Source organism: Astatotilapia calliptera, chromosome 20 (genome assembly GCF_900246225.1).
Source record: "Astatotilapia calliptera chromosome 20, fAstCal1.2, whole genome shotgun sequence".
NCBI lineage: Eukaryota > Metazoa > Chordata > Actinopteri > Cichliformes > Cichlidae > Astatotilapia > Astatotilapia calliptera.
This window is the reverse complement of record NC_039321.1, coordinates 7,526,113-7,814,470: the sequence shown is the minus strand read 5'-3', so window position 1 is coordinate 7,814,470 and position 288,358 is coordinate 7,526,113. Positions and strand designations below refer to the sequence as shown.

General features: G+C 40.2%; 2 protein-coding genes and 2 long non-coding RNA genes across 8 annotated transcripts in view; 3 read left to right on the top strand and 1 right to left on the bottom strand.

Moving 5' to 3' along the window:
• The window catches only part of ankrd63 (ankyrin repeat domain 63), a 1,122-nt gene extending 172 nt beyond the window's left edge, over window positions 1-950 (bottom strand). The window contains exon 1 of the mRNA XM_026154874.1: window positions 1-950. This exon is cut by the window's left edge and continues 172 nt beyond it. Within this exon, the coding sequence (XP_026010659.1) occupies window positions 1-836 (836 nt within the window). The 5' untranslated portion in view covers window positions 837-950.
• Window positions 951-15,508: 14,558 nt separating this feature from the next.
• Window positions 15,509-72,062, top strand: LOC113013863 (uncharacterized). 2 transcript variants are annotated; one of them, XR_003270881.1, is made up of 3 exons: window positions 15,509-15,549; window positions 66,638-66,785; window positions 71,828-72,062. It is a non-coding gene; the product is annotated as an uncharacterized LOC113013863 (long non-coding RNA). The 2 variants fall into 2 exon arrangements; XR_003270880.1 differs by lacking the exon at window positions 71,828-72,062 and adding an exon at window positions 68,966-69,556.
• Window positions 37,152-38,377, top strand: LOC113013861 (uncharacterized). Of its 2 annotated transcripts, XR_003270879.1 has the most exons (3): window positions 37,152-37,319; window positions 37,395-37,461; window positions 37,986-38,377. It is a non-coding gene; the product is annotated as an uncharacterized LOC113013861 (long non-coding RNA). The 2 variants fall into 2 exon arrangements; XR_003270878.1 differs by lacking the exon at window positions 37,152-37,319 and having other exon boundaries at window positions 37,326-37,461.
• Window positions 72,063-115,176: 43,114 nt separating the features above from the next.
• plxna2 (plexin A2) lies at window positions 115,177-275,980 on the top strand. 3 transcript variants are annotated; one of them, XM_026153904.1, is made up of 32 exons: window positions 115,177-115,270; window positions 139,528-140,861; window positions 145,187-145,369; window positions 182,372-182,506; window positions 206,569-206,669; window positions 215,595-215,718; window positions 218,258-218,411; window positions 220,483-220,579; window positions 222,157-222,271; window positions 223,343-223,543; window positions 224,223-224,319; window positions 224,586-224,785; window positions 232,383-232,534; window positions 235,743-235,860; window positions 237,052-237,188; window positions 238,335-238,502; window positions 239,735-239,828; window positions 245,437-245,676; window positions 246,460-246,603; window positions 247,078-247,312; window positions 248,809-248,951; window positions 250,126-250,394; window positions 258,765-258,831; window positions 258,942-259,088; window positions 259,768-259,927; window positions 261,332-261,435; window positions 266,857-266,956; window positions 269,511-269,701; window positions 269,857-270,026; window positions 270,125-270,337; window positions 270,656-270,806; window positions 273,419-275,980. In XM_026153904.1, the coding sequence occupies exons 2-32, from the start codon at window positions 139,662-139,664 to the stop codon at window positions 273,512-273,514; spliced, it is 5,706 nt and encodes a 1,901-aa protein (XP_026009689.1). In that variant the 5' UTR covers window positions 115,177-115,270; window positions 139,528-139,661; the 3' UTR covers window positions 273,515-275,980. The 3 variants fall into 3 exon arrangements, with proteins under 3 accessions (XP_026009689.1, XP_026009688.1, XP_026009690.1); XM_026153903.1 differs by lacking the exon at window positions 115,177-115,270 and adding an exon at window positions 115,575-116,308; XM_026153905.1 differs by lacking the exon at window positions 115,177-115,270 and adding an exon at window positions 121,664-121,980.
• Window positions 275,981-288,358: the final 12,378 nt, after the last annotated feature.

The window sequence follows — 288,358 nt, the reverse complement described above, 5'->3', positions numbered from 1 at the left end:
GTTGTGAGGAGAATGCTGTGATCCCCCTCAGTTTGGCTTTTCTCAAGCTGAGGAGGCAGAGCCCAGCTGTGGCGATGGTTTTCCTCTTGAGATTGGCTCCTGGGACATCGGAAACGGTTCCACACTCCATTGCTGTCGCCAATTTTCAGCTGTCTCTGAAATACCCCAGGCAATTGGTCTTCATTATTTAACTGTTTGGAGAACCTCTCCAGAACCTGCCTGGGGAGCCTGCGGGGCAGACGGCACTCACCCTCCTGAGTGGTACTCGCATCAACAAGTGGATCATCTGTAGCAACACTTCTCCTGCAAGGAAAGTTCAGAATCTGGACGCACTGACTGTGCCCAAAGAAGCTGGCAACCTCAATGGCTGAGTGGCCAGCATTATTGGTCCTGTCCAGCCTCAGTCCCAGTCTTTTGAAAGCCCTGACCAGAAACTCCAAAACCTGGCTTTGCCCAGAAAATGCAGCATACATGAGGGCACTGTTTCCCCAGGAATCAGTGATATCAGGGTCAGCATTGAACTGAACTAGAAGTTTGACCACGTCCAGGTGTCCCATTTCACATGCATGGCTCAGGGCTGTGCGACCGTCCTCATCCTGGCAGTTGACATCCGCCCCTTTTTCCAGCAGCAGCCGGGTGAACTTGGCCCTGGTCCCAGGGTCTTGCAGGCAGACGGCATGCATGAGCGGGGTGCGGCTGTTCTCCGTCTTCGAGTTGATAATGCGTCCATCCAGTGCGTCCAGGATGAAGCGTGCAAGGTGGACTTTACCGCCATGCATGGCATCGAGGAAGGTCTTGGTGCCAGAGCCCTGGCGTAAATCTTTTGGCCGCATCATCCTCCAACAGGTACTTGCAGTGCTGAGCCTTCAAGTGAGCCGAGAAAGAGAGATGGCAAAAAGGGAGAGGAACTGTGCGGCAAGTTCTCCGATACTCACTGTGTTAGAGTGAGCGCTTCACCTCAGAGTAAGACTCACAGAGGAGCTGCTAGAGTTTTTATACCTCCCTTTCCACATGCCCTCCCCACGTTGCCTAGGAAACAAACGTCTGAGGACCATTATGCAGTCGCAGCATCCATTCAGCCCGAGCACTCTCTGCCTGGAGAGAAATATATGCTATTTGAACAGAATAATTACTCAAGGAGAAAAACATGGCCAGCATTTACCATGTGAGGTCTGTGGGGTTAATTTAAATGCAGTATTTTCACTTTTGTTTGTTGCAAATGGACTCAATCGAGAAAATTTTGCTGTTGACAGAGCAGTCAAAATAAAAAAGGACTCATGTGATGAATAGTGCATTATGCTCATGTGTAAATGTCCCATTTACATGCAAGACTATACTGTATCAGTACACTTAGCAAATGTTTGACGGAAGATGAGACAGTCTTTGAGAGATCTATTCACTCTGTTGGTGTGGGGGTATGTTAGCAGTTATCCTTTTTTTCCCCTTGAAATAATGCGTCTATCCATCCATCCCTCTCTGTGTGTTTGTTCACAGTTTGCTCCAGCCTGCCATAATGAAGTGCAACAAGTTCAAGTTATTCTCCTCAACTGTGAGAAGACTTTTTCAAGGTTTCATGATAATGGCCTTGCCTGAAGGCATTTTCTTGTCAAGGGAAATAGTAAATCCGATCGAATCTACAATAAAAACACAGTGAAAGCAACATTAAATTAAAAAAACAAACAAAAACAGAAATCGCTCAATGTCAGATTCAGTCCTTTCAGTGACTCGAGTCCCTTTAATCATACAGATTAAGACCACTGTTTGTTTAAGGATTTCAGTGTGATTATCAATCTCCTTTTGCAGTAACACTGAAAATAACAATCAAAAGCCCACATGATTATGAACGGCTCCCCTAAATATAGCTATGTCAAACTTGTAGTATTAGACATTCAGTTAGTATACTTCATAGTTAATGATTTTTAAAAGAGCAGTTGTGCACTTACAGGGAGTGACCAAGACTGATGTGCTAACTACTGCAATTTATGAACATCAGTTATAAAGCCTCTTGCCACACATAATACTCTGTACTGAAAATAACAAGTTGGCATGCATACCTACCAAATATTAGCGATGATGGTGTATCCTTCTCTCAATGGCTGAAGATTATTATTAGCCAGTACCTCCTTTTTCTATATGTAGCAACTTATGGCAAATGGTTGTTTTTGGTGATTTAAATTCTAGAACTGTGTTTGTTATTTAGCACTAGTTAGCAGGTATTTGTTTCTCTGCATTGCACCTGTGCAGTATAGAAACAGCTTACTAGTCATTATTTCGATATTTTATATTGAGATTTTGCAGACACAGATTTTGCACAATAAATGACTGTATGTCAGTCTGCATTAAACAATGTACTCAAAAAAGCAAGTTTAAGTCAGGAAATATGATTTGGGATACAGTTTATTCTGTGCACCGAGAAACTGGCAGGTTATTCTGTTGTTGTATTTTTCATAGCTTGTAAGAATAATCAAATTATTACATATTACCACTAAAATCTCAACTGTGCACATATGCCTTAAAACTGTGTTTGAGTCATTTTACTCAGATCTACAAATGTGAAGCTCATGTTGGTACCGTTAATTAAATTATTTAATCCTTTGTTGTCAAGGCTTGTGACTGAGACCCTTTACACAGCTGTTTGCGCTCCACAAGACTAGAGTTTAATTTAAATTTCTAATATAAATCTCAGCAGGACCAAAAGTGTGCCAAATGGTGGAGTGAGAGGAAACATTACTCCGCTTCCACCTAGCTCACTGTTCACCACCCAGCTTCATCAGACCCTCAGCGGGTCCTTTGTGTAGCACTACGAACCATTCGATCATTCAAGTGGGGCTGAAATTCATCAGCAGATGCTTCCTGTGGGTTGTCTTTACATGGATGGAAGCTATTCTGTCAACATGATCTTTTTTCATAACAAAATCATATCATTGTCAGTAGGGCTGCACGATTAATCGTTAGAAAATCGCGATCTCGATTCATACTTATGTGCGATCTCATTTCCAAATGACAACGATTAAAAAAATAAAATAAAAAACGACGACGATTGTAGCGCATTTTGATCCGGGACGTACTCTGCATGAAGACAAGCGCTCACTCTTCCTGCTCAACAAATGACAAGGGCGGAGCCTTATACCACGTGATACAGAAGCTGTGCCGTGTGATGCTAAAATTAGCAGGAAAAAACAACGGAGAGCACGTCAGGGATGACGAGAAAGTGACAGGAGAAAATCCGTCCCGGTCAACCACCCAAACATCAATAACGGGAACCTTATACAGTGCATCCCTATATGTAATAATGTGAATTATTGTTTGCAAGATGTTTTGTTCCACAATAGATTGTGTTGCTGCACGGACGTTTTAGAGTGTCACACAAGTAAGGATGGTTAGGCTGTATGTTGCTATTGTACATGGCAGAGGACCAATCGGAGTCGCATGACTTGTTAATAAACTTACTACCCCGTTGGGTAGGAAATAGATATTCTGGAGTCTGTCGTGAATGAGACCAGAATATAACATGGTGGCAGCGGAGCGGACAGCGGAGCAAGCTGCACGGCCGGAGTGAACCCCCGAGAGACGCCTGTCGGAGCGGTGAGCAACTAGCGGCTAATCGAGTTAGCACCGCCGCGAGGCATGGAGGGCCTTAAATCGCCGCCGACGCTGGTATTGGACTCCAGTAACCTATCACGGACATGGAAGACCTGGAGGGACGAGTTTATGCTCTATGTGGAGCTGACCATGGACTCAGACGGCGAACAGAAAAAAGTAAGCTTGTTCAGTTATCTCGTTGGTGAGAGCGGCAGGGAGCTGCTAGACACGCTAATGGGCGACACAGCGAGAGATCGGTGGACAGTTAAGGACATTATTGAGAAGTTTGACAACCATTGCAATCCTGTAGTTAATGAAACTGTGGAGCGTTATCGGTTCTTCACGAGAAACCAAGGCGCCAGTGAGACAATCGACAGCTATGTGACGGAGTTAAAGCTGCTGACAAAAACGTGCAATTTTGGAGTAATAAGGGACTCACTGATTCGTGACAGGATTGTATGTGGACTTCACAACCCGAGTCTGAGGGAGAGACTGCTGCGTGAGAAAAACATGACACTGGATGCATGCATACAGCACTGCAGAGCCGCGGAGCTGTCGCGGGAAAACAGCAAAACCATTTCGGGAGCTGCAGTGGAGGAGGTGCATGCTGTGCGCCAGAAACGGATCGGCGACGCAGTGGACTGTAAGTTTTGTGGCAGAACACATGAAAAAAAGAAAGAAAAATGTCCAGCATACAGGAAGAAATGTAAAAAGTGTGGCAGAGAAAACCACTTTGCAGTTAAATGCATGGCACGTTCAGAGCAGAAGAGAAGGACGAATGTACACAACGTGACAGCATGTGAGAGTGATGAGTATGAGGACGTTCTCTGTGTTACAGAGGCAGACACACATGCTTCAACTACAAAGAACACTGACAAAGTGAGAGGCACTCAACTCTTTGCAGGCATGCTGATGGGCAAAGAGATTGTAAATTTTCAGATTGACTGTGGTGCCAGTTGTAATGTAATGCCAATCCACATGCTAAGCCCGAACACACAGTTGGAGGACACACAGACAGTGTTGATGATGTACAACAAAAGTAAGATAAAGCCGTTGGGAAAATGCAAAGTTAAGCTACGTAACCCGAGAAATCAGAAACTGTATCGGTTGGAGTTTCAAGTGGTTGACAAAGACTGTAAAGTACCACTGCTGGGCAAGAGAGCCAGCGAAGCGATGAAACTCATAAAAGTACACTATGAAAACATCTTGAAACTGGACAGCATCGTTACTTCAGAGCACCCAACAGCCAATGAGTGGAACATGGATCAGATTAAAACAGAGTATGCCGATGTCTTCACGGGAGATGGCTGTTTGGAGGGAGAGTTAAGGCTCGAGGTGGATGAAACTGTGAAACCAGTGCAGTTACCAAAACGGCGTGTCCCTATTGCAATGATAAAGCCGTTAAAAAAGGAGCTGCAAGATCTTCAGCGCAGAGGGATCATTACACCAGTAGAATGCAGCACAGACTGGATCAGTGGGATGGTTGTGGTCCAAAAGCAGAGTGGGGACTTAAGAGTGTGCATAGATCCAAAACCCTTAAACAAAGCCCTACAACGGAGCCACTTCCCATTGCCCACCATTGAGGACATTTTGCCAGATTTGTCAAAGGCTAAAGTGTTCTCTGTCTGCGATGTGAAGAGTGGATTCTGGCACGTGAAACTGGAGGAGGAGTCGAGCTACCTGACAACATTTTCGACTCCATTTGGACGCTACAGATGGCTGAGGATGCCAATGGGGATAAGCCCAGCTCCGGAAGTGTTCCAGAGGAAGCTCACACAAGCTTTGGATGGACTGGCAGGGATCTACATCATTGCAGATGATGTGCTGATCACGGGTCAGGGGGACACAGATGCTGGAGCAGTACGTGACCATGACGAGAAGCTGAGGCAGTTTTTGACTCGTTGCAGGCAGAAAAACATTAAGTTGAACGCAGACAAGTTCAAACTTAAACAGAAGGAGACCACGTACATTGGACATCAGCTGACATGCAACGGTCTGAAAATAGACCCAGAGAAGGTTAGGGCCATAGAAAAAATGCCCAGACCTACAGACGTGAAGGCAGTACAGAGACTGTTAGGTATGGTGAACTACTTAGCAAAGTTTTGCCCACATCTGTCTGACCATTGCGACTTACTGAGACAACTGACACACAAAGACTGTGAGTGGAACTGGACGACTCGACATGAAGACGCATTCCAGAGACTGAAAGAGACTATAGCAGAGGCTCCAGTCCTGAAATACTACTGCCCAGAGGAAGAGCTGACAGTACAATGTGACGCTTCTGACAAAGGGTTAGGTGCAGCACTCATGCAGACGGGTAAGCCTGTGGCTTTTGCGAGTAGAGCACTTACACGTACAGAGCAGGGTTATGCCCAGATCGAAAAGGAGCTTTTGGCTGTAGTTTTCAGCATGGAGAAGTTCCATCAGTACACATATGGTCGTAAAGTGGTGGTACACAGTGATCACAAACCCTTAGAGACCATTGTAAGAAAACCACTGTTGAGCGCACCCAAACGGTTGCAAAGGATGCTTATGCGCATTCAGAAATATGACATAGATGTGGTGTATGTGCCAGGCAAAGACATGTTATTAGCAGACACGTTGAGCAGGGCATATCTTCCAGAGTGCTCACCACAGGGCTCCATAGAGGAGGAAATAGAGAGCATTAACATGGTCACTCATGCACCCATCTCACCTGACAGACTAAACAGCATAAGGACTGCTACACAAGAGGACAAAGCACTACAGATCCTCATAGATACAATTCACAGAGGTTGGCCGACAGACAAAAGAGACACTGACGGTGACATCAGACCATACTTCTCATTCCAGGATGAACTGAGTAGTCAGGATGGACTTGTGTTTAGAGGTGAACGTGTTGTTGTCCCGACTACCATGAGACAGGAGATCATAACTAGACTACACTCGACACACCTAGGTGTAGAAGGTTGTCTAAGGAGAGCCAGAGAGTGTGTGTATTGGCCAGGCATGAACGAACAAATTAAGACTTATGTGACTAAGTGTGACATCTGCAGGTCAGTCGACTACAGACAGCAGAAAGAGACCTTGGTCCCACATGAGATCCCGACTAGACCATGGGCTAAGGTGGGCTCGGACCTGTTTATGTTTGACAACAAGGACTACCTTATCACAGTGGACTACTATTCAAACTTCTGGGAAATTGACTATCTCCCGGACACTAAGTCCACCACAGTGATTAGAAAGCTGAAGGCTCACTTTGCCAGACAGGGCATCCCGGACATTGTTGTTTCAGATAATGGACCACAATATATGTCCGGTGAGTTTCTGAGATTTAGTCGACTGTGGGGTTTCCAGCATAAAACATCTTCGCCAGGTTACCCTCAGAGTAACGGGAAGGCAGAATCAGCAGTAAAGACAGCAAAGAGGCTGCTGCTAAAGGCAAAACTGGCAGGGCAAGACCCGTATCTTGCGATTCTGGACCATCGCAATACACCATCACAAGGCCTGGAGACCAGCCCAGCTCAGAGGCTGCTCAGCAGGAGGACACAGACGCTTTTGCCAACCAGGACGAGCCTGCTAAGGCCAAAAGTCATTCCAGCCCGGCGGGAGTTGGAGAGGAAACAGAAGCGCCAAAAACTGTGCTATGACCGATCAGCACGAGACATGGACTCTTTGAAGCTAGGGGACAGTGTCAGAGTTCAGCCTTTTGACCGCCATTCCACTTGGAGCAGGGGAGTGGTGATTGGGACTGTTGACCCGAGGTCCTATGAGGTTCAGTTGGACTCTGGAAGTGTCCTGAGGAGGAATCGGAGGCACCTGAGACATGCAGGCGTGGTGGATCAGGAAAATGCCATAACAGACACCGGGGCACTGACCAGGTCAGTGACAGCTCCCTCAGACACTCGTGAGCGGCAGATCAAGACTGACGAGGTAACAGGGGGTGTCAGGACAAGGTCAGGCCGCAAAGTGGTTCCACCACTTAGGTACAAAGACTATGTTGCATAATGAGGATTTATTGTTTATTGTTTGAGGGGAAGAGTTGTGTATTCTGTGGATATTGATGTTCACTACAGCTTACAGAAATGTACATGTTTGAATAAGTGGAATGCTTTTGTATTCTTTGAGTGTTTCATATTGTTATCACCCTCAGTGAGAAGAAGGACAAATCAAAACAAAAGAATTTCTGTTTTTTCCAAAAAAAAAAAAAAAAAAAAAAAGAGAAGGGATGTAATAATGTGAATTATTGTTTGCAAGATGTTTTGTTCCACAATAGATTGTGTTGCTGCACGGACGTTTTAGAGTGTCACACAAGTAAGGATGGTTAGGCTGTATGTTGCTATTGTACATGGCAGAGGACCAATCGGAGTCGCATGACTTGTTAATAAAACTTACTACCCCGTTGGGTAGGAAATAGATATTCTGGAGTCTGTCGTGAATGAGACCAGAATATAACACGCGCGATTGCAAAGTGAAAGCAAAAAACAAGCGCAAATTCAAACGCGATTTCAATATGTCACATATTGACAGTGGCTCACTGATGCCAATGACATAATTACCCAGCTACATTTCCGAAAGAATGCAAAAGCATTGACATATATTTTTCCTTCCTATGATAGCCCGACGGGCAGGGCAGAGACAGATTTTGTTAGCCCGACTGGAAAAATCGCTAGCCCCGGGACGTCGGGCTAGCAATTTTGCGAGCCCTGTATCTGATTGAGGAATCACTCATCTTTGGAAAAGAGAGTTTATTACAGAGAAATGGCTCTTTCCAAAATAAAAGCTATACTATACGCTTCTTCTGGGGTTTATTCTCAGCAGCATATTAAACATATTAGGTCCCCATAAGGAGAATCATGTGCTAACGGCTGTCTAAATGACTCAGGTAAAGTTTGTAGCATGCCTGCTTGTTGTTTTTGTCTGCTTCCACTTGTCTTTTGCACTAGGATGATGTCAGAGTAAATGTGCAGTCATATTCGTTGTGTTCCCACTAGTGCTGTCAGCGTTGATCTCGTTGAAATGACGTTAACGCCACAACACGGCAAATCTCCGTTAACGAGCTACCGCGGATCGCCCCGAGCGTGGGGCTGGACGGCCAACACGTTAACGAGCTAACTGTGCTAACACACTAGTTCCCACCCCATGTAATTGAGCATTGCGTGGCACATCCAACACACTGTTTCACTTTAGTCCATGACGCGCTTACCTTCAGGGTCATTCGTCACATGAAAACCAAAATAGTTCCAAACGCCACATCTGAATGAGGGTGGAGGAGGTTCAATTTGCCATGTTGCAAGGAGAGCTTAACATCTGTCTCGCTAGCTTGCCCTGCGCTCAGTGAATCTGCGTTCGACTACTCCGCCGAGGCTGCACTGTCGAGCGCAGATCCACTGAGCGCTCAACACAGACAGCATCGTCAGAAGGAAAGTTGATAAAATAAATTAAAAATTTTGTATTGTTCGATACATATGCGTACCGAACCGAAAGCACTGTATCGAATGGTTCAATTTCGATACGAGTATCGTTGCACCCCTAATATATGTATGTATATATATATATGCATATGAAAATGGAGGAGTTATACTTACATACATTTAAGTTGTCCAAGGTCACAGTTTCCTTCCACTAATTGCTATTATATTAATAGCAATATATATAGTTACTATTGTCCTAATGCGTACATGTTATTAAAATTTGGGATATGATAGTTGTATTCATGTATAGCAACTTGAAATGCTCCAAAAAATGGCAATTTTTGTATGGCTTCTTAGGAAGTGCTTTAACATTGATCTGTATAAAGAAAACACAAAGAGTCAAAAGGTACGTCATTAACACCAGTGTATTTTGTTTTTATTTAATTAATTTTTTCCTTAAAGTTTATGACATACCTCTATGAAAAACATACAGCCCACAAGTTATAAGTTAATCAGCTATAGTCACTCATCGCATTCATCACTGATTAAACCTCAAAGTATCTCTTATATTACGTATAATACATTTACTGCACATGGCTTAGAGGACTGTATTAAATCAACCTTGTTTCCTGAGCAGGACAAGGCCTACCACACCTGGTGCACTTTTGTTACCTAAGCACCTCCCACTAATACACCCACATTTTTTAATGCATTATGTGGTTATTTTTATTCCTCTCGAACTACTTAAATATTTTAACTGTTTATTGATAGTTTAATTTGTTGTCCAACATATACACAGTGTCAGTTGTGTTCAAATGTGCTGTATAAATACACTAATCTGACCGAATCCTTTTCATTTCTTCATTTTTTCCCCTCTTTCCTTTAACAGCTGTAGTTTCCCAGCTACTGGTGCTTGGCAGTATACTGAAATGCCATGGGGAAAAAAACATTTAGGATTTTATTGGAATGTTCTTTCAAGTTGCAGTCAGTGGCTTACTTTTGGCATTTACATTTGCTGTTAACATTTTATTCTTAAACATTTTAGAGCATTTTATAGAATTTTAAAATGCACCAAAAACTAAAGTCATAAAGCTTTCCAATGTGATGTGTCAAAGACCGTGCTATGTTTCTAAAAGAGTTGACGCTGAATCAGTCAGTTAGATCCGAATGAGTCATACACTACCTGGCCCTCATTGTTTAAACAAAAAGCACCTCTGTATTGACTTGTTGTTAACTTTATAAGGATGTCAATAGTCATTATTGCTTAGCTTGTCTTGATTATCCTTTGAGCTGTAAAATCAATTAGGCATAATCCAATCCCGTTCTGCAGGTCAAAAGTTCGCGTTGTATGATGATTCACTGTAGAACTCGACCTTGTTTTTTCAACTCTCTTACATTTGTTCCTGTTCAGAGAACTGCAGATATTATTTCATTTTCTGGGCACCCCAAGAATAAATGTAATTTGCTAAATAATGGCATCGTTTCACCTGTTTCTCAGTGGGAGAGTACAGGTCATGCAATACTAATCACAAGGCTAATAACGTTGAATACAGTTGTAAGCAGGAGCTACACAGAATGGCAATGACCAATACAGATGAGCCAGTGTAAGCAAATGCAAACTATTCTTTGCAGAGTTTACAGGTTAAAGGTGAACAACGTGACCTAACTTGCTTTAGCAGCTCACATGGGATAATTGTAAATTTCCATATTCAAGGACAGACTTTCCTACTGTTCCACACTCTCCACATACTCAGCTTATACATTACACCAATAGAAACATATTGAGACTGTTATTCTTTAAGCTCTGTGAATGACTCCATCATTCTTTGGCTGATTATGCGATCATACATGAGTGAGACACAAGAGAGTGTACACAAACAGAACACTAAAGTAGCAATAATACTGTATTGTCTGATCAGGTGTTCATCCTTGACTGAATTTGATGGAAAATTTGATGTGGGCATAAATACCTCAGATAATGCAAAGTGACAATTTGATGAGTGGCTTGGTTTTCCACATTTCTCTATGACCCCCTACAGAGTTAGAAATCAAAGTGCTTAAGAAAAAACATAATCTAACAGGTTATAATTATGTGGACAAGTCTGTAAATGAATAGCACATTGAATTCTTTTGACATCGAAAAGCACAAAGTCAAAACAAATGCATGTAAGCTGTTTGAATAATCAACATGTAACTTTCATGGGGGTGGGGTGAAAAAGCTGTAGGTTACTGAGCAATTGTCCCTGCTGCAGCCCTGGCCTAAGACCTCCATGTCTGTGGATCAGAGTACACTAATTTGATTTCACGGCATGCTGTTGAAGATGCATTAATCTTTCCCAGACCATCATATGCCCCTGAGCAGCTGTAGAAAGAGGGAGAGTGAGACACAGAGAGGAAAGTGGGGTCAGAGCGACGTGCTTCCCATGCTAACAATGTTCTCCTGCCAACAGAAGCGCATCCCTCCAGGCAGGCCATGTAAACAGTGCACACCATCTCTAAATCACACTCCCACCCTCAGAGACTTTCTAGACTCTCTGTCCTTTTTCCATACATCCCTCCTCCTGTCTGTAGGTTCAGACAAGAGTTCAGTTGACTTGTTTTGGTGATACCACAAAAGTTTTCTTGTCACCTGTGTTATTTGCTTTTTGTTAACTGGGTTTTTTCTTTAAAAAAAATAAAATCTGGAAAGATTTTATCACCTCCCTAACATTTCACTAATCACTCCACCCATGAGTTTATCTTTTAAAGATGCAAGTTTTTATGGATGTGACAATAGTGCTGATAGTATTAGTATTCCATACAGGACATCTCTATCTCCTTACACAGTCTGGACCCTATAGGTTGGCCCTGAGACAGCTGTGTGCAGTGATAAATTGTGTCACATAATCAAAGCTAATCCATAGCTGCAAGGCAACTCCTATTATCTTATGTTACAGCAAAGTGGAAATAAAAAGCTCTATCAATGAGCAAATGTCCCCAAGTCAATTTTGGTCAACAGAAATCAAAGAAAACAGAGAAAAAAAAACACAGAGAGGGAGGAGATAAAGGGGACCACCACAGAATCTTTCTTGCTGTTAACCTCCACCCACCTCCTGTCCCATTGGCCTACCCAACTGTCATCTCACTCTGGGGAGCAGCACAGCTCTGCCAACAGCTTTCTTGTCTTGTTCTATTGATCCATTTTAACACGCAGTGGTGAGCGCATCAAACGCTGTGTGCCATGCAGGATCCATACCCCCCTCCCTTCACGGTTTTCAAAGGAAATGATGAAGGCATGAAAATATGAAAATGCTCTTCACAGGGGTCTGTGAAGGAGGCAATTTCCATCATGCCCATGTCTATTTCCTATGTAGAGGAAAATAACACATTTCTCTGATGTTTTCTGCACACAGAGCAGCAGTGACTCTACTTCTGCTGAAGCTTACAGAGAGAGTAGAACAGACTGGGGGAGTATTAAATTACTGAGGAGGCTGACATTTTTTTAAACTCTTTATTTGGTTTACACCCCTGGGGTATGTAATCATAGCCACAGCAAATCCTTGGATTGGCTTATTAGCATATTCATATATCATGACTTATTTGTTCACATAAAACTTTGTGGTTGTCCAAGATAAGCATTTTAACTGGTTGTCTGATTACAACAAAATGTTATATACTGTACTATGCTTTGGAAGGTTAGAAAATGCTGTGGAACCACCGCGAGTATTTTATTTTTAGACATTTTCCTTTTTACTTTGTTGTAGAGAAATAAAAATAGCAAGGTGTAAAAAGTAAAATGTGACCCACTGCAGATAAAGCTGACATGTTGAGAAAAAACTTGTTTGAATTCTTTTGACATCGAAAAGCACAAAGGTGCTGTAAGTATTTATATTGAAAGGTTGCTCAATGTTAAACAGCTATTTTCTGTCCCAAGTCACATTTTCCTGTTTCCAGGCTGGTTTTTGATGTCATTCAGCTGTCTCTTTAGAGAGTCTCTGTCCTGTGGACAGAATCCAACTGCTTCGGCTTGGACTGCAGCTGGCCAAGTCTTGTTCTGCTTTGCAGCCACTTTGTAAGAGTGGCCCTTGAGCTTGCCACCAGAACATAAACTATCAGTTCTACATGATAGATGACAAACTCAATTGGGAAGCACTTTAATGACATTTAGAGAATTAAAACAAAGGTTTTCAGGCTTCAGGTAGGGGCACTGAATGAGCTGGCTAGCCAGTTAGCAAAACTTGTATCAAACAAACAAAAAATCAAAAACAAAGCAAAAAAAGCTATTGAAATGACACCTTTTAACCCCATATCTGCTCTGCTAGTGCACTATTAGGATCTAATAATTCCGACAATGGGGACACCTATATTGTTCCCCTCTTGCATATTGCAAGTATATTTATGCAAAAGTACAAAATTGATATTTTTCAATCTATTCCTTTAAAGGAACAATACACTTTGATGGATGGATGAATGGAAAAATGGGTGATTATTTGATACCTTTACATTAAAAAAAATATCACTGTGTGACTTTGGTTTAACGGAATTCTTTCCTAAGTAAAGATTTTAATACATTCTCAAAAACTCACCATTGCTCTTTTTAAATAACCACGATGCCCTGGGGGGATCGTGTTGTTGTCGGGGAAAGTGAAGTATTCACTGGATAAAAGCTATTTGCATGAAGGAAATATACCCATATTAGAATTTGATGAGCTGCACTTGCTTAGTAAATAAATGAATTAATCCTGTCTATTGTCCTTGTGATTTATTCAGCTAGTGTCCTCACTGGAGACTAGAAGTTAATTAAGATCATAGTGAAGGATGCGGTTCTGTCTAGCTACTCATAAAGATATTGTGTGTGGAGCAGCAATCCTCGGTTTGACTGCAGTTTACACGTACACTTCTTTTATCTAAGATTTTCGTGCTATTTGGAGATAATAGTAATTTGATTGTAATAATTGAATTAATCATCACCAATTGTACATTGGAGCAACAGTAAAAAACAAAACAAAAAAAACCTCCATCCCAGTGTGATCGGTCATATCTGATCTGATATATCTGTGGGAAAACAGTTTTTCAATTATCACCTAAAAATTAGTTTTAATGAAAAATAGCTTTCATTATTTTCACAGATTCAGTTCTCCTGCTCAGGTGAATTGAATCTATGATTTAATAGCAGTGCCTTTGGTAGACAGAAGGTTTTATAGAATAACACCAAAACCACTGGTGTAAATGAAGAGAAACTGCTCTGTTTGCTAACATTTATATTCATGTAGGTGTTCTTTCCTTTACGTAATAAGAAGACTTTTACACTTTGAGATGATAAAATAATAAAAAATATATCCTAATAGTGGGCAACTTGTTTTAATAAAACAATAACTGCATTCTCATTCTCAACAGATATTAGTGAGGTGACTTTTCAAAACATTATTGTAGCAATGATTTGTGTAGTTTGCAGTTGTCGTACAGTGCATACATATTTCACCTTTCAGCTGATAGTTTTCCAAAGCAGGTGTTTTTTTTTTTTTTTGCAACAGCAAAAACAAACAAACAGGAAAGCTGTACTTTTAATTTGAATATTTTTTGTCTTTGCATTTATCTTTGAAGGTAGTGCTCATATGAGTGAAATGGTTAAGGTGGAGTTTTAAGAACTGGAGATTTCCACAAGCACTTAAAAGGACTATCAAGAAAAACCCGTGAAATCCGCTTTGCTGACAATTCCATTAGCATACTACACATTGAGATTTTAAGCAATTACGACAAATGAGAAAGCCAATGTAGTTAAAGCTGTGGGGCCCTGTTAAGGCATCTATAACATGACGGCAAGTTGTACTAACATGAATTGACAGCCACATAAAAACGGGAAGAACGTATTTGTTGGTCGAAGATAGTAAAGGTGTATCTGATTTCTTTACTGGGACAGACCATGAAAGAACTCGAGCTCATACTTGGCTTAGATCAGCTATACAGTCCTTTTCTCATTCCCAGCACATGTACTGGTTAATGTATTTTATTTAACTTATACCTTCTACTGCACGTGCGTTTTGCTTTTTCAAGAAAAGAAGAAAAACATGTTTAATTTTTTTATTTAAAATCTTATGACAATATTGTCCTGTCTTCCTCCCGTCACCCCAACCGGATGTGGCAGATCGCCATTTGTCAGGGACCAAGCAGTAAGGCATAAAGCACACAGGTGTTTAATTTAAAAAAAAAAAAAGGGGGTTTTATTGACCCCAAAATATAAAAAGATACTTAACAAAGACAAAAAACCTAAACAGGCAGCCAATAAAAGAGGTCAACTCAATAAACTAAACTCAAGATAACAATTAACCAAACCTCAAACAACCATAAGACAAACTAACCTGCTGAAATGACACACGAGGGAACTTAAATACTGGCTTAGCTAAACCAAATGTCACACAAAGGGGAAAGCATGGCTGCCATATAACCAACTACTACAAAACAATTAAAGAAACTTGAAACACCCCCCAGGCAACGAAGCATGTGGTTTCATCCAATGAGGCTGTCAGCAGTACTACAGCTCCCCCAGCCCTTTGCCACACCTTTTGCCAACCAGGAAGGAGAAGCCAAACCCCAGGTAACTCAAGCAAAGAAAGATTGATTAATATAACATAAAACAGAACTTTAACCTTGTAGTGTTAATATGTGTGCACGCCATATAAACATTGGAAGGTGTGATGAAAAAATAAATAAATTTAATAAAGAAATAATATTGGACAATAAGTCAGATATATTTAAAGTTGACTGCAAAGCAAACTAAAGTGAAGCAACTAATGGTGAGGTGTGGCGCTTACTCTGTGTGGCTTGCCATCACACCGCCCCTCCCTGAGCCTGGTTCTGCTGGAGGCTTCTTCCCATTAAAAGGGAGTTTTTCCTTCTCACTGTTGCCAGTGCGCTTGCTCACTGGGGGGCCATGTGATTGTTGGAGTTTTTTCTGTTTCCTTTGTATTATTTTGGGTCTTGGCCTTACAATATACAGCATCATAAGGCAACTGTTGTTGTGATTTGGCGCTATTTAGATAAAAGTGAAGTGAACTAAACTCATTTATTCAAATCGTTTATATTACTTTGGAAGTAAATCTTAAATAGATTTGTTTGACATTTGGTGGGGGAGAACAGCCTTAATTGCACTTCCTGAACTTACGGCTGTTTCAGCTCCTGCTCAAAGCAGGTGGACACTTCTTACCAGAGACAATGAATGACTCTATATAACATGATCAGCCCTGCTCATTGTTGGTGCCTCACTGGTAGATGTGTATGTGGATATATATGATTGGTTGTTTTGTAATTTTTCTACTCTAAATCTATCCTATCCTATTTTTAATAATATAATGATGAAAGCCAGCTTAGCAAAGTTGTACTAAAACATTTGACAGATTTTCGAGCGCCGTGTACCACATAAAATTGTTTCAAGGTCAGTTAAAACAACCAGAATTCCTACATAAGGCACACGGGATTATAAGCGGCACTGTCGATTTTCAGAAAAATCAAAGGATTTATTTTAAGTGTGCCGTATTTTCCACACCACTAAAGTTGCAGCATTTTTACAAACCAATTCTGGTTCATCCATTTCATTCAACGATCCGCTTTCGCCCTTCTCATTTTTGCGCCACGTACGTATGAAAACAAAGGTACTGCGCATGCGTGTTTTACCCATATTCTATCGCAATATTTAATTTTCTTATCGTTGCCCGACATTATACCGGTATTACTGTGAAGGGTATGATATGGCCCAGCCCTACTGCATGGACCATGGAAGTAGGTGAAATTGTGCCAAAAACCACTTTTTTTTTTTTAAAGTATTCTAACTCTTTTAGCAAACCTAACCAAGCAGGTCCCAGTCATAATCTGTGATGACCCCAGTGATGTAGCCAAAGAGAAAAACAAAACATGACTTTTGAAATCCATCAATTATACTTTTTGTCTACTCCATAACAGTACTTGGAAGAATAAATTCTAAAAAAGACAAACAAAAAATACTGTTGATGACTTAGCCCTCATGGGGTCAACCAGGCAAAGGGAAGCAAAACCTAACAGTAATTGAAACACCCCGCCTCCCTATGTGGATGTTGGGGCTCTTTCAACCAGGAGTGGCACAGATGCCAAAGGACAGCGTTCAGCATCTAAAGCAGCTTTAACAGAATGGCAGTATTTGACTCCCTGAATGATGAAGGGTTGGCTTTTTTGTTGGTGCCAGCTGAGTAAAAGCCCCAAACCTGCTTGATAGTACAACAGCTGCTCCTGGGGGCTACACATGAATATGTCAACAGACTCTTCCAGCCCATTTATTTGATTTATCCTCCTTTTTGCAAATACTGCTTATTTATTTGTCTGTTTGTTTGTATTTATGGAAATTAACTTATAAGGACCTTGTTTATTTGAAAACGTTTTAGCAAGTTGCTCCATGTAAAGGCTGCTTGAGTCAGTAACCCAACAGCAATGGCAATTTCATTTATTTGGCACATTTCATTATGTGTAAACTCAATGTGCTTAACACAGGTGATAAAAAACAGTGTAGCTTTAGAATGCCTTAAGGCAGTGAAAACTGGAGTAAACTGAGTAAAAGGAAACAGTATTATTAGCCTGATTATATGTAACTGCACAAGCCACCATCATGTTGTTTGAATTAACATGTACAGAAAAAAGTCCCGATCACTCTGTGACATGTGGCCTCTAGTGCTTTAAGTTTGTTTTTATAAACTGTTTACCTTTAGAGTGATGCCACTTAGTTGTCATAAAAGATAAAAGATATCTACATCTGTCTCTCTTCCCTTGATTTTTTTATTTCAAAAAGAGCTTTAGGTAATAAATGCACTCATACTATCTAAAATCTAAAGCTGCATGCTCCCATAGGTCCTCATTACTGCCTGAATTTTGTATGTCTTGTTTTTTGCTGTGCAGAACTCACCAGATCCAATAATAGATGGGCCCCAAGATGTTTCAGAACATTACAGTATATTTAATTCATTTTTTTATTATGAATATCTGTTGGTACCACTGCTGGCCATGTCCCCCAGCAGCTATTTAAACGACTTAATAGCCAGGCACAGCAGCTATATTTCACATATACTTCTTTCCTGTGTACTTACAGAGGCAAGCAGTAGAGGCACAGCAGTGATTGAAGTGAAGCCCTTAGTGGTGACAGTTCCAGCCTTGATATTAATGGAAGCCCACATAATTGCGCAAGCCATTAAGGAAGTACAGATGCTATCAGGGAGTGCACACATCGTTATTTCTCAGTGTAACACCTCATTAATATTTGTTGTTTTTTAATTTTTTTTCTCCACCTCCCTCCTACTTTGAGAGGATGAAGGGAGGACTGGATGCTGTGCGAGATAGAAAATGACAGCGAGATGAATCTTCCTGACTCCAGGCAGATGTTTCCTGTTAAGCATTCAAATTAGAGGCACACCTTGATGAGAGCTTCAACAGGACACCCAGTAGAAATATTTTGGTAGATCATAAAATAGATGTAGGCATCCTCATCGCATGACTGAAACTTCCCTGAGTATTTCAAAGGTCAGATGGCTAAGAGCGAGGTGTGATCTATTCAGAGCTGGCAGAAACAGCAGCATCCCTCTCTAACCTTTTACTACTCAGGTCATTGTTGGGTTTGTTGTCACCTCCGGTCTTTTTTACAGTCTCTGGAAACATCAAGTGTTGGACCTGAAGTGTTGAACTGGCAAACATGGCCATGCTGTAAATATTTTACTTGCAATGTGTCACTTGTTCAATTTAGCTGATCTTTAGTAATTAAAAGGATGCTCTGATGATACAGATTCTCTCATGCAGATTTGGTTATTGAACTAGAGCAATGATGCTGGAGAAGCGGTTGACCTTCGTGTATACCTGAAGGAAAATGATCTCAAGAATAAAACTAGGTCTGATTTCAATTAAGCACACTGCCACACTTCCTGTATGATTTGTGTGTATATCAGAGTTAGCTAATCACCCCACATCATTTAGGATTTAGGATATTTAACAAATAATATTTAGAACATACCTGTTCAAAATGCCAGATATACAGTAGATGAAAAGCTCTCTTTCCAAGTACTTGCTAAAATTGTACCAAATAGACAATTAGCCATGGTTGCTAATTAACCAAATACATATATTCCTGAATTAATTTAGAATAACGTTAATTGTAAATTTTTAATTCCAGAGGTCATGACAACTGATCAAACATAGAACATTAAAATAATTCCAATCTAATCCATTGACAAGGTGTCCAAATATATTTGAATATAATGTTTTCTGTTTTATATCCATGTGGGCATCGATTGATGGATTGACCTCAATCATTCATCTATTCTATTGTTCTATTTTTTGCTCTTTTCTATTTTTTCCCGTCGAGGAAAAAGCCGTTCCATTTACCAATGTTGCAGGTATCTGGATCCAAACTTCGCAGCTGCTCCAGGATGAAAATTTCCAGTTTGGCTGTTGCAGAATTTCAGGGTGGCTCTTGTTGACTTTAATCGCCACGGCTTGGTTGGTTTCTGTGTTACGACATTTGGTTACAAACCAAAGCCCCCTTCTCCAAGGAAAGCCTCTACCTCGTGGTGCTTTCCCAAAATGCTCCCTTCAAATATTTCGGGCTCATTTGAGTTGAAGGATGGGTTCACACTAAATCTGACCCTAATCAACTTAATATGAATCAATCAAAGAAAATTTTGTTTTGGAGAATTTTGAAATGATGAAACTGACAATTATGAAACATTTTGTTAGTGTATTTATTTCTTTTTTCTTTTGCATACCATGTCTAGCTTTTCTGTATATGGTCATGTTGTAGATTTGGGAGCAAACAAGAAATCGATTAAAATGTTCTGTTTTATTTTAACAATCATTAACTTCATATATTCATATTTATACAAGCAGTGCTTTTATACCTGTGTGTGTGTGTGCGTGCGTGCGTGCGTGTGTGCGTGTGTAGGTGTGTCATTAATAACCTTTCTGTGTGGAACTTCAGGAAGCAGTTGCTGGTAAATGTGAGGTGGACATCACATTTCTGACTTTTGGAGTACCATTGAATTCCTGTACTTTCTGCACCCCTTTGTAGTCCTATCTATGTTCCTAACACACACACACACCAACACAGATGTGCACATGCCCTCCTTTACATGCACATACTATTGCTTACCCACACACATTACTTGAGTCTTACCTGAACTGACCCCTGACCTCCTAATTGCACCTCAAAACTGTTTCTGGGTCTATTTCAGTTTAAACATGGATTTAAAAAAAAAGAAGGATTTTACGTTCCTGTTGGGGAACCATCAACATGCTGCTGTGTTGTTACCTACACTTACATAACAAGCACACAAAGAGCTTTGCTTATGTTTTAGACTCCAGCCACCACTTTTATTCTTAATTATGTACAAAATCTTTCACATTAAAATTAACACAGGTTTTAGTCTTTGTAGGATTGATTTATACAAGGCAAATTTTTCCTGTAAAAAGAGAACACATATTGTTAATATAAACAAAACCGCGGTTACCTGATTTAAGATCTAGTTTGCTCTCTCGTTTTTACATTTCTTATTACATAACAAATCCATGCTTCATTATTCTTAATTTGTGTTGTTCTTCCATGAAAATACATGAATTAATCTTATTTTCTACTTTAAAAAAATAATTTCAGTTCAAAACAATAGCTAAATGGGTGATAATTTCCATTTAAATTTAATTCAGAAGTGTCATCAAAGAAGAAGAGATATACAGATACATAAGTGTTTGTGTTTGATAGTTGCAGTTTGGCACATCAACAGTTCGTATAGGCAACAAAAGAGTTAAGCTGCTGTAGTTGGACACTGCAGAGGTAGTTACGTTTGTTGCACTTCCTATGACCCCACAGTTTCCCAAGACACATTACAAACAAAAGTAATAGTAGTAAATACTAAAGTCATAGTGAATGTAAAACTCCTTGAAACCATGAATTCAGGAAAGTAATCACAGGATTCTCAAGAGTACAGAGAGGATTACTGTCATACTTTTATAAGGCATCACCTAAAAAAAATCACATCCATAACAACCAATTAACTCATATGAAAAATAGATGAAATGAGTAAGATTTATGCAAAGATTCCCTACATGTTTCAGCAGTCGTGATGCAATAATTTATTTAAACAGAGAGCTCAAGGAGAAATGATTGAATGTATTAAACATCTAACCCATAATCTGCAAAAGATTAAAAATTACACATAATGCCCAGTATGTAAACCAAATGCTGCAAATAATTTTTCATTGATTACCGACCATGGTGGAGGATCAATATTCACCCTTTAATAACCTCAACTTGGGCATTCCCACTGCTTGTGTGGCAATCCCACATAGAAACATTACTGTAATATATAGCTTTGTTTACAGTTAGAACCCTTTGTGCCACTACAGTTATTTATCTCCACCACCTTATTACTGTTATTTGCAATGAGGTAACTACTTCAAGGCAGTTTTCCAGCTTCTAACTAGACCAACTGGGAATATGTTTGTTGAGAATGATATGACTGGGACACATCACCATCACTCCTCCCCAAATTACTGTCATGTTATAGTGCTCCAATATAATTACTGTATATGAATAATGCTGTGCAATATCGCTTTCTAAATGAAGCAGGCCTTAAATTGGCCCCTGAAGGAAGTCTAAGTCGTTGAAATTGAGAAAGTATTTGATGAACTGGTCTAAGTTTTATATTGTTTCGACTTGCAAATCCAGTTTTCCTCTGTATATACTACTTGACAACAAACCAACCTAGGCCAAGTGTGGTAATCTATTGGAAGCTGCTTGGGAACACTGTAAAATAACAAAATAGGACTTAAAGTAATCAATAATATGATGCGTATTTTTCTTTTAAGATTAAGGTTCAACATACAATGCATTAGATACAAAATAGTACATTTTTTATTCAAGTCATGTTTATGATTCACTCTCGGAGAAAATAGTTGCTTTGTATTTAATTTCGCCAGTGTCGTCACAGTACCCTTGCTTGCAGATCCCTTCCCAGACGCCTTAACGCCCACTCACATCCTGGGCCAGCTGACCTCAGGAATTCGCATGATAAGGTGGGGCCAGGTTTCACAATGAGCTCACCCGAAACTCTGGCTGATTGGGACCCACGCCCAGTTTCACACCTTGGCTCAGGCGATTAGAGGATCATCAGGGGGTCCTTTTGTACCTCTGTGGGGGGTCACTCCCACTAGGTTTATATCTGGGACGCTCCACCATTTGACCTTAGAACTGAAGAAGCTTCTCGGATGAGAGGTGAAACGTCTTCAAGCAACTTAAAGAAGTCCGTCTGCTTTTCTTTGCAAGCTCCTTTGACTACGATGACCTGGATGACTGAGAACCTTCACAGACACCTTGCTTGCATCCTTTACTTATTCCTCTGAATAGCATTAAGAAAGCTTGGATGTCCTCAATGATGGTGGTCTAGATTGATTTCCAGGTCAAGCGGAGAATGGAGGACAAAGAAAAAAATAGAATACGAAAAATGAGATGCACTAATAACTTGGCTGAAGCTGAAAGAAGTCAAACTAAGTTTTAGAAAAAGTTTGTGTCGTCAGGGGCCAAGCTTACATCAGATAGACCTTGTTCTGTTCCTCCTAGTTATTAACTTAATACATGAAGGTAACTTATCTTATCTCGAAATGATGTGAAAGCCTCTGCACATTATCTGTGTGGAGAAAACTGCCTTTAGCTTCTTGTGAGCACAGGCATATTATCCCCAAGGGTTGATTAGACTGACCTAGTGACTTCGGGATGATTATTGGCATAACTATTATAGCCAAAATATTTAAATTGGGCTATTTCAGAATTTGCTGCTCCCTGGGGATATCACACCACCTGTGTCTGCTCCTCAACGCCTCAATCCCTGTGGGGCTGAAACCTTCACCAAACACAGGCCAGCAAAATGCAAACAGACTAATGAGGGATTTATCTTCTTCCCTCCTTTTAACTCATACATCCCAGCTCCACTTCTGCCCTGTATTAGCATGGTTTTGTCCACACTGAGATCATAATCCATTTGTATGTCCTTGAATGTAGCACAGTAAAGTCTTTTCTGTCAACAGCCCTGAAATCACCCCAAGTGCTCAGCAATCTAATTAGAATTATTCTTCCTTTCCCTCGCAGTGCCATCCGACCAGCTTTGTGGGGGGTTGTTAAGCATGTATTACTCCCTGTGGGTGGCTTGCCACAAAGAGACGGCAACACCCCATCAGAAGAAATATTATACAGTGCCTTCATTACCCTGTGAACCAGCAACATTTCCCACAGCTAATAAGTAGTATAAGAAATACTTTTGGTTTAGCTTAAACAGTGTTTCTTTCTTTTCTGTCTTTCTATTTTTTTCCTTTTTGGTGGCATTTGGACAGATGACATGTATTTCATGTAATTAACGTGCTATATTTTTTGTCACAAACTCAAAGCAATTTGAAGTAGAAGTTCATGTTTCAAGAAAACATCAATTACAGTCTTTTTAATAGGAAACTCATGTGAGCATCCTGAGACAGGGATGAGGAATTCTCTCCACAGTCATCCTAAATATCTTTGCACTCTTTATCCACTTCCATTTCCTCTGTTTCTCTTCCCCTCCCTCTTCATTTTGTTCCCCTTTCAAATATCCATTCTTTCTAATTGGATCTGATGAGGATGGGGACTTCATTACCGGCTTGCAATGAATTATTATGTGGTGTAATTGGCCCTCCAGTCCCATAGGAGGTGCCCTGCTCCAGCTGACTCAACTGGAGGAGGCTCTTCTGGCCCAGGTGGAGGCTTTTGTACAGCTGAGGTCGAACTTTATCTCAGTAGATCAATTTGTCTTTGTGTCAGAATTTCCAACAGATTCTTACTGGAGTTGTTCGAAGATGAAATTTAATGGGTCTTCAACAGATGCTTTAGAATTGCCCATATTTATAGTTTCAGAAAACTAATGATCAAAATCTTTCTGTTCCATAGTCATGAGTTAATTAACATGTGTTAATGACTTCTGAGATGCTAATTGAGAGACAGTGTTTACACCACAATAAGCAATGCATTCAGGCGGCCGAAAAGAGCTCATGACTGATGTATGGCTGGCTAGTGGTGCATGGCCCACATGACTCTCCAAAATATATATTTAATAAATCATGTCATTCTGTCAGAGTGACTGATAATTACCCTAAAGACACTGAAAGATTATCAGATGTTTTCCTGTTTTACTCATTGCAGCTATGGCTGTATCCTTTCTCATTTCAGCAGATTAGCAAACAATGCAAGCAATGTGGTCCTGGAGAAAAAAAAAAAACCTAATGTTGATTGTTAATTGAAAAATTAGAAAGTCAATCAGAGGCTAGAGATCTAATTAAACTGGAATGGAAATCCTGCTACAGACTCAATTGCTCTCTCCAATTTATAATCTCCTGAAGGTTCTCATTTGCCTGGTAAGTGAATGCAGCTCTCCTCTGTGTGATGCTAAAATACAATTGGCTTTTCTAGCTTAGCCATCTGACAGGCTGATTTGGATTCAATCACAGTCCCTTCTCTGGCTGTGAAAAAGATGAAAATAATAATCTAAAGTCATTATGCGGATGGGAAGTCTCTAAACAAGGACAGACCTGAGTATCTGCTTCTCCCCTGAGAAGCCCATGTGGAGTCATTTTCTAATTCAGGCCCGAAGCTTACAGGATAGAGTAAGCAGTGGAGTCTGCTCTGAGCTGGCATGCTTGAGCAATGCCTCAAATGTCTTAGTTAAGGACAGCACATTATTCTTTAAGGAACTGATGGCAAAATGAAGATGTCACTTATGACAAACTAGTCTGAGTGCACTGGGTTGCTGCTCATCAGTTATGTTGTCAGAATCTGAGGTAGCTGTGCCTGAAATCTCTTGCAACCTATGAAGACTGTTGCCTCCACTCACATCATTGTTTACCTTACAGTTAGTGTTTCTTGTGGAAAGGGACGGGCAAACCTTGTTAATTATAAATAACAAGAGCCAGATAATGTAAAGAGATTCTGAAACCCAGCAACGCTGTGTCTGTGGGGGAGTTCTTTGACAAACACGTGAAAATGAAAATTCTCTTAGCCACATGTAATCTATATTGGCTGTCTCTAATATGTTATGGGATTTCATGGGTGCTGACTGCAGCAATTTTTATTTCTGCCCAAACATTTTTCTTTCTGCCTCCCGGTGATCATTACAGAGATCCATGGAAATGACTGATTGAGGGTTGTTTAATATGTGAATTGTCAATAATCAAACCCATGCCACAAAAATATTCACCATCCGACTTTGAATTTAATTTGGCAAAAAAAAAAATCCTAATTCTACAGCTGCAACAATAAAAATGTCTTTGCTAAATACCAGCATGAGCATTGCCATTTCAAATAGGGCAACTAGCTAAAAGCACTAAGAAGTACTGTCTCACAAAGCCAGTAATATGGCTGCACACTGCTTTTATGGCTACTGATCGTGATGGCGTCACCAGTGTTGGTAAGGTTACTTTTAAAATGTATTCCATTACAGATTACCCCAAAATGTATTTTGTAACGTATTCCGTTACGTAGTCTGAATACTTTGGATTACCTATTATATTATCATACTTTTTACAACTACATGAATGTTCTATTGCTGTGTGAATTATTACTTTTACTGAAGGTTACTCGCCATACCAATACCGACGAAAAAAGTGTACAGGCGAGTCTTAATAGCTTACTTCAGGCACTCTTTTTGGCTGCAGTGGTTATTATTATGTTTGCATGCTTCCATCTCCCGTTTCTGGTCGGTGACAACTTGTACTTTTCAACTATCCTTTTTTTCCCTCCCTGGCGCTCACAAACACATAGCAAGTATGGCAGTCCATTCTCCCTGCAGCACGGACTACACCGCCCATGGGGCTACATTCTTTAGGGCTATGCCTGTAAAACTCTGCCTATTGCCTTCATATTAAATCATTTTTGTGAATAATTTTTTTAATATTTCTTCATGTCGTTATGCGGGTCACAAGTAGGGGTGACATAGGCCGCGAGATTGAGACACAGGCATTAGAGCCTCTTAATACGTGTTTTGTTTGGGGTGTGGAAACCAAAAATAGAGAGGGTGTAGCCGAACATATGAAACAGGAGAATACCGCCGTGTAATCCCTTTATTTCAGCAAAGTAACTGTATTCTGAATATCACCTTTTTAAACGGTAACTGTAACGGAATACAGTTACTCATATTTTGTATTTTAAACAGGTAACGGCGGTACATGTATTCCGTTACTCCCCAACACTGGACGTCACTCATATGAAAAACATGAAAATTAGCATGTGGAGATGTACTGTTTCATAATGAATAGAATTAAACAAAATAAAAATAAAAATATTCAATAAAGTTTGAGGGTATTCTGAAAAGATATCCCCAGATGAATGATATCATTTAAATGCTATCTATTTCACAAAAGGAGCATAGAGCTCCTCTCTGTGCTTTATTATGTAAAAAGCTCTCTGCAAACAAACTGAACAGTCATTTGTTCAGTTTGGAGTTGGCTCCACTAAGCCATTTATCCCCTCTCATTATCTAAGGCGTTCTCTTTCCCTGATGGGGAAGGCAAGGGCAAACGTTCACCTTCGCATCCCTACTTGATCTAGTTCTCCTAGGTTGACAGACAAAGGCTAAAGCAGGACAGACTGGATTTTCTCTGCAGCATGTCTTTATAATCCTACTTTGAAACATCCAGGATGATCTGTCTCTTTGAAAACAAGACTGCAGGTTCATAGAAAAATATATATTTAAATCACAATCTGATTTGAGTGACGTTAGTTTTCAGAACCAACCTGCAATTCAGGTTTTGATTGGTGGATTGTTAAGCTTTTTCAGCTTTTTTCTTCAAATACACTTAGACATAAATTATACTTGTGCTGTCCAGACGTACTAGTTTGTAGAAAAAACTTTTAAATTGCTATCAGCAGAAATGGCAAACATTGTGCTTCTGGTGATATTATACAGTACTCAGAGTAGTCCAAGCTACCTTGGCTGTGCCCTTGTCTGACTTGGCACATTTTTACACCAGGTGCCCTTCCTGACCTGATGCAGCCTTCAAGAAATCTGAATCTCTTCCTGGGATCAAACCAGGGCTCTTTTGCTCACTGGACAAACATGTACACCACTTGGCTATGGAAGGGCAGAATACAGCACTAAGGATTTACAATTCATTTAAAAGTACTACTTTAAAAAAAACCCATCTCATATTAAGTAAAATGAGCTTTATCAAGGCATCTCTAAATTCTATTAATTTTCAAGATATACGAGCAATCTCTGTGTTCTTTCCCTGCCTATTTTTCCTTTTCTCTTCTTTGCTGGCTGCATATAGTGTCTACTTCAATTACTGTAATTTTTAAAATAATTTATTGTTTTATTTTTTTTCTATAGTACCGAGTCTTGAATGGATTTCTAAAAATTTTCTTGGCACTCCAGCCTCTTAAGTGGATTGACTTGTGGCTATTATAGAAAAAGAAATTGCTTGTGTAATAGTCCTTTAAGAAGCCATTAGGGAGTCAACAGTAATAAATTATGAACAATACTGTAATGAGCTTCCAAGATAGAAACCTCATAGAACTTATTAATGATGACTGGTCACAGACACTTAATTTGAAGCATTAACTCTCATTCATTTGTTAATATTTATCAGAATTGGGGGGTGTATAAAAAATGACTTTGAGGAGCCGAAATGTTATTAAGCTCGGAGCTGAAATTACTTTTGCTGCCTTGCAGGGCACAGGACTCTTGAGTCTTCAAATGAACTCCCTCGCTTTAGAGTTAGGAGGAGTTCAACCTTATCCACTGTCTAGTACTCTACATGTGCTAGTCTGAACCTTGGAGAGAAAATGAGACCAAAAAAGTGAAACAGAATAAAAATTTCTCCAAGTTTGTACATATTATTTTCACAGCCTTGCTGCTGGGTAGGAGGCTACACAAGCGACCTTTGAACAGCCTGAGGGATGTCAGACACCTCAGCACTCCCAGCAGAGTTCTGGTGCCTAAGAATTAAAATCATTTATAGAGCGTGGAGTAAGGACCAAGGAAGAGAAGGGTGACGGAGATAAACAGTAGGGGTCAGAGTCTTACTTCACTCTCTGGTGGCCTATCTCCCTATGTCTGATTATCCTGTGGGATCACCGGCTTGCCCCCGCTCTTTCTGATGCTTTGTCCAGCAGCTGTGTGTGACAAGGCCTAGAGAGAAGGGCGGGGCAAAGTCACTCCCATCTGGTACAGTCGGATCAGCTTGGTCTGAGATGCGGGTGTGGGGGTCATGTGTCCCTCTGCATCAGTGACAAGACTGTTCTGCTAGTGATGACACTCTATCCACTGGGGAAGAATGTTTTCTTCGCTTGAAAGAAATAGGACAATTGCGTTACTTTTTTGTGAGTATTTTTTTTAACACAATAAAGAAATTCCTTATCAGGTTAAATACAGGGAGTGCAAAATTATTAGGCAAGTTGTATTTTTGAGGAATAATTTTATTATTGAACAACAACCATGTTCTCAATGAACCCAAAAAACTCATTAATATCAAAGCTGAATGTTTTTGGAAGTAGTTCTTAGTTTGTTTTTAGTTTTAGCTATTTTAGGGGGATATCTGTGTGTGCAGGTAACTATTACTGTGCATAATTATTAGGCAACTTAACAAAAAACAAATATATACCCATTTCAATTACTTATTTTTACCAGTGAAACCAATATAACATCTCCACATTCACAAATATACATTTCTGACATTCAAAAACAAAACAAAAACAAATCAGCGACCAATATAGCCACCTTTCTTTGCAAGGACACTCAAAAGCCTGCCATCCATGGATTCTGTCAGTGTTTTGATCTGTTCACCATCAACATTGCGTGCAGCAGCAACCACAGCCTCCCAGTGTCATGGGCTGGGTCTGTGACCCAGTGTTTGAGTTCTTATATGTATCTTTTGTATTCATTTGTGCCCTAGTTTAGCTCACCTAGTTAATTTCTAGATTGCTGTTTAGTCTTGTTCCTTAGTTGTTTATGTCATCTCCCCCTGTACTAAATCTCCCTGGTTCATGCGTCATGTCTGCGTGGTTATGTTTAGTTCATGTCATGTCTAATCTCCATGTTTCCTGTTTTACTTTGAAAGTCTGTATTCAATGTCAGTGTATTTAGTTTCACTTCTCCTGTCCTGTCGTTAGGTTCATGTGTGTCAGCTGTGCTCCCATGTGTGGCCACTTCCCCTGATCATCCCTCATGTGTATTTAGTCTCTGTGTTTCATGTAGTCTGTGTTGCATCGTCTGTGTTCCCACCCTCCATGTTGTCACAGCCAGTCTTAGTATTCATAGTTATGGTTTCCTGTGTCTTCATAGTTTTTCCTAGTTTTACTTTCCCAGTTTAGTCATAGTTTAGTTTGTCACTGCGTTTCTGCCTTGTCTGCACTCCCTGTCACCAGCCACAATAAAGGCTCACTTTCAGTTAAGTTTACTCCAGTCTACTCTCGTGTGTTCGCACCTGGGTCCACCACACACACCACCGCACGGTCTGCCTCCGCAGATCATGACACCCAGACACTGTTCAGAGAGGTGTACTGTTTTCCCTCCTTGTAAAGCTCACATTTGATGATGGACCACAGGTTCTCAATGGGGTTCAGATCAGGTGAACAAGGTGGCCATGTCATTAGTTTTTCTTCTTTTATACCCTTTCTTGCCAGCCACGCTGTGGAGTACTTGGGCGCGTGTGATGGAGCATTGTCCTGCATGAAAATCATGTTTTTCTTGAAGGATGCAGACTTCTTCCTGTACCACTGCTTGAAGAAGGTGTCTTCCAGAAACTGGCAGTAGGACTGGGAGTTGAGCTTGACTCCATCCTCAACCCGAAAAGGCCCCACAAGCTCATCTTTGATGATACCAGCCCAAACCAGTACGCCACCTCCACCTTGCTGGCGTCTGAGTCGGACTGGAGCTCTCTGCCCTTTACCAATCCAGCCACGGGCCCATCCATCTGGCCCATCAAGACTCACTCTCATTTCATCAGTCCATAAAACCTTAGAAAAATCAGTCTTGAGATATTTCTTGGCCCAGTCTTGACGTTTCAGCTTGTGTGTCTTGTTCAGTGGTGGTCGTCTTTCAGCCTTTCTTACCTTGGCCATGTCTCTGAGTATTGCACACCTTGTGCTTTTGGGCACTCCAGTGATGTTGCAGCTCTGAAATATGGCCAAACTGGTGGCAAGTGGCATCTTGGCAGCTGCACGCTTGACTTTTCTCAGTTCATGGGCAGTTATTTTGCGCCTTGGTTTTTCCACACGCTTCTTGCGACCCTGTTGACTATTTTGAATGAAACGCTTGATTGTTCGATGATCACGCTTCAGAAGCTTTGCAATTTTGAGACTGCTGCATCCCTCTGCAAGATATCTCACTATTTTTGACTTTTCTGAGCCTGTCAAGTCCTCCTTTTGACCCATTTTGCCAAAGGAAAGGAAGTTGCCTAATAATTATGCACACCTGATATAGGGTGTTGATGTCATTAGACCACACCCCTTCTCATTACAGAGATGCACATCACCTATAATATGCTTAATTGGTAGTAGGCTTTCGAGCCTATACAGCTTGGAGTAAGACAACATGCATGAAGAGGATGATGTGGACAAAATACTCATTTGCCTAATAATTCCGCACTCCCTGTAGTTACATTTTCCACTAACTTTAGGGACTTCAATTCTGAATTTTATCACTGAGTCTGGAAGAAAAAGTTCTAGGTTTTCTACTCTCATGGATCCCAGCACAGCAACTCTTTAATAACTTTAAAATGCATTTGAGCCCCCTGCCTTTTAAAGTACTAAACATTAAGGTTCCCTGCACTGGTATGAATTGTTCTCATTGCGATCTAAATTATACAGCTTGTTTATTGTCCTAATCACAAGACATTTCTGGTCAATGTTTCTGAAAAACAGTGGGAGTACTTTTAGATAAAGCTAATGATCTATCTTAATGTGTCATCTTTCATCTTTTAAGCATTTGCACAACCACAAACATTATTCCACTTTTGGGGATAAATGATTGGATGCTTGTTTTTCATTTCTTTCCTTTCTAGATCCATTACAAATACGTTTTATTCATCATCCCTCACTAAATAGTAGTGAATGGTGGAACTCTAAGAGGGGGTTAGTAGTTTGAAGAGATATCGATGTGGCGATATTCACTGCTCTTTGTTGATTTAGCCACTCAAATTCAGCAGGATACAAGCAGATATTACATGAGGTCTGTGGCTGATTTCCAACTCCTAGACACTAAAGAAAGAATTAAAAGTAGAATTCAATGGAAGAAACTTGGCATCAACCCCTAAAATATAAGTTGATGCTTGCCATCCTTGATGTAATGAACCATAGATGTGATCAGTCCAGCATGGTATATCACTATAAACTTTAAACCGTCGCAACACTGCAAAGTAATCCTTTACATAGCACAAAGTTAGTATACTCCAGTTTATTCCACAAAAACATAATTCAGCAAAACATCTTGTATAAATCCCAAGAAGTATATTCTGTTCATTTGGATGCAGCATTTTCAATGCAAGTTTTTTTCAGTGAACTTTTTCATCCAATGACGTCTTTAGTCTCAGCTGACTGCAGGTTTCCCCAGTTTTATAAACGGCACAGTTGAATAATGAATGAAACAAGTATCACTGACTAACAATAGGCTGTGAGCTCAATTTCATGAGTGAACAGTGTAAGCTTTTTGGAATTTCCTTACCTGGACTGCTGTGCATGCATTAAGACATAGATAGTATAGATGTGTATGTGTACTGCATGTACAGTTTAAATTTCCAGTCTATAAAATTCCATTTGCTGAGCAGTCCTTACATGTAAAAATAACATCCCATCTACCTCTGCTGTCATCTCATTCTTACATTTTTTTAAATTTATTTATCAGGGTCACACATTAATGCTATTTTCATTCCCAGGAAAAACCAGCGACTGTATATTCATCTCACAGACACATTTTGTAACAAAATACACTGGAATAGTTTGTATGATATTTGCTGAGCTGTTTGAAAAGGTGGTTATACTTCCTCTTCTGTAACTAGCTAAGATGTTGAAGTACCACAACCACCACTTTATGTCTACACCATGAATGTATGACATGGATGAGAAGAAAAAAAGGATGTGTCGAGGCTGTAAGTGCCTGTGAGATCTCATTATTTATGCTGTCACTGGAAGCAACACCACGCTGGAGGACATGAAACATTAACACATTCAGTAGTAATATGCATCAGTCTCCCTATAAGATTTAGTTGCTCATTAACTAAAGGTTGTAGAATTTACTGTATTTATTGAAAATCAATCTTTTTGTGTGTGTGTTCATAATGACTACAAATAAGAAAACTTTATAGATGTTCCAGTACTCTTTTATGGCACTTTCTTGTCTATTTTCAAAGTTATTTAGAGTCTCATGATTGTGTAGGTAGAAACCACACAGGTCAGTGCTCCTTGCTTCTTTCTGGACTTCAAACAGTCCTGATAAAGCTTTGATGTATGTTTATGGTCACTGGTGTATAGGATGAGATTGAGCTAGATGATCTGGTATGGCAAACCCTAAAAAGAGGAGCGGAGAGAAGAAGTACATTTCCAACAAACTTAAAGCAGCTGAAAAGAGTGGCAGCTCTCTTTGGTTACTGGTTGATCATGTGCAAGTGGAGAATCGTCAAAATACTTCCACATTACATCAGCTTTCTTTAAACTAATGGGATTAGTGTGGCTATTATAATTATCGGTGGGATTTGTAATTATTATATGACAGCTCTCTGAGGATTAATTTGGGGGGATGAGAAATTAGACTGCAGTGAGAGAACCACGTTTTCTCAAAGGCAGAAATTAGATGCACTGATATTCACTGAGATTCACTGTTTCTATTTGCCCTTCCCCTCTGGTTTGCTTTACCTCCATGCCTAATCCCCTTTCCTTTGGTGATGAGCCAGTCAGTAATTGCTTGATGAGGAGTAAGAGTACATGAGCTACAATTCCACCTTGTTTTCAGAGGGCTCGCAGTGTGAAGGACAGAGAGAGAACCTATAAGGTAAGTTAAATTACAAATTATTCCCTGTGCTTGTTAGCTGGATGGTCAGTGGACCATGCCAGCTGTCCTGCCCTCTGCCCCCAAACTGCCTCAGCTGTTAATCACAATGTCACAGTGACTGATTACTTGGCAGCACTTCGGTCATTCTAAAGCGGGATGGATATATGGAATAATGACCCCTTTAATACAATCTTTATTAGCCACGTGTATAAAATTGCTTCATAAGTGCTACAAAACAGATAATTATAGTCAATTCAGATTAAAAACAATTCGAAACAATATACTCAAAACCATGTTTTTCTCCATAATACTGAGAGATTCTCTAAGTCTTTATTTCTCTGAATAAAAGGAAGTAACTAGATAAGTAGATGATGACTGGGGTTTCTCAATGCCATCTCAAATTGATGTCTAACTTCTCTGCATGGCCATTCCAGTAAATCAAAATGAATAACAGTGATGAAAGTGAACAAATGAAATCAAATAAAACAGGGTCACACATCACTGGAAGGGCAACAAATGGGTACTGAATTGGAAGTAATTTTTCCCCCCTGTGTCTCAACAAAAATGGGAAAAAAAGCCATCAGCTCTGGTCAAAAAGCAAGTTGTCATTTTGCCTAAAGCACCGCTAACCGCATCAACAAAAATATAGGTCTGTGTGGAACTTTGCATGACAGAGGAGGGTCACTCATTTTAATGTAAAAAGACAGTTCTTTTGTGAAAAAGCGCTGAGCGATCCAGAACTCGGGCGAGGTAAAAGCGGTTTGAAAGACCTGACCTTTGTTCGATTTGATTTCTTTTCTGTTCTGCAGTGTCAAAGGTATTGTAGAAGTTAGAAAACTCAGTAGTTCCCACATTAATCTGCTGAAAGTGGAGGGACGTGTAAAAGTTGCTAAATTTAATCCAACAAATACCACGTAAGTAGAATTCCATTTATTAAAATGATGTAATAAAAGTGATAGTATAATGGGTTCCATGTGTCAAGACTCCTGATTCCCTGAAATAAATTATATAGAGAGACAGGAAACCATCCATCCATCAATATGATCCTGATAATGTAAAAAACACAGGAATACTAATTATGATGAATATAAAATACTCACTAGATTTAAATAAAAGCTCCTTTTTTTGAGAACACTTTCAAACAAGCATGAGGCCAGTCCAGGGTTTCCACCGATGAACCTAACTACTTGTGACAGTTGTGAAAGAGCAGCATTTTAAAATGGAACAAAATCATAGAAACTGAATCCAGGGAGACAGCCAAAGTCCGTGACAGGGTTGTCCCTTACTTGCTGGTGACGTTGCAGCCTTCCACCTACTCATCAGAATTTTAAATGGCTCTTTACTTTCTACATTTTATATTTTTTCACTATGATTTGTATCTATTTTTTTGGATTGTTTCTTAAATGTTGATATGAGAGTGTAAAATCATCATCTCATTGATGTAAGCTAAATCCCATCAGAGTTTATTTAACACTTATGACAGTTTTGCGCAGCTGCCCCAGAAACACATCTGCTGCAAGCAGACAAACAAACCCAGAGTCAACTGAATACACACAATATCTAAACAAACAAAAAAACACTCCCACAATTATCATGAACAATATAAATGCATAATTGCATTGTTCAAAAATGCATATTCATACAATAAATTAAAAAAAAAAAAATACAGCTATTTTCACAAAAGTAGAAACATGCGGTCCTTGCTTACATTTTTTCCCCTCCATCTACCTCACCGGCTGCTGCCCTAGAGAGCACTGCGATGTACAGTTCATTTGCCCTGGCAAGCCTCTTTCTCTAGGGGGGTATGAAACATGCTGGAGCCCATTAAGAGTCAGTGGCCACCATGTTTAGTATTGAGGATGTGGCCTCGCCTCTTTTCTAATGATGTAAATACTCACTGACAGCATCCCCGCATGTAGCTTGCATGATGAATCACATGGAGCGGGTAAACAGTAAGTATTACCTGTCTCACTGTTGATGTACAATTATGTGTGTGGGCGCCTGCAGACATGACAGACTGGGGAGGTAACAGCTCATATTTTTCAAACATGAAGATAACACAGGTAATACAGTGAGGCCAGATGTATTATTTTTCTGAGAACTTCAGGAACTTTTTCTTTTACTCTTCTCTGAGTACTGAAATGAAATTAGGCATGTGCTTATGTTGTTGTTGTTTTTAATCTTTCCTCTCTAGTCATGGTAATTTCTGCACAGTTTCCATTGTATGCTTAAGAGTTCTTTAGTTTTATTTTTACTGTCTTTTAGCCCTGACTAGTTGAATCATTGAGAGAAACATGAGTAAAGGCTCTAACTGAAGCCCATGCCCCTGTGGGGAGCCCAAATCCTCTGCATATTCAGACTCAGTTTCTCTCACCTCCCCCTCTACCCCTGCAGGCCTGGCACATGTGTGACATATAATTGATTCATTAATAATGTGAACAGATGTTTCTGGTCCAGTCTGGCATCATTCCGGCTCTCCAGCATAGTATTTTACTGTCACAGCCTGCCTATCTGCATCCCATTAAATGCTCATTGACACAGAAAGGAAGAAGGTTATTTATTTTTGATCCTCAAGAGAGTGGAAGGAAAGAAATTACACATACACATAGGTTAGATAAATTGTACTATTTATGCATGAGCATGTCAGTGAGATGAGTGCTCCACCAGTACTCTCTGAAAGGGTCAATTTAACTGTGAACTTGGAGACATAACTGGTGATTTTGAACCTCCAGTGCCAAATTATTAATCAAGCGTTCATTTCTTTATATGCCTTTATATATATATTCAAACTCTGCTTCTGTGAATTGAACAAATTTTACATAACACCCATTTACACTACATTGTGTTTGCACAATGAAAACGGTCATTTGATTGGCTAGACTGTGATAATAAAAGGCACTTATTGGGATTCTTATCATGTTACAAATTGCACACGAGAGTTCTTCTGTTATAAGCATATGAGGGTGTTTGTTTTTGTTTGGCCATTTATGTGGTCACTTCACACAAATGAAAGTCCATCATAGCCTCATGCTGTTGAGACCCATTGCCCTTTCACACCCGGTCAGCTTCCAGCCCTCTCACTGGTACAATAAGAGATGACAAATAATCAGGAGGGTCTGAAATTGAGTGAAAATATAACTGTGGGATGTGCAGCAGGAAGAAGAGCAAAATGTCATCTTCATCCATAGCAGCAACATACTACACTAAACCTTATCATCAGGTAATTGTACATGCAGAGAATATCACTTTTCACTACTCTGAAAGGATAATAAGTATTGTAGCCAAGATGTGGGGGCTTTTGTTCTAATGAGATGGAAAGAGAGGCTTTAGAGCTCATAGTGATGGACTAATTAATCAGTCTATGTGGCAGTTTCCCACAGCTATCCATTAGGGTTTCATTCAACAAGTCACTGGAGCTTCAATCTTAGTTCCATTGTTGAAAATAGGTCCATAATAATAACATGATTGCGGATTGATCACTAGAAGGTTTTGGAGGGAAATTCATGTGGTGAGGAATAATGATGCCCCGTGCAGATGGCCCTCAACAAAAGCATTTTCTACAAATTCAAGATCCAGAATCGTTTTTGAAATTGTACAAAATCAATTATGTTTTTCCATCAATGTGAAACAGCAAAATGACAGCCACAGTTACTTATTTTGTCTCATTTTTTTGTTAGAAGTAGAAACTACCGCAGGTAGCTATCTGGGCCTTCATCATTAAGTATGAACTCTTGTTATCCAATAGCCTATTTGGCTTGGGAGCTGTCTGTTATAAATAAACAAGATACAAGCCATTTAGTCCCGTCTCGATATCAGAGTCCAAAGACCTGGTTTCGATGACTGAATTTGTTCAAAATGCAGCAGTCTTCAAATCACCCCGGTACAACCTGAGAGGGATGTCCTAACATCTACATAAATGTAAAATAGATAGTTGAATACTTACTGTTTAAATATATCCAACAAGCTTTCAATTAATCCCTGTCTCATGGCAATGATTTTTCAGATTAGGTGGAATGCAGTCAGTAGCTTGATTATGTTAAGAGGCTACTGTTTTTTCCAGTTCAAGTAAAGCACCATATTTGTGAACTACAATAGTCTGCAGGAGGAGTTCAATCTGTTGTTCAAGCTCATGGTAACCCCTATAGACATGGTTACTAGTATTTTCTTGTTTTTACCTGGTAATATTATTTCCGACACCCCTTGAACACACTTTGATTTTCTGTAGTTCAGTGAATGCAACAAAAGCACGTTGCTGCATTAAGCTAGGCAAAACGGAGCAAGACACCGAGAGCAATTAACAAGCTACACAGTGAGTCTTTTGGTATAAAATAAGTGTTATAAAGTATTTTCAACAGTCTCTAACTTAAAGTTATGTACTTTTCAGAGGCCTTTATGTGTTTTACTCTCGACCAAAACCAGGCAGAGCGTGTATTTGTTTCTTGGGAATTCCGGTGAGTTACTAGAGATGATAAGTTAGCAGGAAAACTTATGCTAATTGTACATGTGGTAAACACTGCAACAGTGCGAATTCTGTATTGTCTAAAAAAAGCTAAAACCAGTCGGAGTACTTGAATTGTGTGTGAAATGGAATGTCGTATTTTATTTTATTGTCTATTTGATTGGGCATCTTCACAAATGCGCAAAACTAATGCAGGATGCACTTTTCTTTTAGCCATAAATGTTGTCCAGTGCCTTTCCTGCACTTTGTAATTTCAGTTATAGGTTAATACATGTAAATAAGTTATTTAAAACTAGTTACGTTACAAACATTTCATGATGTGATTACATATGCCTTAAAAAGGGGTATATAAATACAATTGATTGTAATGCTGTAAAGCAATACAAATGGAATTCATAGAGACAGAACAATGTTAAAACAACAGTGTACTTGATTTTGAAAACTTTATGAGATCTCATTTTATTTAGAAAAACTGTTAAGAACTATTTTGTTTATTGCTCTGTACTGTATGTGCAGACTGGTTTTTTGTGATCCTGGATCTGAAGTGGTTCTGGATATGGATGGCGAGCCAGACCCTGTGAAAACTCTTGGCGAATCCAAAAGCAGTGTGGCCAGCTGTTCTGGATGCAGGAGTAGAGTTACAGTCTGAATTACTTTGAATCGCAGGATTTCAGATAAGCAAGAACAAAAACTGCTTACTTGATACGGATTGTTTCTCTGGGAAACAGTTGAACTCCCAATATCCTGCTCATCAGGAGTCAGGTCTAAAGAGACTACTTATTTTATTTTATTTTGTTGTTATTTTCAAAAGAGCGCTCTTCTCTGTTGATTTTCTGTTAATTTTCTATGCTGTTTACATTGGGTTATTGCACCACTGTAACATTGTAATAAATCTGCCGGCTGTTCAACACTCAATTCTCTCAAATTTATTTTACTCCTCTCGAATCTAGTCTATAAGTTTAATCCTACTATACTAAGCAGGTGTTACATCATTCTACAGAATAGGTCAGTGAATGTCATGTTGATTGCATTTTAGGGCAATAATAGAGGAACAAGCTTGCATTTTCACTACTAGTGGCACATCACAAGTGTGGCATAACATGTGACCTTGCTGTTATTGCTGTCCAGCTGACAAAAAGAAATTTTGACCAACCAATTAGGTATATAGGGTATATAAAAAGTTAAATCTTACAGCATTTACTTAAGCAACACAAAAATTAAAATGTGCTACATGCTTTCCTTCTCATAGTGAAATTGCAAAGTATAAATGTCTGACATTGATACTGTGGACCATCATATTCTGCTAGATAGGCTGAGAGACTGGATGGGTATATCAGGGGCTGCTTTGGACTGGTTTGAATCCTATTTGCATGAACGATCCTTTTCTGTGGCTACCTCTAAGTACAGTTCCTCTTCTACTTTTCTTGCCTATGGTGTGCCACAAGGTTCAGTTTTGGGGCCTTTATTGTTCTTACTGTATTTACTTCCTCTTCAACACTTATTGAGCACTTTTAAGGACATTTCATATCACTGCTATGCAGATGATATTCAGGTATATATCTCCTTTAAGCCCCATGATGTTTCCAAGCTACAAATTTTGCACAAGTGCATAGACTCCATTAGATGTTGGATGGCTGGAAACTTTCTTCAACTAAATGAGGAGAAGACTGAAGTTCTTGTTTGTGCTCCTAAAACTTTTGTACCTAGTGTTATGGAAAACTTGGGTCCACTTGCTACATTTGCAAAACCGTCTATCAGGAGCCTTGGTGTTAGTATTGACTCAGCTCTGACTTTGGATGCCCATGTAAAATCTTTGGTTCGCTCCTGTTTTTATCATTTGAGAAACATTGCTAAGCTGAGTCCCATTGTATCGCGCTCCGAATTAGAAATTGTCATTCATGCATTTGTTTCATCTCGTCTGGACTACTGTAATTCTTTGTTTACTTGTTTATGTAAAGCCTCTTTGGATCGTCTGCAAGCTGTTCAGAATGCTGCTGCAAAGCTTCTGACCAAGTCCTCCAAGTTTTCCCATGTCACACCCCTGCTGATTCAGCTGCACTGGCTCCCCGTTAAATTCAGGATCCAGTTTAAGGTTTTGACCTTGACTTTCAGGGCCCTGCATGGACAAGCACCAACATATATAAGTGAACTTTTGCATCCATACATTCCCAGCAGGTCCCTGAGGTCATGTGACCAGGGCTTGCTTGCTGTCCAGCACACGAGGCTGAAAACAAAGGCGACAAAGCTTTTGGAACTGTGGCCCCCAGATTGTGGAACTCTCTCCCTTTGAGCCTGAGATCTGTGGACTCAGTGGTCACTTTTAAAAAACAGCTAAAAACCCATCTTTTTAAACTTGTTTTTAGTTGATTTTTATTTTTAGGTTTTAGCTTCTGTGAAGCACTTTGTGATTTTTATCTTGAAAGGTGCTATATAAATAAAGTTTTACTTACTTACTTACTTACATTAGGATTTTTTCCTTCTTGTGCCCTTTACTTCATATCCTCCTTCTGAGTGCTTGGTCTGGCCTAAATGCTTGTGTCAGTAAACGTTTGTGGCTTACTTTGCAGCAGCTGGTGAATTGACCAAAAGCCACCCCTCAGGCTTAACACTGCAGGCCTCATTAATGCAAATCTAGCTTTAACAGACTGATGGGAAATTGGCTCCCTCCACTCCACTGTGAGACTGTAGAAAAGGCAGGAACAAGGTGAGAACAGAGATGGGTTAAGTAGCCCGGACATGGGATTTAAAAGCAAAGGTTTGCATCAATCAACTGGTGTGGACATAGATACCAAAACCACAAAAGCCTGAAATGAGAAATATGGTCTAGAAAAGTAGATTTTTCAAGCAGTTAAGTGCTTTTGCACTTGCAGTGTCTGCCACTGTCTACTGTTGTCAGTTGCAAAAACTGTTGCTACTGCAATAGAAAGTCATGATATTTTTTTTTACAAAGGATCCACTGAAAATACAGTGTGGGAAAGGATACAGGAAGAGGTTATTCAACAGCAGAGAATGAACAGAACAATGAAAAAGCCCATAATGGAATGAACATCTGCTTATAATATGGGGTAGTAAACAAATTCTATAATATTTGTTAATAGGGCGCTCCATATAAGTTTATTGTGTCATATGGCTAACCATATCCCTGATTTTAAGCAGCAACTCACTGTGTCTGAACAGTGACAAGCAGCAGCCTGGGGTGTACATGCTGTTAAGATGAAGTTAGTTGCATGCCACTGCTGTGGCACGGCATCCTGCTGCTGCCGCTGTTCAAGACAGAAAGAAAAGCTTCCAGGCAGCATCCACGATAGCAAATGCTCACTGTCTGAAAGCAGCATCGCTTGCATTGATGGGAAAGGTTGGAGAATAAATCATTATTCCAGAATCGCAATGTGAAGGAGAGTGAAGCCAAACCAAGCGGTTAACATGTCACTGCTCACAAGACGCTGGCGCTGCTGTCTTGTGTGGAGTCAAATGGAGAAAATAATCATTCTAACAAAGGCAAGAATGCCAAGAGTTCCTATACCGCTAAAATTAGCAAATGTTAGTCACCGTGGTTGTTGTTTTTCTTCTTGCCACTTCAAGGTTCTTGGATATTGTTCTGTCATGCAAATCAGATGACGCTTAGTAGCACCAATTAAATTGACATGGCCCAAAAGTTTTGACATCAGCTTGAGTATTTTATAATGAGGAGAATTCAGTTCAAACAAGCACACGTGTGTCCGTGTTTATTTTGTCTGTTTTCACAAAGAAACTCAAATGTACTGCTCAAAAAAAGCTCAAAAAAACAAAGTTAAAAATGATAAAATAATATTTTTCTAAGCAAAGAACAGGAAAACAAGTGATTCATTGCACGTGTTTTGATTTTTAAATGGTCTGGTAAAGGTGAATCAGAACAGTGCAAAAATATATAATAACTAATAATAACTGCTTTCACATTATAACCAAGTGCTTCTACTGTAGCACAGTGTGAGACTTTCTCTTACTCCAAATACTTTATTTTGGACCTTGCAATTTCTTAATTACAAACCATTTAAAAATATCTGGCTGTGCAAATGATTAGTTTAATGGTTACACCTACCCTCAGTGATTATTGCCATGCGACAGGCTGAAATCTGATGAAGTTAGACAGTCATATTGGTAGAAAATTAGATTGAGGGCATGTTGTTCATGGTTTCATGGCAATATTACAGTAAAGCGTGACACACAGAAGCAAAAGAAAATCCTGCACTTTGTTTGAGGATTCATTTCTCACCATCATGTCGCTTTGAAACAATAAATGCAAAAAAAGTGATCTAGACTAAAACATCTAGACTGGTGTTTACTTTGTGTCAGTAAATACCACTGAAAGAAGATAACAGAAACATCATATCTCAGCAAGTACAGTCAGCACCTAAACGTGTCATGAGGTTTAGTTCATCTGGAGTGCTACAATGATTTAAAGACATGACTATTTACGTGGGAGGAAGAAGTCACTACGCCTGCCTCTGTCTTTTGGTCCCTGCCACTATGTAATGAAGGGGCACAGCAGCTCTGCAGGTTAACATTCTGTCCATCTCCTGAAGACAACACGTCAGTATGGATTAGGGAACTGAAGTAGCCATGAAGGGGAAAAAAACTCTCCCATCTCCAATTACAATAAGCAAACAGCTCCTGGGAATGAAAGGAAGAGAAGGGATGATATGCACTCTAGCAGCACCCAGTTCAGCCCACACAAGACAAAGCAAACATTATTAGCTTAATAACATTTTCAGTTCACGGCAACCAGCATAACAACAAGCTAATGGAACACGAAAGCCCAAATTAATGAGAACAAATAATTTGTAATTACAACACAGTTTAAAGGCTCTCACAGGTCCTAAGTTGAATGATTGCACAGAGAGTTTCGCCTAATTCTCTGTAGTCAGCTTTGTGTGAATACAGTGTGCGGGTATGGTTTCCCTGTACCATGCAGGACTTTACAGGAGCCTGATGTTTCTCAGATAATAGTCCCATTAGCAGGTCCTCTTTTCCTGCTACCTAGCCTATGTTATGGGTTATTACCACTGCCATATTGAAGATTGCACCCTTCTGACATGTTTATGGCACATTACAGCACACGTACACTTGTCCAGAGGTGGGACCAAGTCATTGTTTTGCAAGTCTCAAGTAAGTCTCAAGTCTTTATCCTCAAGTCTCAAGTCAAGTCTCAAGTAATGTCAGGCAAGTCAGAGTCGAGTCTCAAGTCACTGGTGTAAAAGTCCGAGTCAAGTCACAAGTCTGAAACTTTGAATTTCAAGTCCTTTCGAGTCTTTAAAAAAAAAAAAACGAAAAAATAATGTTGCAGTTATGCTAAATGTAAATATTAGACCATGTAATTTTTTAATCTGTGTTTTTCTCAACACATGACAAAATAGTGAACTTAGAAAATATACACAAATTGTGAAATTGCACCTCTATAAAATGCAGCTCAATTAAACTTAGCTCCAAGAATAATTTTCACCGACAGTTCTGAGATAAGCTGCATGTTATTCTTGGATGCGCTTGTAGGACCGACTTTAAAATCGCATGACAAAAATATCATACACATTAAAAAAAACTGAATCACCAACGTAGCCTGGAAAACATTTGCTAGTTAGATAAAGTCAGCTATCTCATTGTAGCATATTTATATGCATATTTATAATTATACGGTTCTTGGAGTGAGTGCATACACTCATGAAGTTTAGTAACTTCAGGTCACTGCAACAAGCTCAGGTACAGTTTACCGACGGATGGGTACAGGACCTTGAAATGCACCGTGTAGAACGAAAGACCATCGTACGTATCATAAGTTTACCAGTCTCACAAATCGTCGTCATAAATACACATTCGTTAACCGTTTATTAATAGGACCTTTGAGCTCAACGGTAATTAATTAGTAGTGGAAATAATTTCTGGTAGCATCACAGAAATGTAGCAGTGACAATAATATTGTATGCTGTAATCGTACTGGGCAATTAGTGATACAAAAAACCTGTTTTATCCTGTGAATAAAAGTATATGTTTTTGTCAATGTACCATAATAACAGAAGCGAAACGCAATATTGTGTCAGGACAATTCACTATTTATGCACAATAAATAAAGGAGCATAGCGCGACAATTTCTGTTCAGTGCCAGACTTGCTTGTAACCTATATCACCAATTATGTTATGAAAATGACGTATTAACTACTAAAAAACACTGACCTTCGTGTAAATGCTTGGAGCAGACTAACCTGTGAGCTGGAGTGTTCTGGGACGTTATATTTGATCTTTGAATGGCTGCAATCCAGGCCATCCGTCGCGTCTTTGTTACTTTGGAAACATGGCTCGAACAATTTCTCTTCAACGACCAACCGATCTCTTTACCCGTCGGCTTCCCGTGGCTGTCATGCGACCGGCTATTGCAGTTAATAATACAACAGCTTCTTGACATTTTTGTGTTTCTTTTTATCGCTGTGTGACTGATTTCAATTGAAAGCCTGCGTGCGTTAGTACCGCTTGCCACGAGTTCCCAGAATCCTTTGCGGTTCTACCCGTGAATGACGTCACATTTTCAATCTCTATATAATATGCATGTTAAATTTTATATTTGGGGTAAAATATCAAGTCTTTTCAAGTAAACCGGTTCAAGTCCAATTCAAGTCCCAAGTCATTGGTGTAAAAGTCCAAGTCAAGTCACAAGTCTTAGAACATTTTTTCAAGTCAAGTCTAAAGTCATAAAATTAATGACTCGAGTCTGACTCGAGTCCAAGTCATGTGACTCGAGTCCACACCTCTGCACTTGTCTGTATAATAACTGTCTAGCCTACAGTGTTCTTAATGATAAAACGAGGTAGAAACTGTTTTATGATTTAAGTGGCTGCAGAACATCAAGCCATCTGCTTCCGCTAGCATCATCTGCTTGTTTTGTGCTCATTTTGATTAATGCAGACTTAGGATTTACATTTACAACCAATGTAAAAGTAATCAGGACAAGATGTTTTCTGATTTTTTAACTATGTTTTATTTTTCACTATGAATGAGCTTTCGGCAGCTCATCTCCCTCAGACTCATTCATTCCAACCTTTAGCTTTTGAGTTATTATTATTCTCAAATCTATTATATATTATTATATATATTATTTGTTCATTCAGTCTGGCTGTTTTTCATAAGACGGAAGTCTGTAAATGTGCTAATGGATTGACTGCTGTGCCGTGATGATCTATAATCAGCACCAGTGGAAAGATATCACACTCAGTTCCTTAGTAAAAGGAGAATCTTGACATGATGTCTGGACTATAGCCCGAGCTAAATGTTCTGCACCAGCCCTAGAAGAGCTGTCTAGCTTCTCTCAGCTGTCCATGCAAAGAACCCGTTACAGTTGGCTGGAGCATAAACAAACTGAATAAATCAGCAAAGACAATGTGAAAGCCAATTCATCCCCTAATGATGCAATTTTAAGTATGGGCAGAATACTCCTGATTCAGAAGTCTGGAAATAAGAGAACTCATAACATTTTCCAATCTTTTGTAGGCATCTTCCTCTTAAAATGATCACAGGAACTTTGCTTTTTGTCAATACCTGTGCTTTTAGAACACCATGGCATGCTCTTTCCAAGGTTATTGTTTAAAGCGTATGGCACATTTAGATAGCTGAGCTCTCTAAGTGTGCTCAGCTGGGGGGGGGAGATGTTTTGGGTTCCCATGTCTTATGGGAGTTGCTTTAAATGGTTTTTACTGGAGAGTCATTAATATTTTACAGAGTGTAATAGGCCCTGAGCCTAGGGACCATGTTGGCACCATGATTACAGCACACATAGCTATTAAAACCGATAAGCTCTGATGTGAAGGAAGCCTATGTCCAGAGAACAGTTTGATAATAATTTTATTCAAAGCATTAAATGTTGGGGCCTTTTGAGTCAAGTGAACAAACAAAACCTTTGCCTCATCACAGCCTGTGAAAGTGAAAAACACATCCCCGGGGTACTAAACAACTTCCATCAAAGCCTGACAAATGATTTCGCCACCTCTTTATTATGCATGCCATACCAGCTTGGGAAGAGAAATGACTGTGCTTGAATCGCCTGAGCACCATGAAATGATACAACTAATGCAGAAGTAAGTTGTTGTGGTTCAAAAATGTTACGTACAGCCACATTGCATGTTCTGTCTTTTTCTTGTCATCTATCTCTAAATGTGTATAATCGGGCAGAAAGGTCACAGACACACAGATGGCTCATATTTAAAAAAAAATGTTTTTTTAAAACTCTAATTTTGCTGACTTTCTGAATCAACTCAGTATTCTGTGAACATGGCAGTATAAAAGCATTGTGCAGTATTAGTTCATGCGAAAGATGTTTTCAGTGGAGGTGCAGGTGCTTGGGTAATACTGGAGACTTGCTGCTGCTAAGTGTAGTTTCCTGCGGCTTTATGAAGACCGTGCCGCACTGCAACCTGCAGGGAAAATTCCTGAGAGCTGGACACCATGTGGGAAAGATATGGCCATTACTGCTAGCAATCCCTCTAGTACTGGAACAGGCCACATTAGTGTGGGGCTGTGGGTCCTTGTTAACATTATTGGCAGGTGGTGCGTGAAGCCAGTTGTCCTTGTGAGGACCCTAAAGGCAACTTCTCAAACAAAACTAAAAGCCTCGAAGTCTTGTAAACTTTTCAACCACAAGCATCGGTGCCTTGATGGATCAGGGGAAGAAGCATTCTTGGTTTAGCTGTAAAAAATAAACCAGACACATAAAATGCTGCAGAAAACTGAACTTCATACTCTGAAGAGAGATATCAATACTTCTATTGCCAGCGTTTTATTGTTTTAAAAAAAATGTTTTTGTATTTAAGAATGTTACGTCTCCTCAGAGAGTCGCTGATTTAACTATCTGCTAATAGATGAAGTGTTAGTGTGAACACATGATATAAAAACGAATTTAAATATGTTCAACACATGGATGGTTTTCCCAGGACAGCGTATTAACATCACTCAACTGACACAACAGCAGATGGTACACTGTGTGATTTTTTTTCTTTATTTTTTTGCTGCTGTTACAACACTACATGCACAACACAACAATACAAAACATAAAGCAGAATAAAATGTAAAAATTAAAGTAAAAAAAAAGATGTTTTGACATCACACTCGGTGCACATTGTTTAAATTGTCATATGTTTACAACCAGTAAATATAAGCTCTGTAAATGATGGCTTTGGTAAGAAGCCTGTGATTCGAGACAGTCTCATTCACTTTCCTTTCAAAAACAAAGTAATCAAAAGGTGAGAGACTGGGATGACTGAAGGAAGCGCGCAAGAACTGAAACTACTGGAAAAAAAAAATGTATTGAAGAGAGACAAAACCTGCAGGGCTGAAGTGTTTTAGAGGCTATCTTTACCTCTTGTGCACAAGTACACTCAATGTTTCTGCGTTCTTCTGTGAGCCCTCACCCACACAAGGTTAAACCGTGCAAACATTTAAAGCTTTTAATTTATGGGAATGCACTGTTGTTCTTGCCACACTGGACCTCACAGACGGGGGCTCTGGTAGAGGCCAGAGTTGACGAGGTTTAGTTTACAAGTGCTCGTGTGTGGGTGGGTGCAAAAATCTATCGTATGTGAACCTGCCTTAGTGTTTAATTTTTTCAAAGTCTTTAATTGGCAGTCTCATTAAGATTGCAGTCTCTTTGACTGCTGAATGCTACTGAGTGCACAAAATGTATTTCTCAATGAGGATATTTTCCTGCAAGTATGCAGACACCATAGATTTTATTTCCCTTGCCAAAATAATTTCGTTGTAATCACATGAAAAGTGTATTTTCACTTAATGAAACAGTACATTTTTAAGCAACTATGCCACTTTGCAACAATTTGGTTCTCTTTAAAGCCTGCTTATTAAAATGCTGCATAAATATTTCCTTTCCCCCCACTACATTAATCTTTTTGCCACAGACAGACACTTCAGCCAACCTTCTGAAAAAAAGCCTCACCAGCTGTCGGGAAAATTGAAAAAATCTCTGACAAGAGGCTCTCCATTCTACCGACAGCCCATATGTTCACCACTAGATCTCTACTCCAGGAGCTTATGCAGCTGTTGGCATGTCTTGAAGTCCAGGTGAAACCAGGAAAAAGACAGATGAGAAGATATCAGCAGATGATAAGCTTTAATGTTGGCAAGAAATCAAATCCAGATCCTCAACCAGTGTGCCTAACACTCATTAGGGTGGAGGCTTGGATATACTGTATAAATATACATGCAGATGTTTATTTGATCTCTTCCTCTGGCAGGTTATCTTGAACAGATTGTGGCTCCTTAGCACTGACACTTAGGTGCTGACAGATAGACAGATGGCCTGCTAGTTGCCCCCTTGGTCTCCTTCTGATGGCGTCTATGAGGATGGATGGGATTATTTTTAAGGTACAATTGGTCATCTCAAACACTGCTGTGTATTTACTCAATGATCTACTTGCATAGATCTTGTTTACTCTTTGTAAATAGCAGTAATTATGGCCACATGCTGTGCTTTAAACAAGAGCCAAATGATTAAATCCTGATAGTCCATAGCTCACTATGTATCAGGGGAGAAAAAGTGTGCTGTGCAAACACACGACAGCAATTTTTGGCTATTTTAACAACATGCTGGAAAGATTACATCTTTGCCACATGACACAGTTGTTCACATTTGATGCCAGTTAGCAGCTACAGAAAATGGAAGCAAACAGCTTTCTGAAGATGCTACTTTAATTTGCGAACTACAGTATAATGACAACAGGCTCTGTGTGTGTAAGTGCGTGTGTGTGCGCTTGTAAGTCTGTCTGTCTGTCTATCTGGCAGGCTACTATGCCTGGGTAGAGAGGGAGTCAGGAACAGTCCACAGATCTAGGCATTAAACTAATGTGCTGGGATCAGGGGCCAGCGCCTCGCAAGCTGTCTCTTTGGCTGAAGGCTGTAATACGAATGGGCAGTGAGTGAGCACTGGCACTAGTGATGGCACAAAAACCAAACACCTGCCTAAGTCCTGTTCCAGTCCCCATAAACACTATATTTTCATCTATCCAATGTCTCCTCCGGTTGTGATTAGTGTGATCAACAATGGACCCAGGTGATGAGATTAAAGTCCCCGCTTTGTTGGCCAAAGGGGATATTGAGAACCCATGACTGGATGCACTCATGGATGGGATCTTAATTGGAAATGCCATTATACTTTCAGCAAGTACATGGTACTCTTTGTTCAATTTAAACCTACTGCTATTTATTATTTACCTCTGATTTATCTGTTACTGACTAATTTATTGACACAGCTGGTGAAACTCTGACTGAATGCACTTAACTGAATGCATGGGAGAGTGTATCTGTGCCTGAGAGGTTTTATGACAAAAACAGATTTATTTTAAAAAGAGTTTTAGACGTTTACTTATTTAGATATAATATGAACTAGACACTGCATTTTATCAGCATGGATAACTGCTGGGAGGAAGACTTTGACTTACTAACTTGATATGAAGGGAGATTTACTTTTATTCCCAGTGATGAATTCCTCCTGACACACTCACTAGTGGAAGAAGTTTCTTGACAGTGCTCTGGAGTGTAGCCGCTTCTTCTGTTCTCCTTTAGACATCTTTATGTCTCTCTAATTTCTTCTCTGATCTGCTTCTGCCACAGCGTTGCAGCGACGGGTTCAAGTAATGGGGAAATGAAATGGGGGGAGTGGATTTGTTGTCATAGTGCCATCAAGTTTAAGCCCCTTGACACTGAGCGTAAGGTAAAGAAAATGAAACCTGGCTCTGTCTGAGACCTGAAAGCACTGTGTCTTTTCAAAAAGGATATGATGTGGAGTTTATTTTTATTATCAACTGAGAGAGTTGGGGGGTGATTAGGTTGCACTTGAGTGGTGAAGGCTGCTGTTACTTTTTCCCCTGGAAATTGTGTCTTGCTATACGTTCCCCTCTCAAAGTCACCGGGTCCGTTCATGATAGTGCGGCTCATAAGAGACTTAGATTCTTTCCTTGTCTGGCATTAGCAATTACTGCCACCGTGGAAAGGTCAGGAGATGTTTTTAAAATGCGACCCAGGTCTTTGCCTGACTGCTTCACTGAAATGTTGTCATACATTTATTGGGTATCAAATGAGGCTCCTGCAAGTAGTGCCAAGTAGAAAGCCTTGACATTGTGACATTTTATACCAAGGTGAAAGCCTGTCAGAAGACTTTCTCTCGCTTTCTGTCATTTGTCTCTTAGTGTGATCCCTGCTGTTTAATCAATTAAAAGTAATTTTGCAAGCAACAGAGCATTTTGGAGTATTTCAATATGAGAAATGTATGAGATTAATTAAATAAACAGAAAGATGATTTTTAAAGTTGATTCAGGCTTTATTTGTCTTTTGCTGCTCTAAATGTATATATATATTAATTTCCATAATTGGGGAAGTTTTTAATAGATATGAATCTAAATGACTGTGTGACTGTAGAGATAATCATACCTGGACAGACAATACAATTTTCAGCAAGCTAGAAAATTAATTCCCATATTCACCAGATGTTTAATTTATCTAAAGGTTGATAACTCAATTTTCAAATATTTGCTATAAGCACATTACGTATTATAATTAGTCATTTCTACGTTATATGCAAGATTACACAGAGATGCTACAGAATATGAGCATACAAAGGCACACACATACATTTCAGGTAGCATATATATATATTAGATAACCCTTGACAGTCTTATCTAAATTTTTAATTGCTCTTAGTTTCATCCCATTTTAATCCATTTCATTACGTTGAGTCTGTGCTATAAGGTGTGGGCTCTTTTAGCAGATGAATATAGCTTGCCTACTCTCTTCCATTTTGATTGTTATGGTAAAGTGTAAGCGCTAATGTGAACCTAATTCACTTCACCCCTCAGCAGTTTAGGCTTTGCCTCATCCATCTCACTTAGAAACTGCACAGCTAGCCAGATCCCTTCTGTATAAAGAGATCAGCTATATTATAATGTCCAGCACAATGATGCTAAATTATTTATCTTACTTAGCTATGGTACAGCAAATAACTGTTAGACACTGAGGAGAAACAACATTCTAGTTATAGACTGTCCTGTTCACTTTTTTTTTCTCTACTGGATTGTGAAGGAGGTGCATAAATAATAGATAAGTAGAAAGCTTTTTTTTTTTTTTAAAGGTTAGACCTGTATATATTAGGTTTTTGTTTGGCTCTATGAATGTCCACAAACAATGCTAAATATAACTGAGTTTCCTGTCTTGGCATAACACGCATGTATGTGCGTTTGTGTGCGTGTGTGTTTTAATCAAAAAACTAATTAATGTCTTCATGTATCAAAAGGAGATGTGGCAGCAAAACAGGTGTTCTATTCACAACAGCAATTTGATAAGAATATTAAAAAGCAGGAATAAAGAGCAAACACACATCACACAGACTTTATATTTATAAATGAGACAGGCTACTCTTTGTAACAAGTAAGGCCCCATATATATTAATAGAAATGCAGGCTTTGATATGGATTTGCTCCAGGCTAAACAGAGATTGTGGCCTTCTGATTAATGCATTTTTCATGTCAAACTCATGAGAAAGGACTGGGCCAATGCATGCAAAACTTGTGATAAGTTTGAATGTGGTTGCACTCTTGCAAGTTCAATGTATTTATCATATGTATTTATCATTTTGCTGCTTAGTGGTTTAACATCTTAGTAATGTTTTCAATTCAGAAAAGGAAGTGATTAATGGGTAATAAGACATTTACAAGTTATACGAAACTAGAAACTAAGAAACAGAATATTAACACATCTGTTTTTGTGGTAATATGTTTGTTAAGATGTAATTTTTAATATGTTTATCGGAACAGGTGTCTTTTGTATATGAGACATTGAGTCTCAATGGGACTATCTGTAAGGTTTAATAAAAAATAATTAATAAATAAAATAACTATTGATCTTTTGTTGTTGCTTTAGTGAGATTAATGCCTTGATTGTGGACATGAAACTGAACAACCGTAGACGTGACATCTGAGTAGCCATTGCTGTTGTGCGCCTAAAGTAAAATGAAGGCTTAGTTCATAAATTATTGTGTAGCATTGTGTAGTTATTAGTAGATATATGCTTTCACAGCCTCTAGAAAGAAGCTTTTTTTTTTTTTTTACTTTTAACGTGACAACATGTATTGGTAATTTCGGATGTGGCAGCTGAAAATTCAACTCAATTTAATTCAATTCAATTTAAATTATATAGCACCAAGTTACAACAGTAGCCTCAAGGCACTTTGTATTGTAAGCCGAAGACCCTACGATAATAGAGAGAAAATCCCAGCAATCAGACTATAAACAAGCACTTGGCAAGAATGGGAAAGAAAAACTCCTTTTTAATAGGAAGACACTAAAAACAGAATCAGGCTCTGGGAGGGGCACCAGTCTGGTTAGGGATCAGGGGAGGAAGACAGGATAAAAGACACAGTGTAGAAGAAGATTAAGCATGGCATAATAGTTAAGTTCACTCAATAATCCAAAATGTGCTTGTAATGCTATAAAACGAGAAGAAACCCAATGACTTTGCTTAGGCCTCTGTGTCTGCTTGTGTTGTGTCTGCTGCTCGTGTGCTCTCCCTTTTCCCCTCAGTACTTCCAGGAAAACATAAGGTAACAAGAGCAATGCTAAAGCAATGTATCATTTGTTTAGCTGAGAAATTATAGATGCCATATGCCAAGGAAACAGCATGTTATGAGTTTTGTTTTTCTTTGAAAGAGATGAAATAAAGTTAAAGAAAGGCACTGGAAGCAGGTTTCCAAATGAGACTTATGTAGTGTACTGCTTTGATATCTGCCATTAATCCAGTCCAGTTCTTAATTTTCAACACTTTTGTTCCTGTTATCACCGTGACTTTTAACACGTCTATATAAGAGCACAACTTTGCACTTTTTTTTGAAAAACCAAAAGGTGTAGATCTAAAAAATCTAAAAATCTTCAGATCCAACAAGTGTCTAATCAAGAATCTATGTAATATAGAATTATTTAAGGGACTACAGTAAACCAGATAATTTTTTTTCATATGATGGAGAACAAAAAAAAGTTAAATTTCACTTTTTATGATCCAAATGGAGGCAAACAACAAAAATAGCCACAAACAAGAAACATAGTCACTGAGCAGAAGTAATCAAAGCTCCCACACTGAAAATGGAAAAATAACACCTTGATTTACTGAGAGCAAGAGTTACATCCCGGCGAAAGAAACTCCTCTGAAAAGTAGTTCTTGAACAGTAACAAGGACACATGTGTGCCATTTCAAAGCCACAGTCAGGAGATAGAGATGGAAAGTGAAGAGAAAGCTTTTTTTTTTTTTGCTGTCATCCTATGTCTTACACTCTTATCTGCCTCTTGGTGGGATTAATGCCACCTAAAAGCTCCTCTAACCTTTCCGATTGATTTATGGAGTTCATTTTACAATAACTTAGAGTTTCCTTGTGCATTAATTTCCCCTGCACTGATATTTATCCTTTGCAGGGTTCAAATTCTGGCCTTTTCCCTCCTGCATAAATTGTTGCATCCAGGTTGACTGTCTCCTGGTCCCTCAAGCTTGTGAGTGGTGTAAGTGCTCTGGTGTCATCTCCATGGGTACAGCATAATTAACTTGCAAAGTATATGTTTGTAACTGGGAAGCTCCTTTTTCAGTTAACCAATGCTGATGTCCAATTGGCCTTATCAGTTTTATAGTGTAAAAAGGTGATGTGTATAATTCAACTCTGTAGCCTCTAACCCTATTTTACAGGCAACATTTTGTGATATTTAGCTCACATCATATGTAAATCCAACACTTACATCTGTATCATTTGCTATGTAGTACCATTTTATATATTATGCGTATTTTTACGCTGAAAATACGCATATTTACATTTGAACTGCACGTAAAAAGGGATCAGACCACAGCACAATTTCTGGCCCATGTAATGAAGACAGCAGATGTTTTTTATATTCTTGGTATTTACTTTGTCATAGGTTTATATCTGTTCCATGTTAGTACACCAAAAACAACATTTGTAGACATAAATAGGTGAAAATACATAAATCAATTAATAATTTGTAGAATACTGTCATAAAAATGTCAGTTATTTTCAGCAAATTAAAGTGGCTCGATGTAAGAATTGCTTTCATATTCATTATTTTTTTTTTGTCTTTTTAGAAACATTGTTATGGCGGGGAAGCCAAAGCGTGAGGTGGACCCAAGAGCAGAGGCTCGGAGTAGGCGTGAACAACTTTATTTACAAACACGAACACTTATTAGGAACGGTGAACATGAAACATAAGCTACGGGTTTCCGAGGCTATGGGCTGTGAACATGGGTCGTGAATGACCGTGAGCTCAACGAGGAAATAGTGCTTCGAGATCCGGTAGTCAGAGGCATTGTTTGCAGGTGGAGATACAAGGGATGGATAAGTGTGGTCGATGAGGTCTGCGTGAGTATGGAGTGATACAGGAATTCCAGATGGTGAGGCAGGCAGGCGAAGCTCAAGAGCATATAGTGAATGGGTCGCGACTGAGATTGAATGAAGAAGACCCATTTACTATATGCTCTCAAGCTTCACCTGCCTGCCTCCCCATACAGGTGAGTGTGGTTATTATAAACTGGAGGACTAGGGTTTCTTTGGAACAACTAGAAGCCCAAGATAACTAGCTAAGTAAACGAGAACAATGATTAGCTAAGGACATGAGAGGCTGAGAACTAACGTAAGGTTAGCAGACAACCTGGCGAACACTAGTTGTGTGCACTGATCTTACATACAGCCGGCCTAATTAACCCACATGAGGATCCTGGTTGGAATGAAGATGGCTCCGCCCAGAGGAAGATACCATAGCATTGTGGAAAATGACTGCCACTCATCCAGACCATGGCAAACACATTAGAATTAGATAGTGGATATATGTTTAATAGTCATAATACTCACATTACTTTAAGGACTAAAATCAAAATCTAAAACACAGGGAACTGTTAAAATAAACCCAGCCTGCTAAAATAATCCACCCACAATCAATAAACCATCATGGAACAAGAAAAAGGAGCTAGGAAAAACGGCACCTGTTGTTTGTTGTACATTTATGGTGCATTTTAGCCATATTGCTAAAATACAGCAGCGTCACTGTTAGTTGATATACTACTTTTGTTCATATTTGGAGGTATTCAACTGGCCCATGGACATACTGCTCTAATGTGTCTGGAAATGAAGAGGCTATTTCTTTTTAGCATGCATTCTCACCATATTATTTTTACATTATCCGATTACCAGACAACAAACTTTCCTCTCATACCTGGTTTGTAGCTAGTGATTGGCCCACTCAATGTTTATTTATTATTTAGAAATCGTGAAAGGGTAGCAGTACAAAGTAGTATTGATGTCTTATAGCAACCACTCAGCCCATTCTCCTGTGAATGCAAGGGCAGCACATTGGTTGAGGTTATAGATGTTACCCAGCATGGTCTAGGTGAAGATGGTAAACAGGGTTTTGTTGTTAAAAAGGAGGGTTGGGGCTGTGGGGTAAACATATTGCCTTATATTAGCAATTTTATTGTAGCTCTCGGGGGCCATGATGCTGGAAATGTGGACCTACTAGTGTCTATCTCCAAAACAGTCTTGGATCTAACAGCATATATATGTGATATTAAGGACAAGTCATGAGAGTTAGTAGATCAATGTTTGGAATATAACTGAATAACAGCTTGAATTACAGACCCCTTTCTCACACATTTTACTGCTGAGTCTACAACATGTGCTGTAAACACACTTTAATAAGACATAAGGCAACAAATCAATAGAAAGGTTTCCCTGTCCCATATGAAAAAAATCTGCCAGTCAGTAGATTTCAGCCTTGTGTTTTGCATTGGCTAGATTAAGGTGAAGTCTTTAAAAAAATCAATAGGTTAGACCCTAAGAATTTCAGTGTCAGATGTCATATATTTTTACACAGACCGTGGATTTAGGCTCTGCTTATTTAAAAGCTTCTGAATTGTTTACCGTCTATCTTTTTGTTTCAACTCATAGGTTGGGTTCGTTCTGACATCTGTAGTGGATAAAAGGTTAATTATTGATAAGTGAACCAAGTCAAATGTTCTGGGGTTTTTTTTGGTTTCACTGATAAATATGTGTGTACTATTCAGTGTTTTTTCTATTCTCTCGTGTTTGAGATGTGAGATTTGTGAAAAATGAATTTTAAGTGAATTAATTTTAAATCCGATAATTCAATTCATCTTATATTTTTTGCAGCAACATAGGACTCCATACTGAGCCAAGTTCACAGCAAAATGTGGTTACAGTGCTTTGCAACATAAATAGTTATTTTGCTGTGTTTTCAGTATGCTTGTTTTGTCTGTTTTTCTGTTTTTATTCATATTATAGTTGGCTGGACTCATTAGCTAAAGATTTTTTCCTTTAACTCCAACTACTTTTTCCAACTAAACTAATCAAGAATGAACTGAAACAAAAACAAAATATTAAAATATTAAGTGAATTCACAATAGAGTTCTGAAAAAATTAAATTTCAGTGTCTGAAATTTGAATTGAACACTGACTGAAAGCAAAGTTTAAAAATGCCATTGGTGCCAGGGGTTGTACATTATGAATATAAAAACCCTGACAGTCCTGGAGTTACAAAAATAACAACTCAACAAAATAAATTATGTCAATAACAGTAATGGTAGTGATTTGTCCTGAGGGACAGGTAGACCTACAAGGACCCACATGACAGCTGGTTATCTGTGGTAGCTGTGCCGAACCATGAATGCGATTCAGCTGAATATTACTGATGTTGGTGTGCAGAGCGAAACATGATTGTGTGGGCATATGGAGATATGCAGAGTGCGCAGTGCCCTTGTCAGGACTGGCAGATGGAAAAGGTTAATTAATAACAGTTGTTTTAGATTAAGGAGCAGAGCCACTTTTGCTGATTTACGGTTATCATCATCACCATTCATTAATAAAAGCAGGAAAAAAATAATCAGTGTGTGGTTGTTTCTTTCACAGTGATAGTCATTGTGTTTACCAATTGGTACAAGCCTAAGCAACAGTATTATTCAAGTTTTATTTGTCCTTGCACACAATTTGAGTATGGTTTCAATTTTTACTTTCAGGATTTTTCTCCAAGATGCAGATTTAGTTTTTTAAGCTGAGTGGGCATCAGCTCAGAGGAGAGTTTCACATGTTCTTAGAATGCTATTAATCTGTTTCATAATATCAAGATAAGATATGAAGACTAAACTCTATTAGAGCAGTTAAGATTAAATTATCGGTCTGCTTTTAATATTGTCTGAAGATTGCATGTAATTCATACGGGTATAACACACATTTAAGAGTCATCATACAAAATGTTGTCATTAAAAATATTTTATTAAAAACATAGTGAGCCAATTACTTATTAATATGCAGCTCATCCATTTATTTCTTTTTGGTACATAAGTTACAAATTAGATTTTATTTATCTTGGATTGACACTAGCACAAGGAAGTCGTTAGTATAATAAACAGCTATTTTCTCTACTGTGTAAGTAGATGATGTATGATCCATTTTTTTAAATACCAAAGAGCTGTTGCTGCAAACCACTCTTTTCTTGTCAGCTACTAATGTCTGACCTCTACCCCTTTTAGCTGAATGGTTCTATTGGTCATTAACGGTAGAAGACGGCTCACTCAGCTTTCTTTTCACATCAGTTAAGGTTAGTGTTATGAGTTTGTTAGAACCGGGCACTGCTGGAGGCAGCAGAGAGACAGTGCTTGATACACAGCACACCCATTATTTTTCTCACATTTTGCAGTATAACTTTATAAAAAAAAAAAAAGAAAGAAAACAACAACGGGAGAGTAAATGTCATGAAAGTGGCGTGCTGTTCAAACAAAACTTGTGGGTTTATTACATCGACAACCACAGTGCAGGTCATTTCAGTCACTTGCTTACAGCCTATTTGTGAACATTTCTTTTATTCTCTTTCTGACAGATGAAATCCTTTCTTCACATTTTTGTCATTTACTTTCCAATGATAAAGCTCAACAATTAAATTATCCCACTAATATGTGTTGCTAAGTACACAGCTTGGCATTTTCAGTGCATTAAAAGGCATTGTAAGAATAATTTATCTGTATAGCATCTTTCACTGACATCAAACAACATAATTTCATCACGACTAGATATCAAATTTAAGATTAGAATTTAATAATAATGAATAATAATGGATTGCATTTATATAGCGCTTTTTGGGGCCCTCAAAGCACTGTACAATTCCACTATTCATTCACTCTCACATTCACACACTGGTGGAGGCAGCTACAGTTGTAGCCACAGCTGCCCTGTGGCAGACTGACAGAAGCGAGGCTGCGATATCGCGCCATCGGCCCCTCTGGCCATCACCAGTAGGCGGTAGGTGACACAGGAATCAAAATGAAGTAAATAGTGGAAAAATCAACAGTATTTAGTACATTACTTTATTGTATACTTAATGCATTCTACAAAAATAAAAAAATAAAAAAATGTATCGCACATCCATTTGTAAAACAACAAACAGACAAACTGAACGTTACCTTTATGCTCTTCATTGACGTAGCTTTCTATAAATCTGAAGCTATGGGATGGGCCAAAGTGTTCAAAGACAGATTTTCAGACAGATTGTCTCACAACTTAACAAGAACAGACAGCTCCCTTTTTGCCTCCAATGATTGTTCGGAGACCTCAGACAAACCCCTTCTTGAAATTTGGAACCTACATGGAGCTCTCCATCTCAGTGAGTAAGTATAGTTAGGTCCCAGGCAGACACCGTGAAATGGGCACTGCTCTGGATCACAGAGCAGGCCAGTGAGCCCATACTACTCATAGCTGGTCCATTTACCATGGCCCATTAGTAAGATCATACTCTGCTGGCTACACAGCACTGCCATTCATTCATCCTTCTACGCTGAGAGTGTTTGACCACACTAATGTTCAAGGTACTCTGTTCAGCTCACTAGCTTGCTGCAGCACTAATAGCTCTGGGCTCTGGAGGCTGGTAATGACTACACACCAGGCTAGACATGTAGGATTGATAGTTTAAATTAGATAGTGTATCTTAACGAATGCAGTGCTTAGACTTATTGATTTGTTTTGTGTGTGATATCAATCGTGACAACAGCCACATTCCAGGTGATGGAATTCTTATGAACCTCCAGGCTATTATCTTTTAATTGGCAAAACAAATGAACTCATATGATATACAATAAGAAAATGTAAATATCAATACAATAACTTGCAGTCCTAGAGGAGAACTTGGGTTCTTATAATATACTGTATGACTGAGTTGTTGCACATGCACTGTATGTGTTGTGTAAGTGTGTGTCATAATGCAACGGCAACTATTCCTGTCATCTCAGTGATTTATTACCCGACTAGAGGCTCTGTGGCCTGGCCGTGGCCATCTCCTCAGGCCACAGGAGTCACGGTATGCAGCTACATCACATCGGCAAACAGCACAATATTGCCCTGCTTCGCTTCGCTGATGCCAGCTGACACATGAATCTGTCTGTTGACAACGTGGTGTTATGTTGGAAACCTTGCAGGTCAAGTATCAGAGCAAAGGGTTAATGTGAAAATAGATTAAAACCCACGAGGCTTAAGTGGGATTGTGCTTCATACTTCTTTCAAACTTTGGTAAAGTGGTTTATATGAGTTACACACTCGTGTGTGCCGTCCACCCTCAGAGTGCTCGAAACGCAGCAACTCTGGGGCCAAGAACGCCATCTAGTTAACGGTAATTTTATTTGGAACCGGTGAAGACAGATGTGATGACTGAGCTGTTCTGGCCTCTTCAGCTCTATAATCATTTCTCCATTCTCTTTAAGTCACCATATGTATTAAAATACTATTGTTGCAGGCCTGTTTAAGCCAGAATTATTTCTGCTCTAAATTGTGCTTTTAACTGTAGCGGTGAGGACGGGACATTGTCGTACTCAACCATCAGAAAATATTTTTAAAAATTACAAAAGGTCTTATTTTCACCTTTAGGCATTTGATCGGTACCCACAGAAAGGGCATGCAATGTTTTATTTATTCATTAATTTATTTTAAATTACTTAATTTTTAGTTGCAAGGTGTGCCTAAGTGCAAGAGTGTGTGATATTTTAATAAAAGTACCTTTAAAGCTATATTACAAAGCATTTTGTTCCTGAACTTGAACTGGACACTTTTAAGACAACTGCAATATTTTTTCTGCACTTATCTTGTGAATTTAGTTTTAAAAGTAATTTAAATATTACTTTATTTAACTAGAATGTATTATTTTTGACTAGAAGTATCGTGTGGGATTGTATTCATATTTTTAAATGTGTTCTGAAATAATTAATAATTGCAAAAATAACTTAACTAAGTGAATATAAAAAGCTAATGCTTGCATAATAACTGATGATTTGATATTACACTTCTTTTTTGTGAATTTTAGTTCAGTGAATACTTCTCTAAACATGGTACCGTCTAAATATTAGCATGTCGGCTTTATCATTATCTCTGTCAGTATGCAAGGTTGATTTTTGCATTTAGGTCAAACCACCTCTGTGCCCATGCACAGAGTTGCTAGTATTACTATAGACTCCAAATCTTCTTATAAGAAGTTTATCTTTCAAAGGAACCGAAGACTCGCTAGGTTTTCAACGCAGAGCAGCCGCAGAAAGTGTAGACTGTATTTCCAGAGGTGCGAACAGATTACTTGATGACAGCTCCAGTAGCAATTCAAGGGAGAGGCTATTTTGAGATCAATATCTGCAGATGAAAGAACAAGAAAGGCGAGAAATGAAAATCCCATCAACTGTCTGCTTTGCAGTTTTAACCAAATGAGCAAAACTTTTCACTTTATCTCAGTTCAGTAAATGACCCGTGTAGTCAGTCTCAGGTTGTCTCAACTTAATCTGTGAATTTCATAGTTTTAGAAACACATATATTTCTGTGCTATATTAAAAGTATTTAGTCCTGAATCTTGTTTAGATCTGTTACCAAAAATCAAATACAAAATTAGGCTCTTGGAACTATGATCTGAACCATATGTCCTATAATGCTTTTAACAAGAAGCTGGTAAGGGCCACCAACATGTCCACCTCAGTCGACGCTTGCTAACATCACTGCCATGTTAACAACCTCCAGGATGAGGAACATGGAAGGTAATCATAATGGTGGGCGCTCTTCTATCTTAACATAAATCCTGCAACCCAATCTGACAAACCAGAGCATATTTAACATGCACCGTAACTGCCGTGTTAATTATTAACCGTAATGAAGGTCATGATGCTCTGATGTTACCGGAACTGCTAGGTGAGTCTCTCCACAGCAAAAGAAGATATAAAATTATTGTTTTTTAATACCTGAGAACCCAAAGATCACAGGTATCCAGCCCATTGTTGCTCTCCTCAATTTTTTTTGACAGATGTCACTACCATCAAATTCAAAATGAACAAATAGTTTTCTTAAAATTATACATATTCTAATTTCAAATATTTTACATGTTTTCTGTGTCCTATTGTGAATAAAATCTGGGTGTATGAGATTTGCAAATCATTGCATTCTGTTATATACATTTTACACAGGTTTCTAACTTTTTCAGAAATGGGTTTGTGTTATTAATTCTCTCGCCGACAGCAGATGCTTAAACTAGGCTTAGTCCAAATTCATGCATTTAATATGATGCTATAATTAGTTCTTATATTTTGAGTCTTAACTCTAATCTGGTTTCCTCATTCCTTATGTTCAAAAGTACACCCGGAGAACAAGAAGCACTGCATAAATATACATTCTTCCTACCAGTGTTTCCTACCTTTTTTGCTATTCTAAGTGCTGAAAAAGATTTAATTTATTTGCTGATTCAAGCATAAATGTTCACAATTTCCAGCGCTCAAAACTCATAACATTCTCTATGTTGAATAATTCAACATGTTTTAAATTAATAATGATTTTCTACTCTCTCTGTAATTGACATTGTAAATGTCACACTTTGTACATTTGAATGACTTATACATTTGATTTGGATGCAGCTTCGTTTGCAGGAAGAATATAAAAGAGAGCGATTACTGTATACTGAAGAATGGAGGAAATTCAATGTTGTTTGATGCTATTGACATTATGCTTGGTGAATTTTTTTCTCTTGTCCCAGGGTGCACTAGGCTGGTGGAATCTCTTGTAACCTCTAAGCAAGGATCCCAAGGATATAGACTGATGTGTCTCACCTTTTGTCCCTCTGCTTTCTATTTCAGCTTAGACCTCCTTATTCAAAGTGTTCAGTAACACCAGTGTTTGGTTCCTCTAGCTGGAAGCAAGCCAGTTATAAATGCCATTTTACAAATGGGCCACCACTGTGATGAATGTTCTCCTGTCTTAGGATCATGACCCTGACACTGTAAAGCAATGAGATAAGGCTATTCATAGAGAAACCCAAAGAGACAAGTACATTAGCAATGAGGAAACTTTCTACTCATGCATCTTTTACAGAAGGATATTTACTTCTTATGCTTAAATCTATTTGGAGGTGGCTGTAGCTCAGAAAGACCAGGTAATCTACTAATTGGAAGGTTGGTAGTTCGATTCCGGGCTACTACAGTCTGCATGCCAAATATCTAAGGTATTAACCTCAAGTTGCTCTGTGATGCATCCCTTAGAGCAGCGGTCTCCAACCTTTTTTGCGCCACGGACCAGTTTATGCCTGACAATATTTTCAGAGACCGGCCTTTAATGTGTCGCGGATAAATACAACAAAATAAAACTAGTACCGGTATCGAAAAAAAGAAGATTTATTCATAACACACATGAAAAGACCCAGGAAAACCGAGTTAACGATCAAAACGATAACAAAATAACGCTGAAAACCGATAAAAACCCTGAAAACCATACATTTCACACCTGAGCCTCAACTCTCGCGGCCCGGTACCAAACAATTCAAGGACCGGTACCGGTCCGAGGCCCGGGGGTTGGGGACCGCTGCTTTAGAGTATGAACGTGTAGGAAGGAAGCATGGAAAAAAGCTCTTGTATGAATGGGTAAATGAAGCAAGTCGTATGCAGTGCTTTGAGTGCTCCGGTAGAGTAAAAAAGTGCTATATATAAAATCCAGTCCATTTACCATCTGTGTGCAGATTCACGTCTGTTCAAGTCTTTTTAAAGTCTTATCAAAAATAAATGTCGAGATGTTAAAAAAAACCCTCTATGTTATTACAAATAAACCTCTGTTTTCACAGAACTGGATATACATGCACAGTCCTAATATTTATGGAGACTTATTTGCTATTCCAGCTATCAGTGGACATAGTGGAGATTTGTATTCTATCTCCACCTTTCATAGACCTGCCAATGAGGAAAACAGCAATTTTAAAAAAAGAAAAAAAAGAAAAAAAGAGCAGTTGAAGTGTAGGGAAAGTTTTAATAAAATCACATCTCTAATCCTGTATCTAATCTCCTTATCATTTCACCTGCATCTGGCTCTAGAATGCTGTGTGCATGCCAGGATGGAAGGAATGCATGAGGTACGCACATTTTTCTATAAATGCCATTTTAATATGGAACATGCCATCTCCATTTATGTGTGTGTGTGTGTGTGTGTGTGTGTGTGTGTGAGAGAGAGAGAGAGTGCGAGAGTGTGTGTTTGTGTGTGTCTCCAGTCCAGTCTCCTGTGTGTGTGCACATAAATATTACTTCAGTATGTCTAGGGACTGGAGACATGAGTTCCCGAAGGTTTATCCCAGTGATTCCTTAAATGAGAAAAGGCAACAGTTCCATTTAAGATTTAATTCTGCAAATATTGATGCAACTCATCCAAATTTATGAGTGCTGGAGCATTTAGTAGTAACCTGCACAATAACCCTGGGACTGTGTTCAGACTGAACAATCTGCAATCAACCCATTTCTGCCCAATGGCTGCTTCTTCCCAAATGACAAGATTAGCTACCACAACCCGTAGCTTAAGTTCTTTTTGCAAGATTAACTGAACATTATTAGCTAAATTAAAGGTGATTAATTAATGATGGTGTAATAACACAGTGATTACAGAACACTAATATTTCATTGGAAAGAACGAATGAGGTAATTTCACGACATGAATTTTTAATATAAGGGATTAAATTCTGCTGACTTGCATTTTAGATATTTTCTTAATTATATTTTGGATTAACAGCTCGTGTACTTTTTAAAATTCTGGCAGTCTTATTGTTCAGTATCTGAAATAAAAATCTTTCTTTCATTTTATTTACTCTTTAAAAACTGCAGCAGATCTTTTCTATGTCACAATCCCGTAATGATCACCAAACTGTTAATTATATTCTTTTTGCCTCAGTTTTTTGTTTGAAGATATGCGTGTGTGTTTATATCGTGTGTGTGTCTAGTGTTTTTGTACAGTTCTGTTCTTCTGTTTTGTTGTACTTACGGATTAGCCACATCTGGGCCATTATTTTATCAAGGGGTTTGTGTAAGTTTGTTATTTTGTGCTGACTGTGCTAACTGTAGGTCAGGCGTCTCTGTTGAGTCCCAATTCTGGAACCATCAGCTCCCCAGTGTCCCCTGCAGCCAAACATCCACACTAGCTGCCAGGCCCATATAATTCCTGCTGCTGACAACTCACTGAGACATCTTTGTAATTTAAGATGTAATTCTCTTTTCCTGGGAGCTGTATAAAATCTATATTGCAACCATAAACAATCCAGGCTTTCCTGTGAGCCTCACCATCTTCCTTTTTTATGTATGCAGCGAGATATTGTTGGAGATGTGCAATAGCAAGCAGTTCTGTTGCCTGAAAGGCCAAGCAGCAATAAGGTGGAAAGAGGCCGTGTCCCTGGTCATCCTGATGGAGGTGGATGTTCCCTCTTTACATAATTTTTGTACTCTTTTCACCTTGTTCATATTCTCCACCTTACAAGTTGAAGCAGCTATCTAAAGATATATATACACTTTTTATTCGAGTCTAACAGGTTTCTCAGTGCCATCATAATCTGCAAGACCAACATTTTTAAAACTAAGACTACTCATCATCACCAGAGGCTTGAGTTCACAATGTTAAGAATATTTTTGTATGTGGTGGTTGAGGTCCTCATTATTCCATGGAGTCACTGTCCTTTTGGTGAGACGTTTTACGTCCCCCCTTCCATTTAGAGCGCTGGAAACTGATTTGTGACAAATACAGTAAGTGAAATAATCATCATCATTATTTTTTTCTGGTTATTTATCATTTGCCTGACAGAATGTCAAAAGCACTGAATTTCAATTTTGTATTGTTCTGCAGTAAGGCTAATTATGCATGTCTAAGTCTCCAGCTACCGTAACAATTTGTGCTTATGAGGCTGCTCATTGTGGCAGTTCCATGTGTCTGCTGCTGCAGACGCTCCAGGCATTATTCCACTTCAGCCTGACACCAGTGTCTCTTCAAATTCCATCTCATTGCATTAGTCATTAAGCTCGGCACTGACACCACCCATCATATCATTGCCTTAATCACATCTGAGCTCAACTGTGTACATATGACCATATCATTAACACAGACTTCCATCCCTTCTCTACGCCCCCATCCTTCCATGCCCTTCCATTTTGCTCTTGCTTTATTTTCTATCTCAGTCTTGACCCCGTGTTTAATTCATCACACTGGGTAGTCCAGGTATCTGTACAGTGACAAATGACATTCACTTTAAAATGATTCATTCAGTGATTATTTCCACTACCTCACATGCAAAATTATTCATCCTCAGGGTGGGTTGTTGGGGGTGACTGGGATAACTAACAGTGATGGAGTGCAATGTAGGTTACTAACCTTGTGCAAAATGGAAAAAATGTTCACCATCCACTAGTGCAGAAAAATATGATGTTGGTGAGATTTTTCTATATCCTGTCTCTCTGGGTAATGATGAGCATAGCTCGGCCAGCTACACTGATTATTAAAAGATCTATTTTGTGTGTGTGTGTGTGTGTGTGTGTGTGTGTGTGTGTGTGTAGGGACTGAACTTTGCTGACGTGGTGATTACAGATATCCTGTCACCCGTCTAATAGTCAACTGTGGTTAGACCAGGATTCTGACACACATGTACCATTGTAGCTAAGCATGCACAACACATTGACACTGTGAAAGAACACGCCAAGTTTCACTTAGACAGAAAAGCTAAATAACACCGGTGATATTTTTACTATATAGACTTAGCTATACGATGCGTCAGGCCATCCATCTTTTTATTTATTTTGCTCCAGCTTGCTTGCTCTGACTAAGTGATTGTAATATGTGAATTGACAAATCTAATTCAGGAGACAGTATTCTCCCATGCTGGCAAAATAAAATTTACTGTTATATTTGCTTCTTGTGCTCCCTATGCCCATAACAGCATCCCAAGATGTTGTATATCTAACTATTTTTAGCCTTGAGTAGAAACCTGCAAGCAGCATCATTTCTGGACATAAATGCATAAAACTACTTTCATCTGCTGGATGACTCATAAATGTGACAAGGGGCAAAGTGTGATTTTATTTGGCCGTCAGCTCATAATGTGTTCATAGTTTAGTTTGACAGTGCAGCTCATATTTTCTTGTTAACATATGTTTGGCTAGGCAACACTTTCATCTCATTCTGATGCATATAGACGGCTCAATCTGCAATTTCTTTTGTACTCTCATTTTCATTTTAGGAAAAATTATGATTAAGGTGGCCAATGCATGATTGAGGCCTTTCAAGAAAGGCGAGCGTTTGATGGATTAAATGCACAGATGCCGTGACATTTTATCACTCCGCCGCAAAAGAGGTCATTGCATGAAACCGTTGCACAGCGCTTTCCCGTTGTAAAACATTCTGTGGTAACTTTAAAGAGCCTCCAACTTCAGTTATAGGACTGTTATATGAATTGTCATTGATTTATCTTGTATCATTAAAGCAGATCATGGATGCATGAAAAGAATCACTTTTTTTTTTGCTGCAGCACAATTGCATTATATAGATAAGCCAGCTAAGCTGTTCCTCGACCTGAAATTAGATTGAATATGCAAGGACTTTGAGGCTTGCACCAATTGGGTTACAACAAGCCGGATTATTGGAATTCTTAAAATGGGCTTTTATTGTGCGGTTTAATATTGTGAGGAAACTAGCACATGTGCTGCAGGGACCAGCAGTATCTGTAACAAAAGGGATTTTGGCACTTCCTCTGGCTATGGTGGATTAACCCTATCTGTAATATGCTCTATTTTAGGGCCTGACTGATGGTTGTCACTTCCCAGGTTCTCAGGAGACACTGTGGTCTGCAGCAGTCAGAGATTTATATGGAATTAACATGGCTGGAGTTGATGGTAAATGACAGCTGCTGACTCTCACTTGGGATCCACCTTAGCAGGATAAAGGTATTTCTGCTTGGTCTTTCTTCAGCCTGATTCACAGTAATGAGGTTTGCCTAGCCACTCAAGTCCTCAGAGAGACAGGTGATCGTCTGTTGACTCTCCTCACCAAGTTGACAAGATATTACTGCAGAATCAAATATAATTACAGGAACATGTCAGCGCCATCTGCAGTAGAGAATCGGGGTCTTACATCTAATAATGATTTTCTTTGTCAATTACTCTTTTAGCCATTATATGTTCTGGAATATACAAAAGAAGAGTAACAAAGGCTGTGGGTGTCATTTTTCTCTATAGACAGTGAATGGCTGCAGTTAATGGTACTTTAAGATGACTTTCAAGTGAACTACAACTTGTAATAGCATAAAAGAGGGAATAATTAGGAAAGAGATGGAGAAGGTATATGTTGTTAGTAATATATGTGACATGAGATAAACAATAAATAAGGTTTAGTGTTTCATTTGCCTCTCAGGTGCTTCTCTACAGACGTAAATCTAAGTGTTGCCCGCTCACAACAAGAGGTAATAACCCTCGGGGCTGCCTAAGCCCTAAGCTATTGTTATCCAGTGCCAATACCCATCCCTCTGCAATGCACTGTTAAAATTTACTGTCAAAGAGTGAAGTGGAGCTTCATTTTGACCTGATTTGGTCAAACAGCTTAATAAAGCCAAATAGTCTGAGATCGAGATGGAGGAAAACAAAGTGTTTTTTTACAGCAGCAACTGCTTTCATGCCTTTGCTTGGGCAATTTCACAGAATTATTCAATACATAAATTATATCATAATCCTGTTTAAAAGAGAGCTTTGATATGATCTATAGCTGATAAGACTTTTGCTTGTAGGATCTAAATTCTTTCATTGGCGGATTCAAGATCTGTAAGTGCAGCTCGGTATTTGGAGCACGGTTCAAAAACTGTGTTGTGTTATGTTCTGGTTAGAATGAGATACTACAACTGTAGTGACTATGGATAAGCGCTTTGGTTTCATTTTCCACAGTCACGGTCAGTCAAATATTTATCAGAATATTCAAATTCAATCCTGGTTTTCCACAAAGGTTTTATTAATGAGATTATATTTCCAGATAGACGTATGATTGCCATACTGTTGCCAGCACTAATTTCTATAATTTTTGCTCATTTTTCTAAATGGTGACTTGACTTGAGGACATCCTAGTGAAGTCCCCATGCTCCGAAAGGAAACCAAAGGACACAAACATTGCTTATTGTCCATAATTCAAGTAATTTTTATCTGGTTTTGACAGCGCTTCCAACTCTTAAAAGGTATCCAACTAGGTTTTTTGCTACAGTGATTTTAGTTGTTATTACTGATTTTGGACATTTCCTAAGACATACTTATTTAGTTAAATTAACTGATGATTTCCAACAGAAATGCCTTTTGATTCATTTATGTTCCATAACTGCCTTATCAGTTTGTGTGGAGCAGGAAAGATAATACATGGGCATATATTTGGTTAATCTTATATCTAACAAGCAAGCAGATGTTGTGGAGTAACACAAAGTAATGCTAATAATTATTAGTGCATTTTCTAGTTTTATAGACTACTCAAAGCACATTATGAGATACATTCACTCATTTAGACACACATTCAACAGTTCTTTTATTGGCTCATTGTCACTCTTGGTTTGGTTCAATATTACACATAGAAACATGTACTGCTAACCCATTGGGGGGAGATTTTTCAGATCATTTTCTTGCTCAAGGACATACTGATATGCAGGCTAGAGAAGCCAGGGATCAAACAACCAACCTACTTATTAGTTGATGACCTACTCTAACTAAGAGCCGTAGACCCTACAAGCAGTGTAGCAAGTAAGTTCCTTTACTTTGTATCGTGGTAAAATAAGCAAAATAATACTTAATCTTTATGGGTAACAACTCGTGACCTGACAAATACCATTTCATTCCCAACTTCTGAAATAGTTTGTGATACACCTCAAGTATACAATCTAAAGTGGCACTAAGACTTTGCATATAATATTACTTTTTCCATTACAATTCCAATACATAACTGAGCTGATTCATATAAGAACAAAAATGGAACAGCCTTGAACTATCTAGGCATCTGTCCAGTAAATACAAGTTTTAAATTCAGTGACCCCAATGCAAGTGGCAGGCCTGTCCTATTAAAAGGTCTTTCCTCCCTGTCTTTGTCTCTTTGTAAACAGATCTTTAAAAGGCGATGACTTTGCCTGGCCTGTGCTGCTTCATCTGCGAAGTTAGAATCATCAAGAGAAGAAGCCCCAAGCTATTGATTTGTGATCCCTCATATAAACACACACACCTACTCTGTTTGGCTTAGTGTCACTCTTGCTTTGGCCTTTTAAAATGTTATTTCTGGCCAGCTCGTATGGGTTGCAGGCAAACATTAAAAACAAAGGTCTAACAAACTTATGGCCACATCAGAAAAATTCTTTTTTACCCTTTCACTGCTCAACAAAAGGAAGATGGATAATTACATACCGCATGATAAAAAAGCCATCTGGACAATTATTAAAACACAGCTTCTTTTTCCTCCACAACCTTGCTATTTCTTGTCACTTAGCAGAGGCTTGACTGTGTCAAATCAATGTCAAATTTAAATGTTAATAGAATCCTAAATTATTCACCATCTAGTTTAGTCCATTTGACCCAGTCCCTGCTCGAAATACCTCTCCCATATAAATATATGATGGAGAATTATGGATCTGGCCAAGTCCAAGGGATCTCAAGGTGGGGAAATAGGAATTATTATTGTTGTTGTGTTTTTTGATTTTTTACTATCACTATTAAGATTTTTCACATCCTTAGTTTTACTTTTTTTGTAATTAAGCTGACAGAAATTATTAGTTATACTATGAGATAACTCAGAACATTTATTAGTCTATATTAAACACTTTACACATATTATTTCATATATATTGAAGATATGGAAATTTCCAGTTGTTCAGCTACTCCCTGCCAATTCCCAGATACCATTTGCCTGTACTGTAAATCTACTTGACCCATAATATTTCAAGATTTCATGGTTTTAGGCTGGAAATTAGCCTGGCACTTGCAGTGAACCTCTGCCTTATCTCCGGTGTCAAGTTCAGTCCAGTCCCAGACTGTTTCCAGTCAAAAAACAAAGTCTGCAACACAAAACGGACCTACACATCATCAGGCCTACCAGTTGTGAACTGCCAAGTTCAGTCTATAACTTTTCCTTCAAAGTAGCAAAGTACATTTCTTTGGTAATTTTTAATAACATACAGATTATTTAAAATGAAATGTATTACTTCCTTACACTTACAATATTATGGCAGAGTATTACATCTGCATTCTGCTGTTAAAATCTTCATTTGGACAATAAACCTTAGTATCAAAGTGATGCTTATGAAGGATCACAGTCACTGCAGCCCTGTATAAGCCTGTGATGCTGTCACCCTTAACTTAGAAGAACTTACAAGAAAGTAAAGTTGTTTTCTCAGTGCATCTGAATGTATCACATGTGTAGGCAGTGGTTATATATATATATATATATATATATATATAAAACAATGAAAATACAGTCAGAAAAGTGTGTGGTGTTTGACTGGGATAAAATGTCATTGTGAGGTAGAGACTGTAGGCAGTGAGTGGGCTCGTGGCATCATCACAGAATGTGATTTATTATTGCAATGGAAAAGCACTGAAACTTTCATTGAATCGCCAAGAAATCATTTATCACTTTTATTAGTCTCAAGTATTCCCTTTGCCATTCAGCCTACAGCCATCCAAATAAGCACGGAGGAGGAAGTCAGATAGATTCAACACCTAATGGCAGCAGCAAAGGGACTGATTCAGATATGTTCCAGATGTTTTATGATTAGACATAATGTCCTTTTTGAAAAGGCAACCACGGCTGCAGCCAGAGCAATTAAACTGTCTATTTTCAGCCATCTGAGAACAATGTACTGCCCCAGAGAATACTAAACATCTATTACGTAATTAGAGGGACTGCACACCATATGTAAAATCAAGTCTTCCAGAAATCATGAAAATGACAGTAAATGGTAGTGGTAAATGGCAGTTGTCATTATTCCATCTGTTCTCGTCACATATCACATGAATCACATGGTACTTTAACAATTTGGCACAGACAACCACCTGCTCACATGCTAATGCTATAGACATCTGTTGGCCGAGACACAAAAGTAAAGTTTTATCATTTTGCCTTGAAGAAAGACATTCCATTATTTTCTTGAATCTACCGAATGATTAATTCCACAGGGCCAAACCATTTTTATTAGACTCCATTGAGATGAAAATAACTAATGACAGGTTCATTGTACTTCACTGAACCTTTGCTTTGACTTATGTGATATTTTCAGCCAGCTGGTCTGAAATGTCTTGGCACCAGTCTGTGACTTTGTAAAACTCTAACAGGCTGCATCCCTGTTTTATTTGTCTTGACCTTGACATTTTCCTACTGTTTCATATGCATGCTTTTATGAAACCACATGTCACTCTTAATGCAGTTGGTGCCGTGCTGTGTCAGTTTGATGCACTAAAATATGTGACACGCTTTGAGAACAACAAAGCCCCCACACTTCAATCAGGGGAATAAAATACGCACGTAGGAGACATGCACACAAAGACAAAGACAAAATCCACACACGGCCATATGTGATAGCTTGCAGTCATTAGCAGACACAAAATGTATGTAATAAAAATCATGATGAAGCACATCAGCAGTAGCCACTGTGCAGTGTTTCATCCCTGCAGCGCAGTCATTTAACGAACAATACCCAACAGCGGACAGCCAAATATTAGTTTTCCCGTTCTCCCTCTGTATCCAATGTAACTAGAGGGGTTTACTCCACCCCCTCTACTCTACCCCCAAATTGCTCCTGCACTCATTACTTCAGCAGGATTGATGTTTTCTTTTCATAAAGCACCAAGTTGATATCCCATGGATTTAGAATTAATAAAATATGAAGGACATTAATATTCCCAGCATTCGTATTTTGCTATTATTGCAGAGGGGCTATTGAAGCCCCTGCCTCACACAGCTGTCAATCAACCTGCAGGTATGCTGTTGCTGCTCTGACCCAGTCAGGCTGGAGGTGAACACCAGTGACAGACTTCAAGCAGCTCCTGCTAGGACATTAAAGGGCATGTAATGTTGCAGAGGAGGCGCATGCATTTGAGATCTCCTCAGTGTTGATGTAAACCATGTTCTAAATGAGAATTATTGTTTGGCTTTGATGTTTACTCTTTGTGTGTATTTCAAATGTCACAACGCAGATCAATAAGGTTTTCATTTTTGACAAACAATAATATAAATTTTCCCTAGTGTGAAAACCAGTAAAGATCTTTAAAATAAATGGAAAATTCTTTGAAATGTGACAGTATGCTGTTAGTGTCTCTTTTTAATCTATTGGCTGTGGCTATTGGGAGTAGCTGTACCACCTAAAAACACATCTATTAAATTTTTTTATTTTTATTGTTGCATTAATTCTATTGTCATATATTCACCATTTGTAAAAAACAACAACATTTCTTCTGGCAAACCTGTAGATAAATAGTTACAAATTTCCACATTCAGCAGTGAAAATAGAACAACATTAGTCATTTTTAGTCTTAAATCACAAAATGCAATGATAGCAAAGAGATATCACATATGGAGATATACAGAATCTGTAATCAAGAGACAAAATCTTTGGTACCAGACAATTTCTGTTTTTAGTTTACAGTCCACCTTTAATCAGAACAGGCTACTTTTTACTATCTAAGCAGGCTTTCCTGCAAATAATCCATCTACAGAGCAAAAGAGCATTGAAATGCAATCTGGAAACCATTAACTATTGTCTGATTATTATTACGTTTGAAATGAAGCTGCATTTGTAAATAATATCCTACAGAACAGGAAGTCTCGATCTTTACTGGTTTTACCAGAAGTCCCAAAATACTGACATTTCCAAATGGCTTACTCAACAGACTAGCCAAAGGATGCTCAAATTTCTGACATCCAGTCCAATAAATTATTTATATATTGGTTATTCAACATAGTAGTTGAATGCATCTAATAAAACAGAAGTCTTGGCAGCACCTTTGCATTCACACAGAATGAGCAAATCTAACATGGGCTCCTTGTTCTTTTCTTACATTTTAGCATACATCGTCCAGGACTGTGGCTCTGGGTGGGTTTGTCTGACAGTCTTTAAACATGACAGATAAGAGAGAATAATTAATTTATCACAGCAGGCCAGGCTTTAATCCCTGGTGTCCTGGTGATAAGGGAAGGTTTCTTCTCCCCTGATCCCCCTGCCGATAGGGGCTTTTTCCTTGACGGTTTCCCGTTAATAAGCCTGTCAAAGAGGCACACGACACTGGGCTCTGTCCCATACAGGTTATCTCACCGGCACACATTCCCATCTACTACCTGACAGCCGACAGCAACCAGGTCGCTGGGCCTTTGAAACCTGGGGAGAGGAGGGCCTGTGGGCATCTCTCTGAGGCGGCCCTGTCATTTAAAACCCACTAATTCAAACATCAGGTGGGTCTAAACCCACAGAAGAGACTGGACATGCGATAATAATGCCCCGTGGATAGAACACACTACTACCAAAAGCTGAATTTCTCTTTAATCAAAAAAGTAACTCAAGAATATTTTGAGTATTAATTATGTTTTTACTGTTTTTTTACTTGTCTTCAGTCTTGATGAATTGAGCACTGTTTTGGAAGACAAAAAGAAAATAAAAAGTAAACCTTAAGGACACACTATGGATATACACCAAATAATAGATGGAGGGCTCATTTAGTTTTTAATTTGGAGTCTGAGTGGCCCGCAGAGTTAGTGAGGGGGACAGTGTGTATCTCATGGGAACAGCAGGATGTCTGCTAAGCAGCAGTGTGCGTGGTGGCCTTCGCTGCACTGCGGTCCTTCATCATTTCCCTAAAGCCTCACCTATTTTCTAGACTGACTGCATACATTATCATATTTTATATGGGTCATGAAAAGCACAAAGGAGTAGCATTGCTCAGGAGAGTTTGTGTGCAAGTATGCATTGTGTGCGTGTGTGTGTGTGTCGATGTGCATGATGCGGTTTAAGTTGTATGTACACAATGCCTTAGGAATGCACCGCAAAGTTAAATCTTGAGCATTTGGTCTCCAAATGAAATGTTGTAACAACATGAAACATCTTTGCTTTTGTTACGTCAAACCACATAGTTCCAGATTTTCAAATCAACTTTTTGAAACTATGTTGTTTACTTATTGATCTTGTGTACTCAGCTTTTTATCATTGAACCAGCAGACCAGTTTACACACAATCAAGTCAAGGTCAGTTCTGAATGATTCACTTTGTGTCCTATCCCTGCCAGTCTGTCTCTGTGTATTTGTCTGTCTTCTGGCTAACTGGAGCACTTCAGCTTTTTCGATCAGTCCAACCCAGGAAGAAAAAAAAAAACATTTAGCCAATGCTGCTCCTTATCTTTCTCGCTCTCTAATCTCCCGTGAGCTGCAGGAGTGCAGGCAGAGGGGTTGTCATTGTCCAGGGATGTGAACCTGCAACCTTTTCAATTTCACCCTACGCTTCAAAGCCCTTATGCCTGGACGATCTCACGTCCTGGACAAAGGTGCCATTTGCTTTTCATTTCCTCTATGATAAGAGAAGAGAGAAAAGCATTGTACATTGTAATGCTCTCTCACCTTTCTGACATCAGCAAAATTGAGGTACAGGTGAAAGATCAATACAAATTAAAAGTAAATACAAAAGAGGCAATGAAAAGGAGGCGATACATGTTTGAAAGTCCATTTGCTTTGTCTGGGTTTTAAAGAAAATTTATTGTTTATTAAAGTGGTGTGAGCAGATGAGGAGGAGAGAAAGAGAAAATCTGAAAAAAGGCTATTCATTAATATTTTTTACAATCATTGGTTTTTAATTGAAATACTTGTAATTATTGAATGTGAATGTGAATTTAATGTGTACAGTTTAAAAAAAAAAACAATTTTCCCTGTAGGTTGTTTTCAAAAATCCAGACTTACTTCTACTATTATGCAGCAGCTGGTGTCATCACAAAACTGTGATGTCATCTGGACTGGTTTAACTGGGGTCCCAGCTGTGTGGTCAATGTGGTGGAGAAACAGTGTGTTTTTACACGCTTTGCTTTCATGTTATGCCTCTGTGCAATGAGCCACGATGCTGCGCTTTTAGCTTTTCGTCTTGATTTATTGCAACAATTGTCCTTCTTGTTCCAACTGGACATTTCACATTAACCATTTCACCATATACACTCCTGTCATCTTTTCCCAACTCCTCTGCTGTGTTACAGAAAAACTGCAATATGATATTTTGTTATTATAGAAGCAATATCTACACAACATTAAGCAGATTACATCTGGGTGGAAACATGTTCCAGTGCCTAAGCACACCTCACGGCATGGCAGGTGGCCTTACATCGATCAGACACAACACTGCCAAGATTGGTCGGCAGAATGAGGAAAATGGCAGCTCACAGTAATTGTGTTTGTCTTCCTACTATTCTGTTTCACAAAAGGTTCTCCATTTCCATAGGAATGGCCTGATGATATTGAACATATCCACAGGAGTCGGGAGCATTGAAAAAATGAAGATGCACTGTTTATTTTTACACCTACACTACAGTTATGGCTTGGGCAGGTGTAAATGTAGAGATACAGCAGTAAAACACAGAAAATGGACATAAAAATGCTAAATCGGCACATACCCTGGAGTAACTGCATATTCTGTTTATGCAAATATAAAAAAAAGTACCATCCCCTCTGGATTAAAGTTAAACAAAAACTAGCATTTAGAAGAATATATTTTCAGATATATATACAGCACTGCACAAAAGTTGTGAGCCACCAGTCATATCTTTTTATTTGGCTAGAAAAATGGGAAATATCTACTGGCTGTTATATAAGAATAACAGAAAAAAGAATAAGACAAATAACGCCTGACTACAAACTGGTATTTCACAAAATCCCATAATATTCTATATAATCTTTGACTCGACTTCAGCACTACTTGCTGTATAAAGTATATGGTGTAACTCATACAGTCTGACTTCACATCAGTACTAGTGTATTGAGTATGAGTATGACAAAATTATGAGGAGTTGTTAAATTGTGCTCTGACTTCAAAGAAAATAGCTATGAAAGAGTTAGGTTAATTAATTAAGGTTAATTAATTTTAAGGGCAGTCTCTTAAAATAGAGTTCCCCGATTTAGTGTTTCAGTTTCCAGCCCTAAAAAATCAAGGATTTTTTAGGGCTGTAATAACAATAAAGATCAACAATAACAATAAAGAATTTTTTACCACCAATAGACATTCTCAAAGATTCATGAAGTCTTATTCATTTGTGGTTGTGTATCTTATCTCTATATGTGATTGGTTTAATAAATTATCTTGGGGCCAGAATTAATCTGCACTCTCAGTTGAGCTGACTGATCATCGTGACATCTAGCATCAGGATATAAAAGAAAACGATTCCACTGGTTCCACAATCAGTGCTGCAGGAACACTAAAAATTAGCCAGTTATTGCCCTGGGTGGATTAACACCATTGGCAAATTTTATCAAATACTATCCAGCTGTGTGCCCTCACATTATTTTAAATGGCCAGTGCTGACTTGTTTTCAGCAATCCTAATGCATGGTCATTAAACCACTAAGAGACATTAAACCACTAACTCTTAGAAATCCAGCAGAATAAGTATGTTAGAACAGCTATGCAAAAGTGTGGACTTAAAATTACAGTAGATTCAGGCTTATGTATTGCAAAGAGAAAATCGAATCTGGAGGAATTTGGAGGCAACATGTCTCTTAACTGGAAAAGGAGTTGACAATGAAGTCATATATCGGGCAGAGTTTATGAAGAAAAAATGTATTACAAGCTAAGGCGTTGACCACTAAAGGGTCCACTTCACAATAATTGTAAAAACAGATGACAACCATCCTGGGAGATGTACTGGTATTTCCGTTGTTATTGCTTCTTTAAATCTGAGCAGAGATTTGGGATTACTATCTGTTCAAATTAAAGCGAATAAAGGATGATTAGAGAAACAGAAGACAAAAAAAACAAAAAAAAAACAAACTGGATCTATTATGCTCTGATTTTTGGACCTGTGGTTCATAGAGGCCTGGGTCAGTGAGCTAGTGAGCAGCCCCATTGCCAACTCACCTGCCAGTCAATATCCTATTTAATTTAATGTCACAGCCTATACGAGCAAAGCATATTGACAAGCTGCCGAATGCAGCTTCAAGAGGCCCCCAGCTGCAAGTGCCAGATAAACTGCATTTGAAAAATTCAATCTTGCGTTCATGGATGCCCCTGAGTCCCTATAAATTATTAAAGCTTGTCCACCAAAAAAGTATGGAAAAAAACTTATAGTTAAGGAGCTAATGTCAGTCATTTCATAGGTGGCATGAGTGATCTGTTGTTACACAGACAAACTGCTATTCCCGCGTCACATTTTTAGCTAAAACCATCTGTTCTGAAAGGTGACACAGTCTAACTGGCCTTTATGAATGTTTCAGGGGAGACGAAGGAAAAGATGGCATTTCAACATTTAATAAAGTGTCCTTCCTTGTGTGTAACGATGGTTCTATATGTTATGATGTAGACTGACATTTTAAATAAGGCCTCTTTTGCTTTCTGAATACGATGAAGAAGATGGCAAATCAAAGCGCATAATGAGACTTGTGGCAGCTCCATTTGAACTCTCTGTCTCACTAAACAAAATCAAATGTTGGCACACAATTGCCTCTGATGCATCCCTTTTGTGTCTCCAAGAGTTCACTGGTTGAATGACATCTGAAGGTGACTTCCTCTACAAGTCTACATTTTTGATGCCTCTGTCCTGTCGCAGTCAATAAGCCATTTAATCTTGGTGCTGAGCCGAGTCGATGCAGCCGATGTCGTGTCCAGGGCTTATAGTAGACAAGATGAGGGTTCTGCCCGGGCCTGATAAACCATTCATTTCCTTGAGCTCCTTTGTTTTCCATTTGTTTCAGAGAAAAGAGCTCTTGGCCTATTTCAATCATGGGTGCCTCCCTTTAATGAGCTACTTTAATCCTTAGCAGTGAACGCAGCATGCCTAGCCAGCATGACAAAAATGTACAAGATTAGAGGATTACTCACATTTTTGAATTCATGTGCTAATTTATGAACACAAGCAATTCTAGGAATCCCTTGCAAATTAATAACTATAATGAGAGTAGGTCTGTATCAGTGTTCATCTGAAAAGCTTGTGTTGCACAAACTGGCCTTACTGATATGGGTTAGGTTATTTTTTTTTCATTTACCTACATAGATAGGTTTTCATGTTTGTCGTATTAGTTTGAAAAAAAAACCTGTTATAGTTATTGAAGAGGAGGATTACTGCTTTGAAATCAGTTAATAGGAACAGTTGGAAAGACACAAATGTTACCCACGCTGTTTCTTTTTTACTTGTGATCTAGCAACTGCCATCAACACAGCTCATGGAACGAAGAATAGAGATGAAAACCTATGTTCACTGCTCAGAGGCATAAAAATGTCAATATTTTGTTGCCGTATGTACTCCTTTTTTTAACATACTGCATTCTGACGCTCCTGTTTTTACAAAGAAAACAGAAGGAATGAGTTCTTTGTTTGTATTAGCAATCTCTCAAGAGTCCCTACATGTTTTGCAAGCTAATCTTATATTTCCATTCATTGACATGCATAATAACAGACAAATGTTTTTGGTTTTTTTTGCATAAACCAAATTCACAGGCCAGTGTTTATTTGTGTCTAATGACACATTTCAGTAGCATGAAAAAAGTGGTAGCCACAACAGGCAAAGGTCACATGAAAATACTGAGTTGGATCTGTTACTTACTGATGATAATAATTAGTCGCTCCATGGTGTAGTGGTTTACACAGTTACCTCGTAAGTGCAAAGCTCCTGGTTGAATTCCAGCTGGAGACAGACATTCTTGGAGACAGAAATTCCTCACACTCTTGCACTAGGATGGGTGTCTAGTATAAAAAATGCTAACACGCAGAGTTACCAACTATGGTGACCCTTTGTGACTAAGGGAGCAGTCAAACATAGCTTAATGACAAGTAGAAAAAATGCTAGCTGGAGTATTTGTTTTGAAGCCTTTTAAGTCCTGAAGCTGTCGCCGTCATGTAAATGATTGTCCCAGGCTAACTGTTAACCAACTCTATCAATTTCCCTCTTTGCCTTCTTTGCTTGCATTTCCAAAAGTGCTTATATTTCCACTATACCAGCTAACTAAAGATATCTCAAGATAAAAATCTAATCAGAATCAGAATCAGAATGGGGTTTATTGCCAAATGTTGAGCAGGTTTACAACATTAGGAAATTGCTGCGGTGCTTCAGTGCAAACATGCTGTCATAAATAGCACTTAAATAGACATGGAAAAAAATAAAAGTAGGGATAAGAATTAAAAGTGCTACGTGGAAAGATATGTGCATGAGATATACATGAGATATATACATGAGAATAAGAATTAAGAGTGCTACGTTGAAAGCTATATACATGAGTGCAGGTGGTGATCAGTGCCAAACATAGAATGATGCAGTGACACAGCATAGGGTCATGTGTTAGTGGCGGGTACAGTCATATGGTTATTGTTCATGTGTCCAACAGCAGAGGGGAAGAAACTGTTCTTATGGCGAGAGGTTCTGGTGCGAATGGACCGGAGCCTCCTGCCTGAGGGGAGCAGGTCAAACAGACTGTGTCCAGGGTGAGAAGGGTCAGCTGAGATCCGGGCTGCACGCCGCAGTGTCCTGGAGGTGTACAGGTCCTGCAAAGATGGGAGTCTGCAGCCAATCACCTTCTCAGCAGAGCGCACAACACGCTGCAGTCTCTGTTTGTCCCTGATAGTGGCTCCAGCGTACCACACGGTGATGGAGGAGGTGAGGATGGACTCGATGATTGCAGTGTAGAACTGCATCATCGTCCGTGTTGGCAGGTTGAATTTCTTCAGCTGCCTCAGGAAGTACATCCTCTGCTGGGCTTTCTTGATGACGGATGCTAGCAGACTCATGGTTAAGTGATGCAGGTTAAAGGCTCTAGCAATCTAACAGTGGCAAACGATTAGCAGCTAACTGCTAGATGGGTACATTTACACTCAAGCAATTATCTGGAGCAGCGGTCCCCACAGACCGGTACCTGTCCGTGAATTGTTTGGTACCGGGCCGCGAGAGTGAGACTCGGGTGTGAAATGTATGGTTTTCAAGGTTTTTTCGGTTTTCAGCATTATTTTGTTATCGTTTTTTTCGTTAACTCTGTTTTCCTGGGTCTTTTCACGTGTGTTATGAATAAAGCTTTTTTTTTCGGTACCGGTACTAGTTTTATTTTGTTGTATTTATCCGCAACACCTTAAAGGCCGGTCGGTGAAAATATTGTCAGGCACAAACCGGTCCGTGGCGCAAAAAAGGTTGGGGACAAAAATGTCAAACTGTATTCTTGTATAGCAAGAAACTGCCAAAACTTGCTGTGGTATTGGCTTCTGAAACTAGTTCTTGCCATTGGCCCAACATTTAATAGTGTCATTTTTCAGTGGCTACTACAAACAACCAAAATATTGCATTTTATAATAAAAAGTTAAGATGCCATCTAATTTCTCTCTAACAACATTATTGTACTATAATTAGCTAAGTATAGAGCCTAATGTTAAAAAAAAATACATATTTTTGTTTGATTAGATGTTAGGAAGTAGGCTATAACACTTTTCCCTCCATAAAATTTTATGAAATGGACAATTAATGTTGCATATTTCAGGTAATTTTGGATACTGGCATAGATCTTGATATAGATACAGAAAATGAATGTGATCATTTTAGATATTTATTCAAAAATATTAAGATTTTAAACAAGTGATTTTTCTGTTCAATCACTTGTTTCAAATTTTTCAGTGTTATTATCGTCACAGGTTGATTAATACTGATTGGCTTTTAACTTCACTTTTTAGACTTCTGCAACTATTGTATGTGCGGGTTTCTATATGGAATATGAATATGAATGAAATACTGACTTTTCAATGGAGGTATTATTGTGTGGATGAAAGATCAAGTCCATTGTAGCTTATGTGGGAAACAATGAGTGTGAGGGGTGTTGGTGAGCAGACAAAGTGCCGTGGGACACCTCCCAGGCTCCTCGGGATCTGGCCACAGAACATCTCGGTAAATGCGGTCAGACAGATGAGTCTCGCCTCGGAGCGCTGCCTCCCAAGGGCAGAGTGACATTTTCTGGGGACAATATGGGACTGCAGTGACATAGAAAACACCCCCCTCCTCCTCTACACTGCATTTCTATGGCCCCTCTTCTTTTTTCCATCTCTCTATCCTTTCCTACTTTTCTCTTTGCTTTCCTTTCTCTGCTAATTTCCCTGATCCTGAGTGCTGCAGTAACTGCCTTCCGCCTTTTCATTCTGTTACAGGTCAGAAGACTTGACTAAGTTCCAAAAGCCTGGTGGCACTGCACCAGGGAGCAAAATGGATGAAAATGTGACTGGGTTCAACAAAGAAAAATGATTACTGACAGAAAAGACACACAATGCCAGAACAGTACGATGTTTTCAGAAAATTCTGTATGTAAAACTCAGTCATAAATATCAAAGTTTCTAAAATAAAGTTTTAAAAAACACATTACTAGTCACCAATTTGAGAGATGTTGAGTATATTTTAGGATAGGATATTTTTTTGGTTTGTTTGGCCCTGTCTAAGTAAGTAAGTTTTTAATTTTCTTTACTCTAATGTTCAAAGTTATTATCTTAATATTCAGCAGGTTGAGTTTTGGATTCATCCTCTAATGACTTCAACTAGTAATGTTTGATTATATTTGATTTGTTGTTCCTGTTTAATTTTAAAGAGTTTTAGATTCCTGTCCACCCTCAGTGTATAAATAGTATACTATAAATAGTACAATGGAAAGACATTGGCTTTTTACACTACTTTTTATACTGTTAACAAATAGTATACAAAACAGTATAAATAGTCTTGTCTTTCCATTATCATTTGTCAGAGTTTTGTTTATGTTCTTTGCACCTCACGTTTTAAATTACTATTCCTTTTTATGTTTTTTAACCTAAATTAAGAGTTCACCTTAGGTTATTTAGTGTACAAATATAGAAAGTAATACCTCAATGCTCATTATAGATCATCGCCATAAATGTAGACCAATAGTTTAATTAAGATGTATGTCAGGGTCCCCGCATGTATTTACTGTTCAGCCCCTTGTACAGGGCTGTCATCCATTTGAGTCAGACTGCGCATCTGTCATTGTGCATCGGTACAGTGGTCTGTATGACAGATGAGTCCTTCCCCCTCAGCAGGCACTCTCTCCGGGGAGGTGCAAATTTCTGCGCATCGAAGCATTGGCAATCACGCACAGCACCTTGATGAGAGACAGGCCCCTGCCACTTGATTGACTGGCATACTAACATGACGCGAAGGCTACAAACACCACAGGCACGGAAACATAAAGACCACAGGCAACAAGCCACATCCTTGATACACAGAAACATGCTTGGACACACAGAACAAATCACTGCACATTAAGAGCTCATCTTTCACTCGCTCTCCTGGACTGAATAGTGTGAGTAGCTTATATCCATGGTTAATCTCATTTGGGTATGTCACAGAGGAGGGGACAGGTTGCTATTGAAGCTGCACGAATTGGGTATTACTGCTGATTACACAAACACAAGACTCTCCATCATGGTTGAGGATGTTTTATTGTCCACTTCAGAGGTAGGATAATATATTCAATCAGGGTTTGGAGAGTTTCTTGACATGGGTAGCAGAGGGTCAAAGACAATTAACTTTCAAGGGTCTGGTGAATCAGGGTTAAAAGCATCCAATCAAGTCAGGCAAGTAATTTGCTGTCTCCCTTGTTGCACTGCTAAAGCCAGTTAGTGGTCGATACAATTAAGACTTTGGTTCAAAACTGGCCCCGTTTCCCCTTGCAGTGACACCCTGCAGGTAGAGACGCACAGAGCAGGAAAAGATCTCTGCGGAGAGCTGTCTGTTGCACGGGGATTGTTTGACACTCTACTTTGATTGCTCTATTTTTCTGCGCTGGGTTTCACTGTAGGAGGCTAACGGGCTCAGTTCAAGACCGTCTTTCTGTCTGTCCTCCGCAATGACACCAAGCATAGCGCTCCCACAGCAGGACACTGATTGGGTGAGAGATTCAGCGCCTGGCAAGAGTGAGAGAGAGAGGAAGGACTCAGTGGTCCTGCTGTTTGTTTAAGAGCAGGAAGCCGTGTGGAAAGGCCTAATGTCTTAATTGGTGTGAGTGGCAACGGACGGTACCTGACGAGACCCATTAATCAGGATGGGTTGAAAAGACTAGAGGCTTGGATACCAAGAGAGAAGTGGAGGGGGCTGGTGAGTATCAGACCAGTGCTGTATTTCAAGCAGGGCCCTTTAGCAGCCTTCTCCTCCTGCCTCCCACAATCTCAGACACCCACTGACACCCTTGCAGCTGTGTCTGTCACTCTGAGTTACTCAACCACAGAGCGCAAAACAATGCAAAAATAATTTGAATTTATTTAGACTCACACACAGGCATGCAATCCATGGCATAATAACACAGCAACACAGCAATATTAAGTGTGGTATGTGAACAATAACATTGATCACTGATATGTGCAGGAGTGCTGAGGTTGTTGTTCCTCTGGGAGTTTTTCATCTCTGTTTGTCATGTTTAACATTGCTTTTGCTTCTGGGTGACAATGAAAGCTGTGTCTCACATCTCAAAGAGCTACCCTCCAGAGAATGATGCTGTAAAACAACAACATGCACATACTCAGACATGCACGCAGACATAAAGAGAAGAAATAATCACAGACACTTGTGCATAATACACACATACAAAAGTTTTCCCCTAAGTCGAGCCCATCAGACAGCAGCCATTATGTAGGGACTGATGTTCTCTGCACAGCGATTCTTTTTTCATCATTATATTTCTCAGTGCATTCTTTCACCATGTTTGCCCTGATCTCGTCTAGGTCACTTCACCCAATGGAGTAAAATGGAGACCCCAAGGCCAGGAGTTGTCCCGTGGACACAAACACCCATGTTTCGGGACAAAAACTGTGCCTCTGCTCCAGGCTTGCAATGAGAGATGTCACTTAAATGCCTTTTGCATTGCCTTTTTCTCTGGCCATTCATGGGCATACCATTAAAGCAAGGCCCTCTCTACATCTGTGTCACTGCATTTATGGCTGTCCTGCATTTCTGTCATTCACATAAGAATCCTTTTTAACATGATACCACTGTGATGCTGCAATAGAAATGCCCCATACTGTAAGTCATAAATACAATATGTTATTATTCATTTTGTAGCCACCTTTTTATATTTTCAAAACTTTAATGGATCTCCTACGCAGTGAGAATTTGGAGCATTTTGTGGACTTAGATGATAGTAACTCATTTTCAGCTAGGTGTAGATATGCTGTGTTTACGCAAAATAATCACTTAAGTTCACTTTTTTTAATTTGCTCTCTGTACTGTTAATTGTCTCTTACATGTACAGTATGTTAAGAATTTCTCTTCAGCTTACATAACAATATAATTTTTTTCTAGTTTCTTTGAGCAGTGTTAGTCCTTCTGATGGAATTTCATTCACAGATGTGTCAGTTTCCAAACTCACTGGTGAATTTACCTCTCACTTTTCATTATTTGCAGGATGGTGTAAAAGAAAAAAGAGAGCATTTACACTCTGTTTCCTTCTAAAAAATTGTTCCCCAAACTGAGTGTAATGTCTTTATCACACAGGGACAATCAATTTCAAAATAATCACTGCAGGCTTTGACAGACCATGACCTAGTACCTACCCACAATAAGAGCATTCCAGCTGTATAACCCACCAACATTTCCAACCCCACACAATTGTTCCCATCAGGAAAAGTAAGCTGTGGAGGGACAGTTTGCTTGGTGGGCATTGTTTTCTTCAACTGTCCGCCCACCAAAACTCATCATCTTAATTGTCCCTTCTGTTGATGTGAAATTCAATAAACGTGGCAGGGACCATTTTGAATTGATTTTGAATAGATGCCACTGCCTGGTTGTCTACAATCGTGACAGCTCGAGGAAAGTTGATGTACTGTATTAGACAAAGTGTGCATGTGCGTGTAGTTGGGGGTGCGGGTGGGGGCCTTCTTCATTATCTTGACTTGAAAAGTGTTTTGCTCAGAAATGTGGCACACCAGTGACAAATTGTGTCGGCATCGCCCACCCTCCATTTTTTTTTTTTAACATAACCTTGCTAGTAGTGCATAGCAAATCTGTCTCTTCACATTTGTATAGATATGTTCAATTGCTTACAGGGCATGAATTTCTCTTTGGCGCTGGAAAAGAGGGAGGTAAAAATGAAAGACCATCAAGTCCTTACTTTTCACATGGCTGCACTCAACCCATTGCTCTTTGATAGCATGCCTCTGCAACTTAAGCTGTGAATAATGATGGTTTTTTTTAGCCCTTTTAACCTTGACTCATATACAGCTTGACCAATCTTTAACATGCTGCAATTCCTAGTGCTAGTGCTGTCCCCTGGGAAACCACCAGTAAAATACTGGTGGTGTTGGTTTCAAAGAAGATAAAGCTTGTCAATTTCAAAATGAGGTGTGTAATAACAGGTGATCATTTGGAGAAATGCATTCATTTATTCATCTAGAGAATTAATATTCTAGAGGTTAGGACCTACTTTAGTGTACTGAATGCACTAATGGTGGTAAATCATACAGACATAGAAAAAGGACATGTAATTCTCCCAATTAATTGATCTCTTTCCATGGCTATTTTTCTTTATTACAAAATAGGATGAAATGCATTTGACTGCTCTTTCTTGATAAATCAGCAGTATTGATCTGTAGAATCAACGGATGTGTTCTACTCTCCAGACAGCAATCAAGACATTCCAGCGCTTGGCACCCATTTCCTCTCTCCTCCTCAGGCTACATTGATTTTATGAAAGAGGGGCTCTTCTAAATCTAGTCGGTACTTTAAAACATCATAGTCCTCTGTAGCCCATTATCATCATGGCTCATGAGGCCTTTCTGCCATTTGGAATGACAGCTATTTTGGAGAATCTTGCCAGGAGGTTTGCCTTATTCCCATTTCATCTATGTTTTTAAAAACTCCATTGCTTTCATCCTCTTAATTTGTAATTTTCCGTGTCAAAGAGGTTTGATGTTTTTTTTTTCTTTACAGCTTGCGAATATTAACTCACTGCATCACTTTATGTCATATTATATCGACACTCTATATTATATACTGATATTGGGTGACTGCTGCTCCCACACGAGAACCTGAAACTGCAATACGATGCAAGTGGACAAGCTGTCTGTTTCTCAGCAGATTAAGGCCCAGTGATTGTAGTTCTGAAATAATATTTGTGTGAGACCTGGAGCTGTTTGGCAAACTCAAGAAGTCACTATAACAAGAAAAGATTCGCATGATTTGGAAAGATAACTATTAGTAAAACAGTAACTTGTCTGCTCATACTGGGAGGTTGTAAGCCTTGAAGAACAATATACCATTCTTTAAATGCTTTGAAAAATGATTCCTAATTATTTGAACTTTATTTACTCATAACAAGTTATTATTCAAACAAGGAAACAATGTCCAATTTTAAAATTATTAATCAAGCAAGTCAAATTTTTGAAAAAATGACCACCCTTCTAAACAAATATGGGGTTATAGTCATATAGTTTAGCAGATTGTGAAAATTACATACATGAACAGATTCCTTTATATGAAAGTTTGCACCCATTTCAAATTGAAATTATTAAGAACATGTTAGATCAGATTACATTCAGTCTAACAAATAATCATTATTCTGACAGAAGCTCAGAGTTTTTGCAACATAACATATAAGTTGTGGATTACTCTTTATTCATTTCACACTCGGCATCAGTAGCGCTTTTCACAGCACAAGGTTAACTTCGCCTAGGGAACCTGCTGTCTATAATGCCTAATCTACTTACAGAACATTTGGCCTTTTTTCTGGAATAAACCCTGGTCAGGTTTGTGGCTCATGTATCTTATTTTGTGTGGATCAGGCCTAAAGGTCTGGAGATTTTTAAAATGATAGAAGCTTTCAGCCTTTGTCTTTAGGGCTCCAGATTATGTGGATTTGGAACTGACAGTGGAGAGCTGACCCTTCTAAAGTCAAGCATGTGAGATATGTCTGTGCAGTTGTTCAATCTCTGTGAAAATGCTTCATGTTGTTTCCTACTGGAGTAGATTAGATAGACTAAAACACTTTTTATGCTTAATAAATTCCTCCTACAGTGAAAAGCATTAGATTTAACCCCATCTTTGTAATGTATAATGTATGTTTTTGTTATTATAACATTACTGCAATGTATTCCACCATATCTGTGGTGTATGGATTGGATTAGATACAGAATACATAAAGGGATTAGTACGATCAGCGTCAATCTCCGGCAGAAATGATTTATAATGCCTAGGGTGTACTTGTTCTTTTGAGACAAAGACAAGTCATGATTAATTAGTTGCAAAACATTGCAATATTGCAGTGACGCATAAGGTGAAGAAAAAACAAATTTAATTTGGAATATCTGTTCCGTCTGATGTATGAATTTTTCTGGTGCGCTTGTAATTGTGCTCTTGCACAGTAAATCTCCCATTCTGTTCGGTGAAACGCAACCCTCACAACTCACCTGGGAAATACATTCTGTTATTGCTTTGGATAAATAAATAAATTCAATTATGTCCTATGCATCGAATAACTTGGCTCAGCTGTGCCTGTTTCAAAGTGACTAATGTTACAATGGGGAGCAGTAACAGAAACATGGGAGAGCGTTCCTGACATTAAAGCAGATATCATCATACAAACTCAGACTCAGCCTATCAATGCTGGCGTCACTCCCACGTCCAACACCTATGCAGAACAGATTGAGAAGTTTCTAATTTCAGCCAGGTTTATTGAGGCGTCAGATTGCACCTGCTGTGGGCATACACACCGATGGCCTTTCAGACCTTAACTTTCTGTCTCAATCAGGGAAAATGATTGCCTGCCTGGCTGCTACCTGCCTGCATCATCCTGTAATTATACTTACTTCCATTTAGAAACACATGCCTAGCAGCTCTGACTGGAACCTGACAGCTCCCACTGAAAGACTATGGGCTGGGTATCATAAAGGACACAGCTAGTAGATGAGGTACCAGATGAGGTCTTCTTGTGCTGCCTCTGTTTTTATTTAAGGATAAACGACTGATTCTATAGTAATCACAATCACAATATCTTGTTAACATATTTGTCTTCTTATGCCAAGTTAAATCTTCACATTGTGCATTTCTGTTCCAGAATCATTCAAACAGTACTGTCTATCTATGTAGGACTACAGCTTTGAGATTCTTTTAAACATAAATCCAAAACTGCCCAACAGGATCCAGCAAAACAACAGCACCTCCAGCACACACGATAATAATGCTCACATTTTTCAAACAACGCCCCGAGAGACCACAGTGGGTCCATCCTAACAGCTGCAATAGTTCACAAGTTTGGCTTAATTTCACAAAGCGTCTGTTGTGCACAGTTTTGTTTGTTGTGTAAGTTCCGCCAAAGGATTTTTGTGCTTTTTGTCTAAACCGAGCCTAGTTGTTTAGAAGTTAGCTGGGTAGAGTCATGACACAATAAGCTGTGTCGCCATCTGTTTAGAGAAGGAAACATTAAACACTCCTGTACACAAGTTTGTTTTCTCTTTCCTTAATGAGTGGAACAAAAAACTGTACACATCAGCATAATGGTATAATATCGCTTGTTTTCCAGCTGTTTCTAGATGCTACAGATGGTTCTGGGGATGTTATCTTTTCCTTACTACATTTTTAAATAGTTACTTTAGAAAAGATGCTACAAAAAGAACTGTGTATTTGAATGGGATCTTCTATGTTTTTTGGTGCTTATATTAAAGGAAAATAATTACCATTATCCTCATATGCCATAGACCGAGCATCCTGTTTCAATTTGGTGTTCTGTTTAAGCCATCTTTCCCTCATGACCATTGTTGCCCTGCATTGTTGTCTGCTCTTTCAACCACTGTACCACCAAGGCATCAGCTTATAGGCTCTGAGGAGATGTTTACTTGTCACTTTCCAAATTTATTTGTATCATTTTTGTGAGTTTGGAGCCTAGATGCCAAACTCTGTATATTCTTCTTCAGTAATTATTTTAAAGGTGATTTGTAAGAATAAAAGAACAAAAACAAACCACAGTCACATTTGTTGCCAAAACCCAGCAGTTAGAAGATATCTTGTCAACAGAAATGCTAAAATAAATGCAAGTGACCTTTTCTACAAGTTGTATACTGAAAAAAATAATCTGTTACTATTAGTCATTGTGAGTCTGAAGTGAATGCAGGATAAGCATCAACAAAAAAGACAGACCAACCACAAACAAAACGTTAAGCTGGAATGCTGAGACACACAACCCAAAAGTGACGCGCCACAGCTGAATGCCTTGACAATGGCTAATTTATCTGTCATGTCCGTGGCATATGCCTCAATTAGAAAGTAATTTTCTACATACATCATTGTTCAGCTTCCCGGTCTATTTTTCCCGCTTTCCACAGTGGTTCAGCTGCAACAATGCTATACATTAGGTGCATTATCGCTGCCTCCAGGGGCTTTTTGATCACAAAACATAGCATCCAGGTTTCTAGGGGACTAAAAGAGAAATTTGGGGCAGGGTTATGCATTGCATCAAGATGATGGGCCATTTTGCCAAATGGAACCCAATATGGAATGACTTTCTTTAGGAGCTGCAGACAATGGCCATCAGAGCTGCAGGCCAGAACAAAGAGGCTTCATTATCATCTGTGGCTCTCATTCCGTTACTCTTGGAGTGATGAGGAAATCAAATAGAAGAGAAAACTACACAAAACGGAAGTAAATGTTCAAGGTTATACAACTGATGGAAATGTGTTGAAGCCATTTTTTTATTTTTTGTCTTGCTTGTCAATAATTGCATCAGCTTCTGGATGTGGCCATATCACATTTCTGCAGGATATAAAGGACAAAGTCAACCTGTGTGTGCTGTAATGAGCTTTTTGATTAAGAATGAAAATCCGCTGGAGGGGGGGGGAAAAGTCTTGTGATAGAGTAATTTCCTCTCGTGCCACTATGTGCCTGCCTGCGTACACCGAGAACATTAAGCTGCTGCTGTAGCCGCATGTTCACATCCTCCTGCTTTCCATGCAGTCTGCCCAACCAGTAAGGCAAGGCAAGGCAAGGCAAGTTTATTTGTATAGCACAATTCAACAACAAGGTGATTCAAAGTGCTTTACAGAGACATTAGAAACAAAAACAAATAAAAAGCATGATTTAAAATTGATTATAATTGATTAAAATTGATTAAAATTGTTTTGTTTGTTTGTTTGTTAACTAATTAACAAACAAACAAACAAAAATGAGCTTCCTCCGAAGGGTGGCTGGCCTCTCCCTTAGAGATAGGGTGAGAAGTTCGGCCATCCGGGAGGGGCTCAGAGTAGAGCAGCTGCTGCTCCACATCGAAAGGAGCCAGCTGAGGTGGTTCGGGCATCTGACAAGGATGCCCCCTGGGCGCCTCCTGGGTGAGGTGTTCCAGGCATGTCCCACCGGGAGGAGGCCCCGGGGCAGACCCAGGACACGCTGGAGAGATTATATCTCTCGGCTGGCCTGGGAACGCCTTGGTATTCCCCCCGATAAGCTGGAGGAGGTGGCTGGGGAGAGGGAGGTCTGGGCCTCTTTGCTTAGGCTGCTGCCCCCGCGACCCGCCCTCGGATAAAGCGGATGAAGATGGATGGATGGACAAACAAAACAGTATATAAAATCAAAACAGATAAAATCAGAACAATAGATAAAATCAGTAGTTAAAATGTTAGTTTTGAAATTTAAGCTTAAAAGTGTGGATTTGGTGCTTTATTCAAATGCAGCTGAGAATAAGTGAGTCTTCAACCTGGATTTAAATAAACTGAGTGTTTCAGCTGATCTGAGGCTTTCTGGGAGTTTGTTCCAGATATAAGGAGCATAAAAGCTGAATGCAGCTTCACCGTGTCTGGTTCTGACTCTGGGAATAAAAGACCGGATCCAGATGAGCTGAGGGATCTGGAAGGTTCATACTGGGTCAGGAGGTCACTGATGTATTTTGGTCCTAAACCATTCAGAGCTTTATAGACCAGCATCAGAACTTTAAAGTCTATCCTCTGACGGACAGGCAGCCAGTGTAAAGACCTCAGAGCTGGACTGATGTGGTCCACTTTTTTGGTCTTAGTGAGGACTCGAGCAGCAGAGTTCTGAATGAGCTGTAGTTGTCTGACTGATTTTTTAGGTAGACCTGTAAAGATGCTGTTACAGTAATCAAGCCTACTAAAGATGAATGCATGGACTAGTTTTTCCAGGTCCTGTTGAGACATCAGATCTTTTATCCTTGATATATTCTTGAGGCGATAGTAAGCTGATTTTGTTACTGTCTTAATGTGTTTTTCTAAGTTTAGGTCTGCATCCATAACTACACCCAAATTTCTCGCCTGGTTTGTGGTTTTTAGATGTATAGATTGAAGTTCTCTGGTGACCTGTAATCATTTTTCTTTGGCGCCAAAGACTATTACCTCAGTTTTGTTTTTGTTTAGCTGGAGAAAATTGTGGCACAACCAGTCATTAATTTCCTCAATGCATTTACATCTGTTGTAGTTTTGGCCTATGTGCAGAGTTCATTACTCTCTTTCTCGCTTCATTACAGCCTAAAGATGGGCTGTCATCACCATTGACGGCTGCACATTAGTATTTCCCCTCTCTCTCCTCCCCCCACTCCTGTGAGAGGACACCCAGCGCAGCAAAGCAGACAAGATGGTGTCATGTGGCATGCGCATGTTTTTGTGTCTCTTATTTGGGAGATGGAGCTATTTCAGTGCTCTCACAAGAATCTCTGAGCTGTTATCAGTGGAAATAAAAGTCACCTGCCTGTAAGAGATCCAAGAAAATCAGCCAAGAGGAGGAGCAGGAGAGAGAATGAGGGATGTTTCTAATTAGAGCCCATGGTGAATTTGGTGGCAGTGGTGGAGTTGTGGTGATGTCTGTTTTGCTGTAAAGCTTCGGGGCACTGGTAGACTTCCACTGGCTGTGTATTGATGACATGCTGCGTCTGCATGTAGAGATAATCAGCCTCTATTCAGATGAGGATCAGGCAGGTTTGTTTGCTGGAATCCTTAGCACCGTATCCCTGCCATATAAACACGATGCACGCCACGCATGGCGGGAGGCTGTTGCTGCTGCCAGAGGTAACAGAGATGAAGCATAGCTGCTGATTGAATTACAGCTTTCATCAAGTGATTTTCTTTTGAGTTACCGTATGAGTCATAGTTGCTTCATATTCTCCTTTTGAAAAGTTTTCATCATCAGAATTAACTTTTTCACAGAGCAGAATAGTTCAGAAGAGTCTTTGACAAGTCACCATTTCTGAGTGAAGGCTACTGAGGCTCTTTGCAAGATAATTTATAACTGACATACCAATGTTGGAGATTTGAACAGCAGGAATATATTTTGGGAAAATTGTCAAAGGGGATAAAGTACAAGGATACCATTTCTAAAAATCAAAAAAGGTACTACTTGATATATACAAGTTCAGGTAGCTGAAAACCTTTATTTATTCATTTAAACAGGACCTGATTATTGTTGCAGAGCCTCTTGTGTCTTCACCTCTCATGCTCCAAATACTTATACATGTCTGTAGGTGGCAGTGTGGGAGTCTGATTTTTTAGAGGTGTTTGACAGATAGGATTGCTAATTTTGTAACTGCATGAAATACACCCTTTCATCTAGCTTAAGACAATGCAAGAACAGATCCTGCATGGGTAGATTTCAAAAACTTTAATAAATTTGTTTGTGATAAGGATATTTTCAAACGACAAGTTTGTCTTTAAAATGTTAATTAGACGTATTGCCTTTGTCTCTGTTGGTATGAATACTCATTAGCACATCGCAGCATTTTGAGATTGCGGCACTCTGAAGTAGTGCACCCTTGCTATGGTATCTTTTGGTGAAAGCTGGAGAAAAGAATGAAAGCGAGATGGTTGTGGTTAGAGTGCTCGAGTCCATCTGTGGCAGAGCAAGAAGGTTACTGTGTCATTTCCCACTCCACTGCACTAACATCCTCAATTAACAGCAGCCAGATACTGATTACATGTTTTCAGGATGTTGCTTTGCCTCTGTGACCAATCTTCTCACACTCTGCTGGGCTCCAAACTGCCAACGGAAAGCTAAGGTTAGAGGACCATGCAGTGGCAGCACACGTGCCTATACCTTTTGCACCGTTCCCACTGTTGCTCTTTTAGTCTGCAGGAGGAAAGACAACCAAATGTGACTTAAGAATTTGTGCATAATCGCATCTCCAGGTGTAAAGGAATTTGTGCCTGTTTTTTCTCCCTGGCTGCATATGGAGCACATAATCAGTTGGCACTTGACCTTGACTTGTGTCATTAATTCAGTGAATAAACTGTCAGCCTCTTTCACCAGCTGTGCTCTGGATTATAACCTTGGTTCCTTGAAGGTCAAGTGTTCTTCACAAGAGTTTTTACTTATGGAAGGATGGATGGATGGATAGGTAGATAGATAGATAGATAGATAGATAGATAGATAGATAGATAGATAGATAGATAGATAGAGAGATAGAGAGATAGATCTATCTATGGTTCTGGCATGTTTTGCATTCTGCAACATGATCTCCACAAAATGACTTACTTCATGCCTGAAGCCTAAATCTAATTTACTCAAATCTAAAGCATCTAATGTAATTCTTACTGTAATTGTACAGTAAGCTATTAACAAGCCACACCATTATTACATCACTTAAACATCACTATCACTAAGCCTTTTTTTTTTATCACTAAGCTTTTTTATTTTAACTGTCCGAAATGATGGCCTTCAATGTCCCCAGTAATTTCTAAGTATCTATGTATCTTTTTAAAGTCATTATAAAAGCTTTAAAGAAGAACCAGAAATGTTAAACACTATGTAATTAGTGTTAGTGTTAGTATTAGGTTCCTTCTTTCTTCACTGCATCACACTAAATATACGAATAATACACTAGATTGGCAAAATGCATGTGAATCATTAAGATAATGACACCAAGAAGCACTAGGTTGTTTCTCAATCAATGTGGTCATTACTCCACCAGTTGTTGTTTCCCAGTCTTTAAAAATGGCTGGCTAAGGTTAGTGCAAGTATCTCTAAGCCATGTTTAACCGTTGAGGAACACACACTCAACTACATCTGATGAACTTCCACTTGTGGTCTATGGAGATCTCTACTTGAGCAAACCAGAAATCTGGTCAGTGAAGACTAGAAGTGTGTTAGAGAGATGGAGAAAGATAAGAAAGAGGACAGGAGAGGAAGAAGAGAAGTTGGATTAAAAGGTAAGGACTCCTTATTTAAAGCTTACATGTAAGTCCTCATGTTTTTAAGTGAGATAGTGGAGCTGTACATGTGACATCATGTTTTTGTTCATATTGTGAAACATGCAAATCATACTGAGGCAGACTAACTCTGCTATTTAAAGTCTGCATAAAAATCCTCTGCAGGTTAGTGCAGGATAAACAGGTTAGTTTGCTGTAGTGTGATGAATTTAAAGTAAACAGTGGCTGTGGTTTCATGGTCAGTTAGGTTACATCTAATGTACCAGAGATTCATGTGAATTTTAGTTGATGATGCTGAGATTCATTGAGTGAATTCCACCTTCATACCAACTTTATACCAGTTAGAAAAAAGATAGCATAAACAGTGTACTGTCAGTGTAGTGGAAACTCATGAAACATCTGCTGACATCTGGTTGAATCAAGTTGTGCACATCCACAAAGAGCTGCAGGTCAGCTGATCAGAACCTGCATACTAAGAAAGTTTACTGGAGCTCTCAAAAGAAATTATTCTGATTCTTTTCCCCACACTGAACATTTACAACCAATTTTAAGGTTTCCCCACATTCTGAATCCCAAATTAACACCTTTGACTGTACATATTTTCCTGAGAGCCCCCCTCTACAATGTAGGCAACAGAAAATAAAGAGTGTTTTTTTTCCTTCTTTTTCTTTAGATTCAAGCAGAATAAAATTAGAATGTTAAAAAAGTAGAGTTTGTATTCCCATCTACTGATATTATTTTATCATTACATTAATATAGCACACAGTTCAGTTAGCTTTGCATAAAAATAGAAACCCCCTCCAAAGAGCTACTTTTTTTTTTTGTACTTTGAGTACATTTCAGAGCGTGTTCTTTTTAGCTTTTACTTGAGTAAAGAAGTTGAATCAGTACATCAACTTTTACTAAAGTATTTTTTAGTAGCAGTATTTGTACTTCCGATAAAGTACAGAATGTCTGTACTTTTTCCAACTCTGCTACATTTGTAATTTGTAGGGTTTCTGGGATATTTAGAACTTTGACTGCACAGTTGGAAATAGTTTATTTTCATGCACATGCTTTTTTCTTTTTTTTCTTTTTTTTGCAAATTGTGCACAATAATATCTATTTTTGTTTTTGCTGCAGTTTAGAAAAATTAGCAGATCTCAAAAATGAAATTATGAAGACACTCAAAATAAATTTCCTGCAGTTAGAAACAGTTAGAAGCAGTTGTGTCACGGTTCTGGGTCCATTGGACCCAGTATTTTGAGTTTATTATGTTTTGGTTTATTTTTGCATTATGGATTGTTTTCTGATGTTCTGGTGCTTTGTTTATTATTATCATTATAGATCTGTCTCTGTTATTCTTGGTGAGGGATCAGTTAGGTTTTGGGTTCTCATGTGTGTTGCAGTTTCTGTTCAGTGTCATGTCTGCATCTGGTTTAGTAATTCTTGTTTCCTGTCTTATTGTGAAAGTCTTTGTCTTTTGTTAGTGTGTGCAGCTTAGCTCCCCCTAGAAAAATGCGTCAAAATAAACAAAAACAGTGCAATTTCTTTGTAGATTACTGCACTTATTAGAAATTTATGTAGTAACTATGGACTTTATACATATATGTTATTAAAATTTGGGATATAACGGATGTAATGACACAACTTGAAATGCTCCAAAAAATGGCACTACAGCATCTAAAAATGTAAAGTTGAGCCCCGGCAGGCTTAAAACATCATCACACTTGTTTGGATCTCTTTGTTTTCAGCCCCTGTGACTCTGGTGTAGTAGCAGTTGAGCAACTGAGTTACCAAGCCAGGAAATTTATTTAGAGCCCAGAGCCTGACTGCATTCAGTTTATTATGGTGCTGCTAACAAAGTCCTTCTGTTTGACCAGATATAGCCAAAGGCTGCTGCTTTTTGTTGGTCCCATCAGAGGTGACGCTGATCAGCTCAAGATGCCCTCAATTCTTCCTTTGCCAGCAAGGAGTGAACAATGAATTACTCCAGCTTTTGAATCAGTTGTGAAGTTCTACTTAAAATCATTTCTACCCCTGTGTCTCCAATAACACCCCACCTGCCTTCAAATTACATTAAGGACTCTCTATAGCACATTTACCAGCGGACAAATCAAATTGCCATTTTAGAGGGAGGACCAGAGCTAAATGAGGCTTTCAAGAGATTTGGACCCAGACTGACTTTTAAAAGCTCATCAAGCAAAACACTTATCCCTGACATGCCCTTTAGACCTCAGTGCCTTAAAGTAGCATCTCCCCGGCTTATGTTTGTAAGGATACATCATGTCACCTGCTCTTCCTTGTTTGCGGTGCTACAGAACTCAATCAAATGAAGCATTGCTGACTGAGGGCGGGTCACTGCAGAGATGTCCCCGTCTTTGGCGTGATATGGCTATCTCAAGTGAAATGAGCTGGAAAACCTGCTGTCATGAGGTGGCAAAGGAGACGCGGAGTGTGGATGGAAATAGATTGTAGTCAGAGCTAGATCTGACTTTTGATAACAGCAAGCCGGCCTTTGTGCGAGCAGACATACTGATGTGCAGTTAGCAGGGGCAGTCATCCTCGGAGTCGATATAAGTCACATGAACCGTGAAGGGCAGAGGTCAGAAGAGGTTAGTCACACACTTGCACACCACCTATGCAGAAGAGCAAGATGCTAAATGGGAAACAGTATCTGTGACTAGTGATGTGAAAATGTTTGGAGCAAAGACCAATCTACATGTGTTATTTTGGTACAGCCAATTTAGTATCGGTAGTCAAACATATAACATAAAACATATTATGTGATCAGAAAAGAATAAAGAGGACACTGAGGAAATGCATGCTACTTGTGTTGTGATTGATTGCTTTAAAAAGCCAAATGCCAAAGATTTTCTTATAGTCTGTGATACTTTTGCTGTTATGGATTTTCAGGATGCACCAACTGTCTGCTTTTTCAACACCAGCCTCAGTTATAACTAATAGTACCTCTGCTTCTGTATTTTACTGCAAGGAAATCAAATATGGATGGCTGGAAGTCAAACATGATCTTCAGCTTTTTGGCAATTTTCACTTTACACAGGGACTGTCGTCAATTCTAGTTGGAGGGGTGTCGTATATTCTGACTAATTCCTTTATTATTGGTTTCATATGTTTGGCCTGAAACAACAGTGTAAGTCTGTAGGATAAATGAAGTTTTAACTTTGAAAGTCTGATGAATATGAACGTGTAAGCACTTTAATTGTCTAAAAGGCGAGGGCAATCTAAAGGATTGATTAAGGGATTTGGGATTCACACTGAATAAAGCAAAGATGAAGCCAAGTTTGCAGCTAGAGGCCAAGACAAACAGTTAGCTTGCTCTCCTACCCATGCACATTTCCACTCACACATACACACTCAAGGAAACAAAAGAAACCTGAAGTCATCTCACAGCTCTTTGTGTCTTAACTCCAGAAGACTCTCACAGGGCTGCAACCACTTTACGACAAATTTATTACTGAACAACCAAAGAAATCCTATCTCACCGTGTCACAAAAGTGTTTATGAAACTTCCTCTACTTCCTTGTTAAAAGGAAATAAAAAACCACATGCAGTCTGAGCACTGTCTTAAGTGTTCCATGCACAGTTCAAACAAAGGTTATTCAGTGGCTTTTTAACTCAAGATACTATTTATTGCATGGTACATGTCAGTGCCTAATGTCCTCTGAATGTCAGGAAATGTGGTATATAATGGTTGAGTGTTTGTGACACCCTGTCCTGCCCCTTGTTCTTCAGCGACGGTCAAAGCCACTACTAAGTATAGTGGGCCATAACTGAATTAGTAAATTCAATCTTCTAAAACAAGATCGTGTGCTCTTGAAAAAACACTCACGCTACACTTTTAGTGTAATTGCCCAAACAATTATGCTAATTTACTTTACTTAATGCATTATGTGTTTGTTATGGATAAAACCGTATGGTAATTTAAAGGGAACGGTTTCTTCATTAAAGATAAAAGGCTCAGATAAATTGGACGGTCCTTTTTAAAAGTGCTTTCAAGTATTTGTGCACTAGAAGTGCTTTAGAATAGTTGTAGCAAGAACATATTTTGTCCACTATGCTACTTGGGCTATAAAGGTCATTTTAAACCAGAAAATTACTTTAACTACAAATATCATAGCTTTTCTCCCTGTGCATCTCTTCTGAGCATAGTGAGACTAGGGCCACACACAGTCTTTCACTTCTATTAGAAATGTGTTTGCCTCCAGCCTCTGCTCTTCCCAGCTGGTCACATCTGTGTGAACAAGCAGAACAGGGACAGCCGTTCGGCCTGTGTACAGCATTCATGAGCAGTTGTTGCTTGGCAACCTTAAAACTCTAGGTGATTGGGGAAGTCTAGCTGACTGGCTGACGGGTAGGGTTAAATGAAGAGACGGAGAGTTTTAGCCAATATGGCTGCACTAGTCTGAGACAAAACTAGCTTTGACTTTCATGTTTCTGCCCTGATATCTGTGTTGGGTACAACATTTTTGAGCCATAGATACCTACTGTATTTAGGGATGAAATTCAAAACCTAAAAGGCAAGAACAACAAGCATCAAAAGCGCTTTACTCAAAGCTCTTGCAAAGAGCAGTCATCTTGAAATCATACTGTTACCGGTTTAAAGGTTAGACTTTGAAAGTGAAGAGTGTCCTTGTGTGTTAGAGCCAAGACACAGAGGTGTTAGCAAGTAGAGCATTTTGCACACGTGTGTGTGGCTTATAGAGTGTACTCGTGTGGGAGTGTGTGATACACTATATAATCATGATGCTGTCCTACTGCATAGCCAAGGGCATGCCATCGTAATTGCTGTGAGTGATTCAATTATTATCTAGTTCTACCTACTCCACAGGGGGCAGAAGGTGCAATGGGACATTAGAAATGGATAATTTACTTCACTGTCAAGAGATGTGTAGTGCTTAGTCTTTTATCCATGACAAAACACACATGATTTTATGTGCACTACAAAAACGCTAAACATATGGGTTCAACTTTAGATCTCAAGCTGTAGAGAAATGTGTTTTCTTCTTTTTTTTTTTCAGAAATGTCTCATTGGATCGTGGCTCCATTAACTCTACATGCTACATTAGGAATGTCGTTTTATGGATTTCACAATGACTTTCTTTAGTGAATCTAAAAGTAACAAACAAAGAAACATCTGCTCTGGCTCTTGAAAATGTACGTAAAAAATGTAGTTGTGTCCCATCCGGAAGGTGTGTACACTATCTTAATGAATCCTGCTTTCCTATCTATGGTCATAACATGATGAGGCCTGCAAGGTCTGGCAAAAATCAGCCATGTGTGAACAGTAATCATGTGGTGTCAATCATGCACCTGAAGCTTTCATTCAGGAATCAATCAGCCTTGGGCGGCTTACAGGCAAATCAACACTTCTGCAGGTGGACAGGATGGACTGGCTGACTGGCAGCTTATTCTGTCTGTCAGCAAAGAATTGCAGAGAAATCGAACACTGCCCTGCTGTAAAAACTATCCGGAAGACTTTTCAGAATGATCCCCCCCCCATCACCAAAAATACACATTTGCACACATTTATCAGTTTCCACACTGAGAAAACTTGAGCTCATCCTGTATCTGTCATAGCAGAAAAACAGTCACATAAATCTTAGTATGCTGGAAACATGATTTGAAAGCTGTTTTAACCATTGAAAAGACAGAGAGAGAATCATCACCCACCCCTATAGCGAGCGTGAAAGGAAATGATGGCGAGCAGATGCATGAATCCCAATTTTACTGATCCTCGTATGATTCAAAACAGTCTCCGTCAATATCTTGTTGAAACCTGAACACGAGTTTTTTTTTTGAAAAAAATAATAAGTGCACAGAATCTCTTCTAACATGCGTCTCCATCTGCTCCACATAAAATTATTTCAGCTAACTAGTGCATCAGATGAACCATAGTTCACTGCTCGGATTTACACTGCAATAAAAGGACCAATTAAATGCCTATTCTCTTAGTTTCTCTTATGTAATGGCGCTGTTTGGCTGAGAAGACTTCAGCTGGTATCCAGCTGAACTTGGTCATTGTCTCATACTCTGCTGCCAATCCAGCCCATGTGTTGACATGCCCCATAAAAATTTAACTGCCATTTTACAGAGCTGTAACAAGTCACAAAGAGACACACCGGGTGTCTCTAACAACCGCTTTTTAAAAAAATTACTGACATTCTAATTTACCACTATGAATGGAATTGGTAATTAGCCACAACCATCAACAACAAAAAAAAAACACTACAAAAAAAAAAGACACTAAAGCAGCAGTGCTCCAAAATGAAAAAGCTGTTCAATTTCACACTAGCATATATGTTTGAGATTGTAGCTTAATCTTCGTCCTCTGATCCATGCATGACTACCTTTGTACACATCATTCAAACCAATAGGAATTATATTTAATTCTCCTGTCACACAACTTATTCAAACTTCATTAGCCTTCTGGGCACAGAGGTGGGTGACGGCAGTAGCAGAATCCAGTTATGATTTAACATAGCAGGGTTCAGCCATCATTCACATGAACACATGGCTGGAAGAGGGGGCGTTGACTAGCAATAGGACGCAAGCTTTCATCACTCACGAATGTTGAAAATTCATCATTACAGCATATATGGCATAAATGCATGCAGTGAGGTTTTGCTCTATCTGCCTTATAGCAATATATAGCACTGCGTTGTTGATGATTGAATAAAGTCTGATTAGGTTAGTGTACACCACACTAAAAAATAGCATTAATTAATATGTAACAATAAATTAAATGCTAAATGGTCAATCCTGGAATAAAACTCACGTACTGCCATGCAATCCAGAAATTCCTTGAACCTTGTGCTATATTAATACAATAATAAAATAATATAAGTACATGAGAATACAAGTGTTCAATTTAAATTCTAGTTCTAATAAATGTACTCAGGTTGAATATGTTATGCAGAAATAAGCTGTGAAAATTATTAAAAACTACAGCTCCATTGTCTGTTGCCTGTTTATACTGTTGCATTGAGAGAATGAATCTAAGCATCATTAGTTTAAATTCAGATTAATCTCTGCTACCGTTGATTTAGCCTAACATTAACCAAGAACACTGGCGCTCTCTGCGTCAGTCCAGCATAGTGCATTAGTGTAAATTCACCACAGTATGAAAAACTGTTTATCCTGCAATAAACTGCTTAGTATTCCATCCTATTTTGCAGGAAATTTTGCAACGTAAAAATACATAATTTACCAAAATACATCACATAGAGATCCAATATTTGATTGAAAATTGAGTACATTACATGTAAGCCTTAAATTTCCATTTTATCAAATGCCACTGAGCAGACCTTGCCTTTAAATATAGCCTCTCTCCATCATCTCCTGTCCCCTCTTTCTTATATCATTTTCCATCTCTGAGTGAAGTTATCTGTCATTCTGGGAAATACAGCATCTATACCTTTAGCTAGCAGACACACTGTATGGCAACATACAGTGTGTCTGCATAGAAACAGTTTTTTGTTTGCTGTTAGAAACTTTGCATTTTAAATTACCACAGCACGTTCCTCCCTTTATGCCTTTTTCGACCACAATTTACCGACATCTGGACTCTTTCTGGGCTACTCTAACCCCTGAATATAGCACTAAAATGATAAATAACCATTTATCATTTATCATACTGCTCTTGCTCTTGACGAAGGCGGTCGCACTTTTCTCCTCTCCTCCTCTTCTCCTCTCCCTTAGCTTCCCTGCTTAGCGTCTTATGTCTTTGTCTAGTCTCGTGTTTTTTGTATTATTTTTCCCTGGAACACTCTTTCACAGTCAGTTCTCTAAAACCTAAAAGAGGAATTATGAATTGGATCAACTGGTCCCTAAACGCAATTGACACCCCTTTCTCAACGAGAAGTTTGGGCTTGGGTGAGCCTGAGTGCTGAAGATATCTACCTATTTGGAACCATGGTAACAGGGTTCTGGCTGATCGGAGCTGGCTTGGCCCTGACTTATCGAAGAATTAAGAAAGCGGAATCGGCTGTTCAAACCTCCACAAGGCTGCCCGCTGGGATTGAAACGATGGGAAGAGGCATGAGTTTCTCAAAATGGGCTCATTGAGTGCAGCACGGATAAGATCTTGGAAAGGCTACGGCTGCTGTGAATACTCAGAATAAGATCTCTGAGTGCAGACTGGATTACATCTCGGAAGGGCTAGCTCGGAATAACATCTCTGAGCGCAAATTGGATGACATCTTGGGGAGGCTCACTGTTGTGAGTTCTCAGAATAGGCTCCTTGAGCACAAGAATGACAACATCACAGAACGCAAGTATGGTGAAGCTCGCGGCTCTCCAACAGGAGATTGAGAGACCAGTGTTGGACTGTAGAACTGCTTTGAAATTCATATGAGCTGTTCCCACTAAAGTAAAAAGCACCATCATTTCATGCGGATACCCTCTCGGCGCCAGCTGCGGTCGCAAGCTGCGGTCGCAAGCTGGAGCCTAACAAAAACACCCTGATAACGACTGTGTTTAGACTGTTCCTTCCCATTCCATGCAAGGCCACCTGGGTTGGCTGGAAGACTGTTTACTTAGCCTAGCAGGGCGAAGGAAACTGTCTCAGCTGAACTCTGGACACGCACACACATACATATACACTGATGTGCACACACTCATCCCCCCTCCCTTTCCAAACGCCTTCGACGCTTGTTCCCTTCCGATGCTGACGGTGGATCAAGGAGACCAGCGCACAGGCTGCAGGCCCGGATGTACTGTCTAAATCAGCCTTTACCCACCCCTGTTGCTTGTCATGTGTTGCTTTGGTGTTTTAAGAGTTTTTTTTTCATGTGCTATGTGCAGAGGTGTTTTTTTCTGTTCTCAAACTGATCTCCCTGTTGGAGCTCAGTCTGAGTGGAGTTATTTTTTTTCTCCTTATCTTTCCTCATGTGGTGCATTTTCCATTGTTAAACCTCTCTGACCTGTCTTCCCCATGTGATGTTTTGTGTAATGTATGTATGGTCGGAGGGTAAGATCGCACCGCCATTGCGTGCAATAGGTCGGCAGCCTTATGAAATTTCCCCTTGTGGGACTAATAAAGGTATATCAAATCAAATCAAATCATTTAACCACATCATCCATTATTTGTATGCAATAAGCCCCAGTGACAGAGGACGCACCGTCCATTTAGGCTCAAATCCATTTGTTGTTTTGAAGGGATGCAGTAATGTGAAATAGTAATGCCACTCCAATGTCTTAAAGCTAAAGTAATGAGCCTGTTTTGAAAATGTAAGGAGTACAAAGTACAGATGACAGACTGATCACCAATAGCTGAGCACATGTGATCGATGCCAAAGGGGCCAGTGGCTTTATCGTATATCTACATCTTGGAACATTTTAGAGATTTGTAAAGGCAATGCAGTGCTTTGAATTGAATTAAGCTGTGCACAAATTGAGATACATGTATTTTGGAAGCCTTCTAGGAAATTTTGCTTTGTGATCACAACCATTCTCAAATCCTATTCCCTTGCAGACTGTAGGACCCCCCACTGATGGATCTTGTAAATTGGATAAGTAGTTATAGACAGAGGATATTGCATCCCTTCTTAACAAGAAGAATAATTTCCATAACAGACTCCTTATGTAAATTCGGATCGGATGATGCGTTAGTTTTAATAAAACTACAAACCTGAAGAAATCTCAAAAAGATGAAATTGTAGTAAGTTAAAATTTGTAAGCTGATATTTTGTCACTAGATGTCAAAAACTATTTTCTGCAGAACAGTGTTCTTTGGGAAGGACATTCATTTTTAAAGAAAAAATATTTCATTTTTTTTTACTCAAAGAAATGTTGACATCTGTCAAATCAGTAATTTAGTAGTAGTTCCAGTAGTTTAAGATTTGCTCTAAATAACTGCAGTGTCCCTTATCATTATCAAGTACGCTACAAGTCGAATGGCAAATGCAAATGCCAATTGGAAGAGAAAGACGTGCTCCAGTATGAATTTCCTAATATCCTTCAAGAAGGAGCAGAACAATAGCTAGAGAATTAACAGCCAAGAACATAAGTGAGGAACGAGGTCGGCCCAGTCTTGTCAGTCATTGCTGGAGGAAATAAGGAGATTCTATTGGAATCTCCTTCTTTCCTCAAAAGAGCAACAAAAAGGAAATCCCACCTAACTCAACCCAAAGGCATTCCGACAAAGTAAGGGATGAGGGTGCTTAGTGGTTGAGAGTATGAAGCTGATTACAATTAGTGAATGAAAACAAACCCAGATTTATTCACCTTGGTGGCAGAAATCTTGGCGAGCACTTTGGTATTCAAAGACCGAGAGGCTGATAGAGCCCTTAGTGCCTTGGGTCTTTATGTCTCTTTCCTACTATCACCTACTGTACTTGGCTTGAGTTGACTCAGGTTTTAGGATTTTCCAATTAAGTAGTGGTGCCTGGTACCAGGTGCTTTCTTAGTACCTTTTCAGCCGGGGCTCCAAGAAAGCTGAGTTGAGCTGAAATGCTGAACTCAGATTGCATGCCACTGATTGGCCAGGGACTGACATCACCGAATGAGTCATGAGAGTAACTCCTTCACAAGAATCAAATCTGCCATTTTTGAAACCTGGCAAAGACGGAGCTGTTGCCAGGTGTCTACATACAACGCCTGCCACCTTTTGTGGCTCACTTCTTCTACCCTGAGTCATGGTAAAAGAAGCAACAGGTATTCCATCGCCTCAACATCTTACGTTATTTGTGCTAGTGTTTCAAACAAATAAGGACTCTGGACTTTAGAGCAGCTTTGTTGTAATGATCCACCCCACATTGAAGTGATACCTAAGTGTAATAGAAGACAAATGTAACCAAGTAGAGAAGAGTTGAGTCGAGCCGATTAGGTGGAAACCAAGTCTTTCAGAAAGATTGGAAGATTGGGAAGTAAGGTGGGCACCTTCTGCAGCAAGGGCTTCTCTGAATATACTAAATGGCCCTGTAGACATTCATTAAAAAAAAAACTGTTTCAAAATTATGAGTTTCAGAGTTTTGCATTCTTTTCATTGGATGTGTTGGCTCTTCAAAGGCAAGAGGCTCATATGTACTGGCCCTGTAGATTCTGGCGTTTTTACATTAAGTCTTAAAAGTAGATGTGTACAAATATTTAAATTCTTTATGTTATTATTATTTATCTCTTAGTCAGTGAGAATTTCCTGAAGTCGCAGATTTCTGACGTATGTTAAGTCTGATGAGCTGGTAGCTTTTGGGGGATTACACAGAAGCACATCTGCATTGGTTGCATACCAAACCTATGCAAATGGACACAAACACAATACCAAGCACAGTAGACAAGCAACTGAAAAGAAAGCAGAGGACACTTTGACTGTGGGTAATTATTTATAAGCAATTAAAAATCTTCCCAAATGTTGCTTCTAATATTTTTCCAATTTCAGTTTGAGCAGAGATGATTCTAATAGCTATCTGTGAGTGTCAAGGGGTTTTTGTTTTTATATAATTTGATCAGCTTCATGAAATGTGCTTTTGCTGTTTACTAAGCAATCTACATGTCTATGTGACTTTTCACCTAATAACTCTGTAATCAGCTACTAAACAACTTCCTGTTTTCAGAGAACAGTTAGATGTAGAGAAGAAAAACCGCAGCTCTTTCCGAGAACATGCAGATGTAGAAAAGGGGAAGAACCTGTTGCTCTGAGTGACGTTGTTATTTTTGTACACACACACAGACATAAGACATGTATAAATAAAGTACGCAGGCAGATCGCAGATCTCAGAGTGACTGCCCACGCGTGTAAAGACGACTGCAGTGTTTGTGTTTTTTACTCAGGTGTCTTAGCTGAAGAACTACGGGGGGATTTCTAAAAATCCCCTGTCATTTAAATTGGTCCTTCGAGCTTAGCGATGGAAACAACAGACACGTTTCTGTGACTCCAATTCAAGGTCTGACTGCTGTATCCTGACGTCGTGGGAAGCCCTCTCTAGGTAGAGGTGAAAGACCTGGGACGTAAATTCGGGTCCAGAGATCAATAAAACACTGAGAGGCAGCCAATGATTTCTGTTAAAAGACTAACTGCAATAAATGCAAACCATGGGCAAAAAGACCACAAAAGACAATTGCTTTATAACCACAGTAGCACATATGTGGTAAAATTATTTAGTCTTTTAGAAAATAATCAATCTTTGAGTACAACTGATGAAGAAGTGGAGTTATGAGAAGATTCATTTTTCTTGATGTACTGCTTATCCAGTCTGCTATTTAGGACACAATTAAGGTCTCTGCAGGTCTCACAGTCAAGTGATTTTGAATTTAAATTAGGAAATGATGATCCTAAAGCTCAAAACTGACCATCCTTTCTTTAGGGGCCTATTTAGCTTTTAACATAAGTAGGACACTTTAAAATTTCAAATTTAACCTCCATAAGCACATACCTAACCTGGCAGTCAGACAAGATTTGGGCTCAAACAAAAGGCTTATATTGAAGTAAAATGATATACTTCAATAAATGCTACGACTGCCCTTAATTTTTGGACAGTTACCTCTTTTTTACAGCATCATTCATTCCCTTTGTGTTCCAAGTAACGAACTGAAGCAAGCTGTCCCCTCTATATTTTGTGTTGATCATAAACACCTAAAAAAAAAATGAAAGGAACACTTGAACAAGCTTTTCGATTTGACTTTGACTCTAGCCCTCAAATGGTTGATGATTTTGGTTTCTGCCAAATATATAATTATATATATTTGATATATATAATATAATTTTATCCTCAATAAATTGCACAGTGTATGTAGTCTAGATTTTCAACTTTTCATTGATCAATATCTTATATTTGATTTAAGCAATCACCTAATTTTTTGAGCACTATATTTGATGTGCTCACATAATAAGACAAGTAGATAAAACTGTGACTGCCAAAACAAAAAATTACTGTAAGATAACAAAAAAGTATCATTTAGATTAAAAAAAAAAACCTATTGGTTGTATCTTTAGAGATAAGACACACAAAAGAAAGCTTTCTTAGGTGGTTTGGTAGGTAAGACAGCTACCTTTTGTTTCCATTTGCCATTTCCTGTAACCATACCAATTTGCAACACATTTTCCTCATAAAAAAAGAACAGAAAAGCCTCAAAACAAGAGTAGCGAGCTGTGCTGCTGGAGTTGTCTTTGGAAATCAAGCTTTAGAGTCTCTGCCATCAGCGATGTTTGGTGTGCAACACAGGGCACATGCTGGGCAGGCTGCACAAAAATAGTAGCATTACTAAGGATCTTAGGAGGGTTTGGCTGGTCACAGGTCCCTGGGGAGGAAATCCTGATGCACTCTCTGACTATCATACACGTCCACACATGCACACACACATACACAAGCAGAAAGAAAAAAAAAACAAAGGACATGGCATAGACGAGGAAGAAAAGGAAACAGAATGATAAGACTGTATAATTCATAATAGTCATTGTAAATGGGACCCTTACTGTATTTTTATGAAAAAAAAAAACATACTTGAAACAAAATATACTTCCTGCTAAAATGAACAACAAACTGCCTGGAAACTGACTACTGGCATTAAAAGTCACGTCTTTAATAACACACAAAATTATAAGACTTAACAAAGCCTTCAGAGAGTGACGTATCCTAAAATCCAACCCTACTGCAGCTGTCCTGAAGCAGAAACCTTTTATACCAAGCTGTGATATGCCTGCAGGAAAACTGGGCAACACTGTTTCCACATAGAGAACTATATGGTCTGAAGTTTGGAACCAGCCTCAAATGGCTTTTCTGGAAACTCTAGTCTCTGGTACTTCCTTTATGGCTTAATTTTTCATTTGCTTGTATTACCCCAGAAATACACCTTCTCTCTACTCCACATTGCTAAAATAGTGCCGGATCAGTGCTGTCAAGCTGCACAAAGAAGATGAAAAAGGCTAAATTCAGACAGGAATAGCACAGTGAATCAATTTTCAAAATAAAAGACCTTTTGCACACTAAGCACTCTACCTCTGAAACAATCCTGGTGCGATCAGAAGCCATGCAAAGGATGGAACAAAAGCACATCAGCGATGCGGTTTCACAGACAAACCAGCACACATTGCATTTCCGGGGTTAGAAGTGACATTTCAGTGACTTCATCTTTGATTGTCTAATAAAGATTGAAGGATCCAAATATAGAGACTCAATCCTTTTAAAGATTAATTTTCATTCTTGAACAAGCTTTGATTTTTGGTGTGATTTTTGAATCTTGCTGTTACATTTTGTTCACAACAAATTACATAGGGGATGTCAGCGAAGATCTTCAACTTGAATATGTCCCTTGTATTTCTTTTTAAAGACACATTTTCATTGTTTATTACATTTAGAAAATGTCACATTACATTTTTGAAAAGATTGATTTAAAAATGATTTTTTTCTGTAAATGAAATAATTTTCAGTTATTTGAGTCATGGCAATGTGTTTACTCACTGTATCTCTGAACTCGATTCATATTTATATTTGGGAGTCAGCTATCCCTGGTGCCATAGTTCAACAAATGGGGTACACCCTGGACAGGTTGCCAAATAATGTACATTTGTATTTATGACAATTCAAAACTCCCACGGGATAAATTTACTAGTCTTTGACAGTTATTTCATATTTAGTGAATAATTCATGATTAAAAAAATGAAAACTTTGAATTAATTAATTTAAAATGACTTTTAATTTAGCAAAGGAGAGAATGATTACAGGAGCTGCTGTAAGCAGTTAAATGCCATCCTGTTAATGTTTGTCTTCCTACTCTGCCCACGTGAACATGAAATTGAATGCAGCACCATCACAGATTTTAGGATACACTGCAACAACAGAAGAAGTTGTGCTGCAAAAATACAATTGATTGTTCATGCAAATATATCATGTAATTACTGGTGATGAATATGTACCATATGGACCACTTAGTAAAAAGTATTAGCATCATACAAATTTGCTTGTGCATTTGTATGTAACTGCCTGAGGTACATGTTATTATTGGCTTACTTTCTTTCTTTCTTTGTACTTGTGTGACGCAGAATAAAAATGAAGGTGTAAAAGACTGTCAGATGTTATGCTGGCATTTCCCTATTGACACCGTCAATCCCCCATTTACATTTCATATCTGGATGACTGGTTAGAGTCCCACGTGAAAAGGCCAGGTTGGATTAAGGTGTCTGTGTGATTCTATGATATCTTACGGACAGGCAGGCAGACCTAATTCCCTTTCTGGAGCAGTGCAGGTCTGAAGCCCCTAGTAAGCTCTCATCAGTCTCATCCTCTATCGCACGGCTCTCACCCTGTCATGAGATCAGCCATGATGGCATGTACTGGTGGATATACAGTAATTGCTTTGTCCTCTATCTCCCATTTTCCTTTACTTGTCTGTTATGTTTGAAGTAACCAAAAGAAATTAGGTGATACACAAGGAGAGCACAGACTCTTTCTGTCAAAGAGCCTTGTGATTTCTGTCTCAAATCCAGAAGAAAATGTCAGATTGCCTGTTATTCGACAATATTTTGATAGCATATCTGGCTGTGTTTTCCTTCTCACCCACATACATCTGGTAGCTTAGTATAAGTCAACTTTTATATATTGGTGCAAAGCAGGAAGTAGCAGATGCTGCATGCTGTCTGAATATGTTGTTCTTTCTCTGTTTCACAGGGCTTATAAAACATCAACTCGTGTTTCATTTCTGCAAGCTTGCTCCTCGGGACTGGAAATCGCCAGTATCAAACAGTGAGCTAAGGTGGAACAGTAATCCAACCCAGCGCAGCCAGTTGTCAGGATTTTCTTCCTCTCCTTTAGAGATACAACAGATAAAGAGATTGTCTCACACTCATGAGTCAGAAAATGTGTTTCTCGTTGTTGCAGAACATATCCTATCCCCCATAACCGTGAAGGATAAGAATATTCAAGGTCCCTCGTTAGTATGCAAAACAACACATCATATTTTTCACCATGTCTCATTTCCAATTGCAAATGGAGGAATGAAAAATATGCAGGAGATTACTGCATTAAACAATTTGGTTCTGCTTAATAGTGACTCCTTTGATTTGGTCCCGGGCCCCTGAGATGAGCATGGATGAGGAATGATTGAGATGCATGGAGGAGCTTGTTCCTGACTGCTTACACTGCTAAGCAGACCCACTTCACAATAATAAGAGGTCATCCCTGGTGGAGTGTGGAAATGTGTCTAATTAAAACAAAATGGTTTATCAAGAGCTGAGGCGAAGTGAGCAGCCCCAGTAAAATAAATAGCCAGCAATTTCCTGAGATTCAAATTCTGATAAGCATCTTATTAAAACAGTCCACCATCTAATGGAAATGCTTTCTATTGTAAGGGGATAATTCTTCCTCTCTCTTGTGCTCTTTTTCTCTCTCACCCAGCCTCCATGTTGCATGTGCGTGTCTTTGAGGATTCATGTACATGTTGGCAGCTAGGTGTGTACACGAGAAAACCATACTGCAACAGATTGGAAGCCTGCCTATTTTGTTAGGCGTTTTGGATTTTGCTCACCTTGCAGCTAAGCAGGAATGTAAATTACTGCTGTAGGCAAACATTACTTAATTGTTTTTCATATCATCATTATTCATCTTGTCTGACAGCTCAGTTGTGGCACTGATGTGTTGAAAGATGGACCATCTGTACTTTTGTCACTTTCTCGCTTATGCTCCTTTTGGAGAGCCGTGTTCCATACTGATGGATGACATGTCCATGATTTGTTGCCATGTGATGCTTTAGATTACAGCACAAAGCTGAATCTCATGGAATGCCTCCAAGCAAGGACAAAATAATGACAATAACGCTAAATATTTTCATACAATGCTTCACTCGGCAAGCATATTAGAGGAGCTTGCAATTACCATGTCTCCTGCGAGTGCATATCTGTGGAAATTAATTGCATTTTGATATCTGCTGACAAATACCGACAAGTTCAGAAAAGTCCTCCAGTGACAGACATACGTTTGTGCCGAAGATCGGACACATTATCTTCTACTGAACCTCTGGATTGGTTGTTTTTCATGGAGAGGAGACAGAAAACATAACAAATATGAAACCTCTTCAAACTAAACTCACTGAGAGCTCACTCTCACTGCCTCCAAATAGCTGCAATTTGTTGGCTAAAACCCAAACAGGGCATGATAGTGTCAGATTTAATTTTCATTTTGCTTCTTTTTCTCTTCTGCTCACTTCCTGTGTGAAATATTTCTCCTCAGCATAGAGTAAAAAAGCGAGCCCTTCATCACAACATGGTAGCTGAGGCTCCATCAGTGAGCTATTACTGATGTAATCGGCCACTTGTGCGAATGTGGTTTCTGTGTGTAAGAGTGTGAATGTGTGCATTTGCTGATTGCATTGCAATATTCCCCAGAGCCTTTTGAGTATGTATCTGGTACCCAGTAACAAGTGGATGGTGAAAAGTAAGCAGCAGGATAGATGGACATAATGGACATAGTTCAACTGACACACAAATCCAAGTTTGAGGATTCCTTCTTGCCACTCTGCAATTAAGAGTAAAACTAAATATACACCTGGAAGCTAAAATGGGAACACAGAATGCAATCATTTGAGCTTGAATTAGACCATTATGAGTTTTAATGTCACCTTCACACTGATCTATTGCCTTCTTGACAATAGAAGAATTATTTTTTATGTTATGAATATTAAATTCTGCAACAAAAAACCTAAGACTTTACCATGGAACAGAATTATTTGGCACCACATGCATATGACTGACAGTTAAATTTTTTAATCCGGTTGTTTCCTGTTACATTTTTGACTCTCCAGTTAAGCTGATTGCATGTGCGAGCAAGAGAGAAGGCAGAATGTTTCAGTTTCAGTAGAGTTGACATGATGCCACGTTCCCTCGTGATATTTCAAATATTGCTAGAGGGTGAAAGAATTAAAGGCATCACAAGAGGGCCCTTTGAAACCTTCCAACTTGGTATGAAATCGCGGCATGTGAGCACTTTGATCAGCAAACGGTCAAGCAGCAGCCCTGCAGTCAGCCATCCCCCCACATTGGGCGTCTCTTCCCCAGCAATGTGAACACTCGTCCACCTGACCACTATTTGATTTGCTCACTGAACTGATCTTATAACAGTTAAGCTTTGTGCTATTTCACAAATTACTGCCCTCTATTTCTAATCAGCCATGCTTTAAAGCATGTTTGTATCTACCCAGCCTCCATGTAGATGCATTGATTAAAAGCAGACATTATATATCACACAATCATGGTTTCAGTTATTAACTTCTTTATCCATTTTGGGCTTTGAATCTACTTGGTTTCTTATTTATAAACCAAACCAAATGTAAAAATTAATGTAAATTGACTTGTGGTTTGCCTTTAGTAGCCACACCCTAAAGACCATTGATACCAATGATATCGGTCATGGCAGATGGCCGCCGCTCCCTGAGCCTGGTTCTGCTGGAGGTTTCTTCCTGTTAAAAGCAAGTTTTTCCTTCCCACTGTCACCAAAGTGCTTGCTCATAGGGGGTCATATGATTGTTGGGTTTTTCTCTTTATGTGTTATTGTAGGTCTACCTTACAATATAAAGTGCATCAAGGCAACTATTGTTGTGATTTGGTGCCGTGTAAATAAAATTGAACTGAATTGAATATGTGCTTTGATTTCTCATACGGGGTGGAAAAGTGCCCGGACTGATACCACTGAAAAGTTGGAGCAGTTTCACACAGCTTTATGCTATATAAGATCCAGAATTTGAATTCTGTTGTTTTAATTTTTAAGTTTTAGTTCTTAGACTATTTCTGAGTTATGAGCATTTTGATAAGCACTGTATCTTTTTATTGAATTAAACAGCTTGGAGGAACTGAGCTAAGTATGAAACATAACCAAGCAAGTATCAATATTTTCCTACTACACATATTTGTGCTTTTGACAGACAATAAAAAAGTAATTAAATTTTCTACAAAGTTTTCAAAGTTCAAGAAATTAATATCATACATGATGAATTGGGCTACGTATATTTACAGTCCTTGCAATTCTCATTTACTTTCTAAATATTTATAATCGGAGCTACAAACTCTTTCTATTTTCTTTTTGTTTTTTTCTGTTACAGAATCAGGAGCCAGGCTTAGTCAGTCAATATGTGTCCTAAAGTGAAACATGACTGATAGAATTGTACTGTATGTAATAACCAAGCTTCACTGTACAAAATGGGTTAATCTATCATCTTTCTCTACATAAAACAGGCAAAATGTCTTCCAGACAGTTTTGTGCAACCTGTTCTTTCAATATGAATTGAGTTATGCTCCAATCAAACAAATCACAGCTTGTTCCAAACAGGGCCATGAGTAATGGATTGAAAAAGTCTGTATTTGATTACCCCTGCTGCCCAGGGTTGACTAAGATCCATTTGAGAGGCAGTGCGGTGGAATTCCAATATGGACACCCTCCAGCTATTGACCCTGTCTTTAAGTGGGCGCTGTGCTTTTAGTGTACTTACGCTGGTTGTTCCACATCTTCTTCCTCCTGGCAGTTTTGCAATAGTTTTGATGGCAGATCCGGGCTAGTTTTTCACTACACTGCATTATTGATGCGTCAGAAGATGTGGATAGCCTACTTTTTGTCATAAGCCACTGAGCGTACAAATGCAAGAGAAGGTGAGGGGGTTGTGGTATAACTAGTTCAAAGTAATTACTGTGAGTTACTGCAACAGAACACAATATGATACACAAATATATAATAAATATACACATTGCATTGTACAAGCTGATCCAGTTAATGCGATACCAATACCAACTGCTCAACTTTTTTGAGGCTGCTCTGAAATTTAGCATATCTTCAAAATATAAACCGGTTGCAGCAGTTTCATTTTTATTTTATGTTTTTATTTTATGTACACTTGCAGATATGTGCGTGGATACATGCAGTCCACCTTTATTTTTTTTAGTACCTCATGTCTGTTTCATGCACAGATAAACATCAGTGTCTCTGGTTGGAAAAGTCAAAATCTCCTCAAAATGCAAACATTTACAGCCAACTTCACATGATGTTACCTTGAAGTGAGGTTAAAAATAGAAGAAATCTGAATCTGAATCATCTTTATTTGACCAAGTTTGTGCACACAAAAAAAGAATTTGACTCTCGCTTTGCTCTCTGCATGTACAAAAAAAAAGAAGCTCCTACCACGGACCATATGGGTACAAAAGTACCAGGCAGAAAGGTTTGATCAAATTGCAGGATATGAATGAAAAATATACTAGTAACAAAATTAAATATATTGAACTTCTTCATAACTAAACAATGTTACTGTTTATGTATCTGAAAGCAATGGCTGTTCAGTGTTAAAAGCCAACACTGCTTGGTTACTGACTCAAGAATCCCTGCTGGACAGGAAGTGGACAAACAATCACAGGTCTGAAGTGCAAAATCCATGGGCTGAATGGCATTAGCTTTGTGTTTTTTAGCTTAATAAACTCAAATACAGTAGCTTTTCTACTGGTAACTACAGCATTGCCCAGTGACCCACTCAGTGCCACATGCAAAGAGCATTAAAAGTATCACTGATCAAAGCATTTAGGGGAAAATGCTAATATGTCATGTCAAAGATTCTTGAATGTCTTCAAACTAAATAGAACATAGCTGATACTGAAGTCTAAAACACTAGAAACATTTTTTCTAGAGCTAAAAACCACACACACGCACACAACCAAACTAATCAAAACAGACACTGCAGCAGAAAGAGGAGACAAAGCATGGGCATCTGGCAACATACCATAACTTCAAGGCGATTTGTCACTAATATCACGCATTTTAGGAAAAGATTTAAGGATTAGAAAACGCTTTGTTTTTTGTGAGTATCATTTCCAAACTTGGAACACTCCATAACTGCTCAGATCAGCTGTTGAGTGGGGCAATAAATACACAGATGAAGAGAAAATAAACCCAAAAAGAAATAATGATTCTTTTTGTAAAATGTCATAAATGTAAAATGCCAAAAATATAAGAGATAGTGAGAGCGAGTGAGAGCGAGAGAGAGAGAGAGATAGCGAGAGAGATGGAGCGAGAAGTATGTTCACAGTTTAATCCATAGATGGCAGTACTCTAACAGAAACAGAGCTGGACGAGCACATGCCACCGACACCGGCTTCAGTGTGCTCTGCAAGGACAAAATGCTGTCATAGGTAAGATTTTTTTCTTTTTCATAATTGTGATACAAATATCTTATAGTTATATAGGCGATTCCTAAAAAGAAAACTACAACTAGACATTTGTTAAAAGAATTTTCCAAACTCTTAATCATGCTTAATACGCTACAGAACTTTAGTGTATATTTACTGAAGCATATTATTTTTATTGTTGTTATTTTTGGTAAAAATGTAATTTGGCAGGTGGGTAGATGGTGCTCTGCACATTTCTCTAACCCGCCGTGTTTGTGTTTGTATGTGTGTGTGATTAAATATTAACGTTTAAAATCTTTTACTTTTTATAACTCCACGTTTTGTACTAAAACTGGTGAATTATTAAATGGTAGCCGACGTAAATGTTTATTTCTTTTATGTATGATTAATGTTTGGGCGGAAACAGTTAACACCATAATGAGCGTGAGGAGTGTGAGGGGGCTGGGTCTAAAAGCGCAGTGTGCCAGCTACAGGCAGCATACACAGACTACTGTACATTGATGGAGCCGATTTCTATGAGTCCGGCAGAGCCCTGTGAGAAAGCCACGCTGCGGGTCTGAACCGATGCTGCGAAATCACAACGCCAGATGATGGCAACTCTGGCCACGGCTTGTACATAACCTTCATGTCCTACAGAGCAGCTCGGAGGACGGTGAATGCCAAACTGAAGGAATGTGCCGTTTCTGTGACATGGTCTGGTAAAGTAACAGGTCAGTTCAGATGGTGAAGGCTCTGCCACGAAGTTTACGCGCTGAATTCGGAATTACCGGCGACGACGAAGGTTTCAACTTCAATGAATGACGCCGTCCCTTCACAGGTTCCGTATGCGTACAGGCAGTATTTATAAATTGGAAGAAGTAGGCTACTGACTATTAAAACTATCCTGAAAGGGACAGTTTGACCTGCTCGAGCATTTGGAAACATTTCTTACCCGCTTTGGAACTGAAGCGAGTCCAGCGCATCAGTTAAAGCCCAGAAGACAGCAGCAGCATTGGAGGGAACAGGATAGGGATAACCGGGAGATTCACTTTAAATGAAGAGGTGAGTGATGATCAGCACGCTCGTTAAGGCTAAATCAGTCTTACCGGGCACAAATATTTGCGTAAATCCCCTATGACTGTCAGCCACTCTGTTCCTCAAAGAGCTAATATCCGACACTGCGGAGAGTCAACTGTGGAGAGGCATTTTTCATCTCAGGCTGCAGGCTGTGTGCAGTGCTGGGGTACATTGTATCGTTGCCACTGCTCCCACTAGAATGACAAGGTGGCATTGTAAATACCGTGCGGGGTTTATGCATTTAAAAGCACTGCAGTTAGATCAACAAAAGGCTTTACGCACAGTCGTTGGTCTGTAATCTTTTACATTAATGCCATTTACTCTCCTTCTTTCCCCTATTCATTAGAATTTGGTTGCCTCACAGTACATAAGAATTACTGGATTACAGTAGGTTTTACTGAGGTGATACATCATAAGGTTAGCATCATTCTTGCTTGTTAGTTTCTTCTGATTGTGTAAGTATATAATGAACTTACTTGACCAGAGGAGTTATTTTTAGAGTGCTTATAATGCGTTGCTTGCAGTCATCACAGAGCTTGGCTTTCTAATAATTTTGATTTGTTGGCCTTGTTGGCGTCTCACAATTACACATGCATGGTCTTCCACACAGTATCCTCAGGAAATAGCCTTTGTGTGTTAACAAAAAATCAAAATTTGCTTTTGACTACACATAGTTATTACTTTTGATATACTGGCAGGTAACAGGTTACAGATCTGGATCCTTGCCTTTCTGCAACAAGTGATCTATGAATTTAAAGTCAGAATGACTTGGAGATTGTTAAATATCTCACTTCAAAATGACTTTGTCTCACAACGTGACATTATGCAAATTTTGCCACTTTTGTTGCCTCATTCTCAAGTGGCAAAATCAAAAACCTAAACTATAACACTGAAAACAACAACAACGTAATGTAATAGTGCCAGCTGGCAACAATTTAGTATTCCAGGTTGACTTCAGACCTCGTCTGTCCAGATCAGCAGATGCACCTACAAATCTTCCTTCCCTGTCTGACTGCCAGTTCACCAGCAAGCACCCATGACAATGACTCTAAAGAAAATAAATGTTGTCTTAAGTAGAAAATTGCCTTACATTTGCATGAAAATGACTTACATCTGCTACGGCTGATGGGTAGCATATTAATCCCTCGGCTTGTGCAATCAAAACCCCTTCCTTCTTGGTGCAATCAGGTTTTTTTTGCATCTGAAGCGTGACCCATTCAGATAATTATTTTAATATCCATCTCAAAATGAAACAGTAGTTTGACCCCAAAGCAACCACCAGGGTGGAAATTGCTGCCTTTGGAAGAACAAACCAGCACTCAGCATTGGTTTGATTATCACATTCTGATTATATTCACCCAATTAACTCCAATCTAATGAAGAAAAAGGAGACATTCTGTAATATTGTGGTGCTTTCATTATCCGATTGACCAGCCAGCAGCTGCTATATGACTATGCAATTTTGTATTTTAGTTCAACTTTATTTTTTATCATTTATGAATCTTCTGTAACCCATGTCTGTATTACTGTTAGTTAAAAACATTTCTGCTGTTCATCATGTGAAATATTTCTGAGAGCATAGAATTTCAGTTCATTTGTTCCCCTTTCAAATAATGGAGGATATAAGCAGAAATGGTAAGAATTCTGCTCAATGAATTGCTTTCAAGTGAAGTCTTTGAACTCATGCCGTTCAAGAACGCCTTTTGAGAACCAAAACATCACACATCCATCCAATCAATAAGGTTAACCTCACCAAGCTGGAGAGAAATTGCTTTGACTGGACAAAGTTAGATCAAGCTTTGTTGATGCTTCTCTGCCGCTGCTTCCCCACTTTACCTCTTTATAAGGGGCTATTTTGATTAGATATTTAGTGTCGCTGTGTAATCAGCAGTGCATTCTGGAATGATTTGCATAGGTCTGTACTTTACTTCTAGATTTCCCCAGGGAATGTTTCAATCTCTCATTCTTTAATAGTGTAGTCTGAGCAGCGTACAGCATAGATGCATTTTTGTTTGAATTATTCTGGATATTGTCTTCATGCCAAACATATTTTGGAATTTCATTTGCTTTGTTTAAATGAATGACCAATATCAGTTTCTTAAGAGAAGCTGGTCCTCTAATGTGCTCTGCCTTGTTTGAAGAGAGTCTAAGGCATCATAATCTCCTGGACAAGGCTGCCTGTCGCTACAGCTACCGCTGCCACCATCAGCATCCATCAGTATCTGCGACAAACTCTTGCTGGCTCAAGAGCGTCCTCTGTTGATGAAGAGCAAAGAGTCTAAACAAGGAGCTGAGTTAATTATTTGGCTATAATGTGAACACACAACCCCTCTCCGGTCGAGTCCTTTTACTTGGACTCTTTAGCAGCCGTGCTGATACTCAGAGCAGTTTTTTAAAAGCACAATTTGCTGCTGAATGAGTTGTTGCTGCTTTTCTCACCACCAGCATTCACACAGCATGCCGCTTGCTCCTCTTTGGATTCCCCCCTTAAGGCAGCCAGACTCGCCACAATTTAGCTTGAGAGATTTTGACAAGTCGCTACGCATGCAGGCAGAATCCTTGACCTATTTCTTAATGAGTGAATACTGCAAATGTGCTCAGCGGCTGTGTATTCCGAACACCCCCCCCACCCCAAGCTTACAACAACCCCCACTATCCCAACTGTCTTTTGGTTTCACACATACATAAACACTTGAACACATGCTGATAACGGTGCTTTTGTGGGTTCACCGACTCATTCTCTTATAGATATAGGTCCTCTCTTTCCTATCTGATAGAGTGTACAAATACTGAGTGTTTGTTTTAATGCAATTGGCCTCCTGTCTTCCCTCACTGTGGGCTGTTTATCTGAACCTCTCAACTGTCCAGCTGTCACAACAGAGATCTCAATCTACTTGACCCACACACGCTCCGCTCACTCAGCCTTGCTATGCACATGCTTGTGTCTGGAATCTGTATTTATGTTGAGTGTGTGTGTCTGTGTCTGTGAGCGAGAGAAACAGAACTGACATAAGAGAGATCTGGATCTTTGGTGATAATGATCAAGTGGAGCCAGGGAGAACATTTAGTCTGTGATGAGTTTGGTTGGCTTCAGTGAAAAGCAGAAGATCACAACCACTACTCTGCTCAATTTATATCTTCCGTGCTTGCTCTCTCCCCTCTGGATACTGATTGTAAAAAGTTTTTTTTAAAACTGATCTCTGATGAGTCTTGCATCAGATTCCAAGTAGAGAGAGTTTCTTTAGGTGATGATTATCCTATCAAACGTTTGTACAACGGCTTATATGTTAAATTAGGAGTGAAAGTCTGGAGCTCTGCTTGTGGATTACACCACAAGAAACTTTTGATTCTCAGATATTGGTGAGGCATCATTATGAAGTGTTTTTTCAATTTCTTAGTGCAGAAAGAGCTATTCAACACTCTGTACCCATTAAAAAAAAAACCTGTTATCCAATACTCAATCCGTTGTTCTGCTTTCTGTGTTTTTATATCCTCATTTAAAGAAGTTCCCCTGATATTTTGAACCTATAGATGCCAGGGAAGATACAGGACAGAATTACTCTTTGATAATTTCCACACAATGGCAGATGTTTGAAAACACCACAGGGCTACATTTAATGGTCTAGTCATGCTGCTGTAGCCGTTTTCATCATCTTGAGTAGTTGTGCTTGTTGCCTTCAGTGACTTATTGAATCGTTGAAACCATTTTAAATTGATGACTACAGGCCACTACATTGTTAAGTAGCAGCTTGCTCAGTATGAACAACACATAGCACAGAGTGCAAAAATCAATGCCACTTTGCATTTCATTTTTCATCATATACAGTGAGTACTTGAAAGAAAAAAGCCACCTTTTCTGCTGTAGCAGTTACCGTGCTGGGACTTTTATTCTCTGTAACTCTGTGATAAGCCTGTTGAGAGAGTTTGTTTCCCCATATCTGTCAAGCTGTAGGCTTTTTTTTTCCCCCAACAAGATATAGGCTGTGTGTGTGTGTCTCCAGCTTCCAGACAGGCTCCAGCCGGTCTCATCAGAGGACCAAGAGGGAATGGTTAACAGTCATCCCTCTGCCGTGCAGCCGTGGCCAGTCCAGATCCTGCTCTCCCTATTGATGGTGGCAAGTTTAGCAGTGAACCCCAATGCACACTCTGCTGTCCCAAAGCTTGCCAGCTTGCTGAAACAAAGCCTTTTGTAGGGCCACTAAATCCAACAGATGGAGAAATGGACAGTAAATGAAAGTAGAGGGAAAGGGGAATAAAGGAATTTAGTGGAGCATGTTTGTGGGTAGGCATTTAGGCTGCTCCTTTGGGAAGCCTAACACTCTTACAATGCAATACTGGCAGAACTTAACTGTTCTCTCCTTGACATGCTGCAGCAGCAGCAGCTTTGGGCCTCTATGTGAGAGGAGAAGGCAGTCTGCTCACGAATGCTCTCCAGGGCCTGGGAAGCCTTTATTAAGATGTTAATAGAACTGACTTCATGACACATTTCCATGGGACAGGATCCCTTGCTTCTGCCATTCTTTAGTGCCTCAATCTGCCTGCCACAATCATCAGTCTCTCTCCTTCACACAACAGCCTGTTTAGGCATTCAGCCCCATTTCCACATTCCCCTGCCCAGGCACTCTCACTTTATCTGATCTCTGCTGTCACAAACCATCCTATATTTACCACGTGTAACAAAATTACGCGATGCCAGTGATAAGGGCAGGAATCATGGCATAGGTACCCGCAGAATAACAAGTCTGGCTGTTTGTTTGTCACTGATCTTCTCACCGGCTGGAAGTCAGACTGTCACCCCAGCAAGCCATCAAGGCTTTTATGATTTTTATTTCTCCAACCACAGTTTTCCAGATCACTAACTATATTCTTCCTCCTCGTTCGCTTTAGTCCTCAAACTGCTTCCAAGGTTGCCTATGAAGCTACAGCAGCTACAAAACAAGAGACAAGAGAGACCTCAAGCTTTACATCCAAATACCTTGACTGACTTCATTTTCATGAAAGGCACTGAATGCATTGTCTCTACCATTTTCTCCTTTCACATGTATTTGAATATAAGTCAGTTTAGCCTGGCACCATCAATAATCAATTAGCTGGTGTCAAGGGAGGATGTGCGTTTTTGTTTGGTGGAAAACTCAACAATAAGTGAGCAACAAAAGGAGAGGCAGGGTGGGAGGGGGCTTCTGTTAGGCGCCAAGGGGCAGCTGTCAGGAGCAGATGACTGTGTGTGTGTGTGTGTGTGTCATATGTTCACAGATCCATGTGTTTGTGTCCATTTTAATTTATTTTAGTTTGACTGTGTGGCACTTTGTGTGTGTGTGTGTGTGTGTGTGTGTGTGGGTCTGTGGGTCTGTGTGTGGGTCTGTGGGTCTGTGTGCATGTTCAAGACGATATACCAGGGTAGGCAGTAAGGGTAACAACATGCTGCGCTGCCCACACTGCCCCCTGGTGATGAGGATGCCCCTGCCTGCCACTGTTACCATGGTTACTACAGGAAAAGGGGTGCAGACATTACTTGTCTAGTCTGCTCATGTGCTATAGGGGAGTCCGGCCAATGGCAGCTTTGTCCCTCCCATATAAACTGAGGCCAATTACAACTAGAACCGCTTTCAACTCAAAGGGGCTGTTATGGCCATTACCCCTTACAACTGTCAAACAATGTAAGTATTTGCTCTGGAATTGTAAAATGAAGAAAATCTGTGAATTTACGTGCACTTAATTTTCTCTGTAGTTAGTGTATTGACTGAAAAAATGTTAGCATCGAACAAAAGCTAAAATTCCCTCATTGGGCTCCAACACTCAGTGACATGTTGGTGCTTGCACTTGTGCTGTCTTGTTACTATTTTGCACTCAGCTGTGGCCTTATCTGGGTTGATATCTTCTCTCAGTATGAGGCAGGATCTTTGAGTCATCCTCATCCTTCAATAGAAAGAAAACAGAAGAAAAAAGGGGAAATAAGGCCTTCTAAAGTTGTTCCTGAGTTAGATCGCAAACAGAAACTGTCTGGAAAAGTCCTCCCCCTTCCTCTGCTATCTTGTTCCTTCTGTTGCGTGCACACACATCTTCCTGATTAGCTTTTTCCACTGTCGTCGACCAAAGTAAATTGTGCTAAATTGATGATGAAAGACCTTGAAACTCCCACAACTTCAAAACACAGAATCTGCCCCACTGTGGCTTCTTATTTCCTTGCAATTTTGATAGAGGCAAAAAGGAAAACAATTAATGAGTTGGCTTCTACTTGCAAAACTTCACATGTAATTTTAATTTTTTTTTTCTTTTCTTTCTTACTTGAATGCTTGATCAGTTTCTGAAGGTACAGGAAGAAAGATCCTGGATGCATGATAAAAAAAAACAGTCTGGACTAGAGTTTGTGCCGCCAGTCTGTAGACTGCAGACTCTTTACTTTGGCCCAAGGTGATTTATAGTGTCCACGCCAGAGGAAATGAATACTCCTCTGGGATAACATTTATGTTTATGCATGAATCCGTGACTCTGATCCACACACTGAAACCAGCAGGAGAAAAGGGATGAAAGGTACTTAAAAAAGGGAGGCAGCTTGTCATGAAGCCCACACAAAGTCTGTGAGGACATGTCGTTACTTTCCCAACTTGCTGTGACCCAAACCATTAATAACACTTTATGAATGTAATTGCTTTTGTTGTTGATTTTTCACCTCTGCCCAACCTTTTAGATTACAGCTCAGCACACCATAAGCATAGGGCTTTGTGAAATGTGTGGGATACTGAGGAAGCAAAAACCTCTTCCTTTTTCTTTTTTTTTTTTTAGCAGTGACTTTTAGGGGAATGTGTCGTGTCAAAATGAATCAGCAAAAGTTATCACTGTGAATCACACTGTACAGTGTTTATATTAACAAGGTGAATCTATAATGGGAATGTTGGATGTTGTTGTTCCACCACCCTTACTTCCTAGTGCCCTTTGCTATCAAAGAGGAACGCTGCATGAACTCAGCAGGAGCTCACCCAGACAGGCATGTTTTTCTTCCTCTGTCATAACCAATGATATATGAAAGATGACAGCAATATCTTCTTGTTACCTACAAAGAAAATTATTATCATGTGATGTGATGCCATGCTAAACACATAATCAAAATTCATCACATTTTCGACCATCAGCTGCAACACAAGTTGTGGGCGTTTGGCCTCATTTACTAGCAGTTTATAATTACCTCTACCACTACTGCTACTATTGCTGTTGTTGTTGCCTTTTGGACATTTACAGTTTTCCAAAACAACACAGGCCACAAACTGGCCTTACATAGCCTGTTAAGAAAACAAAATACTTCATGGAAAGGTTTAGCTTTAACCTTTTTATTTAAAAATATTTCAGTGTTCTATGTCTCATCTTAGCTTAAACTATCTCATCTTTAATTAAAAACGACTTCTGTCTTTTCTAATACGATCACTGAGTCTAAATTCTTGGCACGTTTCCACTGATACTGAAGTATCTGGATTTTTTTTAAGTTAAGTCTCTCAGCTCAAGAGTTTCTCATTTCGAGCTGACAGATCGCGTATTCCTTTTCCTCCACCTGTTTTTCTTGTAGCCTTGTAGATTAACTGTTTTTAGCCTCATAGTTTTAAAAAAAAAAAATATAAATATATATTCATTTTGACATCCAAATAGTTTTCTTTGTTTTGAGCCACAGTGAATGTGTCAGGGGATATTCTGAAACTTATTTCACTTTCAACAAGATTTTCATCACTCTGGTGGAAACACTTGGAGAGGCGCGCCTTTTCTGGCTTCCTCCTCGGACACTATTGTTTCCATCAGAGTTTGTCATGCCTTAGTGGTGCAGGCTTGTCTCCTACAACATCATCACCACTTTCTCTGCTTCACTTGGAGTGAAGCGGGCTCAGCTGTATGCAGATTGCCCAAGCCTGCTGGGATAGAAAAAGTTACTGGCATATTTATTGTGGTAACAACAAAATAAACCTGTGCATATGTTTCAAAAATTCAACAGTAATTTTGCATACATTACTTTTTTTTTTTTTTTGTGCAGGGCAAGAATGTAATGTTTAAGGAGAATGAAACAAGATATGAGACAATTATTCAGATTGTGACAACCAAACCTTTTGCCGTGGACCGTTTGAAATCCCTGTGTTGTCCATGAAGATGTTGATTAAACATGACTGCTCTGAAACATCTTACTGCCTAAGGGAGGCAAAGTGGAAGAAGGGAGGTGAGTAAGCAGAGAGAGTGAGAAAACTGAGGATTGACTGGGCAGGTTTGTACTTGAAAGCAATGAATGAGCATCCTTTCTTGTCTTAATCTGCTCCAGTTAGGGAATTATGCTATAGAAGTTAATACATTATCCACACAGAAGGTGCATTCAAAGGATATTTGACACGTTATTGCCACTACAGGCCCAGTTTTACTAGACACATCTTTATTTCCTCATTCATCTTGCAGTAAGAGCTAGAGTAAAGCTGGGAATTAGAAATATTTTTCTCTCTGCAGAAGGCATCTCTGAGCGTGTAAGTACAATGTTTACCGTTAAGTACTTTACACAAGCCGCGTTGCCTTTGCTGCCGCAAGTCCTCCCCCACATTTCTCAGAAAACATGTTCAACCTGACAGGGGTGAATAGGTGAGGTGGATTTGCATTTATTTACAAAGTATGCACAATGTTTCAGGCATATTTTTGTGCACATACTGTTGAATGAAAAATAATTTGCTTTTGCATGACTTTAAGTCCCCCAAAGAGTGTCCTTATTCAGCATTTTTTTTTTTTTTTTTAAACAGAAGTAGAGTAATTTATTTTTTAGCTACACACTGAAAGTGTCCATGTTTTATTTGTTCTGGGGATTTACATAATGCAGTATCATATCCTCTGTGTCCACTCTCCACTCATCTGTCTGCCTCTTCTCTTCACCTTCCTTTCCTGTGAAAGGGAGAAGCTGCAAAGGTGGGTGGAGGCATGCCAGAGGGTACTGGCATATGGCTGGGAAATCGTAGCGCATTTTTGCATTCACCTGTGTTTTGGGACCATGGCCTGCATTCTGCTTTGCATCGTCAAACCAAAAGGAAAATTACAAAATGGAAAACAGGAACGGGCTACTGGGCATTATGTTACTGTTGAATAGAGTGAGAATGTGCATACGTATACTTTCCATCATTTCAGGGCGCACAGACACGCTTATTTCGCTGCAGTGTGCACAGACATGGACTTGCCTGATAAAGGACCCCTTTGCTTTGTTTTTGTTGAGGCACAGTGTTTTGGGGTTGTGTTCAACAAAGCATTAGTAGCTTCAATGGCTTAAAGTCTAAAAAAAGCTAAAATGGGGTGTCTCTGCTTGCTTGGCTCCCTGTGGTGCAGAAAATGTACAGTAGCTCTGTGTCAATGTAAACAACTCCACCTGTGTTTGCATACTATTACTTGAAACAACCAGTTAGAAAAGGGAAAGCAAAGGAAGCAGAATGAAACTGCAGGCTGAAGACTAGCCAGAATGATTTCGCTGCAGGAGATATTGTTACGTTAATTTAGTGCAAAGCCTTTAAAACACAAGCTAAAAAAATGTGCTTCAAACATCATGCGTCTTCTTGTAATGTTTGACAATAAAGGGTGTTTCCCAGGAAGAGAAAGTGGTTGCAGAATGTAAATGCAGCTATACTGAACATAACCAACAGTGAGATGTCATTTATGAGTTTGCTCTGCACTTGATGCTGTTACTAAGACTTCATCTTGTTGAGATTTTCTGACTCGGATCATGATTTTAGATTTGTGTCTTGGATGCATGTGATCAACCTCTATAAACACAGAATCAGAGCTTCTTAATTGAAAAACTGGCGTATTGCTCCTGTTTGTCAGCACCTTGATCGTGACTCATCAAGGTCACAGGGTCACACTTAATTCTCAAAGGGTTCCCAGTACCAGTGAAATGCAGCATTCCCAGCCTCTTTTATAAAACAAAGGAAGAAACGGGGAGGTCTGGGATTTTTGCTTGTGATACCGAGTCAGACAGGAAGAGAAGAGGAAGCTGGAAGGGAGTGACGGAACCGGAAGACAAGGCTGTTTTCGTAGGAGTGAAGGGCACCATTTGCCAGAGAGAGGTATAAAAAAAACAAACCCACTGAGAACATTTGCACTGGGCTAGTTAAGGAAAACTGAAGACCTGGGATCAGCTGACTAACCATGCTCTGGTGATCTCACCGGATCTGCATCTACATCCTTGTAGATGATGTAGGTGTGTGTTGAAGTGTAATACTCCAGACTAATGGGAAAACACACTCTTTCTTAGTGGGTCCTAGGCAGACTGAAACAGCAGTGAACCAACCACCAAGTGTCCTAATTAGCCCACTTCAGCATGTTATTCTGCCCCAGCTGCTCCTATTTATGTTACTGATGAAATGCTGAATGGGGCTTTTTCCCCCCCCCTTGGTTACATTTTCTCGAGGGTAGCAAATAGTCGATTTTTATCGTTTTTCTCTTTCCTGTTATTGCAGTTTTTTGCTGGAGTATGATTATATGTTTTCTCTACTGCTGATGTAGTTTATGGGAAGCAGCACCAGCAGGGCTGTTTTGTTTGGCTAAAAAGGGTGGCTGCTAAGTACTCAATCCAGTGTTTTGCCTCCCCATATCCCCCAACTAAGAAATGACAGAATCTGGTGATAGAGAGAAATACTCTGTTTGCCCACTGCTGTGTTTATGGTGACTCCATTGTGGGCTTTAGTTTCATCATATATTCTGCAATAGCACACTAATCATTGAAAGAGTTCAGTGAGATTTATCTGTTGAATGCAGCGAGCTGGCCTACTTGTTGAAACTTCATTTTACTGCTCTACTAAACCTGCAGACTATGATCACATTTAAAGTAGTGAAGCCACAGCATTTCTCCCTGAGCTTCATCATCTATGTGTGCGGCCTAAAGAAAGAGTTACTGAGGGAGAAGCTGCCACAGAGGAATTCAGAGTCTTGGTTTGGCATTGGTCATAGTGACCAAGTTAGGAAAGCTCGTTTCTTTGATTTATGTTCATTTATTATTCCTCTGTCTGTTTTTGAGTCGTGTCTTTGTTTCTCTTGGTCTTTCCTTTCACGCTCTCCTCTGTTTATTGCACTTTTCTTTTTTGACTTTCTGTCTTTATGTCTCTGCATCTTGCAATCTGGGATCCGGTCCCTGCTTACTTTACGCCCTTAACAAGGAGACAGATGGTAATTTTAATCATCGTTCTAGCAGAGATTAGTCTTTGATCAATTTTAATGCTCAGAATACAACCGCTACATTTAGCTTGAGAAAGGGGGAGGCTGGGCTTGTAAAAGTGATTTGGTGACTAAGGAAAGGCAGAATACTCCAAGATAAGTCCTCTATCCAAGTATTTCTCATGCCCAACATTTTACATGCAGTCAAAGCGTTGTTAGAATTACAGTCTAGTTAATACTTCAGCTGGATTTGGGAAATTCGTTCTCTGATTTTTTTTTTTTTTTTTTTTTTTTTTTGTATTTTTGTTTGTTGTAATACCCCGTTGAGACCTACTTCTGTACATGCAAGTATATGCGATTACTTCTACGCTATGCCTTCCAGAGATCCAAGCCTCTTTGCTCTTTGGGTGACTATATCAAGATGTCGTACAAGAACACTACTGACAGACGGTTATATAAGGCTGGGTGGCCACATATAAAATATGGTCTCTGGTGTCTGCCTGAAGAATACAGATGGCCTGCCTGTCTACATGTTATATCTGCAGCAAGAGCAGGGAGAGAGACTCGGGAGTCTCTGGCCTGTGAAAATGAGTGTGAAGCACTTATTCCCAGAATGGCTATAGTAGCTCTTCATACAGCTCTGACACACTCAGAGCAGCTCTGTAGTCACAGATCGTGTACATTATAGGCATTTCACACACATGCTTTGCTTGTAAATAATATTGGTGTGTAGTTATTGTGGTTACATCAGTCAATTATATTGACATTTAGGCTGTTTACATTTCCGTAGTTCATCAAAAAGAGCAATACCCAGCCCAGAGCTGACGCAGCAGCAGAGTGGACCAAGCAACAAGCAAGCTAGCCAAGTGAAGTCTCTAGATCTTTACTATTCCCTGGTCGTTTGTGTCCGTGGCGCCGCTTTCAACCTGGCGAGTATTGGATCTCTTTACTGATCCCTGTACTTCATCACAGTGCGTATGCTGATGCTTGGAAAAATTGATCTAAGCGGCCTGGAAGATGTGTACTATATGCCTAATACACAGATTATGAAATGCTTTTCAGTGATCAAAATAAGAACTTGGTCAATAGCCTGATGACTTTTGAAAGAAAATGGTTAATTAGTCTTTTTGTGGCAGCGAAACAAAAAATAATTATTGAAAGAAAATATAATTGTTTGAAAGTGCTTCAGCCAGTCAACACATGAGTAAATGGAGCTTTTTACATCCCAACACTCTGTGTAACGCAGCTTGTAGGACTCTTCCTTTATCTCTCCAGTATATGGAAATTGTCTTTTAGCTCCACTCGTATGCTTCAGCTGTGGCTGTATGAGACACTAAAAGATAACATTCCCATATTAAAGCAAAGTCCTCATAAGGAGGTTGGCATGGGTGGGGCAGGATATTTTCAAGAGACCCTGGTTCATTTCACATTTGGTCCGTTTTGTTTTGCACTATTTTTTTTTTCTCCCTTGCCTTGCTTTTTAAAAGAAAACCTTACTAACATTAGGATTAGGAAACATTCATGGTACCGGTTCAAACACACTCCTTCGAAAGTAACCCTTCTTGTTGACAAATGACAAGTTGGAAGTGACCCCTCAGTATCAGGTATGTGATACCTTGTCCATCAAAGTAGACAGACAAGGTTATCACATACAGTAAGTGGCATCTTGTGTGTAAGGACGTTTCGCCATCAGTTTTGACAGACACCATGAAAGTGGGCTGAATGAGCAGAATATTAATAATCTAAGTTTATGTATCTGCATCGCAGGTATAAGGACTACAGAATCAATGGAACATACAGCCACTAGTTAATATTGCCAATAGCAGTTAACAAGACAAATAGCAGCAGATACCAGAAACCAATATTTTCACCATTTCTAAACTGCAGCACAAATCTGCAGTATGCTCTACTAAAAAAGTGTTTTGGCTTATATCTGTTAGATTATACATCTGTGATCAGCCAGTATCGTTAGTCAACGCTGACTGTTGTGCAGGCAGCATTCTTATCAGATTTGCTTGTACTTCAGCTGCATCATGTTTTATTTGTGTACTAGAGTTTTTCTAAATAAACATCTCATATGTTTAGCAAAGTTTATAACAATCTTTGTTCTGTGTGTGTTTATTTGAAAAGTGTTTGCCTTGGTGATATGCCTGCTAGATTCTCAGGACACTATCTGACAGGAAACCAGCAAGTGCTGATTTTCCACCGTATCCCAGCCAGAACTGCATCCTGTACGGGGCTCACATGGAACAGGCCGGAAGGCATGCGTGTGTGCTTCAGCACTGATCCAGCAATTCACTCAGTCAGTCATCTGGCTTGCTCTCTGTGCTCTGTCCCATCATATTCAGTCCTGTCCTGGCATAGCCTGGCAGCAGCTGCTGCACCCCTGAGGACGATCAGGTGGATTGTTATACGCCCACCATGCGCAAGACTGAGTTAATGCTTACTGCAGCACTCACTACTGCTTTATTATTCATATTCATTGCAAACCCTAGTTGGACTTGCATACAAATGTAGTGTAAGCTTTCCTGCGAGCTGTGGTCTGTAGTAGCAGTGTAACTTTGCTTTGCTTTGTACTGCACTTTACCCATTTGAGAAATGTTTGGAAAGCTTTCAAATCAGCCTTTGAAATTAAGCACTTCTTAATTGATTTAAAAGTAAAGATCTCCTAGTGGAGCAAAGTTTGCAGGTGGTTGCAGTTTTGTTGTGGGAACTGTGGCACATTTGGGTCCAATTCATCTCCTTTCTGCTCGCTTTATACCTGATGATTATTTTCAGTGTACAGACAGACAGTCACTACCTTTGTTTTTGTTTGTGGTCTGTTGTGCACAGTCTTGACAGTAACCAGGCCATTCTGCTTGCTCGGCATGTATCCTTCTGTGTGAATAAGCACCCAATTTCCTCACCACATGCTGTTATTGCCTCTCGTCCAAAGGGAGATTGGGCTAAGTAACTAACCACAGACTGATTTTGTGGTGTTTTATCACCCCTGATGAAATTAGAAGGGCCTTGACCAGGCTGAGGTAGAGAGAGAAACAGACTGAGAGAACAGGAGAGAGGTTGAACCCTGCTCAGCTGTGTGATAATGCATCTGTTTTATGTGTCCAAGCAAAGAGCTCTCGAAAATAGGCTTTAATGGTCCTTAGACAGTAGTGTGTATTCGAGAGGCACACAACATTATGCTTGTGGTCAAAGCCGATTGTGAATACAATGGGTAAAAGTTTCTTTTCATCCTGTAGGGGTTCACAAAAAATACCACAACATTAACTTAAGTTTGCTTTGATACTTTACTGGTCAAATGTTAATTAGATTACCAGACAAAAAATGAGTTACATATGTTTATAGGTTTTTTCATATGTTTCCATATTAAGGTCACAGGTTTTAAAGTCTTATTATCTTTGCCACTGTAAACAGAGACACTGTTTGCCTTTGGTCAAACTTCAGTGTTTATTCAGGTTTTATTGCAAAAAGGATTGGACTTTGTGAGGACAAAGCATGACTGCTATACTTCTGCACTCACTGTGGCAGGAAAGAAGAGTGGGTCATTAGGGTTAGGCGGTTTAACTTCTCACAAGTGCTGCCATTGCAAGGTAGCAGCCTTACGTTTGCGATAAGACAGTCCAGTGTGTTTGTACAGAACTGCGGCTGACCCTTTTAAGAGTTGGGGTTTGAGAGAACTGAGATCTGTGCTGAAGCTTAGAATGGAAGGAAAAAAAAAATCATAGACCCAGTGTGACAGCTGTAGGTTCATGCTTTCAGTGTGACAGCAAAAAACATTTCACTTTTGTAAGAAGAAGCATTTGTTTATACAGTCTTGCTGTGTTTGTTAAAATTTCCATGGAGGAGTGTGGCTAGCTGTAAACAGAATAGTCCCAAAGAAAGCTGTCTGCTGTCCTGGATAAGCACAAGGAATTAAATCAGCCGCATGCGCACTGACACAGACAGAACAACAACTCGTATAAACGCAGCATGTACACACTGCGGAAATGAGCAACTGAGTGACTCTTGTGTTTATTATCAGACAAAAAAAAATGACTCATAAAGTTCATGGAAGAGCGATGGGTGTTTATATGATTTTTTTGCATAATGTAGTTAGTTCCCTCCCCCCCCATTTTTGTCCTTCAATGCCGGTACTGTGCATCCTGCCAGCCAACTCTTCTGGCATTCAGAGCATTCACAGAAACTGAGGTCACATGCTCAACTGTTATTTTAATTGCACTGGGATATTATTGATTTTTAGCATTGATAGAGCTATATCTGGCACAGCAGTATAAATTTCTCTTACATCACAGATCACATTCTCACTGTTCTAAGTTACACCACAGCCCTGGTTGTTGGGCAATACTTGTCGCTATAATCAAAATTAAACCCACATACTACCTTATCTATAGCCTATCCTCTGTAAACCATGCAGGGATCCATAGTGACCATGTTTGTAGAGCAGTTCAACAGAAAAGTGTGTTTCCTGCTGAGTTTATAGTGCCTGGTTGTTAGCCAACCCAGAGTAGCCTCATCCTTTCAACCAGCGTGTGATTACAGAGCTCCAGGCTATATCATACAGTCCTTAGATGAAACGGTAGCAGTAGAAAATGAAGGGATTACTTTGACTGACAGGATGCACATCATTTTTTCCTCTCCTCCAAAATCTCTTGTATAACCATTCCTTCTCCCCCTCTGCATTTCCTGAATGAAATAACAGGTCTCGTCATGTAATGAGTAGATCTATTATACATTTAGACCAAAGAATAGTCCTGTGTAGATTTCACTCATCTTTGACCGTCTTTGACCTCCTCATTCCTTTCACTTTTTGATTGATCTTCCTGTAGCCTGAGTGTGCCAGCCATGTTGTGCCAATGTTCTCCAGATAATGGAGAGACCATGCCAACTTCTAGAGTTATGGCTGCCGTAGTCTCTAACAGCCTTGTCAACTAGCAGCAGTACTTGACATTCTTTGTCTTTTTCATACACCATCATTGATTCTATCCCTCTTTTGGGTTTCGGTTTCCCTCTGTCTCCTTCTTTCTTAGACCCTTTCAGCATTAGTCACCTTGACCACTGAGCCATGCCTTAGGACTATGATCCCAGTTGAACAAATGATGAAGCTGTGGATGGAGAAAATTCATATTACTACACATTATATGGAAGGTCTTCCTGCAGTGTTTCACACACATATGGAACATGTATGGAAGAAGTACTTAAATTCACACACATCTCCCCACTTGCAGATCAGTTTGCTGGTGTTTTACTGTGGATTTGGCATGATATTTTTTTGACAGAAGGTTCAGTCCATCGGTGCCTTATTCTGACTTGGCAGCTGCACACCAAAGGTCAGAGTCCATGCTTTGTTTAGCAGACTGCAGCTACAGGCAGATAACGCCTCTGCGGGGAAAGTCTGCTGATTTTTTTTTTTTCTTTTTTAAGTAAATCAACGCAAACCAGTACACATAGACACATGCTATGATGATGCAGCTGCTTGCATCCACACACGCAGTTTGCGCTGGAGTGTGGTATTGCTTGGTTTAATGTCATCTGTGTCTTTTTTGGTTCGGCTGCCTTTACCTCTCTTATGTTTGGTGCTACAGCACAGAGTTTATGCAATCTGATTTCACCAAGGCAAGACGAACTGAGCCTTTCATGCATTTCATTTCTACTCACAAGACGCGCAATTGCCCACTCGTTCAGACCAATGCCCCTTTAGCTGTCCTTTGCACCTGCTACCTGGCACACCAGCCAAGTTCTACATTTTGCCAAGTTCATTTGTCTGCTTCACCGACTCTTAAATTTGCATTGAGATTTGGCCACTATGAAGTTGCCTTAGATATGAGAAGAGCTATTGGTAGTTACGAGTTTCAAAATATTCGCTTTGCTGAACTGCCTAAATTCATAATGTCATGTAAGAGATCAGATGAATTGATTTTATTCAAATGCTTCTTTCTCTGCTCAGTTCACGATAACCTCTTGAAAGGACAAAATGCTACTGTTTTTACAGGTGTTCAAAATATTGTGAGCTGTGTGTTTGCAAATTTCCTTTCTTCAGTAATTCATAGGAAAGTGATTCAATTTCAGATACGCAAACCACTGAAACACACCCCATCTACTTTAACTTAAATGGATCTCTCCACATCTAGCTTCCATTATACTATTATACAGACTTTCAAAGTGCGAGGACAGCGCAGCATCCACCACGTGCGTCAAAAGTAGTTAAGGTCCTTCGGTTTGATAAAATGTGTATGATGTCAATCAAAAAAAGCCTGATTCAATTTCAATCTGTGTATGAGCTGAGGTAGATATCTGATCCTGTGGTCTCCCCTGACATCCTGCTTTGTTTGTTTTCTTTGCCCACTGAGGATTTGCTCTGCTCTCACTAAGGCCCTTTACAATTTAGATTTATGGAAATGCCTCCTAATAGAAATCTGCTCTCATCGGATGACAGACAGCAATGATGAGACGTACACCACATATGACTATGCTGGGATTGATTGAGAAGATCATGCCTCAGGATTCATCCTTCAAATGAACAAAAGCATGTAGAGCTTTGTTAGTTTTGTCAGTCAGAGCAGAATTGAGAGGGAAAAGGAGTAATTCATTTACATTGAAGCTGCCACTATGTATTTGTGTATCTTTCATTGTAGCTGTGGATACGTACGTGTCTAAGCTTGCATGAAAGTACAAGTTTAAATGTGTGCATGCCTGTGTGTTAGGAGAATGTAGCGGCTGTGGGAGCGGAAAAATATAATTAGAGTAGCAGTGACACTGTAATCTCTTTAGTAAATGTTACTGGTTTTAGCTGCAATACCAGTGTGTTAAGTTTGTGAAGTGGGAGTGGAACTGTGTAGAGACAGGGTTAAAGGGAAGGATTAGGTACACATGCCCTTGTTTGCACTGGGGAATAAGCGTCTATGCTAAGTCTTGACTATACCTGATGAAAAATGTTTTTATGTAAGTTTGTGGTGGGTTGTTCTAATCATTTTTATGTGTTTTCATTAAAATAATGCTAAAGCTGGGGCACGACTGTGACTGCTTTCAACAAATGCAGCTCATTGACAAGCAGTTCAAGGCCTCTCTGTACGCCTCTAAACTCAGATGCTCATGAGCAAGTGCACTGATATGGGTCACTAACAAAGATAGTGCTATTAAATACTGGATGCAAAGTGCTCTGTCAGAGTGCCCAGAGAGCTCATGCTTAATTGTGAGCAACTGTGCATTAATTTACTATGCATCGCTAAATTGCAGCTCTTTCAGCCATAGCTCAGAGCCTCACACATATCATGTCAAAAGACAAACAACAACTAAATGGCTTATAAAAAGGTCAAATTAAAACATTTACACAGTGATGGTTTTAATTTAGCAGCTCTGGACTATTTTTTATGTTATGAGGAAGGCTTTAATGACAGTAATTTCCTCCTGGTTATTAGGGTTTATCTTTATGGTGGAATTTTGAATCGTTACACAAGAAAATATTGGGAATAACCAACCACGTCCAACATCACAGCACAGGAAACCAGACAGAATTAAATGATAGTTACTGGAGGGCTTGTGGTTTCTGAGGGTGTTTTCCCTTTCTGTTGCTATTGGGTCGTAGCAGGAGAAAATGCTATGTTTCCTTGCAGTGGCTGGAAGGATGGATGACTGGAGAATAGTTTTCCTGGAAGCTGACAGATCGTAATGGCACTGGAACAGAGAAATTCATTTCCTATTGTCACAGAAGAATGTATGAATATAACTCCAGCTCAACAACATAAGATACTAACGAGGCCTCTCATTATTTCTTTTCCTGATAGCAGAAAAGAGAGAAGACTAATAGACAAACCTCTACTGCTAATACTTTTTATCGGTTCCTATAGAAGGAGATCTCCCTTTGGGGAATATAAAACTTTTTATTTTTACTGTCCAAATTGCCACATCCACTGAAAAGTTTACCAGGAAATGAATAAAAAAATCCAACATATTTTTAAACCCTTAACTGTACTTTTCCTAACTAGAAAGTTGAGGAAGGTTTGTTCCAAATTGTCTCTTTGATTCGAAGCATATCACTTTCACTTAAGCTTTCAAATTTCATGCTTTACATTAATCGTTGAGGGAATAACACATTAATCCAAGGCATGAAATTACAATCTCCCATTTCCTTTTTTTTTTTTTTTTTAATTCAACAACAATGGATTCAGCACCATAAATGGATTTGGTTTACATTCTTTATCTTCTGCAGTACAATTGCTGTAAATATGAATTTAACAGATGAAGCAAATTTGGCTAGAGTGTTAAGAAGCTTAGGATGTAGAGAGAATAAACTGGGGGAAAGCACAAAAGCAGAAGACCTGCTGCCTATTTGAGGGTGATGGAGCTTTAGGGCTGCTCCTGCTTCAAAGACAAATTCCTTCTCTCCTGTGCCATTTTGCTAGTTGCTGGACTACCCTCAGGCTGTTTCTTCCCAACCATCATTGAGGGCTTACTTAGCTCTCGTTTTGCATTTCGCCACTCCTTTATCCTTGTCCTGTACCTAATGTCGCTCTTTTGCATCTTTTTAAAGTGCTACAATCCAGCTCTTTTGGCCACAGTTGGCATTGTCACAGCATCATGCCCAGTGGCTGGGGAAATCACCAGCATTTCAGCAAGAGACCCACAACCAGTCACAGTGACAGTGCACATGCAGCCAGTGGGACCAGTTTGTTTAACAAGCACTCTGAAGCAGCCTGGCTGAGTGTGCCAACACAGTGTTTTGTGTGCCTGACTATTCATTATGAATGGGAAGTTTTGCAAAAACTGTCTTTTCTCCAAGCCATGATCACAGCTTGCGTTTGTGCGGGAACGTGAGTTCTCTTCCGTCTCTCTTGACATGAAGATTTTCTTTCTTTGCCTTCTACGTCTGCCAAAGAGACTGTCATATGAGTGTGAGTCTTAAAATGGAAATCTACTGAGAATGACCATAAAGAATTTTGTTTTGTTATATAATTTTTTTTCCATTTTATATTCTTATTTGACGCTGACAGTTTTGTCATCATGGCAGTCTATCATTCTTTCTGTGCCACGGCCACAATTGTGAAACATCTGCACACTGAATTTATTTCAGGAACAAGACTTTTTTGGTTCATCCGCTCACCCTATGTTTAAAAGACAAATAAAAAGTCGATTGTCATCCGTGCCTCAGCATTAATGGCAAAAATCTCATGTAGTGAAAGTCTGAATTTTTATTCAGAACTACTAGCTGCAAATGTGCCTATATTCTAGTTTACCTGTAATTCAATGTCAACATAGTCATGCCCTCTTCTTTTTCCAGGTCACTAGTTAACTATGTTTAAGTATGAATAATTTCTGGTTGCATTTATATGTTAATTTTCTTTTACTTAATTCTGACTTCTCACAAACAAAAGAAAGATATGGCTTTGAACTAAAGAGCACGCTGGGGGATCGAGTTTTGTTCGTATTCTTTTAAAGTCTTCAGCTGCATACTACTGTGGAGTGCTATGTCAAGTGCAACAAAGAGGTGGTCATGCAATCAGCTTGAACAAAGACTTCATTCCCTGTGTTATTGAAAGCAATATGAGGGGATAACCTTTTTGTGGAGGTTTTTATTTACACCATTCAGTCACTCTTTTTCTTTGCATGGGCAGCTGTTGCCACAACATAAGAGACTGATGCATAATTTTACTCCTGACAACTGAGGAAACGTAGGAAAAATAAAAAGTAGAAGGAGAAAAGATGGATGGCCTTAAAACATTGTATATACATACGATTAAAGCGTGGAGGTGGAGCGTAAGATCTAAAGGGCAAAAGGCTTTGGGGCTTGAGCGAAAAGCTAGCTCAGCAGGAAACTGATTATGCCACCAAAGGGATCCACTTTGCAAATCTACCATGTACAAACTCAAACAAAGGAGCATGGCAGCATGCAGGCAACTGAAAGTGAGGGTGGGGGTCTGACCCTTGCTGTTTTTTAGAGTCACTGGCACTTTTATGACCATGCTAATAAAGTGCTTTTGGGACAGCGCACCTCCCACGCCTCTGCCTGTGCACACACACCAAGAACAGGTTGACTGGGCTTTAGGACCTGTGTTTCTGGACACATAGATCAATATGCTTCCTTAGGGTTATATTTAAGATGGTGCTGTGTAGTATACTCGATCACAAGGAGTAGGGAGGGACCCTAAGATGGCCATTAACGGATTTGGATTGAGGTCTATGAAAGGGCTGACACGGCTCAAAGGGACCCCTAAATTACTGCTGCAAATCAAACCTGCCTTGAACACGTCACAATGTAAGCTGGCTATTCAGTATCTTCCCATACAATGTTCCCTCCCCTTTTCAGTCGCTTGTTAATTCAAGGTGCAGTTACTGATTATTCAGGCCACATCTTTTCACCCTTGATTCTCTGTGCCCTCGCTGCTGGAAATGCAAATCTGGAGCGTGACAAACGACGTAGGGCCGTCTCTGACACATTCAAGCCCCCGGCGTCCCCATGTCACTCCCCAGCTTACCACCTCCAGCGCCATAGTAATTACCCTTGTTGGATCGCTACGCCTAATCGTACTTGATTTTAGGATGCACTGCCATTCTCTCCACTTGTTAGCCCCTCACACTACTTGGTTCTGATAGAGTACACCGATAATACTTGGGGAATGAGACACACTCATACATACATCAGATGTTCTATTAGTTAATCTTTGCATGAGGATGTTTTGTATATATCTATTACAGTGGAGGGATTAATTATAGGCAGCACAAAAATCACCTTTAAATTAATCAGTTGTGATCTGAGCACACCAGTATTAGAGGAACTTGATTTATAAACAATGAATAAATAAATAAATTGTATAAAAGAATAATTAATAGATTCAGAGTCTATAAAAATGAGCCCCTTAAAGAGCAAGAGTAGGGGTGTGTGCAAGTGGCTTCCAATTTGTTCTCAGTTTGTTCCAGTAATGAGATCCAGGCCGTCTTTTCCAATGGATGAGATAATTAACTCCTGGGGACAGACTGCTTGGTTTTATAGCACATGGAGAGAGATCTTTACAGCCCAGGCAGAGCATGGTTGCATTAATTGTAGCGTGATACATTTTGACTAATATAGTATCTCAAAATGGGCAACTGATAGGGGATGTGTTTAAAGAAATCGTGAGGATGGGGTCAGTATAAAAATAAAAAGAAGAGAATGATGTTTTAAGGATAACAAAGCACACAACGTTAAGCTGTGTGCTAATGTTTGGCATGGTCTCTAATATTGAAGATGTGTTTTAGGTTTTCCTTTGTAGGTAAGCCCGATCATCTGGAGATGGCGTGATTAGATGTTGGTGGTCAAAGATCAAACATTAGGTCGCTACAGATTAATGTATTTTCTGAACGAAATATTCCTTAAATCTGCCCCAAATATTCACTTGCACTCAGGGATGAACTGATTAGATCTTGGTGGTCAGTAGTCAAGGCCACTGTGATGTTATGCCCATCCCATTTGTGAATGGAATATCTTTGGAAAGGTATTTGGAATTTTGTCCAAATTGGACACAATTATTCACTTTGATTTAAAGATAAACTGCCTAGATCTGCCATGGCCAAAGTTTCAGCTACTAAAATCCTCATAAAGGGTTATGGACAATAACTCAGAAATACAGATTCTAATTATGACAATATTCTAAACCCTTTCTAATAAAATAAGTGAATATAATACATGTGTAAAAGGTTAGCTTCACTGAAGTGTCACATTGTTTTGGAAGAAAAAGACAGTCAGTCTCACAACACAGTGACCTTGCTTTTAGCGAGCAATGCCTGTTTTGGCCTTTTTTCTGTTCTTGGAAACCTCTTACTCAGTGTGTGGTGACAGCAGCAGCGCTAGCATGAGTCAGGTCAGGCTAATTTCCGTTGCTGTAACCTGCCCTGTCCTTTGGAATGTGCACCATAATGGTTTCCACCAATTGTCTATTCTCCACAGCTCATTGCTTTATTAAATTTGAGCCTCTTATTCCTTTTCACTTTGAAACACTCTTAAATGCATCTTCTTCGTGTGACATGTAACTCAGCTGTGACAATTTACAACTTTTCTCTTTGTTTCTTGTTTTCTTTTACAGAAACATGTGAAAAACCTTGTGAAGCTTGACCTGCAAGATAGCCTTCAGCAACACAAAGGCAAAGGTCTCCTCCACGTATTCATTACATCCATTCTCTCAACTCCCTTAGCGATTTCCTTCCAGGCCTGTTAAACATGGAGGGCCAGCAAGCATTTCGCAGAACTTTATCACTTAACCCTAAAGTGGGACCAATGGCTGCTCTACTAGGCTTCTGGCTCATAGTAATACCTGCTTTATCCAATGGGCAGACTTTTACTAGTTTCCACCCTGAACGTCGGGACTGGGTATTCAACCACCTGACAGTTCACCAAACCACAGGCGCTTTGTATATTGGAGCAGTCAACCGTGTGTACAAGCTCTCAGGCAACTTGACTCTTCTAGTCTCCCATGACACAGGCCCAGAGGATGACAACAAGGCGTGCTACCCTCCTCTGATTGTCCAGCCTTGTTCTGAGCCCCTTGTCTCAACCAACAATGTCAACAAGCTTCTCTTAATTGATTATTCCCAAAACCGGTTGCTGGCCTGTGGCAGCCTGTACCAGGGAGTTTGTAAACTCCTCAGATTGGATGACCTCTTTATCTTAGTGGAGCCTTCCCACAAGAAAGAACACTACCTCTCTAGTGTAAACCAGACTGGGACTATGTATGGGGTCATTGTGCCTTCGCAGGGCCAGGATGGGACCCTGTTTATTGGCACGGCGGTAGATGGCAAACAGGACTACTTTCCTACAATCTCCAGTCGAAAGTTGCCCCGTGACCCAGAATCCTCTGCTATGCTTGACTATGAATTGCACACAGATTTTGTGTCCTCCCTCATAAAGATACCATCAGACACACTGGCACTGGTCTCTCACTTTGACATCTACTATGTTTACGGCTTTGCCAGCGGCAGCTTTGTTTACTTCCTGACTGTTCAGCCCGAGACACCAGAAAACAGCATGTCGTCAAGCGGATCCGGCAGTGACCTGTTCTACACTTCTCGCATTGTTCGCCTCTGCAAAGATGACCCCAAGTTCCACTCCTATGTTTCCCTGCCTATTGGCTGTGTGAAGAGCGGTGTTGAGTACCGGCTACTGCAGGCTGCCTACCTTGGCAAGCCAGGACGTGTTCTCGCTGCATCACTCAATATCAGTGCCCACGATGATGTGCTCTTCACCATCTTCTCTAAGGGCCAGAAGCAGTTCCATCGCCCACCAGATGACTCAGCGCTCTGCGTCTTCACCATTCGTGACATCAATGCACGAATTAAGGAGCGCCTGCAGTCCTGCTACCAGGGAGAAGGAAACCTGGAACTTAATTGGCTGCTTGGGAAGGATGTGCAGTGCACCAAAGCGGTGAGTTATACTAAATGGATGACAAACACTTCATGCTTTACATGCACCCATCCACAGATCTCCAGATCATCCAGAGTGTGAAAGGGAGAACAATTGAAATAACCCTCTTCCATATGGTAACAATGTGAAAGAGGATTTGAAAAACTTGAAACGCTTGTCATTGGGAAATATTATTGGGATAGTATAGGAAATAATGTAAGGACACTGATAAATTGGCGAATAATTACTTGCACATTTCTGTTTTGCACATTCGTATTTAGATGAATCAATTTATACTTTTTTTTCCTTTTAAATTCTTTGAGCTTCAAGTAGCTGAAAACCAAAAAAGAGCTATTCATTTATATAATAAGGTCTGAAATTTTTATAAATTGAGCAACTTCTACATTTAGATTCTTTCTGAAATATGCTGGTAAACCGTGAAGGGAATTACTAAGTCCTCTCAGTGAACCAGAAAAACACAGCAAGTTGTGCACGCGTATGCTGGTTTATTTATTTATATATATATTTTTAAAGGCAATCACCCAGAAATGCTTTTGAATGCCTAGTATTGCATACTATTTTACAAATGACTCTTCTACTGCACTCAATTATTTCAAATTGTTTTGTAGCTTTGATATCAGAAAATATCCACTTTCAAGTACATTTCAATAAGAGATATTCATAAATTAGAGAGGATTTATTTTTCTTGGCAACCATCAAAGTGATAACATTCTCCTCGAGCACAACACAAGTAAACACACTCCCCTTCTAGAAAAATAAAGTGTGTGTGTGTGTGGTGGGGGGTGTCGCTCAAGTTACTCTGCTTCTGATGTTGGCATAATGTAGATCACACAGCAGACTATTCCTTCTGAAATCCCCAATTATGCTATAATACAAGGCCATGTATCCGTTACATGTTGTCACGTACAATTAAGGTTTCGCTCGTTCCCAGGAGGCCACAGTCCTCTGTGCTTTCATTCTTTAATTGCAAATAGGACTTTAAGAATATTAAGAATTAATGACTGGCTAAGTGTGCATGTGTGCTGTATATCTGTGTGTGCATAGGAGACACTTTTAATACTGGGTGTACAAGCAGTATGTGAAGTGTGGGGTTTAATGATATCCCTATCCTTCACTATGATGAGAACCGCACTGATCAGCTTCTTTTGTTGCTAACCCCCCCGGGGAACTCAGTTGACCACTGCTATTAAAATCAGTAAATTCCCCATTAGCACAATGTCAGAGGTGATTGTCAGGAGGAGGGAGACATTATCTCAAACTAGCTGTTGGACTTTATTAGCTCTGCTGAGAAGGCGGAATAAGATGTTGTAAGATGCAGAGTTGGCAGAAGAAGGGGAAATAGTGGTATAAACTGATGACACTGGGAGCCTTTTAAACTGTTGGAGCTCCATTTGGAATATTTTTCTAGTTTCCCAGAAGATTGCCCAATCATGTATGTGCATGTTTATAGTTGCTAGTTTTTATCTGCAAAGCTGCACCCCCACTTCATTCTTTAGGCATTTATTTCCAGTAATGCATTACACTGCACCAAGCATTGTATATTTAGCCGCAGTCACATATAAAACGCAGTCCTTAAGACCAAGACTGGCTACTAAATCCATAGTACAATGTGGATTATAAAGACAGATGTCAGTGCATGTGGAACTCATATAACCTGTCCCAAATACATTTAACACCCAGATATGTCAAACATGCTGACATTGTGTGCTTGATGTTAAATCCTCAACTTAAGTAGTGTGACTACTTTCAAGTACACATACTGTATGCTTCACATCTTTCTTTCTTTTTTTTTCTTAAGTATGTTCCTATGTGACTCTGTGTGGTATTTTTTAGTGTTTGACATCCATCACAATGTGAGGTTCTTCAAGGTTAGACCAACCCAAGTGTATTTTAGCTAACTGTTAACTGTACCTTTCTTGGTTTCTGAGTAAATTACACATGCAGCTTCAGTACCTCTCGTCTGGTCTGTTGTAAACAGCAGGTAGCCAGCGAGCTCAAAGCAGAGAACTTTAATTATACCCCCAGCTCTCATTCTTGCAGACATTTTACTGTGTTCAGTTACATGCAGGCCAAGGCTGAGGCTGGGAATGGAACTGAGGCTGAGCCAGGGGATTCAGATACAGCAGCCAATCAAAGATTTATCACCCAGCCATCCAGCCTTCTGCCATCTGGAGATTCACACCATCTCTGTAGTCAATCCCATGGAGTAGAGCCATGATGGGATTCTTTCTGTATCACACTGTGTGTGTGTGTGTGTGTTTGTGTGTCCATGTGTCACACTATCCTCCAGTCTTGCTTTTTTTGCTCATGCCCTTAGAACTAATTAACCACTTGTGAAAGCGAAGTGGGACTGGAGTTGATAAATTTGATATACTCTGAGAGGAAAAATCTCTGAGAGCACATATCCTGTCACATCTAAACAGGGTAGCAGCTATTTTCTCAGCAGAAAATTAATATGATTTCATGTTGTGAGATGTTCAATAAGGATTAATCGCATATGTTTAATTTAGGTCTCATATAATTTGTCTCTTGAAACAGTGGTATAGAAAACTACATTTCTGCACTACTCGTGAGATTTGTTGTAAGTCAGCAGTAAAAACACAATGAAACAAAAAAATCTGCAAGAAGGTGAACAAGAAAGCTCAACCACATGGACTCCAGGGGGATTTGAGCTGTCTGCCAAGTCTACTAAGCATACATCATCTGAACAATCTAGATATAATCAGAACCAAATGGTTAGGAGCCCAACAGACCATATGTGGAATAGCTGCATGATTTTCAGGGAGTATATATTGATAAGCCGATGTCTGGAACTCACGGCTGTTCCTCAAGATAGCTGCTAGCTTTCCCATCTGATTCATACCGTCTGTGTCATCAACTTGTGTTTAAGAGAAGCCTAGAACAATTGCATACAGTACATTTGATGTTATCACCACATGAGACATGAAAATGTTAACTCACCAGATTGTTTTTTTTCTTTTTAAATACCGCAGTAGTACTCCATAGCACTCTGTGCTATTTTGGGCAAAGGGAATAAAAGGAAATGCCACAAAGTGAGGGGCGTGAGGATACAAGCGGAGGCGATTATTCCCCTTCAGCGTTATTGCTCTGTTCATGAAAATATATGTAGAAAGGTTGTACAGCCACTGTGTGAGAGACAGAGCTGCCTTCCACACATTCTCAACACAGTCTGCTTAGACCATTCTGACAGTGAAAAAGACAGAAGCAGGGATAGAAAGGAGACGGATGAGAAATGTGAGAGTAAGAAAACTAATGAGTAGGGGCTGTAAAAAGGGGATATATATTTAGAATTTGAATAAGATAGAGTTTGTGAGCAAGGGACTATGGGATATACACATGTAATGCTTGCCTGGCCATTTCACTTTAGCCTGCATGGCACATTGAGGCCAATGATACTTGGTGACTGTCAGCTGACCTGATTCAACACCAGACAGATCACTGTCTTACTTCTTATTCACCTCCTCCTCATTGCCTGTATTTTCATATCTTGAAAGAACAAGAAGTTTTCATTCTAAGCAGCTGTCTTAAGGCCCAAATTTTCCTTAAGAGCTGAATTTAAATTCACTGAGAATTCACTATAGCAGTTGTTTTCTAGTGAATAAGTAAATGTTATTAGTGCTTCTTTGGTTACATGCACATTTCTATGTTGCATAGTTATCACGCATTGTGCTCGCTAATGCCCACTGTTATCGTGCAATATGTGTATTTCTGCTGTGATGTTGTGATAGGCCAGGGTAATGAGCCACAGTGAGAGCAAGGTGGAGCTCAGTCGGGTGGAGCTGATACATATTCTTTCTGGTGTGCCCGAAAGAAAAACGTTTGTCTGGCTAAGAGACTCACGTGAGCAATTCCTCCTCACTCTGACCTTCCTCTTTCCCTCAGGCTCACCTCTCTCATCTGCCCATCTCAAACACTCTCTAACACTGCCACTATTTCCACAACTTTGGCCATCACCCTCGTGTTTCAGTCTGTCACCTTCATCTTTGGTCCTTACTGAGCTGTCTTGTTTTATAATGCTCTGTATCTCAGCCTCTCTTTACTGCTGTTGCCTCATCCTGTAAGTCTGTCTTTCTCTGGTGTATTTTTTTTCACTTCCTATTCCTACAATTCAATTCACTTTAATTACATTTTATTTATATAGGGCCAAATCACAACAATAGTTGCCTCAAGGCACTTACAGTATGTTTAATTTTAAGGAATTCTTTGCTTAATGTCACATATTACCCTGATAATCATGATCACCATTTTTTAAACATTCTTGTTATTAATTTGTAATTCATAACCTTTTTTTCTTCTGTCTTTAGCCCGTGCCCATTGATGACTCCTTCTGTGGTCTGGACATCAACCAGCCACTTGGCGGCTCTCAACTAGTGACTGGCCACACTCTCTACACTGAGACTCGGGACCGTATGACTTCTGTGACCTCTTATGTCTACAATGGCTACTGTGTAGCTTTTGTGGGTACCAAGAGTGGACGCCTGAAGAAGGTGAGTACCAACTCCCTTCCTCTTCTCATCCAGCAGTTAAAGGTCTCATGTATAAGTTCTCTGCTTGTGTTATTACTGTGATACATAGGGAGTTATACTGCTCAATAGTCCAGAGGGGACTGACACTGTGAAGTGGTCCTATTTCTGTGTAGATGGATGTTGGTCACAAGGAAACATAGCTGCTTAATATTTAATCCCAGCTGTCAAAGTGTCAGGGAGGTGTAATGGCAACAGCTAGCTCACTGTAGTGGTCATTACCAGTTCCTTGTTAAATGAGCTCTAGTGTTGCACTGTTAAGTATCCTGCACTGAACCATTAATTTTAATAGGCACCTTTCTGCTTTGGCCCACTGAGAGCCAAGGGAAAGAGCCAGCCCATGCACTGAAATTCCTAGTCTTGGTGAGAGAATACAAAGGCTACAGAGGGTTAAGGGCTCCTGGCCAGTTAATAATAATAGATTTCACACCCTAGCTACAAGAAACATGGTATTACTGTGGATTTATATTTCACTGGGAAATCTACACCACAGCTACACCGTAATGGCAAATCCCTCTGAGACCTTACATTGTAACTTACGGTGCATCTCCATAGAAATGTGTCTACAAGTCTCATCAATGCAACTCATAACTATTCGCTGCAGTTGTTGAATTTTCAGTGAGAGAATAAGAATCATGATCTCAATATAAGAAATAATAATCATAGCATCAATAAAAGGATTTACACATGTTGGCAAATTCCTAGAGGAGGATGGGGGAAACTATTGGAATGGACATGAGAGAATGTGCAAAGAAGTGAAAAACATTCAGGAACAGAAGAAAGAAATTTTAATTGTTTCTGCTGGTTGGCACCACATGTAAAACACTGGGAGACAACTGCGTGGTAATTAACGTGTAATGTCACATGCATTAGTATAAATGTCAGCAATGATGTTGGCCACTTATGTAGGTTACATTACCGGCTCAGAAGTCTAAATCAGGCATGAGATTAAACTTTTGACTAGCTGGAATAAATAGTGCAGAGGAGAAGTGCTGTTAAGTGCCGCTCTGGGTTTGATTGTCAGTCAGACACATCTATGATTTATTGATTGTTTTCAAACAGCTCTTGCACTGTTGTGTGACACTGACATTCCCCCAAACAGCTGATTAGCTATATATATTTTTATAAAAAGTATATGTTACACCAATGTAATGCATATAGGTTTAATATACAGACTCTCAGCTTTAACTTAAACATAAATAGTGTACTACTAACCACTAAACAATTGTAAGTGTTGCTATACACAGTCCCCCATTCTCAGGCGCCAAAATGTAGTTACCTGTCTGGTAATATTGTGTGATATAGCCTACTATATGTATGCATGGCTTTGGTTGAAATTTGAGTTTTCGGGTAGGCCTATCATAGTTGTCCTTTGTCTCGTGTCCAGACTGCAATTAGACAGCTAGTTGAAGGATATTGATAGATTTATTGACCTTGCTTCTCTCATTGGGCTGACTGTCTCAGTGTCATTCCGAGATCACAAATGTCAGGAGTGGAACATAAATGTCAGTGTTGTGGGTTATTTTGGTCTTCATTTTTCCATTATTAAATCAATTTACTAATCAGGCTGTTGTGTAGAGAATATTAATTTGACTTAACCACCAGTTTGAGCTTTAAATAATGTCAACTTTTTTTTAACCTTTTCATCTGTTTCAATTATTTGCAACAGAGGAGTGTTTTCCTCACTCTGTTGCTTGCATATGGTGTGTGTTTGCCTGTTTCTTTCCACACTCTTGTCTGTACCTGCCGCTCGCAATCACCCATTTCCCTCTGCTATGTCCTTAGTCTGTTTCAAAATCCATGCAAAATAGCCTTCTGTGCATCTGTGTGACTACATACAGAGGCGTGACTGTAACCACAGTAACGCTAAGGTGGGGCAGGAATTAATCAGGATATGAGAAGCGCACCTAGACAAAAGGTACCACGGTCCAGTGGTCAGAATATAAAAAAAGCAAGCAGTCACCCACAGAGAATGATCCCATGACACACAGAATATGGTTTCACTAACAGAGCACATTAGAAAGTTCAAATGATGTGTTGTCTTAATATTTATGATTATAATAATCTTCTTACTATGAGGTGGCTGAAGTGAGAAAATAGTGGAAAAAGTTTAACTCTGTTAAAATATTCTCAGTAATGTGAATGAACTCAGCACGAGATTATATTAAGTGTAGAAATCAAAATGTCTGCCATAATGAAATATTAATTGTATATTTCTGTGACATTCCCAAAACTTAAATTGCATTTTGCGTTGTTAACTCAGGTTTTTACTGCTAAATAAAAGGTTGTGTTTTAGTGTGGTCTTGCTGTCAAAGTAAGTTTGGAGGACTTTAATCGAACCTAATTTGCTTTTGATCGCGTGAGAATATATGCACTCTTCTGCTGTGCAGAAATTTGCAAGCAGATGTGCTGTTGGATAGTGAAACGTGATGATTTGCATGAACGCAAATGATCAACAATGTACAAGCTCTGACTGCTGGGAGAATGACAGAGAATTGGGATTCCCCTGTAGCAATTTGCAGCAGCTTAAAAAAAGCTGTTTTCATGTATAATGACTAATTAGTAATTAAGAATAATCAGTCTGTCCGAAGTATGCATTGTTTACACTGAATGTTATTCAACACCCTGGCTATCCCCTCCACCCCACCCTTCTCCCAGCCTGCCCTGCCATGCCGTGGCACAGGGAGGGCAGAGGGATTGGGTGACCTAAAGAGTATGAGCTACAGTTTCCTCTGCAGAGGGATGATAAGCTCCTACAGAGTTGCATGAGACACCTACATGGAGTAGGATGCTGGAGGCTTCCTGCAGATCTGAGCATGACACAGCTAGGGTGACAAGATTTGTTGCTTTGCTGGTGATACAGTGCTATACCTCCAGCTCTTTCATGCATCCAAGAAAGACAGACAGATGGGGAAAGGGAGGGGTGTGGTGCATAGGGATGTACGATTACAGGATGTGAGTGTGAGCCACGATGAGCAAAAAATAGGAAACAGAGTAGCAGGAATAGGCATCTTTAGAAGAAGAAGCAAGAAGGTACTAGGGGAGGGAGGAAGAGACCGTCGAAATGTGAATTTTGTGCCGCCAAAGAAACCAGGGCTGCACCACTGCTTGTAATTGGATTGGCTCCCTTCCCAAAGAATACCCCCTCCCCATCCTTCCACTCAATGCTTCCCCATTCAATCCCACTCCTCCTTCCCTCCCTCCATTTCCCTCCTGCTTTCCCTGCAGATCAGCTCCCGTATATGCTGCTGTTTCCTTGGCTTTGCGGGAACATGGCAAAGCATGAGGGATGATGTTGGTGGATATCGCTGCCTGTGGCAGGCTTTTGTAGGGGATTGATTGAGGAAGAGGGGTTAAGAGGGTGGGGGAGTAAGCAGACACCAAAGTAAGAAAAATGCATATATAGTGTGGCACACTGCAGGAAACAATAACACTACACAGGAGTCTCATACAGTGCTGCAGCAAAAAATATTCTGTCGTGATGTTAACAGAGTGTGAAGTCATTGCATTTTGCTGAGAGATGTGGGAACAAATGGGCATCTCATATACTTTATGAACTTAGAGAATTTCACTGCAAGCATAGACTAACACATGCATAAGCTGTGTGGTTGAATGTGTTGTGAGACTTCCATAAATTGGGTGTGGACTTCTGGGTGGTGTTCTTGAAGGCAGTGATTGATGGTGGAGGCCAGTAGGTGTTCACCTCAGCAGAAAGCTGTAGAAGACGCCCAGTACACCAACCCTTATGAATGTGTTTTAGCGATTGGAAAAACATTATTTATCCCAGTCAAAGCTATCATTACAGATCTTCTAGTGAGGTGGTAGTCCTGCTCTTAAGTTAATGTATTATTTAAATTCTAGAGCAAGATGTAAAGTAATTGTGTCCAGACTGCATATTATCCACATCAGCCTCTATCATCTATGTTATCACGCAGAAACCAAAGATGGCTCTGTGGGTGAACTTTATAAAGATAGGCAATCTGCTATGCAATTGGACACACATTACCCAAGAATTGCATCATCCAAGTTAAAACTGACTGTGTGTGGTTCACTTTTTGCTGGGGAGGAGGCATATCCCATATGGGGACTGGGATTGGTGGGAATCAACGATGGCATTGTGGAGCAGAGGAGCTGCGGAAAGCATTGCCTTTGATATAGATGGGGATGGAGGGCACTGCTGCACATGTAAAATTAGATGTTGAAAGAAGCCAAAACAAAAAATGAATGGGAAAGTTAAAGCATGTTCAGCAGAGGGGCATTCACGATTCCCATCTTAATTGGAATCAGTTCACAGACAATGAGAAGAAACATCCTCTATCCCTGTTTTTCTCACAAGCTCAACAGAGTTGTTGAACCTGGGACCATAGGGATACATTCCCAAATGGTAGGCTCCCATGTATTCTAAATCCTGCAAAACTATTAAGATCCAAACAGGCTTTGTGATTACATTATGAAAAGGTAACTGAGTCATGAAGGATTGGCATAATCTGTATAGCTATTGTACTGTACACTTTACAAACAGCAATTATCTTAGTAAATGTCGGCTAGTTTACCCTTCAGTGTTTTGGTTTGGATTAGGCGAACAAAAACCAAAATGGAAAAGTTTGTTGTTGTTTTTTTTCTGTCATGCCCTGATGAATAATGGGGTAATTGGTTTGGATAATATGTTTTGTAGCTAAAAGAGGCAACTTAAAAGGGTGGTTCAGGTGTTTAACTGGACAAATGTCCTGTAGATCTGGTTAACGTAGCAGAGTGTGCGCAGCTTACTCACATGGCTCCCACAGTAGCCTGAAGAACAGCAGGGTTGTGTGTGTTGTGTAGACAGTGATGTTGGGGGGGGGGGGGGGGTCACTGAGGGGAACAGCTGATCACAGGGCATAAAGTATTCCAGACTTAAAAGGCTTGTAAATGCAAGCAGCTGCTACTACAGGGTCCTGGTGGACAAGTGACCATCCTCCCTCCAACCCCACTCTCGCCCTTCTATGCTGTGGTTACCCCGAACAGAGAGGGTGATTTTGCAATGAACCTCTGTGAATTATTTCTTGGATTTGTTGCTCTGAGAAAGAATACGATCAGAGCAACTTGGGTGTCTGGCCTGTCAGCCAAGAGGTTGCTCACCTGTCTTTGTGTGGCCTGGCTTTGCCTGGCATGGATTTTTATGTGAAATTGATGGATTAGCTCAGCAAATTTACTCACTGCTTTCCAACCCTTGACTTTTGTTTTCACTGTAGCCCGGCTATGTTGTCTAAATAGTAATGCACAAGGATACTGGGGCAGTAATGAAGGAGAGAAAGAAAGTAGAACAGGTGGAAAAACTGAGTCGGTGAAATAATAATAGACACAAAGATGAACATCTAGAGTAAAAGAGGGAGAGAAGCACTAAATATCATTGAGGATGATGTCCATAGCAACAGCTGAGGCTCATGGCAACAACTGAAAGGAGGCCCATCCTGTTCCCCCAGGGGTACAAATTATTTTGAAAACAGAAGTGAGCCATCCTGTCACCTGCATCCCTTAAAACGCGCTAACACAGAGTGACTATGTGGAAATATGAAACCTAACCTCTTTTTATGGAAAATGTTCAGTTGTTGTTCATAATTGCAAAAACGAATTCCAAAAACCTAAAAACACAGAAAATTAATATTTTTAACGGCTTTATTAAAGATCTTTGTAGTCCCTACACAACATAAATTAACCTCACAATACAATACAATACAAAGAAATACAATTACAAGTGAAAAGAACTGTCACAATCGCCACCAGGTAGAACTTATTTCCAGTCATCATAGTCAGTAATTGCTATTTCTCACTGAATGCTTTATATAATAACAATTGCATCACTTAGATTGAATAGTGTGTTCTACTTAATCCCAGACTGAACAAATAATTGCATTCCATTGTTAAATTATTGTTTGTTTTGCCTTGTGTGGTTAAAATTAAATGGAAAAACATCACACGAAATACACCTATTTATGGAGCAACTGACATTTTAGATAAAAAGTGGCATGTATGAGCGATTCTTTAACTGATATTACAGCTGTGTTATGCACCTATTACAACCATCTTTGTGGGTCTCTCTCTCCTTGATTGCTGGCAATCTTTTTGATCACTATCAATACAGCCTCAGTTTCCCTACTAGAAACAGCTGAGCGCTTGGCATACCCTCTAGAAATCACTGTTGCTGGTCAAATAATTTATTTCCTCCCAGCACAATTTCCAGCACATCCACAGAGAGGCTGGATCAAACCAACACAATATCCAAAACTGCGAACAGAGGCAAATTTAATTTGTGTAGCTTTTGTGTGTGGTACCTGAGAGACTATCTTTTTTTACAATTTCAAAAAAAAAGAAAAAAAGTACAGTAAAGCTCTGTCTTGTGGAATTAAACTGTCTGATCAACAGCAGGATATGGGGGGGAAGGAACTTCAGCCAGGACTGAAGAAGTCCTCTGTTGGGTGGTTATTGAGACTATAAAACTACTTTCATTGGCATGTTAAATCTGGAAGAATCATATTTTTTGTATTCTGTTTATTTTAAATGATATATTTGTGTAGAGGCTTTGTATCTTTGGGTGTAAAGATGGTTGCCATAAATGTTTAATTACCACAACCATCTCTCTAGTCCAGCTCAACCCCAGCTTGTTTATGGATTTTTGGACTGGCAGGATGCCTGTGTGACCTTTTCGATCCTGGCCTCTACTTGCTCCTGCCCAGTCTGTTACCCTGAGCCAGATAAAGAGGTGGCCAGCGGCATCCCCAGCCAGCAGGAGCAGGCTGTGCCTTTCATGGCTCTCTTTAGAGCACAAGCTTCTCTATCTGCCAGACCTGGTCGAGGCTTCCCTAAACACTTCACTGTTAAAAGGCCAGCAGAAGACCAAGAGCCCCTGCTGTTCCATTCATCTGAGCTTTATATCTCTTTTTTTCTTTGTCTGCCTGATTTACTCACTTTCTGTCAGTCGTTCCGTCTCATTCCCCCTGTCTTTTCATAGCAGTGAGTTAAATGTAGCCAGGTCAGTCAGCTTGGTTTCTGCTCAGTTTTTTTCTCTTCCCTCTCATGTCTCGCTTTCTACCCCATTCTCTGTCTCAGTCTCTAACTCTTTCTGCCACTCTATTTTTCCTCCTTTTTGCTGCTCAGACTTTTACAATGACACAGCCTACCCTGCAGTGATCTCATTAATCACATTCAAACAGCTCTATGTTGCTTTCTCTCCTTCCATGTGTCTCCCTCTCCTTTCACTTCCTCTAATTGCCTGCTCTTTTCTCTGCCAGTGTTTCGAAGGAAGTGTTTTTCATTATCTAACAACAGGAGACAAATACTCATGCAGTGCATACATTTTACAACAGATGAATTTTATACATGTAGGCTTTATTTAGCCTAAAGGTATTCATTCACCTATGCCAAAATGTCATCCGAATCCCGAAAGAGACAAAGTCTGATTCACACATGTCCCTAAATGTGTTGTGCACTACTTATTTATTCATTTACCTTTGTCTGAACAGAACTTTTTTTTTGTGAGACCTTTCATTAGCAATGCATTTTATTACTATTATTTAGGAGACAAATATTCCCCGTAGAGTGTGTCCCATAATTGGACTAACTTCACAAGTGAGATTAATTAACCCATTGTTGATTAGAGCCACTTTTCACTGGAGATTGTCTAAAGAAAAAGCCTTGCAGTAATCTAGCTTCTTCAGCATGTTTTCCTATTGATTAGGCTTCAAATTGTGTTAATGGCGGAGTTATGTAGCTTGAACTTTTTGTTATGTTTAAAAACTCTCACTTTTAAACTTTTGTTTGCATGGAGAGCTGTAAGTGAAGTCTGTGTCATTGCTTTGTGTGACTTTTATTAATGTGTGAAGCCATTGTGGTGTTAGGATTAAGAAGCCACATCAAACGCAGATCCGTGTCTTCCAGGATACACAGAAAGGTAAACAAGTTGGGAAAAAGCTGAATGTTCTCTTCATTTCTAATGAATATTGTATTTTCCAAAATTTCCAGCCAATTGAATTTGTAATATAAAACGCACAAAAATACTGTATGTTCAGAACATGAGGGCGCGTTGGGAGGCAGCTTATCCCAGCCTATCAGTTTTAGCTGTTTAGTCTGCTGCTAGTGTAGGCACCACAGGGAGAACATTTGAAATTCATAGAAATAGTTATCAGTTTTTGCTATTGATCTGTTACTCTGGAAATGGTATAGTATGGGTGTAAGCCTTATTTATTTATTTTCTTTTTGCCTGAGGTATGAATTTCTGAGATGAAATGTCTTCCAGTAGTTCCACCAATCAAAGAGGAAAAATTTCTCTCAGCTGAATGAACTTTAAGTATTCAGCACTTGACTTGTGTCCCTTCTGCAGCAAGTGTGAAATGGAACACAGTTCTGTTTTCTTCTTCATTTTCTCCACTGACCTTGCTGAAATAGACAGGCAGAAAAGGACGGCTAGCTAAAGAGTAAACATCTTTAGGACAGAATGGCGAAAAAAAATAGAGAAAATAGATTAGCAAGCAACATCTGTCAAAGTGGATGACTGGCTCAGTGCCAGGCTTTATTGATTTGCTTTACAAAGCACTTGAATGGGCCAGATAACTGTGATTAGCCAATTCATTACTGCTGGCTCTTAGAGTGGTCCAAAATTAGATAAAAGGAGGAATAGGAAGGACAGAGGGGGATAAGAGCAAACTTGTACTTTGTAAACTTGAACAGAAACTCCAGCAGTGACCCACTATAGAGGGAATCTTTTTGAAGTTCGTGGTGAATTTTCCATATTTTACATGCATCTTAATGATCGTCCTCATTAGAAGCAGTTAGAAAATTAAAAAAAGAAAAGAAAGCCATGCCTTGTTTATGTGTTTGATATCATGCATAATCATTCCAGATTACACAAGCAATGAAAACAACATTCCTCTCATCTATTTTGCAAATGTGTACTTCCATTTCAATAAGCTTATAGTGCCAATAGATCTTATAAATGAGAATTGTTTGGGCTTTGATGATATACTAAACCGTTGTCTATGCTGAGACAAACTGAGTGTGACAGCTACTAATGTTTCTGTCTGATAGTGAGACAGCTTTACTGCTTCTACTTCATACAAGACAGCAGCAGCTATCAGTTCCTTTAGAGTTAGGCTTGTCCTGGTGACAGCATTGTTTAATGCATTTCTGTGATCACACAATGTTTACAGGAAGCTTTAATGGGCGCTACACAAATCATTTCTTTGATACATGCTTTTAGTCATTGAATAGTCATCTGCTTATCATACATTATGGATGTTATGACAATAAAAATTGGGGATTGTAGTAATGTGCCTCATTCTTTCTTGTTGTGACATTAAATACCACAGCTGTCCGGTTTCCCATTGAGGTTTTGCCTCTTGGTTAAATGTCTGACAGTGAAGGATTGAGGCAAGCAGACCCTTATCGTTCACCCTTATTTTCCTTTCGCAATGATTTCCTTTTTACATTTTATTTTCTGTGCACGGTGTAACTCCCAGAGTTCTCTGTCTTTACTCACTTTTGCCCTCACACTTTTCATCTCTCTTCCTTACAACAAGGCTGTCAAGTAACTGCACCTAGCCATCAGCCTAATGAACAGTGATACAGTACTAATAGCATGTGATAATATTTCAAGCCACTGGTAATCTCCGCTCACTCAGCCTGCTCATCACTTCTGAGACACACACTCACACCTATACACGCACTCACACAGGGCATCTCTTTTCTTGACAACTGTATGTCAGATCTTGGCCTCATGCTGTCATGAAAAAGAGCTGTCAGCCGAGACTCCCTCTTAATAGTCCAGCTGTCCAGCAAAGAAAAGTACAGTCTTAATGCAAGCGGACATTTCTTTCTGCATAGCTTGTAACACTTTGTACCAGAGCGTCCATTCAAACGTCTTTTTCTTCTGTTTTAAAGACCCTGTTATCCATGTATCTATTTTTATATTACTCCATTATATCATACATTTTTCCACTCAAAAATCATAGATGAATTACTAATTTATGTCCCTAAATATTAATGAGTGTACAATGTACAACACTTTTAATATTTTAATTTCAGAGAGCAGACCACTTGAGCACAATGCTTTATAGTCACATAAAGATCATATAGAGTATTAGATGCTAGAAACATTAATTGAGAATGTACTTTAGAATGAAGAGAAACTCTAAGCTATGTGAAATGTGTGAAATGTCAGAATGCGTCTGTGGTTAGATTGCTTGACAGGTTCATTGTACAATGGAAGGAATGGAGAAAAGGTGCAGAGCTGCACATAATAACTGTGACCCAGACAAAACTGAATACGAGGGCATATATGTGGTTTTTGAAAAGCACCTGTACTTCCAGAAAACCCATGGCAGGCCACTGAGAGAGCATGAACAAGGTCACGATATCAAAGAACTTAGCAGGAGCTAGAGGCCTCAGCCAGCCATAGGTCAGCTCAGCTACTGCTGTTATTCATTAAACACTAATGGTTAGCGGTTGGGAAAACATTATCTGGGCCTCTGGTAACTTGACTAATGCAAAGGGTCAGGGTCAGAGCCAGGGGTGAGGCATCCCAATGTGTGGTGACATGGGCCCACTGTGTCAGACTGGATTATTGGTCGAGGCACAGACATGATAATTTGATGGAATCACAACACAGCCTCAAACTACTGACGTTCCTAATTTTCACTCTGTTTAAAAGGGCAGTTAAATATTTCTGTTTTGGTGTAATTGGTAGCCACAGTGTGGTGCTGCCACAAGCAGCTGTTTGCTCAGTGGGGTGTGTGGATAGAGGTGGTGTGTCTCGTGTTTGTGTGCTTGTGCGTTTGAGCTGTATTAGTTGGCTGTGGCAATGAATCAGTTCGGTTTGTGTCATGTTTGGGCGTTGTAGGGCAAGCATTTTGTCAGCATCATTTGCATGTTGCGTCTCTGAGGTATTGTGCCTTTTAGTCTACAAACTGTTTAATTTTAATACGTGCCATAACATAAGTGGTTCCAAGTTTGTTTACTGTGTGTTTTATAAGGTGTACACATGTTGATAATATTATTTAGTCAGGTGCACATAGAGGTTTTACGCAGTTATTTGTATGTGGGAGGTGTGCGAAAACTCCCTTGATCATACATTCAAAGACACTTGGTTTCACTCTATTTCAAGAGTGTTTCATCACATGAAAACGAATGCACACACACACACACGCAGACACACACAGTGGGGAAAGAGGAGGGGGTTGCCCTCTAACTGATTAGGAAACGAGAAACACTTGTGTCATGAGTTTTCACCCTAATAAGTCCAGATTGTTGCAGCTGGGTGAACATTTGGTTGCAGGTATGCTGTGTTTGGGCTGCAAGCTGGATTAGAGGAGAGGGGAGAGGAGGGAGGGAGGGAGGCGACTGTTGGGTTGGAAGGTGTGTTAGATCAGATGACTGTGTCGTTCTCCCCAGGATCATCAGCTGAAAGGGAATAGGACGGTGTTTGGGTTACACCATGCTGGTAGTGATGTCCTCTTTGAATAAGACACACTTGAACAAAGTACAGCTGATCAGATTAGTGTGGCTGATCAGGCTTCTCAGCAGGTTGTTGGCTCCCACTGTCTGAACATCTTGAGTAAGAAATGTTGTTAATTCTAAACACAATGAAGAACAAAGAGAGTAGATTAAAGGGATATAGCAAGAATTTTTGCTGTTGTGTTGCAAATTCATGTGCGATCAGTAGAGCTCTAGCGGTTAACATTGTAAACATCTATTTGTTCAAGGTTTTTTTGTTTTTGTTTTTTTTCCACATGCAATTTTCTCAAGGGCAAAAATACTCTTTCTGACATTAGAGAAAAATTCTACAATGATCTATGGGACTCAGGCTGAAACAATGGTAGTAGGATGAATTTTACCGTTCCACTTGTGCTGGGCTGTATTGTTAACTGTGCTCTTGTTACAAGGAGGAAATTGTTTCTGTTTTGGAGACCTGATGCATCTCTCTTCAAAGACTGAAAATCATTGAAACAACATCAGAGGAGCAGCAAACAAAGAATATCACACAATAGGCAGCATCTTAGTTTCACTCTCCATTTCTTTTCGATTTATTTTTTTCATATTCTGCTGCTGTGTACTGCTATCCACTTTTATTTTTTTCCTCAAAGTCCAGTCCTCATTCCTGTCTCTGCCCTCTTCTATCTGTATTTTTCATTCTCCGTGGCTTTTCACCCTTTATCCATCCAGACCAAGTCACAATCCCTTATAAGGCCAAGGGAAGCCCCCATCTGGCCTCTTATTTCCCTATCAGATCTGTAGTAACAGACAGGATTTATACAGGATCAAGCCTGGAATGTGAGGCTGCCTCTCCGTCGGCTATGCCACAAACCCCGCTATGCTCTCTGCTCCGAAGCACAAACCTGGTCAAGCCTCCTCTTCTTCCCTCGCTCCCTCTGCTCTTCTTGCAGCTTCTCTAGCCTCTATTTTACCCACATTTCACCAAGCTCGTCTTCCTAAATCTCTCCTTTCTGCTTTTCCTTGTGTTTCTTCTTTCCTGTCTGTTTTTCTTCCCAGCTACACCTCTCATCTGCCAGTATCCTCCATTTCCAACCACGCTATCACCAAACGCTTACTCATGCTTCTCTTGTCTCGGCAGCATCTTAGCAAAGCACACATTCACGTTTGGGGACAGAAACACGGCATGCTCAAATGTTTGCTTGCTCTAAGTTTATAGCTTACGCTGAAATGGAGCCGCAGACGGCTCAACGAGAGACTAAGCCACATCTGAGACCAAGACAAAAAGAGGAATGCAGTAAAGCCAAACAGAACAACACCACAACAAACATTCTTAAAACAGACTCATAGCATCTGTGGTTAAAAGCTCTCTTTCCTTCAAAATCATCATTACAACTCTCTGTTTTTATGTCTCTTTCTATGCTTTATGCACTCTCCGAGCCTGTTCCTCATTACAATTTGATGTTACCACAGGCTTTCTTCCCCTCCCTGCCGAGCTTTAATATGTAAAGTGTCGACTTTCCTGTGTGTGTGTGTGGTTTGGTTTGTTGTCGTAGTGAGTCTGTTTCTGATTAGGCCGGCTCTCACTAAGCCTTCCCTTTACTGCCACATTTGGGCCTTGCTTGGCAGTGGAACTTTTAGTGAATCTCATCCAGACCTTAATTGTTTTAAAAGGCTGGCAGACCCGCTTTTCTCTTTGGCTCTCCATTCTCTCTTGCATCTCTGCTTCCATTCCACCACAGATTCCTTTGTTCCTCAGTTCTCTCTCTGGGTCTGACACAAATGGAGGGATATAGGGATGAGAGGGGATCTCATATAGCCTATAATGCTCATCTCCACTGGGGCTTGTATGGCTCATTAACCTACGTTAGTCTCCACATGGCTCCATTAAAGAGAGACACCTGGCTCCCAAGAGCCGAACAGGGAAAAGACAAGTCCAGTGTGCTTTACCTTCATTGGCATCCTAAACACACATAGGAAAAGGACTCATTACACAGAAGAATGACACATTCAGGACTCCCTGACCTTTGTACTCCTGCAGCACTTCCTCTTTTGTGGCTACAACCGTCATTGATTCTGACATTTTATGTATTGTCATGTCAGCTGCACTGTAATGGGATCTGTATACCACACTGAAATGATGAGATCCACATTATATACAAGAGGCTTTCCAACAAACAAATAACAAGTAGCACTGCCTCTCGCTTTAAAGGAAATCTGAGTGTTGAATTTGAACGACACAGGAGAAAAGCTCCAGCACTTACACACAGCAGCTCTATTCAGCTGGAAGAGGCTGTAAGCTTTCGGTACAGTGGCAGTTCTCAGATTAACCCAAGTCCTTTTCAGAGCCAGGAAAGCATCAGTTACATTGCGGGTTACGCATTGAAATGTATACTCCCAAGTTATTGCCAGTGAAAAGCCTAAATCTTATTTGGGCAATGCTTCCTAAATCTGTGTTCTTGTCCCATGGCTGGCTCTGGTTAATCTGCTTGGTGGGGACTTAGCCTTTCTAATGTTCCTTCCATCCACCCCACAACACAGGGGATTGCTGAGATAAGCAGAAAATTTCCCCACACTATGACACCTGGCCAAAAAGTAAATTCCGTAAGTTGTCTTATTATGAAAACAGATGGACAGAGATGCAGGCTATCAATCTTTGTTAAATTTTCAGGATATACAGTAACTTTGTTCTTTGTTTTTTCTTTCTCCACCCATCTGTCCTACTCAGTCACTCCTTTATATTTTATTCCCCTTACATATCTCTTGACAATGCATTTCTGGCGCTATAGAGCATGGAAGTTGAGCTGCCTCACTTTAATGTCAGACTCCATGTTTTCCGCAATACTGACCTCTTTGTCTTCTGCTGCCTGCAGTTTCAGTGTCGTCTACTCTTCATTTCTTCTTCTTATTCCCCAGTACTCCCTCTCACCCAGTGTGAGAAAGTGTGTGTGGGTGAGTGAGAGAGAAAGGGAGAGGGAGCGTGCTTGTTTCTGGCAGACAAGTGGATCTTAAGGAGTTACCATGACCTGGAACTATTTGTAGAATCTCTTTTCACCATTTTAACATTTTATCTCCCCCCCCCACACACACACACACACACGCACACACACCCTTTCCCTTCACTCAGCACATTTCTCTTCTATTGCATCTGGCTGCTTCTTATTCTTCAGCCCATCTCCAGTGCTAAGAAATATTAGCATATCATTGCCATAAGAAGCTTCAAACTTTACAATTAATGGGTTTTTAATGGTTCCTTGGGCCTCACTATTATGTGACTGGGCTTTTTAGCCTAATCCAGTGGGGACCATATGGGCAGCAGGCTGACTCCATACATTGGACCCAGAGGCGTATTGAAGCCGATGGGGAAGCTGAGCCAGAGTGTATTTAAATGTAGTGGAGCTCAGAGCTTTATTTAAACCCAAAGAGAGTTTATTTGTTAGAGGACCTCGGAGAGTGCGGCGAGAGTAGTCGCTCTCTTGGTTTTACAAGAACTTGTTTATTGTTCTGTAAATTTCAAGGTTTAAACGTGTACATTAGTGAATCCAGTTTACACTTTCTTGTGACTCAGTGTCATTAAAAATTTGTATGGAACTTGCTGATTGTGTCTTTTAAAATACCGTTGAGACCACCAGCGTGGTTGTCTGTTATCCATGTTAGGGGGACTTTGTTGATTTGAAACTTCAACAGAGGAAAATAAACACTGCATTTGACACACTGACAGTGTTGTCACATTGAAACCTGCAAGGGTTTAGTTTTGAACATTATGTTTATATTCACGCATCCATCCTGCCCCAAAAAGGAAAGCGTCTGTGTTATAGGTTTGAGAGCTGCTGTCTGTTTGGACAAGGTGCTTCAAGAGAATGTGGCTCAAGTAAATACAGAAGTAGATACAGTTTATGCTTTAACTGTGAGACTAATAGGAATGAACAGAAAGAACCAGACTCAACCAGGTAGAGTTTTTCATTTAAAAATCTGATCAGGCATACATTTTTGTTTAGAGCAGAGTATTCTTTTATGTTCCTTGTCCATTAGTTTGCTTGGCTGTTAGTTTAAATTCAAATTTCTGTGTCTTTTTAAAAGTTGTTGGTTTATGTTGTTGTTGTTGTTGTTGTTTGCAGATCCTTGATTTAGTCTGCATACTCCTGCACATTCATGTCAAAATGTAGACCAGTCACACTGTGTCCTTGTTCTTTTCAGAATAAACTCTGACTGATCCAATTTGGAAATCTTATATTTCTAGTTGGATATGAGAATAAATTACTAAAGGTCAAACTAACTGGCCAAGCAGCTAACAAGCCAGCAGACCACAGTCAACACCTGCGTGGAAAGCAGCCAGAAAAGCTCTTTACTCATTACAGTTTCTGTCAATGGAAAGAAGATTAAAGCGACTAAGGACTGTGTCGCCTCATGTCACACACTTTTCTTCAACGTGATCCGCTTAGGCTTTTAATGTAATGCATGTTATATTGCAAGGTTGTAGTGTTATGGTGTATACACGTTACTCGTGTGTGTGTGTGTGTGTGTGTGTGTGTGTGTGTGTGTGTGTGTGTGTGTGTGTGAGAGAGAATTCTAGGCAGTGCAGTAAGTGCTGATGCAAGCTTTAAGCATCCCTGTCCAGGTAATGGCCTGTAGCAGTACTGCAGCCTGGGGCCTGCCAGAGGAGGAATGACATTTACTGCCACCTTAACTAGCTCATTAGCCTTCTTCACAGTCTGTCTCTCTATTCACTCCACAGAGGGTAATGAGAATAGCACTGTTTTACAGTGCCAGTTGTTATTCTGCTCATGCCCTTCAAGGCCATCGAGATGGAACACTCAGATTGTTTTGGGAAATGGATTCTTGTTCTCCTGCTTTCTATGCTGTTTTAGCACGAGGGTTCACTCAGTGTGTCTTTGAAGAAACAACCGATGATAGTTTTGAATCTTTTTATGATTGGTTTTGTTATTGCACTCTTGCCGAGATATCAGTGTTACATGCTCACCTAGAGTGAGCTCATCTGTTAATCAGCCGTGATCCAGCAGACTGATTGGCCCTATTGTTCAGTGTATAGGCTATTGAAATCTTCCTTTTATTTCCCCTAAATAGACAAATACACATTTGTATTCACACACAGCAGCACAGGCCCTTGCACTCACCTGTGCACACACTTGTGCACACCATTACACAAACTCACATCTTTAATATGCTACTTTTTCGGTTGATTGGAGTGTTGTGTGATGTTAATGTGTGCTCAGTATAATCCTTCCTCTCCTCTCTAGCTGCCTGACATTGCTTTGTTGTTCATTAGGGACAGAAAAGGTGAAGGAGAGAGGCACAAAAGTCCAAACCGGATTCCAAAAAAGTTGGGACACTAAACAAATTGTGAATAAAAACTGAATGCAATCCAGTTTGTAATGGCAATGAAATGATATTCAAATAACAAAGATATAATAACAACATCTAATCTACAAGTCTGGGCACCTTTAGTCTGGTTACCTCATTCTAGTCAGTCTCTCCTGATGACTGGCATGTCACATAGAGATAAGTTTGTTTAGTAGGTGTGTGAGTACAGTGTCTTTACAGTGATCTATGCACACACATGCATACACACTTGTTCAAAACAGTAACCACACATGTGCAAAGGAAGAGCACAGTTTTGCCTTGGCTTGTGGAATGCCCCAGGCTCAGGCACATCGTGAGGCTTTTGTTCTGGTGATGTTTTCTTATTGATAAGGTCTGGTGGGAGTGACAATAAAAAAATTTTTTAAAAAAACCCTACAAGAAGTGATTGGCTCATTCTTAACCACACTAGACTACATTTCAAAACTACACACAAAGCTCACACACAGCTTTTATTGCACGACCATCTGTGCACTGCCCTCTTGTTTTTGGTCATGCAGTTATTTATTCAGTGAATTATCTCGTGTCTCTAGTGTAGGTATGCACTCCCTGCCTGACTAAAAACAGCCCAAGGCCTGTTCATGAAGTCTGAACTCCCTTTATATACCTTTCACTAATTTAGTGTGTGTGTGTGTGAGCGTTTATTCATGTCTGTGTGTTTGTATTTCTTCACCACAACTACCATATCCTGTGTTTACAGCATTAATGTCGTTGGGTAGATGTTGGACTGTCTGTGACTCATAATGAGTTATTGCAACACTCCAATAAGACCCATTCAGAGATATGACCGCGGGCAAAGCACAAAGGCCTCTATGTGTCTGCACTCTTAACAGGTATCAGACAGCATTACAGGTTCCCACAAGAAATGGATTAGACAGCACATACTTGGCTCCTCAAAGTAAACGCACCTTTCTTTTCTATCCATGTCAACATTAGTCCGGTGTGCTTGGGTTCAGGCTTTGTTGAGGAACACTGGGAATATGAAACACCTTAGGTGGCTGTGCTGTAACATCTCATGTGCTGTCAGTTTTGTTTTAGAAGTATTTCATTCTGTGTTGCTCTTTTAACTTTGCACAGCTGAATTATTGTTGGCTTAGCTCTTCTTAATATTTATGAAGCAACACTTAAGTAGTATTTAGTATTTAGTATTTTAGTATTTATTTATTGTCATTGTCAATAAAGATGGATTAAAAACCTGCTCAGGTATTGGGTTGAATGAAGATGTTTTAACTCCCTTTTAACTTCTGGCACAATTCGACGTTTAAATGGAGTTGATTTTGGTGCCAAACCTGCTGCCTATTTGGCTGGTACCTAACATTTGACTCCATTCTCTACTTTATCCCAAAAAGAGGGGAAGTGTCCTCGGCAAGCAAATATGCCAGCTGTGACCAGTCACAGAGCTCCCCCCATAGCTGTCTCCATTTACAGAAACTATATTCTCCTCAAACTGGCATTGGTCTCTGGATCAGTGCCAGCCCAAACAGTAGTACTTTTCGCAATCTTTTATGTCAAAATAAAAACAAAGTGACAGCACTCTTTTTTCCTTTCCCCTCATAGCACTAACTTCCGACCTTCCCATTATTAAAGCAGCTGCTTATTTCAGGCAGCCTAAATAAGCTGTCTTCGTTTTCCCAAATGCTTTGCTGGCTTATATTATGTGCTTATATTTTCAGTCTCCTGCTTAATGACATCTTTGCTTTGACTTCTACTGTGTGAGTAATTGTGATGTGTGTATTGTTGGCTTGCATGCACATACGTGTTTGCAAATTTTATGGCTTTGTGGAATGGCAGTGTCTGTTTTTCCTCTTACAACCTTGTTTTGGGGATTTTGTGAAAGTTTCGTGTTTCAGTGTGTTTAAAGCAGGGTCAGCATGGGACTATTCTACTGTAGTTAACTTTTCTAAGAATGGATTAGCATGGAGGCCTTACTCCTCTGTTACAAATTTGTCAGGCATTTTGAACGCCCTTCTCAGTCTGATCAGTCAACTGGCATTTCCAAACGGACATATCTGCTTGTGTCCAACAAAATATTCTCACTCACATTATCACATTTTAATGCACAGAATCTCCTACTTATTCTATTTATTTCCTGATGTGCAGGTGTACTGCACCAGAATACCATTATACAACAAACGTCCCCAGCAGATGTCTGGAGGGGTGGAATTGTCATAAGTCAGTGGACTTCTACTGAGAAGACGAGACTTTGCAGATGTTAGAGTTTGAGTTTAGGCTGTAAAATGCTTAAGGATATGAGAACTTAATGCTTTTTGTTTAAATAAAAAAAAAAGTTTTAAATAATCTTACACCTTAGGAATGCTTCATGTCATTTCTTTCAGAATTTCAGGGACTTATTTGGCGTTCTGTGAAATTAATCTGCTATTGAAAAAATATTTAAATGTTGTCCTGAACAATTTATTTGTATGTGCTGAGTTAAGATTAACTCTGTACAATATCACTGCAGAACACAGGCATTATATGCACAAATACATAAAAATCTTACAACTATTCTCATACAGTATATACACATTAGTCAGTGTGGCTTCAGTGATTGTAGCTGAGCTTTTCTGTTTGTATCTCATGATTTTCTGAAATGTGGGCCATTAAAAAGGATGGCCTCATTTCCTCTGATGACTAGCTAAGAGTAAACCACACTCTGTCAGATGGAAATACCAAAGTTCTTGTTTAATTTATTAAACACAGCTGTCCGTGGTTGTAGACTGATTCTAACAAGAAACTTGTGAGAAACTTTTGCATTTAATGAATTCATTCAGCATGCCTTATCCACATGTGAAGGCATTGGGTAAACTCAACTGACCATTTTTTTTTTTCCTCTGAAACTTTTGCAACACATAAACAGTCCTTTTCCTGAATAGTGGGTATAAGAGATTTTGGTAATTTCCAGCAGAACAGCACTTTTTACTGAAAAGCATTTCATTATGATTCCACAGATAAGTTAACTAAACACACTGTACATTGAAATAACAAATTTCATTTCTGTGGGAAAATGAGAGTCACAGTGCGGATGAGAAAGTAGTATTCTTTAATCTACTTTAATTAGTTACACCTTAGTTACCTTTTGTTCTCTGGTATATTGTATCTCTGGGTCCAATAAAGGCATAGGAGGCAATTTGGTCTTAACCAAGCCATTTACTTTATTGTTTGTGTCATTACAATTGAGTAACTGTAATGGGTTTGCACAGACACTAGTTGACCAAGTAGCCAAACAATATAATGCATCACACACTGAAATACTTCTAATGATCTTAATGCAGCTATAAAGCAAGATAAGCTTTTAATGAAGTCATTATGATTCACAGGCACAGACACAGATTTACTGTAACCGAAACATATCCATGCATGTAGCCTAAAATGCACTTCATTTTTTAACCACAATAACATTTTGTTTCATAACAGTTATTCTACAATGATTCTAAGTGTCCTGTTTCTTCTTTCCACTCAGAGTTCAATGTACTGTAGGGCTCGGGGAAGGGTCATGCGTTGTTTGGAAAATGGTTATCATAAACAATAATGTTATGTTATGGATTCCAGTCATTCAGCTATCGCAACACACTAAAAGAATGGTGATTTATCAGACCAAAACATGATCAATAGATTACCCCAGCTGGGGATACTGGTTGTGTAGGTCTCACATTTGCATAATTTTTTTTGTCTTTGTGTTGTTTGCCGTCATGGCTGCTCAGTCATCTAGGGAACTATAGGAGGCAGCTGCACTTCTTTGCTCTGTCTCCTGCTCAGCGGGGAGGGGGGTTCCACTAGGATGAGGCAGCCTGGGGATCGACTGCAGGGAGGTCGTGCAGGTTGGAGAGGAGGGAGGGATAGACGGGATCTGTATCTGTCTGTGTGTCCGACTGGCTGCTGGCTACGGGCAGCATGTCAGCTGGGCTTGTTCCCCAGACCCCCACCCTACTACCCCATTTTGCCTTTCCAGTCTCTCTCTCCCAATAAGTGATGGACGGATGGTTTGGAGAAGGAGGCGGCGTGCAGCCAGTTAGTTCCACCCCACAGCAGCCTTCTTTATTGGGCCTTCATTGGGGATTATTGTTATTGAATTATGGAGGGCCTCCCGTTAGACAAATCTCTGGCAGGAAGTGGGAACCCCAGGCTTTCATGCAACTGCTGATGTGTGACCCTCTTTCCCACCCACTTTACTCCTTATGCCCTCTTCCTCCAATTCTAATGTAGCCTCATAGCTTCAGCCAGCTCCTTTTAGTATACACGCCATCTGGATCCCTTACATGTGCATATGCATATACACAGTCAAAAGTGCAGCCTCATGCAGGCGCACACCTTCAGATGTCAAAAGGAATGCACCATTTATAGTCATTTGCCTTTTGGCTGGCATTACCAAAGCATCAAGAGAATGGAACTATAAATAAATGGAAAGTGTGAGGCAGACAGATGAGGTGTATCGAGGAGATCATTTGAGAGGAGCTGTGGGTAGGGGGTTCCTGTGTTTCCATATCGCTGCCTGTCTGTTCACCCCAGTCCATCCCTGTCATTGCCCTTAGGTCTCTGCATTCCTCACATCCATCCCTAACCCCATCCCCCTGCTGTTGTCTGGCCTTAACACCCCTTAGCCTCAACTCCCATACGTGTGTTCAGTGGAGAGGCACAGACCAAAAGACACCCGAGAGACAGAAAACTATTTATGCATGTATGAACGTTAACACACGAGTGTGCATGCACTCTCTTGCTCTCACACAGACTTAGACTCATGTCAGTGCACATACATACACACACACACACACATAGTTGTTGTCTGCTCAGCACTAGCTCCATGCCATGTAAGGAATGGATATTATGACTCCCTATTGTGCTACACCCATAGGATTACACTAGGTGATCCTAGCTTTGCTGATGTCTGGGACCTACGTATATACAGCGCGGTAGATTAGACATTGTAATTTATAAAGTATCACAGGATTGGTTGATGTCATGAAACTGTTATGACTAGACACCCAAATTAGTTCTTTCCACTGATGTTTAGGTGATTATTGGGGTAATCTGGTTAAAGACGCGCTGTCGGCTAAAGATGAGGGATTAGCTTTATATCCTCCAGGAAATGGTTCATGATACCCTGCATGCCCCATTATGTTTCCTCTTGACCCTCAACAAACACATTCATTTTTCACATGAGATGGCTTATAAAGAGATTTTGTGACCTTTGGCCTTGAGTGACAGGCTTCATCCCTGGTGAATTTAAACATGCATGAAATAACATGCGACAACTGTAGAACTGCATGAACACCCAACGCTTTCCATATAGACAAATGGCTGTGCTGGAGCAGCACCTAACTTTTCAAATTATATTAGCAAAGCTTTAATCATTTTTGTTTGTTTTTTGTGTAAATTCATCAAACTGGAAGACTACATTTTCATTTTTTCTTTGGTTAATTTGTTCAGTCGTTGTTTTCATACTCCCCTAGGTGCAGTAGGACATTCTCTGTTGAAAGTTATTCTAATTCTGTGTGTTCTAGCCTGTATGTCGTACAAAAACACTGAGTGATAGGTACACTATTCCATACCAGTTTATGTCTTTCTTTCAGCTTCTTTTCCTGTTTCTCTTTCTGGCTCTCTCCCACTCTCTTTCTCTCTCTCCGAGCAGTATGTGTGGATGGAAAGTGAATCAAGTTGTCGTTGTGGCTGGCTTTGAATGAACTATGACCTTTTAACAATTCCTTTGGGTGTATGTGTGTGTTTGTATGCATGCGCAGATACGTGCATATTTCTGGGTGTGTGTGTCTAAAGGAGTATCCACTGTCTGCTCACTCTGTGACACAGAAAATACCTCCCTCAGCCTGCCAAAAACCGTTAACCAACTAAACACCCAGTTTTTCGCCTCCTCCTTCTCCTCCTCCTCCTCCTCCTCTTTCCTCCTCTTCTTTAAGGCCACAGTTATGTAGTCTCTTGTTTTAGAGAAACAAAGAGCAGTGGTCAGGCGGGAGAATTGCAGACGCATTATATCATTGTGCTATGAATCCTTCCCACACAGCCTCCACTCTTCCCCTGTCCCCCCCTGGAAAAACGAGCTTTTAGGTTTGTGTTGACCCAAACATTTATGTGGTTTTTGCAGCAAGAACAAGGAAAAGGACATGGAGAGAAAGAGAACCAGAAAACATGTATTTTTCCATAAAGCCCAGTTATGGAATAAAATGAAGCCAGGGTTTTGGGGGATCTGGACTGAGGTAGCCAAACATAGAGCCGTCTGGCCGGAGTCTGTGGTCAACTTATGAAAAAGAGAAAAAAGAGAAGGGTATTGTTTGATGTGGGCTTTCAAACCTAGTTTTTCCAGCTCCCTCTCTCTAGCTTGCTAAAAACAATAAGGAGATTTTTCCCTGATATGCCAGGTTAGCTCACATTTGAGAGGCACATTCAAATCAAGATATCAATTACTGTGCCTTGGAATTTGAATTTAATAGTGTCACTGTTAGAGAAACCTTTCATCAGAAAACGATCTCATGCCTAATCTGACTGAGCTGAGAGAGAGTACGAGAAAAACGCTAATATACTGTAGCATGCTTCCTTTTTGGATTTCACGCCAGTGTTGCATGCTTTTTGGCAGATGATTTTTAATGTAACAAAACCCTCTGCGGCCCCTGCTGCTAATACTAGACATTACCTCACAAAAGTGGATTTATACAGAGGAAATGGCTAATCCCTCAGGTAATATTGGCATGAATCAGTCAAGCCAGACAGCAGGGAAGCTCATGCTTGCTTCTTCACTCAGCTCCAGAAACACCAGAGATAGCCCCGTACTGCTGTAGCTATTCTGTGTAGTGTATGTGGAGGAAAGCAAGAGAGCTGTCACAACCCTTTATATTGTAACTCTTACTCTAGCTTAAGGCTAGAGCACATATTGGTGTATGTGCTTGAGCATGGTAGCAGTGTTGTTTCAGCAGGGGGCTATTTTAGGGCGTTTTGCTTAATTTCTTTAAAAAAAAAATCTGTTTTAAAATATAGATTAAAAATAAGTACACATGTTTGTTTGAATATGCACATTCATGTGCTCCACAGCCTTACACTGTGTGGGCACCTAGCTCATTTCTGTGGAATTTTGAGATCGTTAGCATATATACCAATCCAGCACAGAGTCATAATGTATCTCCTTCCTCAGGGTGTTATTGCACATCCTTAATTTCTTACATGCACACACACATAAACTGGCTGGCTGCTGACCGGCACTAATGCCCTAATGGTGCTGCCCTACATACTTGGTACACTAGTGTCTGTTGGTAACTTCATGACCTACCCTAGGCTGGAGGCAGATGGGGAGGACAGGGGAATAAGATGGAAGGAGAGGTTTGCTTTTAAGCTCTTAACACCTCAACTCATTTACCTTGTGTTGCATTTGTAGTAGAAGCTACTTAAATGCTATTGTGTTTTCAAAAAGAATAGGTTCATATAATTATATTTCATCTTTCTTTTATCATAAAGGTCTAGAGAAAGCTGGCGTAAGTTGGGTTGGTAAAAGTGAAAAACCATTATATATGTCTTAGTTAGGTGTTTGGCCTCCACATGCTGCCAGGACAGCTTTCATTGTGTTACGAATTATTTTTCACAAATCTGTTGAACTGTAACGAAGAGGGGGAGGGGAAGGGGGTGTTAAACACCATTCTTTCAAAGGATAATTCCTCATTTAGTGTTTTGATGCTGGAGGCGGAGAGTGCTGTCGAACAAAATCTCTCCTAGGTTTAAACTGGGTTGTGATTTTATGACTCAAATTGCCATAGCATGTGATTCATATAATTTTATACTCATCAACCTGCTAACGGCTGCAGCAGCAAACCGCCATCGTTTGTATGGTATATGAATGTGGGCAGGCAATGAGCCACCTTTTCCAAATCACTCAAAAATAAGAGTCAGTCAGACTAAAAAGGAAACAGTTGTCTTGACTGTCAGGTTTTTTTTTCTGTTTTAATCAGTTCAATTTTTTCAAATTATGCTACGGTACAGTATTGATTTTCTCTGGCATGCTTACCAAGAAAGACACTTGAAAAGATATTTTTAGGTTTCTGTTACACGGTGAAATAGTTATGAATGGCAGTTATCATTCCTCCTCTCTGTACTGGTTGGATTTCACTCTTTTAGTGTAGAAAATCTATGCTGCACTGTATCTAAATGTAATGTGGTGACCTCTGAGTCAACTGAAAAAACCTTTTCACTTTACTCTTTAAAAATGTGACACGTAGACAAATTGAGAGCCTTGTACCAGTTTTCACTCTTCCTCAGTCCTTACCTGTCACATGTAGATCCTTCATCGTGCCATATAGTGATGGTCTAACAGAGTTGGATGGTTACCACAGTGGTTACTGCACCCTAAGCAGAGGATGTGTCATTGTCTCATTTCCCATTTATACATCAATCCCTGAACCCTCCATTACCCAACCCTACTCCCTTTACATTTTGAAGAGAAGCAAAAGCTTTGCAGTGTGATGGAGGTGTGTATTGACCCAGAGAAACTATGAGGATGGAATACTAATAGGGTTAATAGAATTAATGGTGCTGTCACCCTTGTTTGCGGAGGAGTGTCAGGGTTTGTGCTGGCTGTTTGCTAGCTGCTTTTGTGGCTATACTGGTGCTCTGAGTTGCTCCATTGCTGCCTTCTCCCACTATGCAATTTTGTCTCTCTTTTTTCTTCTCACCCTTTTCCTGTACATCTGTCTAATCCTTGCAAAATCTTCCGTAAAATGAATGAAATCCTTTTTGATGCTGCTACTTTTTATACTCTTCTTTCACAAATGTCCTTTATTCATTCAGATACTGATAAAATAAAGTGGCTGTGATGTACAAGTATTTATATTCCCTAGGTTCATGTGCAAGAGTGATTTGTGTGCTGTTTGTGTGCGTGTTTATGATTCTGTGGTCGTTTTAAGGGAGGCACTGTGTGTGTGTAATAATTGAAGGTTGACATTTAAAGCAGTATATTTAGTGCCACTGAATTAGCATACTTTAACTGGCTGCTCTATTCCTTCTGGAGTGAAGCAGGCATTAAATCCCGACGCAAGATTGGTGGGCATTTTTAAAGAGCTTTAGTGAAGATTCATAGACTACAAAATGTGCTGGCATCACACAGAAACTCACGCTTATATACACATTTTCTCTTTCTCTGTCATTTTTTTTAAAGAAACTCTGACCTGAGAATATGCTGCTTTCCTATTCTGCATACACAGCAGTTTTCCTCTTCTGCCACTTCAGAACATGTGTATGAGTTACGAGGGAATAAGAGAGGACTCAGGAGTGTGTGGATGTTTTGTTTTAGTCTGAGTGTTTGGGGGATAAAGGAGGAATCCTCTGTCACAGACACATGTCTCTACTGATGAGCATCTCTGATCTCTTGGTCTACAGGAAGACTCAGGCCTGTTGCTGTTTTGCATGTATAATATACAAATAAAGACACACAGCTGCATTCAGGAGTCTTTTTAAGCCTGTGGCTGTCTGACGCTGTGTTTGTGTTCCTCCCTGTAAATCTCTTAAATGTGCATAGAATTGCTGAGAACACAGTACCATAAGTCATTTTTTACAGTGTTTTCTAATTAGCAGACTAATGAATCAAGGCCCTGTTTGCTGCTGTTCTCACACAGAAGAAATATGCCTGACAGTCTTTATCTTGTTTTATGTGCAGATAGCATTAGACATGCCTGTTGGAACATATTTTAGAGAGGGGACATGTACATTTTTTCTTTTACTATAAAGGTATGTTTGTGTCACCAGTTCCAAGTATGTTGTTGTTACTAACACTAATTAACATTAACTGCAATTATTGCCCAGTGTATCCTGTTTTCAGTCTCGAGACTGTTTCTGATGGAATGCTATAATTTCCTGGAAAGCTGATCTTACCACATGTTCTATTGGGAGCGGGGGAACAATCAAAAGGCCTCTGAAGGACGGAGACTAAAAATGAGCACCGCACTCTCTTAATCAGTTCAACTTGAGCCTCATGACTGAAACAATATTAATGACATAACGGCTTTTTTTAAAATATCCAAGAATATCTGTGGACATATACATGTATTTACGCAGACAGACCACAGTTTTGGCTGATTCCCTGCTGATCTTGTGCCCAAGGGGAGAGAGGTTACTATGGCAACCCTTGTCCAGCACAGGGGTTTTGGCCTGGTTTTCTTGTTAATAGTTTGAATAGGGTCAGACACCCAACCCCTCCTCAACCCATCAGTAGCATCACTGTGTTGCTGAAAAGGACTGATTGGATAACCCTTACCCCTCATAGTCCACCCCATGTTCTTATCCCTTCCCCTTTCTGCATTGTTTCTGTTGGCCAGCAGAGGTCAAAGGTCCCCAGAGTGGTGTTCATCTTACCTCTGTCCTTACCCTCTCCACTTACAGGGGGAGCTCTAATTATTCAAGAGTTGCTGGGAAGTTGGTAGATGAGAGGTTAAAGGTTGTGATGTCTGTCTCCATAGAGTTACATGCGGTATGGTTTGAAATTTAGGGTGGAAGGGTGTAATGGGCTGTGAAGGTGATGGACCTCTGGTTTAGCCACACAGTCACCTTTGAAACTTTGAAATTATGTCTGATTATTTAAAGCCAGTGGCAGTAAAAAATACCAAGACAACAATATAATGATGGTAATTCTTATTTTATTATTTTTTTGTGCAGTATACAACTGGGAATGTAGGAAAAAAAAACCTGTGGATCATATGTTGTATTTATGTGGCATGAGAACTATATGATCAATAACTTGTAGAAAAACACATCATTTTTTAATAGATTGCCTGAGGGGAAAATGCTCTCAGTACACACTGCGTGCAATCACAGTGCAATAATGATCAAGGATGGTGCCAGAAATAAACAAAAACTATGATTATTTCAGATTACTATTTCTATAACATCCAGTTAGTAGGTGTAATCTTATGTCTTATCCTTTTCCCTTTTCTGTTCTTCTCGTCTCATTTACATGCCTATCTATAATATTCTATCATGTGTCAAAGAACGCCTGTAATATTATGGCCTTAATGAAGACGGCATTGAGTGTCAAGGCCTTATCACAGCACAATGCATTTGTCAAAAGCATGTTCACTTACCACTACCAAGTACATCTCAGTAATATAAACCACCCCATGAAACATGTAGGGAGATTATTCAAGTTCAAACACATTACAAGTATAAAATATAGTCTTGGTTGAAGTGCTTTTATATTCTCATTTGTTGTACGGATCCCACTGGCTATAATTTCCTAGTATCACATCTACCTGGCAGTCTTGTCCCACATTTAAATCTCACAAATCCGGTGGGAGAAATTGGAATGATTTCAGCTAATTTGCCCCTCACCTGAACCTCTTCTGAGCTACTTCTTGATTCAAATATCTTTGTGATCTACTTTGAAGTACACCGAGGGAGAAAGCAGTAGAGTGATATTTTCTTCTGGTTCAGTATGTTTGACATTCCTCTAATAACTTTTGTCTAACCATCAGTAGCTGTGTTTGCTGCATCTAATAGTTTCGTGATTGTTTTGTCCCTTGCTTATTTACTCACATAAAATAGGTATAGCTTTTCTTTGTTCTTTCGACACGTACATCGCATCAGTCAATGCTCCATCTTTAAAAGACAAAAATCTCTGGAGAGAACGTTTCCTTATTAGAAGATGAGGTTTCGCGCAGAGGTAGCTGTTATTTTGTGCTCGTAACTTGGAATTGTGTGTGGGCTTATGTGTAGCTATGTAAACGTGTAATGTTTTGCATATATATTCAACTTAAAGTTGTTGGCATCGCCAGAATGCAGTTTTTAGAAAAAACAGTTTCTATGTGCAAATAGGAACAATAGCTTCATCATACTAGCAAACCCAGATTTTTAAGGGCTAAGCAGAAAATCCCTCCCACCACATCCCTCTGTTTTTGCTCTCTGTGAACCTTTCTGGACTGTGTCCATCAGCAGCAGCATGCTGGTCTCTGTTCAGTGTTTTAATGTGGAGCTAAATATAGGCCTGACATTGTGCTGCTGTGCTTAATATGTGTTTGGGCTGATTAGAGTTGAGGCCTGATCTCATCCCACCACAGACCCCTTAATGCATGCCGTGGTCTCTGGTTTCTTTTTTTACTCGGGGGCAAACAGAAGAAAGTGCTGATATAATCATGTTTTGGGTTGTGAATTATGTGACCGAGAGAGATGGTAATATTGCAGAGCTAAAACTTTATTGAACGAGTGTTGGATATAGCTATTATCCAGACGGCAAATTGCACCATTGGTCTCTGGAAGTCAGTTTAATAGAATGTTTGCTAGTGATACTCACTGATATTTAGTGGGAGCAAAAAAATGGCCATTTGAATGGTCAGCATGTGTGATTTGTTGTGGCGTCTGGGCAGGCTTTTGTTTTCCTTTTCAAACAGATGAGAAAAGGTGCTGTCGAGGAGAGGGTTAACTGCTTTGTTCATGGGGCGTAGAGCCAAATCAATAGGCTTTATGGTGCCCTGCCAAAAATGTGAAGTAATTGCCCCTTGTAGGCTCGGGTCACTTTAGCTGATATACTGCCACTGTATGAGCCAGGTGAGGGGAAAGGAATTCCACTTACAAAAAGAGTGATGTCTCTTGTGATTATCCTAATTCCAATGTCTATTTTCATTTTCTTCCCGCTCCACTAATATGTAACCTCTTTAAAAATTGCTTTATTGCTTACATTTTTTCCAAACTCTGTAATTGTTTATAATTTTTCTTTCCTTTTCCTCTTCACCCTCTTCCTGCCTTTTCTTGTGTTTTCCTCCTCACCAACATGTAGTCTCTCCAGCCTCAGTCTTTCCGATGGGAACTGACACAAGCTAACATAAGCCTTATGGGAGCTTATATTGTACAACAGGAACAAAAGAGATGGCATACTGGGCTGTTGGGAGTCTTCTCACACATATACACAGGACATTTCTACACGCCGCTCGCTACTGACACCAGAATTCTTCAGCCTGACACTGGTGATGGATTAGATGCGTTATCAAGGCGGAGAGAGGCTCCATGTTTTCTCCCAGTGTGCAGAATAAGGAGAGGGATGAAAAGGGGTGGGGGAGACTCGCACACAGGCAGCTGAATAGCCTGAACCTATTCCACCTGAAGTAGAGAAATACAATAGCAGCCTGCTACATTTCAAGCTGGGTTTCCAGGACAAACATGAAAATAGACATAGTGAGCCTCGTTGGTACACAGGGTTCTGCAAGGTGTGGAACATAACCAGCTGTGTGTCTGTCTGGCTGTAAAACTGCTCATTGACTGTGTTCCTTGAAGGACTACTCAAGGTGTTGCAATCATGAAGATGCTGCTCTGTTTTACTGATGTCCTTAAAATCAGAATGAATTGGTGTCTTACTGGTATTTTATTCCTAGTGTGTTGGCAATTAATTTTTTCCCGAATGTTACTCATACCACCAGTCCACTCTTAGTGATACATTCCCAATCTCACGCCTAAAGCATCTGACTTCATCTAGTATGTGTCCATATCAACATATCCCAGGGCGTCAAACTCTGCCGTTCTGTCAGAAGCTACTGGCATATCAGATCTATACCACCAGACCTGGCAGTATTGGATTTGGAGATAACAGTCTTCCTTTGAAGAGTGGAAAAAGTCTGCGTTGGGAGGTTGGGAGATGGTGGTGTAGTAAATCAGACGTTTGTCAGCCATGGTTCGTGTCTTGTTTGGCTTTGATTGTTCACTTTGTTTCCATGACTTACACTTTCTGATTCGTTTCATTTGCACCAACATTTTACTAGTCAGTAGCTAAGTTGAGGCACTAAAACATACTTGGTTAGGTTTATGCACCAAACTACATTGATTATGTTTTGGAAAATATTGTAGTTTAGGTTAAAAAAAAAGCCTCCTTAAGTAACCATGCATGTTGAAAAACAATAAATAAATATGTAGTGATATTCAATTTGATGGCAAGGGGCTGTTTGTACATTAAGCATGCTTTTGGGAGTTGAAGACTGAGATCAATCACATTGTTAGTTAAACCTAGTGTGTCACACCACAGATGCAAAAGGACAGCTTGTCTATAATTTTCTGGACTCTAGCATCTTTAAAATATACTGCCGTATTCAATACTCTGGACTGGTGGATGGTGGGCCATCCCCAGAAGGTTAGTCTTATCAGCACACCTCACCATTTTTCCCACTTCTGTGTAACAGATCTAAAAATATTTATGTGAGCTTAGTGTAGCTTTCTGGTGTTTCTAGTTCAAGGCTGTTTCCTTGATATTCTCATGCATTGGAGGGGTTTTAAGGTAAAAGACAAATTCTGAGCTTGTGGAAAAGGTCTTTTTCTTTCTTAAAGGTGTGCTTGCAATGCAAAACCTGATGGCATAAGAGCACCTTTGGCTATCACAAAAGCTTTTGAAATCATGAGAAGCATCACTGGCGCTTAAAATGCTTTCAGCAGTTTATCAATTGTCATATGATCCAAGGTGTGAGGTGGTAGTCTCAACACCACGTTCAAGGCTATTTGGCAAGACTGAGAATGGTTCTATCAGAGAAACTGGGCTTTATTAGTGAAAGTCCATCGTGGTCTATGTCAGGTCTCCTGGTTGACTTTAAACTGTATTTGACCTTAACTGAATACAAGTGCCATTTACCTAAACATAGCTGCCTCTGTGGTATCTCTGTGTATTGAGACAGCGTGTGAAAGTGTGCGGTGGTGTACTTTAGCAGAATCTAATCCAGTGTGTGGGATCAAGCAGATAAAGGCAATGCCTATCACTTCAACACTCAAGACTACTGAACTGGATTAGCGCAGATGCAGAAGATAGCTGCCAGATAGGTTATTCAGGGACTCTCTTTCTCTCTCTTTGAGATTCAGCCATAAGAGCATAATCTCCTAGAAATCAACTCTTGTTTTACTATTTTGGTACAACATGTAGGTGGAAGACCTACAGTATGACTTAATTCTATCCCAATGCAAGGTGTTAGTGTGTTGTACTCTGTGGTTTGGTAAAGGTTCTCATATGTGGGTTACATTCTGCTCTGCTAGCTGAAATCTGGTGGTAAAATAATGTGCACTCTCTGGATCTGTATTGGTCTTGGCAACGAGCTGTACACATGCTTGTCTTGTTTCAGAACACTAACCTCCCTCAAGGCTAAGTTTTGAAAATAAGATTTCCACACATATTTAAAAAGAAAACAGTTCTCAGGTAATAGTTAGCAGCTGGACCATTAAAGAAGAAAAATTCTTTAGAAATTGAGCGTCTACTGTTGAACAAACACTTGGAACAGGGCAAGCTGTGAAACAGACATCAATCTATAGACATGAACATACTGTTACATCTCATGTTACTTCACGGTTGTATTTTGAGACCAAATCAAAACCATTTTGGCATTTTGCATATATTACATTTAATATTGATTTTTTCTTTTTGATGAAACTGCAGTTTGTTTGTTTTTAATGTTCTTTCCAATTCCTTTTACTGTAGAACAGCAGCATCCACAACACACTGCAAACACACATTTGATGCACTTTTTACGCAGGATTTATTCCGCACTCAAGCAAATTGCTTCACACGGACTCTCGCAGTTGGGGATTCAGTGTCTGGCACAGTGTTCAAAACCAGAGAGACCAGGAAGGGAAAGAGAGCAAGAGAAAGAGAGGGAGAGAGAGAACAGGACAGGGAAAAAAGGAGAAGGGCAATTTGAATTGGAGTTTGGTCAATCTTCAAACGTTTTTTCAGGGTGCTTACATGGTCTGATCAAAAGCACCCCACTGGCACAGGGCCTTGTAGCCACAAGGGGAGGCCTCTGATGCCTCTGCCATGGCTTCCCTGCTGGCCAACCACCCCAGCCCCACTCTCCACCCCCAACAGCTACCCATTTAATGCTGACTAGGTGCTGTGACAGAAAGCCTGTAAATAAAAGCAAAAGTTGTTGTTTTTTAATCTGTTGTTTTTGCTAGGTTCTGGCAGCATGGCAAAAGATGCTGGTTACCTGCGGAGTCCAGATGTGCATATTGAAGTTTTCAAGCCAAATACACCACCACCTTTATAATTAAACTATTGCCTCATGATAGTTTTAAGGGGCTTGGATTTTTAAAACCAAGTATCGCAGCTATCTGTGTGCTTCAAGTTTTTATGATGCCTGTTTTCATCTTTTCACCGTGATCATATTTTTTTCATCATTCATGACAGCGCTGTTTTTTCTCTTCAACATAAAGCTGCCCGTGGTGGCCCCGGGGGAGAATGTAGACTGTTTTTCAACAATCTCATCCATCTTCACTTTTTCCCCCTCTTACTCAACTATACTCAGTTGCAGCTCTCCAATGCTGGTGATAGAGAGAGGCTAGCTAATGGCTGTGGTGTTGAAAAGGGAACCATGTCAGGCCAGGACAGACCAAAGGAGAGCTCTCTGGGGTATCAGGGGTTGTTTCCATGGATGGGCAGTCTTAACCCTTTACAGCCGATCGGAGCGGGCACGCTCTGTTTTGCGTAACTATTTTTAAATCCCGGTAGCTCTGCAACCAAGTAAGCTAGCGCAATAATTTTTTTTGCATATGAAACTGGAGGAGTTGTACTTACATCTTATGCCATCAGCTTGTCCTAGGTCACAGTTTCCTTCCACATATAGCTTTGCAAAAACTGCATAAAAATCACTTGCAGCAACAAAAACATGATATTCCAGAAACACGCTTCGCCGATCCATCAGCTGTTTGTAACACTTCCTACGTCCATCAGCGCGAACTATCACATGACCGCATGACCTGCCCGAAACCGGAAGTGACGTCATTTTGCGGAAATGTAGTTTTTTACGATCGGGGCCTTATGAGCTTGTGTTTTACTTGTTATGTGTTTTAAAAAGTTATGTTTGACTTTATGACTTTCTGTGTCGTTTCTGGGATGCTTAAGACTCATATTGCACTGCTGGAAATTGTTTATTTTGATGCATATGCTGTTATTTTGCAAATTTGCACTATAATATTTATTTTCGTTTTTCCTGCAGTATATAAAAATTGGTGTATTTCAAAAATAAAACTATGAAGACACTCAAAATAAATTTCCTGTGGTGGGAAACTAGTTTGTGTAACTTTTTTGTATTTACAGTTTTGAGGGATAAGCCTCTTAAATTTCTCTAACTAGAAATATATGTTAAAAAAACAAAAACGATTTTCAAGTTTTTTGTAGTTTATTGCACTTTTTTGCAATTTATGTAATTACTATGCACCTAATGCAGACATATTATTAAAGTTTGGGCTATAATGGTTGTACTGATGTATAGCAACTTGAAATGCTCCCAAAAATGGCTCCACAGCATGTAAAAATATAATATAAGATCTGGCGAACTTGGTTCTATGGTAGGTCTTAAAGGGTTAAAATAGAGGGGCAGTAATATTGTGAGGCAGTTGAGGGTATGAAACCAACTTGTTTGCAGCTTTTTCACCCGGCCTGATAAATAATGCAAGGTCGTACAGCGCAAAGATGGGATAGATTTAAGTACCTGAGAGAGCAGGCTAAATGTTGAAGTAAAGCGATGCTGAGAAAAAGATGTTTTGAGCATGAGAGTCGCTTACTCAGGTGGTACATTTTGTTGACTGGTGGAATAGTAGTGTGGGAGTGTGGTAAAGAGAGGGAGTCTTTGACAGAATTATTTTTGGTCCACTAAGCACTGGTGCCTCCATTTACTTGCTCTGGGTTTTCATTTTCTCTTTTTTCTCTCATTCGCCCACCCAGAGGTGAGTCTGCTCTGGAAAGTACTTGTATTTAACTGACCCAATTCACACAAACGTTCATATTTTTTTATACTTTCTAACAGCGTGTCTACATATGTGTTAATATAATAGTCTTTGCAAGATTTACAGTTGCTGTAGAAAAGGGAAAAAAAAATCTGGATGTGAATGTGTTTGTGTTTACATAGTGGGATGGTGAGAGTGTCATTTGTCAATAATGTTTATTCGGTTTTCTTTGTGAGCTATAAGCCTTTGGGAAAAGCATACATAGAAGCAAAGAGTGAGAAAGAGAGTATTAGTGAATCTTCTTCCCTCGTACCCAGTCACTAATACAATGTCTCTGTAAACAGTCTTGCACTTGCATTATTATTATTTTTGTTTTTTAAAACAGGACTGGGCAACTAATCTAATTTTATTTTCAATTTTAATGTTGGCTCCAACAGCTACAATAAAAACAAGATAAGCTGAAAATTATTATTGATTAAAATCAGTGTACCTCATTCTGTTTGTGTTAATTATGCTGTGTAATATGTTAAATAAATAAATAAAAATAAAAAAGTTGCACATTCTCTGTCAGTGCCGAATGTAGCAGGTGGACTAGGTGCACATTCAGCAACTGAGCCTAATACGCTAATCACTAATAATCAAGTTTATTTTAAAGTGCACTAAATATGTAGGCTAAATAATCAAAATACAATTGAAAAGAAAATATAGAAAACAACAACCTACAATAGATGTATCCATTTCCTGACATATTTGACCAGTCACCCAACCTTATAAAATGATCGTGTAAAATGGTTGTAGTTTTTATATTGAACAAAAACACAAAAGCAAACACAAAAAACTATTTTTGCCTTAATAGAGCAGCTCTACTGTCTTGTTGCTGGTAGGCCTAGTATGTTTGTTCTTCTTTTAACAAAGTGTCTGGAGAGTAGAGGTTTTGTTCCTCACACACTCATAGACATCTCTGTATGTGAGTCTCTTTCTGGCCAAATGTTAATTTAAAAGCCCCTGGACAGTGGTGAGAGACTGTGTGATAGCGATCTGATTCAGATGAACTGCAGGCCTGCAGTGGGAAGGTCGGGTTATCTTGTGATCCCTAGTGGCAGCCTGCTAGGACACATATCACAGCATGACAGACTGCTCCTACGGGTGCACACACAAAAATGCACTCACAACACCCACACTGACACAGTAGTGAACAGAACAGTGCTGGCCTGGCCGTGCGCCGACATGCTTTATGGATGAGCATATTTGCTGAGGTCTCCCTCCACACTGCAGTGTCAGTAACCAGATGAAGACTGGCACGGCCCCCACATCCTGCCTTTCTCCTCCTACATATGGTTTTCACATATGTCCTGTTTTCAATGTTTGGATTAGTCTGCCAAGGTCAGATGTAGGTCAGCCATGGAAGGCTTAACCACTTTGAGCTTTGTTCCTTAACTGTGGTGCCTGCTGTCGTGTACCCAACTAACCCTCAAGCTTTGAAGGCAGAGCTCCAGGGATTTTGTGTGAACTTAAATCACATTTCTCTTACTTGATCATCCAGCAGTTTGACACATGGTCTTGCTCACACATTCGTACACAACAGTTTGTGCGTGCACTCGTTTTCTCACCCCCCCCCCCCCCCCCCCTTTCGCTGTAGATCTTGTTTTGACAGACATATGACCTTGACTTTCCCCTCTGTGAGCCTGACAGCTCTTTGGTGCTGTCATTGTTTGAATAAACAGATGAATATTTGGGTGGATGGAGGCATGCAAGGATGGACAGATGATAAAGCCATCAGCTTTCATGGTTGGAGGAGGGCCTAGTGACATGTGACATCACAGAAACGTCAGAAAACCCCCACTCAAGTTTAGACAACCCATGCTGCTCCTCAAGATTTGCTGTTCTGTTTATGTCTGGCCAAGGGGATCTAATGAATGACGAAGGCTAGCACTGGCCCATTTGGGTCAGATGCCTAATATAAGTCATTTAAATTCTTTTCCATTGCTTTTGCAGTAAGGTGGTCTTGGCTTCAAGTTCAAAGCTTTCCTGAGCAAATACATCATTCACTGAGGGAAAGAGAAAACCAAAACACAGCTCAAGTTTCACAAAGGTCTAATAATATCCACAAATAATTCCGCACAGTTTTTATAACCCCGTCTTACAAGGAACTTATAGAGGACTTACATTACCTCATACTATGAAAATATTATGGTTTGTTGCACAGTTGTTGGCAATTATAAAAAAGCTTTTATGTCATATTCATATTCATTCTTTCTAGTGGAAGCGATCCTCAAGGAGAATCTCCACCTCCAACTGAAACTTCAAGTAGCTAAATAATTTCAGTGTTTTTCAAAACAAAAACAAAAAAAATGAATCATGTTTGTCATTCCTGTCAATCATTTTTATCTGGTTTTACTATTCCTGCTGTCACTGAGGTATAAATAGCTAAATCTGACCTGTTTGTGTTCTGTTTTTTGTCAGATTCGTGTTGATGGGCCTCCTCACGGTGGTGTTCAGTATGAAACGATCTCGGTTATCAAGGATGGGAGCCCTGTCCTCAGGGATATGGCCTTCTCTCTTGACCGCAACTACCTCTACGTCATGTCTGAGAGACAGGTAGGTATTTGAAAGCTGCATGCTTGAAAATATGTGACGCAAGTGTCCATACATAAGAAGAGATGGTTTTAATGTGCCTTTGTCTCTGTATGCATATGTTCGAAATGTCAGGAATATTGTGCGAATGTGTGAGCTCCAGCAGGGCGCAAGATGGCCCACCTCTCAACATCAGCAATCCACCACCTACTGTTAGCTATAAATAACCAGGGTGGCACAGCAGGGGACATTGTGACAGCATTTGATAATGAAGGAGAACAAGGAGGGCAGGGAAAACGAAATAGACAGACGAGGAAAAGATAAGGTACAATGAGAGTGGATGAAGGAGAAGAAGGGCAGAGACTGGCAGGTTGACTGGCTGCTTGAAGCATGGGAGAAAGAGTGATGATGGAAAAGGGACAGCTGGAGGAGTGTACGACTTAGGAGTAAAGGAAAAAAAAATGGAGACAGAGTGCAAGGTCATCTTTTCACACTTCTAATGAAGTGACACAGCACTGCAGTCTGGGTGGGCAGCAGCTGATAACCATCAATGCAACTGACATACTAAACAGGTAGAAGAAGTGCGAGGACACAAGGGTAAAAGGGGACACAAGGGCAGAGTAGAAGGGAGGAGATGCAAAGGAGGGGAAAACATGGTGTCTTGGAAAAGAGATGACAACAGGAGGAGAAGAGGAGAGGAGCAGCTGCAGGGGAGCGTGGCAGCGTAGCAGCCCTAGAGAGAGACAACGTGCAAGGCTGTCAGTGTGAGGTGATAGATTGCCATCCTCTCCTCTTATCTCTTCTTTTAACACACCCAGCTTTAGCTTATGGGTTGAATCCATGGTGGATGGATAACGTGTAAAAGAGTAATTTTGAAATGATGTCCAATTCAGAGACGGGAAAACAGAGCCGTAAATGTAGTACTACGTTATTTTTTTATCCTTCAGCACATGACTTACACTTTCTTTTTTTTTTTATATATATATATAAAAACAAACACTTGAAAAGTTGCACAGTTCTAGCTGCCTACCTGATGTGAGAATAACAATAAAGCCAAAGTCGGATCACTTCACCAGTAACAGCTCAGTACTTTGAGCAAAAAATATTCCAAGATTATAATTCTAGTTTATCTTTTTTTGCTAAAGCTTGCTAAAGTCATCGCCACAAATATTCAGACATTTACACAGTTTTCACAATTTTGCCTCTGCACACTACCATTCTGGATTCTAAAAGCAATCAAGATGTGACTGGAGTGCCGGCTTTAAGCTTTAATTTAAGGAGTTAAGGAGTTTAACAAGTGCTGCAATAACTATTTAGGAATTACAACAATACATAGTCCCTCAATTTAAGAGCCCCAAATTTAATTAGACAGCTAACATTATTTTAAATAGAAATATTTTGAATGAAAATCTTTTGCAATCAGTGGCTGCCTAAATTCTAGAAGCCATGCAGATCATCAAATGTTGTGCTGTTATGCCTTCACTGAAGAATATCCAGTTTCTTTCCCTTGATAAACTCTTGGGTAGCTTTTGCAATATGCTTTGGCTCATCATCCATTTGCACTGTCTGATCAGTTTTGCGGTATTAAGCTGAATATGAGCTCAGAATATAGCCCTGTACACTTCAGGATTTATCCTGCTACTTCTATCAGCAGTCACATCATCAGTAAACACTAGTCTCCTGGTTCCACTGGCAGCCGTACATGCCCATGCCATAACACTGCCTCCACTATGTTTGACAGACTACGTTATGGATCGTGAGCTGTTCTTTAATTTTAACCTTTTTTAAATACTCTCCTACCATCATCCTGGTACAAGTTTGTCTTTATTTCATGTATTTAAAGGGAAAACTTTAGTCATTTTACATGCTTTTTTTGGTGTTGCTCTGCCTTCTCTCTTTTTCAGAATGTACCAGTGTGTTGATTTGGCCCTTCCTAAAGTTTGTGCTATTTCTTTAGGGTTTCTTTTGTTTTTTCATACTAATGGTGATGTTGTACAGTTGAATTGACAGCTTGTGCTGAGATTTCTTGTGAAGAGCTACCAAATGCAAGTTCAGTGTTTAGGACTCCAGGTCTTTTATCTGGTTAATTTCTCATGATATATTAAGGGAAACGGCCAATCATGTCCAATTATATGCAGGCCTCTGAAAATTAGGACCATATATAAAATTTTTGATAATTACTAAAGGTTAATGCAGTCCTCATGTTAAACCCCTTGAATTAAAGCTTCAAGTCTTCAGTTCAGTCCAATATTGGCAGTTTGATTTAAAATCCAGAGTGAAAATTACAATTATTGTCAAAATAATTATGGATCTAAATGTACATTGAAGGCCAAATTATACTATTTAAGTTCAGTTCAATTCAGTTTTATTTATATAGCGCTACATCACAGCAGCAGTCGCCTCAAAAGCGCTTTATATTCTTAGGTAAAGACCCCACAATAATACAGTTTATCAAGCCTCTTTATAAGTATTTATATAGTATATTAATCAAAAGATATAACTGTACATCTCTATGTTTGGAGGAGGTTTGCATAGATATGTATATATAAACAAAACATGTATATTGATATTAAATGAAATATAAAAATTTCATGCATAAACATAAGATGCAGGTATTGGACAATGAACTGATGACTCTGAAGCAATGGACTGAGCAAGTAAAGAAGAGTTTGCACTGATTCTAAAGTCTCTTTCCCATATTTACTAAATCCTTTATTCTCACTTATTCTGCAGATGAAAGAAGCTTTTGATGTTGAGCTCATAACTGCTAGTCATCTGAATGAGAGGTGATCGTGGTGAATATTATTAGTATTCAGTGTAGGGATTCTTCTGTCTTCCTCTCTAGGGGTTAGGGAGGATCGAAGGAGACAGACACGCACACACATACTGAAACATGCTCAATTGCTTCAGGGATGTTGGCATGCATGTTGAAAGACACCTCCTGATAGTCATATCGTGGCTCAAGAGTTGGGAGTTCGCCTTGTAATCAGAAGGTTGCCGAGCTCCGGCTTGGACAGTCTCAGTCATTGTGTCCTTGGGTAAGACACTTCACCCGTTGCCCACTGGTGGTGGCCCACGGGCCCGGTGGCGCCAGTGTCCGGCAGCCTCGCCTCTGTCAGTGCGCCCCAGGGTGGCTGTGGCTACAATGTAACTTGCCATCACCAGTGTGTGAATGTGTGGATGACTGGATGTGTAAAGCGCTTTGGGGTCCTTAGGGACTAGTAAAGCGCTATACAAATACAGGCCATTTACCATATCTGACAGTGTCTGTAGAGAGGTTGTGCATGTGACCCATATGGCCCTTTCAGTTGGAAACAGTTCAATCAGTGGCAAAGGAACGTTATGTTCATCTGCAGTAATATATATTTGGTTGCATTTTGGTATTTGCTTGTTCTAGGACATCCCCACTCATCCTTGTGCATATATGGAAAGTAAAAAAACACTGAGATCAGCAACAAGAACAGAGCTGATACCAATGACAATAAATATGACCATTAAGTCATATACCATGTAAAGGAGTTTTTTTGAAAGTGGGTTGCAAAGCAGCTTGCAGGTGTGCAGCAACTCTGGACAGGCTAAAGCAGCTTGAGTGGCATGTCTTATATGGGAAATACCAGCTGAATGCATAGACTGGTATCAGCTTAGCCATGAGCTCATTTTTCACAGCAGTGTACTGTGCTCAAAATTATCCTCATTTTTTTGGTATGTTAGGTAAAACAACATATTTTTTCGTATGAAGACCTTTCTTGCAAAGCTGTGATCCAAATATATTTTTGAGTTTTCCGGAGTATGCCTGGAATTCAAATTTGCATGTATTTTGTCTTGCCCAGTTTGACCTTTATCTCATCATAAGCTTAAATATCACCTCGAGCTACACTTGTAGTCACACATCCAGGACATCACGAGCTATATCTTGTCTAAGCTCTACTTGTTCCCATGTGTCTGACTAATGCCATCTAAGGCCAAGCACATGGCGATGGGAGACGGCAGGAACAAAGGAGGGATGATATCAAACGGAAACCAAGGCAGATTTGGCTCCAGTTGCATTTCCTACTCTGAATAACAAAGAAGTCCTCTGTGTTTGGCACAGTGGGAAATAGAGGGAACAGAGAGAGCAAGAGAGAGACAGACATTAAGGGGGAGACGGACAGAAATTGGGAGAGCAAGAGTAAAATTTGCTCAGCAAGGCCATGCTCCAGAATTCTCTCTCTCTCCTGTCCTCACACCCTCACACACAACACTCTGTGTTGTGGCTAAGAATTGTGGGATGTGCAACGCCTCTGTGAATACAAACATGCAGACAGGCACCCACGGGGATGCACACACAGTCACACAAACAAAACACATGCTTCCCTTAGTATTCATTTACATACATTTAGTCACAATGCACTGGTTCTCCTTATCATGTGTACACTGTTATAAAAACACTGGAACTGCACATACATGAAAACACCAATCTCTCAATATTGTAATGGCAAGTCCATAAGGCTGATGGAGACTTCATTACCTATAGCCTATTGCATGTGAATCTTCAGTCTGACTTGCACACAACCTTCCTCGTGTAATATTTTAGCAAACTTTTTCTTTTCTCTTGTTTCATTTGTTTCTTTCTCACATTCTCACACAAGACACCATCACTGACTCACCTCCAAACATATTTAATAGCTCCCTTTTTCATATTTGATCCATCGTCCTGCCATGTTAAACTGTGCTTTTGTTTTGTAGATGCAATGACAATAGCATTCACCATATTAATGATGTGGTGAGATTGGCCCAATGCGAGGCAGTGCAGTGGAACTGATGAAAAGACCTGGCTCACTGGCTTTCTCTACTCCCTGAGCAGTGTGTGTGTGTGTGTGTGTGTGTGTGTGTGTGTTTGCCCTCCTGTAGGGGTATTGTATCATTACTGACAGTCCTGAAATACATAACAGCAGGTTTTCATCTCAAGATTTATCTGTGTATATGCACTATGGTGCCTCTTTTGAATAATCACAAGACATGCTGGTTTAATCAAATAAAATCGTTTAATTTTATTAGGACTGACTTTGAAGTTTGTGCATTACAAATGTCCTTGTGTATCCCGTGATTCGGCAGATCCGTTGTATGGATTTCTGCCAGATCACATGTTTGAGTCATGTTATGCGAATTGTCTGCGCAACTGTTTCTATATTTATACCAATAATCCAAAAATTTGGGGTTTCTGCTGTCATTGCTGTTTTGGGAGATTCGAGTGAGCTGCTGCCTAGACAGTCTTTTCTGTCTCGATGCGTCATATGTCTTACATTCCTGCAGCACCTCTGCATAAATTGTATCAAAAGCGTTAGGCTTCGAAGTGAGTACCACATCTTCCTCTACATTTACAAAGCACACATGGTTATGCACCACGTATTATCTTCAAAGGTTATTCTTTAATATTAATACTAGCAGCCACTTTACATGCATCAAAAAATACTCCAGTATTATAACAGTCTCTCCAGATTCTGCAATTAGATTGATAAAGTATTCATGTACAGTATGAATGGCAGCTGCAGTAGAGCTAAGCCACTGGTTTTGGAAATTCAGTATCTGCCATCTGGCTAATCCTCATAGTTGTTGTTATTGTTATTATTATTCATATTTTTATTATTATTTAATGAGGCAGCACAATGGCTTAGCTGACCTAATATCTTCATTCCAGAAGAGCTGCAATGGAGCTCAGACCATGAAACACTGTCCCCTCTTGTTTTCACCTTTACAACAGATAAAAGATCCTCTGCCTAGGATTCTATGGCTAGCATGCAGTACAATATATGGTGGCTTATTAAAATCTTAAATGAATTATTAAACATATTGGAAGCCAGTGTATAGAGACTTAAACATGTGTAAGGTGGTCACTTTGTTGGCTTTTAAGTAAAAAAAAAAATTACTTATGGATTTTTGATGATAGACAAACTGTGGACATTATCAAGAGATTTGGCTGCCATTCAGCATCGCATGTAGCGCTTCATGTAAGATGCATTTTCATTACTGCAGACATTCTGCCTGGTTTTCATCAGGGGTGGCACCTGGGCAAAGCATGCAGGTGGCAGGGCACATGAGAGAATCTCCAGAAAGTTAAATACTCTCTGGAGTTCTCACATGGTTCAGCCAGATATCATATGGACTTTGTACTGGGGAGCCGACAGGGTAAAGACCCTTTTATGCCTGATTCAACTGATTCATTTGCATTCTAACGTGCACCTCCTGTGGGTGATGTCTAGAAAGGTTCAAGGCTTCAGTATATGTGTGGAAAGAGCTTTTCTGTCTTTCTGTCATTACTAACGTCTCCTTTTTTCCAGTATACTTCCAGAGTTTCTTTTGTCAGGCTTTGTTTTCTTGAGAATGCAAACACACCCCTTTCTTTTTTTTCTTTTTTTTTTAACCACAGAGGGCAGGTTTGTGTTTGAGTATGTACGTGTGTAGTTTTTGTGTAGTGTGCTGCTTTTGAGGAGTTTAGACATATGGGAGAACATTCAAGCACACATGCCACTGTGGCCCACAGAAGACCCGAAGCAGCCTTTGTTTCTTTTTGTTGTTAGTTTATCAACAGAATGCAGCATACTGGGATAAATGGTGACAGCTACTCCAGTACTGATGGGGTCTTATAGGGCCTAGATTATCAACATTTGTATGACTCCCTTTCATGTCTTTTGTGGTGTTTTGTGCTGCTCTGTCTGTTGGCACTCGGGGCAAGCACTCATCACACATGGTTGAGAATCAGTGACTGTATTATTTCAGTTGCTTTGGTCAGCAGCCAGGCTATAATGTATTATTCATGGGGAATAATCAAGATTTATCATCTGAAAGGGTTTTGAAGTGATACCTGTGGCGTGGCTTTAGTTCTGTCTGAAAAAAGGTTTTTGAAAATACCGTTTTTTTTTTTTTTTAAAAAAAGGAAACTCAGAGAAATCCTCACACAAAAAACTGAAGTGGTTACTTTTTTATCTTGCTGTAATTAATCCCAAGAAAGGAGGCAGGTGTTGACTTTGTAATGGAGCTCAATGGTTTTTGTAATGTTTTATGGCTATGGTGTACAATGGTGCATAATAGACCTTAAAAGACTTAGTGTTTCCAGTGAAATAGTGTCCCTCTAATTGCTAGCTCTTTATAAGGATAAGTGTGAAATTCCTGCTAGCATGACCAACTGAGGGATACTGAGCTGGCTTGTAAAACAGACTCGTCTTTCATGGACAGACACACAGTCCTCCCCCTATAGAGGCGTTCAGCCATGTGCTGCTGTCACTCTCCAATACACTCTTGGCTCTTTAGCAAACATTAAACCCCCTCAGCCTCCAATCCTTGTATTCCATCCTTCCTCCCTTAGCCAGCTTCATATATGGAACAGCAACATTACAGCTCACAGATTATCAAAAAGAAAAGAAGACCTCTTTTCCAGGCCTGGCAATTTCCTCCAGGTACTCAGCTGTGAAATTTGAAATCCATGCATGAATTCTTTCTTTTTTTTAAACCTTTTTTTTTGTAGGAGGTCTGCTCGCAACCTGTTCTAACACCAACCTCCCCCATTTCCTCCCCCCTAGATTTTTCTGTTTCCCCTACTTCCCTTGAACCTTTGTTTGGCTGGTGTGGTTAGATTAGGTGGAAATGGGTTCAGTGGTTATAACGACAGGAGTAAATAGGATTCATTCACTTCTCATCCAAGCTGAGATTAGCTGACATGCTACTGGCTCATTATTAAAGAAGACTTCGGTGCATGTAGCACACACGTGTGACATGGAACACATTGTAGCTAATAACAAGCAATCCGCGTTTGCTCTACTATAGATCTAGCTTCTGCAAATTTAGAGAAAGCGACTAGCAGCGATTTTGCCAGAAAGCCTTTTGTTTCCTAGATTTGTTGTGTCTCGCTTTTTGCAGACTCAAACACATATATTAAAAATTATTCATGAAAAAAAAAAATTATGAAACACGGCAGCGAATGCTTCTAGCCCAGCTCAACACGCTCTTTGTTTCCCTAAGTCTCTACAACACAGGTGGTGAGTACAAAGAGCGCATTCGATAATAAATCTTGAAATAAACCAGCATTATCATTTAGGTACATATCTGGACTTTCCTGTTGGGTTTTTTTGTTTTTCGTGACTTGGTGAGAGTGAGTGGGTGTGTGTTTGTATGTTTCCCCAAATGTTCTCGTCAGGAAGCAAAAGTTCAAACCAAAAAATTAATACAGACCAAAAGCAACATGAGATATTAGCACTTTACTGAGCTTCTTTCCACACCATCTTTCTCCCTTCTCATTTTGTCAGGAGGGGGTAACAAAAAGGGATTCTGGCATCTACCTCAGCAAGTGCTGCCTTGCACATGGTCCCTTGACCCCGTGTTTGCCCCAGGGCAGTCTAGCTAGCACACAGCTGCACGAAGATGATTCAGGCGTTTGACTCTTGACCTTAAATTGTTTTTTTCCCCCTCACCAATCTGTCTATCTATGACTTTCAGATAAAGAGTCCCAATAACTTAACCGTATACCATTACAGCACAGAGGACAATGATGAAGTTGCTTTTGGGAATATAAATCTGCTGTTATGCTGAATTCAGTTATCATTGCTATAAAGTTCTGCAGCCATCTCACTCCCCGAGTCTTTCCTCAGTCCCATTTGAACACAGTTCACTTTCAGAAAGCAGAATGCTGAATATTTTCCTCTGCTACCCCTGAATGTGCAACTCATTTCCAAATCCCACAGACTGTAAGAATAGATTTCCCTCAAATGTTCCTGAATGTTGCCTAATTCCCAAGTTGTATGTAACTGGCTATTGAGCTGCATGAATATAAGTTGGGTTTTTTTAGGATCTATTGTACCTAACTTGACTTCAACTGAGATTAAATGAGGACTGTTTTCTATAAACAACTGACAAAAAACAACAGGTCCTTTATATGTTTGACAACAATGAAGAAGATGGGCATGAACAAATGGTTTGTAAACTGTCATCTCATGGGCCATCATATAGACTACATATCTACATTTGATCACACCCTTAAGGATGATGAGGGAGGATTTAGCTTACAGGTGTCTGTTTTTCACCAGACATCTCTGGGACGTCGTGCTGTCAGTTAGACAACAGACACTGGCCTTGATGGATTGGCCACCATGTTTTATCTGGGATGTAAGCACAACAGCGGGGTCAGTTTGGCAGCCATTGGAGTGAGGGCCAGCAAATTAATCGCATGACTGCTTACTTACCCAGGTGCTCCATGGTTTGAACAGGGGCCTGGAGCTGTAGCTTAGAAGCTTGAGCTTAGATTCTTAGCTGCTTCCCTGACAGCTTCACTTGATATTGACACCTGGACAAATTAGGATAAATTCCCCTGTCAATACAGACATCCAATGTTATTGATGATGCCATTTAGCTTTTCATTCTGAAGAAACTAGTTTCAACACTGTCTCTCCACTTGTCAAACTCCCTCGATCAGAAGCTTTGTTGTGTATCCATATATGTGTCTGTTGCATGCATGTGTTGATTTCGTTTCCTTTTAAAATAATCTGACCACAAGTTATTAGATTTAGTTATAGCTGCCTTAAATTAGCACTTTCGCTACCTTTCTTGCACGTTTATTATTTATCATGTGCATTAGTTTGCACATTAATCATAATTACTGAGTGTCACTGTAAACCAGGCTGATTTTCACCTGCTATCCTGTGATCGAGACTGTAAAAACCAATTAAGTCATTTAATTGGAGCCTGACTGGCACATAGCTGTATTGGGCTCTATATTGGGATCTGCCTATATGTTGACTGATGTGAACTTTAATATTACAGAACCTAATGGAGAAAAAGATACTTGGGACCAATTTAGACATAGTTTCAGCAGTGCCTGCAGCACATAGAACAGACCAGGCATGGTGGTTGACCAGACAGTGCTGAGTCAAGTGGAAATTTTAATTTAAGCTACTATTGAAATAGATAAGTACATGTGATGATTTGTTATCTTCATGACACTGCAAGTAAAAAGAAAGTGTTTTGGCTTAAACTACCTTTTCAAAGAATATTTGATGTTCCCTTATTTAATTTCCCCTTTTCTAAACGTTACATGCATGCGTGTTGACACACATTCACATGTTTGGTTTAATAGACGTTTCTTTTATTGTTTAATCTGTATGCAATGTTTTTAAATTTTTTGGTCAAAGCTTGTATGAGGTCTAAGGGTTGACTGACTGCATCAGACTGAAGAGACGTCTAGGGCTGGGCCATATCACACCGTTCACGGTAATACCGGTATAATGTTGGGCAACGATAAGAAAATGAAATATCGCAATAGAATATGGGTAAAACGCGCACGCACAGTGCCTTTGTTTTCATGCAAACATGGCGGAAAAAGCATGGCGGCGACAGAGAATGAGAAGGGCGAAAGCGGATCGTTGAATGAAACGGATGAACCAGAATTGGTTTGTAAAAATGCTGCAACTTCAGTGGTGTGGAACTGGTTTAGCTTTCGTCCGTCAGCTACACAACAAAGCACTATTTTTGGTAGAGCATGCTAGCGGGCCGTCGTTATTATCATCGTGTTTTTTGGAGAATAAGGCACACTTAAAATCAGTCCTCTGATTTTTCTGAAAATTGACAGTGCCCCTTATAATCCCGTGCGCCTTATGTATGAATTCTGGTTGTGTTTACTGACCTCGAAACGATTTTATGTCGTACACGGCGCTCGAAAATCTGTCAAATGGTTTAGTACGACTTTACTAAGCTACGAAGCCGCACCACTTGATTAATATTTCCGCATTGTGTGTGTATAACCTGTTTTTAAGTTTTGTGGGTATTATACATGGTTATGCTGAGGATATGTCGGCCAATTTCCACTGGAAATGCCTTTTGGTTAAACTGTCAGCAAGGAATTTGCATTTGCACCGTAAAATTTTTATATAACTTTAATGCACATAAAAAACAGCTGCTTGTTTAAGTGAAAATACATTGATGGTTTTTGGGGGGTTTTTTTGCACTAATAAAGTTGTGGAGTTGTAAAGTATTTTGTCTAGTGTCAGTTATATAGTCAATTATGTCGTTATCGCAAATTTTCTAATGTATATCGTGATAAATATTTTTGATCATATCACCCTGCTCTAGAGACACCGTTACATAAGTCAGCTATTTCTTTCTCATTATGACTTTTTATGTTTGTCACCCTTTTTACTATGATCTAGAGATGTTTTACACGTCTGAATGTCAAGCCATGTTTTCTCCGTTTGCACTAGCTCACCTAACAAAGGCCCCTCATTTGCATTAGTCCCTGAGCAGGCATTGTTAATTGACTTAAGCTAGGATTAGTGTTAATCAGGTTTTGTGCCCTGGAACCATTGGCCAATCCTAACCTCATTATTTGATAGCAGCACACGTCCTGTCAGCCCCCATCAAGCTGTTAATTAATAGAAGCACACCAGTGCACCCCAGCCTGCACTCCCTCTCATTTTCCCCTCTCCCACCCTCACATCTTAGCTCCTGCTGTGTCAGTGGAGGTCAGTATAAAGAAATATACAGTACCGTGTAGCTTGATCTCTGTTTAAGGTGAAATAGGCGAAATGCTCTGCAAATGAGTACATTTCTAGACACATGTGCATACCTATGTCAGGGCTGTGTATTGCTTTGTGATCATGCATGTCTGCACATCTCTCAGTGCCAGTTTAAACCTCGTGGCTGTCTCCCACCCCAACTCCTCTGCTGGCGACATTCACTGGCCCTGTAACATAATATGAGGTAATAAGGGTACCTCATCCTTAGAGACTCTGACATCTCTGCTTCTGCTTCTCTGCAGTCAACTGCTGCTTCCATAATAGCCCAGACCAAAACGTTTTTTAAGAAATCTGTACTTACACTTTGGTGCTGATTGTGAGGAAATCTTGCAAAATTTTTCAAACAGACAAACACATATTTGAGGAGAAGAGTAAATTAGTGTTTTACAAAGGAAGCTAATTACAAATATTTAGAAATAAACATTCAAAAGATGAGGCCAGTCGAAGGCAGAAAGTCCTCACTAAAGGTAACCTTGAGTAGCACACTTATTCTTGAGCTTGTTGAAAGCCCCTTATCATTTATAAAAATACTGTTTATCTCTGATTAACCTCCTATTTCAGTCCTAAGTTGCTTCTGTTTCTTTGTTGTTTCTGTTTATTTTTGTCTCACTGTGCTTCCATTTCAGAGGATCCACCTTTTTGAATTTGTGTCTGGGGATTTTTGTTTTTTAACTCATGAGTGCATATGTGCCTGCACACTTTGTCACTTTGGAGAATGTGAGCTAAAGTAACAGTCCAGCACCAATCCTGCCAGAATAATCAGCTCTGTAATTAAGAGCTGTGAGTATGTCAACTGTCTTCATACAACCCCCCCCCCCCCCCCCCCCCCACCCTTTCTGTCTCTTTCACTCTCACTGTCTGACTGCCTCTATAATGGCACAGCATTTGTCTGTTTCCTCCCTGCGCCTATGCAGAATGCTCATGACATTTATTGTGAAACTAATGGCAGTGCTTCAGTCCTCCTAATTGTAGGCTTTAATTGCAATAATTATTTACAAGCCTAATTAGAGCCTAGAGAGTGTCAGGGAGAAACAGGAGTGCCAGTTGAAGGAATCACAACAGGGTTTGTCAGGAACCAGGCAAAGAGTAAAGTGAATGTGGTTGCATTGTTTGGTCTATAATTGGGGAAGGCAATGTCTGGAAGTCTTGCGTACTCCCGCTTTTTCGCATTTTTTGTTTGGTTTTTTTTTTTAACATCTCTTGGTTGCCTTTTTTCTTAGTATTCTCAAAGTGTAGTGTATTGTACATGGTTTTTGAAAGTGAGCCCACACATGACTGGATAACAGCAGGCTGTCCCCTGCACTGTTTTAAAGGTGCTTATATAGAGGTCTCCGGCTGACTCTGTAGACTGAGCTTTATTACTTGAGGAAGGGAGATACTCTTTTTTTTTTTCCCCTTTTTTTTTTCAACACTGCCAGCTGCTTTGTAAGGGGTGAAGAAGTGTGTATGTGCACACATGTGAATGCATTTACATTCATTTGTCAATGAGTACATGTGTTGCTGTTTGGGTTAAGTTAATTTACCACAGTTTGGCGTAGTAGCTCAGGAGGTCCTTTGTGTGTGTGTGTCTTTTACTGAGTTACTGAGTGATGTGGCCATGCTGCCAGGCCTGCAATATGCTCTTTGTCTGTCCTTCACAAGGCCAGTCTTAGTAAACAGGCTACAGCAGGAGAGTGTCTTTTTTTTTGATGGGTTAGCCATGGCAGCTCAACCCTTTCTTCTCTTTCTTTCCTTCTGTTTGCTAAGGTTGTGTAACACATTCTCAAATTTTTCCTCCTTCATTCATCCTTTTCTCTTCTCCTTTTTTCCCCTCTCCTGTCAGAACAGCGTCCGATGGGAGAACTCAATCCCACACTGCCATTCTCCTAACCCCTGCGGCTCACTTTGACAAAACTGTCAGCCTGAGCACCAGTGATGGATGTAGTATTGTACAGTGTGGGTTTACGTTGGGATATGTGTATTTATGTGTGACAGTTAGGGTGTTTTGTGATGTTAAAAGAAGACTGGTACCCTATTTCAGACTATTATTGGACAGAAGAACAGCATTATATGCATGAAAATCAGTAAATATAACATAAAACTTACAAATGTGTACTATTTTTATTTACTCGTATTCATCTTTAAATCCACCTTGAAGAACTTTAGATGGGTGGGCCTGGAAATGGGAATTGTAAATTATACCCCTCACAGAAGAACTTATGTAGCAAATATTAAAGAAATAACTTTCTGTAACACGCACATCTTAATATACACAAAAACAGATGACTATTTCTCTGACTGCTCAGACATGTGCAGACATACATTTTGTTAAAGAAAGTAGATGAATGTGCAGGGAAGGGTTCCCTATCTGTAAGGCAATATTTGAGGAGAAATATTAGAAAGAGAACAGGCAAGATAAGACTAGTGATTTAAACAGTATGCCTGCTGACAGCCTGTTGAAATATTACTCTTTTTGGTGACTTGTAAATCGGATATTTGTAGCCACAAAGATCACATATTGGTAAAAGATAAGATCATATAGTGGCAGTCGTAGGGGATTTTGAGTAGGGGAAAAAAAAGTACTACAACTAAAATTGGTAACTAAATTGAATCGCAAATTTTGTTACTTACACACTGAATTTAGGCGGCACCCTGAGCTGTTTAAACTTTATATGTGTAACCAAAAACACTATACCTCGGAGGCAAAACGTTTATTTATTTCACACTTTCCAAAAGCAGCTGGGGAGCAGTTAATTTGGTTGCACAGAAGCAGCTGTCTAAGAATCGAGGGATGGGAGGGAGAAGGAGACAGAGGGTAGAGAGAGAAGAAAGACGAAGAGAGTGAGACACAAAAGCAGTTTGGTCTCATTATGTTGATTTTTTTTTTTCTTTCTTTCCTCTTCTGCCAAACAAAAACACCCAGGCACCAACGAAGATCACTCACTGCTTTCTTTCTCCTTCGCACCACAGAGTTTCTTTATAAGCAAAGCTGATGATTTTCACTCAACTGCAGACGCGTCTTTCGCCCGAAACCTTTGTGTCTGTATTTTCCTTATAGACTCAAATTGAATTCAATCACAAGCACTATTACAGGTCCTAAGAAAGTCTTCCAGCCTCAATAATACTTCAACATATGAACTCCAGCTGAGGAGTGTTTTAGCGTGCGTTTTACAAATGCAAATAAATACACAATCCATATGTGCATGCATGCATCTAGATAAAGATACCTATACGACAAAGCTATACACACACACGCATACACAAACATTGGCTGGGGTTGCTATTCTTTACCACCTGAGCCTAGTTATCAATGCCTCCCACCCTAATTTGGGTACAAACGCACACAGACCCACATGCACAGAAGCTTACCCTTGTGCACAAGCAACAGCCCAGAGAGCAGTGGGGTGTAACCAAACCCTTCATTTGTATGTACATCATGTACACTGGGAGAAATGCTGAGACAAAGAGAACAAACATGCTCACATGCATGCACGCATAGACACACACACACTCTTGCACACAGAGGCACACACGCACACAAAATCTAACACACTCAGACATGCACTGTGGAGTACCTCTGTGGATCAGAATTCATTTCTGTCTGCTTTTTCCCCTCCAAATCAATACCCCCGTCGGTCGACAGACAGCCGTAAGTGTGCCAAGGAGGCTCTGTTGCCTTCACACCCTCCCCATATGCGCACACATGCACACACACACATACACAGACACACTCATGGTTGTTGATGTGTGATGGCCTCTGCTGCTTCCTTATTAACTCCTCACATGCTGACTGAAGCATACACCTCATTACTGGCTGCATTGACAATCTGGCACCCTACTGAGAGGCACTCACACAAGTTGGACTTGGACAGACAGGCCAGAGATGGATCGAAAGACAAAGAGGTACAGTGAAGCGACCAATATAAAATAAATGTGACATAGATGAGCAGTCCAGACAGGTGGGTAAAAATAACGCAAAGCAGGTAGAGTGAAAGGCAAGAAATTGCATTAATAATGGCTGAAGCTTTGCAAAAAGACATTGTGACTTTTAATCATTAAGGCTGACCTGGAAAGATGCAAGTGTAGGATTAAATGTAGGATTCACAAAAAAACATTTGTTAATGTTGATGTAAGTATCACTCATAGAAAGACGTTTATTATATATGCATTACTTTCCTCTCAGCTGCAGGTTAAGTACACTTGATCTGAATCTTTCACATCAACCTTTTTACCTGAATTAACTAAAGTTTTTCTAATACACTGGTAATTTCATATCATATTATTACTTCACTTGACTGCTGTTCCAGATAACCTATACTGTTAGTATCAGTGAAGACTCACTGTTTCTTAGTGGTTAGTGGCTTAGTGTTGCCATTTATGAATACAGTTTGTCAAAAATGTGCTTTCTAAGTGCAAACCCTCTAATTAACAGGCTTCATTTACAATATAATGCAGAAAAACTTAATTCCTCATGTCATCACTCTCAGTGTCATATCTGTCTTTGCATGAGTACACACGCTCACACATGCACACTCAAAAATATTCTTTGGCGCTTTCACAGCTCCCTGTGCCCATTTCTTAAATGTCAGTGTGGGCCTTTAAACCAGTTGCCAGTGAGCAAGCATAGTAGAGGGGGGCTGAGAGTTCAAAGTGGTCAGGCAGCATGGATGTAATTTCCTCCTTTTAGCCTCCTGACTGAATTACTGAGCAAAGAGGCCACCTCGACTGGGAGCTGCAAAGGAGAGGGAACACTGGAGCGTGGAAGAGTGTGTTCAAGGCAGGGAAAAACATAAGGGAGGAGATGAGAAGATAAGTGAAAAAAGACAGTAAAGGGTCAGGAAAAGAGCAAGGGACTTTAACATAATATCACCAATATCAGTCCTAACATCTTTATCTTGTGTAAAAAGGTGCAAATGATACGTGGAAAGAAGTAACAGCCATGCTGGTATCATTTGCAATGCTTAAGATTCAAGTGATCAAGTGAAGTTGTTAAGTCATGCACAAGTAAATAAACATATTTTTCCCTTGCTAGTGTTTTGCTAAGATTATTAACAGGCACAAAATCAGATTTCTGTCAATGCTTTTAGTTTTTCAGTGCAAGTTAACAGTGCTGAGGGCATGAAAGCTGTTAACATTGAGAGCTTCAGTGATCTACAATATATGCAAAGCCACAGTTGAGGTACAAATAAACAGTAGAAAAATACACAGGCTTTTGGAACGAGCCAATTCCCCACCTCTTTTTACCCCAAAAGAGAATTGAAGCCATACATAATTGATACACTCCCAGCTGTATTGACTGGTTGTATTTTTCGTCCTCCTCACTGGTCGATTCCCTCACTCCATTATTTCTACACTTGCTCTCTCTCCGCTGCCTCACAGGCCCCTATGACTCCTCCCTCTAGTCCTCCAGCCTGTAATACCTAAACACACACTCACAAACACACATAAACAAAGATAAGGAGGCAGTCCCATCTCCCTCCTCCACTGTCCGATTGCCCAATGCCCCATTTTGCTTTTGAGACACACAGTTGTCGGTCAGTCCAGGGGATGCCTGCAGAAATCCAATGCAATGCGTGCACAGCTGTATTATGTATGTGGTCTGTTGAATGCTGAATTAATACTAAGTCCATGTTTTTTAGGGGGTGGATTATGTTTTTTTAGAATAATTAGACCAACCTGTATATGCTTATTGTCACTAAATGGTAAATGGCCTGTATTTGTATAGCGCTTTTCCTAGTCCCTAAGGACCCCAAAGCACTTTACACAACCAGTCATCCACCCATTCACACACACATTCACACACTGGGGATGGCAAGCTACATTGTAGCCACAGCCACCCTGGGGCGCACTGACAGAGGCGAGGCTGCCGGACACTGGCGCCACCGGGCCATCTGACCACCACTAGTAGGCAACGGGTGAAGTGTCTTGCCCAAGGACACAACGACCGAGACTGTTGGAGCCGGGGCTCAAACCGGCAACCTTCCGATTACAAGGCGAACTCCCAACTCCCAACTCTTGAGCCACGATCGCCCCATAAGTCTCCTCCCAAAGGGATTTAATCATTTAACCCTCGGATGGTCTAAGTCAAAAGGGTCCCTTTTTTATGGCATTTAAATTGGGTAAGAGAATTATCCGGATGTATTCCTAAACAACAAACACCCAAACAGTTATTCTAAGTTAAGAGATGCTAGGTGGAAAGCATTAAACTGTATTATTACCACTTTACTTGTGTACTTATTGTTCCTGGGTTAGCATTGACACATAATAGACGTTCAGCATCAGAGTTCAAACTGCGGTCAGTAGGCACACGCTTGACCTGCTCCTTCCCTTTTTTCCTGCCTGGCAGTTTGTCTCCTGCCAATCTGTTACTACTTATGAGCTGCCAAGGGCCACGCCTCCCCAGGACCGAGGGGCATGAGAGGGCTAAAGACCTAATGTGGGGTAGATATTGATGCTGTTTGATATAAAAAGGTAACAGTATTGTCTTGATATCCACCTTGGCTTAGTTTAAGTTCAGAATAAGTTAGCATGGCCATCTTTGTTGTTGTGTATGGATTCCAGTCCCTCTTTTTTTTATCCATCTTTTTATTATTATTAAATCCAGCTTTGTAGTGCTGCAATGTCTTGAGTTTTTAGTTCACTCAAATCTCTGAGCATGGGCAAATTCCAATAGTTAAATAAGTGCATGTGTATGTGCAAGCATTTTCTTTCTGAGTAGGTGAATACACACACATAAATAAGGAAGTGGATTCACTGAGAGCGTTGGCTGTGACAAAAAAGGTTAAAAGCTACCAATTTCACACCCAATCATTTCTGGAGTATGGAAGATGGCTGCTTGTAGATGAGGCATGCTGTATCATTTCATTTTGTTGGAGTCTTTTCTACTGTGGTTAGCTTTTTAAAATCAATGACTAATACCTACTCTGAATGTTATTGCGTTTACTTCAAAACCAGTTAGTTTGAAAGCCACCCAGTATAAAAGGGTCTGACCTTCATAAAAACACTAATACAAAATAGTACCACATCTTCCACTGAATCCTTCCTGTTTTTATGCCTGTATCCAGAACCTTCTCTGCATTAATCCTGTAGATGGCTTTTTAATAGATGTTATACAGTGGGGAAAAAAAAATCAATATTCTGGATTCCTACACAAAATGTGTGTCTCTCAAATGAATTGTAACAAAGCCCTCTAGCATTTGTAACAATAAAACCAACAAACAAGCATTCTAAAAGCAGTTCCTTTCAGAACTGAACAGCACGTGTGTAGCTACAGTGTATCTTCTTAGTGGGTTTTTTTTGTTTCATTTGTTTTTTAATGCACAAGATGTGGAGTATTATTATGCATCGTTATTATATTCATATGTAGCTGTAGCTGTAACTAATAGCTTTAACACATCTGCTCTTGGAATGCTGGGTTTAAGCTGTCATCAAAGCTTCCAGCTGTTGTGGTATCGTTGCACAACTCAGCTCAAGGCCACCAAAGGATCAGATCTTGTCCACCCCCAGCATCCAAGAGCATGCCCTCATTTTGTCCTTAATCACGCTGGGTGTAATTGGTGAGGGTCTTGATGCCTGATTATCCTTGGAACAGCCATAATGCATAACCCCTCACCTCCATTATCAGGTCCAGCCATATATAGGATGGATGTTGATGATTAACATGAACCATTGACCGACCTCGGTGTAAGACTGCAGAAGAAGTGAATTATTCTCATATTCAGTCTTAAAAACTTCTATAAAACAAGTTGAAGTCAGAGGGGATGGGTGAACCTTTTTTTTTTTTTTCATATGCAAACTTGAGAGAATGTGAATCCTCGTGGGTGGATGTCAGTGAGCTAGAGGAGATGGCTCTGCCTAGAGAGTACAGTGGGCAGATTTTCCTGAGTTGAGGACAAGAAGACCAGTGGGAGGAGGACAGGGTGAAACAGAAGCAAGGAGATATAGCTGCTGTCCTAAGGAAGAGTCTCGGCAGGATTACTAAAGCAGATTAAAGGGTGGCCTATCAGGCAAAAACGGCTGAGATGTCCTTGTAGGTAGCCTGAATACAAGAAAAACTGGCTGCGGGGTCACTGTGAGAGTAAAAGACCCATAAGCCTGTATTTTTCATATGTTTTCATCTATTTCAGCTACAAGTATTTGCTCTGCTTTTGAGCTTTAGTCATTAAGCTGGCTCAAACTGTTTCTCTGTCTCACTCACACACATACAATTACACACATAAACACACACACAAGCAGACACACACTCTCACATACACTCCTCCCATGCTTACCCTCATTCGCTCTACTGGAATGGGTATTGTGTTCATGATCGATGTGCCTCATTCCAGTGACGTGGCAGCCTGGCTAACTCTCATTAAAAATGGATAGGGTGTAGAGGAGCCGCCAGTGTGTGTGTCTACATGTTTAAAAGGAGGTGTAGGTGGCAGGAAGTCCCAGAGGTGCCAGCTGTTTACCGTGCACTGCTCAAGGTTTCGAAGGTTGGAGGGATTATTGGTGGTGGTAGATGAAGGGGGGGGGGGGGTCCTGAGGTCAGAGCCAGGGCTGTTACCTTGGTAACAATTGCAAAATAGCTTCCTCTCTATTACTGGTGATGGTGGGATTTTTCTCTTTGTGTTGCTTTCTCTTTTTTGCTCAGCCTTGTGAGGCACATCTGGCAATACAGAGACTTGGTCCCATCAGAGCACAGGGCAATGGGCTGTTTCTACTTTACTTTGTCTTCGTTTATCTTAAACCCCCCCCCTCCCAAAAAACTCTTCTTTTCCATCTTCTCTTCAAACTATGCTCCTGTACTGCCTCCCTATCCATCACGGAAGTGCAGTGCATGACTTGCTCCCAGGACAGCAGAGCAGAAATGGAGTCACCATTCATTCTTAGTCACGGATTGTTTGGAACAGATGAGACTGTTCCTGCTGCTCTCTAATCAGCAAACACTGTAAGCCCCACTTGGGTGCCACATCCAAATGTTTCTGTCCCCTGTTATACTCCAAACAGCCTGGCAAAACACATTGGTTTGGGTTTTTTTAGTAATCCTAAAGGCAATGCCTCTTTTACTGAATACCACTACTTCTGTTTCACTGCCACCAGACTATCAACTGTCTGTTTTTTAGGAGGTTTTTTGTCTTGAGTGCCACTGCAGCAAAAATAGTTGAATTTTATATTTTATAATCATACATAACAAAAGTTCACAATGTTAGTGGCCTCTAATGGCAGCAAGAGTTGCCCAGTACAGTTCACAAAAAAGATGTTCGGTGACGTTAACAAATAATGCCCTTCTCAGTCCGCTGCAGTTGTATAATTTGATGGGTTAATAAAAATTTAGTATTTATACATAAAAGGATATCCTGATGTTAAGGGTGGCCATTAATAATGCTAGCCAAATCTGTAGCTATACTTTCCTGTAAACAAAAGCGCTCTTCTATTATAATAATGAAAGCTGAAGTCTTTTTTTCAGCGTGAGGCTTTGAAAGAGAAGAAGCTGTTTTAACCTTAGACTGTGACTGTCAGTCACCCAGGTCGCTCCAGTATGCAGCCCTGCTGTAGCCGCTTTGGTTGAATAACCCCCTGCTAGGGTCATCTTAAGCTGGAATTTTATTAGCATTCATTTGAGTAGCGCACAGTGCATCTTTACTGACAATGTTCAGTTTACCTTATGGGTCAGCTGTGGCTATGAATGTGTTCTGGGAACCTAGAGGAAGAGAAAGTTTAAGGCATTATTAGATCACATGCAGGACTCTTGGTCTTCTTTGAAAACACAACAACAATCTGCACATCCGTTGCAGCGTTGTGCACGTGTGCATTCAAATACGCGCGCACACACACACACACACGCACAGACTCACAGTTGGAGAAGGGGCTTCATTGTGCAGCCCTGCTGTTTTGAGTGACTGTAGCGTGTGCTGGGCAACAGCTGCTGTGATCCCCCACTACCCTCCCACACCACATTCCCCTCACCTACACTCTGTGCTACTGGCCCATGCTGGTCTAAAACATCAATACCCTCGCAGCGACATAGACGCGCAATATTTATTTACAACACACATTTACAGTGCACATGAGTAGTCTCTTATTTTGTGTGCGTTTTTTTTTTTTTCACTTCTCATCTTTTTGTTTTCTCTTTACCTCCCTCCCCTTCTTTTCTTATTATTCTCTGGCCTTTTTGTTCTTCAGTCTGTACTGTATCAGCTGACAGCCTTCTGTGTCTGTCAGTCTTTAAACACTGCTCCATAAGGGACACCCTAAGCTCCCCTCACTATTCTCTGACTTTCCCCCACTGACAGCTGTCTCTACAGTGTAACCCTTTCATGGGTCTGGGCCTCTGTGAAAGTAATAGTATAAAGTTTCAGCAGCCTCATGCATGTTTTGAGAAGGATCTGACGACTTTCTGTGGTTAAGAGAGATTCAGAGGCTTTGCGATATATACACACACAGACTGAGTTGCTGCTTCCTCAGCCAAGTCTAGTTCCTGGTGGGCTTGTTTGTCATCGGTTGCAGCTTCTGCTGCTGATGTGACCTCGTCTGCAGCTCATTACAGCATGCCACCTGTTTGTCCCGAAGCTAAGAAAGACACACACACAGACACACACAATAATAGAGTTTGTTGAATTGACAGGGGGTTAATCTAACTGGAGTGTCCATGGTGGAACTGCCACACAAACTGTCAACTTCCCACCGTGTCAGTGGCTTTCTTTGTCCTCTGGGCTTGTCTTTCTGTAGGACCAGGCAGACACTATGATGAGCTTCTGAGTAGCAAGCACTAAACAAAGAAAGAAAAATACACACTGGAACAGGTGTAGCTCACAGGTTTTACAGCATCTGACAGGTTTGCTGACTATAACTTTTCAGAATCCATGCAATAACAGATGCATGTTTCAAATTTTACTGTCAGCTCTTTGTAAATTTTCAACACTGTGTACCATAAAAGACAGGATTTTGATGAACACCCAGCTGTTATTTCTAACTGACAGTTAATTCCAGTCCATGGTTGCTAACAGCAATTATTATCACCCAGTTGTGAGTGATATGCACAGGGTCAAAAAACACTTAAAAGGTGCTATTTGCACCCTTAATTCGATCCATCACATTTTACAGAGGAGTCACTTATTAGGCATTGGTGTGATCCTGAGGTTTGCATCTGAACAGGGCAAACACTGTCAGAGCTAGCACTTATCATCCAACACGCCACTTGCCAAGAGACTGAAAGACATACAAAACTGGAAATGAATCTGTGTCAGACTCTAAAATGAACTGATTCAGCCCCCGCTTTTCTTATGCCATTTTCATCTGCTGAGCAGTATTGAGGTTTTCTGGCTTCATGTTACAGTAGATGTACATTTACAGGCGGACACCCACACACACACACCAGCGCACAGAAACCTTTGACTCTGAAGCCCTCCAAGCTAGACAGAAAGAAGGAAGGTTGTTCGAGACGGCAGCACCACATCAGACAGACAACTAGATTCAGATGCATAAACACTCATGCTCTTGTGTATATAAAACCTACCTGGAGATAAGTGTGTGTTACGTAGGCCCAGATTGTGGTGCACACTTTGGCAAACAAGCTGTGAAGTTTGTTCTTCTCTAGTGTGTTGTGTTTACATAGGTTATGGAACATCTCAACCCTGAATAAAACAATATCAGTCAAATCAAGTTCGTACAGTGAGCACTAGGATATTTTTTTATTTATTTTTTTATGCGACTCTACTCAAATAGCACTGTGTGGGTTAGTGTGGTATGGGGGTGTGTTTGGTTTCCACTGGAAGCGCTTAATCATATCTATTGTTGCTGACACTTTCAACATGTAATACTGAAATACCAATTTTATTCCCTTGTCATATTTTAAAAAAAAACATTTACAGTACAGCTTTAATTGTTACTTTCCAGTTTTAACAGTCATGCCGCAGGCCTCTACTTTTTTTTAAATAACATTGATAATTTCAAAAGTTTATCTTTTCTTTGTTTATTTTAGATATAGTTATAGTTATACTCTTCAATACACTTGACTCTAACTCTCTTCCTAACACATTTTACACTTGTGTCATCAAGTTGTACTTTGAACGCTCTCTTGAGAAAAACGTCTGTCACTCGTCCATGTGTTGGTGTGTTTGCACAGGCCATACCTAGGTGGACAGATGCCCTGGTGCAGACAAAAACCCATTGATGGCAGAAAAACAGATTTGTCTTGCCAACTGATCCCAGCTGTTCAGTAGTTTTTATGGCTTTAAGATAAAGGCAACAGTTGCTTGGGCAGTTGGCATCTCACACATCAGTATACAGAGGCGTAGTGTAGCCAAACATTTTGAGGCACATCATTCTCTGCAACAGGTCCACAACAAACAATAACACTGTTTAATAGGGATGGAGGGGTAATGGTGCGTGTCACATTATTACATTTCATAACATAGATTAACTGTGTCAAAACATTGCACATTAATTAATAGTTTCACTGGCGTCTGTCTGTGTGGGACTGAGCATGCTCACACACAAACACATGCATACTCAGAGATCTTTGTTGTACATTTTGTAACGCTTTTCTGGCTGCACTGAGACAATGATGTTTTAATGTGTTTGCAGGTTACCCAAGTTCCCATCGAGTCATGTGAGCAGTACGGGACATGTGGAGAGTGCCTGAGCTCTGGGGATCCACACTGTGGTTGGTGTGTTCTTCATAATATGTGAGTATCCCTGATTAGCTGTCATGTCTATTTGCATCCATATGCCCATTTTCTACCAGTTATATGTATCCAGAACATGAGAGCAGTTGTCTGCTGTTTACCATGCACCGCTCCATATTTAGTGGTTTGTTGTGTTTGTTCATTTTTTTTCAGTTCAGACAGATTTTGTTAGATGTCTCTCAAAATGGCCCTCACTTTGCCCACGCAAAGGCAGACAGGTTATTTTCCTAATGTTTGTCTCTGATGAGATACAGTTTAAGGAAAGGAGACAGCATCTGACTGAAAATGGATAATTGTGCCTCAGCGATGGTTCAGAGCTTCTTGTTGCTGCCATTGTCATTGCAGCTTTATTCTGACATGACTTGATATTTACAGGAAATGATGCCATTCATGTTATATATGTTTGAATGGAATTTAAAAAGACAGGCAACAACAGACCAAAGAGATCAATCAGAAAGTTTAAAGATCAGAGAATACGCATAGAAAGCATGAGTGACACCTGCTGGAGCTCAATAATTACTGCAACAAAATTAACCTTCAAAATGACAGGAAGAAGGGAGAAACGGATGCGGGAAAAATATGCGTGTGCATGTATTCATCTGAAAAAGCAACTGATATGTGAATATTTAGATGAAACAATGTAAAAGAGTGGAATACAGACAATACTGAACAGTAAAAAAAAGCTGAAAGATGTTCAGCTCTGACTCCCTCTCCTGCTTTGTTTCTTAAGTACACAGATTTTATTGGAGTTTTTTCTTAGTTACTGTGTCCCCATTTGAAGCCCCCCTAAATACAGACCCACTCTGTAAAGGTATAGCTGAATATTTGTGTGTGTGTCAAAGCACTGCTGCAATCATCATTATCATGATGGCAGCCCCTGCAAAGTGCACTTAAAGTAATTTACATCACTCCAAAGCTGGGACAGGACAAATAATTGCCTAGCGACAAGGTAATTCAGCATGTGCTTGCAAAGAGCAGGAGGGGCTGACGAAAGCTCTGTATTCTGTGCAGTCTGCGTGCCTTCACACAGGGATCATTTAACACAACATAAGCCTCCATGCTAGACTGCTAATCATATGCTTTTGTGTAGGTGTGGTAGGGGATAGAATAATTCACGTTGATAGGAATCTGAGTCCACTGCATGTAAAAGGTGTTGGTCCTTAAAGGTGAATGGCTTTTGGAAGCCAGCTGTGATGAGGGAACAGCTGTTTGGTGTTTAAATTGCTTCTCGAGAAAATATGTGAGGGCTTACGTTTGAGTGGGTTCATGCATGTGTCAGTGCACATGGGGTCGATTTTTATGTACATGGACAAACACTCATGTGGATCACTGTACTGTACTGTTGGGAGAAAAGGTCAGCACCCTGATTTGCGTAAGATCAGCCATCTGTCCTCTCAATACAGCAAACGGTTTTGCCACCTGTCTCTGATCCTAATCCCCCTTTTTCTAGCCTGACCCTGCAAAGAGTATCGCAGGACCCCTGTCAGCTTTAGCTATGCTGCCGCAGAGAGGAAAAAAGTTACTTGGAGAATGGTTAGCTTTTCTCTCTGTTGCATTTTCAGGCCTCCATATGGTTCTGCCTACAAATGTATTGAAAGAGCTACGATTTCTGCAACAGTTCTAACGTGAAATATCGGTTTTGGTGCTTATATCCAGCTTCTGCATGATAAACACAGCATAAATACCTGGTGAAAAAAAAGACAGATGGTTACAAAAAAGATTCTACAAAGTTTACAATTTGTCCACCTTTTGGCAAAGGTGGCACAAAAAGAAGATGCAACAAACACTGAAGCAAGTATTTTTTGAATATGTCTTGACATAGCATTGCCTTATTCAGCCTGTTCTTCTCATGCACAAAGCCGACGTGCCACCACTCACAATTACACACCTCTGTCAACACAGCAGCTCATATATATACGTCATCAGACAGGGAAACCTCAGAAAAAGCAGAAAAATGTCATCTCGTGTTGTTAGCTGCAATGAATTATGAGTGTTGCTTGAGTGCTTAGGAGATGATGTAATCTTGTCCACTTCGACTACTTCATCAAAACACCCACTTATTAACTGAAAGCCAAGAAATTTGTACAGGATTTTAAATGAAACATACATAATTGCACAGCATAAAAAGGATAACAATTATCTATAAACCAGTTTGTGGCTTTAGTGTAGTTAGCGTGGTGACATGAATGCACAATATAACTGACAATTAAAGAAGATATTTGTCAAATACCACTAAGGAAAAGCAGCTGCACCCTTCTGGTGAAGCACCCCCCTCATCCCAGACACCCAGAAATTAAATTTCTTGCCAGCCTTCTTTCTTTCCTCAGCTGTGATTCCTCTTCCATCATCCCCCGTTTCCCTCAATTTTTCCAATTCTCTGTCATCCATGTCTAAGCCATTGTTGATTTTGTGAAATTATCTTTCCCTCTTTCCATGTTTGCATCTTCCCCACTACCCAAATAGCAAAGCTAGTCTCTAAACTATTCAACTCTACTGATCTCCTCAGCCCAGTGTGGCTCACTGCTGTCTCCTATTTAGACACTCTCCCCTCTGGAATCAGCCCTTCCACACTCCAGAGATGGTTGGCTTGCCACATATAAACACCCCTTGCTTTGATCACCCTCCTCCTTCCTTCTACAGCTGTCATCCACGATATCCATCCTCTTTTCTTCTCCAACTCCTGCCCCGCAACCCACTACTATTTCCTTTATGTTTGCATGTGCATGCTCATTGAAGTGCGGCATTCTAAGGTGGCTAATTAGGAACACGGAGAGACATTAGTTTGGCTAGCAATGATGAGGAGGAGAGAATGTTGCAGAGGGAGAGGGAGGCACTGAGATGACCAGAAGTGGCATTTCTGTCTTCCCTGTCTTTCTACTCTCTTTCTTCTACCTCTGATCCAATGTGGTGTGAGACTCTAAAGTCCTTTAATTACCAGCAGCTGCTAGGCATTCACTGAATGCACGAAGACCAAAAAGGGAAAAAAAGAGTGAGGATAAGAATGAGCAGGGAAGAATGAAAGAGGGAGAGAGTGTTTGATGCTCTCGTACACTCATCGGCCGACAAAACGGAGCAGCATTTTGATTGCTGCTCAAAGGGAGCTCATCATCTCGAGCGCTCTTCAGTCGCTGTCCTGTGAATGGGTAGTTCAGCCTTCGTCTGACCACAATCCAAAAACATGGCGTTATGGTGATGCTCCCCTCCCGCCCCCCTTCCCTCTCCCTCCCTTAGCCTGCATCTCGCTGCTGTTAGATTAGCTCTCTAATCATGCCCAAAAGAGGCTTTTCCATCTCAAAATGTCCCATATCACTCCGTCTCTTTCCATCCTCTCAACTCACTCCAACATTCCGGGAGAGGCTGAATGGTTTTGTTGAGATTTGTCAGGATTAGTAACAAGTTTGAGTTATGTCCAAAAGGGTACCAGGTTCAAGGTTAAATTTTTTACCATTATAGTATTAAATAATGTTTGCAGTATTACTAATGTTGTAATCAGTGACTGGTTGCGGTAATGTATTATAAGCATAAGGAATTCCGTTCTCTGTGTCAAAATGAGTGTTTGTTGTGAGGGTGACAGCTTAAAGGGTAGAAGTATAGTAGACTCCAGCAGAGAATGAGTCAGCATTTTATTCTGAGTAGAATAATATGTCACTACTACACGGCATTAGTGTCTGACTGTATGTGGCTAATCCACCCAAATCTGTTTCAGTAAACCACAAAACATTTTGGGTCAGGTACCTGCCTGTCTACCTGTCTAGCAGTGGATCTATTGGGTCCTGTGGCTCAGGGAATGGGACCTCTCTGGACTGGGCTTGTTCCTTTGCATCCTGTTGTTGCTCATTTGAATCGTGACCTCGGACGTTTGGTTGGCGGTCATGCTCGGGAATCAAATTTGACTTTTTAAGCTGTTTTTATGATGTAGTAGTCCATATAATCTTCCTTGGGAATATTATTGCCTTTGGGGGGTTGTGAATGGCCTGCAACAGTAGGTAACACCCATGCAAATATCAATACCAAAGGCTTTCCAGCTGGGCGGTACAGTGTAACAAGAGGATTAGTATTATTTACTTTTCTGTCATTGGTTTTAAAGTTGTGGGTGTTCAGCATATATTGAAGCAGGAAACATCAACCTAGAAAATAGTCATATTTGGCGTTGCATGCATGTTTGCTAAAACACACACACAGACACACACACAAAACCCCACAAACTTATTTCTTAAATTATTGTTCCCTAGTTTATGTGGCATGTTTATTACTTCGCTGCAAATTGTGTCACCCAACGACCATAAAATTTCCTCTAATTTCACAGTGGCAACACCAATTAGACTAGCAATGAAAATGGCTGCCTCAGTCCATTGTGAATGTCAGATTGTGTGTCTAATGGCCAACTCATCAGCCAAAGCCTCAGTTAGCAGTCAGGGGGAAGCTGCATCCATCTTCCCAATTGTGCCTAATGAGATATCGATCACAAACATGCAGATCTATCGATATTTCCATAGATTCCTAGCAACTAGAGCTAATACAGGTTGGCAACATGCAGAAATACTGCACCAGTGTGTACAGTATATGTAGGCAGGCAACATATTATACAGTTAATGATCCTAACAACCTACTGTGTATCTCTTGCTTGCTCATTGATTTTCTTTTTGAGATGCTTCCGTCTCTGCAATGCTTCCACTGACTTTTTCCCTTTTTCTCTTTTGCTCTCTGCTCAGCCCACACAAGAAAAGCTATAGCTTGATGCTGAGCACTGAGGAATGGTCTCTTTATAAATTCTCTGGGTTTGCATAAACCTTGACATGTTTGTTCATCTGACCATGGGTGCTCTACTGTTCTTGTTTTGTATAAACACACTGAATTTACACCACAGTAGTTTCAAGATCTTCAAGATACACTGAATGAGATGTGGTCTTGATGTGTTCTGGGTCCTTTGGGCAGTGCCCTGCTGTGACATTATCAGTCACCACTGGAGACAGGCTAAGAGCTACAGTGGTTGGTTTGACCCCTGACATGAACTCTGGGTTTCAAAGTACATGTCAGCCAAAGCCCTGAGGAGTTTACTATTTCCCTTTTCACTTCCTTTAGTACTTCTTGAAGTTTAAATGTATTCCTATACTTTAAAAATGGACCAGTAAGAAACAAATGGACTGGATAAGTTCAAGTGAGGATAAAACACTGAAGAAGGGGTGTGCAGCTATGTGTGTGTCACACAGAGAGCAACCCAGCACAGTACAGCACAGCCTGACATATCCCTGCTCACCTATTGAGTCTGCTTTTCATATTAAGAAGCCAAAGACCCAGTGCAGTCAGCCTTTATGCACATTTACATTAACAAGTTTATTTGATGAAGCACACAGTCCCCAGTCTAGGTTCCCATTCAAAGCAAATCCTGCCAGCAATTCTCTAACATTATGGGTTGCCTCTTAAAACTAGTAAAGCTTTGTTAAGCTCATCAAATATTCAATATACATCCAGTTAAGTCTCTCTGTACATCCTTTATAGCTTCCCGCTGTACTCCTTTCCCCAATCCCCCTGCCCTGCCACCAAAGCATGCCTGTTGTGCTTTTAAATTCCGCAGCCTTATGTCGTCTGTCTCTCATGAGGGGAGGTGGAACGGGAAGGTGATTTTAAAGTGGCTCCCCCTCTGTTCTCTCCTCCTGTTTTTAAACACGGTGCTCACACCAAGAGCTACAATCAGACAGGTCTTCACACTGAAGATGTTGTAGGGGAAAGGGAGGAGGGATGGAAGGACGGCAATCTTTCCCGGTGGCCTGGCTCTCCTGCTCTCTGCTGTCAAGACCATAGTGTGTGCATACGTGTGTTTATGTTATTATTCGATGCTGTCTATTAAATGTGTGAAAGATTAAGTGCAAGGCACTGTATGCTATTATGCACATGTAATTTCCAGAGGGTTTGAGTATACATGATTTGTATGTGGCCATGCCCTCGTATGTGTCTGTTTTAGTTTGTATGCAGGGATGATGCTCTCTACCAGTCGTGCGTCTGTGTGTCTGTCAAGACAAGGTGGAGAAGAGATGACGGTGTAATTTCCTCTCCAAGGCAACAGAATAAGATGCAGACATTGGTGGAATGGACCCCAATTTCTGGCGTCTGCTATCCTAACCCCTACCAACTATAGAAATTGCTTCCTCGGCCAACACTACACCTTACACTGTACATTAGATATAAGTTTCTAAAAGTGAATTAGATTGCATATACTATGTCAGATTTACACCCTGAACAACGGTGTAGCCCGAACACACTGCTACAGTAGTAAACAATATTCTCCACTCAATTTTAGGGTGCATTTTAGCAACTCACCTCCCATGGTTGCACAAAATGGGACTGCCACTCACAACTTCTTTTGTATTCTGCAGAAGACTTGTTGATACCAGAGAGAGCTAATGATGGTGCATGCAGCTACTTCAGCACCCTGGACAGGGCTTAAGGAGCCTAACCAAAATCTGACGCCGCTAGCTCTGGCTGGAATAAAATAGTTTTCAGTTGCTTATTACAGGAAATTGAAAAAGATAAACATATTTGTCCATCTTTGCATATGGAAGATGTGCATTAGAGAACACTTGTTGTATGAAGTGATGGGACACTAAGCATGAGTGAAACTACTGACTGACAGGAGAAAAAGGGAGATCTACAAGGCAGGAGGTCAGAAGGGGGAATATGAGGAAGGCAGGATTGTAGTCAACACTCAGTGGCATGCACTTCAGCTAATGAGAGAGGCAAGGGGTCAGCTTCTAACTACACAGAGATAATGGCCATCTCCTGAAACCATGGCAACAGCTGCCATCCTGCACGCCTTCCACCCCCGCTGCCTCACCCCCTTGCTGCGCTCTCATCTTACTTCACCCCACTGAAATGAATTTTATTTAAAAAAAAAAAAAAAGAGAGAGAGAGAGATTCACATTGAGGAAAATCAATGCAGAGCTTTTTGTCAGTTAATGACTGCCCAGGTTTTTGCATCTGTACCCATACAGCTTGGAGACATGCATAAAACATCGTGCCGCAGCCCACACCTGAAAGCACATTAAGTATCATTTTCTCCTGCCATTGTGAATGTAAAAGAATCACCAAATTGCAGGCAGAGTAATACCTTGCCTAAGAAAGGTGTACTAATTTCAACTTGTATTAGAATAAGACAAAAAGGAGTGTCTTGGGCCGATAATAGCGAGAGAGACGGAGGGGAAGAGAAAGACCGAGGCAAATGAACCAGCGGTGCGGTCAAATGTGTAAAATGAAAAGGTAAAGTAAGAAAAAAACCATCAATATTAAAAAGTATAGTTACCAAAGTAGTGAAGGGGAAAAGCAGGTGATCATCATCAAAAAGTGCTGCAGTGACCCTCCTTTCCCAGTGGGAGATTTCTCACTACTATAATAATTCCACACTTTTCTGCTCTCTAAATTCCCTAGGGAGTGCTTGGAATATTAGTGTGTGTGTGTGTCTTGGTGTGCCTAGTAGTGTGGACTTCTGACAACATAATTGCACACAGAGGCTGTGGATGAAGATGTAGCTTGGAGTCAGTATATGTGAGAGTATGTGGTTAAGAAGCATGATACGGCGCAGAGCACACGGTGCGGAGCACACAGTGCAACACACAACACACACACGCACAGAGCAACCAGGAGAGAATAGCAGAGCTTGTAGTGGCACATCAGCACCATGGACAGCAGCTGACCCTTTAGAGTCCAATTAGAGCTACTGTGACCAGTCAGCCAGTTAGCCAGACACTATAACTGGGTTGGATGAGGATAGAGAGGCTTTGGTGTAATGGGATGGAGAGACCGCACAGTTTTAATAAGTGGTGGGAGGTGGCACAGTTTTAATGAGAGATGTGGCAGTTTCTTGTGATACTTGATACGCAGTCTGACCATTAAGATCTCTTATGAGAGAACGCCTTGTAATTTGTACTAGTTACATCTACAGAGTTATGCTGAGATTGAAGGAAGCAATCTAGCTGTGTTGTGCATCCACTTCTGTGCCACCACTTGTCGCTGCAGTTTATTGGGAATGCATAGCCAGTCACCTACATGTTTATAATAGAGATCAGCTGTTATTAATGATGTGAGTTTCATAAGATATCTTTGAGAATGAGCTATTTTGTAACTGTTTTTTTTAACCAATCCAATAAGACAGCAAAAATGTTTAAAATAATTTTTCAGCCTGCCATCTGTTTAGCGGAACAAGAGAGAAACACAGTCTGTTAACAGCAACATAACTTGTAGCCAGAATGTAGAGCATGTCACATTTACAGCCTTGATCATCACAAAATAAACAAATCTGGATGACTAACACAGAAAAGCACAAAACAAGGAAAAGTGAGCAAAGAAGCCCCAAGGGTTTGGTGTGATTTTTATTTTTTTTTGTAGGTTATTACTGATCTGTTCAGATGTCCTAAAACAAGCATGGGAAACATCGAAAGGTGGATGATTATGGACTCGTAAGTGCCCATATAGTGGCTGGTGACAAAAGTTGGCTATTAATGTGTTGAGACAGTGACAGTGTTACATCTCCCTACAGCACTGCTGCGGGATATTTGTTTTATTTCTGTTACAGCATTGTTTAATATTCCTTTCCCTACACAGTCTTCACCATCTTTGACAATCCTCATGCTTCCTTTCTTCCGTCTGTTTTTGGAAGGAGTTTAAAATTGTCACAATTTCTCATTTGCCCTCCAGTCATAATTGTTACATTATAATTGTAAGTTTCATTTTCACATATTTTCATTGCACATCCCTTTGGCGGCACTTTTTTTTTCTTGTAACTTTTTATTCATGGAATAAGTTGTTTTTCCTCTATTTCCTATCATATCCAACGCGCATATTTTTTTCAGTGCTGTATAATATCACTGATGGCATTGAAAAGCAAATATCAGTAACTTCTTTCTATCTCGGTCCTTTCTCCTCTCTGTTCAGATGCTCTCAAAGGAATCGATGTGAACGTGCAGATGAGCCGTACCGTTTTGCTGCTTCGCTCAATCAGTGTGTGAAGGCAACCGTGTATCCAGACAGCATTGCAGTCTCAGAACCTAGCGTACATGTAAGTCTGCACACAAACAAACAAGCACTCGCTCACACATATGCATAATCCTACACACAGTATACAACATACCTGCAATATCAACCACTGCTTGCAAAGTCAAAAATGAAAAATTAGCTGCTATCTACGTATTTCCAACCCACGCAACAAAAGCAGAAGTTTTTAAACGATCCCACATAGCTGTTCATCTAGTCTTGAGTTTGGTTGATGCATAAACATTAGATGGGAAGGTTCATAAGGGCTTTACGTGGGCGTTTCAGCATACATATGCTCACTTTTTACAGAGCAGTCAATATGTGTGCCAAGACATGTTTGTGTGGGTGGGTGTGTAGGCGTTAAAGTTGTCCGAGTGCAGTTGAGTACAGTACAGTATTTCTACACGGATTCAGTAAAAGCACGCAAAGATCAACAGTGAAAGGATCTGCCTGTCCAGATTCTGGAGATTGTTGTACATCTATGCACAATCCACACTATTAATGGGTCATTTTATGCACATCCTGTTCAGAAAAATGTCTTTGGTTTGAAATGGTATGAGATGTAAGACACTGACTTATAGATGTATTAGGATACATGAAATACTTTTGTGCTGTTCAGAACAATTTAAGTGGACTGAAATGTGAATCTTTAAGCTGAGAGTAGCTGCATTACAGATTTTTAAATGATTTCTTGGGATTTTATTGCAAGTAAAAAACCAAGAACCAAGAAGATCTCTTTAGCACTCCTCTCCAGACATCTTTATAGATTAATTGACAACACATTTTCTTCCATGTATTTTGGTGAGCTGACCTTTTAATTTATGTGGTTAAACATAAAAAAAATAAAAATCTTGTTAACATGCAGTTGGCTCTTGCACTGACTCACCCTGCACCACATTATATCTCACCCTCAAGCCAATGCTCAGCATACCTGGCCCCCGTTGTCCACTTTGCAAACAGCAGTTTATTACATTTTAACAGTTTCACCAACCCCCCCGTTTTGCTGTCATATCAGAAACGGGGTCATCTGACCAACCACAAAACACTCAAATTCACACAGTTCACAAATTCCACAGAGGTAGACTGCTATCACCATGACAACGCAGCTTCTTGAAGTGGGCACCAGGACAGATAGAAAAGGCAGTGAAAACAATGAAATTACCTTTGCTGAAATCTGCAACCAATTATGGTGACTGCCAAGCAGCAAAAACCCCCACCACCATCGTGGTGAAAGGAAGCCAGCAAACGAAAAGAGCAAAATCTTAACTCTCAGAAACAAGCTTATTTTGTGCAATAGCTTACTGTGTCTGTGTTTTTGTGTGTGAGACAATTTCTGCATAAGCAATTTTTGAGTGTTTATCTGTATATGTGTGTCTGAGGACGATGAGAGCTAATTATTGTAGAGAGGTTACTCAGGGAATTCTGCATTGAACAAAAGACATTGATTGCTGTGATTGCTGTAATCAAGGATCTCTCTGACACCTCAGAGTGAAGCAACACAAACATGGTGAAAGTAAAACAGGGAAAGACAAGAGGTCCTCAGCAGAAAAAAAATAAAAGAAATCATCCATCCTCTTGATGGGTAACAGAACAAGCCAGCTAACGAGGGAGGCAGTGTAGTCAGCCACTGAGACAGTCAGCATCTCTTAAAAGACCTACAGTTAAGCTGCTCAGCTGCCTTGCCTGTCCCAGTAGCCCTGCGGTGTTTAGTGAGAGGCAGATAAAACAAAGAGAAACTTCAAACGGTATGGCCCAAAAATAACAGCTAATGGAACAAGGCTGTGAAATGCCATGGTGATAATTATCCAGACTGCCTCTCTTGGCTAGAGAGCCAGATCACACACCCTGCACAGAATACATTTATTTATAGGAACAGCAGCTGAATGCTCCAGCCACAGTGTCACTGCTCTCCAGAGAATGACTTCAATCGCCTTTATGTGCATCGGCACTTGTGTAGTGCATCTCATATGTGAGTGTCTCTGTGTGTATTTTTTCCTGTATCTGTCTCACCTTCTAAATACTAAAGAAAGGTAAAAGAAAAAGTAGAATTTGCCATGTGATATTTTTTCCCCATTTTTTCCTCCATGTAGCTTCTACTGCTTCTGAGTGGGTCATGATATTTACCTCTGGAATGATGCCTTCTAGAAACAAATAAGATTAGCTTCTAAATAAACCTTTTTTCCCTTATTATGCTGTTTTTAAGATGCAGAAACAGTTCTTGGCAAAGTGGACGGACAGCTTTGCCAACAGCAGTGTTTTCTTTTCTCATCCTGACTAGAGCTGCTGAATTTAAGCCACTGTCTCCTTTTATAATTTCATCTCAGATTTTCATGTCTTGTTTATCAAAGATGCAACTGTTAATGTTGGTTATGTGTTTTCCCCTATCTGATGTATCACGCATTAGTCTTCTAAATCAGCTCCAGGTATGGGGAAGTTTTAGGAAATTTTTACCAATTTTTTATCTGTTTTCATTAGTGTTAGTGTCCATTTTGATCCATTCTCAAAAAAATGTGTACAACAAACTTCATTACTAAGAACATTGTCATGTCTCACACCATCTGCAGCTGCTAGTGAAGGTGAGCGACGTACCAGACCTTTCTGCCGGCATCACCTGCTCGTTTGGCAACTTGACAGAAGTAGAGGGCCAGGTCAATGGCAACCAGATACTCTGCAAATCTCCTGCTGCTAAAGATGTCCCCCTCATCCCCACTGACCAAGGTAGATACAGGAAACAGACACACATATATTACCATGTATGCAATGCCAGCTGATGAATGGCTTAGTTGTGAAAATGCTTATTTTCCTGTGCAGTCAACAATACGCTCATCAAAACACAGCCTTTGCTGGATTCTGATATGTCCCTCCCTCTCATTTACAAATCTCTGGGCTAACTGTTCAGCTGCACGTGTACAAACTCTGAAACATATTTAGTGATCCAGCACTCCCAGTTTATTCAGGGGCTGTCTAAATAACAAGCACCCACAGGATTCAGGTTGTTTTGCTGTGAACTGTGCTAACACATGACCCCGGCTACTTTAAATCTGCTTGAGGATCCAAATTAGATCCCCTGGCCTGTGGTCCAGCTACGTTGCACTTAATGTCTGGCCTTAGATTTGCCTAATAGGGGATGGACTAACACTAGTCCATGGTCTAACCGTAGACCATTCCCTATGGTCTACTCTTCAGTCAGGGATCAATTAGAGGGAGTAAGTTGATTTGATGGATTCCAGTCTTTGCATAGCCAAGGCATAGACAGTGTGTTTGCTCTTTACCTCCACTGGTACCTGATGAATTTGAAAGTTTGAAATTGGCTAATTTTATTGAACTCCACAAAACAAGCATGTCACATGACACCTTCTTTGGAATAAACAAGGAAGACTGCTTTTAGATCTTGTGTAAAGGTATGCCAATAACCTCTCTTATATGATTGTTGGAAATCTCATGAACTTCTATTGTAAATACAGGGCACAAATATATCACTCTGGCTCAGGCATTCATTTATTTGCAAATGTGTATATCATTGTGAATATTAACATCTGTTGTTTGACAATAAATGCCTCTTGTTTGCAAGGAAAGATGGCTGCAGGATAACAAAACTAAACTGCCTGAATAATATATAATATGCAGTGTATGGAAGTCAATGTGTGTTTTGGGGGGTTGGTAATCCTCTTTCCTGTGAGTAAATGACAGACCTGTTTGCCCAGAACTCCCATGGGGACAAGTGCATCAGGCACTAATATGAATGTTCTCCCCCAGGTAAATGTCAGCCAATCCCCCCTGTAAGACCTTCCTCCATCCATCAAGCTATCCATCCAGCTGTTTATACCTTTGTTTTTACTTCACATGCTTTCCCCTGAGGCCACCTCCTCCTGACCTCCGTCACCTGTCCCCCTAGCAAGTCTTCTGTCTGTTGCACATCAACACTGATTGTGCCGTGGTGACTTGATCTGAGGAGAACAGAGGAAAGAAAGGAGAAAGGAAGAGGGGGAGGGGAGATCAAGACTTGGAAGGTGGAGACTGATGGAAAATACAGGAGAGAGGCCAAATTAAAATACAATTATGTGAAGGGGCAGGAGAAGAGGTCAGGATAAACTGTGAAGACACTGAACTCGTTAAAGAAAATAGCTGGCACCCTTGTCCACTAAATAAAATGGTCTTAGATGAAGTTTTGTGCAGATATGACCTCTATATGACTTTATCAGATCCTGTGAGACAAATATGTACTAGTAGAAGTCTGTTATGTGCCTGCTATAGAGACTTGTGTGAAACAAATCCTGATTCCCAACAGGTGCTGTGGAGAGAACAGAGCACTAAGGGTCAGTCAGCCCTCCTACTCACTGAATGTCATCTGAAATTCAGGCTGCTCGACACATACAAACAGACACTTGCACATATTTATGGAGCTGGTGTTCTGATAGAGAGAGATAATGTGGCTTTTTTTTTTCACAAAACACAGTCAGAGCTCTGTTCAGCAAAGTGAAGGTAAATAAATTTGGATCTGATTAAATGGTTCTGTATGAGATTGAAATTCAGGTATTTAATTTTCACAGGCTCAATGCAAGCAGTATTCCTTCATGTTACATATTTAAATATATGCAATACTACACAAGAAATACCTTTCTAAGTGATGTGTGTATGTGTGCTAACAACCTTCGTTTCAAAAATATTAATAAGCCTAAAACTAAAATCAGTCTGCTGTTCACAACTACGCAAACAGTGCGAACATATTCACTGCTCTGTAACAGTAAAAGATTAAATAAAGGTTGATGTCGTGTCTCCTCTCTTTCAGATTGGTCAGGCGTTGAACTGAGGTTGAATTCTAAGGAGACCGGTCAGATGCTTATCAGCACAGAGGTCAAATTTTACAACTGCAGTGTCCACCAACTGTGAGTATCGCTCTCTGAGTCCATTCATTTTCTTTTTTTGACAAGAACAATGCCCAGAGCTGCTGCCCGAAACCACCGAATCAGTGCTGTGGGACTTTAATCACTATTTGTCTTTAACGTTAGCCTGCCCCAGTCCCCTAAAAATATCCCCTGTAAAAATTAATGTAATCTGATCGCTTGCTGTTCCCTGCGGTCCACACAGGAAGAATCTGTGTTGTGTTGTTAATGAAGCATTCTTTTCAAACATGCTCAACTACAAAACACTCTGCTTTCTGCCTAACAGGCCTTCTGTGGGGATTTCATGCCCATTTTCATGCCATGTCTGTCCCTGATTGAGTGATGTTGAATTGAATCCCTGGATTGGAGATCTTAGTGTCTGCGGTGCCTTTGCAATTGCTTGCTTCATTCCAGTGTGGCAGATTCTGTTTGTGTGAGATTCAAAGGCCTCATTGACTTGGGAGTATCACTGAATTGAGAGTAGTTGAGAAAGGGTATCACAGGGGTTCAGGAATCCTACCATGTCAAATTATCCTTTGACTCTCCCCTTGACATTAAAACAAAATGTTTTAGCCATTGTCTCCTTTGCTAGATAAAAGCAGGCAGTGTTACTCTGCATCTCTCTCTTCGTGTTTTGTCTCCTTTCTCTTCATATTGCTATTTGAGAACCTTGCCTGAGTAGCACAGAATGCAATTACCAACTCTCACATCAGCTCAGTTAATCACTGATGACAAACAGAGTGCACACAGCCACACACGCGAAGAAATATGCATACATTTGAAAAGGGCATACACCATCCTTTCAGTAATGCCACCTCCTGTTACTTCCCTCTTATTGCACATATCGTTCCCTGTATATTCCTGATAGTGAATCAGCCCGATTCATTCAAATTAGGCTTCTTGACAGAGATCACTCTGATGATTTTTGCCTCAGTGATAATATTTCACAATGAGCATATGTGCAAAAAGGAGACAACGAAAGAGAGAACCAGTTGTGACAACCCCCCCAGCCCACCCCTTTTGAACAACTGCTCAAAAATACATAGCACAGTAAAATCTCATCACAGTCTATTAAAAGTGAGTGCTGTGCTTGCCTTGGTTTGCTTTAGTAACATGCAGAATAGCATGTCTTGTACCTAGTATTTTCCCATCAACTGGTTTTCTTTGGCCATTCTTGTTTTGACTCATCTCACCTTCTGTTCATCTATATAGTTTCTATATACAGTGTTGGAAAGTGCACGTTTATCCTCATTACTGCTATCTTACTAGTATAACACTCCACCTCTCCATCTCTCTCTTTCTTATTGTGATTGTGGTGTCCTATTCACACATGTCACACGTATTAATATATGGTAGAGGAAAATGTATGCAGGGAGAATTTGGCCTAGCAGCTATTAGGTACTGTGCCAACCACAAGGGCACAACAACAGCAGGTGCCCACTTGGGACATGAACTCATTTCCTATGTGGCACTTCCCCCTACTTTGGCAAACTCGTTGTCCCTCCTTGACTGCACTGTTCTTTTTTTTTTCCCCCTTTCACTCAGTGTGTGCGCATGTGTGTGTTTGTGTGTTCCTGCAGGTGTCTGTCATGTGTGAACAGTGCCTTCCGGTGCCACTGGTGCAAATACCGCAACTTGTGCACCCATGACCCCTCCAGCTGTTCCTTCCAGGAGGGACGGGTCAACGCTTCTGAGGTTGGTGGAACACACATGCACAGACACACGGACTTATAACCTAATCCATCTTTTCCTCTCTCTCTTTCACCCTTCCTTTTGCATATTTGCACTTGGTTTCTTTCTACCTGCCTCCTGCACTGCGTTTCAGCTCTGTGTCAGCCTCAGGGCATGTCTTCAGAAAGACAGCCATCTAAGCTTTTCTATTTCTGAAGTGGTGCTACTCATTCAGAGCTCTTGTTCTCTGCAATAGCAATTAACAGTCTATTATCCTTGGAGTTACTGAGCTTAACATGTCTTAACAATGACACAAGATCATTTTGACCACATCAATAATGATCACTATGTCACTAGCTATGCACATTTACACTACTGGGATTTTAAGTGTTTGCCTTTATTCATTTAAACCCATTCACTTGTATTAAAAAAAACTTGTTAATAATCCCTCTTCTGTACATATATGAGTAGCCCGCTTGCATTGCCTCAGTTCATATGTATTTGCTGTGCATGGCACACAGAGCTTCAGTGGTAAGATTAGATGCAGTACTCACAATTATGAATTAAGACCAGCCTTTCTCTATGACATCAGGAACAGCTATTTTATTTTAGCAACCCTACAATCTAAAGGTATATTTGAATATCGCCTTATGATATTGTATCTATACTTTAATTGACTTGAGATGTAAAGATTCACAAAGCTAAAGGCCATTAAGAGTGAAGCTTCATTGTGTAAAGCCATAAAGGCAGTTTTCTCAGAGTATTTCAAATAGCAACGACCTCCATTATTACTGAATACTTTAAACCACTGACTACTGATACCATTCTCAGTTTTGACGAATTGAGCAGTTTCATAATTCCTCTCTTGAGAATGTGTATTTCAACGCAGCTCATAGCTTTCCAAGGTCACAGAAATCAGTTATAAATTCTAACTTAGAATTAATTTCCACATTAATTCCACATATTGTGTTTCCTACTTATAATCATCCTCCTTTTTCACCATTATTGCAAAGTTCTTTTGTTCTCCTTGTCTTGCTAAACATGAAAGTGGAACGTTTTTCTTTTTCGTGGACCCTCTCTGCTTTATCCTTCCAGGACTGTCCCCAGCTAGTGCGCTCTGAGGAAATTCTGATCCCAGCAGGCGAGGTGAAGCCTATAACCCTGAAGGCCAAGAATCTGCCACAGCCCCAGTCTGGTCAGCGGGGCTATGAGTGCGTCCTGCACATCCAGGGGGTCAGCCACCGAGTCACTGCCCTCCGCTTCAACAGCTCCAGTGTACAGTGCCAGAACAGTTCGGTAGGTTGTGCGGTGCCTTTTCACATTGAGACAATATGAGTGAAATTGATGATGTGTAATTTGATTTGTCTGTAATTCTCCATTATATAATTACGCACACATTTTAAATACTGTATACAAAAACAGATAATGGCCTGAATCCCATACCATGTGTATGCTTGTGTGTGTGTGTATGTTATTTAGTTAGTGGAGAAATAGTAGCCATCATCATAGATAATTATACAGAAGAAGACTGTAGCACGAGTCTGCCTTCAGAAGTCAATATACTGCTGACTTCTGTAGTATATTCCCAGAGGTACCACAGGCATGCATGTTTTACTTTCCAGTCTTTCGCTCTCTCCTGCACACACACAAACACAAACACAAAAACACACTTGGGCAATGAAAGTCAGGCTAGAATTAAGCGCATGGGAGGCAGTTAAGCACAGCATCAATAAAGGCCAGAGGGAAGCTCAAGCTCCTGCCCAGCTGTCCCATATCTTGTGGCTTTTCACTTTGTCTGCTCCTCAGATACTGAGATGATGTAAGTATGGGGTAATATTGGAAGGACACAGTACTGTCTCCACTTGGGTTCACGGGGATTCAAATTCCCAGACTTCCCATTGAAATCCTCCTCTCTTTTCTGCTTCTATCCCAATCTCTATCTCTTTCTCCCTCTTCATCACTCTGTGGCCTCTAGTATCTGTATGAAGGAATGAAAATCAGTGAGCTTCCTGTGGATTTCTCAGTGGTGTGGAACGGCAACTTTATTATTGACAACCCAGAAAATATTAAAGGTAAGAACAAAAGATGCTGATGTCAATATCTGCTAGAAAATAGGATGGACGCTGTCATTTTTGGGATATTTTTGTTGGTGCAAATATTCCATTTTTTTGTGAGAGGTCACAAAAGCATTTGTATGTATTCATGTCAAATCATTTGTAGAGTATTTAAGAAATTTGAAAAATATTTTACTCATAGCAGACTATCTACCAGTTTTCCTTTTAACAATAACAGCAATACTTATTGGTATGTTCACTGTATTGCCCATGTCATCCCACAGTGCACTTGTACAAGTGTGCAGCCCAGCGGGACAGCTGCGGCATGTGTCTAAAGGCAGAGAGGAAATTCCAGTGTGGCTGGTGCAGTGGTGAGGGAAGGTGTACACTGAGGCACCACTGCCCCCCCATCAACCCTTACACAACCCGCTGGCTGAACCTGTCCAGCAAGAATGTGAAGTGTACCAACCCACGCATCACTGAGGTCAGTACCTATAATCCCTCGTCTGTCCTTCCTACCTGCCCACACAGATCCAGCGGTCAATCGATATGTAATTATCAGCTTCCGTTGCAAGGTGTGTCTTGCATCTTGTCACAGTTCTTTCACAGAGGGTCATGAGGCGCTCAGCTGAGACTGTAGAAGTATACTTAAAATTCAAAGTTAACAGCTCAGACAGCTTAAAACGGCTTAATAAGACATTGTCATCTGTGCCAGTGGCAAGGCAGTTACAAAGTGAAAAACCTGTTCGGTATTCTCCAAAGCACATCATGATCACTAAATTGCAGCAGAATAAGAATACACTTGACTCTGGCATGCTGTTTTTTAACATTTAAGTTGAAGCGGTAATAGCGGGATTCTTTAAAGAGATGGATAGGACCTCTGATAAATTAAAATTTTTATCTTGTACAAGATAGAACAAGGTGTTGCATGAGAAGCAGCTGTTCTACTCTACTTTGGTTTTGTGTGGACTCAGAAAGAATGAGAATAAACCTTCAATAGGCTCCCTACTGTGCTTGGCCCACCAAATGCCTGCACATCCTTAAATGTTTGTTGCCTTTCTGTCTGTCCTTTTATCTTGCCTTTTCTTTTTCTGTGTTTATCTATCTTTATTTGCTTAAAAACAAAAATTATATGTATGGCTGTTTATGTACCTGTGCGGCTATATGTGTTATACTCGCAGGTGCTTATTCTTATGAGAGTTCTTTTCATCTTCAGGACTTATCCAAGGGCAAGGACACACAAATACATGCACGCACAGAAATAGAGCTTGAGATTTGTAGTTTTAAAGGGCTGTCTCTTTGACATCTGCTTTCTCTTTGTGCATAGGCACAGCTCCCTGCTCATAGATTTTAATGTCTTTTGTCCTCACACAAGGTTATTCCAGCCCTTTGAAAGTTTCTTTGGCACCAATAACTGTTAAAAAGGGAATTTCACAAGCAAGTAATCGTAGTTTTTTTTTAAATTATCTTTGCATCCATAACCAAGTGAATGAGCGGTGCTCCTTCTTGTTTTTTCTGTCATGCTGAATTTTCACAGACATGACTAGAACCCAATAGCTGGATGTCCTCCACATCAGCAAGATCGGGATCATGACCTGGAAGTGCTTATTTGTTTTCCACAAGCAGACCTTTGCTTACTCAAAGCCCCCACTGTCGGTCTGCTGTCACAGAGGAGTCAGGCCAGGAGGGGCCGACTATTTAATTAGCTTGGTAACACACCAGTGCATTGTGGTTAACCTACCAGACCTATCTGCCTCCACATTTATTCATTTAGCTTCTTTTTCCTCCACTACATACCCACATGTAACTCTAGCCAATTAAAAACTGAAGCTAACAACTTGGGTAATTGATTTGCTATACTACACGCAAATAATCACGAAAAATAGGCAAGCTGATGAAGTCCGACCGATCTTCTTTTTTCTTTTCCCTGCTGTCTTATACCTCCATGTTTTTTGTTCTTGTGTCTCTGTGTTTAACTGTTTCTGACTCTTTTTGCCAAATTACATCCAATATGATGAGTTTGAGACTTTGACACATCATGCAATGGGACTTGCAATAGTGAAGAGCACAAAAGAAGCAATAAATAAAACATGTAACCAAAAGTAAGCTTAAACATTGAGAACCTTGCATTACTATATCTATACTGCATCCATCAGTTGTCCAATGTTTAAGCAATGATGTCAAAAGCAAATCTGAAAACTATAGAATGTAACAAACCGGTTTTGAAATGACATGGCAAGCCAAAGGAAAAAGCTCACAGGGGAAATGACTGGCATAATTATTATTTTTATATTATTCTTCAATTAGCACTTCTATCAAAAACCAGTGATTGACAATATATTACAGAAGCAGAGCTACACGGTCAGTCTTTCCGTTTAAGTGGAAGAAAAATAAAAAACTACACTTGTGAAAGTATGAATGGTTTGGGTGAGGTGAAACGATTCAAGCAAGACAACAAAAGACTGAGGGGGAGATGTAAAGTCATCAAAGGTGGGAAGAACAAAGGAGCCGGGGAGTAGGGGGGGAAGTTTGGGCGTGGGGGGCTCCTGAGGCCAATCTAAAATCAGATCTGTTTATGGCTGTAGGTGGCAAAATCAACTCTGCGTGAGCATGTACTTCAGACAGACACACCTATTTTCTACTCATCATTGGTAGTGAAGCCGGCGCTCATCATTCGTGCGTCGTCCTAGCACCCCCCCGCCCCCACCCCCCTCCCGTCTCTCAGTGATTACAGTTTCTTTAAGAAGCCGACATCCCCCTGTTGGGCTGAATTTATTAATAAATTTGGTTTTGATTGTATGCACCAAAGCCCCCATCAAGAGCTGATTTGTATACATACTAACACATTAGTAGATGTGCCTTCCACAAGATAGGCCTTTTGAATAATTAATGTTTCTATTAAGTGCCACGGTGCCTCCCACCACGGGCCATTAATATTGAAGAGATGTAAGCCCCTGCTAACAGCAGAGGGAACAACATCAAATGAAGCTGGGAGTTAGATGGGCATATGAAAGGCGTTTCCTCAATACGCTTCGGCCGTGGTTTCTGTATGAGTTAACTGTATAGCAAAGAAGCTCCCCTGCCTCTAGTGACAGTAAATATAAACATCTAGCTATAGCCTTAGGAAAGAAAAAATATGGGATTCCTTTTTTCTCTTTCTTCCTCAAACATGCAAGTGAATGCATGCTTTTTGTTGATATTTTGAACTCCACGGGGATAGCAGGCCTGTCAGCTGTTATCAGACTACAACTGAACTCTGCTTACTGCTGTAACCCCGAGAGTGCTTCTGTACTGTATGGATGCTGACCTTTATTAAATCTGCCAGCTGAAGAATAAAATATTGCTCAGCACCCCACAGATTCACATGCAAACCAGATGATAGGTTACAATTCCCCATTCAAATCACAGGTCTTGTTTTTTTTTTTTTTACATAGTCTTCTTTTGTTTTTTACTTGTTTTCAGCTCATTTTTATTGTGGGTTTTTTGTTTTTTTTTGTTTTTTTTTTTTGCCTGTCCCGTTTGGCTCTTTTGCCATCAGAATTGTTGTCTAAAGGCAAAGAAAGATGCCCAACGGATTTACTTTACTAAACTGACCAGCCTTGCCGTAATGGTCCATTTGATTCACCTTTTATTGTTTATTTTATTTTCACTTACTGAATACGGGACAGGCTTGACTGGGGGAAAGAAGGGGAGAAAGAAAGAGGGAAAGAGAAACAGCTGAGAAGAGGGACGGGGGAGAAGGGCAAAAGACAAAAACCAACAGAACGGGCAGAGAAAAAAAAATGCATATATCAATCACCTGGATCACCTGCTGAGAAAGAAAAAAGAAAGCAAGCAGAAGAGAACAAGAGTAATAGAATAAACAACATCACAATGATATATGGGAATATGACAGTAAATACTAAATGTTAAACATTATTGTGCAGCACATAAGATCAACAGAACACAGTGTGCTTTGAGGTAGGAGCCAAAAAGGGTGTAGTTTGTGGGTGTGATCACCCGTGTGTACACCTGTGAGCATGGACGCGCTTGTTTTTTGTTTTTTAAAAGGTTCCTTCATGTAATAATCTGCTAGAGGGTGTGGGGGGGCCACAGCCCCGTCCTCCAGGGCGTGAAGCAGGTGTGGAGGAGATCAAAACTCCAGACATCCAGAGGCCCCCAGAACACAAGAGACCAAGGAAGACCAACAGAGGGGCAGCCGCGCCACTGTCCCAGAAAGAGCTGAGGAGAGTCCCAGATGAGGGCTCACTCAGCAGCCGCGGAGCAGAAGCCAGGGGGACTTGCAGTGACGCGCCGGTGAGCTCCGCTGGCAGCCAGCTGTGCCAGAGTGACCGAGCCCCAGGCCGAGAGGCCGGGGGCACCCCACCTCCGAAGTGGCCCGAGCGAGCCCCAGGCTCCAGGCCCCGATAAGCGGCCACCAAGGAGTGAGCCGGTGTGTACCTGGACGCCCATCCCCGGACACAAAGAACCACCAACGCACCGATGTCTGAGGGGGTCCGCCACTGGCAGGGGAAGTGGTGGTAGGGGGAGATAGGCCTCCAAACCTTGGAGGGCCTGAGATGTCCCCAGAGAGGTGGCGCCTGACACCCAACCTGACATATAGACACAGACATACAGGCACACACAGATACAAACATCCATTCCCACCCTCATGCTCATTTTTATTGTAACCAATATGTCTTAGCCTATTACAAGACATTCAAGACTCTATAAAGTATTTAGGATGCAGTTTGTTCTGGAACAAGCGATCAGTGGGGTTTTATCAAGCCCATTAAATGCTTCTCACAATTAAATGTGACATGCTAGAATTAGTCTGAGCTAAGAATTAGTCTGAGTGGCAAGACAAAGAGATTATCTGCAAGCTTCTAAATGATATCAAAGGTTGTTTAATTTCAAAAGCCAAACATAGAGCTTTGGGAAAAACAGAAATCTCCCACTGTGGTGTTTTTAAGGGCATAAAAAGATCGTATCCTATACAGGGAGTGCAGAATTATTAGGCAAGTTGTATTTTTGAGGAATAATTTTATTATTGAACAACAACCATGTTCTCAACGAACCCAAAAAACTCATTAATATCAAAGCTGAATGTTTTTGGAAGTAGTTTTTAGTTTGTTTTTAGTTTTAGCTATTTTAGGGGGATATCTGTGTGTGCAGGTGACTATTACTGTGCATAATTATTAGGCAACTTAACAAAAAACAAATAAAGGAAAGGAAGTTGCCTAATAATTATGCACACCTGATATAGGGTGTTGATGTCATTAGACCACACCCCTTCTCATTACAGAGATGCACATCACCTAATATGCTTAATTGGTAGTAGGCTTTCGAGCCTATACAGCTTGGAGTAGGACAACATGCATGAGGAGGATGACGTGGACAAAATACTCATTTGCCTAATAATTCTGCACTCCCTGTATATCTAAGCTTTATTGAAAGTAGATAATAATGAACATACAGTAGATTTTTTTCGTATTATAGATTTTAATAGTAAATGAGGAATATTATTATTGCTGAATTCCACCGGGCTCGGTCAGCTGCCGTAGTTACAGTGACATGCTTGGCTTGCATAGCCCGAAGGCAGCTCGGTTGGTGTATTGCACTCTGCTCTATGTATTGAGTTTAGCATTGGCTGCATCAGCACATCTTTCCCCGCCATTACTTCAGCTGAATATGTCAGCACCACGCTGACAGACAGCCCCAGGTTATTCACATTGAAGCCCATTTCTCTCTGTCGCCATAGTTTTTGTTATTTCTCAGAATAACAAGGTGTCTTCTCAAAACTAGCCAGCATTTTTTTTTCTGGAAATTGAATTCTTGTACATCAGAATGTCTTTTTTTTTTTTTTTTTACTTAAGCCATGCATTTTTATCTCTAATGATTCTAGTGTTTTTTCATTTATTCTTTTCATGGTCTTTTGGCCAGAGAGAGATACATTATGCCAGAGCGACTGCATGAGTAGGAGCAGGGAGAGTGGCTTGCAAGCTGACTGCCTGTTTGCTGGGAATTACCCTCTATTGACAGTGTGACAATGCCAGGCGGGCAGCAGCACTGCTGCTAAAAGGATTACATAGGGAGCATGGCATGGCAGCACTGGGTGGGAAAAGGGAGCTGGGGCAGAAGGGCGTGTGTGTGCATGACCAGCAACGCTTCCTTTTCCCTTCTGAAATACAGTTTGGTAAAGCAAAACAAGCAAACTAGAGGAAGAGGAAGATGTGTCACATGGCCTGGGGAGATAAGATGATGGATGGGAAGAAAACAAAGAGAGTGATGCAAACAAGATAATTTTGCAGTGAAATATAAACACAAACCTATGCTACCAGATGATAGTATATATGACTACTTTTATTTGTCTATAAAGACCATTAGAACTAATGTGATTGGCAATCAAATCAGTCTTGTAAACAAAAAAAAAATCTTTATAGATCTGGTTCCTTTGTATGTGTTAGAAATGCAGACACAAAGACAAAGAGCAGAAGTTCTCTTATGCCTCACAGCCTGGTGCATCTTTGAAGTGATAGTTTTTTTCCATGATCCAGATGAATCAAGGCTCTGTCTGTCAGTGGGGAACTCAGGAAAATGGGTTTTCTGCGTGAACTGGACTATCATCATGTCCTTGGTCCACCATGGGAAGTGTCCATTTCAGTCTCTAAGTAGAAGGAGGAGGACTCCCAAGCTTTTAGCATGCCCGTCTGTGATACAGCACTGCTGTCCTGTCACCGTCCCTGCCTCACCTGTCACCCGTCTTGTCTGATGGGACCGAAACTGCGTCCACTTCCCCCCGCTGCTCACCCCATTTTCACTCTTCTTTCTTCCATTCCCTTCCTCTTCGTGCTTTTCCTTTCTTTTTTTCCCCTCCCTTGTTTTCTCACAGGCCCTCACGTTGCTTATGTAACCATCACTAAGTCTACTCGAATAGCTGCTGCCATCGCCTGACATGGATATATTTAGCCATTATGTTCCCCCCTTCTATACCCTGCATGCCCAAGCAGTGCTAAAAGATTCATGTATTCAGGCCCCTCAGGCGTTGCAGTGACACACTTACTTTACATCCAGAGCAATTAATGTCCACTGAATCTAGATTACAATGCCAGCATCCCACACGGAAGCCGCAATGCCCTAGTGGGTGTTGGGGGTGGGGATAGAGGGTGTACAGCAAGTCTTAAAGGGTTGCCATCACGTGGGGGTTTGCAGTTCAGTGAGCGGGTACAACTGACTCTTGTTTTTTCCCTTCTGCTTGCATGGTCAGTAATAGCGTATTGATTGTTTGCATAGCAGCCCCACACAGCAAAGTGACAGTCTATCCTCCCTGCTGCCCTCCTCTCTTGGTTTTTCTGTATTCCTTTGGTGACTGCACAGTATTGCCTACTCTTTTGGTCTTTTTTTTCTAACCTTTTTTCCATTTCATTCTGTGTTCTCGTTTTTGTTTTTACTCCTCCTCCTTATCTTGTCCTCTTGTGTTTAAATGGCTGTGTGATGGCCAGGTTGGTGCCTCAACAGGACTCTGCAGCACAGAAGGCACTGTGCCACCCTGTGCCAAGGTCATGCTGGGCAGCCATATTGCATTTTATGAGTAGGTGGTCTTCGCTAATCATTAGTATCCCCCCTTGTTAGATTTAACATCCATGTTAAGCAGGGTAGATTCTGAGCAGGTGGCTTTGCTGAGTGTTAAAAACAGCTTCGTCTTTATCCCAAAGTTCCTTTTTTTAAAAAGATTTGCTGTTGCAGGAGAACGAAATTGCAAAAGAAAAAAAACCTTTGTATTCACTGGTGATTATGTATGCATGGTGTGTGGATGGGTATAATGCCACATTTTAACAAGAAGAGCTGCAAAACAAGTGTCATTAGGTGCTGTTGTGATTAGAAGTTGCTCTTGGCACAGTGACTCATGGCATGTTCTGACATTTTGTGGATGTAGGACTGGGGAGTACACTTAATTGCTTTTACAGCCACCTGGACCAAAAGAGCATATTTACCCTTGAGCACATACAGAAACCTGTACGCATTTATGTGTTTCTATAAACCCGCCGCATCCCTGAAGACAAAAACATCATTTGATGTCTAGTTTCTCTCCAACATTATAGGTAACACCAGTGGCTGGACCCCCAGAGGGAGGCACCCGGGTGACCATCCATGGCACAAACCTTGGTCTGGCTTTCTCAGATATGGTCGGCAATGTAGAGGTGGCAGGAGTGAGGTGTACCCCTGTAGAGGATGGCTACATCATTGCTGAACAGTAAGTGAGCCAAACAGGAATGATCATTTCAAAACTATTGCTAATACTTATTATTGATGGATAACTACACAACATTTAATTACAAACACAATTATTCCTTCAAGTTAAGTGAAAACATGACGTTTCTTCCAACCAACCCTCCCAGTTTATAAGCAGATCTCATTTGCAGAAAGTGTATATGTACATTGTATGTAATAACAGTTATTTATAGGAATTGCTGCACACGGTGTGGCCATATGCCCTCTCACTTGCTAACAGTAGCAAAATATTCTAAATGGACTATATTTGCTGTTCCTACAAGTGTATAAAAGTAGGAAAAAACAAAATGACAGAGTGACCGAGGTTTTAAGTAATTATTCAGTAACTTTAAAAAAAATATATATATATAATTTATTTCATGTTCTTTTATTTAATTAATATTGAACATAGGGATGCATTCAATCCGTTATTAACTCTCATAATAGCATGCATCTAGCCTTAGGTTTTGATACATTATTTATGTGCTGTAACAGCTAATAAGCTCTAAACTATATATGTGTGTTGCACAATCTCCCGCTTTAATGAAGACTGGAGCAGGTCCAAACAGTCTGGTCTTGACATTGCTGTTTTCCCTCCCTGCAGCACAGTAGCCCAGTTCTCTCTGTGTAGCTCATCTAGTCAGCAACAATCCCATAACAGCTGTGTGTGTTTACTTGTGTTTACCTCCTTAATTGTCCCATGCTGTGTGTACATCATGGTAAAGTCTGTCCCGTTCACCCTGAACTAATGAAACGTGGCCCATGCTTCCCAACTTGCCCACCACCCCCTTGGCTAGACACACAAACGTGTGTAGACTTAAAGACCCAGCGCCTCATGGTTGTTTAATCTCAGGTTGTGTTAGCCCTCCCAAGATAGATGTATGTATAGATAGTGTGTTAGTTTACCCTAAAAATATATATGTACATATTTAGACTAGGGTTAGGTTGAGTTGCCTTTGGGAATTGAGCTTCATTGTTGAGGGAAAGGCAATACTTCATTATAAAAAAAACTATTCTATTATGATTTTTAAGCATTTTATGCAGAAGGAACAAAAATACACATTATGGAGCAATTACAGGTTAGATAATTGTACCACGGAAAATCAATAGGATATGAGGAATAGTCTATTAAAATAGTACAACATTGCTATTATAACCTTTATTATTGGACCCTTCAGCCACCACAGCTCTCTAGAAATTTTATTATAATATTTATAGTTTTCTTTAGGAGAGACAAGTACTCAGAAATAATTGGCTTTTCTTTCAGTTAAAGTGAAATTCTCTCTCTACTGACTTTAAATCTGTAAGAAAATGGTGTTAAGAATGAAATGTATAGCAATTCACTAAAAAAGATGACAGGCATGAACCCACATGTGAATGAACCCACACACCAACACCCATGCAGCCTATCACTGGCATGGTTCTCAGAGGAGCCTTTAACCCTAATTTTTTCTTTGACCTACTTGTGCCCTCAGAAAGAGAACAGCGAAGCGTGATGCCATTGCTATAAGTCGCATAGTTTAACTTCTGCATGGTGTTACAAAGACATATCTCGCAGTCACATGTGCACACTTGCTACTACTGTTTACTGTGATGCGGTAATAAAGTAGTAAAGCTATAACAGCTCACATGGCATAGAGTATTTCTGTGGTTCCTTGCCCTGCATTGAGTAGCTGTATAGCTGTAATTAAAATCCACTTGGCTGTAGGAGACACTTTGTGTGCAGCACACTGATCTGACAGCACTTTAATGCGATTGGGGACAAGCTGGGGAATTCATTTATATGGCGGGTAAAGAAAAAAAAATTGACTGTGCAAAATTAAAAAACTAACCTATAACCTTTTAAGTCCAACTTTGAAGGAGATGAAGTCGTCCAGATGATATACTGAGCTGGACTTTTATTCAGCACCTTTGGATTGTATTTTGCCTCTAGGTTCATTATGCGCATGTCCTTAGCTGACTGTTGGTGTTTGTTTTGAGTCTTAATTCAGTCATCAGCCACCCTATGATGGACTGGACTGTACAAAAAAACATACATATTTATGTGTCTTTTATGTTACTACTTCAGAGGTGTGTGTGAAAGCTACTCCTGCTTTGAAGAAAAAGTCTGAACTTTTGTTTGTTCCTTTTTTCCAGCTGTCAAAAAGTACTTTTTTAAGGACTGAGACTATTCTGCAGCATTTTTTGTTGTAGATTCCAAACTGAAACCTTATTTGTATGAATGAATTTTAAAAGTAACCTGCAAGTTTGTTTGTTTTTTTTAGCAGACTTAATTGCGAAGATCCACAGAGAAAATGAATGATAAATTAAAAAAAAAAAAAACCCCACAAAAAACCCAACTTATTATCATAAATCTGTAACTTTGCAAATGGCCAGTACAGTTTTGCTTTCAGGTAGGAAGCAAGCGAGTCTCTGTTTTTGTGAGGTGCAGTAAGAGGATATTATTAGGTTTGTCAGCAAGTAAATCCTCCTTTAGCTACACTCGTCCACATAGCTCATCCAACAAAGCTCTCAAAGTCATTTGTTGTAATTCAGATGATCAGTGCTGGAGAAACAATACATCTGCTCTGCTTCATCAGCTCCGCTCCTACCTGCCCCTGCCATCTGCTCCCCCACATATTCCATCTCTCTTTCCACACTGTGATTGCTTCTTGTACTTTATTACTCCCTGGCACCAGCGATCAATAGACGCTCTCATTTTATTATGTCATTCGATCTAGTCACCTGCAGTGCTGGGAGATACCTGATCACATGATATGATGGAACGGTATTGATCTTGCTGCATGATTAACATTAGTCTTGCTGTACTGGCACAGCACCACCACTGTTGGGGAGGGCTAGCTGTTAGTGGGAAATTTACTACATTCAGGTGCAGCATGCTGGAGTGCCAAAAGAGGAGCAGACATGGTCTCATTTAAAGATTGTCATCGATGTCTGACTGTGTCATGTAATGAAATGAATGAAACTACAAAAAATATTGTAATTAGAGCAGAAGATATATCAATATCAAGCAGCGAAGTGCTTTGAATATTCTTTTCTACAACGTTGCTTAAGCATTAAATCATGAAGACCATGTTTAAGTTTAATGTTACTTTTTTAAAAAAAAATTGAATTCCCGCTTCAAGTATGGGAGTATACTTCTGTTCCTGAAGTCATTTTAATTGGAAACCCATTTTAACTGTCTTTTGCAGGATCGTATGTGAGATGGATATGGCCCATGCGGACAGTATGCCGGGTCCAGTACAGCTCTGTGTCGGAGAGTGCAAACCAGAACTCCGGGCTCGTTCCTCACAACTCTACTCCTTTGTGGTATGAGTGTAATTAAACTCCATTTGTATTGTATTCTGAAATAACACTTGTGATCTAGCCAGTATATGGCTAAAAAGAATCTATGTACAACTAACTAAATATATTATATAACTATATATATATAATTATATATTATATAATTATATAAATAGCCATATACTTAGTATATGGCTATTTCCAGCTTTTATGTACAGTCTGTGTGTACTTGCCATCCTCACACACTCGCACACATTTCCTTTTCTCAGATATCTGCTGTCTACCTGACCTGCACCTAACAGTTAATCTGCTTTCTCATTAGCACTCTCTCACACCTTCACAATTAGCACTCTTTTAACTATTAACAGCAGTCAGTAATTACTGCTGTTGTTTTCAGAGTACCTGCACTATCCTGCATGCTGGATGTCACACGTCGCTGTCAGTTTTGAGTTTTGTCAGCATGATGCTCTTGGCTCTGTAACACAGGCTTGGCCACTTTTTCTCACCAGTGATACGGCTGCTACTCTGGGAAGCAGTGGAATTCCTCTGAGATTACTTCACAGAGCTTAGAATTGGCAACGCTTACAATTCCCTTCTATTGCAGTGCACCTAAAAAAGACTGCATCATCACAGGAGCATTCTTCAGACAAGACATATTCCCTACGTGACCTTGTAGACAAAGGGACATTGTAAATGACAGTGTGCATTTAGTCGCTTTTAAAATGGTTGTTTTATGTTTGTTCAGATACAGGTGTGTGCACACAGATGCTTTTATGTGTGTACGTGTGTTCCTGTGTATGTGTGCTGTCTACTTGAATATTACTCCATCTGTCTGTGTGACAGCATCCTGGCTGCACGCCGCTGAAAGCATTCGTTATTTTCAGATTGTCTTTAAAAAAGCTCCACTCAGATGCAACCCAGCAATGCAGGGCACCCAGTAGTGGAATCTATAAGAGGACACTAAGGCTTTATTGTACTGCAGTTCACTGCCATCACTCTGACAATGAGAATAACTGTAATTTGCTGGAAATTAGTGATAACACTGAGTGTTACAACAGAGATGCTCCCCTGCTTACTGTAAAACGCATATCTTTTAATCTGTCTGCTGGTCTCGTGTCATTTCTTCCTTTTCCTTTCCCTCATTTTAAATGACTCTGACAGTCTGTCTTAATGTCTCTCTTTCTGCATCTGTGGTTTTTTGTTTTGTTTTTTTAGACTCCAACTGTCACAGGCCTGTCTCCTAGAAGAGGTCCAGAGTCTGGGGGCACTAAAGTAACTATAATGGGAGAAAACCTCGGTGCCGGCAGCAGTGTCAACGTTAAGTTTGGAAACCAGACATGCGAGTTCTTTGGGTGAGATCTTAATCTCCAACATAATTGTCCTGCATATGTGCTGCTACAGAGTCTGCAGAATGAGGAAATGCACATCATGGTGGAAACACGAAACGTTTATGTTGATATTGTGGAGTTAAACTAATCCAGTCACCATAAATGCCATGAATTTCCATACATAGCACAAATAGCAGTTTCTCATAGTATAAAAATGATTTGAATTAGTTTAGCTAAGTTTTTGCCCTCCAGCATAACTGTCAGAAAATGTTGGCTATATGGCATGCTATTAGCAATTTTTAAGAGTAAATAAATAAATAAAACAACAGCTTGTGTTGTCAAGATAGTGATTTATTCACATTAAATAAGCAGCATTTCTATGTCTTTATTCTTTTGTTTTGGGGTTTTTTTTCCTTTGATATTATACTGCGAATACCCCCCAAGGGGAACCTCTTTATACCTTTGTTAAAACTTGTGTAAATTCTAATAAGGTTTTGATGACCTACTGCATCAAACCTTGTAATAATATCTTCCTTTTTTTATCTAGCCCCATCCTTCTCATTCTCTTCATTCTCCCATTCCTAATTAGTTTATCTGTTCTCCCCCATCCCTCAAATTTTTTAATTCTCAGTCTCGCAAGTTGCTTCCATTTCTCTACACCCATCCCTCCTGCCGTCTTTTAGTTACTCATACATGCCCTCTTTCTGATTTCCACTCCTGGAGGCACCTATTTTAAGCCCTGCCACAGTGTTCTGACTGTAATGTTGTAAGGTTGAGGAGTCAAGTAAACTTTAATGAGATATGGGGCTAATTACAGCTTCTTCACTGTATTCCTGTCATGGGAGAAAGAGGTAGATGTGGGCCTGTTCTACTACAAGCACTCTACTAATGAATTTGGACAAATTCTGAGGGTTTGTGTGTAGATCACAAAGTCTTGTACAGGGAGGAGAAAGCATGTTTTAGAAGGATGTATGAGAGCTGAAAGTACTGACTGCATGTTAATGTGCACTGAGTGCACCTGTTCGTCATGTTTTGAGTGGGATAATTACAGAACAGGTCTCACAGAAAAAAATAGTATGTTTTTTTTGCTCATATAAATCAAGTTTGTGTCTTCTCATATTCATTCGTTTTGCTACAGATTTATATAGGTGTTCTTATTTTTTTGTGTAGAAGGACAAAGACAGAGATAGTGTGCTACTCTGCCCCTTCTCTGTCTGGAGTCGGCCCAGTTCAGATCAGCGTCAGCGTGGATCGTGCCCAAATCAGAGAGAGCCTCACCTTTGAGTACACAGAGGACCCTACTGTACAGCGCATTGAACCAGACTGGAGCATTGCAAGGTATGCACATTCCTCAGATTGTATGTATGAGAGTTTTATTCGTGTCCTCAGCTACCAGCCTTGAGCTTTTGACACGTAGACAAGAATTTCCCAATCCAAAGCTTTAGAGCCAATCAGTCCAAGCCAGCAACAATAAACAGACGAGTCAATATTGCATTTTCAATTACTGTTCGGTTCTTTTCCAATTAGTCTGGAATTGATAGAAGAAGTGAAGCTCACTGATTGGAGAGGATGGGCACTTTTGAGACTGAGATTCTCCTACTGAATGCAGTGTCGATCCATGTGTTGAACGTCTTTGGCAGATAGATACACAGACATAGAAGACTACTAATTAAAAGGAGGAGAGGGATGAAGATGAAACAATGGCATAACAGAACAATGTGCTATCAGAGGTGTGAGTCCACAACAGATGGCGTGAGCTTAGAGATGGAGAGTATGGCACACTGCAGCAAAATCGTGACAACACAAAGGGAATAGGAGGAATAACGAAGGGAGAAACTGATAGGAACCACATATCTGTTTTGCTTTCTTTGTGTTTCGGAAGAGAAAATAAATTAAATTTCCATCTAATTCCATTTTAAATTACACAGTGTGAACTGATTTTCAATGTCTCAAAAATTGGAGCTCAAATTGTGTAGAAAGACAGAAAGAAAAGCGAGCACGGAGCCGTTATTTTGCATAGTTGCTGAGTGTATAATCTATGGACGCCACGGACAGCACACAGTCTGTCCACAGTAACTCACTACTGGTACAGTGATCTTTACCCTAAACCTTTATTCAGCAAACCACATTGACAAGTGCAACAGAAAAACCATTTTTAACAAATCCAACCAGCTACAGGAGGGCTGGGAATTCAGCAATTTTCCACCTCCTCTGTTTATGCATATTAATATATTTGAGCTGTCTGTTTTTTATTTATTTTTTTGCGCTACTTGATTGTGAATAGTAAAAACATAAAAAATGCATCTCTAATCACCATCTTCCATGGGCTGTTTTGTCCCAAATTAACCTTTAAATGGCTTTTGATATGAAGCTTTTTGTTCCCCAAGTGATGGGGAACACTTTGAAGAAACAGATCAGAGTTAGAAAGTTTACAATAGGCTTTGGACTGCTGCGGGTCTTTTTCTCAGATATTCTCTTTCTTAGTCTGCACAAAATGAAATTCGGATCTGACAAACATGATTATAAAAACTCCTGTAATAAATTTTGTCTAACTTCTTCCATTTATTCAGCGGTCACACACCCCTGATGGTGACGGGAACTAATCTGGATGTGGTTCAAGAGCCCCGGATCAGAGTGAAATATGCTGGCCGAGAGTCTGTCAATGTAAGAATCACTCACTATTAATCTGTTTTCAACCACAAAGTCTCTCCTGTATGTGTAGTAGAAATCTTCTACTGTACTACTTCCAGCTTGCCATGCTATATAAGCAGCTAAGTGACATTTACTTCAGGTAAAATGGTCCTTAACAGGCCCTCTAGCCCTCTACGCTCTCTGATTTATGCTTGATCCCAGTCTTCTTGACCCCAGAGCATATAAATATTGCAGCTGTTGGTGAGAGTGATCCACATGCACTATTTAATATAGAGTTTACTTAAATTTTTTTTGACCATCTCACCTCCCACCTACTTGGTGTTTTATTTACACTGCTCTCCTGACTCCCGAATACCATTTTCACTTGTTTGAGAAAAGATAAAGAGGCAGCTGGAGGACAGTAGAAGTTGACCAAGACTATAAAAGGTTCAGTGGGGAAAATGTTAGAGGTGTGCATCGTTGGAGGCAAGAAGGCTCATAATGACTTTCAATGGAAGATTAACTGCAGTCAGAAGTCTTTGGTCAGCATAAAGACCGCTTGTATAATCAAAGACTTGTCTGAAGGAAATCGTTACAAATTGCATTTGAGCCCCTGTCCTGGGGGTCCTTGTTTAATTAAGAGGATGGGATTTCCTCTCTGTGGTCTGCTATAAGGTGGAGAGGGCAGATGAATACGATAAAGGGGAGTTTGAGGAACAGAGAGTGGTGAGCCCATTATTGTGTATCTGTTTAGTTTCTGTGCGTCTTTTGTAAAATCAATTTTCACACATGCACTATGGCCCTGACCCACGCTGCACATTACCGAGCAGGGATGTAAGTAAGAACTGAAGCTGAAATCATTTGGGGTAATTAGGTCCATGTAATGGCTAATTCTGGTGTAAAAATAGAGCAGTCAATTTTTGAGAATTCACAGTGAGTGAGTGGGCATCATGTATCCTGCCTCTAGATTGGCATCATCCCGTGGCAGCATGGTAGCTCAGTGGTTAGCATTCGCTTGCTTCACCGCACAAGATTTCTTGATCTCAAGACATTTCCTGATGCCGCCAGTGAAAACACAATCTGTACTCACTCTGTGCTAATGCAACATGGCCTAAGATTCTCAAAAACTAACATCTAACTGTGGATAATTGCCAGAATATGTGGCGTGAGTTCTGCTTTGCAAGACAACATCAGAAGACTTGACAAATACACACTATACATTTTCTGATATATGGAAAAAACACACTAGTTTGGAAATATTTCAGTCTCACACCTTAAATTTTCAATATATACAATGTTTAAAAACATCATAAAATAGAATTTCACATTGATGCAGGGATGCACAAAACCATCCTCAAAGCTATCCTTCACATACACAATTCCCTATAGATTTACTCTCATTGCATTTCCAACTTACTGTCTCTAAATTAGCTGTCTAAAATTGGCCTTAAGTGTCTCTCTTGTTTAATGAACATTTCTGGAATGAAAACCATCATTCTGTTCCGAGGTTTCTGAGCTCCAGGATCCTCGTGCGAGATACTGACATGCAGACCTTATGTGAAGTAAAAGACACATAAGACACTGTTTTTATATTTGGAGGAGAGAAAAACACTTGATGAGTGAGACAGAGAAAATCTGGTGAAATGGAATTTGACTTGTGTGTGGGTGCCGTAGTGTCTGATATGTCAGTTTCCAAATCTTTGAAAGCGAGTTGTTCATCTCCACCCTGCCTCGTCTCATCCAACTCCCCACCTAGTGCCTCGCAAAAGACGACTGTGTCACCGTCTTGACTGCCCCCACAGCCACAGAGAATGAATTTCTATTAAATGCTAAGGTTACAATTACCCATCCTTCATCCCACCCTCCCAGGCCCTTCTACCCCTTTCCCTTTTTGTCACGGGAGGAAGGCAAACAGCACAGAAGCCTATAGCAATAAGAGCTGCTGTCTGTCAGCCAGCCTTCAAATGATCACCTGTCTTCCACTAAATTGCTTCTCTTCTCTCCCTCCCTTGTGTCACCTGCATAGATTCACAAAGAAACCAGGAAAGAGGAAAAAAGACAATTTTCTTTGTGAAATGCTCTGTATCTGTCACTGGATTCGCAATTGAAACATTTATCATGATCTTGATTAAAGCTAAAAGGGTTATTTCCCAGCTCTAGCATATTTCCCTGTCCCATACTTTAGATGCCTGGACTGAGTGTCGGGCTTTGGCATGTCAGGTACATTTACGGTTACTACTGAACATAAAAGGTGTTCAGCATGAGTGTACTGATTGCTCTGCCTGATTGCGAGAGGAGGCTGCAGATCACTGCATAATTAGATTCACATTTTTAGAATTATTTTGCATATTAAGCTATAGAAATTATGTATCCTATAATGCTATACGTGATTTTAACAGTATTAGCATCATGAGCTGATTATTGATCGATATTTATGGCATTATAAATGTCCAAAGTCTCAAAGGCTAGCACTGCTTCCATGGTGGCATTTCTTCTGTGTACTTCTGTAACTAGCTTCAAACAAAACGAAAACCTTTCACCATATGAAACAGTGCTTATGGGATAAATTGGTTTCTGGCTCCACTAGCTAACAGCCACACAGATCTTGGATAGATTGATTAGAGCTGAAGTTAGACTTAATGCCAGTATTAGCAGTTGGTTGGAACAGCAGGCAGGCAGGAAAATAGACATAGTGTAGGAGTAACCAAGTATAGGAACAGCAGAATAACCAGTGACTAGCTATCAAACGTTAGCCTTCAGATGACCTTTGACTCTGTGAAGCCATCGTATTTTTTCCATCTCTACAGTCAGCCAGTCGTATCTTCGCTGGCTCTGACTCTCTCTCTTACCACTACCCTGGCCAGAGACCTTTGAATGATTGAGTGGGCTGTATCCACACAGTAGATCATGGTAATATATTCAGCCAGAGGGGTTGGAGTGTTACTGCCTTAAAACACCCTGGCTCTATCCAACAGTAGAGAAAGAAGACAAATGAGACCGAGATTCCAATTATTTTCTCTTTCTGTTGACCTCAATTCACTTTATCAATGCTGTAAATCTTGTAGCTTCTTTTGCCACATGGCCTACAGGAAGAGATGTACCATTTGTATTTGACAATTAATTGTAAAGTTTTACTGCTTTACTGTTATGACTGAAGCAATCATTGATGAGACGTAGATGGAGTGTAGGAAAACAAGCTTGTAATTCAGAATTTGGGACATATCTAATATCCAGATCTGCTAAAAGGAAGAAATACTGCAAAGGTGTCATGTTGCCCTACGCAGAGGGGAACCAAAGTATCATTTTTTAAAATAATCTCGCATTGCCCCATTTACCCATCGCTACAGTACTCGCCCATCACTTTGGATTTGGATGTTACGCTCACTGAAAAACATCTGACATTATAGGAGCAGTTTCCTGCCAGGATTTGGTGAAAGAAAAGATTTAAGAAAGAGAGCGAGAGAGCATAATAGGAAAGTGAGGACAGTGCAAAAAAAGCCCACAGTATCCATCCACGGCAGAGCAGATGGTAGTCAGAGCTTTAGTTGACTTGCAAATGCCTTACTGTTCCATCCCAGGAGTCACAAGGATCGTGTTGGCCCATATGGACCTGTCTATACTGTGTAATGTGTCATTATGCTAACATTAAGAAAGCAGTCTATATCAACTAAACTTGAAGTCTTCTGTCCAATCAACCTTTAACCCTGATTTAAAAACAGAACATACTGTTTTCATTGGTTAATTTGACCTATTTCACTCTGTGATCATATGGGCTTACACGTTAAACAGCCAGGATGACCACATTGAAAGCTCGATGGCTCAGCAGTACAAATATGAGTGGATAAAATTAATTAACTTGATCTATTCATATAGCACTATATTTGCTCTGTAATCACTCAGAATCTTTTGAGTCTCTGAGTGGTACCATTCACACAGTTTTCTTCCTGCTGGCTTGTATTTGTGGATGTGGAACTATGCTGTGCAGATTTTAATAGTTAATTCAAGCTCACTTTGAAGTGACATTTCTGCATGATAAAGCATCTGAAAAAAAAATTAATTCTGATTTCTTTTTTTATGCTGTAACTTTTTAGTTGTTAATGGGATTTCACAGAACCTAAAGTTAGTGAAAGTATGTCATGTGTCCTATCTGGCCTTGCTATCTATTTTCATGAGCTTATCTTTCTGCAAAGCTAATGCACTGCTACTGTGCTTTGTAAAATATAGAAATTAAAAGAAAATTGACAAAACCTAAGAACAGTTTCACACACACACACACATGCACACAGAGCTATATTCCAGATATGTTGCTAAGACTATTGCATCATCACCCAGGTTTTGCAGCAAGTGCAGATTTCCAGGCAGCTAGTCAGTCAATTATACATTCGCACAACTGATTTAAAATGCATCACCAAATATCAAGTCCCTTTACAATTAAAAGCAGCAAACATTAACTTTTTAAAATGTGAGAGTTTTTGCCGCTTTCACTTTTTATTATTGTATCGTTATTGCTGCAAACCAAAGATATTTGGTTTAAACTATTCATCAGACCCCAGAAAATGTCCCTTTTCAATGCGCTCAACTACTGACAGTCACTTGTATCATTTTCTGACTTTAGATAGGCTAAATGATAAAAAGAGATAATCAATTATTTGAATCCGTAGTTGCATTTTTAAGTTGTATCTGAATTTATTTTAAGAATGAGATTCAAGGCTACATAGTGAACACAATCTTCAGTCTATTTCCGAGGGCAAACTAAATAAAGATGCCAGTCCCTTCTTCCACCTCTGCGATCACACTCCTGCAACTTAGCTTGCACCATGCTGGCAAAATCCAATTGGTGTACCCTACACAGAATGAGTTTGCATCGATCTTTCTGGCTTTCTCTGGAGCACGAGACAACAGGTAGGAGGCGTGGTACTCGCTAGCGTTCACCACCTTTGATGATATTTACCTCTAATTAAGTTTCTTCCCCAGAGAGAGAGCTGGGAGGGAGTGAAAGGAGATAAAAACCTCTCGGAGCAGAGTGCTGTGCAGCAATCAATCCTCTCTCCCCTTCCCTCTAGAGCTGAGACGGGGAGGATGGATGGAAAGCAGGCCTCTCATCTGGGCAAACTTGAGAGAAGTAATAAAAGACCCATAGCTCAACCTCTTCCAGAGGAGACAGAGGAGAAATGCCTCCATCCTTTTGTGGTTGTTGGCCTGCAGTGTTTTTTAGTGAGGCTGTTGGAGCAATTTATTTTCAATTTTATAGAGGCTTCCTCTACAATAAAGATGGATTTAATGACAGAAAATAAATCCTATTTTTCTGAAAAGTATTTGGCCTTTATAGGTCAATTATAAGGCTGGTGAGCACGCCGCAGGGTTCATGTTGAAACCAATGTGTTTCAGTTAGGATCGCACTTTAGGTTACAGAACACAGAGGATGGAGCAGATTATAGGACCAGAAGAAAAAGAGAAATCATAGCTTTTCTGAGCTGTTCAAGTTTATTCTGGATGACTGAATTGCAACTCTTCTTTCATTTAAAGGGCCACAGGCTATCATTTCGTGATGCGTTGATTGTTTCAGTGCAACACATCCCAGTAGCATCACAGAAAGTTTCTTCATAACATTTTTTCTCTTCTCTTCGTTCACTCTCTCCAGGTGTGTAAAGTATTGAACACCACCAGCATGAGCTGCTTTGCTCCTTCTTTGATGGCAGAGTACCATCCAGGTTTGGACACCGTGAAGCATGCGGACGAGTTTGGATTCATCTTCAACAACGTCCAAGCGCTGCTGGTCTACAACAACACTAACCTACTCTACTACCCCAACCCCTACTTTGAACCGCTCAGCACCACAGGCATCCTTGAGCAAAAACCAGGCTCACCCATCATTCTCAAGGTAAAGGAAATGCAGGATGGATTCACTTAATTCGCGGATTAAAGCCCCAATATAGACCTATCATAATATTTATCATTCGTATTCTGCTGCTAAGTGGTCATTTCCATATACTCATACGTTTTTCTCTAGTTCATTTTTATATACAAGTCCTATTATCTGGATGCTTCCATGTGTAAAAAATCAAAATCTGTATGGCATTCGCTTTCATAGATGCTTTGAAGCTTTGTTGAACTTCCCTTGTAGTGAACCCCTCTGGAGATTGTGTTCACCCTTTTGTTGCATCTCCCTGTTTGCCTGCATTTGTAATTGGTACAATCTCTGCTCCATTCTTGGCCAGGTCACTGTTGGAAAATACATTTTTCAACTCAATTAAAAATAAAAGATATGATGAAATAATATCCTTGGGAAAGATTTTAATTCCTTTTTCACTCAGTCATTATTGTGTTTGTATAGTAATTATAGTTAGTTGTATGTTTTGGGGTTTTTTACTGGTATTTTTTACCTGATAGATGGAGAGCAAGGAATTTGTCAAAATATATATTTCAATCCTTTTTCCTGATTACCAGCTGCTCCCACTGTAAAATATATCAGCCTGTCTGATCTTGGTATGGAATCCTATTGAGTGGCAGCTGTGCCCAAACCTAGGGATTTAATTTGTACTGTATTCAGGTGACATATCAGTGTGGTGCATTAAAAATAATGTTTGATTTTTGTTTATGTGTGTGTGTGTCTGAGTTTATCTTTAAATTTTACACCCCTCTGTTCATTGCTCTATGCCCACAGGGCAGAAACCTGGTTCCTCCAGCATCAGGAGGGGTGAAGCTTAACTACACAGTACTAATAGGAGAGACTCCCTGTTCTGTCACTGTGTCTGAGAGCCAGCTGCTGTGCGAGCCTCCCAACCTCACTGGGCAATACAAAGTCATGGTCAGTACTGGTCTGTTCTGGTGTTTTGTTATGGACCTAACTTTCTTTCCAACTTACTTTCCATCTATCCCTGTATTTGCAATTTCTTCTTTATAATAGTCAACCTCTAAGCTCTATTATTTGTGTTCTCATCATTGTTAATTCAGCTGAAGAAAAGGGGTCGAAGCGAGAGCAGCATGGTTGTGCTCTACATGTCAGAAGGTTCTGCCACAATCCACCGCAATTATTCTTATTTACCCACTTGCTTATTGAATGCAATGTTCGTACTATTTCCCTCTCAACGTGATAATGGTCATGTATTTGCAGGCAGTTTCAGCAGACAATATTTGAAAAGGTTTTGGTCTAATTTTCAATATTTGGTTGGCTTAGTCATTTCTGTAAAACAACAATCATGTAACATACAGCTCAACTGCATGTTTTCAATCGCTCTTTTAGTTTTAACAGTCTCATTGTGACTCTTGCCTTTCTTGACAGGTTCAAGTAGGTGGTCTTCACGTATCTCCAGGTGCCGTGCACATCATGTCTGACAGCCTGCTGACCCTACCGGCCATTGTTAGCATCGCTGCAGGTGGCGGTCTTCTCCTTATCATTGTCATCCTCGTCCTGATCGCCTACAAACGAAAATCGCGTGAAAATGATCTGACCCTTAAGCGCTTGCAGATGCAAATGGACAACCTGGAGTCACGAGTTGCCCTAGAGTGCAAAGAAGGTTAGTGTTAGTGTAGAATAGTAGATACAGACTTAAATGTTTGTTAAGTGCTTTGCTTAACCAATAGGCTTCTTTATCACTCAAAACAAATAAAAAGCATAAATATGTGTATGTGTTACTCAAATCAATCAGAGCTGTCTGCATGTTTTAAGTAATTATCAACATTACGTCAAATCTGGATCATCCTTGTTTTTTATCACAAAAGATTAACTTATTTAGCCCTCTATGTGACCTTTTTCATCATGGAGTAGTTTGCATGCTGGAAGCGATTTTTCATACAGCTAACATGAACTCTAAACATACAGGAACCGAACACACATTAGATATGAGACGCACAAACGTTCAAACTGTATTTTAAATTCTGCTGTAATTCTACAGTCATGTCTTCATAGCAGGTGTTTGTGTTCACGCTTTGTATGTCTGTATATATTTTTGTAACCATGATATGTTAAAACAAAAGTGAGCACTGATTGCTCTAGTTTTATTTTAGATGTGAGCGTCACATCATTTCCACATCGCTACATTGAAATAAACACCGTTGATTACTCCTACTGTTATCATTGGGGTTATTTTAGCTAGTCTGTGGCAAAAGTGAGGTTTAGGTCTGACAGTGTTGAGGCGATTTCATCAGCCAGAGGGGACCTTATTACTTACCCCCTCCAGCTACCCCTGATCAGCTGCCCCAATGTTATTATGTAGTAATAGAACACAATGGTCCAATGACAGATACAGACAGACAGGCACATAGAGTAGGCAAACAGAGGGAATCATACACAGGTAGCCTTAGGACAGAAGAAGATTAATGTTTTAACCATTAGCATTGGCCTGGCGAGTACTTCCCCGCAGGGTGGATTTAGATAGCTACCAGAGTTCCTCCTTATGAGTGTATATATACACTGTGAGTCCATGTGTTGGTGTGTAAACCAATGTGTCACAGGGGACTTTGGTACCAGGAGGTGAGGGCTAAGACTGGTTAGAGATGGTGGGGTTTTGAGGAGGGTTTTAGGAGACGACTGCTGCTCCTGTGATAGGCTGCAGGCAGGGAGCCTCCCCAAGGGCGGCAAAGCAAGGCAACAGAGCCGTGGGCTTGAACCAGAGTCAGTCAGGATGGAGCCAATTAACTAGTGCTCACCTGCAGCTTCACACTGAGATGCCACACTCTTTGGGGCCTTTGCTTCAGCCAATTTACTGGGTGGTAGATAAAAATGAGTAAGAAAAGGAGGTTTGTGTGTATATGTGTGTGAAAAGTGAATGTAAAAGAGGGAGGGAGAGAGATCTATTTTTTTAGAAGAGAGATGTAAAATATTGAGTTCCTCTGACATGAAGACTATCTTGAGCGTTCTGTCATCTTCATCATAGCAGCAGTAAGCCCCATGAAGATAAGAAGGATTCACATATATGGTCCTTGGGGATTAAATAACAGTTTTATTTTCAGGATGCCTTTCACAAGCGCTCCCTTCAACTTGTCTCGTTTCTCTGCCTTCCTTCTCTTCTAGCCTTTGCCGAGTTACAGACAGACATCAATGAGCTCACCAGCGACCTCGACAGAGCTGGTATCCCCTATCTGGATTACAGAACCTATGCCATGAGGGTCCTCTTCCCCGGCATAGAGGATCATCCTGTCCTCAGAGAACTGGAGGTAACTATGACCAGAGTGCAAGAGAGAGATACATTTTTAAAAAAGAGAGGAAGGACGAGGGAACTTCAGTTTGAGCTGAAATAAATACATAAATATACAAAGTGGACAAAAGAGAGAGAGCCAAACGGCATGTCTGCCCTGACCACTTCTCCCATAGGCTAACCGTAAGTGGGAAATTGCTGAAGGGGGGAAAGGATACCAGTGTGCCATCTATCCTTTCTACACTCTGATCTCACACGCACACACACAGTCAGTCAGGCTGGGCAGCATACACATACACATATATATATATATACACCTCACATGCAAGCTCCCTCATGGAAAACAGGGTCTCAGCACATGGCTATTTCATCCACCAGTGGCTGCAGTATGAGGGGTAATGAAGTGAGTAATTCCCAATCCTCAAGCAGAACTTTGGGTTCTTCCAAGGGGGGGAAAAACTGGCTGGTTAACACTTTTTCCTCCTCTTCGAGGGGCCAGAGTAGTGCTAGGAAATGACTTTATTTTATGTTGTTGAGACTGGTGTCCAGAGGATGAAACTATCAGGGATAAGAAGATTAATCATAGTAGAGATTAAAGTCAGCAGTGTGAGTCAGGCTAACTAGCCAGGTGTAGTTAGTTAAGTGGATAGTTGCTCAGGTAAGGCTAGCCGTGTTTGCAAGAGATCAAAGGAAATGTAATGTCACATCTTAGAGCAGTGGCATTTGGTGAGTCACATAAATTTGGCATTGCCTGCCAGAGGACCCATATTTTTATGCAAACTTCAGAAAAACAGTCATGGGTGCTCAAACAAGTACAAAGCGAATATTACTTAGATTGTTTTACCCTGAAAGCTTGTTTAACATTTAATTTGAAAGTGAAGTGACAGCTAACTCGGTGTACAATGCTTTTTTTTAACTGGGACCCGGTCAATAATTGATTAAGATCTTCTCAGTTACTCATCATGAGCCAGAGCTTCTTTCTGCCTGAGGTGAAACATGAGTAAAGATTTTGGTGCCTTTGGAAAAAATCTTTATTTTTTGTGAGGCAAGGTCACAAAGAAAGTTAAAGAGCAACAAACCTTTTCAACCAATATTTCAGCAATGTATCATTAAAGGTGTTACTAAACAAATTCCTGCTTGATACTCATTAGCCTTAACTCATGCACTGTTGTTGCCTCTTTTTTTCGGTGCAGGTGTCAGGTAATGGCCAGCAGAACGTGGAGAAGGCCCTGAAGCTGTTTGGCCAGCTCATCAACAACAAAGTGTTCCTGCTCACCTTCATCCGAACACTGGAAATGCAGCGCTCTTTCTCCATGAGGGACCGCGGCAATGTGGCCTCACTTATCATGACTGCCCTTCAAGGACGACTGGAGTATGCCACCGATGTCCTTAAACACCTGCTGTCAGACCTGATTGACCGCAACCTGGAGAGCAAGAACCATCCCAAACTGCTGCTGCGCAGGTAACACGGCAATAATGTTCCTTCATGATATAAAGACTTGAATCGTGCCCAACTGAACTTAAACCTTACTTGTTTGTTCCATCTTATTATAAAGCTTCAAATAGTTAAACGAAGAAATGAATGAACACTAAATAAGATAAACAAAGGCCTCTCTATTGTGCACAATTGTAATGAGAATGCCTTAATCCTCGGTAATGCTGTTTGTTTGACATAGCTTTATAATATTGAGCCAGAAAGGATAAAAACACACAGCATTACTGTTTATCCCCTCATATGCGATGCTGTTCTTTGATAGCTATGTAGATAACAAAAACAGAACGTTCATTAGCAAAAGAAGAGGTGCAGCATCATATAACGTTTTTAGACAGATGGATAGGTTTTGATTTAGAGTCATATGTTCTATAACCTTTTTCTCATGTTTCTTGTGCATTCCTATTTCCCCATGTTTCCATGTAGACACTTCACAGAATCACACTTGTAATTAGTGTTATGGAACTTGTACATCTGCAGCACAATGAGATAAACAACATGCAATATTTGCACGAGGAGCAACATCTGAGTTCTCTGCATAATTCCACATTCCCTCTAGCTTCCCTCTTTCCCACCGCTCTCTCTAAATACCAGTGTCACTCTAACTTATCCTCCGAGCTCAGGCTCTTTATAAAACATTTAAGTGGTTCAGCTGAACTTTTTTCCCTGTGTATCAAATGTACATTGTTTCTCTGGGAAGTTAGAATGACGTGTTAAAACTTTAAACACCTACTAAGTTCCTGCTCAGGTTTCCGCAGCTGCTTTTGGCAAACAAAGTAGCTTAAAAAATATGTGCAAAGTCCATCACAGTCCTTCGTAAAGCCTGGCTGCTCTGTGCATGATTTTGACTATGTTTACTTTACTTAATAAGATGAGACCGTGAGACCAGGCAGCTACTTTGTTTCCAAACATCCTTTTCTGCTGTTAATGCTCCTTATTTCAGATACATTTAAGAAATGTTTCTATTTTTTTTTTTTTTTTAAGTCACGTTAATAGTCGAGCTTAAATTACTGCCAGATAGAAAAAACCCTGCATATTGACAGAGGAATTGACTAAAGCATCACAGCATCAAATGGACCTGGATTAAGCTGTTATTTTACATGACAATAGGGCTCCATGTCACCTCTAAGTTTTCATTATCCGTTTCATTATGTTCTTATTAGGAACACAGTGGTACATAATCCTCGGGTCCCGCCTTTGTAGCCTGGAGGGCTAAATGTCCTATAGTTTTTACATTTCAGTCCCCATTTTTATGAAAAATTTAAGGGATTAGTGATTTGACATGGCTCTTTGCTGTTGTTGTCTTCCTCGTTGCCTATTTGGAGAAAAGCCGACATGAAGCCAGCCAGCTGACTCACACACACGTTCAAACACGCTCGCACATCTGTGATGATAGTCAAATTGAACATTTCTCTAAGCAGTAATTGTGTTTGTGCAGGCCGTAGAGTGAGGCTGCTGGGCTGTGCTTTGTTGCCATTTTCCCGTTCAGCTGTTTTTTCTGTCACGTCTCCTCAGTTTGTTTTTTATTACATATAACAAGGTAGTGAAACACCTGCTATTATTCCAGCTAAGATGCCCTTTGTTTTGTTGCTTTAATAAAATAGCTGTATTTGGACAGATGCTTGTGCTTTTGTACCATGTATCTTTTGGGGTACAGTGCGTATTTCTGTAGATATCATCCTTGTTAGAACACACAGATATAAATCTGTGCTGACTATATTGGATTCGGGTGATATGAATTTCTAATGCATAATTAGTGAGCTTACACTTATGCAAAATTCACACAACTACAATAGTTCAGCAACATACATCAAGGACATCCAAGGCAACCAAATCACTTTATTCATTCAGTTCAATTCAAACCAAGTTTTCAAACTAGCAGGCTCTACAGGAGAAAACAATAAAGACAAGAGCTACAAATACTGAGAACTGGTTTCATCTGTGATGGGTTTAAGCGGCTCATCACGATCCCACAATTTAATGGTAACCAGAGTTTAATATGCAATGACCTCAAATTGTTGTTTATTAAAGATTGCAGTTGCTCGTATATGCACATCTCTGACATCAAAAGTGTATGTGTGTTTATGTGCGCATGTACAGGTATTTTAATAAAAGACGTCTGTGAAAATTCTACAGGGAACATTTAAAGCTTTACAGTGAGATGTGTTCAGAGTAGAGATGGCACGATACCACTTTTTTATGTCCGATACCGATACCGATATCATAAATTTGGATATCTGCCGATACCGATATGAATCCGATATAATGTTTTTTAATCAACAAAACTGTTTTTTTTAAAATATCTTGCTGCATTTTGTATAAGTTCATACTCAAGTTTAAAACAACAACTACACTAAAGCTATTCTGTTATACCTATATGCAAAAAAAAAATATTTCATAGTTCAGCAATACTGATCAATCTAATAAACTTAAACCTACACCATCCTCCCTATTCTGGTATTTTAAAGAGTACTTAGCGTAAATATTAAGCAACCTAACTAATAGGGTTCCAACTCCCAGCAACAACAAAAGTAAATAAATAAAAAATAGGGAACCACCCCTCACGCTCCACCTCATGATGCTTAATCGACGTAATCAACCTTAATTTGATGCAGTGTGAAAAAAAATGCACAGAAATCAATTATTTTTCAAGAAATATTAAATAGATTCAACATCTTTCTTCAACAAAATTGCAGACTGCACAGATGGTACCTTCCCAAAGGAAAAAGTACTATAGCTTACTAGGGTATATATATTAGACTTAATAGTCACTATATACAGTAATTGACTTCTATTCATTTTACATCAAATTAAAACTTTGGGTGTAAGATTCGGATAATTATTTATTAAAAGCTAGACATTTTAAATGAGAATAAGAAAGAAAAGTATGTCTTTGTGCCCCCTTTTCCCTGTTAATGCCCTATCGGCCCCCCTGGCTAAACTTTGCTAGATCCGCCCCTGCACAGTTACCAGCGTCAGCTACGTAGAAAAAGATCCTGGAGTAGAAAGTAATATTAAATAAATTCTAACAATAGCTGATCAAGCTTAAACGTGCTGCTGTTGTTCAGCCGCTGGTTTCCTCTTTCTGGTGCAAAGTGGGCCAAAAACAAACAAGAGAGACGGACTCGCAACAGAAAAGCCGATCAGCTGATCGTTAAGCAGTTTCATGATTGAAGTAGCAGCCGGAGAGCAAGAGGCAGTCGCTTGTTAAGCTTAACGCAGGAATGCTTTACAAACATTCAGAGATGGACTTACACACTTGCTTTACTTCTCTCGGGGATAACTTTGTCGGAGATGAAATGCCGGGTTGCTAGCGAAGCTCCACATGCTATCCAGACCACCGACAGGTCCCGCATGCCACAGCCGCTCTATCACGTGATGCATACTGCTCCGACTGCTAACGTTCTGAGGTGAGTTACGGCGTGTTGCAAGTTTTGTGAGGTGCTTTCGTGATAATTAATGGATCGGATTACATTTTTTATTTTTCTCCGATATCCGATCCAGTAATTTAGGTCAGTATCGGACCGATACCGATACGTAATATCGGATCGGTCCATCTCTAGTTCAGAGTATGAACGCTATATACTGTAGTGTATATTTATACTACAAAACACAGCAGGTACAGTATATATGCACAGCTTTGTCATCGAACTGAGCTGTTATCTGTGCAGTAAGTTTGTGTGGGAAGCTGGAGCACCATGCTGTTACTAGCTTTTGCACAGAAAAAAGGGGAGGAGGGGTGTCGGGTGTGGAATTCTAATTAAACAACTAATAAGCCTATTAATTGAGCAGATTATACCGAGGTTTGCAAGTCTTTCCACAGATAAATTTCCAAGTTAAGTTTGCAGCACGTTCAAGATGCTGATTGTAAAAGCAGGCTCTGATTAGCATTGACACCGCACCGCCTCTTACTTCTCACCACCTCTGCCTCCATTACAGCTAATTTCTCTAGTCCTCTCAAATATTCTGTCTCTCACACGGGGAGATTATCTCCAGATAGCATGTTTTCTATATTTGAGTATTTAATTGCTGATGCACTATCTACACTACATTGGGAATGATAATGTCAATTAATTAATATCCTTGTGCAGTTTCAAGGTATGCAGCTTTCTTGCTAAGTGTGCAGGTTTAAAGGTGGGTTAAATGGAACAGCATGTTAAAGAAACAGCCCTCTTCCTTAAAACGTGTAAGGTGTCTGCACAGATCTGATGGTGCATTTACTAACTGTAGACGTGAGGATATATGGACTAATATGTATATAACTTTAATAAATATGCAGCTAGCAATTTAAAAAATATATTTCTGATCTTTGACACTGAACGGGTTAAAGAATTATGTCACAGACTTAAAATGAATCCGTGTGACATGCCTCTTGGCAGAGTAAGCATAAAAAGTAAACCATTGCTATCTGCAGTATTTGAGGAAGTAGTTAACCTCATTGTAGCTGAAAGGAATACAACACAGCTCTTGTCACTGAGAAAGTTTGATGGTAGGTTGAATGTCTCTGAAAGCCAGGGGGGAATTTGGAAATCTTATACACCAGTTGCAATGCGACATATACGCAGTTTTTACTCTTAAGCTCAGCAGAGTGCCAGGCCCCATTTTACCATCAATCATATCAGACTAGTGAAAACAAATTATAGCACATTGTACATTATCTTGCATTTATGCAGCATATATCATCCCCAGTCAGTTAAGTTCCTGGAATCATATTTGAAGGGTGCACTCGTGCTCTTTTGAGGGTTGTTTTTCAGAGAAACTCCTGTCTGTTTGGTATTTAAAGATTTCAAATACCTTCTGTTGTCTTTGCCTTGATAAGGAATGATTTTGGCTCACAGTCACTTTCATTCTCCTAAAAGCTTTTTGAAAGTGATATCTAAGCTTTGTGTTTGATTTTAACACTCTTCAGTGCGCTAAGTGGAGTTGATGAAGCACCCCATATTGTTTGGATTGTATTTACCACCATTAGTGCTCTTGTGTTCACGTTCTCTCTGTGTCCTATCGTTCCAGTTCTCCCATTCTCTATATGTACCTTGTCCTCTGGCCATCTTTCTGCCCCTCCAGTTTCTCAGACGTTTACAGATTAAATGACCCCTATCAAAACATGCTTTTTTATGCATTAAAGTCTCTTCTCCATTGTCTCCATCTATAAGTTTTCTCAAAGCCTCTTGATTTACCCAGTTTCACTTTCTCTTCTTTATAATGCTCTTTTAATGGAATCACTGAACATTGCTTCTATCACCTTGAGACTTTTCAATCTTGTATTATTTTTCTCCTACGCGTTTTTGTAATGAGATTTCCGCCCATGCAGAGCAATGGAGTACAGCATTATTAAGAGAGTGAGTATTGTGTTTGGCATTAGTTTCACTGAAAGACATTCAACTGGCTGCTAAAATAGCCCCCCCAGTCCACCCTAGCTGCCATTAGGAGACCAGAGATGGGGCCTGTCTTAAGCACTATGTGGGATAATGAAATCCTGATGTTCATTAATGAAACTCAATTAATAGAAAGAAGGAAGTGGAGGCAGATGAGAAGGAGGACAAGAAGAGAAGGAGAAGGAGGAGAACAAAGGGCTCCCCCCCGCCCGACATCCAAGTGAAGAGATATTAAAGGGGAGTCAGCACAGCCCCCTCACAAAGGCTTTATTTGACTTCCTTCTTCAAGACTTGCTGAGCTTATTAAAATACTTAATAGGTTCCATTAACTTCTAACACACTCAAGTCTCATACAGGCAGGGAGGGGCACATGGTAAGCATGAGGTGGGGGGTATAAAGAGGGGTGAATTCTTGTAGAGGAAGGAGGGCAATTACTCAGGGATTTGGAGTATTGTCCAAAAAACTCCACAATACCTTCAAGTTTATTCAGCATGAAAACACAGCCTCAGGCTCTTATGGATCCTTATTATGTTTTCAAATTACTTTTTTGAAACCTTGGAGAAATACTTTGTGTGTTTCTCTATGTATGTATTCTCTCTGTTGTGTAGATATAGTGCTGTGCAAAAGTCTTGAGCCACCCCTTATTTCTTGGTATTTTGCTTCCAAAGAGCCAGATTTTTCTTATAGTTTTAAACGGTCTTAAGCAACAGTTCCTCAGGCTTTCTGCAGGTCTTTCAAAGTTCTCCATTTTCAAAGGAATGTGTTTATGTCCAATGCATGTCCTTTGGAATGTCCTCAAAAAGCCTAGAGAACTACTTAAAGAAATTATGAGAAAGGTTGCGTAAAAATTCAGGCTGTGCTGAAGAATAAAAGTGGTCATAACACTTTCAAGCTTGGTAGAGTTGTACAATGTCTATTTTTGCCTTATATATTTTATTTCCATTTATATCTACATATTTCAGTAAATCGGTGGACCTATTTTCCATAAATAAAATAAGTGGTGCGAGACTTTTGCACAGTACTGTACGTATATGGAATGACAAAGAGGACAGAACAATAGAGCTTGTATGTTTTCCCCCAAAGAGAATGCATTGTCACACACACAGACATACATGCACAGAAGCGTGCAATCTTTCAGCTCCTCAGCATTGTTTACTCCCTCATCCTGTACCTGAAACTGGGTGAACTAATGTACACGCTCCCCCCGCTGGCACATCGCACTTCAAATAAGCTGTCACACAAGTCTCCATCCTCTCAACAAGCTGCCAATAGACTGGCCAGCACTCTCGTTGGCAGGGGAATAGCCTCCAGGCGTGGAAGACAACATCACAATTCGACCGCACATCATTCAAAACAAAATATAACCTCTGCTCCTCTGTCCTGGAGCTGAAGGAAAGTTTTGTATTTGCAAGTAAAAAATAGACCAATACCTCATTCAATCTCAATTTAATGAGAGAGAAAGAATGACTGACGCTTTATCTCGTCTCACTGACTAAATTGTTGGCTCTTGTAACCTCGCTGGTTCACACAATCCTGCTGGGACTTCTGCGTTGGTCCCAGACTCTTGCTCATAGCCTTCAAACACGACTTAACGCAATTATCTCCACAATAGTCATAATCTCCCTTCAGGTCCATTCAGAGCCTGAATAGGTATAATCATGCCTAGCACTATTGAGGAGACGGAAGCCTTCTAACTTGTCTTTAATACCTGGCTGCTCCGATTCCAGCTAATCCCCAGTTCAGCACAGTATGCTATAAAGACCTTCCATCATATCCACCAGAGTAATCACAGTAATTTCCTGCTACATTAAGAGGGTCATTTTTTCCACTGCACTGTCATTTAAATTGGCAATGCTCATGGACAGACTGACTGGCAGTGATCATTCACGGCCAGGTGACAATCTCAGGCTTCAAACAGCAGTGCAGTCCTATGGGGCGCTTTACCATGGCATGTTAACTTGTGATTAGTGTTGATAGTAGCTATGTTAGAGCTAGCAGGAGGAATGACACTGACGATAATACAGGCCAAAGCTAGCTGTTAAAAAAACAGTTTGTGTTCCAAAACAGCTTGGTATTGGTGTGTTCCAGGTAGCATTTTTAAATCTCTTTGCAGGAAGCCTTGTGCAGTCGTCAAATAACAACAGAGTAAGGTAGAAGCGCTTTTACTAGATGAGGTGGAAGCTACTTGTTGTTATTCATCTCAGGTGCTTGTCCACCCAGAACTAACCCTTTCATCTATGCTTCATGCTCGTTAACCATTCCCACCTGGCTGGATTCTGTTTTTTATTTAAGTGCAGCTTCTGCTTCTCTAGTGTCCCATAATGGTGCTAATGAGGCAGTGGGAGGATGTTTGTCTGGCATTCAGAGAAAGATATGAGTCGAAATTATAAAGGAGTCATACACTGTCCTCTCATGTTCTCTGTGATAGAAATAGTCGAGGGGTCATTGCACACTTGTGTTTTTTCATGCCCAATCAAGCCCGGCAGTGCGCTGTACCCCCTGTGTGATTGACTGGGAAGGGAGAGGAGGTACGGAGGAGGAAGAAGAGAGGAAATGAGAGGAGAGGAGATCGTTTTGGCTGTGATCAGGCGTTACCTGGCAGTGACAGCACTCGTCTCTCTCAACAGCTGAGGCTTGTCACAGCTGCTGATGTCCCACTGTGTTGAACCACACGTGAATAATCAAGCTCGCACACATTGGCTCACACTCATGCATACTCAATCACGCACACATACACACAGGCCATACACGTACATGCACAAATGCCCGCTCTCTGATCTGCTCTGTTCACTCACTGTGACCACAGACTGACATCCATGATGTCTGTCTGTGGTCAGTGATGTCAAGATACCCTCCCTGTAGTTTATAACCTTATAACCTCCTGAAATATTAAACTCTTTCATACTAAATGTTTTGAAATAAGATTTTAAAAAGTAACATTTAGACTTTTTTAATGCATTTTCAGGACAGAATCGGTTGCAGAGAAGATGCTGACAAACTGGTTCGCTTTCCTCCTTCACAAGTTTCTCAAGGTTAGTCCAATACAGTGATAGTTTGTTTTGTTTATTTTGATATCTTGAAAAATCTGATGTTACATGCTGTTCTCATGTGCAAATCTGTGGATTTGTTTGTGTGTGTGCAGGAGTGTGCTGGGGAGCCTCTGTTCATGCTGTATTGCGCCATCAAGCAGCAGATGGAAAAGGGGCCCATCGACGCTATCACTGGAGAGGCCCGTTACTCCCTAAGTGAAGACAAGCTCATCCGCCAACAGATCGAGTACAAAACCCTGGTAAGTCACACTTCACCAGCCTCACAGGAACTGTGCACACTGGCTCAAAGGCATACTGAAGTACAGGTTGTGCTTCACTAAGAAACGTCTAAGTAACATTGTGGCTAAAATGCTGCTCACAAGATGCGCAGACACACAGACTCCAATATACCAAACAATAAATCAGATTTTAAGATGTCATAGCCATGTTTGCTATGTTGGAGTTCTTCATTCTAGTGCAGGAAGAAAATTAACTAATTATCCCACTACCTCCAGTGTTGGCCCAACATCAGAGTGGGTGGCTGTGGAGACTGGAACACACCAAACATAGCCCTCTATATACACAGACAAATGCACAGAGAAAAAAAGCACTCACAGAGTCAGCATGTGACATGACAATGCTCTGATTGCTCTGACTGGGAATTTGGCTCATTACGTGCTAACACCCCGGCAGAGCTGGAAATTGGTGTCCCGCCGAAGGTGTGAAATTAGATTTCTGGATGCCAGCAAGAGCGGAAATGGTTTTTCAAAGCTCCTGCCATGCTCCGAGGAGACTCTAATGAGGGCAAAGCTTCAAGCTGGACCAAAGTCCAGCCAGTAACAGGACACCTCAAGCTTTTTGCTCTGCTCTCACGTTTTCCCTTTCTTTGATATTTCGTCCCCTCACCCACTCTTCTCTTTTCCCTTATTTGCACTCCAGATCCTAAACTGTGTGAACCCAGACAATGAAAACAGTCCAGAGATTCCAGTAAAGGTGCTGAACTGTGACACCATCACCCAAGTGAAGGAGAAGATACTGGATGCTGTTTACAAGAACATGCCCTATTCTCAGCGGCCACGTGCTGTCGACATGGACCTCGGTAGGGCGCAAACACACACACCCGAGCACAAATAAATACACAAACACACACAACACTCACAGATGCAGCTGGCAGGTGTAAAGTCCTTCACACCCACAGATTAATGTATCAGTCAGAGAAAACCTAGCCATGTGTACAGATTATTGGTGCATTAGTGTGATAAAAGCTGTGTTCTAGCAGCCCAGCCAGGTAACCAGCTTCAGTGTACTGCTGCCAGGCTTTCTATCAAACTGACTGACAGTATGCGGCGCATCCCTCCGTCTGGCAGCTTTTACTGTTTGGTAGCGCCAATAAGACAAAGTAGATCGAGATAGAGAAGTGGGCTCGTCTTTGTGTGTGCGTGTTTGCGTTTATGATGTGGGTGTGTGAGTGGCCAACACAAGTAAGAGCTGGCAGAATGGCAAACCAGCGGCACTGCCATTTCCATCCCTTGCCTTCTCTCTGTCTCTCGTTTTCTCTTCATATGCATGAAGAGGAGAAAAAAACACAGCTTGCTGCATACCATCCATCACTCCACAGTATCGCTCTCAGTGCATCTATTGCCTCCTTCTCAAAAATAATTGCATCTCTATAAGAGCGTCTTTTGTTCTTCAGCTTTATCTGGAGATTTGAGTGTAGGTTAGAGGGTGTGAGGAGTGTGTTATGTCAAACAGGAATATCATATGGTCATCTGGCGGATGCACAAAGTCATAGAACTTAGTGAATGAGAAGCAATTTGATGATCGCTACCAGTATGAGGCCCACAGTGGCTATCCGCTTTCCACTTTTAGCATACTTATCATTTCATTACCCCACAATGACCTGTCAGAGCTGCTGCCCTCCCACAGTGCTTATAATCTCTACCTGTTACCCCTACCTCCTATTTTTTTCCTTTGAAAGGAGGTGATTTTCTCATTGCTCATTTTTTTTCATCCTGTCTTGTCTGCTCTCCTCTTCTTCTTTTTTTTTTTTCTGACCCCGATGGGCCAACTGCTGCGTAAGTGACACAAGTACCAATTAAAGTGTGCAGCCTGACTGAATATACATCTTGCAATTGTTCGTGTGTAATGTTTAATTAAGATGCGTGTCAATCCAAGTCTGTGAGAGGAGCACACATGCCGAGAGCCGTACAAGAATACAGGCTACTTATATCTGCTCTTTTGTGTGTGAGTGTGTGTGTGGTTGTAGAGTGCTTTTATTCTAAGCAGGTTACATTTCACCAACTGGAAGGTGAGAGTTTGGTTTAGCGTCATAGGAATTCACAGTTGCCCTGCACGGGAGCCATCTCTGGAAACACTGCATAAACCAATATTATGTAACTTCACAGCATCCTCCACATATGGTTTTAAATTATGGCTCACTATGATGTATAATTTGCACTATGCAGTTGTTCATAATTCAGTATTTGTGTTTTTGCGCTTTCAGAATGGCGCCAGGGACGAATGGCTCGTGTGGTGTTGCAAGATGAAGACATCACAACTAAGATTGAAAATGACTGGAAGAGACTCAACACTCTCATGCACTACCAGGTAAACACACACAAATGCTTTAGAGCAACATTCCTCCTAATCACTCTCAAACTTTGCTTTTTACATCTTAAAACACCCCCGTCTCATTTTAGTTCCTGATGTGGATTTTACCATTCAAATTGTGCCGCACACTTTGGCAAACTTTGATGTTTCCTGCTCTTGACTTTTAGGCAGCCAATTTTCCACCCCTCATTTGCATGCCCATGCCTGGTGTAATCCAAGTGACTCCGAATAGAGGACAATTACTGTACAGGTGGCAGGAGAGATGAACTCTCAGCATCTCAGTTGACACTTCTCCCCCCTCCCTGGAGAGATGAAGCTGCTCCAGTGGGGGGGAAAAGCAGCTCTCCTTCTTTCATTTTCCCTCTCTTTCTTTCCCCTCTCTCTGTCGTTCTCTGACTTCTATGCTGGCAACAATTAGTCCCGCTGTGACTGCCTGCTTCTGTCTCTTCAGTTCTGGAACCTCCTTTCACACCCCACAATTTGAGAGCCCATGGGCGAACCTGTTGCCCTCTGTTTAACAAAGAGAAACGGAGGCCGCTAAAGACGTGGCTTTCTGATAAGGAGAGTTCTGCATTTTTTTTTTTTCTGGGAAATTTAAGGCTTTTGACATCGTAAACAAAGAGGGGGGGGGGGGGGGAACAAGACGGGGTTAGTGGAAGCCACAGATAAGATAATAAAATAAGAACAAAAGGAATAAAGAAATAAACAGGCAATTCAGAACTATCTGCGCAGGTCATGAATCTTGCATCCTAAGTCAGCTCTCATTAGCCAGTCAAGGGGGACAGTCTGTTTAAAGTCTGCATGGAGTTTGATTCTGGGTTACCTGCTTAAGAGCTGGGATGCAGCTTTGGCTGGATTTGAAAATTGGGACCATGGGGAAAGGAGACACATGTGCATCTAGAAGCAGAAAATGGCTACGAGGTGGTGAAGCTCAAGCCCTCGCAGTAGGGGGTCAATCTGAACTCTTGCCCCAGAAGAACAAGCAGAATAATTTAACAGATGTAGGAGTCATTAGAAGATGGGACACATCACAGTGTCCTTCACACAGGACTTGGCACCATGCAGCTTCTTTCCCCTTTGTCTTTCCTTGCTTGTCACCCTCCATTTTGTTCTCACCTTTATCTCCCCTTTGCCACGTTTTATTTATGTATTTATTTACTTACATATTTGCTTTGTGTACATTTTGCCCTTAGCCATTTCCCTTTTCTATTTTTTCTAGTTCGCTAACAAGCAATAAGATCTCCTCTTCCCTTGATTTTTTTCCCCACTCACTTTTGTTCTGCCTTCCTCTCAAGCTCTGCCTACCTCTTGGTCACTGCAGTGCTTTCATCCTTGATAAAGCAGTTCAGTATGTTTGCTTCCACACCAAAAATGTGCCTGTGTTGTGGTTGTTGTTGTTTTTCCAAGTTCTTTCTGTCACAGTTTGGTTGCCATCGTTAGCCAAGGGATGCAACAGGACACACAGCAACATGTGTGTGGCCATTTAACTTATTTACTCGCTCAATAGCAGTTCTGACTGCTATTGATTATGGATGTAAGAACGTGCCTAGAATGGAAGGCCCAGTAGTGTACGCCATGTAGAGTGCAGGGCAACACGGCGTGGAAGGAGAGGAGGAGACGGGGCATTGCAACATTAGGCAGTCAGTGGTGGAAGGGATCAAAGTAGGATGGAACGACTTTGAAACTTCATTGCTGTTTTGATGAGCTGGCAATAGTCCCCTATGTATGAGTTTGTGTGTGTTTGTGTCACACACCATGGCACTGCATTGGCAGCTGTGACAACACATCTGGCTACATATGAAAAGAAGGAAGCTCAGCTCATTAGGCCCCAGACTGACGGGAAATGTTTGAAGAAAAAATGGGAAGAGGTAAGCAGGAAATAGTGAAAGGGGGTCTGAAATATGCAAAGTGAGTCTGAACATCAGCTCAAGTATTTGCTAATTCTCTCATAGTAGAGACACAGGGACTAGACAGAGGCATTAAAATTCATAGGGCTCACAGCAACCCAAGAAACCCCATTGGCTATTTACTCTGCCACATGGGAAATAATGGTTTACACAACCAGAATGTGGAATTGCACCCTCCCTGCTCTCCCCCTCATTTCCCAACCACTCTAAAATTAAAAACATAAATGTACACACTGAAAAGGAGTTCAGACTCCTTGTTCATCACCTTTGGATTCATAGGGAGGGAACTCAAACCCCTTCTTCCAACCTTTCCAATATTTCTGTATTTTATTTTATTTTATTTTATTTTATTTTATTTACTCTTTCTTGCATGGTTTAAAAAGTATAGAAGCACACTGTAACACTGTATATACAACAGTATATATTCTCATTTCACTTGGTTGTACTCATCCAAACTGAAGATGAAATATTATCCTTTGGATAATAATAATTTGGATAATGTGTTTTTGTTTTTTTGGGTTTGAATTTGTTTTTTGTTTTTGTTTTTTTTTGGGGGGGGGGGGGGTTGACTGATTGTTGATTTCAGTTTTGCTTTGCTACTTAATCTTCCTCGTTGTCAGAGACAAGCTCTTCTGGCACTTTCTTCTCATTCTCCATTCTCCTCCTCCTCCACCCTCCCTTTTTGTCATTTTAAGACAAAGATGGGGGTGGGGGAGCTACTGGATAGTTAGTAAACAGAATTACAGAGTTACAGAATTACTGAGATCACTTGAAGGCAGCACTGACAATTCCTAAAGTGGGCATTATCGTGAGCTGTAGCCAGAGTTGTTTTTCCCCATGATTCAAATTGCAGACAGGCCAAGCATGTTGTTCCCAGTGCACGGTGCACTCAATTACTTTGATTATGTTTGACAACAAGGTTATTTAGTAGATGATATTATTCCACATCCAATTGTGGGGCAAATGCATAGACTGTTTTTTTCCCTTGAATATAGTGGACGTATTTTTCATACTGCTTCTTCCTAAAAATGCAAAATGCTAAAATAAGGGCGGTTTAAAAGTTTTTGTAGCCTGAGTGGTGACCTCTGTGTGTCCTCCTCCTCTGTGGTGAAGGAGTAGGAAGAGGAGAGACTGATAACCACACCAGTAGAGTCCGGTTACCCAGATTGCAGACTTGGGGCTATTTTCAACAACCCCAGACACAACAGATACTGCTCATTTTTCTGTCTGTTCATTAATCTAATGCTGTGACTGTCAAGTTGGAATATAAAAGTTGGTTAGGAGGAAAACTATTGTCTATTTATAGCCGAAATATTTGTAAGAACTAATATCCCATTATAAAGTAATGGAAATTTGCATTAAAGTTTTTTTTCCTGTTGCCATCCAAGAAAGAAATGTTTGCGTATAATAGCCCATTTCATATTTTTTCAGTTCTGACAACAAACATGCACAGATGATGTGTTTCCAAGCTAGTGGGCAGAGTCCGTAGGTGTGATAAGCATCATGATCTGAGGGCATCAGTCCAGACGAGATGGGATACCAAGGGGTAACAGGCTTGGACCAGAACAGTGGGTTTGTGTGGGGAGGGCTGAAGGGGGGGAAAAGGGGAAAAAAAACATCTAGGATGACCACTCTCTGCTGTCTGGTCCACTCTGTACTGTCTAATGGAAGGTCTTATCACAGGCAGGGCCCACAGCCCTTATCACACCTGCCCACTATCAGCCCCACACTGGATTATCCCTGAAGGGCGAATCTGCACGCCTTCAATCATTTACTACTATCACAAGGACCCATCTCTGCTCTAGCCTCTATGTCAGCCATAAAAAGCAGAGAGAAAGAGAGAGAAATGGAGGGAGTGGAAGGAGGGGGTGCAGAGAAGCTATTTCATGCTCCCAGGAGAAAATGTATCACAGGAATAGCGGTGCAAACTTTACGGAAGTCCACGCTGTCAGTATATTAGAGTTGGTCCGTGGATTGTCAGCCAAGAGGTGGCTATAAAACGGAGAGGCCATAGAAATTAAGCTTAGGAAAGCAAAATGCACAAGAGGTGAAAAGGGAGAGAGACAGTTGAAGATGCTAGTCGTGAGTGGGGGTTAGGAAGCAGATTTTTCATTTCCCTTCAATAGGCCTTGGTGCCTGAGCTGCTTCTTTAAGAGGATTCTTCCAGACTTTATCCCCATTTTCGAGTGTCTGTTCAGTAGAGACCAGATGGCAACTCCAGCTAACAGCAGAGCTGAGATTAGTTTATGAAAGTGGAAATAACGGGTGAAGACATGAACGAGAGAAGGTGGCTTTCCAGAACGGGGAAAAGCACCATAAATGCCCATCCCAGTAACCAGTGGTTCATTTCCCAACGAGAGCCCAAAAGGGTCCATTCTCACTAAAGAAAATGAAAAGCCTAATTTCCTGTTTTTCTATAGATTCTTTGAGGTATTCCTTTTGGAGCCTGGCATTTTCCTTTTGTTTATTTCTCCACTAGAGGCTCATCAGTTTTTCTTCACTGGGTTTGAAGCAGAAATCCCTCCTTAGGGTGAGCTGTAAATGCCAGCCAACAAGCTGTTTGTTGTTTTGGTTTTCAGAAAAGAACCACCGGTTTTGTTTGCTGTGTTTTGCATTTTCCAGACTAAATTCATTTGCTGTAGCTGCACTAGTAGCACATAACTGTAACTAAACTGTCATTTTTTGACCCATTAATTATAATACTAGATTGATGAAAGATCTCTAAAAAGAGTTTTGAGGATGTCCTTTCAAATGTAAGTTATGTCAGGTTTTCTCAGGCTACCACACCACAGGGGTGGGGTGGTGGGGATAAACCCCAGTGTCTGTGTCTTATTCATGACACAACATCTTTTACACAGCCTTTTTTCTTCGTCTTTCTCTTTGACTCTGACTCGCTGCTCCTCTATTGCTATTATTATACCTGCGTACCCCATTTTTTTTCTCCAGTGGTGTCAAGTGTACACAAGATGAGACATTCAGCATTCTAGTCTCTGTCTCTCTCCATCTGACACTCTCTTTTTCCATTTTCCTCTCTCTTTCTCTCAGCATCTTATCCCAGTTCCAAAGCTTACATCATGTTTCTAAGGTTTGTGAAGGGTGATGACAATGACAGTCATGTTGAGTACAGCCATCATGCAGTCACAGCACTCTGCTCTGCCGAAAAAAGCCACAGGGCTGTGGTAGAGAACAGCAGGGAGTGCAGATATGACAGGGAAGGATGTACGGGTTTGAGATGTGTTTTGCTCATGGGACTGTTCACTCAGTCCCCTACATTCCCATTTGTAGTCTTCTCTTTGGTATGAAACATTTGTGAGAACATGTGATACATAAATAAATTACACACACGCGGTATGTGATGGTGGCCCACAAAACTCTCCGGAGAATGGGTTTTAAACAAGGAATAGTGGGACTTTATTTTAGGAATAGAGAGATATTTAACACATGTATGAACATGGAATGCTTCTTTTCTATTTAAAAGATTGATTTTTGTGAAATCTGTCTCATCACACAGGTGTCGGACCGCTGTGTGGTGGCTTTAGTGCCAAAGCAGACCTCATCATACAACATCCCTTCCTCAGCCAGCATATCGCGCACCTCCATCAGCAGATACGGTGAGTCACTAGACATGATTGCTCTTTATATGCCTTTGTTTTGGCTGGCATTGATTGTATTGATTGATGTAGCATATATATTAGGTAATTACAGGTGGATTGTGAGGGTTAGCCATCAGTTAAATCCATGTTGATGTAGTGCTATTGCTGCTTTTGATAGATACATCAAAGTACTTTTACATTAGTTGTTTCAGATAAGAACAAAGGGAAATCTTCTCTCCCCAAAGCAATGGTCTACTCTTTTTTTCTCTTTAGAGAGGTTCTAGCTGCTTTCTCCCCCCCCCCCCCCCCCCCTTCCAACTGTGTGAATGCTGCAGTTTGCCTCACAGTTCAGGCCCAACCTCTGTTGGATGGTATGGAAAGAACACTGAGAGAGAATGACAGAGAAAGCCATTGTTTAGTTTTGAGGCTATAATATTTTTTATAATGAAGATCCGTTCTCTGCGGGACATTTTGGGCTGCTATTTGCACACATACTTGTGCCCACGTGGGCATGCACACAGTACATGCAGTGCCTATGCACGCAGGCGCTCACATGCTTTAGATGTGCTTGTTGTTTGTGCTGCCGGGTGCCAACATTTGGTCCTATGCCAAACACACAGCAGCAGCACACAACTTGTGATTGCTAATTATTCTCTGTGAATGATACTTCACACAAACAGAAAAAGATAAGTGAGCATAGCCAATTATCAGGATCGGCACTAGGTGAACGCTGCCTTTAAACTATCTAACTCAGAAAAAGAGCTAACAGCGTCCTTATCTTTCCAACCAATTATGCTTATTTACAAATGTTAACAGTGGACACCTATGGACACTCCAAAATGGGCCATCATCTTCAGTTTATGTGCTGTGAAAAATAAAGTGTAACGATATTTTCAATGATGACATTTAGAAGATTGCAGCGTACTGAGTCATCACTTTCTTTTGAACAAAACACCGTAAAGGTTGTTGGGAGAGATGGCAAGATGATGGATGACCAAACTAATGTAAAAAAAAAAAAGAGTACAACTACAAAAGGAAAGTCACTTTCTCTGCATTATGTAGGTTGTTTCTTGTCAAGCTTAATTTGTTCTCTTTGGAGTTTTATACCCATATATTCTATTCAGGCATTGGAGCTGGTTGTGCACGGCATAAAGAGCAAAGCCTCTGCTGGCATGATCCTGGCTCTCATCAATCATGGGTTGGCACAGCGGGCACAGCTGCACCTCGACACCTGCTGATCGATTCATACCAATTTCACATTCGGTGCTTAGCATCTTGACTCAATTTACACCCCCAGAACACCCTATTAGCTTTAAAATCAGCTTGAACACACTCCCCTACTGACTGGCTCTGTCCGGGAGCTGCGAATTGCAGCCAAGCAGGAAAGGGTTGCAGGTCACTGCTTAGTGTTTCGGGGAGTTAGGAAAAGACTGCGGTGCAGGCAAAAGAATAGCCCTGCCCACAAAAAAGTAGAATAGCAAAAGAAAAAAAAAAACAGTGACTGGATTAGGATGGGATTTGGGTCCTCAATCCACCCTGCACACAAGTGCATACATCATCCCTTAGTGTCCCTAGTGCCCGTTCCAGAGCTGCAGTTTGGTCTTATTTGAAAGGTATGTGGTTTTATTGGCAGCAAAAGCTTAGTTGTTCAGCTCGGCATTTGAAGATATGTGAGAGAAATCCTCATTGGGATGCTCAGATCCTGAATCTCTAGAGAGCCACCTGCCATGATGACAACTAATTAAGGAAAGTGAAAGCAGTATCATTCTGAGAGAATGAAAAGGAGAGGTACACAAAGGTAGGGATGTATGGATGAAGGATGGTGGCTACAGTGCTTAACAAGTTGCTGCAGGAATCTTTTGATGTATTGATTAGAGCATGACAGGGACATTTGGCATTGGCACAATGTGGCGAGGAAGAACCAATTATGAGTGCTTTAAGTGGAACTCGGCACAACAGTGTCTCAGTCGGTGAGACGGGGATTATATAAGAGACAGAGAATGAATAAGATGAAAAGCAAATACTCATCAGATAAATAATGGCATACAGAGAGAAGAAAAAGTAGAGTCAATAAGCAGAGTAATACATATTTAGTATTTTTAGTCCTGCACAATAATAATTTGGTTTTGCATGTGAAGGACAGAGGTCAAAGTCTTGTTTTCATCCATTTTCTGTGTCATTTAAGATTCAAGTCTCAAGATGGCTATTACTAATCCGTGCAATGCTAGACACCACAACTCCTCCTCCCTTTCATTACTTTGTTGTTCTTAGAAATTATCCATTATTGCAATTTCCTTTATAGCATGGCTTAGAGGAGGAGGAGCGCAGAGGATTCGGCTGTGTAATGAGTTACAAAGCAGAGATGGAAATGAGAAAGGGGCTGTGTATGTGTGTTCTTGTGTGGGTTTGTTTGTGGGTGTTCTATGTACAGTAGGTGTGAGTGCATGCTAAATTTACATGATGATGCTACACCTAAGGGAAGCTTTTTTTAATCACAGTCATTTAGGCTTGCTAATAATTCTCTATCGCTTTTTTTTTCCTCCTCTCCTTTTTTCTTTCCTGTCCTGGACAGACTCTTCATTCCGCTACACCGGGAGTCCAGACAGCCTCCGATCACGTGCTCCCATGATTACCCCCGATCTAGAAAGTGGTGTAAAGGTTTGGCATCTGGTGAAAAACCACGAGCATGGAGATCAGAAGGAAGGAGATCGTGGCAGCAAGATGGTCTCTGAGATTTATCTGACCCGACTGCTAGCAACCAAGGTACGTCAGTATTCTCTCATACATTTCTGTGGCCACAGAAAAGTTTGTCACTTTTTATGATAACGCTGCGTTCACAGTGGCTTTTTCTTCTGTTATAATCGTTGTTTCTTGTTGCTCATGCATTGTTAATCTCTTTACTCTCGTTCTTCTACTAGGGTACACTACAAAAATTTGTTGATGACTTGTTTGAGACGTTGTTCAGTACAGTCCACCGAGGGAGCACCCTTCCCCTGGCCATCAAATACATGTTTGACTTCCTGGATGAGCAGGCAGACAAACACGGCATTCACGACACAGACGTACGTCACACATGGAAAAGCAATTGGTAAGGGGTTTTCTACTAAAGACAGTAAAAGTAAGATTGCATGTGACTATCTATTAACGTCTTTCTGTATTTCCCTTATTTTTATTTCTGTCTGCCAGCCTTCCTTTGCGTTTCTGGGTAAATGTGATCAAGAACCCGCAGTTTGTCTTTGACATCCATAAGAGCAGCATCACGGACGCCTGTCTGTCTGTAGTAGCGCAAACCTTCATGGATTCTTGCTCCACCTCAGAGCACCGCCTGGGCAAAGACTCTCCATCAAATAAGCTGCTCTATGCTAAAGATATCCCCAATTACAAGAGCTGGGTAGAGAGGTAGGGGCCGTTACATTCACTTAATACACCATGCTAACACCCCCCACATCTTTTTTTATTTTTTATTTTTTTTGTATCCTCATACAATGAGAGTTGGATCTTTGGGGAAACTGATTCATAATGCTCTTTTTTCATGTATTCATTTCTCAGCCAGATTCAGTAAAAGCTTTGTCAGTGACTGTTAGCAGGCATTCATTGTTAGTGAAAGTGATATAATGGATCCAAATTTGAAATACTGTATAAAAGAATTTAAGCCTCAGTTGAACTATCGCATTGACTCAGCGAGTCTGTGACGTTTCCCCTCGTCTGTATCCCCAGGTACTATGCCGACATCAACCGGCTGCCAGCCATTAGTGACCAGGACATGAATGCCTATTTGGCAGAACAAGCCAGACTCCACTCCACAGAGTTCAACATGCTCAGTGCTCTCAACGAAATCTATTATTACGTCAGCAAATACAGTGAAGAGGTAAGCGATATTAGTGGTCTCAAACCTGTCATTCAGATGCATTGTGTGTCTGGCATTGTGCTCCTTTTTTTTTTTTTCTTGTTTTAGGTGTTTGTTTTTGTTGTTTTGATTACACTTATTTTGCATAACAACTGAAGAGCAGCCAGTGTTTCAGCAGTGAATAGCACCTCTATCTGTAGTATACAGGGATTTGTGTGAGAATAACAGAAGGAATGTAAAGGGATGTGTGTTTGATTGCAGACAATAAAAAAGCACAAATAATGAATAACGTACTTATCAATTCCAGCTAGTTATGACTATTTTGGCATTTTAGAAAGAGGGATGAGGAATGTGGGTATTTGCTAATTAAAGTACCTCTGTCCTAGTTAAACACTGCCCATATTAACAACATATTCCTCAACCTGCTCTACTGTCTCTAATTTTCACTCTCTTTTGTAATATGTCAAACTGCATGTGTTGCGTAAATTCCTGAAAATAAGTTTTATACAATATGATCTATTATACTGGCGTGTTTCTCAGGTGAGGTTGAATCTCAGTCTTGTTAAACTTTTGTTACTCTGTGATAAATCCTTCCTATGAACTACATTCTGAGCTCGTTCATTTACAGAATTTACCTTGAGGGCAGTCCCAGGCACTGATTGCGTAATGAGCTGCCGCCTTACTCAATCAGCTGCTAATTATTGGCAGATTGTGAGCGTAATTTGAACGAGAGGCGTGCCACAAATTTGCCCCGCACTTTAATGTTCTTATATTTTGCCCTTGGTGCTTCCAGACTATTCATAACTGGAAAAGGTTGGCGAGGTCAGCTAAGAGTCTTCAGTAGACTTCCCCAAAGCCCAGAGGTCTAGCGAGACCTGGGCTTAACAAGGCAGCACGCTTGATCTGTAGAGAAGAAAGTGAATGTCTACAAGCTCTCAGCATGTTGCTCTGTCCTTTTGCTGGTGCCGAGTTAGAGTAGACAATCTGTCATATAGGGTTCTCATGAGCAGAATCATGGGCAATACACACACATCCTCTCAGATCGCAGGAAACATAAAAAAGGAGGGAAGACGATGAGAAAGAAAGAGAGAGCATTTATAGAGACATTCGGCTTCTAATGTCAGCACATCCTCTGGGAAGCTTTAACTTGACCTTTATGTTGGACCATAGTACCTCTCTCTTTTTCTCTTATTCTCTACCTCCTCCCTGTGCATTCCTTCTCTTTTTACCCATTATCCAGTCAGCTTCCCCTTTGCTCGCCATAAATCTCATATGCTCGCTTTTGCTGCAGTTGCCATTGTCTGATTCACACATGCACAGGGACGCAAACGCACTCACTTCGCACACATATACGTGCACCATTGCTCCTGCAGAATCTAGCAGAGTGCAGTGCGTAAAAACCTCATCTAGCACCATTAACAGTTGTTCATTCTTACTCAGCCCTTCACAAAGGTTGTGTGTCAGGCTAACCAGACCAGAGCTTCAGCTTGCTTAAATGGATTTGGGAGTTTGCAGTGGGAGCTACACCTGCGTACAGAGCTGCAGATTAATTATAGATTGCTGTCGGGCCCAAAGTGGAGGAGGAAACGTTCTGTTACGTAGCTGCCAGCCTTTAAGAGCACTTACGCAGATGAGTGGATGATGGTAGGTGGGCAAGTCAGACTCTGTGTTATGCATCTGGACAGGCAGCAAATAAAGGTTTGCCATGGTATGCTAAAAAAAGGAAAAAAAAGTAGTTCTTGATATGATTTCCAAGTCAAATTTACAGAAAGGGTTAATAAGCCAATCAAAAAGAAGCTCTTGCTACGATAATTACATTCTTTGGACATTGAGAAAATATTTTTAAATAACACAGTGTCTAAAATACCAGATATTTTGGTGTATTTTAGAACAAAATAACTCATTGAGCCTGCATATAAAACCAAAGACGATAAATGAGTGAGCTGAAATGTCACTCGACAGGGATAAATGGTACATTGAAGATGACACTTTTTTTTGTTGCTTTTTTCATTTTTTATTCATCCCTTACCTCAGAACTTTTTAAAATGCATATTGCATAAGATGGGTCGATGAATTATTTTGTTTAAAATATTAATAATTAAGTAAAGCACAGCATTCAAGTGTAGCCAAGAGTAGCAAATAGATGCACAGTGCCACCAGAAAGCATGTATTCAAATGGCTGCAGCATCTGGATACAGGGATTCATATCAAAGGTAATGCATATGAAGGGCTCTCGCTATGTATTTTGGCATCACTCTTACACAGATTTATTATGACAAGGCTGACACTAGATGAGAGAATGAAAAGGAGAGCCTGTCTGAATGTCTTTTGAACCCAACTTGACAAATGCCAAATTTAAAAGATGGGGCTCAGAAGATAAAACGCGAAAGACTCGTGCACAAATATTTCTCGAAGCTGTCAAAGTCAAAGGGAGTGATGGAATTATTATTTTTTCTTTTATCTGATGTCCATATAGAAATCTGGGAAAAGAAAAGGAAAAGAAATTTAAAAAGCGCATTGGTATTATTTTCTTTTAAATGTAACTAGATCTGAATTTGTGAACAAATCCTAACAAGCAAGTGTTTCACAGTATATTTTTATTGATGATGTTTTTTGGGCGGGGTTTGTCACAGATCACAGCAGCCCTGGATCAGGATGAACAGGCAAGGAAGCAGAGGTTGGCCTACAAAGTGGAGCAGCTCATCTCTGCCATGTCCTTTGAAAGCTGAGAGTGACTACTACTGAGAGAATGTGAGAGAGAGAGAGGACCACAGTCTTTACGTGACCTACCAAAAAAGGTCTTGCATTACTTACCTCTCATGATGGGAGCTGAAACCATGAACCAGACCTGGGACCTCTGTATCTACAGCTGGACAAACATACAACTGCTTGAGTTTGTAATTCTCCCACCTCCTTCCATGACGGTGCCAACGCAGGGCCCGAAGACTGAAACGGAGGCCTCCCTGCAACTGGAGCTTTTGGCATGAGAGACTATACCAGAGAAGGGAACCACATGGCTTGTATTTATTTTTTTCCTTTAATTTTCCACAAAGGACATCTTCTCTGTTTGACAGGGAATTGTATGTTCCGTGAGTGTGTGTGTGCATAAAAGTGTGGGTGTGCATGAGTGTGTGTTTGTGTCATACTGAGGAAGACTCCTACAAGAAATGGAGAAACAGATTTATTCTCTAGCAACTCGCGGCTAAGTGTGAGGCGGAGAGAAAAAAGGCGAGAAGTAGAAGAGCAGATCTCATGTTGGACAGCTGAGATTGCATTCAGAGTTCTCAGATTTTATTTTTGTACTTTGTACATTTGAATATTATCAGTTGCGGTTCCAAAATATCCACCTCGGATCCCAAAAGTGTTGCTATGTAAAGATGCAAAGCGCGTAACACCACTTTAGATTAGCGTGATAATAAAATGGGCCATGACTCGTGTCTTCTCTCACTCCTCTCTTTGGACTGAAGCTTCACGCAACATGGACAAAGCCTCTGGTCTTTATTTAATCAGATATGTATAGGAAATCATAAAACATGTGGCCATCACATAAAAGTTAACAGAACTCTACATGTGGTGGTCATTACAAGTTAAGCCAGCATGCTTGCACCTAAACTGAAGATGATGAAATCTGTAGTGTAATTAGGAGGTGACCTCAGATAAGGATCACTCTGGTATCAAAGGCTCTTTACAGCAGTTAGCTCATCTGTGTATGTACCAGTTGATACTTGCCAATCATTGTATGTGAATGTACAAATTTTTGTTTTTTCATTTTGTATCTTTGTCTGTCTGTTTTAAGTTTTACTACAAAAATTGGCTCATTTGAATTGAGCTTCATAGATATTTCCTGTAGCTTGTTGTGTGAAGAACTCAATTTTGTTCATCCTGGCCCTGTTCCATCCAACTGCTTCTTTTGGCCTAAATTGCTTTCCTTCTAAAGAAGAGTGTGCATCGTTATAGTGTCTGTTAATGCTGTAAAGCCTGTGGCGTAGGCTGCAGTATCCAGAGGTACAGTGGCAGTTTGAAAAGAGCAGGTAAAAGCAGCTGGTTTCTGTGCTCACATTTTATGTCCACTTTTTTTTATCTTTTCAGGACCTCGATCAACCTTTTGTGTAATTTGCATGCATGGTGTCACACATCAAAGTGTTTGAGGGTCCGTCTTTTATTTTTCTCAAGTGCCAGTGAGTCACACTCTAGTTGGCCAGTTGAAATGTTAGCTGATGGAAGATCTTACCTAACCACCACATGTCTTCGCACAGATAATAAGAAGTCTGCGTGGGCCTAGTTTGACAAAGTGCCAAAAGATCCCGGTATTTCAAGTAGTTCACAAATGTATCACAATCGGTTTATGCTTTACAGAGGAAGCAACACTCGCATATTTGAGTGTATATTCAGTTAAAACAGAAGACTTAAAAACTGGAATGGTGAGTTTTCAAACTCACTAAAGGTACGAAACATAAGCGGGGGGCGAGAGAACTGAGAATAAGAAGAAAAACAGAGTTAAAGTGTGTTTTGTGTCATGTGATGCATCTCCTGACTTGAACCAAACATTAACAAGCTTAGAAGCTTATGTAACTCTCCAGACTTTAGCTGGATGACAACAAACTGTAGATTTCATCCTCTGGATAGGTTATTTCATTTCTTCCAAAATATATATTTGCTTGTTGTTTACATCAAGTACTTGAAAAAAAGGTAGTAGTAAAGAGTTGTACAGTGTACTGCAATTGTGTGTGTTGAGAGCATGATAAAGGTGGGTGAAAGGTGCTTCTTTTCTCCGTGGCCTTAGATACCCACCTGCTTAGTGTTCCCATACCTATTACTTCTCATCTAGGGCACCATCCTTTCAGTGCTTCAGAGCCCGTTAGGTTTGTTTTCTCTCTCTTCTCTTTTTTTCTTTCTTCTTTTTTTTTTTGGTACTGCTACCTGGCCCTGGCACTCGGCTGAGAACTGTCTTAGTGAGATGCAGTAAAAGGAAAGGTGAAGAGGCTGTGGCCTTGCTTAGGTAGACGTTGCCTCGTGCAGTACTCGGCATCCTGAGCTGTTTGAAGAGAAGTCTTGAGAAATGAGGAGCAATGGAGAGGTAGAAAGAGTGAAAACCCCTTTAGCTCTAGTTTCCTACTCCAGCTTTGAAGCTTCTCTTTGATCTGAGTCAGTTGTGTTCACAGTGTGATCAGGAGATGTAAAGAAAAAAAAAAAAACATCAAACTAACAGGCAAGGAGAAATGCAGGCTGAGGTGACGACTGAGTGCTATGACTGTACCCGACCAGTGGGGGCAGAACTACGAAAGACCATTTCATCTGTTTATTCATCTGAAAAAGCAGCTTCTTACAGAAGAGCTTTGCCAACACAAAAGAGAAGATATTAGATAACTTATAACATAACTGCCTTAGCCGAGTTTGATTCTTAAACTTAAGTTTTTTGGTTTCTTTTTCTTTGCAGTGAACATGACATTGATTCGAAAACTTTGTATGTTGTTTGCAATAACTTATTTCACAAAGTACGAGAACTGATCTTTTAGTAATGAAATCTGTTCATGATCATAAGATCATATTCTTGAACTTGGGAGATCCATAACGTTTAAATTGTAATGCCCAGATCTAGTAACTATTGATAATGTTAAAGTTTTGCCATAAGTTATTTAGTTTTTTCTGTGTGTTGTGAACGCAATACACTTCTGTACCTTCTTGCTACTTAATCCTCTGCTCAACATCTACAGGTACACAATTACACACACAGTACAGACTCAAAGCAGAAATCTTCTTCCTTTTGATTAAGGTGTCTTCCCAATTTCAGCGAATAGAATTGTATCCTCCTCATACCTCACATTGCTTTTATGTAAGTAATGCTTTTTATCATTTTAACAGGACCTAAATGCCTTTTCCTTCTCCAAGGAATAAAATGTATGTTTATTACAGTCCTTCTAACTCTTAGATGAGCTCGCCCTATACAGAATAGTGATGAACAAAATCAGGCACACAAGTTGGTGAAGAATGGCTTTGATTGTTTTTTTTATTTTGTCTTTGTGTGTGATTTTTTTGCATGCATTACAATTTATGTTTTAGTCATGCCTGGTATTCCATATCGATCTGCACCATCGTCAGCCTAATGGCAATTCTTCCATTTGCAGATGTCTTAAATCACAGCTGAATGCACCTTTTTTTTGTGAAAGAGTTTTTTTTTTTTGTTACTAAATAATAGCTTGTTTCCATGCTGTATGCTCATTTCTAGAAACCTTTTTAATTCAGTTTGAACTGAGAAGAAAAGAAGTTTGTTTACTCTTTCTGCAGTGCAGAATCCCATTTGACTGCCAGTTGTGTGATATGGAGAGATGCTCATAAACACAACCTCTTTTCAGATGAAGTTGATTACTAATTGAAGATGCTTTGTGCTCTTTTTGGCTCCTGGTGAAGTGTGCTGCCGAAGAGATGGTGTCGTGGCTTCGACTGGCGTATGCCATTCCTTATACAAAACAAAGAATTAAATTAGCATTTCTTGTGTTTGCTTTTTGGCATCAGACAGGAACTGAAAAATCCAGATCAGTGTATTGCTCACCACGTATTAAATGAGTATCCTTCCATTATAAACACATTGTAAACAAACCCTTTGTAGACACTGGAGTTCTGTAAAATAGTAATTACTGGCGATGATGATGATTATAATAATAATAATGGCTGTCTGTTCTTGTTTTATAAAAGTGTTGTGAAAAATTGTAAGAAACTTAAAATATTTAAAAAGGTTGTTCTCTTGTTTTTTATTTGCTTTGATTTTGTTATGATAATATATTATTGTGTACCTAATGTAAATATGAAGCACACCTATTTTGCAAGCCAAGGATTCACTTTGTACTGTTGTTATATATAAATAAACTTTGCTGGTTAAAAATTGCGTAGAACCAAAAATCAGTTATCACGTTATTGTCTTTGTTTTAAGCCAATGGAAAGAGAGACGACTTGCAGCTGGTTCTGAAGCGAGTCCTCAGGTGTTTTGTATCTCCGAAGGCAGGGGTTGCCCCCCTCCTTCTTCTCCCCAAGAGCTACAGTTCCAACAGAGCTTAAAGTTCGCCAGTACTGTGCCGGAGGGCTGTTTTCAATTCATAAATGTATAATTATATTTCCAAGGAAGTATTCTCACTCATTTTTCTAACTGTTGCACAGCAAGAACAGTGCTGCATCGGTTTCTACACGGCTATAGGAAGCTTGTATTTTGTTTTCCCCAAATAGACATGCATTATTATCACAGTAAGCATTTGTTTACATAGTGGCTCAAAAATGTATGCAACTATTTGGTTTTGATTTTAAATCATGGTGGGCAGTGGGCATAGTATGTTGTATATTTTTATGTTTGTTCATATATATATATATATATATATATATGACCTACATGTAGGTTTTACCACAGCTGTCATTCCTTTTCCTTCTAGTCTACAGCACCATAGGCTATGTTTTGTAATTTAAAAACTGTAAGATGCAGAGGATGATAAATTTGTTGAACTGCTTTGCTTTTGTATAAGCATGGGGAGATGCACCCTAGTGGCTTAATGAAAGAAGGTTGTTTCAAATCACTTTCACTTGTGAAACTACAACCATCTTTTACATCCAATCTGTGCTCCACGCTTACTGACTCAGACATTGCTGTCCACTCCAGCTTTGACTGTAAAGGTTTATGCCACTGCTACACATTTTCAGCTTATTATGCAAACCTTTTTATATACATTATAAATATACATTTTTCTTTGGTTCTGCAAGAAAATATAATTTACATTTTGATGCTACTGTACTTGAGGAAGCCAGAAAGCATGAAAACAGGTTAACAAAAAGTTTAATGGCTACTCCTTGACCTTGCTTCACAACTCTGTTAAGTTTAGTAAAAGTCAGAGTGGTATCATTTATTTACTTCTTTCTTTATTAGCATAGTCCTGCTGACATCAGTTGCCTTGAAAACTTGATCTTAAACAGGATTTTTACATTTGTGCCAATCTGAGAGAAAGGGAGACTCAGACCAACATTTTTCCACCATAGTCCAACTCGGTGAGAGATGTCCCATGTGTCGTAGTCTGCTGTAGCTTCTCTGCAAGACAGCGACTTGCAAGTTGGCAAAAACTGAATGTGTTGTGAAATTAGGCATTATTAATTTCCACAGAATAAAAAAGTAAATATGCAGTAAAATAACATTTAAAGTTGTTTCTTTTGCCAAAAAAAGAAAAAAAAAGAACAGAGCACGAGGAGCAGAGTGAGCTGTGTAAATGTCAGCTATAAGCTATCTGTAGTTCTGACTCTGAAGACACTACAAATTTGAAGCAGTATGGATATGGCAGTCACAGCTTTAGCATCGTTAACTCAATAAGTAACAGACACCAGTGAGAAATGAATTTCAGGTGTGAGGGGAACCAGAGGAGAACTGTGATAAGTGACCAACATGAGCTGCTTTCCTTTTCTTTTACAAAACAATAATTTAACATTAGCTGATACTTTAAGACAAAACAGAAACAGCTTTGTAAAAAATAAAGTCATGATTCTCATCTATACTAAAAACCAGCGTCGTATGGAGACTTTTACTAAAAGGCAATCAGGGACTATGCTTCCCTCCGCTCACCCACCCAAATCATCCTCCTCCTCCACTATTTAACAATTTAACAAAACAAATTAGATGAGATTAAAATATGCCATTTGTGTTGCCTGTCTTCACTCTGCATGGAAGTCTTAATTTTTCCTCACTTCTTACTGGTAAAAGAGTTGTAAAATATTACTACTTGTATAGTTAAATGCATATCTACTATAGATAGTGAGAAGTGGTGGAGGACTTTTTCAAACCATTCATTTTAAATTATTTATTCTATTTAATTTCCTGCATCTTTTTCTAGAAAATGATATATTTGTGCTGACTGGAAAAAAAAACAGTTGTTCATAAGTTCTGAAACAAAACAAAAGTATACTAAAATATACAAATAATCAAAAGAAATTAAAAGGCTTGTTCCTCAGCCAAGTTACCAAACATGTTTTTTTTTTTCCTTCACATCAGATTTCAGAAGTAAAGTGTTGACATTATCTTTATTGTTATTGCACAAAAGGACAAGAGCATGACGGTAAAGACAAATAATGCAAAGCTGAGTGTATGCTGACCCCATCTGAGCACCCACACCCTGATCCTCAGCAGGCAACAAAGACGATGATGAGCAGTCAGGCTTGAAATCTCCATTTCTGCCTGTTTATGTTTCTAAATTAAAATCACTGTGGAGATCGCTTTAAGGTCTCTTTGAGGTGGTTTTCAACTTAGCATTGTGTTTGTATGTAAGAACTAAAAGAAACATTGTATGCGTGTCTTGTGTTGTTGTCTGGGACTGTAGCCTGTGGTTTATATTGTTAACTGCTAATTATGAGACAATGGGTTTCAGGCCATTTTACAGAGTAACAGAAAGTAGTGACGTGATCAGTGAAACTAATTACTTTTTCCAGCAAGTAATTAAGTTACATACAGCATTACTTTTGAGTAACTTTTGAGTAATCACCCTAACACTATTTACAGAACAGCTCATGTTTTATTAAGATGAATCTCTGAACGATCACCAATCACCCTTGCTCCCCTTGGCACCTCTAAAATGAGCTGCTGCTGAAAGTCGCATCATGCTCCAAGCTTGAGTTTGAGCAAACCACACTCTCACAATAATATACCATGATGAAACTCAGACTCAGTGGCACCAACTAGTACACAGAGCTGGGGGGGACTTTGGGGGGACTTGTTGAAAAAAGAAAACAGCTTTTTTAATGAACAGCAGAGTGCTGCTAAAATCCACACTTTTTCATCTGAAATAAAGTATACATGTCTTACAAATTTACGAAGCTTTTACATAAGTAAAACTGAATTTAATTTAATTGAATATTAATTTCAAAGAAATGTATACTTTAGTTGTAAGATTTGCATTACCGTTACTTTTCTATTAATTTCACTGGTTTGGTTGGTTAGTTGTTTGTTTCAGACCAAGTTCTGTTAATCTTGTAGATAAATGTCTGTGAAACTACCAGGAGAGAATTTTGCATTTGAAATGAACACCTACCACCATGTTTACTGAGCATCATGGTGAAACATTTTTCACTTTGGCCTCAAACGTCCAAAATATATTGTTGCAGAAATCTTATGGTTCAGATGCAACTTTGCAAACTTAAGCTGACATCTTCTTTTAAGAAATAAGAGGCTTTCCTCTTGCAACTATTTCAAACAATCCATACTTGCTCCATCTTCTTCTAACTGTACTGTCGTGAACTTTAATGTTTATCATGCTGAATGAGGCCTACAGAGTCTGATGTGGAGCTCCTGGGTTTTTTGCTGTTTCTCTGAGCATCCCACAGTCTGATCTAGTGGTGAATTTAGTCAGACGGTCACTTGTGAGAAGAGTGGCAGCTGTCTTGAATGTTCTCCACTTGTGAATAATCTTTTTCTCTGTATAGTGATGCAACTTTATATTGATTGGAAATAGCCTTATAACCCTACATGGGGCGATCGTGGCTCAAGTGTTGGGCGTTTGCCTTGTAATCGGAAGGTTGCCGGTTTGAGCCCTGGCTTGGACAGTCTCGGTCGTTGTGTCCTTGGGCAAGACACTTCACCCGTTGCCTACTGGTGGTGGTCAGAGGGCTCGGTGGCGCCAGTATCCCGCAGCCTCGCCTCTGTCAGTGCGCCCCAGGGTGGCTGTGGCTACAATGTAGCTTGCCATCACCAGTGTGTGAATGTGTGTGTGAATGGGTGGATGACTGGTTGTGTAAAGTGCTTTGGGGTCCTTAGGGACTAGTAAAGCGCTTTACAAATACAGGCCATTTCCCAGATTGATGGGCAAAAATCGCTTCTCTAAGATCGCTGCTGATGTCTTTCCTCCTTGGCATTGTGTAACACACACCTGAGTCTTTTATAGCGGTGGTCACACTTGCTGATTAATTAACCAAGTGCATTTGATTAGGAGAATCTGGCAACTACTTATCCTCTTAATTCTGGTGGAAGGAGAAAAAGTTTAAATTAAACTAAACTTCCTGTTTTTCTAGATTCTGATATTTAGTTCAAACTTCACCAGCTCCTTTTAACCTGCCTAAATAAATCAGGTTTCTGACACGTTTAGCTGATTACATTCACTATATTTGGATTAACAAGCAACAAAATCAGTTTACTTAATAATGAAATTGATTTGCTTTCTGTCTTTCCCTTTACACTTCCTCTTTTGAAGCCTGACCATTGTCTCCACAAATCTAACAGCATGCGGGCTGCAGGGTGATGCATGTCCGTCTTCCCATAGCTCTGGGTTCATCATGAAATCGACCTAATGCTCTCACTCACCTCCTGCTGAATGCTTAACAGGAAAACCAACAGCTACAACGTACTGAATTGCAGTCATTTGTCTTCACACAGGTCTGTTTGGTCAGGCTAGGCCCAGCTTCTCTAAACCAACACAAGGGCTCCAATTACATTAGGTTAGTAATAAAGGTGTGGGTCAGTGTGTGCAGCTGGTCTAAAATAGCCCTGAGGTCATTCATTCCACCAAGGATGACTGAGAATAAGGCATCAGATCACTCTACTTATTAAAGAAGATTGCAGAATAAGTAAATGGGTACAGTGAGAAACAGAAAGGAGGTTTAGGTGCCCATGCTAGTGTGAAGTCTAAGTAAGATTCTTCATCTTTAACAGCTCATTGTGTAATAATGTCACACTGACATTGTGGCTGCTGGCTCCTTTCAACCAAAACAATGACAAAATAAATTGTGCGACAACCGCACCATTATTAGATAGTCTTATTGTATCATATGACTATCTAACGGTGTCATGCCTGATATAAAAGTAGATTGAACAGAATCTATTGATCTGTTTTATGGATGATCATTCATTCTGTATGACACACTTGAAAGATGTAGTCTCACAAAACTCATCGAGTTGTCATAAACCTGCTTTGTGCTGCTTAACATCTTGGGGCAGTCAGTGTATAGAGCAATATGTGTTCTATATCTTGAGTCCTTTGGCCATCTCTTCAGTTTTTTTCTGTCTCTCTCTCTCTAGGGAAGGTCTAATCCCTGCTGCTTCTAATCCTGTACTGCTGAGACCAATTCAAATCCATGCGGGACTTAACGCCCTGTAATGCCTTTACAAGTAGTTGCATAAAGCTGACATCCCATTCGTTCTGGGTAGGATTCTCAGCCTGGATTACAAGGCAAAATCTGAAATAATTAATGTGAGGGTGCCAGGGGTGATTTCAACCCTATTTCTTAGAAATAGGGTTGAAATCTGTGTATATTAATTTTTAAGTAAAACAATCCCTAATACATTTTTTGGACCTCTGTGCTTCCAATTCTCATGGCTGTTTAAATGTTTGTTGAAAGTTTTTGACTTGCCATCATGTTTTGGTTTTTTCCCCCACGTCTGTCTAGTCTCTATGTGTTCTGTCTCCATGGCTGTCTGCATTCTCTGTCTTGTCTAGTTAAGTTGTTTGTAGTCCTGTCTCTGTATTATCTCCCTACCTATAACCATGTCCCTCTCTTTGTGTTTCTCCCCATGTTTCTGTCTTGCCACCATGTCTGTTTATCCCAAGTACCAGTGTCAAATTCACGTCTTGGTCTGAGTCTCAGTACGTGTGTGTGTGTCTCATGTTAAGTTTTGCTTGATTTGACTCGTTAGCAGTGATTCAGTTCAGCTGTGTCTCCATGTGTCTCCACTTCCCTTGATCACCCTCTTGTGTATATGTTGTATGCGTCTCCTGCTGTTTGTTGTCATGTTCGCCCTCATTGTGGGTGCTGTGTCTGTCTGTTCGTCTGTCAAACTTGGCTTTTTGTCTGTTTGTAGTCAGTCAGCTGGTTTGTTCTGTGCTCTGTTATAGTTTTGCTTTTGTTTTTTGTTGGCTTTTGTGCCAGCAATAAAGCTGTGGTTTTTAGTTTTATCGCTTTCTCCTGAGTCCTGCATTCCAGTAATGTCCACAGACTTTAGAAGGGAAGGTGGAATGAATCAAGTATTTGTACAATATGGATTTCTTACAATCATTTACAAATACAAATAGCAATAAAAAATATGCTGTTTATAAGACTTAAATAGATCACATCAGCAAGTGCGTGCTGCCACTAATTGCATTACCTCTGGCTAAGACGAATAAGCAATCTAGTATATTTTGGAAAGCAGATACATTTCCTTCTTAAAAGATACCACGCTGATTATATCAATTTCTTGTCATAATGCTACAGTCATTGCGATTGTAATGGCTGTAATGTTTGAAAATACATTAGAAGAAAAGATAATGGGTGGTGTTCTAATTTCATGAAATAGAACCCCACAGAGAGTGTGGGTAAAATGAGAAAAAGGAAAAATGGTAGGAAGAGAAAATGCAGACCAGGTTTTGAAATAAAGGAAAAATACAAACCAAGTAATTGACTGTAAAGAAAGACTCATTTTGACACAGAGAATAAGAAACCTTAAGAAATCTTATTCATGCTTAATATAACACAAAAGAGAAATATGGGTTGCGGTTGTTGAAGTTGCTCTGAAAGAAATTTCGAACTAACATGAATCCAGTTTTTATAGGGACTCAGCACAGGCTCTATTTATAGTGTGGCTTCCCGCTGTTGGAGCTGTCATTCTTGCTGTGCTCTGCAGCCCATCTCACCTGCCCCATACGATCCTCTCTCTCATTAGAACGCCACAGCAAAACACACGCCGCCACGTCTGTTGGCGCACTGCATGATTCACAGGTCAGAGACTCATTCACCAGCACGTGTTCTACTATTTACCGGATGTGTTATTTTTATGTGTGTACGTAATTGTCAGTGTGTGCAAGGTTGTTTGAAAGCACGTGTGAACAAACTAGTGCTTAATCTGCAATATGAGGCCTGGGGATTGTGTAAACATGTTCATAAGAAACAGGAAATTGTACAGGTATTAATTGAACGTTTCTCTCATGCATGGGCATCTAGAAACTTTCCCAATGACATTTGCTGACAAGAAGTTCTTCGACTTTTCCGAGGACTGTGGTTGTCCCTTTTAGCAAGTAAGGCTGATGATCAGTCTCTGGTTGCGACTTGTCCAAGCTCCCTGAGATGGTAATGAGGCTCTCACAGCAGGGCTGCTGACAGCCTCCTGTTGTGTGGCCTCATCTCTTTTAGCAGTGCACAGCAAAAACAAAGAGGTGGGTGGCTGGCGTCAATTCGACCCAGTGCCCCCCGGTCCACCCATACCAACTGTGCTTCCAGAAAGTGCAGGGGTAAGTATTTTTCAGCTATGCAAATACACGGGGACATTAAAATACACAAGTGCACCCAGGAACAGGGATGTGTTATGAATATGAAGTCATGGAACAAATATAATTTTGTGTGTCTGTGCACCATGTGTCCACACACACACACCTACACGTGCACACAGCGACACTAACTCAACTACCCTGCTGCTTTCAGGCGCAGGGTGCAGGTGAGAAACGCTTGCCAAATTTCCCTAGCTGGAGCACTCGTTTGCATATGCAGATGTTAATTACCACTGGAGCTTGTATGGGCCAATCGGCAGGCTGCTGGAACAGCTTGTGCATCTCTCTCTCTCTCCCCACAGGTCGCCGTTTCCACGGTTACTCCCCTGGCTGATAATAAAGATAATCACCTCAGATTTCCTTCATGGCTCATTTTCTCCTACTCGCTTCTGAAAGGCCAGAGCGCCGCTGTCTGATTTTCCACGCCGAGCTCTTATCAGTGCGCCAGGGCCGAGGACTGGGGTGGGGGCCAAGTCGATGAACCACCTGCCACATACTCACCAGAGGGGACAGATCTGTTCAGTCAGGGTCTCAGATATGGTGGGGTAATGAGTGCGAGATCATCCATCCGGTATGGTGTAATTGTGGTTGGAATAAGAGCTTGGATGAGAGCAATGTCAGATCAGATGAGATCTGGTGAAGGCTGTTATCACACAAAGACTGACAGGACTGATCCTGGCCTGTGCCGTTTGAAAGAAAGTAGGGTTTCAAAAAGATTGAAATTAAGAGCATTAGATCAAAGGATATCGATCAGATAATTTAGACTGAATTATTCTTTGACCTCAGTGGCAGTTTAAATGGTTAAAGGTGATGAGGTGCTTGGGTAATTCTGAGTTTCATGAGGTGCATTTGTCAGTGTAAAGCAACATGTTTAAATTTTTACACTACACTTAATCTTCTTTCACCGTAATCTCTTGTCATTAAACATGGCCCGTTGTACCACTGTATATCCAGTTGATACCTCTTAAAGCAAGCCATCTGCTATGGGCCTGTACAAAAGATCCAATTCCCGCTCAGTCTCTCTCTCTCTCTCTCCCCCTCTGCCAACCCCCCCCCCCCCCCCCCCCCGTTCTTTCTGTCTCCCTCCTTGCGCTCCCTTGAATCCATTGTCCGGATAGAAACGTGCCTTGGATAGCAAGGCCTAGCTTTCGGCACACTTCTTTGAGAATTATTTAAGGTTTAGGAGTTTCTGTGAAATGAATATTTGATGTGGAGGACCTGAGCGTCTCCTGACGAGCCCAGAGCAACACTTCAGAGAACGACTGGGGTGAGGTGTATAGCTCCATGCTTCAAAACACACACACACATGTGCACACACACACACAAAACATCACCCGCTCATCACCATACCCAGAAAATATACCAGACATTTTATGGCAGATTATTGAATGAAAAGGTCTTCATTGTGAAGTCTGGAGGCTGTCCAATCTGATCCTGGATGCATGTTGTCCGAGGCTTTTATTTGCCTTTTTCCTTTAACCTTTCTTTCTTTTTTCAAGATTCTTCATAATATAAACCATTTCTCCTTCTTCTTCTTCGTGTTTGGTATTCACTATTCAGGCCTTTTCTTCTCCTCAGGTTTTCATCAAAGTGTATGCCACATTACCATGAATCGTATGGCAACAGCAAAGCCCTTATGTTTTATATGCACTTATCTCCAGTTTTTCCTGTTACCACAAGAGTGCAGAGTTGAGATGTTCAGAAATATCTTTTCCCTTTGATGGTGGCATTTTTAAAAGCCTGGTCTTAGAGTGCCATCTCATGGTTTGTGTGTGAGATAACTTGTGAAAATTTTCCTCGTGAAGTCAAGCAAACAAGAAGCAGAAATCAAACCATTAAAACTATTAATTGTTCAACAAAAGACATGTTAATCTGGAGTCTGAGCTCAAATATTGTGAGAAAATAGATCAATAATAATATATTAAATATGTTGTTCCAATAAGATTTTTCTTGTAGATCTTGATAGAGCCCCTACAGACCACAAATTCAGTCACTGAACTTTGGCAAAAAACATTAGATCTGGTTTGAATTATCAGGTTTTACACAAGAAGACCTCTTAACTGCTGACAGTCTGATTCATGACATTACACTCCAGAGATTAATCAAACAGATACATATAATGAGAGCCATCTGAGCAGCCAGTACGTTAATAAATTCAATCCACAGACCTTATCTGACCGTGTGCTCCCAGAACATACAGTCTATATAGCAGGACAACTTGGGATGCCAATAATATGATAGACATCTGGTGTCACGCAAATGAGTGCGTTTGCTTTTTTTGGATCGTGACTGGGATGAATGCAACAATAGATCTAAAGTTTCAAACAAATAATTTAAGAGATTTAAAAACAAGCACAGTCAAATATAATAAAATGTAATAACAAAATAGATGATGCTGTTCTTGTCTTTCTTGTCTCTGTTTTTCTTCATCATCGCCTGCTGTTGTGACAGAACAAATAAATAAATCAGATTAGTTATATAACTTGGACTAATAAATGATTGCTCAGTGGAACTCCACAAACTGGGATTTTCAAAAATATGTCAAAGTGAAGTATGACTTCTGAACTGCTTTTTGAAGTACTAAATACTTTGGTCTCTGCAAGTGCTTATCTCTGCATTAATATGCATATATTGTACATAAAAAGGATTGGGGATTTTAAATCTCCTGGGATTCTGATGTAGAATCTCGGAGACCCAAAGCACTCCCAACCTCTGCAACCCCCTTAACCTTGAGCATAAATCACTTCAATATGTCTACCAAGCCACTCAATAAGAGCCAATTAGGGCTAGTTACAGGACTGTAGAGTTTGCCCTTTTCAAAAAAGAAAGAGAGGAAAGACATAAGGAAGCTGGGGATGAAGAGGAGACTGAAAAGGAGGTTGTGGAGAGACTAAAAGAAAGGCAGAGAGAGAGGGAAAAGGGGAGTATACAGTATGAGGGCATGTGTGTGGCAATGGCTGTTGTTATTAACATTCTCTAGTTTATTGTGGAATCTTTTGAAAAGTGCAAGGAAAAAGGAATAAAAAATATGCTGTGTTGACTAACTTTCCAGTTCGGAATATTGTATTCAAGACTTCGAATGCTCCAGAAACACTTGCACTCGGTACATGTGTGCTTTAGGCATTGGGCGGGGTCGGCAGGGACCATGGGACTTGTATGGAACAATAGGAGAAGACTTCTTCCAAAGGGGAGTGCTAAAAAAACATCTGTATGAGATCAAGGCAATGGAGAGAATGAGCGAAAGTTAAAGGTGGGAGGAGAAAGAAGGAAAGGATTTTGGCACTGCATTCAGACAAAAAAACAAAACTGTGTTTTGGAAAGCAC

Excerpts from the sequence above, each read along its gene's own strand:
- plxna2 (XM_026153904.1), top strand. The coding sequence starts at position 139,662 with ATGGAGGGCCAGCAAGCATTTCGCAGAACTTTATCACTTAACCCTAAA. Across the intron at positions 218,412-220,482 it reads CCTCATCCCCACTGACCAAG|ATTGGTCAGGCGTTGAACTG; the intron begins GTAGATACAGGA and ends CCTCTCTTTCAG. Across the intron at positions 246,604-247,077 it reads CTGGGCAATACAAAGTCATG|GTTCAAGTAGGTGGTCTTCA; the intron begins GTCAGTACTGGT and ends CTTTCTTGACAG.